Consider the following 288,358-nt stretch of genomic DNA (forward strand, 5'->3'; position numbering starts at 1 on the left):
TGATTAGCTGTGTGTGCATGCATGTTTTTCAAGCTTGTATGTCTCATTATGTCACTCAGATATTGTCCCTATTGTGATCGACTGAATTGAGAAGGGAAACGTGAGAGCCTGCAAGGTCAGCCAAAAATAGCGACTATAATAGCGACTAATAGCGTTCGTTGAATGAACCAAATGACTCGGAAAAAGATTTGTTCATTTTGATGAACAAGTTCGAATAGGAGAGTCACAAACGAGCGTCACAGAACAGATCAAGGTGAGCATATTTTATTTATTAAATGAGTGATCGTTTCGCTTGATAAGACCCTTATTCATCGTCTGGAATCGTTTAAAGCCCTTTGAACAGTTTGCAGTCTGAAAGTGTCTTTTGGACCTTGAACCGTTTGGTTCCCACTGAAGTGCATTATATGGAGAAAAATGCTGGAATGTTTTCATCAGAAACCTTCATTTCTTTTCGACTGAAGAAAGAAAGACATGGACATCTTGGATGACATGCGGGTGAGTAAATTATCAGCAAAAGATTTTTGAAAAGTGAACAACTCCTTTAACCTGAAAAGAACAGCATAAACTTTGTTTATTTTACTTTTTAAATCCAGTGATGTTTTGTGATGTTGGTTGCTTTGGTTTTTTAAACCGTAAATAAAAAGACATAACTTTATGATACAAAATTTCTAAATTAACTTACACCATGTAAGCTAACGGTCAAACTCCTCAATGCCTAACTCAAGCGTTTTATTTTCATTCTGTCAGGTTCCATTCTCTTCTACATATTCTAATAAATATCCAAATTTCTGAGCACATCTTTTATGGAAATACTTCCTTAAAACACAATCAGGGTAATTTTTTATAGCTTCAAATGGTCTAGTATAACAAGAATGAGACGCATCATTTGCGTAGCTAATGGACTTTATGCACAGCTGCACTACTTCCTGAACTTAAGCCAGCTCTTTGTTTCCTGTCTGCCATTATTGGCCAAATTGATAAATCCAGGTGTGCCTGTCCTGAGTAGTCACAGCAACAATAATCAGACACACCTGAATTAATCAAGTTCGGCCAATAATGGCAGACAGGAAACAAGGAGCTGGCTTAATGCTGCGTTCCAGGCAGGTTTTTGAACACGTAAATCACGACTTCAAACCACGACTTACGACTTTGTAGCATTCCAGGTCATTCACGGCAAACTACTTAGATGTAAACAAACCAGAGTGGCAGACCTTACGGGGCTCACGCGCATTTGTAATATTTTGTAACGCCAAATGTGCTTACTCCTTGTTTATTTGTGGGAAACTGAGGAGGAAAAATAGCGCATGAGGCAAGATAAGCTATTATACTCTTTATTTTACTTTATTTGTATATTTGGAAATGTATTTGGTATTTATTTATCCTTACACTCAATGGACTGAAAACTAGTTGACGTTATATTGTCCTAAAGTGTATTCTCACCGTGTACCGCCTGCAGAAACACTGCATCAGTAGGGGCTGTCATTGGTTCGCGGGCTATGTGACGTCAGAACTCGTAACTGGGAGTACATCGATCTAGTACGAGTTCACGGGTGGGAAGTCACGAGTTTGACTGCCGTTTCAGTGCACTTTCACGGGTATAAGGTTGGAAAAACACGAGTTACAGGTTGCCTGGAACGCGGCATAAGTTCAGGAAGTAGTACAGCTGTGCATAAGGTCAATTCCCCTCTTTGTGTCTGTTGAGAATCTGAGAATCTCAATCATAAATCATAAAAAGCTACAATCATCATAGCACAACATATTAAAAAGTTATACCCAGCCCACAAACACAACTGATGATTTAATGGGAAAACAGCAGGAGGCACATGAGAAGTGTGAATGGAAAGCTGAAGAGTCAGAGTAGATATTTACACAGGATTTTGAGAAAGTCTGGTATTAACCTGAACAACTGCAAGGCCTTTTCTGGGCAGTGATACCTGTATGTCTACCGTAATAGAGGTCCAGCTCCACCAATGCCTAGAGAAGTGTTGACTGAGCCAAATGTGAAGACTAAAAAAATAAACATTAAAAGAAAACTTTTAAAAGACTGTTTACCAGTGCAAATTTGTTCAAAAGTGATGTTTCATTTTTTCATTGTCATGTAATTTACAAAAAAAAAAAAAAAATCACACTTTACTTCAGCTCTGTCTCTCAGACCTTTCTCATTCGCTCAACACAAGCCAATGCATGATGTTCTGTTAAGTGACTATCAAATGCTAGAGCAGGCGGGCTGCAATAACAGCAAGCCTGAGGCATAACAGCATTACAACTATTAAAATAACATCTGTAGGGTAATTCTGATGTTTATACAAGCTTTCATTTCCCTCCCTCTGACAAGAGCTCCATAGCTCAGACATGAAGCGTGCTAGTGTTTGTATAACAGGAAGCGGCCATTTTGTTGATTATCACATAGCCTATAGTGCACACTATTGTCACAGTGTAGGCAGAAAAGAATCAAGTTCCAATGCAAACTTTTACTAACACCGTGTCCTAACTGTCACAAACCAGAAGGACACAGGCGGGTGAGTATTCACAGGGTTTATTGGAACAGGCAGTCTATACCCAGATAGCAAACTGGCATTGAATCAACGTGGAAATATGACATCGAAACAACGTTGATCTGACATTGTTTTGCTCATCGAATTAACGTTGAACCAACGTCAGATGCGTCATTCTTTCAAAACTAACGGAAAATCAACTTGAAATCAACGCGTTGTTTCAACGTTATGAAAGCAAACCAATTTTCGATTTTCATTTAGCTTTGAAGAATGCCGCGTCTGACGTTGGTTCAACGTTAATTCGATGAGCAAAATCAACGTTGTTTCAATGTCATGAGAGACGTCGTTTCCACGTTGATTCAATGTCAGTTTGCTATCTGGGTAGTCACAGGTGGGTGAGTAAAGCAGTGGCAGAGAACTCAATGGCAGCGGGATAATCTTGACGAGGAAACTCTTATCTTTAGCAGATGCGGATGGAGTAGGAGAGCTGGCTGGAATGGTGGAGGCTGGAGAGGAACTGGTAGCGGGAACAGACAGGAACGGACCGGAGGATAGGCTTCGAGCAGGTAAGTGGTAGCGGGTGATACTCAGCGAGTATGGAGTCTGTAAACGTAGTAGAAACGAGACCAGACAGTGAAGGACTGAGAGAGTGAGTCTTTTATAGTGCTGGTGCTTGGACTGGGAAGTGGATGCAGCTGGGGAAGGCAGGTGAGGATGATTAGTAGTCCGGGGAACCAGAACGAGTGGGCGGAGTGAAAGTGTCTGGTGCTGACGCAGATGGTTCCGTGACACTAACTACACGTGACGCTAGACACTAGACGCGATGCGACTGTGAGACGCCACACATTCAGAACAGCGTGTGAGCAGAGTCTCTCTGTGAAAGCGCACTGTTGGCCCGCACTTGCATTGGAAATGGGTGAGGACATAATCAAATCAAAAAATAACATTATTAAAAATCTAAACATTAACAAAATATACCCATTGACTATTTTTTTATTAAGTACAATTGCATGTTTGCATAGAATTCATTTTGAACACTATATTACATGCTTTTAAAATCTGAGGTAAATTATCCGTTATCGCTTGTGGCACAGTGACCTATTTTTAACTAAAAATAAATAATGTATACTCATAACCAGTGTAATTTCTTCATTCTGTCAGCCGCGACGTCGCAGAAATAGGAACCGTTTCTAAATTAGAAACTTTGCGTGTCGCCGTCGCGTCTGGTTAGGACAAAAACTCTGGTTAACATGGAAAAGATACCTTTTATCGCGTGTCGCGGCGTCGCGTCGCGTGTAGTTAGGACACGGTGTAACAATATGAATCATAATTGGTACATCAAAGACAGTCAGAAGGTTCACACTCTGTACGACGTTGATCAGACAATCAACAAGGTACAACACAGGGCTGAAATACATAGGGAGATGAGACACAGCTGACAAGACTAATGAGGAAACAGGTGTGACAAATGAACTAATGAGGATTACCGTTGAAACAAAGGAGTGGTGTAAAAACAGAACAATGGAAGACATGCGACTAATGAAAACAAGACTTGAGAACAGAACACAACTGTGACAGTACTCTCCTCTCTCCACAAGGCGTGTCCTCACGCCATTGATTGACCAACTGCGTTCGGCTCCCCACTGGTGGCCAGTGGTGAGCCGACAGAGCCATGGTGGAGGCAGGGCTGATGACTCCGGGGGGCCGACTGATAGGGGCGGAGCAGGTGGGAGAGGAGATTGGAGTTGGACAGCCCAGGCGACGCAGAGGATCCGGCGGGACATGGTGAAGTCAATGGCTCTTGTAACTGAGGTGCAGGCGAGGAAACAGAAGGGCGCGGTGGAGACAGAAGGGGGTGAGGAGTCCAATGAAGCCGGGGGTTGCGGTGTAGCCAGAGGAGTACAGTCCCGAGGCGAGGGTGGGTCGAAAAGCGACCATGGTGGTTCCGGGGGGACGAGGGAGCCTATCTAAACTGGTGAACTGATGGGCCAAGGTGGAGCCAAGGTCAGAGGCGGAGACTATGGATCCACTTACCAGGATGGAGATGCAGGCTGGCAGACCCACAAAGGTGGTTTGAGGAGCTGAGGGGCTGACAGGCAGTGGCGGAAGTGTTGAGAGGTGGTAGATGTGAAGGTGGGAGAGGGAGGCTGGGTGGGAATTCAGGAATCAGCTTAGGCTCAGGTTCTGGAACAGATTCCAACTTGGGAACAGCCTCAGGCTCAGACTCAGGAACAGATTCCGAGGTTTGTGGAGAGAAGACTCTTGAAAACAGAAGACTCAGGTATTGGCGAAAAGAGTCTCTAGACGGGTGGTTTTGGCGGGATGGGACTCTGGAACGGGGACTGGAACAGGTCTGGGAATAAGGACAGTCCCTGGGGCAGTTACAGGTATAGGCGGGAATCTTGGCTGAGAGTTCAGGTGGTAGCCATCTTGGCTGAGGGCTCAGACAGCGAGGTGGCGGCCATCTTGGCTGAGGGCTCAAGTGTTGAGGCAGCAGCCATCTTGGCTGAGGGTTTTAGTGGTGAGCCGGCAGCCGTCTCCCTCCAGTCCAGTCCTGTCTGGGAGGTCGATGGGATTTTTAAATCTGGTCCCTGTCTGGAACAAGGTACTCAGGCTCACATCGAGGGTGCTGGTGATGGCAAGGGAGCAAAAATCCTTGGTATAGTTTTGGATTTTTTGAGGCCTGATGATAATTTTTACCCTATTATCCATTTTGGCGGTCCAATTTTCTGTCACGGTTTGGTGCAGGCATAAGAATAATCAAAAGTTCCAATGCAAACCCACAATATAAACCATAACTGGCACATCAAAAACAGATAGAAAGTTTACACACACTTAGTACGAAGTAGATCAGACAATGATGGAAAATTATGGAAAAATTACGGAAAATATCCATGTCAGAAATTACGGCGACTTTTACCTCTTGGAAAAAGGTCTGGAAAAATTACCTGAGGTAATGCTAATCCTGTCAGTATGCGAATATCTGTTGTTTTATCCTATAACGCTTCTTATTGTGTTTTTTGACCTACCCAAGCTACTTTTCCAACAACAACTTTTTTTAACAATTAATAAATAAGATGCTTGTCTAACTTTCGCTGCTCACTTATGTGGGTTTATTATAAACAGCCACTTCTATAAACTTGTGAACTTTACCAAAATAGGGTTAATAAATTAAAAGGATATAAATAAATAATAACTTAAGACATATACGTCTTATGTGACATGCAAGCACAGCACATGAAAACACATACTCCCTCCTCTGTAATAAACACAGAGACTTTTGTCCCGTCTGAATCGATATATGAAAACATAGAAGTCGAGTGATAAAAATTGTAACTCAAATGTCATTTGGAAAACTAGTTGCATTCCAAATAGGGCTTAAGACAAATTTAATTTTTTTTTTTTTTTTTTTTTGTAGAGAAAAATCCTCTGTCTTAGATCTTAGAGGTATTTTAGTGTGACATGCCACTGCTGCCCAATTAATTGTCTTTCCTAAGAATCTTAGCCTCCAAAGAAGTTTGAAATTTATGTGCATTAACCAATATGAGCACAAAAAATGAAAAGAGACAAAGATTGGATCGAATGTCATGCATGCCAGGCCAGTAGTTATCAATGTTACATTGTAAAGAAACACTGTGCGCTTATGGACTGAACATTTGATACTGTACGTATGCGCATGACGTCACCGTTTCACACATTTTTGTATTTTACGCTTAGACGATAATAGGTATATGTAATGGTATAGTTTTCAAAACTTTACCTTCCTTTTCAGGCCCCAAAACCGCTGTTGTCGTGTAAATGAAAGACCAAAACAAAAAAATTCGTTTGTTGTCGAAAACCGTGTTATGCCACCTTAGCGTAAAAATCCTGTATGTGCTGTAAAAAAAAATAAAAGTCTGAAGATGTGCATCGTGCAATGAAGTATACAATGATATTGACTATATGTTAATGCAGTAAATATAATAAAAAAAATAAATTATTTTTAAATTAATATAAACTGTTCATTCATTAAAATATAATGAATAATTAAAATATAATATTAAACACATATAGGCCTATAAAATTAAACAAAAAAACAAATTGTATAATGACATGTTGCATATAATGTTATGAAATAATTATACGGTATACTTAAAATTCAGCCTATTCCAGTGAAATATTGTTGACATGTTTCCATCCAATTTTTCTGTTATCGACATAGCGACAAAACAGTGTAGCTGCTAGCCTGCTGAAAATGTAGCTGCAAGCCTGTTTCTACACTAAAGACACTTCTCTGTCAGACAGCAGATGGATCTTTCTGAATCATCAGTTACACACACACACACACACACAATAATGTAAGATTAGTTGTCTTCATTATTGTGTCAGTCATTCATTAAACCATATGCTCTGTAAGATAAATCTTATTTGAGTCAAATAAGTCATATTGTTATGAGGCATATTGATATTGTCATATTGCATGTGGTTATGAGGCATATGGTTAACCTTTTCTCAAAGGCAAGCTTGGCAGTTGTCAGCATAGTGATAAACACCAGTTTCAGTGCAGTGAACACATCTACCTGCATCAAGTACCATGACACCTTTTCAGGACCAGTGCCAGGTGCTTCACATCTCTTCTGAAGCTCTCTAATCAGCTGAGATTGATCTGCAATCAAGCACCTGAAGGGTACTTCTGTCTCACTCTCTGCTCTGACCTCCAGCTGGGACCACAAGCTCAACACTTCCCTAAAATCAGACTAGTCCTTATCAGGCCAGTTTGTCACTATTGAGAATGATGAGTCACGTGCCTATTTGGGCGGGGTCTGAGCCGGTCGGCCATGATGGTAGGAGACACTATCGGTTACCAGGGGCAATGCCTTTAGAACCCATAGACGTGACTAAACATTCCAGAGCTCTTAAATTTTCGCGCATTTAATATTTTGCCAGGACAGAGACGGATCTAAGAATACGAGAAAAAAAGGAAGAAAGTAAAGCAATGCTAAAAGATAAGGCGAAAGAAAATGGACCTTACAGGAACAAACTCACACAAAGTGCAAAACAGCTGTATTTGGAGAAGCAGCATCAATATATTTGTTCTTTTGCACTAATAACAGTATTATTATTTTATTATTATTACTTATGTTGTCCATAAAACTTATGTTGTCCAAATAGCCTATATTTCAGTTCTCAATAAATATTGTTAAGCCATATCAAGTTGTTTCAAACATTTATTTCAATGAAATAAAAAAGTAATGAACAAGGCACTCAAACAACACTTTTGCATATGTTCGTGAAGGCACAGCAAACAGTGAAAATCGTATACTAAAGGCATCAGCAAACCTAGCAATCTGGCGTCTCCTCGTTAGATCAGACTCTCCCTGCTGTGTCAATTTCGGTAACCCCAAAAACTTAATTCAATTGTTCCTATGTTTTCCATATGTATCGTGTGAGTTACTGGAGGAGTTTTTAACGCAGCAGTTACTTCCAGGCATGGTAAAACAGTGCGGTATTGCGAGAAACTCCTCTACTACCGACATAAAAACACACGTAATCAATACTGTTTTGCCGTGGGAATCCTACCAACATGGCGGAAAGGGGAGGGGCACTGTAAAATGACGTCAACTCCTCATTCTCAATACTGAGGGGCTGTTTACACACCGTTTTAAAAACTTTTTTGTGCATTTTGGCCGTTCGTTTACCTACGCGACAACAACGTTTTTGGTGGCCTAAACACCCAAGAGTTTGAAATTGGATTTCAAAGTGCAAGTTTTTGAAAATGATACTGTTGTGGTCTCCATGTGAACAACGAAACTTGAATTTGTGAAAACGGTGACGTTGTGTGCATGCCAACTACATGTTCAGTCTTTCGGTGAGTAATGATTCTTTTACAAACTGTCGTTTTCAAAGATCCTTGTGAACGGGGATCGTTCTGTCAATTTTGGCATCTTTACACGAAAAATGCAGCGTTTCAGTTTTTAGTACATATTAGTAATGCAAACATACCCTAAATTTCTATTTGGCCACAAAATCCCATTATTACAATATTTATTTAGAATAATATTATAATAAACAATTAATATAATTATTCTGCAAACCACATATCCCGTTTTGTCTATTGCAGACGAAGATCCTGAGAAGGATCCAATGACACCTTGTTAGAACCAATGACACCTTGATGTTATATTTGTGAACATATGGAAAGTACAATGTGAAAGTGTTTTCCCTCTTTTACTTGAGTTGGAGTGTTTCGTAGATGAAAGACAGATCAGTCTTTACGTAAAATAATATGAAAGAGGAAACATGAATGCAAAGGTGTAACAGACCAGAATGATAATTAGAAGTACAGTATTGGCTACCCCACATTTTTATTCTAAAATACAGCACTGTTGTGAGACAACCTTTATGTTCTGTGAGCTCTGTTTATATGAGTTCTTCTCTGGTCTACCTAATTTCTTGGGCTTTGGACTTGGAATGTCTAGTCTGATGTCTGATTCAGTTTTAGGTAGACACTTTTTTCTCTCTAATGCTTATTCTGACAAAAAAAAAAACAAGAACAAAGGGGGAAAACACTAAAGAGCTAAGCACTAACTAAAGTACACGCTTGGTTGTTCTGTGAAACAAATTCACAGAGGAATCATATTCCAGGCTTACTAATTTAATCAGTGAAGGATGTAATACATGTTTTATTGATTTGTTGACAATTTATACTCAATGTTTTGTCATACTATAGCAGCAAAGGCTCAAATTAACAATTCCCACAAAAGTCTGAGAGGTCAGAAAGTAACATGCAGGTCATCTTCAGCCTGTCAGTTACAGGTTTCATCAAGGGAACACAGGGTCTATGTTATATTCCCTCAGATTAGCCTGCAACCGCACAGGTCCCCCATTGCCATGGGAACAGCTTAGGTGATCAAGACGAGGTTACCCACAATTGGCTCACCTGCCCTAAACCAGCCAATGCTGTTTCTGTAGAACAATACCTGAATAAAAGTGAAGATCTCAAAACTGGAAGGATGTTGTTGCTTTTTTCCAGATGTGTATAAGTAATTCATCCACATGTCACTGAGCTGATGGGAACACCAACATGAAAAGGCATTGTATTTGACATGATTAATTGAAGTAGGTGCACTCATTCACAAAGCACTTCAGCTCCAATCATTGTGATTGTCATCAGATCAAGAGGTGGGATGGAGAAAGGAGAACAATCTCATCATCCTGTTCGCCTTCATTTGGTCATCCTGTGCAATTTATGACAGGTAAGGTCAAAATAGATTTCATCCTGCCTTGTCAAACACACATGTACTGTTCTATTTTTGGACTATACCTTTTAAAAGAAACTCAAGTCAGTCACAAACGTAGTTATTACAGGAATTGTATAAAAATATGTAAAACCTATGTTTAAAGAAAACATACAATAATGCATGTACAAAGAAAATTATTGTTTCTGCAACACTAGTGTCACCAAACAAACTGGAAAAAGGGAAAGACTGTTTTTAAAAACGGAACACTCCCGTCATCTGTCAGGTTGGGAAATAAGATTGGAAATCAGAAAATCAAGCAATTAAATTGACCTATGGCTGAGCCACGCCCCCAAACGCGATGAGCCAATCACAGTGCGCAGCTAACCCAATACGCTCGGACATTCTCTGCTTCCACTTCCATTGAAATGCATTGCAGTTATCAGTTTTCATTCGTTTTTCTTGTCATTTTAAGTTTAAAATGGTCAAACAGTGTGTATGGGGCACATGCAATTCCGACACTAGGTTTCCGAGAGGCTGGGCGACGGTGTGGATTTTTTTTTTTCCCAAGCCACATCTCAACGAGATAAGTGTTTGCTCTGGATAAAGTTATGTGATTAAGTGATGCGGTAGACCACAACACCAACTAAACGTGGATAAATTAAACATGGATGTCTACATCTGATCTAAGTTAAGTCAACAACGTATTTGAACGTTATCTTTAAAATATCTAACGTAAGAAAACGTTAACGGTAGCTTCTAGCTGCGTTGTACGTCACGTCACTTAGCTTCATTAACGTATCTGTAAATAACCAAGATAACAAATGTTAACAATGTTGTGCTGAATGATTCATTTAAATACTGTAGCACTAAAAACGGTGATGGCAACAATATGCAGTTTATCACGTGACCTATACATTTTTGCCTGGAGCTTTTCATCAACCTTCTCAACAATAAAATTATTAATATAACCCTCCAATGCATAATTAAGGCCCCTTTATGAGACTTCGAGATGATATATAATCTTTCTGTCTCCAAAAATCAGTGAAATGTCTCCTATACTGTGACCGCTGTCATAGCGCCTGTCCCCGAATGTTGACTGTTTGTCCGAGTGAGTGGAGGGGGCGTTGCTTAGCCATAGGTCAATTGACTGTGTGCTCAAAAAACAAAAAATATTTATATAGTGCTTACACTTTACAACTTTAAGGGAACTAAATCTGCAAATGTTCTTGTCTCTGAATTTTAACCTGGAACAGGTGACGTGTCATGTACATTCTGTTTTTTTTTTTTGTTTTTTGTTTTTTTTCTATTTCGTGTCTCCTTTGTTCTCATTTTCCCTGTCACTGGTTTATTTCTACGGTTGTTTATTAGCTTGCCGTACCTGTTCTGTTTCTACCTTAATTACCGAGTTTATATACAAACCTCGAGTTCTGTTTTTTTTTTTTGACATGCATTGTCAGTGTTTTACGTGGTTGTTTTCTCCAACGTTCTCCTGTTTTGTTTCCAACTCTGTTCATCTGTACTTTGTACAGCTAAAGTGTGACAATAGTTCACCCCAAAAATGAAAATTATATCATCAATTATTTACCCTCATGTTGTTCCAAACCTATAAAAATTGTTCATCTTTGAAACACAAATGAAAATATTTTGGTAACACTTTACAATATGGGTGCACTAATATACATTAATTCATGCTTAACTAATGCACAGATAATCATGGGTTAATATAAAACCCGTGAAGAACTAAACCATTAATAAATGATTACCATCAGCAACTAATAAAGAGTCTATATGATTAATAGATTAAGTAATACATGAATTGCTATTAATTCAATGTGTCATTGTGTATTAATTCCTTAATAACATATTTTATTAACTAATAGTGTAAATTACTGTGTTAATTACCACAGTTAGTCAAAGCTATGCACTTCAACTTCCAGTTTTCTGCTTTAATTAATCATTAGCTAATGATTTGCAAAGGTATCATTATGTTATGACTTTACTTGTTGAGTTAATTATAATTTGCACATGAATTTAAAATAATAAATCATAATGCATTAGTGTACCTGTCATATTATCTGGAAGTTGAAATACAAGGCTTTGGGTCATTCTGGTAATTAACATATTAATTAACACTATTAGTTAAAAAAAATAGTCATTATGAAATTAATCCACAATTACATATTTAATTAATAACAATTCATATATGAACTAATACATTAACCTTACAAACTCTTAATTAGTTTCTAATGTGCTAATCATTAATGAATAGCTTAGATAATCATTAGTTACACATTAATTCAGTATTATCTGTGCATTAGTTGAGCATGAATTAATGCTTATTACTGCACCAGTATTGTAAAGTGTTACCAATATTTTTAATAAAACGTCTCGGTTACGTATGTAACCCTCGTTCCCTGAGTAGGGAACGGAGACGTTACGTCAGAAGTGACGGAGATTGGGGGTTTCGCATAGAAAGCCAATCCTCTTCGAGTATTAAAACACGAGCCAATGGCATGCAATGCCTTGGGGCTGCGGAAATTTGCATAGCGTACTCCGCCCTACTCCGTGAGTATAAAAGGAGGAAGTGAACGCAACCGCAGTATGTCTTCGCTGAGGAGCCAAGACTGAACTCGGCCTCTACCCAGCGATACAGCAGAAGTGGCAGGGAGACGTAACGTCTCCGTTCCCTACTCAGGGAACGAGGGTTACATACGTAACCGAGACGTTCCCTATCGTAGTCACTTCGAGTTACGTCAGAAGTGACGGAGATTGGGGGTCTGTGCCATCACGCCAACTTCAAGCTGTCTTCCAGTGCCCTGCGAAAGACTGAACCCCCGAGCCTTACCTCTTTTTTTTTTTTTTTTTTTTTTTTTTTTTTGGGGATCCGACTTTGACACAGGATTACCAAGGTACACTGGGAAACATATCCCGAAGGGGACATGCTACCAGCTGCCTACCGAAGGGAGGACTTAAGAATACACATATGGCCACATAGGGACACATATGGAACACTGGAGTACCAACCGCAGGTGGCTACTGATTTAAACTCCAGGGGTGGCAGATGGCTTGCCAAGGGAAGACACATGCTCAGAGAGGCTTACAGTGGAAAATACACATGAGACGGTTACCATGGGGAACCGTGCGCATGGAGGCACCTAGCTAGCATCCAGAGCCACGCAGTGGTGCCCGCATCGTCGGTGCTGGAGGACTCAAGACTTCAATGGAAGAACTGAGGAAATATCGCACTTATCCAGTCCGGGGAGTGGAGTGGCGAGCAAGCGAAGACACCTGAGCGGATCCAGAACTGGCCGAAACGAGTACGTGAGAGGATACCGGCTCAATTCGCAGATTATAGAATCTGGCGAAGGTGTTGGGTGTCGCCCAGCCTGCAGCTCTGCAGATGTCTGTTAGCGAGGCGCCGTGCGCTAAAGCCCAAGAGGAGGCTACACTCCGAGTGGAATGGGCCGTCACACCAAGGGGGCACGGAAGGCCTTGCTGCTGGTAAGACAAAGCAATGGCATCCACTATCCAGTGGGACAGCCGTTGCTTTGAGAGAGCCCTTCCCTTCTGGCTCCCTCCATGACAGACAAAGAGCTGGTCTGAGGTCCTGAAACACTGCGTTCTGTCGACATAGGTGCGGAGAGCACGTACCGGACAGAGCAGTGCCAAGGCTGGGTCTGCCTCCTCCGGGGGCAGCGCTTGCAGGTTCACCACCTGGTCCCGGAAGGGAGTGGTGGGAACCTTGGGCACATATCCAGGCCGGGGTCTCAGGATCACGTGAGAGTAAGCCGGCCCGAACTCCAGGCACGCTTCGTCAACGGAGAATGCGTGCAGGTCCCCCACCCTCTTGATGGAGGCCAATGCAACCAGGAGTGCTGTCTTCATGGACAGAAACTTTAGCTCTACTGATTGCAAAGGCTCAAAGGGATGCCTCTGCAGAGCACTTAAAACTACCGAGAGGTCCCAAGAGGGTACGAGGGGAGGACGAGGCGGATGCAGCCTCCTCGCTCCCCTCAGGAACCTGATGACCAGGTCGTGCTTCCCTAAGGACTTACCTTCCACTGCTTCATGAGAAGCGGCAATGGCCGCGACGTAAACCTTAAGGGTGGAGGGCGACAGCCTGCGCTCCAACCCTTCTTGCAGGAAGGAAAGCACGACACTGATCGAACATCTCCGGGGGTCTTCTCCGCGAGAAGAGCACCAATTGACGAAGAGGTTCCACTTCAACGCATAAAGGTGTCTCGTGGACAACGCTCTTGCGGAAGTGATGGTTGCCGCCACCGCAGGTGGCAGCGAACTCAAACCTGCCTCGTCCCGTCCAGGAGCCACACGTGCAGCCTCCAGAGATCGGGACGAGGGTGCCACAGAGTGCCCCGTCTCTGAGAGAGTAGGTCTTGTCTCAGAGGAATAGGCCAAGGAGGTGCTGTCGCGAGGAGCATGAGATCGGAGAACCACGTCTTGGTGGGCCAGTAGGGGGCTACCAGCAAGACCTGCTCCTCGTCCTCCTTGATCTTGCACAACACCCGTGCAAGGAGGCTCACTGGGGGAAACGCATACTTGCGTGGGCCCCGTGGCCAGCTGTGCGCCAGCGCATCCGAACCGAGAGTGCCCCAGGTCAGAGAATAAAACTGGGCGCAGTGGGCTGAGTCCCGGGAGGCGAACAGATCTATCTGTGCCTCCCCGAACTCTTTCCAGATCAGCTGGACCGACTGGGGATGGAGTCGCCACTCGCCGGAGATAGGGCGGACCCGAGACAGCTCGTCGGCTGCCCAGTTCCGGTCTCCAGGAATGTGAACTGCACGAAGGGACCTCAGGTGCTTCTGACTCCATATCAAGAGGTGGCGGGCGAGCTGCGACAACCGGCGCGAGCGTAGACCCCCCTGGTGGTTGATGTACGCTACAGCCGTAGTGTTGTCTGAGCGGACAAGCACATGCTGGCCCTTGAGCAACGCTCTGAAGCGGTGCAGGGCGAGCCGTACTGCCAGCAGCTCGAGGCAATTGATGTGCATGAGGCGCTGGGCCCCCGTCCAGGAGCCGGCGGCTGCATGCCCATTGCACATGGCACCCCAACCCGTGGTAGATGCATCCGTGGAGACGATGAGATGCCTGGAAACTCGCTGAATAGGGACGCCCGTCCGTAAAAAGCTGAGGTTCGACCACGGGAAGAAGGTTCGCCGGCATGTCGGAGTCACTGGGACTCGGAGCGAGCCGCGATGCCATGCCCACCTCGGGACTCGATCGCGAATCCACAGCTGAAGCGGTCTCATATGAAGCAAACCGAGCGGCGTTGCCGCGGCCGCGGATGCCATATGCCCCAGGAGCCTCTGAAAAAGTTTCAGTGGAACCGCACTCTTGCCCTCGAACTGACGAAGACAAGTCAGCAGTGAGTGTGCGCGCTCGATCGTGAGCTGCGCGGACATGGCGACCGAGTCTATCTCCACGCCGAGAAAAGAGATCCTCTGCACGGGGCAAAGTTTGCTCTTTTCTCTTTGCCGGAGCACCAAGTCTCTGTGTTCGCAAAGCTGAGCTCGAGAGTGTGCTAGTATCAGCCAGTCGTCGAGATAATTCAGGATGCGAACCCCGTGTTCGCGAAGGGGAACAAGGGCTGCCTCGACGATCTTCGTGAAGACGCGAGGGGACAGAGCTAACCCGAATGGGAGAACGGCGTACTGATATGCCTGGCCCTCGAAGGCAAACCGAAGAAACGGTCTGTGTCGAGGTAAGATGGACACATGGAAGTACGCGTCCTTCAGGTCGATCGCTGCAAACCAATCCTGATACCGAACACATTCGAAAATGCGTTTGGCCGTGAGCATTTTGAACGGTAGTCGATGGAGAGAACGGTTCAAAATGCGCAGGTCCAGGATCGGTCGTAACCCACCGGTCTTCTTGGGGACAATGAAGTAGGGGCTGTAAAACCCGGACCTCACCTCGGCTGGAGGGACTGTCTCGATTGCACCCTTCGCCAGCAGGGTCGCAATCTCCGCTCTCAGGACTGGGGCATTGCCACCGACTATCGTGGAGCGAACTCCCCTGAAGCGGGGAGGAGACCGTGCGAACTGAATCGCGTAGCCGAATCTGATCGTTCTGATGACCCAGCGGGATACCCCGGGAAGCGCTAGCCAGGCTTCCAGGAAGTGAGCCAACGGGGTCATGTGAACCACAGACGTCCCCCCGGAGGGGCAGCGTGGCGGGTCGACTGGCACGCGTGCAGGGGTTACCCCGCTCGGATGCGTCGAAGCCCGCTCCCCGACAGAAGGGACCAGGGAAAGCGGAGCGTTCCACGGGGGTCCGTTCTGCCGGGGGTCTGGCGAGAGAGGGGGAAGGGATTGGTGTAGCCCGGGGACGACACACGCACCCCTCCGCGCCCTCCGAGACAGAGAGGAGTGAGTGGGCCGACACCCTGGGGCATCGGGGGCACTCACTCCAGTCTGTGAGCTCAGTGAGGATGTCAAGTCTTTCTTTAACCAGTTCAGGGTGCTGCCCACCCGTGGGTGAGCAGCGGGGAGCTGAGAACAAAAGATTCTCCCCCGGCCCTCCACCGGGGGAAGGAGGGGGCCTGCTACCGCCTCCTGTGAAAGACTCGAGATCGTCACTGAGCGGCCCGTGTCAGGATCTTCGCTTGGCCTGGCGTTTAGCGGGGCGAGCGGCCTGAGGGGGCTGTGACGCCGGCCTGCGGCCTCCTCGACGCCGGGGCCCGGGTGAAGGCTGCTGCTGGGGCCGGGCGGGAGGGAGGGGAGCCGCAGGGGGGCGTCCTCGGCGGCGAGCAGGGGGAGGCGCCTGTGCCGACGACTGGGTGGAGGCAGCAGCTGGTCGTCGGGGCAGGATGTGTTTGATGGCCTCCGTCTGCTTCTGGGCGGTGGAGAACTGATGGGCGAAGTCCTCGACCGCACCGCCGAAAAGGCCAACCTGGGACAGCGGAGCGTCAAGCAGACGAGTCCGCTCAGCGCTCCGCGTATCCGACAGGTTGAGCCACAGATGACGCTCCTGAACCACGCTAGTGGCCATCACCTGACCAACGGCGCGAGCAGCCACTTTCGTTGCCCGGAGAGCAAGGTCAGTGGCGGACCGCAGTTCTTTGAATGCCGTCGTGTCAGTCCCGCCCTCGTGCATGTCTCTGAGCAACTTCGCTTGGAAGACCTGCAAAGTGGTCATAGCATGCAGAGCGGAGGCCGCCTGTCCCGCCGCTCTGTAGGATCGCGCCGCCATAGCAGACGAGAACCCACAGGCTTTGGATGGGTGCTTAGGAGGACCACGGGTGGAGGCGCTCTGTGGACACAGCTGCATCGCAACAGAGCGCTCCACCGGGGGCATCCCAGTGTACCCACGGGCGGCCCCGCCGTCGAGGGGGGGAAAGGCGGGGGAGAGATCGCGCTCTCGAGTGGACAAAGGAGCCCCCCAAGAGCGCGATAACTCCGCATGCAGCTCGGGGAAAAAAGGTATTGGAGTCGGCCGTGGCTTTGCAGCGGCAGCCTTGTCCAAAAACCAATTATCCATCCGTGAGAGGTCGGGGCAGGATGGAGGTTTCCATTCTAGCCCGATACTCCCAGCGGCTCGAGACAGCATGGCCGTCATCTCGGGATCTGACGCGGACAACGCTGGGACTCCCGAAGGAGGCAACGCAGCCGGATCTTCCTCTCCCGAGGAATCAAGCCCGCCTAGTGATGCTGTGATAGACATCGCATCATCATCTGGGGCGCTGCTCGAAGCAGCCGGTGCCGCCGAAGAGACAACCGACCGAGTCGAACTAGCGCCCGCTGGCTCACGCACTGAGGCGGGAGGTGTGGCCCGAGGAATCGTCGGGGCTTTATCCCACACCGTCACCGTTAGATCGCCCGATCCCCGGGTCGACGGGCCCCCTCTCGTGAAGGAAGCCGATCGAGTAGGGGGGACCGGGGCTCTCACTCTAGTGAGATCATTGAGCCGCGACCTCAGTGTGGAGATGGTCATGGTCCCACAGAAGGAACATGAGTCATCCACGAACGCTGCTGCTGCATGCTGAATGCCCAAGCAAACAAAGCAGCGTTCGTGACCATCAGATGACGACAGAAATCTACCACATCCAGAAGGGCACGGGCGAGCCATCTTTAAAAAGACGTGCCGCGTGCAGCTCTTTTACAGAGAGGAGAGAAATTCACTCTTTCAGCGCTGAGGCTACCAGGGAGAAGCGCAAAGTCTGGCAAACCACTGCACAGATCGCAGGCAATGCAGAATATCGCTGGGTACCGCCGTCACACCAACACTGAAGAGGACGCTCGTCTCGAAGAGTCTTGAATCAGCTTTGAGGAGTGAAGAGGTTCTCTTGGCTCCGAAGCGAAAACATACTGCGGTTGCGTTCACTTCCTCCTTTTATACTCACGGAGTAGGGCGGAGTACGCTATGCAAATTTCCGCAGCCCCAAGGCATTGCATGCCATTGGCTCGTGTTTTAATACTCGAAGAGGATTGGCTTTCTATGCGAAACCCCCAATCTCCGTCACTTCTGACGTAACTCGAAGTGACTACGATAGGGAACTGAGGGTTTTTTTCCCCCTCCACTGAAAGTCAGAAGTTTGACTCATCAAATATGGCCAGCGGCAGCTCAGCTATGCTTGTTTGACGTGCTAAAACAAACCTCATTAGTTCTTGTCCATCAAGCAAACATGTTGGAGCTTCCGTTTACCATATTTGATGTGCTCTGTGTATGCGTGTTGATCAATGTTTATAAAAGCCTAAATTAAATCTGTTGATCAAAAAGACTGGGATTATACCACTTATTCTACACGGATTACTTTTAGTTTTGTAGAATGAACTTTCTAATGGAGGGACAGAAGTTTATTTATGGGTTTGGAATGATGTAAGGGTGAGTAAATGACATTTTGGGGTTAACTAACACTGAAAAATTACACACTTATGAACGAATGAGGCATTTATAAAGCGCTATTATGTTCTATTGTACACCCAAAGTGCTTTACAATCATATCAGGGGTCTCTCCTCAACCACCGCGACAGAAGCTACGGTACAACGGCTCACCACACACCAGCTATGTAGAATGGAGAGAGAGAGAGATTGATAGAGCAATTGAGTGGATGGGGATTATTTGGACGCCATGATTGATACGGGCCAGTAAGGGAATTTAGCAAGGGTTTTACCCACTCTTTTACAAGAAGTATCTTGGGATTTTTTTTTTGAATGAAGGTGAAGGTCAAGGTCACTTATTTATATAGCACCTTAAAACAGCATTGCTGCTGACCAAGGTATGTTTCAGAAACATGATAAAAACACAATAAAAAAAAAACAAACGTTGTACAAATTACATATAAAATTTTGATTCACTACGGCTGCATATCCACAGTTATGAATAGGCCTGAGAGAAAAGATGAGTTTTCAGAGCTACAGTAACTTGAATACATGTAAAGAAGAAGCTAACCTAATAGATTGAGGTAACAAATTCCATAGCCTTGGACCAAAAACGGAGAAAGCTCTGTCGCCTTTAAATTTCAAACTTGAGTGTGCGATAGTTAGATGATGATCTAAGAGAATATGGACAAATAAGGTCTGAGATATAAACTGGAGCAAGACCATGCAAGGCTTTAAATACAAAAGTCAAAACCTTGTACTCAATTCTATACTTGACAGGTAACCAATGCAAATGTGATAAAATAGGGGTGATATACTCATGTTTTTTCTTCCCCATCAAGAAACGTGCTGCAGGATTTTGTACCAGTTGCAAGCGCATTAGTGAAAACTGGTTGATACCGGCATACAAAGCATTGCAATAACCAAGCCTTGTTGAGATAAAAATATGAATAACTGTCTCTAGGTCGCCAAAAGATAAAATAGATTTTAATTTCCATAAACTCCTGAGCTGGAAAAAACTGCCTCTGATGACAGAGTTTACTAGCTTGTCAAATTTTAACTCAGAGTCAACAATGACACCCAGTTTTTTTTACATGAGGGCAAATATTGGCTTTCAGTGGTCCTAAATCAACGATCAAGCCATCTACCAAATGTGGGGTGCCAAATAAAATAACTTCAGGCTTATTTTCATTTAACTGAAGAAAAGTATCACCCACCCAACTTTTAATGTCATTTACACAGGCCAATAAATCAGATAAGGACCCAGATTTTTATACAACTGGGTATCATCCGCATAAATATAATAAGGAACCTGATGAGATTCGAAAAAATGTAATGAAGAGGGAGCATATATAATGAAAATAAAATCGGTCCCAAAATGGAGCCTTGCGGTACTCCCCCCGTAACAAGAACAAACAAAGACTGAAACTGACCTCCACAGAGAAGCTCCTCTCAGAGAAATATGATTTAAATTACTTTAGAGCTGAATCACAGATACCAGCCTCAGTTTTTAACCTGTCCAGATGGATACAGTGATCCACTGTCTCAAAAGATCCAACAAAACCAGAACTGCACAATTAACAAGAAGTCGTTTACCACTCTTAACAAGGCTGATTCAGTGCTGTGCTTTGATCTAAACTCAGACTGAAACGGATCGAGTATATTATTCTCAATTAAGTGAGGGGATAACTGATTTAAAACAGCTTTCTCCAATACTTTCGACAAAAAAGGCAGTTTCTAAATAGGTCTGTAGTTATTACGATCAGATTGGTCCAAATTTGCCTTTTTAAGCAGCGAACTACTGCATGTTTGAAACAAGATGGAATGGAACTCATCTGAAAAGAACTGCTGATGACGGAAATAATATTTGGTGCAATTGAGTCCAGAACTTCTTTTAGTAATGTAATTGGTATAAGTGAACAGGTGGCCGATCTTAAACTGGACACTATATTCAAATTACCACGTACTGTAAGGACCATCTCATCCGAAAGACAGTATGGATAATTCAAAGGCAAATACCGTCTTTACAGAATTTACAATAGGTTTCCTTTCAACTACAAGTGAGGAAAGAGAGAAAGAAACCGAGAGCAAGATAGATTTTCCCATGAGTCCATGTAGATTCAACCTGATCTGATTAAAAGGATGATAAAAATAGCACATCACTCAGGCCTGCTGCTATAAGCTCAATCACTTATGTCATTTGCTTCTCTCTGCAATTTATTTTCATGCCAACAGATAATTGTCAAGAATTTCACTTAATTATTCAACCTAAAATCATTAAAAAGTGGACGTAAATGAATGTGAGCTTGCGGGGGCCGTGTTGATGCAGACTAAAATGATTGGAGAAGTCCACCAGAGACAAGTCTGCTGCTTTCCCTCGAAGTAATGACATTCTGATTAAACATTACAATGTCAAAACAACAATTTTTTTTAAAATAATAATCATATATAACATGTATTTAAAAAATAGATGCAATATGTTATTAATAATTAAATTATTTAATTAATGTAAAAAAGAATATATGTGTTTAGTTCCCTTTTATGGAATGACAGTACTCACGTTTATACATGTTTTTATTTGATATACTGTATAACTTAATAGTTTAAAAGATAGTTCACAGAAAAATGAAAGTTCTCCTAATTTACTCATTTTGTTCCAAACATTTTCATTTTTGGATAAACAAATCGTTTATCATAAATGCATAAATTCAGGCTCAAGCTAAAAGTCTTAAAACAAAAACTAAACCATGATAACGGGCCTGAATCTATTGCAGATTGGAATGTAGAACGCAATGACTCACAAACTAGCTAAATTATTTTCATTAGCCAGGTTATCTGCCTCTAAACCTGGACAAAACTTAGTTTGAACTGTGAAATCTCAGTGTTTTCTCTAGTTCACTCTTAACAGCCTGAGTCAGTAATGACTTCCATAGACTGAGCTGAGGGCGTCCAATTTAAATGTCACAATGGTAAGCCAAAACAACCCACTTCTTCTGCCCCAAAGTCACATTTTACTCACTTGCCAATTGAGTATAATGCGTATGTGTGTGAGAGAAAGAGAAAGACAGAGGGGAATAGAGTGAGAAAGAGAAACGGAAAACAGGAACAGGGGAAAAAAAACGGTAAATAACTCCAGACAATAAATACAGTATTATTTTTGCATCATTCCCAATAGATTCCCATTCCAAGATTCAAATCTATAAGGCCTTTGTCAGCCACACAAATGCTCATTTTGATAAACATAAATCGCAAACAAGCTGCTTTTTAAGTTCACAGAAATGTTATAGCAATAAATGTTTTTTAGATTTATACAATGTTTCTGTCACATACACACACAAATATACCTAAAAGAATAAAAGAAAAGCCCATCATTCAATATCTGTGGTTCTCTCTTGGGAAATCATTTTATGCCTCTCATTAAGCAACGCACTTGCAAAGCTTAAAAAGTTCAAATGGAAAATGCATTTGCTTGTGGTTTTCTGAAAAATAACAGGTTAACTCACAATCATTATTCCATGAGAGAGATTCAATAAAACACTGCGTATAGCGCTGTAATGAAGAAAAAAATCAGTAGGATCATTTGTGTGACTTTTTTTTTTTTTGAGCATGTGTCATGATTAAGGAGACTAAACAACCACTGTCTTCCTTTAGTTAGTTTAAATAGATATTTCAAAAGGATCCCACTTGTTTAAAATCAAAGTGAGCAATGCTGTGACAGAAAGAGGGTTTAATGTCTGTAAGAGTTGGAGTGGAAATCATTTGATAGCAAAAAAATGTTTTGTTGTGAACTTATTTTTATAATTGAACAGAAAAAAAACTTTCATTAGAGTATTAAACAGTGGCGGCTGGTGAAAAATATTGGAGGGGGGGCTGAATAAGAGGGGGGTCTGGGGGTCCCCCCCCAGAAAATTTTGAATTTAGTAGATGTGATTTCCTGCATTCTGGTGCATTTTAGGCCTTAGGCCATGCCCTTACCTATACCAATAAAATAACTTAAACCAGTCAATACCAATGGTCAAATAATACAATAATAATAATAACAGTTTGACAGTTACTGATAATGAACAAGTTGTTTATTATGCTCTGTGTGCTGACAAAAAAAGTGCAAACGCATAATATTGATAAATTATAATATAGGTAATACAAAAAATAATAGATAATACAACAATCTAGTTTAATCAATCCCCAGCTGTAGATTACATATTTTTGACAAATTGACAATTGGATAATGGATAACAATGTGTTGATAATAGAGAAAGAGAGAGAGAAAAGGCTGTGAAAGAGAGGGTGGGACAACATTCTTGATTGTAACACCCAAGTATGAGAAGAAAGTTGATTTTAACTAGTATGAAACACAGTAATCTAGCTCAGAACTTAAAAACATCAAAAACAAAGCAAACACACAGGTATTAATATTCCTATAACTATTTTAATATCAAATGTGTGTGAAACAGTGTTTATGTGTGTGTGAGTGAGTGAGTGACAGAGACAGACAGGTCAATTCCCACGACTTACTTTATTTCCACTCGACGTCACTGGCGCTGCCATTCTGCTCTCATCTGAGGTAAAAAAAAATGTCCCGTGGTGCGCGTGCACGGTGCACTCCCCTAATCTGATACTGTGGGCGATATTTTCAGCGCCCCCAAACCATAAAATTTGACGACGCTGATTGGCGAAATATAAACTTTTTTGCATAGCAACCGGGGAACTATTGGCTTAAATTCCAGCACTGTGGGGCTGAGCGAACTGGCGCCCTGAGAAGACAGCCTATTGGCTATACTACTACACCAACATGATAAAAGTAACGAAAGTGAATGCAAATATCATTCTGGTGAGTTCAAAACACTTTTCAAAGTAAAACCATTATTAGCATATAATTAACATTGATTATTTTTCAAAATGATAAATTATAATATATATTAAAAAAACAGACAGACAGGTCGGAGGGAGGGCGGCGCCCCAGCGCCCTCTATGGGCGAGCCGCCCCTGGTATTAAACTATAGTAGACTGTTAGGTTAGAGTCATAGTAGGTGTTATGGATCAGCACCAACTGTGCGTAAGCTACAACTTAGCCTAGTTTTGACGTAAATGGGCACTAAGTTACAACATACGCACTATTAAATATTTTTCCGTTGCACCATTAAACTTAGTTTAAACGTAATACGTTCCAACTAAATATTTACGGCAGTCTCCGATCAGGAGTAACACTTGGAATAAAATATCAGATAGATGAACTGCATCAATAAGCTCTTCTTTTACCTGACAGACTTCAATTCTTTACACATATATGACAATTCTGACATTTACACTCGCTTACATTTCAAGAGAGAGAACATTATGTGAAAATATTACTTTGTTAGCAGCTCTTTAACACGAACCCGTCCTAAACAGTGCCACTGTGTGCATCGGTACATGTTGTGCATGTCAAATATCCGTCATAATCAATAAACATAATTTCTTGTATTTTGGAACAATATTTATTCATTGATGCTTATTAATTTCATTTCAAACACAGTTTCTGAATTCAGTTATTCAGTTATTCATATATAAAAACCACTTATGTTATTCACAATCAAGTATTAAATGGAAACTTATTTTTACCGTTAGTAACGTGAGGCAAAAGAAGTTAGAATGAAGGATAAACTGAAATTCACAGCATTTCCACACAACTTCTGCTCACGCATTTGAAGGCTGCTATTGGTTCATCGAGGCTAAACGTCATATTATGCGACTACGCATTACTTTACGGAGAGTTTACGACTTACTAGCTACGTTCTACCTTACGAACAAATTGTGCAACGGAATAAAGTAAAGAGTGGGTTACAAACTAGCTAGTATAGTTACTAAGCCTCTAGAGCGCGAGAACTGTACTGAAGTAGTGTAAGGAGATCGCAATTCTCGCGCATGCGTCGTGGAAATCTAAGGAAGTCTCGTTTCTGGCCTACAAGGAAGAAAAGGAATAGTCGAATAAACTCGTTATTTTTGTTTGTTTTTTCGCACAAAAAGTATTCTCGCCGCTTGATAAACATATAGTTGAGCCACGGTAGTCACTTGGGATATTTAAAGGGGAAATGAAGCGGTGAATAAAGTTTACATGATTTACAAGATGGATTTCCAATATAATCAACAATTATATAAGAAACATTACAAATGTAAACATTTAGAAGAAAAAAAGAAAAAAACTTTGTATCTTTCGCCGCCAGGGCGCCGCCATTGTGCAGGTGACGTCACGGGGTTGGTTGGCTCAAGTTTAACAGGCTCTGGGCATTGAAAATCGCGACATCAAACTGTGTTTATACCAGTGTTTTGACCGCGAACGACTAATGTTAGGTACAGATATTAGACAAAAAGACGACGTCTCATGTTATATGTTGACAAACTGCACATAGAAACATTGTTCGTGATGTCTGCCGTCAGATATTCCCGTCTCGTCAATACCATAAGTTACGTTGCTGTGTAGAACAGTCAGTGGTGGTTTGCGGCGGAGAGCGGGTTTGCAACGCTAACTTACCAGGTGTCAGTGTGGCTGTTGTCCTGCGATGCCCTCCGTGTCAAAGTCCATCTGTTGTCAAGAGGTTGATCTTGAGCATGTGTTGCGTGGTCAACTCTGCATCACCGGCGCGCACGTTTACCATACTGTGCCGGGAGTTAGACGTGTGGAAGCGGCGATGCTTTCCCTGAAGGATGTCAGAGCGGAGACACTTTTTCCTAGTATATGTAGGCTGTAGCTAACGTTACTAGCACTACCAGTGCGAAAATATGGACGTTTCATTTCTCCTTTAACAAATACGTGCTAACTTACATGTTATTGACGAGACGGGAATATCTGACGGCAGACATCGCGAACAATGTTTCTATGTGCAGTTTGTCAACATATAACATGAGACGTCGTCTTTTTGTCTAATATCTGTACCTAACATTAGTCGTTCGCGGTCAAAACACTGGTGTAAACACAGTTTGATGTCACGATTTTCAATGCCCAGAGCCTGTTAAACTTGAGCCAACCAACCCTGTGACGTCACCTGCACAATGGCGGCGCCCTAGCGGCGAAAGATACAAAGTTTTTTCTTTTTTTCTTCTAAATGTTTACATTTGTAATGTTCCTTATATAATTGTTGATTATATTGGAAATCGATCTTGTAAATCATGTAAACTTGATTCACTGCTTCCTTTCCCCTTTAAACATTTTCTTCATTGACTTTCTGGGCCGTCAAGAGGCAGTCCCTTAGGCAGCCAATGTGGTAGTTATACAGCTCTCAAATTTAATAAAAAATATCTTCATTTGTGTTCCGAAGACGAACGAAGGTCTTACGGGGTTGGTACAGCATGGGGGTGAGTAATTAATGACTTAATTTTCATTTTTGGGTGAACTAACCCTTTAAGTCATTAATTACTCACCCCCATGCTGTACCAACCCCGTAAGACCTTCGTTTGTGGAAATCTCTTGAAGTCTTGTTTCAGGCCTACAAGGAAGAAAAGGAATAGTCGAATAAAGTCGTTATTTTTGTTTGTTTTTTTGCACAAAAAGTATTCTCGTCGCTTGATAAACTTATAGTTGAGCCACTGTTGGAACATGGAATATTTAAACATTTTCTTCATTGACTTTCTGGGCCGTCAAGTTTCAATCCCTTAGGATGCCTATGTGGTAGTGATACAGCTCTCCAATTTAATCAAAAATATCTTCATTTGTGTTCCGAAGATGAACGAAGGTCTTACGGGGTTGGAACAGCATGGGGGTGAGTAATTAATGACTTCATTTTCATTTTTGGGTGAACTAACCCTTTAAGTTACTACAACAGTTTAATAAACTACAAAATATTGTAGAATAATGATACATATGGATGAATAATAGCCTATAAAGAATATTTGTGGCAAAAGGGTTCTTTCTTGTCATTATATAACCTTTTTTAGCATAATGCTTCATATATAGAACATATACTGTATACCCTATGCTTCATATATAGAACCCCAATGAACCTTTTTTTCAAAGAGTGTGTAGTTGCAAAGTATACTTATAGCCAGTAAAATGCTGGTGGGGGGTTGGGATCATCAAAATAAAATGAACAGTGCTATTAGCACTAGCATACCGTCTACTAAATATTCAAACAAGTGTAAAGCCGGGTGTACACATACGATTTACAATACTCCTTTATGACTGTTTCTTGTCAGAATGTAGAATATGATCACCACAGAAAGTTTTTGATCTCAGTTTTCATTTATGTGAAACTGTACGGTAGTCAAGATGAACGCAAGAAGACCCGTCCAGTTTTACATCATGAATCCGGGACACTTTCAGTGAATGAGCTGCATTTGGGTGCATAGTTTGGGTGTACACAAGTGGTGGTTTGCCGTTGTCTCACTAATTGCGTCATCAGGTTCTGCACTCCTATTGGTTTTTGATTTGAAGGTTGTCGAAGGATAAGGACTGTTCATCAAATCTTGCGACACTGCCAGAATTTCATCTCATGTATTTGGTTGCAGCGGTCATTATTCGTCTATCAACATGTCAAACTAGCGATGAAAGATTTCAGATTTGGCCTAAGATCAGAGGAATTTTTTAGGATTTTCAACATTTGTCTCAGATGTCCAAAACCATGGCCAAAATCGTACAGTGTGAACCTGGCTTTAGTTGAAATGTAGTTGCAAAGTTGCTTAGAATGTTGAAAGTGGACTGCCAAAATAAAGTGTTACCAAATGTTTATTATGTTTATGTGGGATGGCCTGTCAAGTGAAACCTCAAAGGCCTGAGATCTGAGTAACATCCCCAATTACTATAAAAGGTTGCTGAATGCGCACACACACATGCTCCTACTTTCACTCCACACTCAATTGTCTGGAGCTGAAATCTTTCTCGAAGCATTCTATATTGTTAAAAGCACTGTATAAGTAAAGGTGACTTGACTTGACTTGACTCACTGCACTGTATGCCTCGCCATTACAATTATTGTCATGAAGACCAATCAGGGTCTTCTCTGCTATCAGAATGTCTATTTACCTGATGGCTTTTCTCAGGAGGGAAAATAAGTGTAAAGCATGTAAACAACATCTGTCCAGTCAACCTGTTGTAATGCTTCAATTGTATCGTTATAACTCAATTGCTGAAGAAGGTGATGCTAGCGCCTTGATTGACGTCTCTTAATCCCAGCTGAGGACTCTTACACACTCTTTGTCCTGTCATTGCTAATAGCTAGATTAGGTCGGCACTTCCCCCGGTGTGTAAAGGGGATCTCATTCATTATTCAGCCTTTTATCGGCATGTGAGGCACATAAAAACGCTCAACAAAAACATTCACGATTGCAGAGTCATTGACAGGATTAGCAGGCATGCTTAGCAGGAGTGCTGGGAAATTCTGGCACACGAAACCATTTCATTGTATGGATGGGCTATCCGGCTCTCACATGTTGGCAATGTGCTCGATGTTTCAGTACGTTTGAGATTTGTAATCCATATTTAGTGCGACCAGAACCAATTGTTTCTCCATTTCAAAGTAGAATGGATGAGCATGTGTGCAGTCAATGAATTAACAACATTGGCTGTATGGTGTTTCTGGGGAGGTTTGAATCTAACATCACAAGTCTGTTTTTTTTGGCTGGGCATGACTATTGCCTTTTTCCATCAAAATGGTATTCGTTCTCCTGCCAGAGTCAGTGCTTGGCTAGGGAATCGACAAACCTCTCTTAGAACCAGGCAGCGTTTCCATTGACTTTGTTCCAGAGCCAAACGATGAGTATGTTAGCCTACTGCATGACCTGCCTACAAATAAACATGATGCATATCCGTATTACGAGTTTTGAGAACATATTTTAACATCCAAAGACATTTGATTGAGCATGTTTTGCCACTGCGAGCTGCTTTTTTTTATTCTATTTTTTTCTGCACAGAATAACAAATGAACAATAAGCACAACTAACGAAACCCCAATCAGTAACCAACAAAGCAATGAAATACTCTGAAATTAAAGGAGAACTCCGGCGAACAATGAACCTTTGGTCTAATAAAACATCGGTACATAGTCAACCGTTCTCTGAGTTTTGTTTTCATGATAATCGAATGTAAAGAGTTTTATCTCTAAAAACTGTTTAGCGTATAATGCTAGTAATGGGGGCATTGAGTAAGTAAAAAGAAATCGCTAGATAATACCACTAACAAGGCTCAAAATAGCCCCACACTCACACAGTAACATAATGAGGCTCCATACATACAAAACGAAGCATTGAGAACTTTGTAAGTGTACAGACCGTTTAATAAGAAGATACTTTATGAAGACAGTTCACTTCGCGTATACAGGCAGGAGCCATCTTAAAAAATAGTCTCGATAAGTCGATCCCCGAACGCCGTTCATACAGTTCAGAAGTTCGTTGAACTTCATAGAGTTCAGATCACTCAGCACGACGTTTGTGGTTTGACTTATCGAGACTATTTTTTAAGATGGCTCCTGTCTGTATACACGAAGTGAACTGTCTTCATAAAGTATCTTCTTATTAAACGGTCTGTACACTTACAAAGTTCTCAATGCTTCGTTTTGTATATATGGAGCCTCATTATGTTACTGTGTTAGTGTGGGGCTATTTTGAGCCTTGTTAGTGGTATAAACTAGCGATTTCTTTTTACTTAGTCAATGCCCCCATTACTAGCATTATACGCTAAACAGTTTTTAGAGATAAAACTCTTTAAATTCGATTATCATGAAAACAAATCTCAGAGAACGGTTGACTATGTACTGATGTTTTATTAGACCAAAGGTTCATTGTTCGCCGGAGTTCTCCTTTAAATACAATTTTAAGAGAATAATACATTAAACACATTTTTTTTTTCAAAATAGTAATAAAAAAATAAATAAAAATTAGAGTGGTGTTCAGCTTATAAAGTCAATAAATTGTCAAAGAACAGACGCAATACTAATTTTCAAGCTTTTTTTAATACATGTCAAAGGTAGTGGGTACAAGCTGCTTTTGATGATATGGTTAACTGTAACTCCATTAGTACATGGCACTAGCAACACCAAAGTCATGAAATTAAATGACTTGTTCAGACAAATTTATAAATTAATGCAATATTTTATCATAATATCTGTAATGCTGGGGCAGAGGCGTTGAGATCCATTTGCAGAGTTTTATTTAAACATGCAATGAAGCAGTGATAGACAGACATAAACTGTGCTCGTAACAGGGCAATCCGGAATCATAAACTTCCTACAAGCAAGGGTCAAGGCAGACAGCAAGGTTCACAGAAACGAGGATCCAGGCAGAGATCAGAGTACCAGAAAATCACAATAAACCGGAATAAACGCTCGGTAATGGTAGCAGATAGAATAAAGACTTCGCAAAGTCACAATGACAAACACAGTCCTTATAAAGGGGCAATAATGGGGAACAGGTGATGCAGATGGGGCTAATCAGATGAACTAGGCAGGTGTTAATCCAAGGGAGAGATGGGAAATGCAGTTCCTTAATAATCTGGAGAGAGGGAACGGATGAAGCCAGAGGGAGGCGCAGCCGAGCTCTCTGTCACAATATCATTACCAGTTGATATGAAAGAGTTCTTAGTTTATCTGCATATTATTGGTTAATTAATTGTTTATGCATACGTTTACATAATATAACGCTCACTTTAAGTTAACCCTTAAAAACACTAAGAGTTAAATGTATTTTTTAGCAAATTTTAACATTTACCCATTTTTCATAGTACATTATAATGTTGTGATGGATAAACTCATTTGTAGCATATTTATTTGTTTTTAGCATGTTCATTTTAATCTAATCTGACAAAATATAGAATATAAAGCAGCTGTAACATTTAAAAAAAGAAAAAAAATTACCAGAAATGTTCAAATATAAGTAAATGAAATAAACTGATGTGGAGAAACAAGATGTCTGTCTATTGAACATGCACCACACATTTCCATTTATAGACAGATTTGTGATTAACGTGTTTTTTGTACACTGTAAAAAAATATTTTCAAGATTTGTTATCACAACATATTTTCTTTTGTCAAATCAACTTTATAATAATTTATTTAGTTGAGATAACTTATTATTTTTAGTTTAGTTTCTGATGGTTAAATTAATCTCCATTGTATTAACTCACTTTTTCCAGTTCAATGAACTTAAAATTTTAAGGCAACCAGGTTACTTAGTTTTTGTTTTGCATTAGACTTGCCAGGCTGATTTGTTGTTATACAAACTTATTCTGGTTTCCCTTTAGAGACCAGAAAGTTATAAGCTTCTGCTCTAGTTTTCAGTAGCTGTCCATGGTTCTGAATTATTCAGAACTCTCCATTCTGAAGAATAGGACAGATTGAAGACAACACTATTAATTCTGCATAGTTATGTGTAAAAATTATTCCACTTGAAGCTATCGGTAACACTTTATTTGAAGGGGTGTGCATAAGACTGACATGACACTGTCATAAACATGACATTACACCTGTCATGAACATGAAGGAGTCTTTATAAATGTTTATGACTGTTGTCAGTATGACACTTTCAATGCAAAGTTGACATTGTTTAAAATGTCTTTGCTACGACAACTTGACATTAACAAAGACAAAAATGTCTTTATGACAACTTGACATTAACCAAGAAATCATAACCTGTCAACCTGACATCTTTATAACTAGTCCAACGTGTTCCACTTTACTTGAGGTAAGGGGAAATATTAATGACACTGTTGTTAAAGCATTAGACAGTGTAATAACCCTTAATGACATCTTTATAACAAGTACAATGTGTTCCACTTTATTTGAGGACAAGTAAAATATTCATGACACAGTTATAATGTTGTCATAATGGCCAAAGTCAAAACCAACCACATATGACAGGGTAATGTATTGTTAACACAAATCTAAATAACTTCTTTAAGTTTGATAATTAGATCTTTTATGACATATTTGTGACAGGTTGACAGGTTATAATTTCTTGGTTAATGTCAAGTTGTCATAACAAAGACATTTTAAACAATGTCAACTTTGCATTAAAAGTGTCATAATTTACCGAATGACACTTAATGACAACAGTCATAAACATTCATAAAGACTCCTTCATGTTCATTATGACAGTGTCATGTCAGTCTTATGCACACCCCTTCAAATAAAGTGTTACCAAGCTATCCATGTCGTGTGTCTTTCAAAAGTTTCTGTTTTTGCATTTTTTTTCCCCCAAAGTCCATGACAAACAAGATTACACATTTACCTTTATACAACAGGAGACAAAAGTGGCTCAATACTCCAGCATAACAAGACAGCTGCATTATGAAACACCCCCAACACTTCACAAACATGACCAGAAATTACACCAGTCTGACTCTGAATACTTTTGTCCACACATATTAGCCTTCAAAACTCGGCCGGCAAATGCCAAAATCTATTCCACTCTGTTAAACTCTCTCCTAAATTGCTAAAGTGCAGAGGTGGAAGTAATGAATTACAACTACTCAGATTACTGTAATTAAGTAGTTTTTTCGTGTACTTGTACTTTTATGAGTACATTTTTTAGTCTGTAATTTTTCTTGTACTTGAGTACAAATTAAGTTAAGTAATGTACTTCACTACTTTAAAAATGCCATTAATTACAAAGTACTTGTACAATTTGAATTCAACAATTATTCAAATCTTTGACCAGCATTTGGGTATCCAATGGAAATAACTGATCGTGGGCGGGCCAATAAAAACCCTTGTATTTGGAGCGGGAAAAAAGCCCGGTTCCTGGAGAGCTATATTCGTCCTCACACGTCCTTCAGTTTGTATTTTAGTGTTATCAAAGAACTTTGCCGTAATGGACATGGACATTCGAGACACTGAATTCATTGAAAATTCCGAAGAAATACCAGATGACAAGTGCCCATGACCCCACATGGAGGAGTTGTTCTTATACAGAGGAAGGAAAGGAGACGTTTTATAGAAACTTTGTTTCTGCAGTGATATCTGATAGTTCAGTTGTTTTCGTTTTTAAAGTTGGGAAGACCTCACGATAATTTGACTAAAAACATCACTTGAAACATGACCTTTAGCATTACTCAGGTGACAAGCACATATACCGTAATAAAGATTTAGCATTGTAAACTTAGATTAAAAAGTTATATTGTATGTCATTGTGAACACATTGTTTTATTAATATTGAATCCGTGTTTTAAGCTTACAATGAAGAGTTTAATAATGACTCTTTCATAAAAACAGTATCTTGCCGGCCATGAACCACTGGCATAACAGTTTAACTGCACTGATTGTCAGTCTGTCTAGATGGCACATTTGTGTCAGTGCTAAATGCTGATAACTTTTGAAACTTTTGAAATATTAGTAGGGTACTTTTGGAAATCTTTATTGTAAAAAAAAAAAAAAAAGAAAAGAAAAAAAGAAGTTTATAAATAAAATAACCCAATAAGTTTATTTATTTTGCATTATAATTCGTTAATAATAATAATCATATTAGACCATTTTTATAACTTGGTTTCCATAAAAGTAAATAAATATCACAGGCTAAAAGTAATTAGTAATTAGTACTTGAGTAGTTTTTGAGAGGGGTACTTTGTACTTTTACTTAAGTACATTTTTAACACCAGTACTTTTGCTTGTAATCGAGTATTATTTTAGCAACTACTTGTACTTGTACTTGAGTACAAATTTTCAGTACTCTTTCCACCTCTGCTAAAGTGTCAATGGGTCATCCATCAATGAAAGTCCTTTCAGCACAAATCCTCGGACACTTTCTCTTTGGTCACATACTTTCACCTTGACTCTCTTACAATCTCAGACTGGGGCATAATGTTCTCACACAATGGATTGAGAGAGGGAGACAAAGGCCTTTCTGGCCTGCTATGGAAGCTGTGCGTGCATTTGTCTGGGGATTGAGGGTATCGATTTGTAGAGGGGTTATCTTGAGGCGAGGATGTGCTGGTGGTATAGTAGCTGCATATGGTGCTTTTCAGCAGACAAAGAAAGGAAGTTGGGCTTTGATTTATGGGTCTCATTGGCTAGTGGGTGTCTCTGGTGACAATGTCGGTATACAAGGATGAATGCACAAACATGCATGTGTGCGCACACACACACAGACATAGACATTATTGCTTGTCTCTCGCTCTGTAAAGCTCATTGCACATGTTTTATGTACAAATTATATCTCCATTCGCAAGAAATTCGCATTTCTGCAAACAAACAAACAGATTCCTCACACTCTCAAAAGCCTTTTTGCAATGGTGTGGCAAAAAAGCACACCAAAAAAGCATTGAGTCTGATTAGATAACCATAATTCAAAAGGACCGCATTGTCCCTATAGAGCTGTTCTCTTTGCATGGCTGCTTCTGTAATGATGCATAATGATACATCCACATTATTGCAGATGTAGATTATATGGTCAGAATGAAGGCTGTTTGTGTGCGCTTTTGCTCAACTTGTGCTGTTACTACAAAACCTCAAAGCAGTGTTTTCAGCATGTTTTGCAATCATTCAGTGGGATCCATATAAAAAATGTTGTGCACTTCACTTTCCCTAATTGCCCATGGCATGCTGGGTCTGTTTAAACAAAACCCCATCACATTAGCTTCACACTGCTCAGTATATGTGAGAGATTAGGATCTTTCGCACTGCTCTGTGATCAGCACTAACCACCCAAACATGGCCAACACTACTACGAGAGGTGCTGCAAAACCGAACTGGAATCAGAAGAGGGCAGTTCCTTCCGCCTTGGAGGGATTACAGCTTTACCAGAAGAGGGAAGGAAGGAAAGGTTAAGCCACTGCTGGTTGCCAGATTCAACACCTTTCTTTTTGCAGTGTTCATGTGCGCCTCACGCAGAGGGTCTGGCCCTTTATATTAGAGCACAGTGTCAACAGGACCCAGAGGGAAAAAACAGCAGCACAGCAATCGTTGAGAACAGTAAGTTATTTTACCTAACAATATATATATTAACTAAACTAATGTTTGATTTATTAAACCATGTGTTTGATGAAACATGCTTGTTCTAATTTATTAGTTTGAAGACATATTTTTGCAGATAGATAGATAGATAGATAGATAGATAGATAGATAGATAGATAGATAGATAGATAGATAGATAGATAGATAGATAGATAGATAGATAGATAGATAGATAGATAGATAGATAGATAGATAGATAGTGTCCTATGGGCTCAAATTACAGGTTAACCTCAAGTTCTGTGTGATATTTGAAATGTGCCTAAGAACAGAGCGCATTATATATATACTGCCTAAACTGCTTGTCTTGGTTTAAGCTGGTCTTCCAAGGGGTCTGAAACCATCTAAAACCAGCCAGCAGACCTGACAAGGATGGGAGACGAGAAATGTTACTGAATTTTTTTAAATGCTATTTTCTCAGTCTGTAATCTACGAGAACATGTTTGTTTTATTAAAAAAAATATTTCAGCATTTGTTATATCTGCGCAATAGCAGAAACATAGCATTCTTTGGTCCATCTTTGCGATGCAAATAGGCGAGGTTTGAGCATTTCCCCGAGCGCGAGCAGCAATGCAGTCCAATCAATTACGTTTAATTCAATTCACTTAAACTTCCAGCGCGCTGCGAAAGAGAAGCATTTATTGATAATGAATTCAGAGCGCTCCTCCTCCTCTCGTACTCCCGTTCGCCGCTGCGCATTAAGAGACAGCTGGCGATGAGAGGAATATCCCTCTACTCTCATCTGTCACCTCACTTGTGTTTTCCTCAAGCACTGCGGACAGAAAACGCTGTGCGCGGAGCTTTATAAGACACGGCACGAGGAGGATGCGGACCGCCGGGGTTTGGCCAGCGACCGTCACTCTCCTGGTCCCCTGGGACTGAATTTCGGTCAAAAATATTGAATGGGCGTTTGTATCCCCGTCTCCGCTGATTTCCGTGGATACCTGCTCGGATATTGTGTGACAAGGCTTCAGGATGAAGAGGATGAACGTAAGCACTTCAAGTGTGTTACTGTGCAAGCATGCTGCCTGCGTTCTATTTGTGTTGAAGCGCGGCTGCTGAGTTTATTTTGTTTGGAATTGGCTTTACTGTGCGATCAACGCGCAACTTTATGGTCTTCGGGTGCGTTTTAGGTGTAATGTTAAGGCATGAAACGTGACTAAGACAAATCGATCTTCAACTCTTTTAAGATTCGCGGTTTGCTGGACATTTATCGATTGTTCGTTCCAGATTTGTGCGGAGATGCAGTTCGTGACCGGGTGCGTTTACGCGTTTTTTTTCTATGGCTACATCATTAACGCTGAAAATCATTATAAAGTGAGAAAGTAGGCTATGCTCTAGTGTGCCTTCTTACAAAGGCAATTGCAGGCATTGCTCAAGCATAAGTAATTTACAATTAATTAGAAATGGGAATCGATTCTGGATACGATTCTGATTCCTTTCAACGATTCAGTTTCCTTAACGGTTTTAATAGCAACTCCTATTAGGCTAATAAAGAAAAATCCAATTTTTAATTGCATTCATCAGCTGCATTTCTATAATAAATATAGTTAATTTAGGAATTTCAAAGAAAGTTTACACATAGGCTACTTTTCATTTGCCTTTTATCAAATAATTGGCCCCAAGTAAAATACAAGTAGGCTAACTAAGTAAAAATACAAATACCATTCATTCATTCATTCATTCATTCATTCATTCATTCATTCATTCACATGCACACAGCTAACAAATAATGTGTAGGCTATCTTTAAAAAAACCCATAATGTGTATCTTTAAATAAAATAAGTAGCCTCATTTGGGGGGATTTCTTTCAACTTGACAGCGTTTTAAAAACGAGCTGGAAAAGATAAAAGCACATATCAATCAAGCGTTTTGACTACAACGCCCACGCTATATGGTCAAAGAATTCCGATGGGTCACAGCTAGAATTTTGTGTAAATCCGGCTTATTTGTTCGAGAATCGCATTACACTGACCGCTGTGTTTTGTCCACGTTCACACAGCTACAGATAAGGTTGTAAATCGTTAAGAGAATGGTAATACTCTTACTTTTACACATGCACCCGTAAGGTGATTAACAACAATGACAAACTCATTTTAATACCAAACTGACTCCCTTACTGACATTCAAGTAAACTTGTGCGGAACCGTACTAAACAAACTTGCCTGTCACTTCATTCAAGGCTACAATTTAAGGGTATTTACTCATTTATTAAATAAGGTTGTTTAATATTGTTAAACTATTTAGCCTACGTATGTGTTATGGGCAATCTTGCACAACATGGATTATTTAAAAGATTAAAACACAGAAAATCTTTCAAGCCATAGAAAAGAATGAAAGAATAGAAAAGTAGAATAGAAAGAACCTTTCTCAACATTTAAGAAATGAATCCAATCTAGGTGCCAGTTCATCTGTCAAATCTAGTATTCTGTTCCGAATTGAATTCAGCCACTGTCACTATGGTTACGAAAATAGATTAGAAAATAGACAGTATTTGTTTATACAGTCACACCCATTAATACATATTATTAATCCCAAACACTTGACTGTGTGAATGTATTTTGTTTATTAATTAAAACAAAGCAGCTCATAAGACTCACTGTTTTGGGAGTCTGGCCATACTTTATATTTTTAATAAACCTAAAAGAGTAATTTTTACAGGAGTCGTACTACACTGGTCTCTGCAACTTTTGTGTTGTAAATTCAAATGGAACTGCCTCTGAATATAAACTAGTGCTTGATTGTCAAGGTGTGATCATGTTTACCACAGTTCAGCCGATGACTGTTACCACTGTTCAGAAAAACGAGTGGGAAAACCCACTCATTTTAATAGGAATCCACACGATCAGGGAATTAATGTGAGGCTCAAAGATTTCTCCACACTGATTTTTTCTTTACTCAAATTCATCACAATGACAACAGAAATTTGCTCGGGTTGAAAGTGGAAACTGTACTTTATGATTCATTACACCATTGGCAATAGTGGACCTTTTTTGCTTGTGAAATTTAGTTAAATTTACTACATCCTCAGTCTTGAAGAGATTCCTCTAAATTGGTGGTGATGGCGCGGTGGATAAGACACATGGCTTTGGTGTGAGAGACCCGGGTTCGAATCCACTGTGAGACACCAATGTGTCCCTGAGCAAGACACTAACCCCTAGTTGCTCCAGAGGCATGCGTCCTCTGACATATATATATAGCAATTGAAAGTCGCTTTGGATAAAAGTGTCAGCTAAATATAAATGTAAATTGTGTACATAGCAACCATCCATCCATTCCAGTCCCGGATTTCTAAAGTTGTTCAATTCTGTCTGCAGCCTCGCTGGAAGTCGCCACCCATGTGGCCGTCCGTAGTGGGCAGCAGACAGCCCTGTCCCCGTGAATCTGCTCTGCGTAAGGCAGCCATTAGTGGGAACGTCCTTGCACTCCCACCGTTCCATGTACCCACGGGCAGGAGTGTCCGGGTCTTCATCTGTGCCAACCCTGATGGTAAGTAGCTTTTTCCCTTATACTGTAAATGTGAAAAAATATATATACTTTGGGTTCTTCATAGTGCCACCTTTAAAGAAGTAATTTGAAGGTACATCAAATATCCGTTCCTAATAATGAGCTTACTGGAGGAACCGTTTATGGTCTTTAGAGTTCTCAATTTTGCAAATTCCCCAGAGAACTACCTTTAAAATTGGGCCTAGAGGTTCTCTAGAAGGTTCTGCCAATGTGATTACAAGGCACCATTTTGGAGTTCCTAAGATCATTATGTTGGTTTCACTTTATTTGGATGGTCCCTTTAACACATTCAGTTGACTATAAGTAACGTTGCACCTACATATCAACTCTCTCTAAAGTATTAGTAGACTGGTAGGGTTAGGGATAGAATAAGTTGACATGTAGTTGCAAAGTTACTTATAGTCACTAGTTGGAGGAGCATCACAATAAAGAGTTGGCAGATATCCGCGGTCTACTAATACTCTAATGAGAGGTAGCTGCAAGGTTACTTATAGTCAACATAATGTTCAAAAGGGACTAAAGTTATCTTTAATTTTGAAATAGTTTAGAATATTCATGATAGGTGCATGAATATGTGTGTGAGAACTTGAGAGTCACCTAGACCCAAGGACCATACTGACGGCAGTGCACAAACACACTGTTCTGTCAAGCAGACTGACACCTGTTAATGCGCGAGCGATGTGCAAGACGTGATTTATCATCCAATGTGTTAATGAAAAAGATTTTACAGTAATGAATTCAGATGGCAATGGCAGTTCCACATCATGCCGTTTCATAACACATGCTGCCATCCTCAGAGATATGGTCATTGCTAATGTCTGCAGGACCGTTGTCCCATGTGCTTTGACAAGAGCAGCAGTGACAGCAGTTAGTGGAGCCGTCTGTCTCAGCACTGAACACGGGTTTCAACAATCCACAAAAACACTGGCCAAGCAACCGTGACACAAAATACTGTGCTGCTTTACAGTCATACACTCTCTAATATTAATATATGGGAGCTCTCAGTCTTCAGTTTGCTCGTGGCTGTGTGAAAGTGGTTAACAGAGTGGGGATTTCTTACTCCTGTCCTGGTCATCATTTCCACCATCAATTGCTCATTTTTACATCTTAAGGCTTAAACCCAGGGCTACTTAGAACTGACCTCAGATTTAATGAGTGCCAGGGGAACTAGGCGGCACATATAGTATGCAGTCATAGATTTAAATATGGGCTGCAGGGAGACCTTAAAATAGTACTTCTAATCTAGGAGTAAACAAGCCAAGGGAAAGTATAAAATGGGTTAGGAGGGAGATAGAGAAAGAGGAATGGAGAAATGAGCGCAGATAGGTGAGGATGAAGTGAAAGGAGGGAAGATACTGGTGAATAAATTAGATCGGAGCAAGGACGTCTTAAATAAAATGATGACCTTTCAAGCCGAAGGATTCACGATAAAGACTCCTCTAAATCGAAGCTATAACATAGGCGACCTCGTCATATTATACCAGCCGATGCACTCATTCCTGATGTGGTCACATGCATTATTCCTAAATAATGATAATAATAATAATAATAATAATAATAATAATAATAAAAACAGGTCATTATTTACGGGTAATTAATAATATCCAATATAATAACTACTGTGTACTTGGCATTTGCTACAATATACTTGTTTACCAAATACATGTTTACCTCTTTAACCCCAACCATAACTCTAAAATACATAACTCGGAATATAGAACATAGTTACACAGTTTATCCATGTTAAGGCCCACTAATATAAAGTGTGACCAAATTAATGTATTATTATTTAAAAAAAAACAAAAAACATTGTAATTATTTTTATAATTATTTTAGTTTATAAGGAGGAAGTTGTCAAGTTAAATACTTTCTCATATATCCTAATTTAATTTGAAGAGACAATAAGTTATAAATAAGTTATAAATAAGTTATAAACATATTAATTATAAATAAGTTATTCATTCAGTAGATTGATTTTCCTGAAAGGTGTAAACACTGGCTCTGTTGTGCTGTCAAAACACTGTTCAGTTTGTTTGAGTATCCTGACCAGCTGATATACAGCATCATTGGCTCAACCAATGTTTGAGTTTGGGGCAGGAATATGTTTGTTTGACCAGTAGAAGACAGATGGAGTTTTCGGACAACCTGCTTTGAAATGGTTGTTATTTTGTGGAGTTTTATTTTTCATTTAATTAATTAAATAGCTTTAAAAATGAAATAGTTTCCACATTCAAACACCATGCTGAAAACACACTTTGTGCTGTGCAACTTGGTCTTAGGGCCAATCCCAATTCTACCCCTTACCCCTTCCCTTTCCCCTAGCCCTACCCCTTCGCCTTCCCCTTGACCCTTGAAACAGAGTGGCAATGCGTAGGGGTGAAAATATTCCCCTAAAAAATGGGACACCACTACGCCTCTGTTAAACGTCATTATAAGTCGTCGCTAGCGCCTACGTCACAGGAGATGCGCCGATGTTTATCACAACTTCCAAGATCCCGTCGACAACTGCAGTTATCTCAGTTGCGTGGGTTACAGCTATTTTCTTGCATCTTGTGAAGTTCGCAGGAAACAACGGAGACGACGAAAATATGTTGCGGGACTATCGTTAGAAAACTACAGTCATTTTAGCGATTTTTTTTTTTTTTTTTTACAAACGTTTCTGTGAAGAAACTGACCGTAAATATGAACACAATATTGAGTGTAACATAAAGCAAATCATTATTTGTCGTTACAATACTTATTAAAGCCACAACTACTTAAATTTATGGGTCTCCTTTGTCGCTTGGGCAGCCAGCCCTGGGTTAGCAGTGACACTTCTCATACCCCTTCGTTTGAAGTGTGCTCCCGAAAAATCTTCGTTTGAAGGGCTATCTGGCCCTTCACCCTAGCCCTCCCCCTCCAACCAAAAGAGAATTGGGACAGCCCTACCCCTTCACGTGGACGCGCAAAACGGAGGGGAAGGGGAAAGTGAAGGGGTACGGGGTAGAATTGGGATTGGCCCTTACACTGGAATATTGGAAATAGAGTGAGTCTGAAGCCAATGTTCTACTCCTGAAATATGAGATTAGAGAAATTTTGTTCTGGTCAAAAGCAGTCAAAAACCCTGGAAAGGCAACTGCTTGAAAATGGTTTAGAGAGAGGCAAAGGTGACGGTGTGTGTGCTGACTGAGAGAGTGTGAGGTGGAGTGCGGAATCTAATGTACTGAACCTTTAGATGCACAACTTAGAGGTGATGTCAAGGTAGAGAGTTAATGACACTTTGAGTGGCTGAACAAGCCAGCTGGGCTTTGGTGCAATGCTCTTCCCCCTGAAGCACTAGAGGGAGCAATTTAGACATCACATATTTTACAAAAAGGGAGTTGGCCTTGCACACACAGTCTCATAACAACTGTTATGTCGTACTATTCTCACTCTTATACATCCCTTGACATGAGAGGAGTGATTTCAATTTGGTTAGAGCTATTGGATAAGTCAGCTCTGTGATTTAGGGGGTCTACTAGGGGCAGTTAGGACAGCAGTTGCTGGAGTCTTGCTGAGGTTGAGATTGAGGCTTTGAGGAAATGAATGTGATAACATTATATGCTCGTTTTTATTGTTGTTGTTGTTTGTCTCTTAGTAGGGTAACCAAGGGCAACTAGAGTTTTATGTGCAGGAGTTTTATTCTGCTTTAAGGACCTTGAATTTAATGTGTTATAACAGCATGAGAGGTGTTAGGTGTTAGATTTATTATGGTGCATTCAGATTGTATTCAATGCTGGGTTAAATGGGTTAAATCAACACAGGCTTATTGGAAAAACACAAAATACGTACCAATACAAATATAGTGCTGCGCAAAACGAAAAATACGTACCTGTACCAATATATACGGCTGCAGTTTCCAAAAGAAATGAAAAGCTCGTTTTATCCTTTTCATACAAAATTATGATTATGGGCTAATATGTGTTTGTTAAGACTTATTTTCAAGCAGCTCCTTGCAAAATATTACATTAGGATTGTGCATGATTTGTCAACGAATTCTCTGGTGATTGCATCACTTGACCAGCTCCATATGTTTGGCTTTTCTGACATATTAAGCTTGCTCGGTTGCTCAGCTGGTACAGAATTGTTCTTCTGATGTGAAGAACTTGGCTACGAATCCCGTGAAACATGAGTTACGGCAGAAGAGCTCAAAGGGCATGGTTGCTTCAGCAATTGCGTTTTTATGTAACATTTATTGAATGCTTTTAAAGGTGCATAGTGCAGTGCAAATTTCAGAAGTTTTACGCATAAAGAAATGATCCTCTGGATGGTGTACGGTCACTTTAAATAAAGACTGTAGTTAGTAGTTTTCTAGAAAATGGGTTTCAAACATGTAAAGTGTGGGTCACCCCCTCAATGCTTGTCAAACGTCAACTTTCACACGTTTCACACTCATTTGCTGCAGTCGCTGTAGATACGCTAGTTGTGTAGAGTTGTTTGGTGATCTAAGAGCTAAAATTAGAAAATGGACCACACTTATTATCATCCTTTACCAGTCAAGACAATAGGAAAATCAGTTCTTGTACAGCCTAAGAAGCAGAAAAGGTCTCAAGACAAAGCACAAGCATAGACATTTATACGGCATACACAAGATTGCCAATAAAGTTGCCATTTTTTGTTGGTTCGGTAAGGTAATTATTGTGTAAACTGCTCTATAAATGTACTAGTATAAATGTACTAGTATTAGTTTAATTTACATAAAACTCAGAGACAATCATATTGATTCCACATCAGTAGATGGCACTACAGTATCTTACACTGTTGTGTTATCTTCCATTTGAAGTACACAAATAACAGCAATGTTAGCGCTAGCAAAATTGCGCTAACTACTGAATGGACTTTTACAACTGTAAGAAGGGTTATTAGAGACATAAGCCAGTTAGCATTGTCATGACTTCATTTTCAAAGACTCAAAATTGATTTGTCACAGCTCAAGTGACTGGCTCAAAAACATCTCCCATGAGCAGAGATACTGTAGCAGACCTATGCCGGCTGAGCAATTGCCGTTGGGATAGCGTTCTTAAGCTATGATAGACATCCCTGGTTGAGTCAGGATTGCTGTGTTGGGCTAGTCGGACAGTTTGTGCAATGCTTTTATTAAACGGCAAATTAAACTTTTATAGTATTTTAACATTGGAAAGATGAACACTCTTCACCTTTAATACAGCATTGTTTAGTAAGCACTGCATTCAAAAAACACTAAAATACCTTATAATGATGGATAATTATGTGCTTTGAACGTTCAGATAATTTTTTGCCTTTGAGCTTTTGGTAATTAGTTTACTAATGCCACGTAGCTAATGGTTTGCCAACAGGAATGTGTTTTAGTCACAGATGGGATTTCGGTCAGGCGCCTTTTGATGGGGAGCAATTCTCATTGCATCGTCCTCCATCTTGCGACCTCACCTAATCCCTCAGAGTCTTGTGCTTCAGCATCAGACAGCTGTATCAATACTGAGCTCATCTATATGCGACCATCCGTTCAGGACCCGTGCTGCCGGAGACACATGTGGGAGCCCCATGGGAGGGACTGAACAAAGGCTTTAACCCAGATTATAGACAGGAACAGACACAGCATTGAGAGTGAGATGCACGCCTGCTGCTTGAGATTCTAAATGACACCTATATTCATCAACTATTAAGGCGTTAAGTGACTATTAAAAAAAATGTCATCGATCGTAATGTGGTGTGACATCTATTTTTGCTAGACGATACCATTCAGTTCTAAAATGTAGGTTATAACTTGTGGGAACAAATTCTTCATTTGTAGCCACAACATCTTGGCCATGTAGGGCTCTGTACATTCGAGAATATTCAACAAGAAATATGTTGCAGGACCTGATTTTATTAAATGAGAAATGATTGGCACATGACACATTAGCATACATGCCAGAATTGAGCCTGGTGGTTGGAGGGTAGGGGTTTGTGACATTAGTTATTCCTTTTTGACAAAAGATTGATCACCCAAACATTTAAAAAAAAAAATGACACAGAATGCTTTATTGGGTTTCAAAAAAAAAAACTAGAATTTTTTTTGACCTGTTACCTAAAACGCACAGAAAAGACACAAAAAAACCCAGCATGATATTGCAATATTAACTATCAGTGGAGAGCCTAAAGAATAGAAAACTGATACAGACAAGTAGAAGAGAACACTATGCTTCAGAAGGGTTGAAATAGGCATATAAAATGGCAAAGAAGCTCCGATATCCAGTGATTATTAAAGCTTAGCAGACCAAGAAAGGCATAGAGCGAGTGAAAAGGGGAAAAAAAGATCTAAAAAGAAAGCCATTTGATACATTAATGGTTAAAAATCTAGCATCTAGCATATGTTTAGGCAGAAAAACAACTGAAAAACAACAAAGAATGTATTTTGTGTGAACAGACTTTAAATTTAAAGTTCATTTTTAATGCATGGGAGCTAAAAAAAGAAATTTAATTCTTCTATACATCTGAGATGTTTAAAGTCAGACATTCGGGCTTTGATTGGGGCTACAAGGCTTTATTATAGAAATTATAAGTCTTGTTCAAGTCTTTTATTTCTTACAGCCTTTCACAATGCCCTCCTTCATCTTTCCTCGCTTTCCTTTCTTTATACATTCAATGCAATCTGGTTCAATAAAAGCTTTACCGGCACCACCCACCCCCATAGTGAATGAGCTCACTAGTCATCTCTCCTCTTTTTTTAATATCTTTCTTTATCATTCTCAATCATATCAGACACTTCAAATATGCAACATGTAAATGTGAAGGCCAGTACAGTGGCTCATATAGCTGATGGTTCCTTTAATTTCTCTCTATTTTTCTTCCTTTCTTTTTCTTTCTCTCTCTGCACATTTCAAACCCATATCTTTGACACAATTTCCTGATGGATACACTTTGAAAGCTTCAATCTGTTATGGAAATGCACTGTATAAAGTGCTCCCCAGTGCGTGGCACGTTAATTCATTTATGACTATATGAAAGTATCTACTTACGAGGTGCATTTCCCTGGTGTTTTGCCCGTCTATACGTGTCTTGTCTACTAACTGAACACTAATGTGGTCTAAAGATTTTCTTTTGTTCTGGGGATGGTTTGTGATGTGGGGAGATTATTTTAACCTTTCATTAGACCATATACTTTTAAAGGGGTCATGAACTGGCTTTTTAAATTTTATTATGTTGTTATCTGAGGTTAACTTATGATGTTCGCTTGGTTTTTGCATTCAAAAACATCACAATGAACAAGTAATAGGCTATTTTGTACCCAAGTTTTGAGCTTACCTGAAAAACGGTCGGTTTTTATGGGCGTTTCGCACTGAAGACTTGGAAGTAAACGCCCACTGCTGTGAGTGGATAACAGTTTTGCATATTATAATGAGTTTCAACTCACCTTGTCGATGCACTTGGGGGAAATTGTTTTGAAAATGTCCAATGTTGTAAAATGACAACCGGAATGATTCGACCCAGAGAGTCCGTGTGTTGCACAATTCCTGTCAGGTCCAACATAGACGGCACAGCACCGTTCTTTACTCTTAATCGGTCTGCAAATCCAGTCTTGTTTACAAAACAATCCTCAGTGAAATGAAGCGAACAGACGATGATGTTTTACCCTCATCAGCTGGAACGTCCCCCACGAGTCGTTTGCAGAGCCTGGTGTCAATAAAAGCTTTTATTGGACTAACAAGGACGTTTTCAGTTCAGGATATTCGACCTCTTAGATGTCAAAAGCTCAAGGAAAATTTGATTTCTCAGTTCATCACCCCTTTAAAAAGAAGTTAATTCACCTTTTATCTTTTATACACTCTAAAAAATGCTGGGTTTCAACCCATGGTTGGCTCAAATATGGACAAACCCAATCGTTGGGTTTAAAAATGCAATTAAAAAAGTGAAACCAATGCTTGGATTTGTCCATATTTGACCCAACCATGGGTTGAAACCAGTGGCGTGGGCAGAAATTTAATTTTGGGTGGGCCAGTGAAAATGTGAGTGGGCCTATAGTTTTTCGGTAACACTTTATTTGAAGGGGTGTGCATAAGACTGACATGACACTGTCATAAACATGACATAACACCTGTCATGAACATGAAGTAGTCTTTATTAATGTTTATGACTGTTGTCATTAAGTGTCATTCGGTAAATTATGACACTTTTAATGCAAAGTTGACATTATTTAAATTGTCTTTGTTATGACAACTTGACATTAACAAAGACAAAAATGTCTTTGTCATGACAACTTGACATTAACCAAGAAATCATAACCTGTCAACCTGACATCTTTATAACTAGTCCAACGTGTTCCACTTTACTTGAGGTAAGGGGAAATATTAATGACAGTGTTGTTTGACAGCATTTGACAGTGTAATAACCCTTAATGACATCTTTATAACTAGTACAATGTGTTCCACTTTATTTGAGGACAAGTAAAATATTCATGACAGAGTTATGGTGTCATGACGGCTAAAGTCAAAACCAACCACATATGACAGGGTAATGTGATGTTAACGCAAAGCTAAATAACTTCTTTAAGTTTGATAATTAGACCTGTTATGACATATTTGTGACAGGTTATGATTTCTTGGTTGATGTCAAGTTGTCATAATCAAGTCATTTCTGTCTTGGTTAATGTCAAGTTGTCATAACAAAGACATTTTAAACAATGTCAACTTTGCATTAGAAGTGTCCTAATTTACCGAATGACACTTAATGACAAAAGTCATAAACATTCATAAAGACTCCTTCATGTTCATGGCAGGTGTTATGTCATGTTTATAACAGTGTCATGTCAGTCTTATGCACACCCCTTCAAATAAAGTGTTACCAGTTTTTCATAGAAAAAAATGACTTCAATCAATAATAATTAACCTTAGAAAGTAGAAAAATTAATAGACAAACTGCAAAACCAGTATATTTGTATTCGGCAAATCATCATGTTCAACCAACAGAGCTCTATTAATTCTGGATAAACCAGTAGACAATAACCTGTCTATTTTATTCAGGCTAATCAGCAGTGTAAAGACAGTTCACCCGAAAGTAAAATAAGCTAAAATAAACAATAATAATATCGCAGTTAGATCAGCGGGTAAACCCGTGTCAGGCTGACCGGGAGAGAGGGAGAGAGAAGCGGCCGCCGCCAGCACCTGACTAACCTTCTTGTGGGTTAATGAGTCTGAAGAACTGGGATGTGTGGACTCGGTAGATGAAGGCAGTGGCGTGTCTTCTTCCTCAACTCTCATTTTTTACAAATAGCACATTAAAGAAAGTTGTTTAGCCATTATTGTGGCGCCGGTGCCAGTGAGAGTTTTCCTGTCGGAACCCCCAGCAACCATAGCAACCAATAACGTTCCGGAGGGAGGCTTTCTATAACTTGCTTCGACAGTTCCATTTTATTTGGGAAACGAATTAAACACACACAGCAGTCAACAATAAATCAGGTATATATTAATATATTTTCTTAAATACATCATTTGAATAATAAAAATAAACTAAAAATGTATTTTTTATCAAACTTGCCTGGGCGGGCCTGTGAGTAACGTGGGCGGGCCTGTGCCGCCCTGGCCCAATATTGGCTACGCCCCTGGTTGAAACAACCCAGCATTTTTTAGAGTGATGACCACATGTTTTTAAGTTCTTTGCTTGCTTGGATAGTCAGGTTTTTGTTTTTGTAAGGGTGAAGAGAAGATGAAAGCATAGAAAGAGATATATATATATATGAAGTATGGAAAGTTTATTCCACAGCATTTATTATTGGAAAAGAACAACAAAATTGCACAGGAAAACATAGTGAAAGAGAAAAGTAAAAGGCTGAGACTAGATACTTTATAGGACAGCCCAAAAAAGAACTGAATGGAAAGTTATAAAAGATTAAAAACATGAAAGCCGCACAAGCTGTTGAACTCACCAATAATCTTGACTTGGCTGACACAGATAGAGCTGCTGTGGCAACACGCTGTGTTGGCTGCCTGTAGCCAGAGGTTTCAGAGCACATGATTGGCCTCATCTTCCACAGAGAGCTCTCCAGTCTGATTTTCCCGTTCTCAGTCGAAATATCAACTATCAGCAGAGAGCCTAAACAATAGCAAACTGATACTGTCAAGTAGAAGAGAAAACCATGCTTCAGAATCAAGTTCAGTTACCTTTTGTTCTCATTCCAAGGTAAATCAAAGCTTAGCAGACCAAGAATGGCATAGAGAATGTGGAAAGGGAAAGAAAGATGCAAAATGATATGTTTGACTAAGTAAGCATCATCTAGGTGAAACGTTTCACCTTTTGTGTCATGATTCTGGCATCATGTTGTTGATTTTACTAGTCTTGTGTCAGGATCATGGCAGAACCATGTTTTGTGTAGGCTATGTGCTTGTGTTGTCTTGTTATCCTCATCTTGTCATTATTACCTAGTCTGTGTCACCTGTTCCCCTCATTAGTTTCTCCCTATTTAATCCCCTTGTGTTTGCTGTCTTGTGTTGGTTCATTGTCAAACATTGTGTTTTGCGATCTGTGAGTATTTAGTCTAAATCTTGTGATATGAATTGTGGTTTGTGTATCTGTTTGTTTTCTTTTCTTAGTCATAAAGTCTGAATCCAGTCCTAGTTTACTTTATTGTATTAGTCTTGGAATAATGCCCTTCAGTTCTGTTTTGCCCCCTTGTGGGTTTTGTTTTCTCTGTTTTGTCTTCAATAAATTGTGTGTAGAGTATTCAGTCTGTTTTTGGGTTCGTCTATCTGCGTCCTCATGACATGTTTGTTACAATTTCGATGATTATGGCTTACAAACCATAAATACGTAAATATGTCACTTTGCATGTAATGAGTCTACATAATAAATTAGTTTCACCTTTTAAGTTGAATTACTGAAATATAGTAAAGTAACTTTTGCACCATATTCACATTTTTCGAGTTTCATCTGTATTATGCGACCTTGGAATCAGACTGTCGTCTTAGCAAAGCAAATTGAATGTTCATGTTAGAGACTATTTTAGGTGTCAAAGGTTTGTAATTGCAGATTTAATTGGTTTGTGAATAGGGTACCGAGGGTGTTTGAGAGTGTTTGTTTAATTTTGCCTTGGTACTAGCTGCTGTGTACAGTAGTAAATACAGTAAGGCTGAGTATCCTCAATGTGTCAACTCTCATATTGTCTCATGTTGCCCTGATTTTCTGTGACAAAGGGCATCATGTAATATTCAACGACATACACTACAGCTGTGTGCAAGATTCTGAAGGCATTAGAGGAAATTCTGCTATTTTGCGTTTGTATTATGTAACACTTTTTTTCACTCCAAATTCATTAATAATTGAATAATTTAATGACTTTAAATAATGTTGCTACAATGACAGTCAGGCTGCATGAACTGTACAAATTTGTTTATCATACCTGATCATCAGGTTCTCCAGCATGATTTGAGATGATCTTCAATGGTAGAAGATTGTAGAACGGTAGAACTAAGTGAGGACATGACATCTTGTTCAATGTCTCTAATTTACCAATTTGATTTGAATACTTCTTAGTTTTATGTCATCTCGTGAACAGAAAGATCATGAACAATTTAAAAATCCTGCAACTTTCTGTTCATTTCCAGGTTTTGAATCTCAGATTGTCTATGTGATCACAGACGTCATGTTTGTTTTTGCTCTGCTACTAGCAGCAGAGAACAGTAGTCACTACAGTGTAAGCTGGGGAATCTCTGTTTTCAAGCCTTGCTGGCAGCTTTCCCCTGAGAAAAGACCAGTGTTGAAGTGACAGCAAAAGACAGGGACTAAAAGAACAATGTTTGGAACTGTTTGTGGAATGTGATTTTCCCATAAGCATTCATGCATATGATGGAAATTATCTGAGAGGGAAAGAACTGCAGTGGTATTTTGGACAAAAAACACCATAGAATAGTTTGAAGTACTATGGAAATACTACGGTACATGACTACAGTAATCAATCATTAACAGTGTTGTTAATGTTAACTAAAAATGAAGCAATAACTTGAAAATTAATTTAAAAAATGCAGAAATAAAATATAAATATTAGATGAAAAGTAAAAAAATAAATAAAAATAAACAGAGACTAAAAAACAATAACAAAAACAAAGGCGTAGGTTTATGACGCAGTGAAAAGCTGAATGATGGGACTTGCTGTCAAGCTAATGGATCTAATAATGTTTATGAATGAGTGCAAACATTCATGTTTTTTAACGTTACGGTGGTATGAAGCAGGTCGCCATTGCTAAAGAGACAGATAGCAAACGCGAGACCCGCGGATATAATGGAATAAGGACATTTAATTCAACCGAACTACCCGCAAGTGTTGGATTACTCACACAGGTCAGTTTCTTAGACGAATTAAACTTGTGAGGTAACGCAGCGCTGCTTAACCTGATCTACCGTTACACTATCAACAGCATTTAAATGTGTTTTGAAAGTTAAAATGTTAGTGTTAGTTTGTTTGCTATACGAAACTAGCGGTACACTAGATCAACATTAGAATAACATACTGACCATATTCTAACATTTCATCATGTTGAGCTAATGTTATATACAGTAAGATTGATTTGTTTTATGCACATTTGCTTACTTGTCTAATGAACCTGTCAAGTTGTGACTCGTGAAGCTCTGTCAAGTCCAAGTTAGTCGTGGACATGGAGCTCTCGGCATTTCAAAAATGCCACGCTGATATTGATCCTCATTTTAGTTCTCCTTGTTCGTCCCTAAGTCAGCTGGCCATGCTCTGTTTGCCATGGTTACATCATGGCTATGGCAGTATGAACGGAAACCGAGGATAGCACCGATATTGCGTCATTGCAGGTGCCAATTTTTTCCGGGACGGCCACTTTTTTAAAATTGGAGACTTTTGGGATATTGTAAGTATACAACTGAAGGAAACATCACACTCTGCAAGTGATTTTGGGATATTTTATTACAAAATTCTTGCATTTTGTACATTCAATATCAAAGACCATCACCTTGTTACTGACACTGACACATTTTGTAATTGCACCTTTTTTAGAACTCTGAATAAATCCATATACACACTAAGGGGCAGATTTACTTACCATGGCAAATAAGTGTGAGAGCGCAATTCCAAAACAGCGCAGATGGGACTGAAAAGTTCTGCATGTGATCTACTGACAACACACAAACTAAAGGACAAACACGCAGTCAGATCATTCTGAATAAATCCATATACACACTGAATAAATCCATATACACACTAAGGGGCAGATTTACTTAACATGGCAAATTAGTGTGAGAGCGCAATTCCAAAACAGCGCAGATGGGACTGAAAAGTTCTGCATGTGATCTACTGACAACACACAAATTAAAGGACAAACACGCAGTCAGATCATTTCCATAATGACCAACGCAATCTACCAGGTAGAGTCTGGTTTAAGACGTGCTTTTTTGGGGTGGTAAATAATGGCGCAAACAACACTACATTGACGAGCGCAAACATTAGTACAGTAAATAACCTTTCATGATTCATTTAAATACTCTCCTGCCATAAATTTGTGTCTGAAAGGGAAACTCCTAAAAATGCATATGCAGTAAGGTCAGCCTCAAAAACAACCCTGTCCACGTCTTTTCAGCGTTAATTTTTCACTTTGTGTCTTTAGTAAATCCTGACAGTAGTTTTTTAACGGCAAAAGAGGGTTTGCGCTGGCGCAATCTGTTAGTAAGGATATGTTTACACGGTAACGATACTGAAGAGAAAACGCAAAAGTGGCGTTGTGTTATCACGTTTTATTCTTCATTTAGACAAGCGTTTTGGGTGGGAAATCCACGTGCATATGGTAACGTAAAAGTGTGTGAAATTCAATGTAGTATACACTCCAGGCACCTAGGTGGCGATGTGGAGCACTGCCACACAACAACACCAAGTCCACGCGCCTGCGTACAACCTTCACTGTCAAGCAGACTTTCGCGTTTTTACCCTTTACACCGGAACGAGGCGTGGAGCGTTTTTAAGATTTCCACTCTTGAGGGTGGTTTCACTTTTTTGCGTTTTTAAGCCCCCAAAACGCCGTCGCCGTGTAAAAGAAAGGCACATCCAATCAAATATTTTTAAGTTTTCACCCGGAATCGTTCTCGTGTAAACAGGGTCTAAGTCTGGCCCTAAAGCCCCGTCCACACTACTGCGTTTTCATTTAAAAACGGAGACCTTTTGCTACCTTTGCACCTACCGTCCAGACTAAAACGGAAAAAACGAAGACCTAAAATGGAGAAGTTAAGAAACGCTGCAGCTCCGTTTTGCATTTTGAATCTCCGGAGGGCGTTTTAGTGAAGACGGAACAAAACGGAGGACTTTGGAAATGCTGACACAGTGGCTCACGCTCGGCTCTATGATTGGGTGTCATCAGTCATGGCATATCCTTCCCTGATTCGTCAGCCACTGGCTACACCAGCACTCGCATGTTCAGTGTTGGTGAACGGTCACGTGATCCACGTTTTCAGTCGTTTTAATGTGGATGGAGATCAATGCTGATATGCAGATAAAACGCTGGTGTGAACGGAGATTGTATTCGTTTTAATTCTCTTTTTACACTACGAAAACGCAGTAGTGTAGACGGGGCCTAAGACTTACAAACAAATATATTTGAATACTGACAGTTGATTGTTTTCCCTTTCTGAATATTCATGTGTGTTTTTGTTTTGTTTGTTGTTCCAGATACAGAAGCAGAGAGAAATGCTCTGAAAGAACATGTCTATCCCAAACTACGAGACTTCTGCAGGGAGAACTATGGCATTGAATTTCAGGTAATACAGCCATAAATACTCTACAGCTACCATTAAGCACAAGACAAACAGATGTCTTCAGATTTCTATCATTTATTCTTTTCTAACCTTCTACCTTTTTTATTTTGCTCTCTGGGCTGGAAAGATAAAGTTTCTCAGGGACTATTATGTGATCTCAGCACTGATATGCTCATGTACTGTAAGGCAAAAGCATGTCTCTCTTATATTCGCCCTCAGGAGCATGGCCTGAAATCCATCTCTCTCTTCCCCTCCTCTCCTCTGGAGTTATATTTACAATGCAAATGTTTGTCGTCATAGAGAATGGAGCAGTGGGGAGATTTTTATCATGCGATTTGATAAACAAATGCTTGTCCTAGAAGAGGCACCATGGCCATTGGTGCTGACAGCGTGCTGAGATTTTAATTGAGGCTACATTGGTGTGGAACCGCCTCAAGTAACAGATCATCATGTATAAGACTATGGCTTGTTAAATTTAAACCTTTTCTGTGATTTTTTTAGATGTAGCTGACATTAATGGTTAGTGAAATTTAGAGGTAGTGACATTGAAAATTGTGATAATCCTTCGTTTTCTTTGAAATTGTAAGAAAAACTCTGTTTAATTTCTGTAATATTTGTGTGAATTTAAATAGCTTTAATTATAAAATGTGTATTGTCACAATACTTTATTTGCAGAAACTACAAGGAACCCTTTAGTGAACAATCCTGCTGTACAATATGAAAAAATGGGTATTATTTTTTTTTTTATATTGGCCTGAGATTACATTTAACAGTGTCATTAAATTATTAGTGATGAAATGGAAGTAGCGATAGATCTTTTCTTTCATATTGTGACATGCATCTGAATGAAGCGGATTATCGGAAAAAAAAAGTATTATTGATTAGAAGGAGACAGAATGTGAGCTTGCAGTCTATTGCAATTAAGGGCAAGTTCAAGTCACAAGAGAGAAGTCTGACGTTTCACCAGAAGAGTTTAGACATTTTGATAAAAAATAATGAGGTAAATAAAATGAAAATGAATTGTTCACAATAAGATCAATAAAATATATCCTTAAGCCCCGTTCATGCTGCAAGCTGCACATCAAAATTACATGACCCCATTCACTTTCAACAGAGAGCACGGTATCTCTCGCTTTTTTGAGATCTCTTTAGTCACAGTACCAAAAAAGTCTCGATTCCAATTTCAGTAACATAACCACCAGAAAAGTTAATGTTATTGAACACATGTGAGCACAGATGTTACCAGATGTTACCAAATGGAACATTAAACCTTCCAAAAAACCAGTAAACATAGTTATTTAAGACAATCAGTAAAAAATAAAGACAAATTACAAGCAACATTACAAAGACACAAATGAGGTAAACAATGCTTGTTTTTTCCCTAAGTAGCTTAACAGCAGCATTTAACAATAGCATATTTTTAAGTAAACATACATTGAAAAGAAAGTAATCAGAAATAAAACTAATTAAATTATTAGCATTGTCTTATTCTCAAAGTAATAGAATATTATCTCTTCAGAAATGAAAATGTATTACTGTGTTGGCAGTAAAATAGCTTTACTGTGAATTTATTAAGTCTAACATGCTAAGTTCTAAATGTCTTTTTAAATCTAAAGTTATCCGCCAAGGGCAGTGAGGGTTTTCTCTTTTTCTTGTTAATATGGTTTAGTTAACGTTATTATCTAGTTATTTACTAGTTATTGTTTAGCAGCAGTTATTTTAGGCTGCATTTTCACTGCACATATTTGACACATCCGATTAAAAAAAAACAAAAAAAAACACATCTGTTTACATAGATAAATGCCATGTTTACATTAATAATTAATCTGCTTCATCCACTCCTTTTCAGACATATTGTAATTATTGTTTCAAATACTTTATAGATATTGTTTTTTCACTTCGCTATGTTGCAACAAACCTATTGTATTTTTTATTCTATTGTTTAAAATAACAGCGCAGTCTCATCCCAAGACGTCATACAACTGACGGTTTTGACCATACATCAACATCCGCCGTTTTAGGATACCTTTAAACGTCGGTTAGATGAGGTTATCTAATCCTAACCCTACCCTAGACCTAAACCTACCTCGTCACCTAACTGATTTTTAAGGTAAAGCGTCAGTTGGATGACGCCCCAGGATCGTCATCTAACTGACGTTAAAGGGTACCCTAAAATGGCGGATGTTGATGTATGGTCAAAAGCATCAGTTGTATGACGTCTTGGGATGAGACTGTGTTAAAAATAACATAGCCTAAATAAAGAAAGGATACTTCAAAAGTACAGGTGTAATGTGTGTGCAAGCCGCTTCAGCTCAAGATTTGTGCTATACCACCACATGCATTCAAGTTACATATTTTCACTTCTTGCTATCCAGGGAATTTAACCCATGACATTGTAAGCGCATTGTTTTAGCTGAATACAGGATTTCTACCCGGAACTTAATTTAGACCCTGGTTCCTGCGGTGTAAACACACCGAGTACCACCCCAAAGTTCCTAGTTCATGGGGAAAGTTCCTGCGGTGGAAACATGGCTATTGTCTCATCCTTCAACATAGATCTATCACCGTTCTACCACTGCTTATCCTTTCATGACAGCTTAGTCACATCAGGTGTGACTGATTTGAGAGTGAGATTAGACATCAAGGTCAGTCACCTACCAAAATTATTCATTGATCCATTGTGTTATACATGTTTGGGGTGTTGACTGAATCCATCAGATATCTACAGTAGCCATAGTAACTGGTCAAATTAAAATTTCTTTAGCTGTAAAAAAAAAATGCCATTGAAATTGACGTTCTATTGCTGAGACTCAGATCTCAGTGTTTATAAGTTGAATTAAATGATTATATATCTGATGGGCATATAACAGCACATTATAGTTTTGAGCCTAATGTTTTGATATTTTGAAACAATACATTTAATGTTGTTAATATCTGCAGAACTTTCGTTTTGGGGTCTGATATCCATAAAGGTCTAATTTATATTTCAAAAAGTTTTTATTATTTATCTTGCACAATGTTGCATCACAAGTAAATGTGTATTGTTTTAATGAGGTTTTTATTATCTTACTGGATATGTTGGTCAATAAATTGGCCAAATTATTGTTGAAATGTTAATTTCTCTTTTACATTTAATTTATTAAATTAGTTAATATAAACAGACAGACAGGAAAGCAAAGTTATTGTCAGAAAGGAAGAGAAAAACATTTAAACAACTGGGGTGAGAGAGGGAGAGAGAGAGAGCGAGAGAGAGAGAGAGAGAGAGAGAGAGAGAGAGAGAGAGAGAGAGAGAGAGAGAGAGAGAGAGAGAGAGGTGAGTGAGTGAGTGAGTGAGTGAGTGAGTGAGTGAGTGAGTGAGTGAGTGAGTGAGTGAGTGAGTGAGATAAATGAGAGACAGACATGAAAAGAAGAGAGTTCTCTGAACCAGAAAATATGATGTGGCAAATTGCGATTCTTTCTGGTCACCGTTATTTGATTCTATTTCCTGTGGTGTCCCTGAGAGGGATGGATGCTGGATTGAGTGTGTTTGTGTGTGTGTGTGTGTGTGTGTGTGTGTTCATCTATGGAAGGCTCCTAGTCCAGTCACAGCACACATGCACACTCAATTCCTTTAGCAGTGGTGGAATATCAGGCCTGAAAGCACTGTAACATCACATTGGGGGACATTCTATAAAATAATCCTCTTTATATGACAATTTATAATGATAGTGTTTATTGTCGTATTTACTCTTGATGTATTTTAAAATGGTTAATTTATATGGTTTATTACAGGTTATATGTTATGAGATTTTCCCCTTACCTTAATTAATATCATGATAGCTAGATATCTTATTGCAAAATACATTTCTTTAAAGGTTAACCAAGAGTTGCCTATTTTAATAAGTAAAATTAGAACATATGGCAGATTGTTTTTGATCACAGATGGTTTTAAAATCAGTAATATCAATTAAAACTTTAATGAGATTAACTGTATGAGAAAATAAAAAATGACTTAAAATAAAGTACAATTTCAAAAGATTTTGATAGTCCACTTTAGATATTCTGCTAACTAGTAAAATGTCAAATACCAGTCATTAGAATATAAGTAGACTCTCTGCTTATTATCTGCTAACAATTTATTTTGATTCCCAATACATTGTACTGACCATAAGTAGCTTTGCAAGTGTCAACTTATTTTACTAACCCTAACTCTAAATGAACAATCTACTCACACTGATCTCATGAAGTAGCGTGTGTATGACACGGCAATTCGTATTTCCATTTTTGGCGTGCTTTCAAGACGCATAATCGCTTTTCAGTGTGTTTATGAACGCCGTTTACTTAACGTTATTACTGTATATATAAATATATGACCCTACCTCAACTCCGTCCCTAAACCTAACTGTCACTGGGGTTAATGGCATTTGTGACTGTTCCCCTACCATCCTAGGAAAAAAAAAGATCGCTCCCCAGATGTAGATCTACATTTTGCTTCGTTTCGGCGGACATTTGATGGCATGTACAGACACGCGGAATCACTCGGACGTTGGCGTATACATACACGCATACACGCGGATACACACGGATAGCTCAAAATGCGTAGAGATAACATGCCACTTGACTCGAAAGTGGCATGTATGTTTACGCAAAAGTCATGATGTCATGTTGATCTACTAATACTCTAATGAGAGTTAGTTGACATGTAGTTTCAAAGTATCATATATTTAGTAGAATGTCTAAAATGGACCGCTTCCTAACTACTGACTTCTGAAGCAAATAATCGGATAATCAAAAGTTCGTTGGATGATCATAGTTATGTCTCAAAAAAGCTCAGTGAATCTAAAGAGGGCTAACTGATAGTTCAACAAAGTGACAATCTGTGCCATTAATCTGTAAAAGCGGTATTTTAGTCGACCTCTAATGTAATAATCAACGCAACTACCGCTTTTGCCAATGCGTATACATCCAACGCACATGGCACCCTTTAGCATCAATATAACACACACAGAGTATGGGTAGGTTTAGGTCTGGGGTAGGGTTAGGGTTAGACCACTAGGAGGCGCCTTCTGCCCCATATATATATATATATATATATATATATATATATATATATATATATATGCGTCTCATATTGACACTAAAGGGTGCCATGTGCGTTGGATGTATACGCATTGGCAAAAGCGTCATATATGCGATGAGAACGGGCTGTAATAATGGAACCCAAAACAATTTATAAATCTTTAATTGTTTTATTTTCCTGCAAACAAAAACAAATCTCAAAGAGATCAAAAATATAAGATCTCTCTCCCACGTATGACCGTCTCGCTGGCCATAGAGGTTCTCTCTCTCTTACTCAAACCTCAACTGACCATTTGAACACTGTGTAATCTGTTCACTAACTCCTGATTAGCTTCCAGTCAACTTGATCACATCAAAACAGGCCCAGTCTTCACACATCACACACACACACACACACACACAAGCAAGAAGTCCTGTTTTCATTCTAACAACACTTCTTAATGATGGGCTCAGTAATCCAATGAGAGCGCTAAAGAGCTGTAGGCACATGCACATTGCTGGTAATACTGTTCTGCTGCCATGACGACGGCGAGGTTTGATTATAGGGTTGGAGTCAAGTCTAAATGTGTCAGGTAGCCTACTGAACCAACTGATTTGCATACAAACACATGTATAAATGTTGATGAACTCATGAGTTTGGCATGTTGGATTCGCAGAAGATGCTGAATAGCATAGGAAAAGCATCTATATGTTCATACAGTTTTTGAGATTGATAATAATAATATATGTTCATCTTCCTGAACACAAGACTGATGCTTTAAGTTCTCTTACGAGAGGTTCTCTCGTATTGCGTAAGCTAGCTTACGCTACGGGAAAGATTCATCTTTGCTGAGAAGTTGAAGCCAAAAAATTATTCCATAATTTTGTAATCATTGTCAACGCAGTCTCTTCTGAGGCAGACCATGAGCGGGCTATCTAGCGGCTCATTGGTTCGCTCAGAGAGAATGCACGAACCTATGGGAGAGCGGCGCTGAGTCCGCGGCCAATGAGCGGACGGCGCTCGCTTACTGCGTCACAGCCCGCCAAAAGGGGCGTGGCTACAGTGTATAAAGGTCGCTCTCCCAGCTCGTTCGTTGATTCTTGTTCATTCAGCGAGCTACACGCATCCGCTGTCCTGGGAAGAAGCCGCCGTCGTTGAGAAGGCACCGTCTAGCGAGCTCCGGAGTCTGAGGAAGCCGGCCGTCTGCCACCTTCAGCCGCCCAGCAAGCTAGCGCCATCCGACGCGTATCCTTTTTTATTATTCCATTCTAAAAGAGCACGAGCGTCTTTTTAAAGATGCCTCGTAATTTCTGCGGCTCATGCCGCTCTCCGCTCGAGGATGGAGACCGCCACCCCATCTGCGCTCTCTGTCTCGGAGTGGAGCACGCAGAACTCGCCCTCGCCAACGGAGGATGCGACCACTGCGAGGACCTGCCGCTGTCAACCCTGCGGGCTCGACTACAGGCGGTCAAAACCGCTCCAGCGCCGCCTCTCACTTCGCCGCGGAAGAAAAAACGCCGCTCCCAGAGGCCGCCGGAGCCCCCTGCGGATCCATGTGGGCCGGCGCCGGCGCCGCCGCCCACCGACCGCTCTCCCTCTCCGCCCCTGCCGGACTTACAGTTGCCGCCGAGTGGCCGCTCTGTCGCCTCCGATGACACCGCGGATGAGAAGGACTCTTGTTCGCTGCACGCTTCGGACAGCGAGGATTGGTCGTCGATCGGCTCATCGACGAGAGAGTCTGCGGGGACCCGCGCCGGCATCGAAGAGGAACTAACGCGCCTGGGTCTCGAGTGGTCTCCTCCCCCTGAGCAACCACCGAACCGCATGGATGGGAAGTTCCTGCACCGGCGTCCGGCCCCCGCCTGCAGCCGGGCTGCACCTTTCCTGCCTGAGCTTCACAGCGAGCTCACGAAATCCTGGAATGCTCCTCTCTCGGCTCGTAATCGCTCTGATGTGTCCGCTTCGCTGCGCTCAGTGGACGGAGCTGCCGAGAAGGGTTATACTGCCATGCCGCCCGTCGAGGACTCGGTCGCCGCTCATCTCTGCCCGCCCTCTGCTAGATGGCGGTCTTCTCATACGCTTCCCTCTAAAGCGTGCAGAGCGACCTCTAACTTCCATGCCCGCGCCTATTCCGCCGCCGGTCAGGCCGCTTCAGCGCTGCATTCGATGTCTGTCCTCCAGGTGCTCCAGAGCGACATCTTGTGTGAAATGGCGAGCAGCGGGAGGCAACCGCCCGTCCTTTCGGATCTGAGAAGCGCTACGGATCTTTCCCTTCGCGCCACTAAAGCCGCCGCACAAGCTCTAGGGAGATGCATGGCCGCCCTCTGTGTCGCCGAGAGACACTTATGGCTCACGCTTACCGACATGGGAGAGTCAGAACGTGCCGCGTTCCTCAACGCGCCTATTTCTCCTACCGGGCTCTTCGGATCTGCCGTCACGGGCATCGTTGACCGCTTCTCCGAGGTACAAAAAGCGACTCAGGCCATGAACTTGTTCCTGCCCCGCCGCTCGAGCTCTTCGACGGGCCGCTCTCACGAGCCGCCTGCCAGAACCACACAGCAGCGCCCGCCTCAGCAAGCTCAGCAGCCCCAGCGTAGACAGGGCGGCCGCCCTCGCTCTCGCTCAGACAGCCGCCGCAGACAGCCTCCTCCCCGGGGGCCTCGACCCAAGATCGCGCTGAAGCCCGATCAACAGAAGTCTGCCTAGCACAGCTGAGAAAAAGACGGCTTTCTCCCGCTGCGGCCGGACCACCGTCAAAGCTTCGCCCACTGTTAGTCCCCGTCTCACCGCTGACTACAGTAGTGTTTACCGCCACAAACAAGCCGGTTTTCCTGCCCGCTTGCGAGCGACTAAAAGCCGTTTTCACGGCTACCCAGAGAGTTCACAAAAAGAGCATAAAAGCCTCAAGTGTAAAAAATGTGCCCACAACCATGTGCTCACGTACACACACAAGCACTTTATGCCCAGGGTCTCTCGCAGAGCCCATTCTCACGGAGCGTGCACTATCCGCTCCAGTAGCAGAGAACATAAGCACGCCCACGAGCCCGTGCGCGTGTCCCCCCTCTGCCCGCTCTGTCTCACGGCCCATAAACTCCTCTCTGAGTGTAAGTCCCGTTGCCTTCCACATTATAAGCGTGCCCACACCCAGTGTCCAGCCCGCGATGTGCAGCAATCAGGGCGAAATCGCCATTCAACCACTAGCCGTATGCTACGAAGCGTGGGAAGCCATCCCCGGCATCTCCCCGTGGGTTTTAAGCATAATAAAGAATGGGTATCGATTACAGTTTCGTCGCCGCCCGCCACACTCGCGCGTGCGGCTCTAATCCACTGTCAGCCCGGCTGCTATGAACACGCTTCGCTTAGAAATAGCCAAGCTACTGCAGAAGGGCGCTATAGAGAGAGTCCCGCCATCTATGACCGAGTCGGGGTTTTACGGCCGTTATTTTCTGGTTCCCAAGAAAGACGGCGGCCTCAGGCCGATCTTAGATCTCAGGGCTTTGAACAAAGCGCTCATGAAGAGACCGTTCAAAATGCTCACAGTCAGGAAACTCCTCGCGCACGTCCGCCAGGGGGACTGGTTCATCTCTCTAGACCTGAAAGACGCCTATTTTCAGATCCAGAAAAACCCTCATCACAGGCCATTCCTACGTTTCGCCTTCGAGGGCCAAGTTTACCAGTATGCCGTTCTCCCGTTCGGCCTATCCTTAGCACCCCGTACGTTCACGAAGTGCATGGATACAGCGCTCGCCCCCCTGCGAAGTCAGGGGCTGCGCATACTGAATTATCTGGACGACTGGCTGATTCTAGCAGATTCCCAGACGGAGCTGCTGTCGCACCGCACAGTTCTCCTCAACCATCTGGAAGCGCTGGGACTCTCTGTCAACTGGACAAAGAGCTCTCTCCAGCCCAGTCAAACTATTTCGTTCCTTGGAATAGATTTGAACTCTATCACGATGACGGCTCGCTTATCCACACAGCGCGCGCGCCGTGTTCAGCGCCTAGCCGCCTCGTTTCAGATGGGTACCCATACATCCCTGAAATCGCTTCAGAGGATGCTGGGTCATATGGCTTCAGCCTCCGCTGTGCTACAGCTGGGTCTTCTGCACATGCGCCCCCTTCAACTCTGGTTAAAGAGCCGCGTATCCCACCACGAGTGGACGACGGGCCGCCAGATGATCAGGATTACTCAGACATGTATCACTGCACTGCAGCCATGGGCAGCAAGCGAGTGGTTTCAGAGGGGCGTTACCATGGGAACCTTCTCTCGCCGGAAAGTCATCTCGACAGACGCATCCAACTCGGGTTGGGGAGCGGTTTGCGAGGGCTCACCGGCCGCCGGCCAGTGGTCGAGCCACGAGAGTTCCTTACACATAAACTGTCTGGAAATGATCGCGGTCGAGAACGCGCTGCTGTGCTTCCTCCCGCGCATAAACGGTCACCACGTCCTGATTCGCTCCGACAATATGGCCGTGGTATCATACATCAACCGTCAGGGCGGCGTCAGATCCAAGAATCTCTTTCATCTGACACGCCGCATCCTATTGTGGTCCCAGAGTCACCTGCTATCGCTCAGAGCGACGCACGTGCCGGGCCATCTGAACGACGGTCCAGACAGGCTGTCCAGGAACCTGGTCTCCCCCGGAGAATGGTCCCTGCACACTCAAACAGTCCAAACACTGTGGCGCCTATTCAGCAGAGCGGAGATAAAGCTTTTCGCGTCAGAAGAGAACGCTCACTGCCCAATATTCTTTTCAAAGAGCGAGGACGCGCTAGCCCAGGATTGGCCCCGCCGCCCGCTCTATGCTTTCCCCCCGATTTCTCTGCTACCGCAGGTCATTCAGAGAATCAGGGACTCACGCCACTCGGTGCTCCTCATAGCCCCGCGCTGGGAGAATCAGATTTGGTTCCCGGAGCTAAAGCGTCTGTCACAGACAGCCCCGTGGCCCATTACAATCAGAGCAGATCTCCTCACTCAAGCCCGCGGCTCGATCTGGCATCCCCATCCACAGCGCTGGGCGCTTCATGCATGGGTGACCAACGACTACGCGTCGAATTGCCAGAAGGGGTTTTGAACACGATCAAACACGCCAGAGCGGATTCTACCAGAAAGCTCTATGCTGCAAAATGGTCTGTGTTCTCCAAATGGTGCACCGACAAGAATTTGGACCCACGGACGTGCGAGGTTTCGTCTTTGCTAGTGTTCCTTCAGGAGATGCTGGATAAGGGCAGGTCCCATCCACTCTTAAGGTTTACGTGGCAGCCGTCGCGGCGTTCGTTGAACCCCGGCGCGCCCAGTCCCTGGGCAAAGACGAGCTAATCATCCGCTTCCTCAGGGGAGCCAGAAGGATGAACCCCCCTCGCCCCCCTACGGTGCCGGTCTGGGATCTTTCTATAGTTCTAGAAGCTCTGAAAGCCCCACCGTTTGAACCACTTGAGTCCGTGGAGCTAAAATACCTCTCGTTAAAAACCGTTCTCCTGACGGCTCTCGCCTCAGTAAAACGTGTGGGGGACATTCACGCGCTGTCTTCGAGCGCCGCGTGCCTAGAGTTTGGACCGAGTGACTCCATAGTCATTCTAAAGCCTAGACACGGTTATGTTCCAAAAGCGATTGGTACCCCTTTCAGGGCGCAAGTGATCTCTCTATCGGCGCTGCCTGCATCCGATAGCGAACGTGACGCTGACCGCCTCTGCCCGGTTCGGGCTATCAGAGTGTACACTACACGCGTTGCCGCGTTCAGACGCTCGGAGCAGCTGTTTGTGTCGTTCGGTGGCCGCACCAAGGGACTAGCCGCCTCGAAACAGACCCTATCCAGGTGGATAGTAGACGCGATTGCCTCTGCTTATGCCGCTAAAGACCTGCCTTGCCCTCTGGGCATCAGGGCTCATTCCACCAGAGGCATGGCCTCATCGTGGGCATGGTCCTGCGGGATTTCCATCCACGACATTTGTGTGGCTGCGGGATGGGCCTCCCCCTCCACCTTTGTCAGATTTTATAACTTGGAAGTTCCAGCCTTACAGGCTAAAATTCTGGCGGTCTAGTACTCACAGCCCTCCTATAGAAGCCGCACTATCGGGAGTTCCATCACAACCGGCTCACCCCTTGTGTTCCCCTATGTGCTTATGCATTGCCTACACATCACGGCCCGCCTTCGCCGGCCGCCTTGGGCGTTTTTGCACTAGATGATAACGGCCGCTATGCTGGCCGCCGTATTATCTTCATCCACTTATAGATTCCCCCGGTGTTCCCCTGGGATGCTTAGTGGTTACTTAGCGCGCACGGCGTTGACCAGGTGTTCCCGTAGCGTAAGCTAGCTTACGCAATACGAGAGAACCTCTCGTAAGAGAACGAATCGGTTACCTAACGTAACCTCGGTTCTCTCTAGATGAGGGAACGAGTATTGCGTTCCCGGCCGTGCTTGCGCCACTAGCGTTTCGCTTCATGCTACAGAATCAACGAACGAGCTGGGAGAGCGACCTTTATACACTGTAGCCACGCCCCTTTTGGCGGGCTGTGACGCAGTAAGCGAGCGCCGTCCGCTCATTGGCCGCGGACTCAGCGCCGCTCTCCCATAGGTTCGTGCATTCTCTCTGAGCGAACCAATGAGCCGCTAGATAGCCCGCTCATGGTCTGCCTCAGAAGAGACTGCGTTGACAATGATTACAAAATTATGGAATAATTTTTTGGCTTCAACTTCTCAGCAAAGATGAATCTTTCCCGTAGCGTAAGCTAGCTTACGCAATACTCGTTCCCTCATCTAGAGAGAACCGAGGTTACATTAGGTAACCGATTCGTTCTGGGGCATGTTGTCACACTCCATTGGGTCACAATGCAACCTGCAACACAGAACACAATTTATGAAACTACAAAACTGTAAAATGTTCTAAAAAATACTATTTGGCTAACAAATAAATTGTAAAGGATAATGCACATCCAGTTGGTTGTTATTGCAAAATAAACCCCGGCTAGAGGATCTTCTCAATATTCAAACCTCGCTCCTCCATCCTCCAGTCTGTGACCCGGAAACTGATCAAAGTTAGCCATCTTGAAGGACTTTCCAATTCTCTAACTGCACCGTGAGGAGGCGAGGAGCGAAGAGGCTTCCAGTGAAGCTATGCGTGAGGTTACACAGGTATATCCCACGCGGAAGACTCGTGTAGTGAAGCCTGGCGCACGTATACATTTTCCTCCTCTTCACATGTCACAATTATTTAAATAATAATAATTTTTGCAGTTTAAATGAACCAAATATCACACATTTCTCAACAGGGCATCTTGCTTCATTATTACATGTTCCTCTGAGCACATCCCAATATACAAATAAGCCTTCCTTTCGATTCCTCCGTTCTCATTTTCTTTCCTTGCTGCCTTCCCTCGTATCCCAAGGGGGTGGAGCTACAGTAAAATGCAAGGAAAGGATGCAAAAATGAACAATGATAAGCACACTGATTTTTTTACCCTGTCCATTTTGTAATTGTATGTTATAGATCTTATTGTGAACCATGTGTATTTGACATTACAACATTACAACATTACAATTTGACCTTGTAATGTCAGATCTGTATGACTGTTGTGATCTGTATGACTTTTATGTTGAAGTTTTTATATGCCTCGTTTCTGTGGTCTTTCCTGTGTCCTGTTTCATGTGGCCAGGTTGTAGTTTTGTCCATTTTCATTAGTCTGCTCCTTGTGTGTCAGTTTCCCTTGTTAAGCTTGTTTACCACTCTGTTTAAAGCTGCAGTAGGGAGTTTTGAGAAAACGTTGACTTAGCCTGAAAATTTGAACAAGCACAATTTGCAAGTCCCACCCCCTTGCTCTCTGCTGCCCTACAGCCCTCCCTCCACATCTCATCCCCCACAGTGGAGCCTGCCGTGAATGCCCAGGCTAGTAAACAGGGCCACCGATGACGCCGGATAACCAGTTATGGCACATTCACTAGTAGGGACAAACCATCAACAATATGCTTTACATTGACTAAGGCCTGCCCATACTTTGACTACAAACTTGGTCCTCAAATCATTACGTATTTTGCAATACATGTAATATAACTTTATAACATTGCACCCATTCTATAAGTTATAAATAGCTAGTAAGATAACTAATGTAACATAGTATTCAAGTAATTATTCTAAAGCGATATGTAGGCCTAATGCTATAAGGTTTGCTTACATTTGTATTGGGGTTCAGTTGTTATGGGAAGAAGGAGGCGGGAACCAGCGAACATTCAACAAGTTTAATAATAAATGAACAAATACAAAATGAAAGTATAAGCAGCAGCCCCATCATACCCGTCTTTGTTTTATGAGCATGTGCCACTTGAGAAATTACCGATTTAGGTTGTTTGTCCACCATTAGCACAGCTGCAACACACCAGAAATATTGAGTTTGGTTTGAACGACGGTGCGGTGCATGCTGTGCAAAAGAGGGGTGTGATCAGCGCGTACACGAGCGTGATTGACACTGATAAGACACTCCTCCTGTCTCTGATTCGTTGTTTCTGACCAGGAGTGGTGTGTAGGGCTGCAACTAACGATTATTTTGATAATCGATTAATCGGACGATTATTTTTTCGATGAATCGATGAATCGGATAAAAAATGTATATTCCATTTTTTTGTTTATTATAACAAAATAAAACCCTAAAAACCACACTCTTTTGTGTGTTAAACAATCTACTTAATACAGACAACTTCATTATAAAGAAAAACAACAAATAAAAAAAATATATATGACCATAACCTATGACAAAAATGCTATTGTAAACTAGATTAGTGGATAACTCAGCAAAACTTAGCCTAGAAATATCACAAGTGCACAATAATTTTATAAAATCTGAACATTTAGTGAAAAAAACATTCCTAGTGGGGAACAAATAAGAGACAATAAGTGTAGCACTAACTCTGGTAAAACGTACACATTGCTCTTTGTATTGTTGTTATACATTCATGAAAAACATCGTAAAAATCAGATGCACAACTGTTTTAAATGTAAAGCACAGCTGTTTAGTGAGGAAGCAAAATATAATAGATAGGACAGAACAAGAAAGGCTATTAATAAGCTTTCATTGCGCAAAAGTATTATGACATGATCATGAAAGAGCTGCACAAAGTGCTTATGCGCATCGCGAGCGCTGAATGATGCGCTTGAAGCAACACGGAGTCACAGGGCGGCGCGCAGCTCTTCAGTGTCCGCCGCATTAAAATTAAAAGCACCAAGGAAAGAGAAAGACATATTGACTGTGTATTATACAGTATCTATGCAATAGTTTATTAAGCCTTTTCTTTTAACAGTTTTAAATTTCAGTTAGGCTACTGTGCACATGAAGAACAATTATAGTGCGCCAACTCTACTATAGTGTTGTGATCTAACAGACACTCAGTAGAAAGTGATTAAGTTACAGCAATGAAAGTCTAGCAAGATAGAAAAACCATCATAGACCTTTATCTACGGATCAATTATAATAATAACATTGAATCATCTTGGAAAGAGATCATCATGTTAACTGTTGTAACGCAACGCGCTGTTTGAACACCGAATAGAAAATGACTGACAGCCGCAGTGGAGGGAAAAGCTTAGGTTAACTTGAATTTAATGACTTAAATATACATTTCTATCTCACATTATACTATAGTATGGCTTCATAAAGTATACACGATTAACGTAGGTCACCTATTTTGGTTTCAAAACGGCGAATTTACCGAAAGGTGAATGATTTTCGTGTATGCTGCATATTGATAGCGGTTTCCTGATGCCCGCAAATTAGTTCAAACTCACGGAATCAAGAGTGCGCATGCGAGACAGAAGATAATGTGCTCCAAACGTCCGTGTTGCGCGCGCGAGACAGGGTAGAGCGGCAAGGGAGAGAGACTGCATGTGCGCCTCATGAAGCGCATGTAAGAAGCGCATGTTCCATGTAAACAATCCCCGTGACGTAATCAGACCAACTAATCGATAATGACATTCGTTGACAACGATTTTCATAATCGATTATAATCGATTTTATCGATTAGTTGTTGCAGCCCTAGTGGTGTGTTTTTGGAAATGGCACTAGGGCCACTGGGAGGAGCCAGAGGAGCTTGATTTTTTTTCACAGATTATCTGTCTATAATTCTACTGTCGGGACATAATGACAGCTTTAACAAATATGTAAAAAAAAATAATATTTTTTTACAAAAGTTACCCACTGCAGCTTTAAATAGCCCTTCTCCGATTCTCTGTCGGAAACTATTGGGCTAGTTTGCAGGGGCATAAGGACTCCCATTCCACAACAACAGTATTCCAGGGGTACTGGGAAAATGGTAGAAATCAAAGGAACAATTTTGAGGAGATTGGAAATAGAGTTATAGAGCTATAGATCTAGAAGTTTTAATTTAAGGATGAGTCCTTTGGTAGTTTTTCCCACACTGTAAAAAACTATTTTCATGATTTGTAATCACAACATTTTTTCTTTTGTCAAATCAACTTAGATCATTTATGTAGTTCAGATAACATAATATTTAAATCAATCTCCTTCATTGTATTAACTCAATTTTTCCATTTCAATTAACTTAAAGTTTTAAGGCAACCAGGTTACTTTTTTTACAGTGAAGATGGTGTGGCCTGAAGTAGATTGGTTTGTGCTAGGAAAAAAAGTTTGTAAGAGTTTTTAAAAATTGGGTAGGAGAAAAATATCATGAATTTACACAGATTTATATGGACGGGGCTAAAAAAAGGGGGGGGGGGGGGGTTGGGATGGTTATACCAGGAAAAGGAATTTAAATAAATAGAAGAACATTGGATAAATTAGGAGTATACAGTAAAAATGTTGGCAATTGCATTAAGGTAGGTGGAAAAGACAGGACAGGACAAAGCATTGCTCTGTCTCCTCATCAGCTTTAGTTAGTTTAATGTCATTTCTTTCAAAAAGCTGGTAAGATATCCTGTTTAAAGTACTTCAGCTAATTACAAGTATAGTTAATTAAGGTGGTCAGGTAATATTTATGTGGGTGCCAGCGCAGGGATTTGGGGAAATGAGATGGCAGATAAGCAAGCAAAGAGGGCATTATTGAAAGATATCATAGCAATACAAATAAAAAAAAATGAGCAAAGAAGAGGTTAAAAGCATTATATGGGAGAAAATAAATCAAAGGTGGCAAGAAAGGAGAAAGGGAGATAGTTGTATCATATTCAAAGGAATGCCAAAGGAGATCGGGTAAGAAGGGGGAATCGGAGAGAAGAAATTGTATTGACAAGGTTAAGGTTGGGACATTGTACACTAAATAAAAAACTGGGAAGAACTGAGGGAGATAGGGGTGCATGAGTTCACATTTAAAAAGGTTACTGAGCATAAAAGATAGGGCACAGATCAGAGTACTGATGATGTTTTTAAGAGAATAGAGGGTTTTCAATAGGATTTTTAGCATAATTAGAATGTGAGGGAGGTACACTATAATGGGCTATAAGTAATATAGAAGAACAGAGTTAGGTATTTTGGAAAATGAAGCAGATTAAGGGTTATTTTTTGTTGTTGTTTTTGGGTGATATGTGTGTGTGGGTATGAGTGAAAGGGTAAATTTGACTGTATTAGTGGGAAAGAGGGTAAGGAAAGTAGATTGTAAACCTATTATCTGATCCACACTCCGGAGCAGTAGGTGGTTGTAATGCACCAATAAGCTAGATGCCAACTGCCATAAAACAAGGAAGAAGATTCTCTCTCGGTAATTGTCATGCGGGTTTTCTGCATTTCTGCAGTTCCCCATGTTTTCTTTGTTTTTCTCAATGTTATTTTGTTCCTGAATTATGTTACGGTTGTTTATTTTGATTCAAATCTCCCTGCCTTTGGATACATCATCTCTGCCTGCCTTCTTTGATTCCTCCTTTCTTCTACTATAATGTTTGACCAGTAGTTAATGCATAAAACTAAACGTTAAAGGGATACTCCATTTTGTTTTTCATATTAAACTTATCAAACTTAAGGTATTATTACCTTAACTAAGACGAGTTGATGCACACCTCTCTCGTCTCAGTGTGTGCACTAAATCGCTCTGTCTTGCAGCGACTTTGTTAGCACTTAGCTTAGCCCAGTTTATTCATTGGGATCTAAGCAGACAAGCGACCAAACACCTCCACGTTTTCCCTATTTAAATACTGTTACACAAGTAGTATAACTCGACCAAGAATGGTGACAAAATAAAACGTTGAGCTTTTTGAAGCATGTGAAGTGGATAACTATAATGTATGGTGGAATACCACAGAGTCAAAGTGCTCCCAAGCACTTGTTGTGGTATTCCGCCAGATAGTTATCCATTTCACACACTTAGAAAAGCGCAACCTTTTATTTTGTCACCATTCTTGGTCGAGTTACACTACTTGTGTAACTGAATTTAAATAGGGAAAACGTGGAGGTGTTTGGTCGCTTCTCTGCTTGGATCCTATTGAATTAACTGGGCTAGTTAAGTGCTTTCAAAGTTTCGCAGCAAGACAGAGCGTTTTAGTGCACGCACTGAGACAAAAGAGGTGTGTATCAACTCTTAGTTAAGGGAATAACATAGTTTAATATGAAAAAAACAGTGGAGTATACCTTTAAGGAGTAACATTATTTTGGTAATTGCATGAGTTGTGCTTTGGCTTTGCTATTCTGCACAAACGAATCTGATGGCTTGAAGCGCAACGCTGTGCCCATGGTTGCAGAAGATTGCCTTATCAGTTTGAATGTTACTAACAATATAAAAACTGTCCCAATAATGAAATCTGTAAAATCGTTTCAGGTTATGTATACTATGTATGTTGTTCTGGTTTCCCTTGTAGCCTTTAGAAACACAATAACATCACTGACTGCACTCTAAAAAATGCTGGGTTGTTTTAACCCAACTTTGGGTCAAATATGGACTAACCCAGCCGTTGGGTTAAATTTTTACATTACATTTTTAACCCAACATTTCGGGTTTGTCCATATTTGACCCAAAATTGGGTTAAAACAACCCAGCATTTTTTAGAGTGTGACGCCGGCCAATGTCACTGTCGTGTTTGGATATGTGATTCAGTCACTCAGAAGGCATTCCCCATAGTGTCCTCTACGCAGTGCAAGTTCCCATTCGAAAGAGAAACACTGTCACTGTACGCTTGAACCCCGCCCTTCCACAATCAACTCCATGCTTGCATTTATTTTTAAGTGCAACAGCCATATCTCCAAATCCAATCAACAATCAATGAATAAAAACAAGACCCAGCCCTATATATATATATATATGAAGAGTTCAGATGCAAAAGCCTCTAAATGCCATTTGAAATTTTCTTCTTTAATGATAATTTTTATCAAACTTGTATATTTAAGTTCAGTAATTTCACTTTGCCATTTAAGTGAAATTACTGAACTTAAATATACAAGTTTGATAAAAATCATCATTAAAGAAGAACATTTCAAATGGCATTTAGAGGCTTTTGCATCTGAACTCTTCATATATATATATATATATATATATATATTTCTTTTTCAATAATTCGTTACATTTTAGATGTATGCCAAAATATGAAAAAAAAACATATGTCGCTATTTCCGTATAATCACAAACTAGACACAAAACTACTGCTGGAGAAAATGCTCATTTGGACTTTTGACGCCAAACCTTGTAGTTAGAGATTATATATAATATTTTGTATGTATAGATATTGTTACAACTGGTCCTGCTCTCTCCTAAATCTTTTGTTTTGTTATTGTTATCAAATGAATGTCCTTTAGAACTTCCCTGTGTAACTAATGGACTTTATGACACCCTGAAAACGTGAGTTAACCCAGGAAAGTGTACTGGGGAAAAAAGCATACAAGCAGTTTGTGCCAGGGTTAATTGCCTTGCTTGAGGTTATAAAAGTGGTAGAGTGGGATTATGACCTACAGTATGCAACCATCATTTGGTGGCTCATTCGCACTCCTCGGCAGGCTATGAATCCAACCCCAACCCCTCTGGTCACCCTGGGAATTCATGCCCTGTTGTGTAAGTGCTCCATGCTGGTGAGAGCACATTGGATCTGTCAGCACTCATTGTTGCTTCAGCAGATGAGAAGGTGAGAGAAAGGGATGGAAAACAGCCGAAGGGTAACAGAAAGAGACAGAGAGAGAGATGAAAAGCTAGAAGGACCGAGATACAAACGTTCATTGATCTCAGGGTTTGGGGGTTATGTCTTGCTGTTGGCTCGTTGATCGATCTGTATGGAATTGAGGTGGGCTTCTACATTTTCAGTTGGAATGCATCAATTAGCCTTTTGCAGAAAAAACAAAAAACAAATTCATAGCCATTTCATTCCAGGCTTAGACATGATTGATGTAAAGGATTTATGGTTTTAACATTTGTCAGTTTTCTTCTCTCTCTCTCTCTCTCTCTCTCTCTCTCTCTCTCTCTCTCTCTCTCTCTCTCTCTCTCTCTCTCTCTCTCTCTCTCTCTCTCTCTCTCTCTCTCTCGATCTAAATTGAAAAGGCAAGCAGGCTAGGCAGCTGGTTGCCATAGCAGTAGTCTAATTGCAGAGGCACTCAAGGGCAGTGCATTGTGGGTAGTATGTGAGATGAAATGAAGGCATGGAGATTGGTGACTGCTCCAAGGGGTTGAGGAACATGGTTCTCTCTCCGGGTGGGGGAGCTAACAGCCTCTTAAATCAGGGGACTTCTGACGTGCCTTTTCATTCCTTGCTTTCTGCCTTTCTCTGTCTTACTATTCTCATTTCCCGTCGTGCCTGTTTCTTCTCCAACTTTAGCTCTCATAGATGGTTGTGCTCCTTATCTTCTTGTTTTCGATAATTGAATGTTTTAAGCGGTAGATATAGTGTTCGACCACCATACACGTTGGAGTATCATATTTCTCTTTTAATTGGTCCTTAATGGGGGCCATCAGAGGACTCATTTGTCTTCTCCTAAAGTGATCCGTTCATGTAGAGACAGAAGCCAGAAGGATGATAAATCATAACTCTTCTCAGGAGAATCCGTGGGCCTTTTCATCAGGCTGAAACTGACAACTGCACTGTAAAGATGTTTGTATTCTCCGCTCAGTCATTTTGAATCTCATCATGAAATCTGCTCATAACTTCGGGATATCAAACTATTTGACTCTTGTGGTGTTTACCAATCAGTTGATCATTTTCGATTTTGCAGAAGTTTTTTTCACCGCAGGCAGCCATGCCAAACCGAATCTTTCATAAATATTTGTGTTTAGAACATTAACATTAAAAATTAAAATTACTACTATGGTAAGGCTAAAATAATGATTTAGCTCGATGGTTGACTTAATAATGAACTCCCAAGTAACACTATGTAAAAAAAAGACATACATATACACACACACATATATATATATATATATATATATATATATATATATAACATTCAAATAGAAAACGTTTCTACGCATAACATTTTTTTATTCTAACACAATTTCACAGTATACCGGTTTTAATGTATTATTGTTTTAATAAAAACAGATTTGGTGAACAAAAGAGACTTATTTCAACAACAAAAAGGAAATATTACAGACCCCAAAACCGGCTGTCTATATTATAAACAATAACTAACCAATATGGCCCTGATATATATATGAAGAGCTCTTTTCCAAAACGCTATAAATCCATTTCAATAGTTTTCAGGAAAACTACATTTTTTACCTAGACCCACACATTTTGTGAATATTCAAATTATCCTGTTTAAATGTTTTATTGGTTCAGTCTGAACATTTTGAACAATAATTATTAAATCAAACAACAATATTGTTAATGATAATTTAAAAGTTAATTTTATTTTTTTCCAAAACGCTATAAATCGAAATAAACCTCAAACAAATAGTACCAATTTCAACATATGCATGAAAAAAAAACAAATTATTAATACCAATTTCAACATATGCATGAAAAAACGAATTATTAAAAATGATCAATATATGATAACGATATTCAAAAAAGGGATGGGCACCCCTCCAGCACATGCACACACACACACAGGCTACATAACATGTGAGCAAAGCAGAGCAGCATGACGCTTAAATATAAGTTTTAAAAAAAACAACAAAAAAAATAAACATTTCACATTTGTTTTTAATAATATTACATTACTTATTTTTATTATTTCATCTATGTTGAGTAGGCTATGAAAAGGGAACCGCATGAGATGAGTAAGATAGGATCAAAATTCAAAAGCTGCCCAATATCGGAAAATATTTGGAGTGCGTCAGACATGATTTTGACCACTTATTAAGTTTTGTTTTGTAGAAAGCTTGTAAATTTCGTTTCATATAAATTGTATCTTCATTTTAATAAATGTTTCATCGACAAATTGACTGGATTAATACATTAGAAGTAAATATCAGACAATATAATCAGGACACAGAGGCGCGCAGGTGAACCGGAGCGCGTCTCATAATATGAACCGAAACACCGCGATGCTTGCCTCACACAGGCCTGAGAACTAAGCTACAGAAAGCTTTAAATATCTACTTTTAAACAAAACAATTAAAAACTAAAATAAATTGGCAACTATGCGTATGTAGGCTAATTCGAAGTATGCGTTTCTCTATGCGCGTTCACTGCGAAGATGGCGAGTAAGCATCATCAACTTTATCTTTGTTGCTGACACTGACAGAAAACACTAGTTTATTAATAAACAATTCAAATGTTTCATGCATAATCATTACTTTTGCCGGTTCTTTGTGGCAAGCTTTATGCATACGTTGAGATGCGGAATATGCAATTAAAAACGCTCATATGGTTTCTCTCCCATTCAACCCGATCTCACGGGAATTCGTACGAACTTTACGAGGTGGCTAATTCGTACGAATTCGTACGAATTGGTCGTGAGATAGGGTAGTCCCATTTAATTAAATCAATATATGTGATTACTGATAATACAAATGGCTTAAATGATCTACTACTAGTCGACTAGAAAACTAGGACTCATTTTGAGGAATGAATGAACATAATAAACCTCTGTTCAGAATGCCGCTGTGCTGGATTGTGTATATAGAGCGCTCATTGAATTTGAGGATTTATCGTGTTTAGGCTAAAAACAGGGCTGGTGCTTATCGCGGCTTGGGAAGAAACTGTATCTTGCAGTACATTTTAAACAAGGAAATATAGCGATTCGGCATGAAACGTTGATAGAGCAGTGAAAGGGTTCTGTCCGCAGCAGAATGACACGACAAACTCATTTTTTTTAAAAATGTCGTTTAACGCGTTTTGGAAAAGAGCTCTTCATATATGTATTGTTTACCTCTAACAGTAAAGCCTAGTAATTTTAGTTAAAACAGATTATTAGATTATAACAGCAGATTTTTTTTTTATTTATTTCTCCAGCCACAAGGCTGCAGTCCACATTTTTTCCTCTTTGTCGTCATCTCTGTTCGAAATCTGCATTTGCAGTCATTCGCGGAACTATCAACTTTACGTGAGTTGTAGTGGGACACGGCACCGCGTGGATGAACACATTAGGGACTTTAAGCAACAGCCTCTGGTGGAACGGCAACAGCATTCTGGCGTTCTATTGCGCATGCGCGACATTAACTGCTACTTCGCGACGTTCTACTGTAACCGTCTACTAACGGGAGAACAGCTGATTTGCCGCAGTCGTTACTACGTGACAGATTAAGACAGTTAATGTTATGTATTGGGTTATGTGGCATTGTAATCGTTTCTGTATATCAAATCAACCCTTCTCTTACTTTTTAAAATCTCTTTCTTTTTTGTATTTTGTCTGATGAATAAATTATTCCCCTATTCCGTCCTCTTTACTGTTGCTTCCAGCTGTCTTTGCCGTTCTATCACAAGCTGTTGCTTAACGTCCCTATTGAGGAGGGTGTGCAGCTGTCAGTCATGCGCCGGTATGGATACTGGCATACAGAATCATAGATTATTATTTTTGGAAGTATGACTAACATAATAATTTTCACCGGAAAATGTCATCTGAACGAGTAAGTATAACATCCATTTTTGTTCTGGTTTTGTTCTGAACATTGCAGTAAATCACGCTGATTAAATCTAAAAATGAGACTTTATTCTCAAATTGTTAATGTTAACAACGTCAGCATTGCGTGACTACATGTAATGTCCTTCCGATATGTATCCTTGTTTTCGCATGGGTCCGGTTGCTCTCTGTTTTTTTTCCTGTAGCCACTCCGAAGTCCGAATGAAGTCTTTTGCATTTTACAGCGGGTGAATCTGTTGTCACTGGTGATTGTCATTTTAACCTTTCTGGATCCGCCATCAAATTAATATGTTTAATTATATCAAGTGCTGTGAGAAAAGGCTATAAATCCCCACCTCCTGTCACAGTCCTCGTCTGCACCAGTCTGTCTTCGTCTTCTGCACTACACTTCTGTCTCCACACCTGAACTCATGCCGCGTTCCAGGCAACCTGTAACTCGTGTTTTTCCAACCTTATACCCGTGAAAGTGCACTGGAACGGCAGTAAAACCCGTGACTTCCCACCCGTGAACTCGTACTAGACCGATGTACTCCCAGTTACGAGTTCTGACGTCACATAGCCCGCGAACAATGACAGCCCCTACGGCTGCAGTGTTTCCGCAGGCGGTACTTGGTGAGAATACACTTTAGGACAATATAATGTCAACTAGTTTTCAGTCCATTGAGTGCAAGGATAAATTAATACCAAATACATTTCCAAATATACAAATAAAGTAAAATAAAAGGTATAACAGCTTATCTTGCCTCATGCGCAATTTTTCCTCCACAGTTTCCCAATAAACAAGGAGTAAAGCACCTTTTGGCGTTAGAAATTATTACAAATGCGCGTGAGCCCGGTAAGGTCCGCCATGCTGGTTTGTTTACATCTAGGTAGTTTGGCGTGAATGACCTGGAATGCTACAAAGTCGTAAGTCGTAAGACTCTGTTTAGTCTGTCCTTGTCAGTTGATGTTCATGTTACCCTGTGTTGCTTCCGTCTTCTGCCTGTATCCGTGCTTGGTTTTTAAAAGTAAAAGTTATATTAATTGGGAATCTGGATTCTGTCTGATCTTCTGCCTGCACCACACCGTGACACCTCCAACATCCTCACACTCAAGACTCCTTCTTTATGTGTACAGATGTGACGTAATGACACAAAGAATTGCTTGAATCTCCCATGGAAATCGACCAGAACCACTGGAATTAAAAACATTATTACAAGCTAACCATTTTGAATCGAGCTGAGGCGAGCAGATAGCATTGAACACTCGCTGGTTATCTTCTGAAATATGTATTTTGGATCATTTTTAACCCAAAAATGTTTACGGACTGCAGCTTTAATTCAAGGCTGTTCTGTGGGTTGTTTTCTCTGAGAGTTTTCTGCATGATTTCATTCCCTTTCGTTCCATCTTTAAGGCGTCATCTGAAAGTTCTCAAAACCGAGGAGAAAAGAGAAGAAGCGCGAGACGTGGTTCTTTGAAGACAGATTATAGATGCAGTGAAGCCTGAAAGTATTAAAACCTGTCAACAGTGCTTGAGTTGTTTTGTCTGAATTTTCTTATGGTTCGGTTTGAGAGACTAGTTTATGGTTACCTAGTTTGATGTCGCTTCAAATGTCTTACCAGGGCAAGTTTCGAATTTAAATGTAGAACTTTTGCAGCATTGACATTGATACTCTTTCACCCTTTATCACCAGCCATTTGGGATTTATGGAGCATTATGTTTGCAAATCCTCAGTTTGAGCTCAGCAATTATGTAAATACAGTCATATTTGCTTCATGTTATGAAATTTTATGGCCAGAGCCCTCAGTGGCTGAGGAAACCTCATCATCATTTCTATGGATGCACTATTAGTGGAAAATGACAGCATTTCAGTCTCTTTTACTCTACGCCAGGGTGTTATATACTGCGTTTAATGACACCCATTATGCATGTGTGTTTTCTTTGAAAATCATGATTGTGTAGCCCTATGTGGTTTAGATGTGGGCTTTATTGCATTAAGGAAAGCAATCAAACAGATGTCAGTATCTGTATGAATTGAGTTCTTTGCTCATGATACCAGTAAAAATATAGCTGTTTTCATAGTTCGTAACAATATAATTAGGTTGTCATTTACATATATGGGCATCATTAAAGTAGATGACAGCTGTCGTAATTTAAAGAATCAGTGGCAGACGCTGTGTTCATAAAATATTTATGATTTTAGCATACAGAGAATACACCAAAACACTATGGTGGGCTTTTTATAAACTCATCCACTCATTACAAAACTTTAGATCCCCAAAATATCATTGTTTTGCTGAACATAACAGCCTTTTTCCTGTCTTTCAGCTCCTTGATTAGTTTTCTCAGGTTTTTTTTTTTTTTTTTTTTTTTTTGAAAAGCATCAGATGCAAGCTAATTATCTCCCTGTGTCCCTCTTTCAGTCATTCAGTGAAACCTGAGCAGGATGTGTTTGTCGTCTGTGTTGTCATGTCCAGATGTTTGGGCCTCTAAACCGTCTATATACCTTGTTATCAGTCTTTCCCAGGGGCTGTGCTGTCACACTCTAATTGCTTGGTTAGTTAATAGTTCAGATCAATCAAACTCAATGTGTGTAAGTGTTTGTGCACGAGTGTCAGTGTGCGTGTGTGTGTGTGTAAGCATGACTGATTGCACTCACTCTGTTTGAGTGAAAACAGTTCTTTCACCACTTACTCCACAGCCAGCAGCCAAAACACAGTACAGCCAATTAGAAAACTTGTGGCTAGTCTTTACTGTGATCTGCCAATCACAAAGCATGATCAAACCTGACCAGGGGTGCGTTTCTCGAAAGCATTGTTAGCCATCTTTGGTCGCAAGTTCCGTCATTATCAGCATAGTTCAACGTCGGTGTTTCCCGAAACCATCGTTCCAGCGATCATTCGCAAACAGCATCGCAAAGTTGTGTGGTTTGAACGACAGCTCTCGACCTGTGGTTAGAAGCATCGTTTCTATATTGCATGACATTTGTACGTAATAAATCCTTATCTTGAGCAAAATAAGCAAGCTGACATTAAGTGCAACCAGTGCCTTTTATTTAGAATACATACAAATATAATTTACGTATTTTAGTTTGTCAAAAGATTTAAAGTACCAATTTTGAAGAGTGAGTCGAGTAATAAAGCAAAATAACTGAACAATTTGAAATGGTCCTCAGATAACATGTCTGTAATTTATATTAACAAATCTAGCGTTAATTGGATCTCAAACAGTTTCATTAAAAGTAGTTAATACTCCACCATGTGTGAAACCATCATGGTTGAACGATACTTTGCGACAATGGGTTTTAGGAAACAGTCGCGACTAGCTAGTTGATTCTCTAACAATGCATCGTACTATGGTAGTGAAACAGCGAGTTACATCGTTGTACGAGAAACGCACCCCAGGTCACTTGAAGCCTTTTAGTTTCCTTATGAAAAAGTTTATCCAAGTGTGCTATTAGTTTACTTCTTTAAAACTAAAAATAAGTAGGGATACTTTCAGTCTACTTTTTATGTATTTCTCAGAAATATAATTTATGTATTTATCAGAAATAAACTTCAAATTGCACTTAAAGGTTCTCTAAGCGATCCTGGGTCTTGACGTTCGGAATATTTTCAAACAAATCGGAGGCTAGCTAGACCCTCCCTTCTCCGCATCTCATCTCCCCCCCTCCCTTCCGTGCTTCCTGAAATAATTGTGAACGTGCATTTCTAGCAAATTATATCCTTGTGTGGGTTTGGCGAACATAAGCGTCAATTTAGAAGAAAAAAACAATTTAACGTTACCCACCTGTCCAGCAAAAACAGAGCAACCTGAATGTCAGACTGGAAGCCCTTCTGCCGCCGGAGTTCTCGCCATCGTTAAAAAGCTTTGCTACCGATGTAAATTTGGAACTTCGCACGTTCTTTATCCGACTCCTTCTTTTTAATTTGTTCTTCAGAACGACGTCTCTTTGGTCGTGTCGGCCATTTTTCAAACTTCCCTCTGATGCTTCTATCTCCTTCACACACACACCCCCTTCATGTGCACGCACACTAACCCCCCAGACCCACCCTCAAATACTTCTTGCCAGTGATTGGCTGGAATACTGTTTGTTAGGTTTCGTGGTCCGGGTGAGACATGATTGTTTTTGTTGCCGTTTTCGGAGCCTGTGGTGTCTAAAGAGACCGCGTTTTTTTACAGTGTGTTTAGGGGACAGGCAGCTAGCCGATAGTGAGGAGACGTTTGATGTATGTGACAAAAAATGTTTTGGCTCCACATTGCTTAGAGAACCTTTAAGTCAGGGGTGCCCAATCCTGCTCCTGGCGATCGACTGTCCTGCACAGTTCATCTCCAACCCCAATCAAACACACCTGAATGTGATCCTAAAGACCTTAATTGGCTACTTCAGGTGTGTTTGATTAGGGTTTGAGATGAACTGTGCAGGACAGTCGATCGCCAGGAGCAGGATTGGGCACCCCTGCTTTAAGTATACTTAAATTGTAGTGACAGAAAAGTTTAAATATATTTGGCATATATTTGTCCTCAATCTTGATATACATAAAAGCATAATTAAGTATTCTAAGTATACTTGACTTGTAGAAATGTTTAATCTTTTGATTGAGTAGCCTGTTAAATATATTTTTTTTCCACATAGTTTTACATACTGTCTTATAAATTCACATCTTTTGAAAATATTTATTTATAAAGAAAACAAATAATGTTCCTAATTCCGAGTGTCTGGATTTTTGTGTAGGCGAGTCCACCGGTAGTGTACATAGGAATTTACTTAAAATCAGCTTTACTCTTTCCCGCCATTGACTGAATTTTCCTGTTATCCATGTTTTCACTGCTATATGGTAGGGGGCGCTATTTCACATATCATACAGAATCTCTGGATCAAAACACAGATAGAAGCAGAAAAAAGTGATAGAAGATTGCTTACGCAAATGTAAAATAACTCAATCATCAAACATTAAACAGCATAAGTTCAAAACTGCCTAACAAATGAAATTTCGAACCCATGAAGAGGAAACAACTGTGAAGCTATGTTGTTATCCTGTTGATGAATGCAACTACTCCATCTATTTTTTGACCATTGTTCTGAATTTGATCCGGATTTGCGAGTAAAAATGCTAAATGTTTTCAGCGTTTTGTTTAAAATGTTGCCTTTTTTAAAGAAACGTACCCACATTCAAGTATTGATCAAAAATAATGCATGAAGCTATAATGAAATGAAAAGGGTTATACAGTTGAGTTACATTTCAAGTATAACAAAGTAATACCTAAATAAAAGCTTAGTATATTCTAAGTGCAAATATAATATATAAATAGTAAACTATAAGTATGATTCTGTTCACTTAAAGAGATCTAGTTGTGTACTCAAAGTTGGCTATATATTTCAGAGGTCGCACGCCTCTGGAGCAACTAGGGGTTAGTGTGTTGCTCAGGGACACATTGGTGTCTTACAGTGGATTCGAACCCGGGTCTCTCACACCAAAGGCATGTGTCTTATCCACTGCACCATCACCAGCGCCATCACCACCGCCATCAGCCGGGCAGGCCTCAATGCTGAGACCAAAGCACGCCTGCCTCGGGGGAACTTTGCTGCCTTTGTGGAATGGGTATTAGCAAGCTGTAACTCTCCCTTCACCGTCGGCCCAGGAGAAGAGGATCTCGCAAGTGCCCTTCCTGAGCCTTCACCGCTGGTTCCGTCCAGAACTTGAGCTTCACATCATGCCTGCCGAGCCAGAGTTTCACGTCCCGTCCAGTCCCGAGCCTTCTCCGCTGGTCCTATCCAGTCCCGAGCCTTCTCCGCTGGTTCCGTCCTGAGCCTTCTCCGCTGGTCCCTTCCAGTCCCGAGCCTTCTCTGCTGGTACCATCCAGTCCCGAGCCTTCTCCGCTGGTCCTGTCCAGTCCCGAGCCTTCTCCGCTGGTCCCGTCTTGAGCCTTCTGCACTGGTCCCTTCCAGTCCCGGGCCTTCTCTGCTGGTCCCGACCAGTCCCGAGCCTTCTCCGCTGGTCCTGACCAGTCCCGAGCCTTCTCCACTGGTCCCGACCAGTCTCGAGCCTTCTCCGCTGGTCCCGTCCAGCTCCGAACCTATCACTCTCCCCAAGAACATTTTTTTGGGAGGGATATAGGACTCCGCCATGGGCGCCCGAGGGGTCGTCTCTGAAATTGGGCCGCTGGAGGGGTCGTCTCCGCCATGGCCGCCCGAAAGGGTGTATCCACCCTCGCCCTGGGGGCTACCTGTTCCACCCTGACCCCCTGCACTACCTGATCCGCCCTGGACGCTTCCTGCTCCGATTTGTCCTTGCCCCTGTCAGCCTCCAGGGTGCCCACCCTCCAGCTCCATTAATGTTCTACAGCGCGAGGTTGCGCCTTTTTGGAGGGGGCGCAATGTTATATATGTGTTCTGTATTTCCCCCTGCTTAGTGTTTTTGGTTCAGTCCTGTGTCCCAATCTTCCCGCTCCTCATTTGTGTTTAGTCCCTGTCTTAACTGTGTCTAGTCTAGTTACCCAGCTGTGCCTTGTTCCCCTAGTCTGTTTTCTGTGTATTTAAACCCTGTGTTCTCCTCACTCCTGGACCGTTCTCGTTTATGTATAGCGTGGTTTCTGTTACTCCTGCGCATTTGATTAAATTCCTGTTGCCCGGTTCTCCTTGTCTCCTCGTGCGTCCTGGTCACTGGTATGTGGTGCTGCACATATGTTCTAGTTTATGGGACCTTTTGATTCACAAATGCTAATAAATTTGAATTACTTGTGTAATGTGTAACAAATACTGTACATAAAAAAACAGACGTTAGACCAATAGAATTCTCCAAAATGTTGACCCAAATAGTGAAACAGTTGTCGGAACAAATAATTTTATAATGAGCAAATAGCTGAAATTTTAGGGGATTGTGACTTCCCAGCATGCACTGAAGCATGAATAAATTATGTGTTTACTATTTTAGGATACAGTTACTGTCTGATATAGCCTACTTGCTCATTCAGAAACAAAGATGTCATTGTTTACTTCACATGTGAAATATCCTATAAGACTATAGTATATATTATACATCAGTTTGATACTGATTGAAAACAAAAAGAAATCTGTAGTTGCCTTCACAAATGTATTGGTCAACCAGGCATTTTACATTTAGTGAATAAACTAATTAAAATTGATGAAACAAAGTTGAGTTACTTACTTAGGAGTTCATAAAGTCAGTCATTGAAATTAAGTCAGTCTTTCTGTTCAAATCTGAATCAGTAAATGCTGCAAAAACAAACAAAAAATCATTAGTTAATCCTTTAGGTCATGAACTAATAATGTTAACAAATTTAACTTTATTGTAAAGTGTTACCAAAACATTTTCCCTTTGACATTATAATGTATACTTACAGAAGCAAGACATTTTTCATATGAATTATTTCTCTCTTCTTAGAAGTTTGATTAGCATAGAAAGTTTGAGTGTAGACTAGAGTTCACATTATGTAGGGAGTCTCTTGTGCTTTATGTGCTCTTGGATGGAAGCCATGATTGAATTTTTTAAATGAAGTCTGGAAGGAAGGCAGGTTTTTGCCAGCCGAGCAAAAGAAATGTGTTTGGGGTCCTAAAGAGCTATATGAATGACACTAGAATGTTATTGGGCTTGCTTTAGATTGTGAGAAAGAGAAATACGTGACCAGCATAGGCACATTAAATCAACATCAAATTAAACAAATCACACTCATACTCACACATTGAAGAGATGTGATCAGCACACACAGAAACACATACTCGATTATCGAGTCCTTCAGCGAGACGCTCGGCAGCAGGGAGAGATTCCCCCTGAAGCATGTTTGCCATTTGAATTATCTGCGCCAGTGACATTGATTCTGACAAATGTGTTCAGGGATATTCCTGTGTCCTGTCATACTGGTGCTGAGGAAATGTCCTGTCTCTCTTCATTAAGCACACACACAAAGACATGAGCCATTTTTCTATCTCGATTTTTTGTTTCTCTATTATTTTGCCATTAGTTCAGGTACCGCTTTTTTGGTGTGCGGATGTAAAAGTGTGTGTATGTGTAAATGTATCCTTGTTTGTGTGTACACTTGGGCAAAAACAGCTGAATAAATGAAAAGTCAAGGCCAGAATTTCTTAAATGTTTTCCGTACATGACATCCAGGGGAGGAATATTTATATCATGGCCGGCAGTGGATTAACAACTAATTCCCACGACTTACTAATACATCGGCACATTTTTACGAAATGTGCAAAAAGAGAGGATGAGGTGTATAAAGGCCATTTCCCAGGCCAAGCAGGGAGAGTGGATGGGATGGGAGAGTGTGGAACAACGCAAGCTGGGCTGGCAAGACCTTTGGTCAATGGAAGAGAGTAGGATCAGTTTCCTTATCAGGTCAACATATGATGTTCTCCCATCACCACAGAACCTAAACCTCTGGGTAGGAGAGGATCCCTCTTGTCCTTTGTGTTCATCACCTGCCACATTAAGGCACATTTTGACAGGATGTAGGGTGGCTCTTAGCCAAGGTCAGTTTACTTGGCACCATGACCAAGTACTGCAATGTTTGGCTTTAGCATTGGAAGGCAAGCTTAACATGTCCAATAAGTTGCCCCCTGTTCTAGCAAAACATTACACACAGAAGACAATATTCCTCCGCCCAGGCGAGCAACCACCAAGTAAAGGTGTTAAAACCAAATCTCACCCAGGACAACTGGAAGCTGCTATGGATTGGAAAATGCTGGCTGATCTTGATCAACGGCTTATTTTTTCACCTGAGATTGCCACCACTATCCTACGGCCAGATATTGTTTTGTGGACTGGATCGCATTGTTCAACTGATAGAATTAACAGTGCCATGGGAGGATGCTGTAGATGAGGCATATGAGAGGAAGAAACTGCGGTATGCTCATCTGGCCACTGAGGCAGAACAGCAAGGATGGAGAGTCCAGGTGGAAGTGGAGGTGTGTTGTCGGGGATTTGTGGCAAACTCTTCAACCCGGTTCCTCAGAAACGTCAGATTCAGTGGCCAAGAGTTGCGTCACACAGTAAAGAACTTATCTGAAGCAGCAGAGAGGAGCAGCAACTGGCTGTGGTTGAGACGGAAATATTCTGGCTGGCTGTGTACAGGCCGCCACGCTACTGTTTCATAGAATTCTTGAAAAACTAGAAGAGTTTGTTGGTTTACTTGTATAGTTTAATTACAGGTATTACGTTCCTGTGTTTATTGCATGAATGGGGGGTGGTGTTTGGTCAGATATTGTGTTTTGCGGTAGGTGTTATGCTATACGGAACCGTTGCCACTGAACCTACTTTAACAAAGTGGGGCTCAACAGCCTTATTCCAACGGGTTGGCGTGTATAGTTGGGTTGCAGAGAGATTGTGAGATTGTGGTTAGGTCACATGTGAACTACGAGGAAGGAGCAACCTCAGCAGCAAGAGGGATGTAAATGTCAGTAAGTTGAGCTGAGTTAAGTGGGGGACGGAGGGGGGTGACTCTGGGATGCCAGAGTCACTGTCGAGCCCTCTTGAGGTGTCGTGGGCTAGTCAACGAAACACTGAGGATGGAAGGTGCCCACTTGAAGACCCTAGAGATGTCCCCTACTCGGCTCGAATCCAGACGGGTTAACACCGGACAGGAGGAGATTCACATCACCATATGGAAAGAAGCATAAGTGGATGGAGAAGCATAGTGTACTGTAAAGCTTCATCTTAGTTTGTGCTTATCTTGGTGAAAGCCAATTATGATGAGATAATGAATCATTCAAACTTTTGGTTTCTATAAAATTGGCTTATATTGGCTCACTTAATAAAATTCAAAACAAAACAAAATGACTGTTGCACATTAACATAAAAGAAACAACTGAATAAATGCCAGACATCTGTGGCTCCCTCTCGCTCCCTTCCACCATTGTAACTTTTTCTTAAGTCATTCCGTATAGCTCTTCCATGGAAATCGAGACCAGTGTGCTTTGCAGCACTCCTTTCTGTGCCCTCGCTGTATTCTCGCAGCTATTAACCTTGCCTTGCTTGCCAAAAACATGAATAATGAGCTAGATGTGAAATCCCCTTTAACATGTCTTTCTATCCTGGTTTGTAGGGTGGGTGGGTACTGTGTACCCTGATTACACTATGAGCAGTCACAGGTGAAGCGAATATCGTTGATCATCTGCTAACAAGGCCATATTTAAGGTCTGGGATTAGATGGTAAGGAAACAATCAGTTCTTGTTATCAACATGCTAGATTAAAGAACTATTTGGGGATAGTTCACCCAAAAATGAAAATTATGTCAGTATTTACTCACCTTCATGTTGTTCCAACCCCATAAGACCTTCATTCATCTTCGGAACATGAATTAAGATATGTTTGATTAAATCTTAGAGCTGGATCACTCCTCCATACTAGTCCATATGCTTCTTGAGGGATTGAAACTTGCCAGCCTGGAAAAGTCATTAAAGACATTGTTAAAATTGTCCAAGTGACTACAGTGGCTCAATCTTAAGTTTATCAAACGCGAGAATACTTTTTGTGCGCAAAAACAAACAAAAATAACGTCTTTATTTCAACTATTCACTTCCTTCTCTCTGGGCCTCGAGTCAGGTTACTAGTTTAACAGCGTCTGATCTGTTGTTTTATGTCACATGCATCACACACATGACCAGCGTCAGCCAATAGTGAGCCTACGTGTGATGTAGCTCTACGCAATTACACTAGTTTAACTGACTAGAGGCCCAAAGAGAAGGAAATTAATAGTTGATTTAAATGTTTTGTGCATAAAAAGTATTCTCGTCGCTTGATAAAGTTAAGATTGAGCCACTGAAGTTACTTGGAATATTTTAACAATGTCTTTAAAAACTTTTCGAGGCCGGCAAGTTTCAATCCCTCAAGAAGCCTATGGACTAGTATGCAGGAGTGATCCAGCTCTCAGATTTCATCAAAAATATCTTAATTCGTGTTCCGAAGATGAACGAAGGTCTTACAGGGTTGGAACAACATAAGGGTGAACAAATACTGATAGAATTTTCATTTTTGGGTGAACTATCCCTTTAAGGAGAATGGGCAGGAATAAATATCTAAGTGATTTTGACAAGGGCCAAATTGTAATGGCAAGGCAATTGGGTCAGAGTATTTCTAAAATGGAAAGGATTGTGGGTTGCTGTTACACCCCTTCATGACAATGGTGTTCCCTGGCAGAAGGGGCCTCTTTCAGCTGGATAATGCACCCTGCCACACTGAGTGGCAAGGGTTGAAGGTGTTGTCCTGGCCTCCAAATCTTCCAGATCTCAATCCAATTGAGCATTGCTGGGATGTGCTGGATCAACAAGTTCCACCTTGCAACCAACAGGAATTGTAGGACCTGCTGTTAATGTATTGGTGCCATCTACCACAGAACGTCTTCAGGGGTCTTGTAGAGTCCATGCCTCATTGGGTCAGAGCTGTTTTGGCAGACAAAGCACATTAGGCAGGTAGTCTGGCTAATCGGTGTATGTGGAGAAATTAGTTAATTAATTGAATCAAAATAATATGGCAGCCCAGCATATTGTTCTTCATAATAATCAGTATAAATGATAACCGTTTTGAATGGCTTTGTTGAGCAAAACCCTTAATTGCGAGCAGTAAGCAATGAAATGTTTCTCAGCATGAGTACAGCGTTTAGCTGACTGCAGAAACACATTCTCAGCCTTGCTCTTCTTGTTACGTTCCCCTCTTCCTTTCTTTCATTATTTCTGTCTCTCTCTATCTCTTCCCTCATACCTCTCTCTGTGGTTTCTTTTTTTAAGTGCTAATGTGTGCTGAAAGAGTGTGGAAATTCATACGCTCCCTGGCATTTATTACTCCCCAGATCTTTCTTACTTGGTAATAAAAAAAGAATTAGGCATTAGTTAAGGGTGTAGACATACAGTAGATCTACTGAAATGTTCCCTCTCTGAATCCTATGCCCTTTTTTTCATTGAAAAGAAAAAAAATAGCCAGAATATTTTGCTAAAATTTTCGTTTTAAGTTCAATAAAATAAGTCATTTTAGTACCAATTTAATGAAAATGATTTATATCTTGCAAGTTGCAACCGAAAATTATGTCTGTAATGTTTAGGTAAAAGTTTGTAACGTTTAAGTGACTACATCTTGAAGTTATAAACATCTGTCTATGTGTGTTTTCCAGGTGGTGGACCTGTACTGGGGCATTGATCCAGAGGAGTGGGATAGTCCGGAGCTGCAGAGACTACGGATGAAACTACTGGAAGAATGTCTGAAGACTGCAGCCGGTCCATGCTTTGTTGTGGGTATATATGACATTTCATAAAACCCTAAACCAGCAAATTTATGAGGAAACGTGTTGTAAATCCCTAATACATCATCAAAAATATAGAATTGGTGATATTTTGGGTTGCGTTACGGAAACTACAGTCACCATGGTGAATACACAACATTAACATGGGCTGTGAATAAGACATAAGACGTATGGACATTCATCATGATGAATAAACATCATACCTGCGTGCAAACCCTTTCCAGCTTAGACACAAAATAGCACTTAAGTAATTTATTGGTACTTTTGGTATTCATTGGTACCACACTGATATAATAGCCTGACATCATCTCGGCCGGCGGAGAAACATCTCCAAGTGTTGTTCTTTGCTCGGTTTTTAACAAAAAGGAAACGTTCAGATAGCTTAAAAACAGACACGATAGCTGATTCGAGTGAGTGATATTCGACGGCGACATCCATCTTTGTAATGTAGGCTACAAAATCTGCTTCAAAATCCCAGTGCTGTCGTCATCATGTAAAGCCCGCCCCAACGTTTCTGATTGGTGCCGCGATTTCTGCGGACTGGAGATGGGTTTGAATGAGCTCTTTGCCAGACTAACTTTGAGAGCAAATCTAAATTTGCCGGAAGTTGTCTGGGTTTTCGCAGGCTTGTAGGCTTGTATTTAAACCCTAACCCTATTTATTTGAGAAATTTGATCCCCACTGCTCACAGAGACTTACTGAATAACTGAGTAGACTGTTAGTTACTGTCTATACTTCATTTTTAGTCATGTTTGTAACTAAATCTTCATTCATTAACATTGTATAATACTACAGAATCAAGAAGAAGAAGCTATCCAAAGTAAAAATTCTTGTTTTTTATCTTGTACAGACTCTTTTTTTTTTCTTTTGTCATTTTCAAATGAATAATGTTTGGTTATTTTTTTTATATATACAAATGTTATTGTAGCATTGCTTATCAGCAGTCAGCCACCCTGCTCTATAAGATGTCAGCAACAATTATAAAAAAATCCACATTGATTGCCCACTAATAGTAATATGCAGTATATATGGATAAATGGATAAATGGATACAGGCAGCTTCTGTGTCCAGGGTGCCAAATTTGCAGTGTGAAGACGGCTTAAGAAAGAGGAAAAACCCATTATTGATTATGCAAACATTCCGGTTGCATCATCACTGTCAGATTTTCAACATCAGACTTCCTAGTCGAATAAAGGGATATATAAGGCAACTCCCTTATAACCGGACAGCCTCACACCTCTAAAGGTGCACATACAATACAGTGTGCTTTTAAATCTTAGAGCGCCAGTAAAGCGCAGTTTGGGTGTGGGTATGATGTCTCTCTAGTCAGTGATAGAGAGGAGCTGACAGATAGACCTCGTGTAACACAACCATATGGGAGTGAAGCACTTGAGTTCACACGCTGGATGGAGCTCATCGTGCTTCTGTAACTCTCTCTTTCTCTCTCTCTCTCTCTCTCTCTCTCTCTCTCTCTCTCTCTCTCTCTCTCTCTCTCTCTCTCACACACACACACAGCAAAATGACTTTGAAATATCTCATGAGGCATGAGGAAGGGTCTAGTTTAATGGCTGATGTTGCGGGAGATATGAGATCATGCAGAAGAAGTGAAGCTCGCACACGTGCACACACACACACACACACACACACACACACACATACACGCACACACATTCCAGAGCACCAGGTGGGTTACTAACAGATGAGTGGATTTATAAGGAATATACATTCACACATGACCACCCGTGTGTGTGTGTGTGTGTGTGCGTGTGTGTGTGTGTGTGCGTGCGTGCGTGCGTGTGTGTGTGTGTGTGTGTATAGAGTTCTCAGGTGTGAAGAGAGATTGATTTTAAATTATTAAAATGTAAATGAGCAATCTGGGCAAGAGGATTGGGATCTAATTGGAGTCAGGGAGCAATGTTTGAGGTGAGGCAGAATATGTGTGTGTGGTAAAGTTAAGTGTGAGGTGAAGTGGTGTGTAGGAGCCGCTGAGCAGGGAACACTTCTAATTGTATCCTTTCTTTCTCTCTCTCTTATGCACTCACACGCATACTGTCTTACACTTTATATTAGTGATGCTCACCATGGCCTTGTTTCCTCCTGGTTTTAACATGCATTTAAAATGCATGACGGCTCGCCTAAGGTTGAGCTTAACTTCTCATTTGTGGTTCCCGATGAGCTTGAGCTGTCGAATGCAGAATTGGAGGGTGGGATTGAGCCAGGGCTCGAAAAAAAAAAATGTTAGCGCTGGTGCTCCCATCTTCAAAAAAAGAAAAAAGTTAAGTGAACCACTACTAAAATGTTTAAATAGATATAGAGTGGCAAGCATTTCTTGTGTTTGGCATTCTACCCATGTTTAAGCAAGCTCTCAAAATGTGTGAATTAGTGATGTGGTTATATCTGCCAATAATCCGTGGCTCGGGCGGGCCATTTGTGGGTGGGTCATGGGTGGATGAAAGATAAATAGATGTTATGTTGGAAATATATTTTTTTTTTTCATCAGGCACTAATTTGCAAACTCTCATTAAGATAGCCAGTTATAGGATCCACTTGTTTTAGCAGAAATGGAGGCAAAACAGATCCAAAAGAAATTTAAAAATTTTACAATATTAAAATTTCAATATTAATTGAACTGCCATGTAGAAATCAACAGTTTCACAGGTAACTATAATGAACAAGTTGCATGTTTATTATGCTCCATGTCCAGATAGAAAAAATTTCAAATGCATAACGATAAATTATAATTATAATTATATAATAATTAAATTATAATAGGGAATGCAACAAATAATAGGGAAGTTCACAAGCACTTGTTTTAAACAGTAAGCAAGGTAAGCAAAATATTGCATTGGCATAACCACAGCTAGTAAGCCAAGCCTTTCGCTCGAACCAACCTTAGGAAAATGTTCTCTTGTAGGTTTTCTCCTTTTCTCGCACCAGTTGGGTTATATTCACGTCTGGCTTGTTTGGTCCGAGTTCTTTTACAGCGAGTTTTTTCCACTAATGTTCTTCTTTCGAATGGATACAAGACTAGCTCAACTCCCAGAGCTACATTAATGATACTCGACGTCGCCGGCACCGCCATTCTGCACTCTCTGAGGTAAATGTACCGTGGTGCGCGTGCACACCTCTAATCTTGGTAATACGGGCGATATTTTCAGAGGCCAACGCGGCACGCTCCGTGTGACAATCAGTCCAGCCTGCAGCCAAACCTTCAGCCCTTGGTCAAAGCCTTCATTTCTATGGGAAAGAGTGTCCAGGCATGCTGCTGTCTCCACGGATTCCTCCGCCACTAGCTGGGGGCCACGTACAACTGGCATGCAGTTGTGGGGATCTGAACATCTTAAAAACTCCTGAACACCTTAGCAGAACACATTTCACCCTCACGCAAAATTCCGGATAGCTTGGAATTGAACAAACAACAGTAAATGTGACTGCACCTCTGTTTCATCACAGTCTAGAGTCCCTTGTTTCTCCTTCAAATGGGAATCAAATGAAAAGGTTAAGGAGAGCAGCTTCTGTACAATTTACACCCAGAATACTCTAGCAACCATAGAGCTTAAACACCAACCATAACTTCTAAAAACTTCTGAACACCTTAGCAACTGCACTTCAGTGCTTTCCCATCTACCCTCACCCTTCTTGCATTGTGGCAGCAAGTTGAGTGGCAAATACGTCACATTTTTAATCTAGTTTACTTGCAATCTTTGGATATTTTTCAATCTGCTTTATTTCCCAAACCAAACTTTCTCATTGAATTCCTGACACAATTTCATCTTTAACCACTCTTTAATTGTCTTCTCAACCATCTCTTGCTCTTGTCCTTCGAGAGGTTTCTATCTCTGTTTCTGTTCCACTTCACACCTCCATCTGTCTCCCACCTTCACCTACATTCAGTGCTCTAGTGTCCATTTCACCTCTCCTTTTATTCTGATTTGTGTCTTCTCTTTCACTTAATCCTCTTCTCTGTGCTCTTCCTCTCACCCTCACCACTCTCTCTCTCTTGGTCCCTCACTCTCTCAATCTCATTCACTTTTAGGAAATTATTTGAAGTGAATGACCTCCATCCATGCCAGGCAGAGACTGCTCTCACCTTATTAGCCTTTCTCTTTTCTGTTTGAGCAGTAACTGCCAGGTTCTGCCAGTATTCAAATCACTCCTTTTTGTCACATAAAATAGTGATGTAATAAAAGTACTGTTTCATATAGATATACTTTTGCTGCAGTTTATTTGTTAAACCCTTTTTCAGAAAGTTAAAAAAGCCCTGCAGTGCACCGTTCTGTTTACAAAATCCTACCGTATAAGACATCAAAACGTCCCTTATTAAACCCAGATTGTCCCGTAAAGTCAGTAGTAGACTATGTATGGCATACGCAGGAATATGAATACAACTTTAAAGGGATTTTGCGCATGGCCACCTGAATATGAGAGATCATAGTGATATCAACACTTCTGTTCGCGGAAGGCTTTACAAGCAGAATCCTTTGTCGGTTGATCGCTGATCGGAACTAGCGGCAATTCCCTTTCACAGTCTGCGTTATTTCAGCAAGATTGGATGAACGTTACTATTGTCAACATCCAGCCACACAAAGACATGCAATCTCTACCTGGTGAAAAAGGGAGGCCGTCTTTCTTTCAATAAAAACATTTTACATTTAACCCAGTATATTTTAGCGTATTCTTAGCCTCATTAATGTTAGTAGCCTTTTTTTCACAGAAACACAAAATGACAAATTAGTCTCGAGCACCACAGCCCATACACTGTAAAAATGAATATGCTTTATCTAATCAATAGAATTGTGGCAACAGATTACAAGCAATATTATTAATTAAATTTAACAAATCAGAATTGAGTAATAATTAATCAAATTATTCCTTAAAAGTTAACCTTTTAAACTGAGTAAAGTCTACACCAAAAATCTAACAAAAATATCTCACTAACAGACAGATGTCAGTTTATGTTTTTTTGGTTGTTGTTGTAAGTTTTACTCATTTTAAATGGTTGACTTTTAAGGAATTAATTTGATTAATTATCACTCAATTCTAATTTGTTAAATTTAATTAATATTATTGCTTGTAATCTGTTGCCACAATTTTTTTTTATTAGATAAAGCATATTCATTTTTACAGTGTACTTCTCTAAAACATCATCTTATTTTGCACCATCGGTTTCATAAACTTGGCGCTGCGTTTTCCAATCAATGGGCTCTATGGACGGTGGTATTTCCGGTGAAGGTGTAAGGATGCTCAATAACTTCCGCCGATCGTAGAGTCCAATGCAATACCGAGAATTTATATTGAATTTTATACTCCATGGTTATACTAAAGAAACGTTAGTCACAAAAACAGACACCCCTCGTTGTGTTTATGCTTCTTCTTAAAATTATATTAAATAAACATAACTATATATAAAATTACATCTAAATGTATGTACGTTTCATTTCAAAGACGGGAGGACAGTAAATTTTGAAGACTCTGCCATAATCCCGTTTTCCTCAGTTTTCCTCCACTTTAATCTCCACAATAGTTAAAATTAGATAAACTCATCTCCTTTGCCAAAGAGACATATGGGTAGTCATTCTGACTTGTGCACTTTTAGTACTTATTGAGAAGTTTCCTAGAAACTCTGCTGGCTTTTCCCAAAGAGCACTTCATTATCTAATAAGAGAAAGAATAGAGGTCAGTTTACAGATAAAAAGTCGTGTTCCTTAAACCCCTTTGGATGGCCCAAAGCAGATTTGGTTTCAAAGCATGTTCCCTTTAGACCTTATGGCTTGGAGTGTAACTACAAGAAAACCCTGACACACTTGGAGCTCTGTAAGCGTTTGATCTCTATGTGGGATTTCCTCCATGAAGTTCAGTGCTGTTGTCTAGTGCCATTGCGAGGAAATACATATATTTGGGTCTATTTTAGAGTCAAAATGAGGCTTTGATCAGACAGAGAGAGCGAATGTGAGCGGGTTTGCGGCTGACAGTTCTAGGTTGCATGTGCTGGTGTGTCTCCAGAGGAGGTCTCTAGGCAGATTGGAATTGTTTAATTTAAATGTGACAGGCAGAGATGGGTTGAAACGAGAGAGAGAGAGAGAGAGAGAGAGAAGAGAGAGAGAGACAGTGGGGGAGGGAGGGAGATTAAAAACAGACTACAGGACTGCTAAAACTGGTAACATTTTAACGGACATTAGATTTTAAAGAACAATCTGACTACAAACATCTACACATTTATTTTGAGATTGTAAGTTAAAATATTATGTTAAAAGATTTATATTTAAATTAAATGGTGTTCTTTTTAATCAAATAATAAGGATCACAAAAAAAATCCACAAAAAAATATTAAACAGAACAACTGTTTCATTGATTTTTTTTTTTTTTCAATTCTGTGATTTCAGAATCACAAAATCTCGGGAGGACTGATAATAAGAAATGTTTCTTGAACACCAAATCAAATATTAGAATGTTTTTTGAAAAATCATTTCACACTGAAGACCAGAGGAATGACTGAATATTCAGCTTTGCCGTCAAAGGACTAAATTATACATTTTTAAATATATTCAAATAAAAAACATTTATTTTCAATTATAATAATATTTCCCAATACTACTGATTTTACTGTATTTTTGATCACATAAATTGCAGCCTTGTTGAGCATAACTATTTAAAAAAAAATGGGTAACACTTTACTTGAAGGGGTGTGCATAAGACTAAAGCTCGGAACACACCAAGCCGACGGTCGGTCGTCGGGCAGTTGTTGTGCGTCGGCCGACTAAGTTTCCTCGGTGTGTTCCGCACGCTTCCGTGCCGTTGGCTGAACATAGTCCTCGTCGGCTTTGTTTTGCCCGATTCGACATGTTGAATCGGCGTCGTGCCATCAGGGAAACAGAGAACTCTGATTGGCTGTTCAGCTTAGTAAAAGTGCACGAAAATAAAAGCCAAACAGCAAGCAAAGAACGGTAAAACGGTCAAAACGGTAAAAATAGAAGGCTGTTCTTATGTTACGTCTTCTTATCTGAGTGTTCCTTGGCAAATATTTCAATATTAACATGAGTGGAGTGGAATGAAGAAAGTGTTTAGCAGGATTGATATTCAAAACGGTAAGCATGCGCTGCTTTGTTTACGTTATGTGTATCTGCAGCCAGCAGCATCGGTTTTCCTTTTTGAATGACGAATGTAGACGAATATATCTGTAGAAATAGACAGTTGGCTCATTACACGCAGGCGCAGAATGCACATTATAGCTGACAGTCGGCTGTAGTTCTTTCGGTGTGTTCAAGTGCAACTTTTTACCTCGACGAGAGCAGACGAAAGGCGACAACGCAGTCGGCTTTTATCAGCGCTAGTTCGTCGGCTTGGTGTGTTCCAGGCTTAACATGACACCTTCATAATCATGACATGACATATGTTCTGAATATTTGTTTGTGAAAACTGTCATTAAGTGTCATTCGCAAGTGTCATTTGCATAAGTGTCATTGTTTGAGATGTCTTTGTTATAACAACTTGACATAAACCAATACAACATAACCTGTCAGTGTCTTTGTCTTGACAACTTTTACAACCTGTCATAAACATGACATAGCAGATTAATTATCAATTTAAGAAACAACCAAGTTAAACTGTCATGTGGTTGGCTTTGATATCGGCTGTCATGAGGCCATTATAACTTTTTAATGACAAATTTAATTAGTACCACTGTAGTTGAATTCACAAAAAATATTGATGACACAGTTATAATGGCCTCATGACAGCCAATGTCAAAGCCAACCACATGACAGTTTAACTTAATTTTATGTCAAGAAGTCATGACAAAGACACTGACAGGTTATGATGTATTGGTTTATGTCAAGATGTCACAACAAAGACATCTTAAACAATGTCAAAATGACATTATTGAACAAAAGACACTTAATGACAGTTGTCATAAACATAAACCTTACTTCATATCCAAGACATATGTCATGTCATGGTTATGAATGTGTCATGTAAGTCTTATCCACACCCCTTCAATTAAAGTGTTACCAAAAAATTATACCTATCCCAAACTTGGACCTCCTATGCCTTTTCATTGTGATTTATTTCATTGTACCTTTGCATTTATAGCCCTGATTCTTAAAAGGAAAAAAACATTTTCATTTTAAAACTGTTAATAATCTTAAACAATGTACTTGACATTCCTCAAAGATGAGTTAATCCCGAACAACACTCCCCACACTCTCCACTTCCCACATTGCTCTGAGGTTATGGTGTCTTAGAACAGCAGCAATAAGACAGACATCAAAGCTCTTGCAAGAGGAGACAGCAGCTGAAACTCGCTGTCACACAGCCTGGAGCAGAGACATAGCAAGAGAGATAGGCAGAAAGGGCCAGAAGGAATGAAAGAAGCATAAAGAGAGAACTGCAAAATAACATAGGCCTAAGGAGTAGATGATAAAAAGAAAGCGATATAATACTCCTAATACAACTTCAAAGCGTCTGTTTATTCTAGTGCCTGTTCATGTGCCATCAAAGTGTGGCACAGTATCAAGGGATTGTGTCTCACAGCACACGGTCCAGAGCACTCACTTCCATTGGCACTGAATGTTGAGGGGCTGCACAAAGGAAAACCATGCTAAAGGAAAAACACTGGCTTATCTGTAAGTAGACTGAGCAAACGATTTCAGAGGCACTAAGCAACACAGATTGCACTATAGGGTCATTTTACACACACACACACACACACACACTCTCTCTCTCTCTCTCTCTCTCTCTCTCTCCCTCTCTCTCTCTCTCTCTCTCTCACACACACACACACATACGTTTGTTTTGCTGTACTTCCACACTCCATAGGCGTAATGGTTTTTAAACTGGACAAACTTTTACATTTTTAATAAAACACTGTTTAGTATGTTTTGAAATGTCCTCATAAATACCAGTGCAAAAGAGTGCCGAAGTGAAGACGTCACTTTGTAGGACAACTCGGAAGCTAGCGGCGCATGGGTTCCCTCGATCGAAAAGCTATGCATTTTCCCCATCGACTTTTGGAAAAATCGCAAAAAAAATAAGATCTGTGTTTAATAAAGAGTTGTGACCCTTACACATTTTGTCAATCAAGATAATCTTTACATGTTAATCCACAATTTATACATTTTTAAGCCTATAAAGTTTTTAAAAAACACAAGCAGACACCATAAAGTTTAAAAAACCACAAGCAGGTTATAACTGGTGTGTTTTATGTAATAGATCAAAACGTGAAAATATTTAGAGGCTTTGTTCACCACAGACCTTATTTCAGGCGATTTAGCAAAAACCCATTCAAAAATCCCATAGACTTTAGAGCGAGGGAACTTGGAGTGCTAAATGCTAACTCTCTTCCGCGTTTTGGCCTACAGAGTGACTATCTAAGTGCAGATGTGTATCCTCAGTGTGTATAATTCTTATTTGTGTGAGGGTGTGCATCTCAATTTTCAACAGAACGTATCTCCATGACACCCTAACGGCTCGTTTGACCAGTTTCTCACAGTCTCTCTGTTCCTGTTATCCTTTGTCAGAGGCTGTGACAAAGACAGCAGCTGCAATGTCCTTCAGTTTTTGTATTTGAGTATACTAATGTTAATAATAATGTTATAAGAAAGTCACAAGAAAGCATCACCTTCTTACCTTCAACCCATGTTCTTTTTATATATTTTATACAGTATACTGCTGTTTTTACAACCACAGATTAAAGATTGGAAGAGAATCCTCACAAAAATGGATGTCCAAAATAATAAAATAATAGTTTATATACAGGTCAAAAGAATCAGAGTTAGACTGAATGATAATAATGCATAGCTAATTTTTCACATTCAATTTGCCGAGATTTCATGAAATTGTGAAGCCTGAAATTGAAACCAAATCATTTTCCCACATTTGCTGGAGGCTGAACAGTTGCACACATCTGAGCGGGAACATACCATGCATTTTTCTTTTCACGGTTTCATTCTGGTATTCAGGATGTGTGTGAAATGAAAAACGTAAGTTCCATAAATTTGGTCTGTTTTGGAACAGTCATGAATTATAAGTGCAGAGGAGTTGAATCAAAGGAGCTGATTCTGGTAAATGTCAAGTACTTGTTCTAAATCTCATTTAATAATATATTCAAATAAAGTTTCTCATTAATATTGAAAAATGTCTTGCATCTCAGGGAGATTGCAGTTGTTAGTATAGGGAGGTACGAAGAGAGAGAAGGCTCATTACCCTCTTTCTTAATTTAGTTGGCCGAGTCCTGAACTGCAGTCTAAAAATGGGAGCTATAAAGTTAGTGTATCTTTTTCTATGTAGGGATGAGTTAGATAGAATGTGAGGGACAAAAAAAGAGAATGCATGAGATCAAATGACTGAGGAATAGCAAAACAGACAGTAATGTAAAAGTTGAGTAAGCAAAGCATTAAAAGTTCATCGCAGTGGCCATTAAAAATACTGAATTAGCTGAATTAACACATTCTCATCCTTTGGCGTCATAGGTGACACCATATGACATTTCGTCGAAATACTACACACATGGCACCCTTTAGTATTAATATAACATGCACTGTTATGGGTAGGTTTAGGTCTGGAGTAGGGCCTGCGTCTCATATTGACGCGAAAGGATGCCAGTATGACGCCTTGGGTTCTGCGTGTTATATTGACGCTAAACGGTGCCATGTGCGTAGTATTTCGACGAAATGTCATATGGCGTCACCTATATGACGCCAAAGGATGAGAATGATGATTATCCAGCTCAATGTGAAGGCTCTGCCACTGGCGCTTATGTGGACACAATGACCCTGGCAAACCTAACTAATCTCAGTGGCAACAATGGCACAGGAGTAGCTAAATAGCTAATTAAAGAAAGAAAGGTTGTCAGCAGTGTGCTCTCAAGCTTACAGCCTTGTATGTTTTATAAACTCATTATAAACACATATTGTTAAATGGTGTATGGTTTGTTTTCTTGTCTGTTGCTTTCAAACTCAGTCTTTTCTGTGTATAAATTCTGTGAGAGTTGATCATTTTGATGTATGGCTTTTCACATTTGATATGATTTAACCCTGGTCTCACACTATTAATTAATCCTGGTTTCAAGATTTCCTACTCTTCACTTTTAAACCCTGGGGTAACATTCGTATTTGCATATTTATGAGGCCAGTTTGCAATGTCCAGTTAATGTTATTGACCTCATAACATGCAAATAAGAATGCTGCTTACACTGGCCCACAACCGCAAAAGCTTTAAGGTAGCCTATTCAAAACCCAGTGTTAAAGGGATACTCCACCACTTTTTCATATCAAACTATGACATTCCCTTAGCTAAGACGAGTTGATAGATACCTCTCGTCTCTCTGGCGCGCGAGACACTTTGATAGCACTTATCTAGTCCAGTTCATTCATTAGGATCCAAGCAGAGAAGCGACCAAACACCTCCATGTTTTCCCTTTTTAAATACAGTTACACGAGTAGTGTAACTCAACCATGAATGGTGACACAAAATAAAACGTTGCGCTTTTCTGAACGTGTAAAGTGGATAACTATAATGCATGGCGGAATACCACGGCAAGTGCTTGGGAGCAATTCGACTCGGCGCAGTAATATCATCATTGCTGAAAAATCCTCTCCCCCTCTCCCTCTCTGGAGTGATATTACTGTGCCGAGTCTATAGATATATATGCGCCGAGTCGAAGTGCTCCCATGCACTTAAAAGCGGTGAAATTCCATAGCCTAAGTCCTGAAAAAAAGCCAGTGTGAGAAAAACTTTGTGTTGCTCTCTTTCTCTTTTTTTTACTCCTAATTTTACATGTTGCTTTGATATGTTGTGATTGAGATGTAAATACCCTCCCTTTTCTTTCCCAGGGGCTCATTGGTGAGAAGTACGGCAGCATTCGGGTCCCAGGAGAGGTGGAGTCAGCCGAGTTTGAGATGATCTTGGATGTGGCGGTGGAGGCGGGACTAGACACACGGATCTTGGAGGAGTGGTACTGTCGGGATGAGAACTCGGTCCCGCCTGCCTACTATTTAAAACCCAAAGCTGAGATGCTGAAGAACTACCAGAACTCTGTAAGTAGGAAGAGCAGGAAGGTATAAGTAAAATTATTTGAAGAATTAGGACTTCAGCTTGTAGAAAAAAATAAACCATTTCATTATAATTAAAGTGTAGATGATCCCTGTTGGTGCTAAGAAAGGAACAAAGAAAATCAACCTTTTTAAAGAGCTAGCACAACACAAATGGAGAGGAAATATTTTCTTCTGATATTTTGGTTGCTAGAGTTAAATGATTCCTCTGTACACCATCATTAAAAGTGTGCAGTCTGTAAGCTTTTTAAAGTTTTTTGAAAGAAGTCTTATGCTCACCAAGGCTGCATTTATTTTATTTAATCAAAACTACTGTAAAAAAGCAAAACTAACAAACAACCAGAAAACAGTAATATTCTGAATAGTATTACAATTTACAGTAAAAAAAACTGATTTATATTCTAATATATTTCAAAAATGTATTTATTCCTATAATGGCTAAGCTGAATTTCCAACAGCCATTACTCCTCTCTTCAGTCACATGACCCTTCAGAAATCATTCTAATATTTCTTCTTATCATTACATTTGAAAAAGTTTAGAGGAGGTCAACACCTCTGAGGCGAGAGGATTGAAGCATGAAGTGAAGCATCCGACATTCATACTACAAACTCATACTATAGAATGTAGGGGAGAGTGAGGCACAACCTAACGCATTTTGGTTTTGGCTCAATTAATAAAAAAATAATTAGGTTAGATAAATACTTTTTTTTTTACACAAGCAACATACACATCTCTGCTACAAATGAACACTTAAAGTTTTTTTCTAGGACCTACGTACCATTTTCGTACAGTTGGACTGAAAGTGACAGAAGTGCAAATGTTACAACGTACCCCATATGCGGGGTTAATTGTAACAGACAGAAGGATTAGTTGTAACACTTGTGTGTAACACACATAATTCAGTACTATTTTATTTGTATAGTTTGATATTGTTTGTGCATCTGTATAGACAGATATCCATACATCCATCCCTCATCCAATCATCCTTCTATTATGGATCAATATCATGGATAGAGACATAGAAAAGGGCTGCATAGTTTTGCAATAAATAATAATAAATAAAATTATAAATATTGTAATTGCAATTAAATTAGATTTGTGTGTGGCAGCTGCATATACAATTATTATTATTATTATTATTATTAATAATAATAACAGTAATAATAATACAAATGAGCTTAAAATAAAAATTTAAAGGCTTTATTGCATTAAAAACAGGTCATATTTTTAATAAATAAACAAGTTATCATTCATAGTACACTAAATTTTAAACATTTTAAATTCCAACATTGTTTGTGAAAGTCTAACAAAGTTAAATGTATACTCAAACCTGAAAAGTTGTGTGGCTCCGTTTTCATTTGATTATCATTGTACACTTAGAGGCTTAGTTGTAACACTATGTTACAACTAGTTGTAACAAGTTGTAACTTAGTTGTAACACTATGTTACAACTAACCCCGCTGTGTATTACATATTTTAAGCTAACAGTCGCTAGGAATTGCAGACAATTTTTCAAAACAGTGCTATGTTTGAGCCAACAAGACAGGGATTAAGGCAATATAAAGTTAGATTTGGAAACGTATACACCCAACCCAGAAACCGAAAAAAAACCTATGATGAAAAAAATTACTTTCATGGTGTCAAAAAACACTCTTTGTCCAGTATCTTCACGAAATATAATCAAAACTTTCTGCAAATTCGCGGGAGACCGTCTTCTGGCAACAAAAGAAAAATAGCGGAAAGACAGCCTGCTTGATCCTGACTAACTATGTAAACGGTCCGTGTTACATTTAACCCAGCGTTAGGTTGTGCCCCGCGCTCCCCTACTTTTTAAAAATACTTAAGTACAAAATAAGTACCTATAAGACTGTGTGATCTTGGGCGCAGCCAATGAACCAAACATACTCCTGACAGTTTAACACACACACACACACACACAAACAGAGAGAAAGAGAGAGAGAGAGAGAGAGAGAGAGAGAGAGAGAGAGAGAGAGAGAGAGAGAGAGAGAGAGAGAGAGAGAGAGAGGGAGAGATAATGTAGTGTGTATAAAGCAGATTGCAATGCAGAGTGGCAGCAAATTGAGAAAGCATCTGTGAAGCTGAGGGTCTCTGTTGGACTAAAATGAGAAAAACAGCAGGGACTGAGTATCTACCTGCACTCAGCAAAAACACCCACTGATCTCTCTCTCTTTCTCTCTCTCTCTCTCTCTCTCTCTCTCTCTCTCTCTCTCTCTCTCTCTCTCTCTCTCTCTCTCTCTCTCTCTCTCTCTCTCTCTCTCTCTCTCTCTCTCTCTCTCTCTCTCTCTCTCTCTCTCTCTCTCTCTCTCTCTCTCTCTCTCTCTCTCTCTCTGGTAGGTGACTGGGTTCATGACAAAAACTTCCTAAAATATTACTTCAGTAACACAATGTGTGTCTACTTTCAATTTCTCTGTTCAGGCAGACAGAGCAATTTGTATTGTTGGTAACACTTTCTGACAAACATACTACATTTCATGGGGTTCTTGTGGTCAGAAAGTTCTAGAAACTTTCAACTTTTAGAAACGTTCAAAATTTTGTTTTCTAAACAAAACAGATATATACTTTTAAGTATAAATGTTTATCTGTCCATAAAATAATATACAGAACCAAACAATGCAAAAAGCTTGTAATTAAAGGGATAGTTCACTTTGAAATTCATTTTTGATATGTTTTAGCTTACCTCAAGGGCATCCAAGATGTAGGTGTCTTTGTTTCCACAGTATTTTCAATTTTGACATTTTCCGGTCAAACCGTTGTTGTCTGTCAGTCATATAATGCAGGTTTAGGGGGTCCACCTCAAAGAGCATGCACAGAGAAGTCAAAATTAAACATGATTTAATGACTCGTGAATGTAAGTACACACTGATGGCCTAAGACACGAAACAAGCGGTTTGTGTGAGAAAACGAACAGTATTTATATCGTTTTTACCTCTTGTTAACAGCCGTCGAACTGATCTGAATCAGATGTCCAACTGAACCGAACTGAACCGTCTCCAACGTTACGGCGGAAGTGATCTCTCGCGCATCCACGTCACGCATTGTTTACACAGAGATTTCGGAAGTTTTACTTTTCACTAAACATATTTAGATATACGGGAAATCACGATTTCGATATATCTAAATATGTTTAGTGAAAGGTAAAACTTCCGAAATCTATATGTAAACAATGCGTGACGTACATACGCACGCGATCACTTCTGGCGTAACGTCTGGAGACGGTTCAGTTCGGTTCAGTTGGACATTCAGTTGGACATCGTATTTATGAATAAAAATATTGATTTTAAACAATATAATACATTAAAAAGTACACATTGTCATTTTATGGTGCGTGACCGTGACATCTTTGTGAAAATGTATAGACAATAAAGATCTATTGTACAGTACTGTATATCGCCAATGTAGCGATGTATGAGCTATTCTAGCATTACAGTTAAAGCAAAAATTAAAAACAGTACTAATGCATTTGTTATTGCTTTTTACTGGAAGTGTTGATTAACTGGTACAGCATATGATGTGGGTTTTCTTTTTGATTGGTTCAAATGAACAAAGAGTAACACCTTAAAATAATTCGATGACTCCATATGTGCTTTTACCTCACAGATGGAGTCAAGCAGCATAGCAAAGTCAAAGAACGACAAGGCATGGAGGGCAGTCTCAGAGGAAATCAAGAGGATCTTCAGAACTTCTGTTTTACAGCTGCAGGAGAAGGGGACCATGAAGAGCGATCAAGCCAAGAAATTCCTCTGCTCAGGTAAACTCTAGTTATTGTTACAGTTATGAGCTCACAGCTAATAAATGTCTAGTGCTATTTTAAATGCCTGAGTTTGTTTGGAATGTGTTTCGCAGTACATTGCAAGGTTACAAAGATCAAAGTCCACTCTAGAGGGTTATATTAAACGCTTGTTTGGACAATGTGATTTTTCCGGATCTTATGAAGTCACAATGGTACTCATTTAAATAATCTGTGCCTACAGAATATGGCAAAAGGGGATGAGGCCTAGTTGAGCTGCATTAGAGAAGACAGTGTTGTCGTTACGTCAAAGAGACATACTTTTCTCGACCCCTTTTCCAAAACTCAATAGTTTGACCTTCCTAAGGCTGACTACCTTAAAGTGGTTAAAATGTATTTGGTTACACTTTATTTCGATAGTCACTTTAGACATTCTACTAACTATAAGTAACTTTTCAACTACATGTAAACTAAGTGTCATTAGAGTATTAGTAGGCTGTAGTAGACTGTCAGTAGACTGTTAGGTTAGGGTTAGGTGTTAGGGTTCAGGTTAGGAGAACAAGTTGACTTGTAGTTGCTAAGTTACTTACAGTCAGTTGAATGTCTGTTGGGGGACCAACAAAATAAAGTGTTAGCAGATATTAAGCTGACAGTCTACTAGTACTCTAATGATAGTTAGTTGACATGTATTGGCAAAGTTACTTATAGTTAGTTGAATGTTGGCCCATAGGATTAGCCTGGCTGCGCCCTCCTACGCACTTCCGCTCAATTTCAGTTTACTTCTGTACTACGTCTACTAGGGAGTGGCTGAGAAAGATGACGTTGATGTAAGCGCGTCAGTTTGAGTTCAGTAATGGCAGCGGAGAAAGACGTGAGAAAGGCTATTCGGTCCGTTGTTGGAAAAGAAACTGCCGAATACAGAATTTTAAGCCGGATTGTTATCGTCTCACCTCTTGTTGCACAACTGAGGACCAAGTGAAGGAGGCAGAAAGTTTGGAAGTTTGTGCTGGGCAGCTCGTGCACGATGACCGTGACATTTTGGACGGACGGTTTAGCCTGGTGTTCGCGGTGTTCGGAAGCCCCGAGTCCTGGCTGCTAAACTATTGTTGAAGATCCGCTCAGGAGTCATGTCAGTCGCTCATATTCCCAACTGTAAATTTACTGAATTCTTGTGATGAATAGAACATTTTGAGCCCCTTTGTGCACTCGTGCAGGAGGTTGGTGTGTCAGTTTTACATGTTGTAAATCATACAAATTGGTTGTGATTTAAAAAAAAAATAATTGTCATAAATAAAAATGTGAAAAACCATACTTTGAAGATATTTGATTTTCAGTTTTAGATAGCAATGGTTGATTTGTTTTACTAAAAAAAATAAATGCCACATAAAAATGTACAAACATAACATACTTTGAAGACCATAATTAAGGTAATTAAGAAACAATAAGACGTAATATGAAAAATTGTTGTTTATTACACATCTGCAGATAGAGACAGACTGATCATTCACTGTAGCTGCTACAGCATTTGTGGCAGATCAGAAAACGACCACAGCTGCGTATTTGTAATGATTAGACACAGCTTCCACCGTTGAATGAATATATCACTGTCCTTCGTGTCAAATATACATTTCGAATTAATAATTGTTCCTAGATTAACAAAACCTGCGGCGCTCGTTGACTGAAATCCTATTGCAAACATAATCCTCTGATCATTCGGACTTGTTGTTTCCAGCCATTTCGGCGCGTGACATACGTCACTCACGACACCCTGTTAGCGATTGGCTATGGCAGATCGTGAGTGACTTTGGGCAGATCCAATAGATTGGAACTTTAATAGTGAACCCGCCTACAAGGAAGGAAACGTTTTTCAATGGAGCGGTTCCAGACTCTATGTGGAAATGAAATGAACCAGGCTACCATAGGATAGCATCTTTCAGTTGATGGAGATTTGTGGGATGCACATCCAGGGCACGAATGCACGAAGCATTCCACCATGTCCTAAAGATGCTCTATTGGGTTGATATCTGGTGACTTTGGGGGCCATTTTAGTACAGTGAACTCATTGTCATGTTCAAGAAACCAATTTGAAATGATTCGAGCTTTGTGACATGATGCATTATCCTGCTAGAAGTAGCCATCAGAGGATGGGTACATGGTGGTCATAAACGGATGGACATGGTCAGAAACAATGCTCAGGTAGGCCTTGGCATTTAAAGATGCCCAATTGGCACTAAGGGGCCTGAAGTGTGCCAAGAAAACATCCCCCACAGCATTACACCACCATCACCAGCCTGCACAGTGGTAACAAGGCATGATGGATGAACAATTTTGGTGAGCTCTTGCCAATTGTTACCTCTTTTTCCTACTTGTAGTGGAGATGAGAAAAGGGGATGAGACCTGGTTGAGCTGATTGAGATACTCAGACTGGCCCGTCTGGCACCAACAGCCATGCCACGCTCAAAATTGATTAAATCACCTTTCTTTCCCATTCTGACATTCAGTTTGGAGTTCAGGAAATTGTCTTGACCAGGACCACACCCCTAAATGCATTGAAGCAACTGCCATGAGATTGGTTGATTAGATAATTGCATTAATGGGAAATTGAACAGATGTTCCTAATAATCCTTTAGGTGAGCACCCGGTGGGGTTTTCTGCTGTTGTAGCCCATCCGCCACAAGCTTGTGCGTGTTGTGGGCATAGTTGTTTAAAGAGCCATTCACACAAAGCTTTTATACACACATGCTTTTACAATCACATAAGGCCTGTTACAGTTTCATTATCTTTTATGTCACTTGGACACATTTCTTAATACTTAGGCCACTTTTTCAAAACTCTTCAATCAGTGAGCACAACACAAGTCCATGCGAACTGTGGATCATTTATCATTTGCTTTGGCACAAAATTCATTCAGTGACTAGCCTACATCTCTCAAATGATTCTTTTCAGTTCTTTTATTCTTTCTGAATGAGAATTGTTGCCAGTGTTATGGTGGAACAAGCTTACTTTGAGATATGAAGTGTTTTGTTGGTCTGAGTGAGTTTTGGAGGTGAGATTAACTGTTTGGCCAAGATTAATGTTGGTAATGCAGGCTGTATGAAGAGTTTTGAAAAAGTGGCTTAACCGATGCTTGTTAGCAATTATAAATACCTGCGAAACTAAAACTGTTAGGTGGTTCCAAATGTTACCATATCAGTTCATCATTACAGTAAGTCATTTAGGAATGAAGACTGTCTTTATGAAAGGGTCGTTAAAATCTGAATTGTTCAAACATGCGGAGGGATAATTCACAGAAAAAAAGGAAAATTCTGTCATTAATTACTCTCATGTGTTTCCAAACCCGTTAGACTTTTGTTCATCTTTGAAACACATGAAGATGTTTTTGATGAAATCTGAATGCTTTCTGTCCCTCCATCAACAGCCTACTCTACGCAACTACCATTTGACGTTTCAAAATGTTCATAAAGAGGTCGTAAAACGAATCCATATCAATTAAGCAGTTTAGTCCAAATTTTCTGAAGAGACACGATCACTTTATATGATCACCAGATTGGATTTAGGCTTTTATTCACATATAAACTTTCATCAACTCACACATCAGTTGTGGTAAACTGAGGCTCAAGCATGTTAACTTGTTAACATGCATGTTGCTTAACTTGAGAGAACCAATGAGGTTCATTCTCTTGCTATGCAGCACGTTTGAGCTTCCACAAGAACCAATGAGGCTTGTTCTCGCTCGGTAATCAGGTTCCTTTGAGGTTCTGTTTATGTTCGCTGATGAATGTTTGTATGTGAATAAAAGCCTAAATTCAATCTGTTCATCATATAAAGCGATTATGTCTCTTCATACAATTTGGACTAAACCGCACGATTCATATGGATTGGGTTTACAATCTCTTAATTAACTTTGAAGTGTCAAAGTGATACTTTGCATAGACTGTCAATAGAAGGACAGAAAGCTCATGGGAAACCCTATGAAATGAGGACCAAATATCCCCTCAAGGACAGCAATGCCTGAAATGTTTGATGTAGGAACATCTTTTTGTCCCTATGAGGAAAACAGCTAGCCTGGATGCCAGCCCAAACCCTGCCCCCAACATTTTTGGTTGTGAAGTTCAGTCTGGACTTGATCCATTGAGGAGTAATTATGATCGGTTCAGAAATAATGGGGCCAATCAAATTGCCAGGGCGGGCTTTATGCGATGATGACATATGATCTGAAGTTATGCAATCATAACTTGGACATATAGACATATGATCAAAAGTTATGCAAAAGGGTGATATGGCTGGCCAGCAGCCACATCACCCTGTAGCCCAAGACTGGTTGCCCACTAAAGCTAAGCAGGGCTGAGCCTGGTTAGTACCTGGATGGGAGACCTTCTGAGAAAACCAGGTTGCTGCTGGAAGAGGTGTTTGTGAGGCCAGCAGGGGGTGCTCACCCTGTGGTCTGTGTGGGTCCTAACACCCCAGTAAAGTGATGGGGACACTATGCTGTCAAAAGAGCACCGTCCTTCGGATGAGACGTTAAACCGAGGTCCTGACTTTCTGTGGTCATTAAAAATCCCAGTAGGGGTGTAACCCCGGCATCCTGGCCAAATTTGACCAGTGGCCTCTGTCCATCATGGCCTCCTAATCATCCCCATATACACCAATTGGCGTCATCACTGTCTCCTCTCCACCAGTAAGCTGGTGTGTGGTGAGCATTCTGGCGCAATATGGCTGCCGTCGCATCATCCAGGTGGATGCTGCACATTGGTGGTGGTTGAGGAGATCCCCCCCTCTATGTGAAGCGCTTTGAGTTTCCAGAAAAAAAAAGCGCTATATAAAATGTAATGAATTATTATTATTATTATTATTATTATCATCACGTTATCACTTGGGTTGAACTGGTTTTCCTCAAAGATGACTGCAGCTGGAGAATTGAGATGTATAGATTCCGCTATCGCGTCCATTGTAAAAGAAATCGACAGCGCATTAATAACAGAACAGAGAACTGCAATCAAGGGATTTGTCGATCAGAAAGATGGGTTTGCCGTCCTTCCTACGGGATTCGACGGAGCGCAATGAAAACCCTCTGGTCGTTGTGGGTTTTCCTTTGGTCGCACCGTTGCACTCATAGAGAACCAAGTAAAAGAAGCAACACTCATTATTTGACTACTTCTTCCATCATGCGTGCAGTTGAGTTCAACTATGCGTAGCTCAGTGTTGTCTATCTAATTGAGTGCAGGGTTTGTTTTGTTTTTTCCCTGGTTCAGTTAAGACACGCCTCATAATCAAAGCCATGGAGAAGTATCAGACTCACATTCTGACTAGAATATGAGTATGACGAAGTCAGGCTAGAAAACTTCTTAAAAATCATGCTAAAATATGTTTAAGGTTAGTGCATAGAATATACAATTTGTACAGTATAAAAATCATTATGTCTATGGAAAGAACATGAAAACCCAGCATGTGTGTGTGTGTGTGTGATTTGTGTACTGCACAATGTGTGAGGGAATTTCCACACACCAGCCAGCCACATCAAATAAATCTGAGAGTCTTAAAAAGGCACAATTTTGCTCTGAACGCTTCAATGGTGCTTGCTTGATGCTTAACATTTAAGTTGTTTGTCTGTAGAATTACATGTATAATTAAAAAAGGATGAATCATGCAACAGAGTCGTAGTTTAAAGCTTTGTGGTTTCAGGGAGAGGTCGTGTTTTAAGCTCTCAATGAATGTAAATGTTATTTTTATCCCGCTCTTGAAAGTCATTGTGACTAAATTAAAATTCGCTTGCATTAGCCAGCATAAGAGGAGATCTAATCAGGCTAACTTGATTTCATCCAGGTTAATCCAATATTCAGTGATACAGTTAAGTCTCATCACCATACCCCACATTAGAGACAGTGGGTCGGCACCGGAGAAGGAACAGATTTACAGCTCGCTCTTTTATGTCATCCTGGGAGCCTTGGCTTATAATTCAATCACTGATACAGTACGTCTTTCTCTCAGCATGCAGTAGATATGAAATAACTGCATTCAGAGGCTCCCTATGCAAGGCATTTTTTCTTACTCGAAGAATAATTAGCTCTTAGTCGCAGTCGCGCAGAGGTTCCTTTCATTAAAACTGAGGTCTTCTGTCTGACTTCAGAGCATCAGTGAGTCTTTCCCTGAACTGCTTGTGTTCCCTCTCTGATGTCTGATGAATGTGGCATCTTGTGGGACTTCACTGGAAATAGGAATCTCAGGTTTGCAAAACTCTCCCACTGTTTTCACCATTAAAAAATGGTTTTCTCTGAGAACAAATATAAACGACACAGTAATGTTAGTCTGAGATCAGATTGCCACTGTTTCCTCTTGATCAGTTTATTTTGTAACACTAGACATCACATGTAATGACAAAAGATCATGTTTTAGGTAATTTGATTTAATATGTATTACATTTATTACATTAATTGTAACATATTTTAGACAGAAGTTTTCAACTAACTGTTGAATAGGCGCAACAGTACTTGCAAGGGATGGTATTTGAGGTAAAAAGCCCCCGTGAAAGGACCCACTGCTTAGCATTGGAGGAAAATTCAGAATGTCTGTCTGAACTGTAACAACACTATTTTCCACAAATGAGGGGAATGAACTTGTACTGAGTGGATTCCCATTGACTGCTCCAATTACTATGGAGATACAAAAGTGAAGTTTGCACTAACATTATACATACACCACATTCTACAGAAGGTTATGAAATGCCAGAAGTGATACAATTGGTGCACTTTGCTTTAGTACTTATTTTGAATAAATAATGTATGTACTTGAATGGAACTAACTAATACACATTTATATCAAAAGTATTTGCAAATGGCAACCAGATTTTTTCTAGAAGCTTTTTTTGTTTATAAAATAATGATATTGACTTGCCATGTCAGTATGTATGTCCCTTATATGTACAGGTACTACATTGCTGTAGTAGGCCTTTTACACACACTTACCATGATTTTAATTATACACATACATAGAAAAAAAGGTCCACCTTTAGATTCTTTAACTACTATGTACAAATAATTAATTACATAATTGTTATAATAATAATTTGATACAATGCAATTATTGGCCCTCATTTATCAAAAGTGCGTACACCAAATTTCCAGCGTACACCCAAAACCACGGTGACTTTGAGATTTATCAATATGGACGTTGGCGTACGGCACACTCAAATCCTACACCAGCTCAGGAGGTGGTGTACGCACGTTTTGAGTTAGTGCGGAAATGCGCAAAAAAAAAAAAAAAACGCACTTACAAGCTTAAAGACATATTATGACCCACTGTAAAAAAAAACAAGACCAAAAAAACCAACAACATAGTAATTATAAACTTCAGTGTTTATTTTTGTGCAACATGGATTTCAATGTTTAATTTGTGTGACTACCAAAGCACTTGATTTGTAAGCATATGTATTCCTTCAGTTGCGAGCCTGTGTGCTTTACCCTGACGTTTCAGGATTATCCCCGGCAGGTGCGCACGGACTGGGTTCAGTAATGAAAGGCTTTCAATGACCAAAAAATAATTCAGACTGACAAAATATTAAAAAATACATTCTTCTTCTTTTAAATGAAAAGTGATTTACAATCACTAATACAATATTAACATCATTAATACAAATCATAATAATAATTAGAAGAATATTACACATTTTCACGCAATTATTAATGTGAATGAATGGTACTTCACATCACATCATCATCATCACTATTATACATGTGACGAGATTCGAAATTGAATGCTAATTTAAAGTCCCCGTGAACCGGAAGTTGCAAACGATTTTTCTCCAGTGCTGTGACGTATTTCCAAGTGAAACGGAATATTGAACAGAGGGCAGGGTTTTACTCTAGCGCTCCTCCTCTCCATCTCTCGCTCATAGCAAACTAATGGTTTGAGGGGAGTGGTTAAGCGTTTCCCCACCCAAACTGTGAAACCTACGTCATCAGAAAAAGAAACCGTTCCAGACCGGAAGTAACTTTTCAGATTTTGATTAAAGATTACTAAGGTAAAACATTTTTTTTTAATATATATTCACTTGCACTGATTAATTGTTCACCACAAGACTAGTAATATGCGCTAACAAAGTAAATAGGTTCAATTTTGATTTCACAGGGACTTTAAAAGATGTGCTGTAAAATAATGCATTGTGATAGGTCATTTCGGCTCCACGTTTCTCTTCTTTGCTGTCTTCCGTGTGTCCATGGCGTAAAATGAGGGCGTGGGGGGAGCAAGGGGGTAATCCATCGACAGGAAGTTGAAGCCTTGCGGAATATGCCATCTTGTATCAGAACTTCACTTGCGTTAGCATTTCCATTGACTCCATTCATTTTGGCGTCACTTTGATAGCGAATAACTTACATCTGAGGCGTTTGAAGACCCCATTTGTCCATTATTTATTTCTAAAGAAACATGACAATGTATAAATAGCTCCATTACCTTGTAGCTTATGTTATGGCCCCGTAGAAGCAGTTTTTTTTGTAAAAGTAGGCTAACGATGGCGTCATAACCAAGCGACTCTCTGTCGCACAAAAGAGAGATTACCGTATGGACAGGAGGAGAAGCTACGTGGAGCAAACGTGGAGGCAAAATGACAAAATAATTAATCAGAATACCTAGCAAAAGTTTCTCCTGCTCCTAGCTCATGGACAGCTCCTACTCACACTCTCCGCCTCTGCAAGTTTTGGAAGGGAATGATTCAGATTTCTCATGCCACAGCCACTAGAAGACAGACAGGTTGTTCACGTCACATCTACGCCGTCAAGCTCTGTTTTGAGTCGGTTGGAGTCTGCGCGTCAGGAACGGTGCTAAAAAAATAGCTAAAAATGTGCTTCACTTGTCATGGAGTTCCAATGAGATAGCTCTGTCCACTTCTTATACTGTCTATGCAGCGGAGACTTGAATATTTACGGGCATGTTATTCTAATGGCGATCGTTTTTAGGCAAGGGATTTATCAAGGGCAGGTATTGCGTACATCTGGATTTCAAAGCTACGCACAGCTTCATAAATCAGGCGGTGAGAGGAGTGTAAGCATAATCTTACGCCAACATATACGCCCGTTTCAACGCAAGAATAATAAATGAGAGCCAGTGTGTACATGCATGTTTTTTACATTGATCTTATATTTAAAAAATACCTGCATGTATTACAGCTGTAATTAGCATTAATTTCTGTAATGACATAGATAATTGCACTGGTAACACTTTCCTTACACCTTAACCCACCCTTAAACCTACACATACCACAAAACCTGTCCCTAACCTTACCCATATCCCACCCCAGTGGCAGCAGAAGTATTTTGCAATGCAACATGGACACAATAAGTACAGTGTACTTATTTTTGATGCAAGTACTTAGTATTTAAAGACACCTAATTTAAAGTATAATGCAGTTGAACCCTTTTGTTTTTTAACGTGTTTTTTATTTTGATTTCTAATATCAGAGTGTGAGGAAAATGCATATGAGGAATGAGGAAACTCTTTCCTGGGGGATTTGTAGTCGTTTACTTGCCGACTTTTCATCCCCCTCTCTTCTCGTTTACAAACCAAGCTGCAAGTATGTGATACTAAGCTTACGAGGTTGGCAGGCTATCCTGGAATGCTGCCTTTGGAGGTCTTTGATAAAACCAGGCAAGGCTGGATTAAGAGATCCTATCACAACGAGAGACGGATCTCATCATTTGCTAAAGACTAATGTGGGGGAAGTGCTCACATCATGACATCAAATTAAGTGTGTTTTCTAAAAGTACCATGGAAGTGTTTTGGAAGTAAATAGTTGCAGAGATGAAAACTATGAATGAAACTAAAACATTCTGTCATGCAGAACTGGGTAATAATTATCCTCTCTCTGTTTCTCCTCTCTTTTAGCATTAGAGGATGAACTGGACTTCGCATTAGGAAAGCAGACCCCTGCCTTCCTCAAGAAATGTGTATGTTACATCCGGAAGATATCCAATTTTGATCGTTTCGCTAAACTCCCTGAGATGGCACGCTACATGGACATCGTTGTGAGCGACGACCGTGTCATGAGAAACCAGGAAGCCTACGAGCGTCTTCTGAAGGTCAGAGACGAGTTTGTTCCGATGGTGGTGGCAGCATCCAATCTTCGAGTCTACTCATCGGTCACTCACTGTGACATGAAACTTGGCTACTCGCAGGAAGTAGAGAGCCACTACGTCGAAGGTCTGTGCAAACAGTTTTATGAAGACATGGTGGATATCATCCAGGCCACGGTCCAACAGAACTTTGACACGGAGACGGATACACTCTATGACGAAACCATACAGCATCTGTCGCTGTGCAAGACATTTTCATCTTTTTATGTGTACAAGAGTGAAGCCTTGGATATAATCCAGGAGTACCTGTTACCCTCTAAAGGTGGTCGAATAACTCCCCTAGTGGTGTATGGAGGACCCTGCACTGGAAAGACCTTGTTACTTGCTGAAGTTGCAAAACAGGTGAAAAGCATGTATATTATGCATGTATGTGTGTGTGTGTGTGTGTGTGTGTTGGGGGGGAGGGGGTAACATGTGAACATACTGACCTGCTTTTTAAGGCCATCTGGATGCCGGCACATGTTAGATTAATGCTGCGGGATGCCTGTATTTTGCCTAAAGCTGTTATTTGCTTCCTCTGACTTAATATCTGATGTCATGGCATGAGATTCAAATTAACATTAAGGTATTTTGGACTGCTGTTACATGTATTTGTCAGTTTGCACCCCCATGTGTATCTGGAGGCACACAGTAATCCAAATACAGAAATACAAGCTTAAAAAATCGCTGACAAATTTTAATTGATAATAATAATTCAATATAATTATTCCCATCTGTTAGCTTCAGCCAATATTTAGCGCTTATGGAGGTCAGTAGTGTATGTGTATGTCATGTGTTGATGGTCAGAGTCGACTGTGTTGATAAGTTTGGGGGCGAGGAACAAAGGAGGAAGGGTAGTGTTGACATTTCCCATCACCCATGGCAACCTGTCATAGACCTCAGCCTCTAATGTTAGTTCACAGATGATGAGCCTGGGGACCTTGACTAACTCCCTCGTCCTTGCTTATGTTCTCTCCCTCGTACTGTCCTTCTATGTAACATACACACTACAGAGACACAGACACTCTAAAATATTTATATGAAATGCATTTTACATGGCCACACTTTACATGCACTTTTTATACTCAATTACTTACACCTAGCATGATCTCATGTTTGGTACAGCTAGCATGTTTTACACTTCCCATGTCAGTGCAGTACTGTACTAAGAATCATGCAGCCAATATGAGCTTAGTGATGCAGTCAAGCAGCAATCTGAGCACACACACACACACACACCCCTTGGCTAATCACACAAATGCACAGTCCTCTTGAAAATGAGGGCTTTGGAAAAGCGTATTATCATTAATTGTCAGCCTCTCCAGACCGAGATAAATAATATTTCATGTTTCCCTGAATCACAGCTGGGGGCACCCTTTAACCACATCCAAGAAAGAGGTTTTGTGTTAAGGATGAGGGAACAATTCAAACTGATTTAGAAAATCATTGGCACAAGAAATCCAGTGCTGACTCTATTGCTGTTGAGCACATTCGATTATTTGCTATCCAGTCATTCATCTTGTGTTTCCTTCCTCACAATCTGAGTTGTTAAGGTTAGTGTACAGTGGATCTATTAAATAATAGATGGACTTGTGTCACTCGAGTTTTGTTTGCTAAAGTCATACTTAAAGGTCACAGCAGTTCCTGGATTTTTAACTAGCAGTTCCTGAATATTTTTTTTTTTACAAGAACAGGACATAGGATCCTGTTAAACATTAAATAATAATGTATACAGTAGTTGTATTTTATGTAGATCATATGTAATTTCAAATGGCCACGCTAATATAATCAGATTTTCCTAATTATATATATCCTAGAGGTAATTGTAAATATTATAAGACTTAACATACAGGAGAATATTCAGTAACTGTACATGTATGCTGTATTTCTGAGCTTCTGTTTCATTTTCATTTGTTTAGGCCTATTCGTGGCTACAGAAAGAGATGGGGCCAGAAACAGACCCAGTGGTCATTGTCAGATTCATCGGCTCCACCGACTTCTCTGGTGACCTCCGCACCCTGCTACAAAGCATCTGTGAGCAGATTGCCATCAACTATAGGTGCCTGATCCATTTCTTGCCAAACAAGATCCAGGAGATGAGGGAACTGCTAGTGAATTTGCTCGGGGAGTCATCATTCCACCGACCTCTTGTCATCATTCTGGATGCCTTGGAGCAGTTGTCAGATGTTGACGAGGCCCGAAAGCTGTGGTGGCTGCCCGTCCACCTACCACGTACAGTCCGAATTGTAGTGTCCACCCTGCCCAACAAGCATGGAATACTGCAGAAACTACGTTGCATGATACATGACGAGGATGGTTATGTTGAACTGATGCAAAGAGATCGCAAAGCTTGCAGTCAGACACTTAAACAGCAGCTTCTGAGTGTCAAAAGGAAGGTGACCTCTGGCCAACAGATATATGTGAATGAGGCAATGGCTAAATGTACACTGCCCATGTTTGTCAATCTCATCTACCGAGAGGTAGTTCACTGGCGGTCGCACAAGGATGTGGATGACAAATCTTTGTGTTCCACAGTGCACGAAAGTATTGAGCAGCTTTTCTACTCTATCGAAAACAAGCTTGGCTCACGCTTTGTCTTTCGGGCACTGGGCTACATCACGATGGCACGGGCAGGCCTGACTGAGTTGGAGCTAGAGGATATTTTATCTTTGGACAACAGTGTCCTTGGGGACATCATGGTGAGCTCTAATCTTAAAAGCCCGCTGCGTATTTCTTACGATTTCATAGCCCGGCTAAAGGAGGAACTTGAAGGTTATTTAGTGGAGCGTCAAGTCCGCAATGTAACACTAATGGTGTGGGCAAATCGCCATCTGCATCTCATAGCACAGAAGCTATACCTTAGTAATGAAGAAGATGTGCATCAAATGCATAGCCTTTTGGCTGAATACTTCCTTGGGGCTTGGGCAGGTGGTAGAAAGAAGATATTCCACTGCGACAATAATCATTTAGCTTCACTGAATATCTCCCAGCATCGAAACCCTCATCAACAGCAGAGCCTTCATGGCCATGACAAAGCTTCTGCCGACAAGCACTCTTATGACAGACAGACACCCGAACAACCCTGGGTGTTCCAGTGCAACTTGCTGGAGCCGGACATCTTCTTTGTCAACCATCGAAAGATGACAGAGCTCACATACCACCTGACAAGGAGTGGCCGCACAGATGATCTCATGTATGGTGTCATCATGAACTTTAGCTGGCTCTACACTATGATAAAGATAGGGCAGTTTGACAAGGCCCTGTCAGACATCGACCTAGCGTACAGCTACACACAAGAAAAGGAGCTAAAGTTTCTTGCAACTACTCTTCGCAGTATAAAGCTCAAAGTGACAAAGAATCCTGCGTCACTGTCTGCAGAGCTACAGCAAAGGCTCCTTCCGGTAGTCACATCCCTTCCCAAGCTCAGACACCTACTTCTTGAGTGTGATAAGGACGGTCCTAAATACTGCTCCATTGTGCCACTGCATTCTTCCATGGATGTCACCTACAGTCCTGAGAGATTACCACTCTCTTCTAGCTACATGCAAATTGTGGAGATTCTACCAACATTAGCTCCAAACATAGTCATCGTGGCCCTCGAGGATGGATCCGTCAGCACATGGGATGTTGAGAGTAGACAGCTGCTAAGACAGATAGACACAGCAAGGTCAGTTGTTCTTGGCATCAGGTTAACCACAGATGAGAAGTATCTGGTAGTGGCCACTACAAAAAATACACTGCTCATTTACGACAACCACAAGTCCTGTTTGTTGTCTGAGGTCGAGATAAAAGGATCCAAGCAGTGTGGCATCACCGGTGGGCTGGCGTTCATCAATGGATTCACCTTGTCCAGCCACCATGCCTTAGCTTGGTTGGAGGCAAGCAAAGACGTCAATGTGATTGATTTGCTCTATGGCTGGCCTTTGTATCAGTTTCATTGCTGGTATGAGGTAACCTGTGTCCAGTGTTCCCCAGATGGAATGTATGCTTTCTGCGGACAGTATCTCAACACGACCACCATATTCCACCTTGGGAGTGGGGACAAGCTTGCCACAATGACTTCTGAATTCTCTGGTGGGTTTGTTAAGTCAATCCTGATTCTTGACACAATCAATCAAATGGTGATGATTGACAATGAGGGCAGTCTCTCCGTGTGGAACACCAAAGATGTCACAAATCCCAAGCTAATGGAGGATTATGACTGCAGAGGAGATGAGAGTGAGGTGGTGGGCATAGAGCTCTCAGAGGATCAGCGATCCATCCTCATCTGCAAAGCAAGTAGCATTGAGGTGCTGGACACCAAGATTTGGAAAATGGCAGAGAAGTTCAAGGCCAAGCGAAGTGAAAAGTTTGTGGCGGCTGTTCTCTCCAAGAATAACCAAAGTATAATAGCCTCCATGGAGAACACATCATCCATATTTGTGTGGAGGAGAGACAGTGGGCAGTGCATGGCCAGCTTGATAGAGATATCCGGAGCCATTGTAAAGCTGATCAAATCAACACACCATAACTTGCTGCTGTCTGTGGCCAGCAGTGGCGTTCTTTCTGTGTGGGACATAGACATTATAACAGCCATGTCGAACATTGATAAAACCGGAAAACCTATCCAAAACCTGCAGCTCTCTGGCCGAGAGGATTTTGTCTACACCACAGATGGGTCAGAGGTCATACACAAGTGGAACTACAGCACGGGTTTCATTGAGATGGTGTTCAAGCATGAAGGACTCGTTGACAACTGCGTCCTGACGACGTCAGGTGACCTAATGGTGACATCTGATGATAAAAGTAGTCAGTACATCTGGCATACGACCACAGGTGAGAATATATTCCGTATCAACGGCCAGAGAATCTCACAGCTTCTCATCACGCACAATGATCAGTTTGTTGTGTCCCTCTGCGAGCAGAACGCCTCTCGTGTTTGGAGACTCGCCACTGGTCACAAGGTATGCAACATTCTGGTAACACTCCAGCAAGCCCTCATTACCACAGCAAACACGTTCCTTGTGGGCGCCAACAAGAATAAGATGTTAGCTGTTAGCTTGTGGTCAGGTAGTGTTTCCAAAAAGTTTATCTGTGACGATGGGATCACAATTGTTAATTTCAAATTAATCCCTGACAGTCCAGATTTTGTCGTCTTCATCACCTCCAGCGAAACGGTTTTCATCTGGAGTGTCGCTGATGAGTCTGTTTGTAGGCGGGTGCAGCTGCCCAGCAACTTCTTAAAGAACCTGGAAGATTTCCAAATATCACCAAATGGAAAGTTGGGCATTGTGTCGAAAGGTGATGAGAACATCAATGTTCTAGACCTGCACAGTGGTAAACTGCGTCTGGTCCATGCTGCTGGCATAATATGGCGGCAAAAGCTCTCACGGGACGGACGCTACCTAGTGTACATCTGTTTCCGGAATTGCGATGAAGATGATGATGCAGGTGTGGTTTCAAGTCTGATTGTCATGAGATTGGCAGACGGTAAGAGCATTGGGACCTGTTCCCTTTACAAAACACCAACCTATCTGTGCCTATCACAGCGAGCTCTTAACATCATTGTGGGATTCGAGGATGGCAGTATTGGCACCTACACAGTTGTAGACCGTGTGGATGCCGCTCTAAAAATCAAAATCGCCACCTCAAACAGTCGGCAAATCGTTAACAATGCCTCACAGAAAGTACGACCCAAGTGTAGCACCAATGCCTTCAAGACCATTGCTGACTGTGTGTGGAGAGAATCCACTGAGGTTTTCTCTCGGGACAGTCCTATCAATGTGTCTGACAGTGGGGAGCCAGAGACCACAACACCCACAAAGAAAACTGAACTGCTGCAATGAGAGCCTCTGCAGGACATTCTGGGCATGAAGGAACTAGGCCAGGTTTGGATAGGTGATTATTGTTTACAGCCACTTTGATTCAGCTGCACAGATCAGTATCTGGGAAACACACAGCAGCTGGCCAATATCTATTAAACTGCACTTAAGCTGCAATCAGTCACCTTGATTTCTCTTATTTATCATCAACTTACTGTCTTGAAGAATTCAATACCATTTCAATATCAATATCAACACATTTGAAACCGATGCCATTCATTGCAAAAGTCCAGTCGGCTTTATGATATGTTCTTCCTTCTCATGTGTATGCCAATGTGGCCATATAGTTCAGATTTTGTATGAGTTTAGTCAAATCAAGCCATAATGTCACTTTATACAGAAGCATAGAGAAATGTAATACATTTGTAGCCATATAAGTGTTGCTGCCTTTTCCCCCTTCTTGTTTGAAAATGTTCATCAATGAACATTTTTTTTAAACTGTTTATTAATGTCCTCTGGTACTGTACTTAAATGGAAACTTGTGTACATATGTGTACATATGTATTTTGGCTGCTGCAGTTTGTGCAACTACTTAAAAATGCTACGTTGTGCTAAATGCAATCAAAGTGAGTGCCTGGATTTTAACTTTTTTTTTTTCTTTTACAGAAACTGACAAAGAGAAAATTGCAGGGAATTTCTAAACAAAAATACCTTGATACAAATATTCATCATTACGATTGTTACGTACAATAAACGAGTAACAATGTTATGTGAAACATTCAGCATACAACGAATACGAATTTGAAATTACAGCATCCAAATGAGGATCATTGGAAATTATATTTCAGTATAGTACATGTATGGTCTGGAGTCATTATGAGCTTCTAAGTAAATTCAATATGCGTTCTCTAGACATACTCTGACCGGAGTGGCATGAAAGTCCATATGTGGCAATTGCTCTAAATGACAGACAGTATTCAATCATATTTAATTATTTATCAATGCCAATAATTACTGTCACTCTACCTTGCTGATGATATATATATATATATATATATATATATGAAGAGTTCAGATGCAAAAGCCTCTAAATGCCATTTGAAATTTTCTTCTTTAATGATGATTTCTATCAAACTTGTATATTTAAGTTCAGTAATTTCACTTAAATGACAATTAATAGGTAATCTTCATTGCCATTTAAGTGAAATCACTGAACTTAAATATACAAGCTTGATAAAAATGATCATTCTAGAAGAAAATTTCAAATGGCACTTAGAGGCTTTTGCATCTGAACTCTTCATATATATACACATCACACACACGCAAGACTGACAAAGTCTAATATTAAAGGGGAAAAGGATATATATATATGTTCTTTGAACCGGCAAACTGATATTGAGAAGGTCATCGCCTGACTCGACAAAATCCAAGATAATAACACTTTTAATGCTATTACTTTTAAAGAAAGTGTATCTTATTGCATCAAAAGATGGTACACAGCAAATTTGAAAGTGTTAAATTAACACACACGGTGTTAAAATTAACACTTTTTCGGAGTTTATATAGGTCCACACTAAATAGAGTTAAACTTACACTTTAAATAGTGTTACATTTTTTACACTTGCTTAGTGTAAAAAAAAACACTGTTAGTGTTCACTGTTAACACCATTAGTGCCCCCCCCCCCTCATTTACACTAAGTTAGTGTTGAAATAACACTAGGTGTGTCAATATCTTAACACCAAGAGATTTATTTCAGCACTGATATAGTTTTCATACAAACCCTGATTAAGGTAATTGTGTAATCAGTATTTGACTAAAAAAAATGTCTATGTGCATTCAGTTAAATCAGTCAACACACTGTATCAGTTTGAAATTTTATTTAACAGATGCAGCAATTACACCAGCACAAACAACATACGCCATCAACATTCACTATTATCTACCCAAAACACTGCAGATCAAAAGGCCAGTTTAACTTCAAGCTGTTGGCTTTTTACAAGTTCAACCAACTCACAGTCTCTGTACTTTAAATGCATGATAATGTTCTGAATAATGTTCTGTGAAAAGTTTGTCGACAATAAAATACAGACTCTCGGAGACTCACTGTGGCCTGTATGAAGGTGAAGAAGTTGACCAGGGCTTCCTCTTAAGACAAGTTGAAGACATAGTGAACAAAGTTCAAAGGCACTTAAGGAGCTGGTTCCAGAACAAGGGGTAAGGCACTTGTCTACAGCGACGTAAAAGTGGTCAATCCTGCCCTTGATCCTTCCTGATCCCAGAAGAAATGCCTGGTGGTCCTCCCTCCCACTGAGAAGGCCTTCAATACTGGTGCAAGGCTGAAAAAATAAATAAAAATAGATTAAACATACAGGGAAAAAACATATTACAAGTTAAATGATTAATGCATTAAACTTTGTGCTGGTAACTTGCTCAAATTCAAATGAACAAAAAACAACAACAAAAAAAAAAAACTAAACTATGACACAATTTGTGCCTGACAAAACCAGTTGGTATCATGCTTTGTGTATTACAAATAGAAGTAAAAGATAACCATTAAAAGGAATCCCCACCTCCCACCACCACCAGAAAAACAAACAAAAACATTTGCTGAAAATTCTGTCATTACACACACACACTCAGGTTTTTCCAAACCTGTATTAATTTGTATTGCTGAACAAAAAGAAAAATGTTTTGAAGAATGTAAACAGGCTGCTTTCTTCAAAATATCTTCCTTTGTGCTTAGCAGTACAAAGAAATATATACAGGTTTGGAACAACCTGAGGGTGAAACTTTTGGGTGAACTATCTTGTCAGGTCAGAGACAAAATGTGCAGAGGGTTCAGTCCAAAGGACCTGAAAGAAAACCACTGCATTTTAGGGGTTTAAAACCCAAATCTTAATTGAAATGTTCAAGACTTACAACGGTATTGTAAGTCTTACCTTATGGAAATGCACAAGTCTGTCAATAGCCTCTGTTGGAAGGTCTTCTTCCTCAGAGGAGGCAGGAGATGCAACAGCAGCATAACAGATGACATGTCACTGTCCCAATCTGAATAAGTAGATGTTAAGGGATTGGTGGGCAATTTAAGAAAAGAAAAAAAGAAAGACTTAGTGCTCACAACAAGAAACCAGAGCAAATATGAAATTATGAATTCTTCACAAATCATACCAACCGTTTTCAGATTCTTGTCCACCTGCTGCATTGAGAAGACGTCGCATTTCTGCTGTTGAAGTAAGAGACTTGGCTTCGTTGATGATATTTTGCTTGAATGCCGTCTCCCACCTCTTAGGAAACATGATGGATGTTTCAGCATTGAACAGCATAGCAAAGTCCTGGTTAATCAAATGACAAAGCATATTACAGGATTGCTAAAATGTTAAAATTTTAGTTGTCTGGTATTATTCAAGCACTTCCTCACCAACAGATTTTTTTTTTTCCAGTGAAGACTAAAATGGTGAAAGAATAAGGACAAGTTAACCATAAGAAAAAAAAAAATGCGTACCCGTTCAGAATTTTCGGCGTCTGTGCTAAGTGTTGCTGACCAGATTGCTGTTTGATTTTGCACTGCTCTCTCGGTCGTCTTCATGGTCAGTTGACGAGAGTGAAAGAGTATCAGTGCATGTGCTGGGGTTGAGGATCTTGTGGGTGAAAACTCTTGACAGGGAAAAGCAAAACAGAATTTTAATGTTTTCTCTAAAGGTATTCAATCAAAAAGGCTTCGTCAAAATGTTATTTACTTCTGAAGCATGAATTTAGCCTAATGATTCAGAAAGCTTTCGGATTTCAAAAATGTATTTAATTTTTGTTCTGAAGATGAAAAAATGTTTCAGAGGTTTGGAATGATATGAGGGTGAGTAATTAATGACATTAATTTTGGGTGAACCAACCCTTTAAAAATAAAAATAAGGATACATCCTTGTAAATTCTTATTCTGCTATATGTAGATCCAGTTGACACTTAACCACCAGATCCTTTTGTCCACCTTTTCATCACTGGATTTCAAACTTCAATTCCCCATTTCAGATATTAATTAACCCAAACAAATCTGTAACAATATTCAATAAACTGATAAGCACTTAATTGTATATAGCTAATGTTGTAGCCTGGACTATTTTAGACAATGTTTGCATTATTAGCACGTCATTGCCATCTCATGATGAATCTCTTTTTTTATTAGTGTCTGCTAAAGGTAAATGTGTTTCTGACTCAATTACATTTGTCCCCGGGATTACATCGGAGTCCTTAAAAGTATGTCTCAAGTGTTACTATAGACTTACCATCAGACAAACCAGCAGTAATATTTTCTTCAGAACATCTTACAGTTAGGCATAAATATGGACTGACTTCGATCAGTTCATGGAGGATGTCCTCTTCCACATTGGTGTCGGTGTCAAAGACTTGAAGAGCTGCTTTTGTTGCCAAACCAAATTTGCTTTCAACTATAACATGACAAAAAATATATATATATACACAGGTTTCATTAGTTAACACGGACTAAGAAATAATAATTTTACAGCATTTGTTAATAATCAATTTTTGAAAACATAAAAAATCAAAAGTTGTACTATGAACTAAAATTAACAAAACAAGCAGTTCTACTTTTATTAACTAATCCTAAAGTTAGTTAGCACATTTATGCTAACAAGGAGACCTTATTGTAACATGTTAACATGCACAAGTCATATAGCAATATTGTATAAGTCTTAAGTCATATAGCAATATTGTATAAGTCTTAAGTCATATAGCTTATTGTTTATGACTCAAGTAAATTTCTAAGTAGCACAAGCTTCTTCACTTACCTTCATTTAGAAAATCTTGAAACGTACGATCGGGGAGCAATTTCACAAATTTACACCTTGCCTGATACTGAACTAACCAGCATGATGAAAGCTGTTGGTCAAGAAAAATGCAGATTATGAAGTTAATAATATAAAAGAAGTCCATACGAGCTGCTGTTGTAAGAAGATCCATTTGTTAACCCACAAAGTGAAGTTGCAGCAAATATGTATACTTTCATGTAATGTAACATTGACAGCAGATGAAGCGCGCGTCAAAAGCGCGCGTCAAAAACGCGTGTCAAATGAGCAAACAGTTCATATACAGTACACCGGCAGAAAGTTAGGCAAAACGCTTATAGTTATCTGATAGCTTATCTCCGTTGCCTTTTAACTTGTAGATCAGAGTAAACGCTATAACGTATACTCGAAAATACCAGACAACCGAAGCGGCGCGTTCAAGGTTCACGTAAAAAAAATAAAAATAAACAATAGATTCGCACCGTTACTGCAGCATACTTTAACAGTCAGAGATTATTTGTGGGACAAGTCTACTGAAATATTGGACATAAAAATGCATTCACAATGCCTTATTTTGGCTAAGCAAAAAACGAGCCCCAAGGGGTTATTTGCAGTGTTATTTGCAGTGAACGTTAAACAAAATCAAAGAAAGTATGCCGTTATGTATCCCAGATTCTAAAACATAAGGTTAAAACTACTAACTACCATAAACTACGCAAGTCTTACCTCAAATTGCCAGCGAACTAACAAAACGTCCTCGAGGTCGGATCGGTGGTCTCTCGTGTTCTAAAAGGAAATCATGTTAGCACTCAGGAAATGCTGAGAAATGTACTAATATTATTCTAAATGGTAATAAATGTAAACTAAACATGAAAATTAGTTAAAAAATCAAGTAGTTAAAACATATTATACCTGTTTCAATATTCCTCTCCTCGTGGTCGTCCGCCATTAATCAAAAAGGAAGTAAGTGCAAGAACCGGAAATCGGATCAACTCATCACCAGTGTCAATTATGTCAACTCGCTGTAATTACGCTGACTCCGACCACTGAGTTACTCTGCAAGTGTTGATGCCATTCAAATTAACACCAGAATCAACACTTTTTAACTCTGATAATTTAACACTGTAAAAACAACTCTAAACTACACTGGATATTTTGCTGTGTACAACTGTACCAAGCTACAAATGGCAAGTTTTGATTTGAGGACTAAACCACTATTGAAGAGTCATGTGTAGCATCTCACCAAGTAGTATCTACGCCTTAACAGTTGGGTCATCTTATACAAAGGTGTATTTTGTTAGTGTTAGCTTATGTTCTTTGTGAGGTAAAGGTTGAATGTGTGCTTGAAAAAAAAAATACTTTGTACTTTCATGTTATAGGTGACTTAGAGATATTTATGAATCTATTTATAAATGGTGTTTGCCAAGGCAGTGTTTGGTGGTTGCACTTTATTTTAAACGGGTTGTTCACAGAGGTTTACTTTCAATAGGCGTCACGAATGCTAACTATACTGTTTTTGCCTTCAGTTCTCTGGCATGTCGCAAAGAAAGTAATTTCAACAAAACGATCAGTCATGCCCCATTCAAACTCTTCTCTCCATAACTCAAGGGCTATTCCGTCAAATTGTATGTTTACCTCTGGAAATACTGACACATACACAATACTGGCCCATTCACAACCCACAACCTGTAGCAGTATTCAGGTGTGATTAGCCTATCCTGCTTAAGTGTTTATAATCTATAGATATCATACGATATTTGCCAAAGTTTTATTTATTTTTTTATTTCATCATTATTATTTGTTTTCAGAATGTTAAATGGTGTTGTGACCTACTTGTTACTTTTATGGACTTCTCTGGCTTTGTTGTGTTTGCTAGCATAACTATGAAAAAGAACATGCATTATCTTTGCTAAGATATTGACAAAGTCCATCTCTATTATATTGGAATGCCAGTTTTAGAGTATATCTGAATGTGTCGATATGAGAGCAGTTGAACAGTATATTATATGTTATGTAACTTGAATGACTTTTAACTACATACATGTTTGCAAAACATAGTTCACATACTGATATTGAATGTCTTTATTGTATTATTTGTATTGTCAAGATTGAAGATCCCTGTTTAGAGATATATATTTTCATAAATGTTGTACTTACATTTTGTTACAAAGTAGAAGAAAATAGAAAAAAATGTGTCTGAAAGCAATATGACTTAGTGTGTATGCATTGTTTGTATGGAACATTTTAATGTAATAAAATGGTTTTCTTTCTGCCTATAAAATCTTGTTACTTGGGTTGGGTATATTTGTCTTATTTTGGATTATACCTATTGTATTGCAGCTAACACTAATCTTTGTTTACGGAACTGTATTCTCATCTTATAGCGTCAGATAGTGAAACCTTTGAAATTTCGTCTAAATCCAATGCACATGGCTCCCTTTAGCGTCAATATAACTCGCACAGAGCTTTGTTCGGTTATGGTGTGTTCAGTTCTGGGGTAGGTTTAGGGTTACACCACTAGGAGGCGCCTTCTGGCCCATATATATCTGCGTCTCATATGCCATGTGCGTTGGATGTAGACGAAATGACAAAAGTATCAGCCTTTGGATAAGAACGGGCTGCGCGCTGATTCCTCATAAGTCATATTGTTTATATGAGGAAGGCTTTGTTAAAAAGATTCCCTACATGGCACAATCAGAAGCTGAGACGTTGAATGATTTGGCTGATAATAGTACTACTCCCCTGTGCAATGGGCAAACAAATGTGTTAAACATTTTCCAACAGTGGGCAGGTGCTTTACCTATTTCAATATTTTAATTACAACACCTGGATTCTCTCGCACACGTGTGCATCAGTGCAGGCTCCAACACACAAACACCACCATAAACAAATTCTAGCTCAGGGCAGGAATGCTGGTGTGTGGTCTCTATGGAAACTGAACCCTCAGCGGCATCTGCCCCCTGTTGTGATGACTATGGAACTGGCATATCAACATTGTGTATGAGGGAAAAACAAATGCATTTTTTTTTTTTTTTTTAACATAAGCTCATCACAGCATAGACATTCTTAGTCATCTCTCCCCAGGAAGTTACTGTGCTCGTGTGCTGTAAATGAACAATTGTCACCAAACAGTCAATATTGGTACAACTAAATATAGCCTACCAAGTTTATTCCTGTTTCTGCTTTCATTTCCTGGTCTGACTACTTTTGCAATTAAGCCCTTATATGCAAATTTACTTTTAAAGTAGGCTATAGTTGTAAATAAGGCAGATACTTTTAACACACCACCATAAGCAAGATTTTTGAAAGAAATATTTTATTCTCTCTGAGACTGCATTTATTTGATTAAAAATCTATTTTAATAAATGTAATTAATTCCTGAATTTTGAACACCCACTTATTCAGTCTTCATTGTCGCACGATCCTTCAGAAATCATTCTAATATTCTGATTTGGTCCTTTAGAAACATTTCTTATTGATATTAAAACAGCTGTACTGCTTTATTTTTGTGGGAACATGATTATTTGATGAATACAAAGAGAACAGCATTTGTTTGAAAGATATTTTTTTCTGTATTAACAAGTCTGTACTGTCACTTTTAATCAATTTAATACATCCTTGCATACAAGTGTTCATTTATTATTTAAAATATATTATTGGCCCAGAACACAACCCGCTTTGATAATATCTTGTATTTTAAAAAGCTATAGACTGCATGATGTTGATAGAAACAAAAAATAATAATTATAGACAGAAAAATCCAGAAAAGCCTTTGAAGGTATCTTGAATTCTTTATGAATGACTGCTAAAATATGACCTGATGGTTATGTAAATATTGACCGTTTGACAATTTGGGGGGAAATTTTCAGAAAACAACAATAATATTAAATTTACCATGGTCATAAAAAGATCTGAACTCTTTTATTAATCAGGATGTCTTGGTAACTTTTCCAAAAGAGGGTTACATTGACATTTTACATTTAAAAATTTGTTCTTAATTATAAATATTGGCTTGACTACATTACTGTATATGATTCAAAACTCCTTACAAAATCTATTATCACGATAAGAACATTTGAACAGAGAGGTTGGAAAAGGTGTGGAGCATTTACTTATGGTGTCCACCCAAGCACTTTCATGTTGTATTACTATAAAATTACTACAGCTCTTTGGATCTCATTGTATCCTGCAGCTGTGACTGCAGAATGAAATATGAAAGATAATGACATTCTGAAACAAACAAGCAACAAAAAAGTGCATCATGTAACTCGATCTCCTAAGTAACCAAATGGAAAAATTCAGTCCAGTGGAGACAGAGAAAATAAACACACCCATGTAAGAGAGTGACAATATGTGTCCTGTTGTTGTCATCCTCATATGCGCTATATGGTCACATGGATGTTACTTTGCATGAAAATCAAACTTGTGTTTTGTTGTATTATTTACAATAGAAACAGTAGTGCTATGTTCAAATAAAATGGATTAATTATTTCAAACAAAAGTAAAAATAAATAAATAAATAAATAAATAAAAATCCCACAAATGTAAAAACAATATGTGGTCCTCACATGATCTCTAACAGCTTTGGCAAGTTGGTTCTACCATATAATGAGGACTTTCTGTTGACTATTTTGTTTAATATTCAGATGACAAGTATGATTTAGCTGATTTATGGGCAACTCAAACAGTCAGGGCTAGCCTATTTGAAATATCCTCACAAGTCAATGTTTGCTATGTATCACTATATTTGTGAAGGCATTTTCAAACTGTTGGCCCTCAGAATATAGTCAAACCGGTACTCTCTCTCTCAGGTTTTGTCAGATTTAGTCTCTAGTCACTTAGCCTATGTACAATTTGTCCCCAAAATATGGTCATGTACACACACACACACACACTAAAACACATGTAGACAAAGAAACAGCGAGGATGTTTTGACTTGATATAATAAAAAATTAACTTGTGACTCATTTACAGTACTAGCCTACATGAAGCTTTCATTGTCAGTTACACAATATGTCACCTTCAGCTGCCATTCAAAGGCGAAAAATATATTTTATAACAAACTTTTAGACTAGTCGATCAGATTATTGCTTAACCCATGGCATCACACTCCACTCCTGACTACTGATTAATTTTAAGCAAACACTCTGACCAATAACAGAGGGATTACAGAGATAAACAGTGGCATGTAACATTAAACCACTTATAGGTCACACTGATATTAAGTTTTTAAGGCCAAAGTTCTAAAATTTACCTTTTTTTCTTTTCTTTTTTACAATATAGGGCTATTTTATTGTATAAACGCTATAGTACGCAAAATAATGTTGCTTTAATTGCTTAGTTCAGATCCTTTTGAATGCACCTGCCTACATTGCCTATGATACACTGCATGACGGTCATTTGTGCTGCTGAAATGATTTCCCAGCTTGTTGCCAGTGGTTTAAACGCTGTTTCCCAGTTCTCAGCGTTTCCCTGATCCCTCGTCACATGGTTTGTCGTTAACGTGCTGAGGCCCTTCCTTGGACTCAGACTGCCATCTGAAATTCAAATGGACGTGTGCTGGAGGCAAGGCAGAGCGGAGTCACGGGGGACCTTCCTCAACTCGGAGTCGGAAGCAGTAACACAAGGGCAAAATAAACATAAGGAAAGAGGAGGAGGAAACGACTGCGATGTGTGCGCGACGTCTTCAGGTCATGGAAGAACTAAGAAGTTTTTTTTGGCGACACTTCGCTTTTTTAAAGTCGCTTTTGGTTTAGTATATTAGGAGATACTAATTGCGAAAATAAATGAACGCCGCAGTTATACGTAAAATTGTAGCCCCTCTGGCAAACAACTACCACACCTTTATCATCAGTGTAACAGGTAAAGGTTTTCGGTTAAAGCGCTTTATCATTTAAGAGCTCAAGTTTTTTTCCTCTCACCTGTTGCGCGGATCTTGATACGGATTGAACGTTTGGACAATATGAAGACACATCTTTAAAAGATAAACAGTAAGTCTACTTACTTTATTAGAGCAACAAAAAAAATGTTTGCCTATGAATGTAATGGTTGTTCATCGCCTTTTTGGGAATATGAGGGAGTTAAACAACATAAAAAGTCGATTAACTAGTGTTTGGTAAAAGCCTGTGCTCGCACGGTGCATGTATTTACGCTAGAACACGGTTTTACCTTTCATATGGAGGTGTAGTTTAGTTTTTTCACGGTTAAAAAGATAGTTCACTTCAAAATAAAAGTGATTTTATCTACTCTCATGTCCAACCCATATCACTTTTCCTTCTTGTGGAGTGGAGAAGTTTGTGAGACAGGTGGGAGCAACATTTCCCCTGCAGTTAATGAACAATGACTGAAGATAAAGCTTCAAAAAGAAAATATGATCAAATATGTCCCTGTGACTTTTCTGCACTATTTAAAGCCTTCTGGAGCCATGTGTAAGCTTTGTGTGAAGAACAGACTGAAATGTTGTTATTCACATAACATTTCTCTATCCATTGAGCTTAACAGCTGTGACTGAATCATTGCTTCCCTTTTGAGTCACCATATTGTTATTGCCATTATTTTTACTGTGAACCGATGGCAGCAGAAAAAGGCTTTTACCTTATAGGTGAAGGTGAGCAGCTTGTAAAAGGTGTAGATTTCTGAAGGATAATGTGACAATGAGGACTGAAGTAATAACGGCTGAAATTTCAACTTTGTCGTCATAGGAAATTAATTGCATTTTAAAATAGAAAATTAAGTAGTTCAGTTTGTTTATACTGAATTTTTATCAAATAAATGCAGCTTTGGTCATCATAAGACATTGCCAACCCCAAACTTTTGAACTGTATTGAATTGAATGACATCTTATTAAACCCTTTTGACACTTTTAAAATTAAACCCAAAGTTCTAAGCTTGTTTCGTGATTAATGTACAATTTATATTGTGTAATCTAGCCTTTTTCAGGTAGCCGGTCTCCATATATGCTCGGTAGGCTTGTGGTAACTTACAGTAGCCGTGGCGTAAGGGGGGGGTGAGCAGGTTTATGCAGTTTGTGTTTACAGTCAGACTCAGTGTTTACTTGTGCAAGGTCTGCTGTGTTGTGAAGGTGTGGTCTGAGGTGCCCAACAAAGGGCCACTGGGCCTTGTGCTCCATCAAGCTCCGGCATGTTACCTTGACATTTACACTGCTAGTGTGTACATAGACTAGCCTACAATGTACATCTGAGCATGACGTTGTGTAACACAAAGCAGCACCTTTTTCCATGGTTCACTATTCACAGTTTTAATCTCTCAATCTCTTTCCCTTTAGCCATTTCCCACTTTGTAAGCAGGGCTCTGCTTTAAGGGCAGCACGTTTAACGACCATAAGGCTTTTTATTTTAGTAGTCTACAATAAATAAATAAACACGTGTTTTGATGCACAAACCACCTAGGGTCTCTTCCATCTTGTGTGATCCCATGACTGTGGGGCTCTGATCATGAGCGCTAGTAGTATACTATTCATAGATGTACTTGAGAAGGTTTTGCTGCTCCGGAGCAAATGAGTGAATTCTGTTTCTGAGTGTCATGGGATGACTTTTTTATTTTATGTTGCCCCTGCAGGCAAGATGTACGTTTAAAAGTGGAATATATTCATTTGATTATCTCTTATGATTTGGCACAATGCTATAACTATACTTGTAATCAAGTGACACTGTATAATCTTAGTATGTAAGAACACATATAATATAATTTAATATATATTAAGATAGGCATAATCTGAAAACAGGATTTCTTTAAGTGAAGCTGGATAGACAGTAAAGGACACTGTTTTTATTAACAAACATAAACTGAAAGGGCTGAATAAATAGCTAGCAGTGTGTGTGTTTTTGAGATGCCTCAGGATGTAGGCTGGATCCTTGTTTTGTATATTTAGCGTAGTATTAAGTGATGATGTAGTCTCAAGAGGGCTCATTGTGTAAGCGCTGGTTAGGTCTTCTGGTAATGAGGTCATGGCAACAGTGTCCAGGGCAGCACACCCACGTTTGGCAGTATTTCAAGACATATTAAAAAGGAGCTTTAAACGCATTTATATTTGACACGGATGTGATATTTAGCTGGTCCAAACGTATGTAGAAATGTGAGATTTTTGCCATTGTATAGTCACTTTTTTAATCCAAGCAAATAAATAAAGAAGATGCAGACTAACTGAAATTACACTTTTAAATGTTTCCAGATTGGTGATGTATTCCTCATGTTTCTTCCATTGTTAATGACCCTTGTCAATTTCATGCCATCTGTCTGAGTCCATATGGCATAAATAAAAATGAACGCATGCTGAGGGAAAGAGAAATGCTAAACCAGTTTTCCCACTTGTTTAAACCACACCTCCATGAATCTGATCCCCATGTATTAACCCTCCACCTGTACAAGACAGACACATCATCCAATACTCAGTTACACACACACACAAAATATTTACTATCCCTCTCTCTCTATTTCTTTCTCTATTTGTGTATTAGTCAATTAACTTTGTGAAACATTGGCTCTTTTGTTAAGATAAAAATATTGTTAAAGAGTAAGCCATTATACCCAGGGAAATATATAAATGTAAGTCCTTGTAAATGACCCAGAACTGTGTGTGTTTTTGATATATGCTTCTTTCCTGTGTACGGGTGGACAGGGTTGTGTAATGTTTTGACTGATAACATAAACCAGCATTTTAGCATAATAGTCTAAATGCGGGTTAGCATAATAGCCCTAAAATCAGCTTCCTGTTCACTCATACATTAAATAGATGCATTGCACACAACAAATAGTGTGGATGTAATGTAAAGAAGCAGGGTGTTTCTTCAGCTGACACTGTTGCAATGCAAGTAGTGATCATGTTTTCTGCTCACTTTCAGTAGAAGTGGACTCCCGAGCTCTTTAGAACATTTGCAGTACATTCACAGCAGATGGTTCAAAATCCTAAAATATAAAAGTGAGGAGAGCAACGCTATGCATTTTGTCGCCGCCTTCTGTGTTATTTTTACCAAGCAACAGGGGTAAACAGCTGCTGCTTTGATGCAAATACACAAAGGCAGATTAACACAATCCAGCTGGGACAATCGATCACTGGTTCGGAACAGGCAATCAAACTAAGTGTGAAAGCACCCTAAAATGTTTTGGAAACTTCTAGCAATGTCTTATTCATACTTTTCAAATGCTTTATTATGTAGATTTGATTATTTAACCTTTTTCCCAGAGTCAGACATTCATTCATAAACAATACAAACACATTCTTATTTGGTAAAAATAATAAATATATATATATATATATATATATATATATATATATATATATGCATATATGTGTGTGTGTGTATGTGTATATATATATATATATATATATATATATATATGGCAGTAATTAAACTGATCAAATGATAAATGCTGGTGCTGACTGGCAACGTTTTTTTTTTTTTTTTTCAAAAACACTGTTGGGAAAAGAGTTAAAAGCAAAGTACAAATTGTGTGGTTGAAATGTTAACAAAAATAGACCTGACGAAGGTCGTGTGACCGAAACGTTGTGTGTGAATAAACTTGATTAAAAAGTGCAAGTAATGATAGTGTGCGGGAGTTCCTTATCTGCTTGAATGACTAGCTGGTCTTATTATCTGACGCACCTATCACCTGCAGGTGTGCGATGGAGTTTGGTTACTAACAAAAATAGACAGAAATGACACAATTCTCAAGACACGCATGTACACTATTGAAAAATGTTCAAACTAGTGAGAATGTGAAAATCAAATACCCTATTATAATAAAAAAAGAAAACAGAATAGAGGCAGAGTCCTACAGCTGTCTGTGAGACAGGATTTCAATGTTTCAGAGCTGTATAAGTGAAATCAGCTGGTCATTAATAGCTCTAATTATCTCTTGATACTGTTTTATCTGGCTGTTTGCTTCACATTGTTCTCAAAAAAATTGAAAGGAAATGAACCATTAGTGGCGTATGCGTTTGTTTATCTTGGCTGTGGTAGGCCAGTGCATGTGTGTAGGTTTGTGTTGGCACACACAGCAGCTGAACCAGTTGAAGGGATTTGAACGTTTGAGTAATGCTCAGACCAGAGCATCTTCAAAAAAGTGTTTGTGTGTGTGTGTGTGTGTGTGCGGCGATCAGTGATACTGTGTGTCTGCCTTTGAGCCTAAATGCGTAAAGTCTGTGATTTAATGCTATCGCTGTGTGTGTGGATGCCTACCTGTTTGCTTGTTTGTATGTGTGTGCGTCGTATAGGTTAAGGGATAAGGAATGGAAAACCCCCTCATTTTGTTGCAGGAGATTAAGCATTTGCCACTTTCAAGGTACAGGCCAGAAAGCTGAGCTGGAGGGCACACATTCTACAGTGATGAGACATTCCCTTCTCCAATTTATTCCGATGGAGAAATGTCTGCCAATGGCATATAGCTCAGTTTTCAATCTGCCACAGTTTCAGCCCGCAATCTCCAGTAATCTCTTCAGGAATCACCTTTCTCAATGGAACATTTCAATTCTGTATATAGAGTCCTAAATATGCCATTCAGAATAGCTTCATATTCTCTTGAATCTGGTAATCTTCTGGCCATCAGTGATGAGAGTTAAAATCCAGTAATGTGGTTCTTAATTCATGGTTAGTGATGAAATTCATGATGGATTTAGACTTGCAGATTTTCAACCATTTTTGTGTTGTTTCAGTGTCCGTTTAAAGGGTTAGTTCACCCAAAAATGAAAATTCTGTCAGTATTTACTCACCCTCATGTTGTTCCAACCCCGTAAGACCTTCGTTCATCTTCGGAAAACGAAATAAAGTCGTTATTTTTGTTGTTTTTTTGCGCACAAAAGTGTTCTCGTCGTTTGATAAACTTAAGATTGAGCCCCTGTAGTCACTTGGACTATTTTAACGATGTCTTCAATTACTTTTCGAGGACAGCAAGAGCCAGTCCCTCAAGAAGCCTATGGACTGTATGCAGGAGCGATTTTAATATCCTAAATATCTTAATTTGTGTTCCGAAGATGAACGAAGGTCTTACGGGGTTGGAACAACATGAGGGTGAGTAAATACTGACAGAATTTTCATTTTGGGGTGAACTAACCCTTTAACATGTGTAGTCTTTCTCTGCTGCACCCAGATATCCCTGTTTATTTGTCTGCTAGTTTTGTCAGGTTTTTTAAAACTACTGATCAAACTTCCGCATTTCCGCAAAATCAGAAGTGCATTATGGGTGTTGAAATTGTTTGGCAAAAGGCAACGCCACAGCCCTTCTATCTCTCTGTTCTCTGTTTTCTCCACTCATTTCATGAGTTCACACATACAAATAATCAGATAATCAGTAAAACAGGATGTGGATTTGGCCCGAACCCAGAGCACTCGGAGGGATGTAGAAAACTGTTTAGGAACAAATGGCGGGTCATCTGTCTGTCTGTCTGTCTGTCTGTCTGTCTGTCTGTCTGTCTGTCTGTCTGTCTGTCTGTGTGCCTGTCTGTCTGTGTGCCTGTCTGTCTGTCTATCTAGACCCCCTCTCGTGCTGATTGGATATATCATTTGAACATGTTCCTCCCAAACTGTTAATAAAACATCATGTAGCACAAACTAATGTTTCTATAGCCAGGTGTCATTAAAAGGTAATCTTAGTTAGTGAATTACCCTTTTAATTATTATTATTTATTATTTTTAACCAGTGCTGTTAACTAAAACTATTAAAAACATTGTCCTTGAAATAAAATAAAAAAAGAAACTAACTGACTGGAACTAACTGGAAAAAAATAATTAAATATATATATATATATATATATATATATATACAGTATGTATATATATATATATATATATATATATATATATATATATATATACAGTATATATATAAAGGGATAGTTGAATTGTTGTTCCAAACCCAAGACCTTTGTTCATCTTCAGAACACAAAATAAGATTTTTTTTTTATCTGTCACTCCATAGACCGAAATGTAATCACCACTTAGTAAAGACATTACAACAGTCCATGTGACTACAGTGGCTTAAACTTAAAGAGGCTATATGCAGCTTTTTCCCCAAAATAAACGTAACAATACCCTTTTTATTTTACCATTTATGACTAAAACATCTCCTGATGAGCATACTGACACTTTGTCCGCTCACAGTGGGTGCACCTATAAGCCTGTATCCTATTTTTCGGACTTTTCCCGCGCTGTCTGCGGATGTGACGTCAAGCGCGTTCATGTTAAACGTTTCAGATCACTCTGCCACCACCGCTAGTCAGCAAGTAGCCTACACTCGCAAGCTTTATCTCAAACAATGTTCTTACCTCTGTAAACATAATGTTGACCTCTTTGCAGCAGATGACTAGTGAAGTGAGCACGTAAAAGCGCGCATTGCGAGAGCGAGCATAAAGGAAGAGCAGTTCTGTTTTTTGGCCACAGGTGTCAGTCGCGAGTTTAAATTACAGGAAACGCATGTAGCCTCTTTAATGTTTAGAAGCAATAGAAATACTTTTTGTGCTCTTCTCTTCCAAGGGGGTAATCCGTCAACCGGAAGTTGAAGCCTCGTGGGAGCTGACTTCATGTATTTCATGTATAACATTCCCATTGACTCCCATTCATTTTGGCGTCACTTTGACAGCGAATAACTTTACATCTGAGGCGTTTGAAGACCCCATTTGTCCTTTATTTATTTCTAAAGAAACATGACAATGTATAAATAGCTCCATTACCTTGTAGCTTATGTTATGGCCCCGTAGAAGCAGTTTTAGTGAAAGTAGGCTAACGATTGCGTCATACCCACGCGACTCTCTGTTGCACAGTAAAGAGATTACCGTATGGACATGAGAAGAAGCTCGCGGGCAAATGGGGGAAACGTGGAGGCAAAATGACAAAATAATTAATCAGAATACCTAGCAAAATGGTCTCCTTCTCCAAGCTCATGGACAGCTCCTATTCACACTCTCCGCCTCTGCATGTTTCGGAAGGGAATGATTCAGATTTCTCATGCCACAGCACTAGAAGAGAGACGGGTCACTCACGTCCCACTACGTAGTCAAGCTCTGTTTGAGTCTGCGCGTCAATGGACTTCCAATGAGATCGCTCTGTCCATTTCTTTTACTGTCTATGTTCTCTTCCCTGTCAGTCTGTGATGCTGTTCACGCTGTAAACACAGTGCAGCGCTTCTTGGTTCTACGTCAGAACGCCGGCTCAGTGTTGGCCAGCTCCTGCATTAGCACCACACGCATGCGTTGTGATGCTCACTTGAACGACGTCGGACACAGACAAGGAAGAGAAGAAATTGTTGAATAAAGTCTTATTTTTGTTCAGTGTTTTTGCACAAAAAAGTATTCCAGTCTTTATAACATTATGGTTGAACCACTGTAGTATTATACTATTATAGTACTCTTTTAACGATGCCTTTTCTATTTTTCCGGGCCTTGAAAGTGGTTTTGACATTGCTCTCTAGAGGGGGGTCAGAAAGCTCTCAGATTTCTTCAAAAATATTTTAATTTGTCTTACGAGTTTGAAACGACATGAGGGTGAATACATAATGAGAGGAATTACATTTTTGGGTGAACTAACCCTTTAAAGGGTTAGTTCACCCAAAAATGAAAATTAAGTCATTAATTACTCACCCCCATGCTGTACCAACCCCGTAAGACCTTCGTTCGTCTTCGGAACACAAATGAAGATATTTTTGATTAAATTTGAGAGCTGTATAACTACCACATTGGCTGCCTAAGGGACTGCCTCTTGACGGCCCAAAAAGTCAATGAAGAAAATGTTTAAATATCCCAAGTGACTACCGTGGCTCAACTATATGTTTATCAAGCGACGCGAATACTTTTTGTGTGAAAAAACAAACAAAAATAACGAGTTTATTCGACTATTTCTTTTCTTCCTTGTAGGCCAGAAACGAGACTTCCTTAGATTTCCACGACGCATGCGCGAGAATTGCGATCTGAAGTAGTGTAAGCTGGTGTAAGCAGATCGCAATTCTCGCGCATGCGTCGTGGAAATCTAAGGAAGTCTCGTTTCTGGCCTCGTTAAGGAAGTCTCGTATTCGCGTCGCTTGATAAACATATAGTTGAGCCACGGTAGTCACTTGGGATATTTAAACATTTTCTTCATTGACTTGCTGGGCCGTCAAGAGGCAGTCCGTTAGGCAGCCAATGTGGTAGTTATACAGCTCTCAAATTTAATCAAAAATATCTTCATTTGTGTTCCGAAGACGAACGAAGGTCTTACGGGGTTGGTACAGCATGGGGGTGAGTAATTAATGACTTAATTTTCATTTTTGGGTGAACTAACCCTTTAAGTTGAACTAAAACTGAACTAAAATTAGATTAAAACTGAATCAAATATTAAACAAAATAAATTTAGTCAACAACCTATGGATAGAAGCGACTTCCCGATTCATTGCGACTGAATGAATTTCTTTCATTCTAATAAGAAGTGTGTTAACCATACATGAAATTTTTGTCAGCATATGATGGAAAGGCAGACGGTGTTCTATGCTGACGGCAGTAAAACGCAATGATCCGTAGCAGCTAACAGAGGTTCCCAGGTGCCGGTGTCGTACTCCTGCTGTCAAACAGGTGTGCCACATCTGCCTGCTAATCACCTTGCAAAACTCTAGCCAGTTTCTTGTGTCCATGGCAATCAAGTTATATGTTTCAGGATAATTTGTGAATAAATGTCTTCCAAATTTTGAATAGAGTAGCTTATTAATACAGTATATAATTACAGTATATAGTATACTTAACATTCTATGCATGTCATATATATATATATATATATATATATATATATATATATATATATGTATATATACACATTTAACTTGTTAGTGGTAGAAAGCTTCAGTTCTTAATCATATTTTAAAATGTTCATTAATCAAATCCAAGACAATACATCTCTCAGAAATGTCTTTCACATACAGATGTCTATGACTCACAGTAAAGACTGTTCTAGTCAAATTGCAGTGTGTTTTGAATTTTTCCACTTTTTAAACCATTTGCCTTTCTGTCATAGCGACTGGCTCGTAAGTAAACCTGCACAACAAATATTGCTTAACTTGATATCTGTTAAATTTAGCCTTATTTGTCTTAGTTTCAATCACATGTGATGCATTAAGTGAATTGATTTAAGTAATTGTTGCTTCCTTAATTCGTAACTACTCAACATTACATTCAATTCAGTTGTGGTTCAAATTAATGTTTTTACTCTCGATTAGGGCATAATTCAATTAAAATGTAATGCAAATCTCTGCTGTTAACTTAAGTGAAAAAGTTACAGTTAATTTAAAGATTAACTTAAAATGTTTAGTGAAATAAAATATACGTATTGGCTACAAAAAGAATAAAAGAAATACAAAAGTGAAATTAAAAAAGTTGAAGTACTAAAATTATTGAATAAGACAGATGTGTAATGTATGAATAAGACATTGCTAGAAGTTTCCAAAACATTTTAGGGTGCTTTCACACAAGTGAAATTTAAACTAAATAGAAATATTTTACAAAGCAATAACTAATAAAAAAGACTTCCATAGTATATATATATTTGTTCCTACTATGGAAGTCAATGAGACCAGAAACTGTCTGGTTGATATTCTTCTAAATATCAGAAAATCGGCTGAATGGATTCGAAAATGGTAAAACTCAACTATTCAACTCTGGGGGAGTTATAAAATGAGCCTATTTCCAAAAAAAAAAAAAAAAAGTGGAGTATCCCTTTAATTAAACATCAAAATGCATAGAAAACATCTTTAACAAAGATTATATTTAATTTATTAAAAAAAGACTATGAAGACTATGCAGTGTTATTTTTCATGTGATTATTGAATATCTGTACCTGCATGTTGTTAGATTTAGCTGAAACACATAAAGCATTTACCTATGATTATAATTTGTTTATTATTATTTTCTATGCAGATGCACTCCTCTACAAAATCACCACAATAGAGCCATTCATGTCATCTGGTAAAATTGTTTGTTTTCATATCGCAATGTCTACCACAGAAAAACATTGTCAGGTATATGTCCGTTTTTTTTCCAATATCGTGCAGCCCTACTGGGAGTGTCTGTTCTATTAGATGGATTTTCCCCCCTGACAGAATCTTCAATTATTTACAAGGGAACTTGCTCATAAAGAGCACAAGAAAGGCCAAAGCCTGAAATGGCCTCGGAAAGGTCAAACCATCTGTGTTGCTTTTCACAAAATGAGGATATATTAATAACATTTTTGACTGGCCACTGTTAGGAGTAATCTAGAATGTCACAAACACATGTGACTGTCCGTCTTTGTGTCCTGAAGGCACATACCTGACAATATAATGTCAAGTTGACTCCATATGTCATGTCACTATTAAAAAAAAATGAAATGTCCCTATACGGCCTGGCAGATATTACTGGGAGATCACACCTGTCTCTGTGGAGATGGCACAAAAGAATCTGAACAAATTAGCCAATCAGAGTGGTTTATCCCTGTTATTAGTGCTGCATCCCACTTTGCCTACTTGTACTACACCATTCAATACTTTTGAGTGTATAGCAGAAGAGTAGACAAGCTTTGGTACATGCAGTATATCACGTTATAAAATTGCATCTTTAATGTTCACTGTCACATAGTTACATAATGTTACAATAATCTGGCCTGTCAATCATCTTCTCACAGTTAACATCTTCCACATTATATTTCATTTAATTTCCTACCACATTGGAGAGAAAATTTAAGTCGCAAACACTTGATGCATTTAAAAGTTAACGGCCAAACAGATCTTTATAAAAGCTTGCATTGTTGTTGCAGATAAAATATAACACAGAAACATTAGATGCATCATTTTAGCAGGATTTTGCACATCCACCATGTTTGTAGTTTTTAACACATTTTCTTGGTGTTTGTAGTCTGAACCGAATCCTCCTCCAGAGTGCAGTGGGTTGTGCGGGATATTAGCCATTCGAGTGTGCACAGATTTTGACAATTTACCGAAAACATTTTATCTTTTTGCATACTCTTTTACTATGCTTTGGGACACACTTAAGCCCCTTTCACACAGAGATTCCGGAAAATCCATGGATAATGTGACCCGGCATTTGTCCCGGGATTGTTTGATTTCGGTTCATTCACACTGCCTGTGTTTTGCCGGGATCTGTGAGTGCATTCACACACAACCCATAAAGATCCCGGAAAGGCACATGACGTCAGGATGAGACGTGTCATGTACACGTCAAAAACATGTACACGCGCAAAGCTGGTGAACGATCTCGGCTTCAGCATGGATCTGGTCTCTGCTTCCAGTTTGCAGACATTTGTTCGTCCTTTCTTTGTTGATGACGAACACAAACTTTCTTCTAAAGGCCAATTTATACTTCTGCGTCGAGGGTACGCCGTAGGGTGCGCCGTAGTGTACATAGGCGACACCGTTGTGAGCATTTATACTTCTGCCTTCAGGTCTTGGTTGCTCTGCAATACTGCTCCGAAACACTAGTTGGCAGCGGAGGGTTTTAATGTTCCATTGTGTTTAGATTGCTCGCTGCTAGGTTACTACAAGCATTGGCGACTGAAAGAGAGCGGATCATGTTGGAGTTGGAGCTGATTGAGGTGGAAAAACAGTTAATTTTAGCGAAATTACTAAAACTAAAAGGCAGAAACGAGAGAAGACGTCAGAGGAGATGGTGCGTGCAGAAATGCGTAGGATGAAATGCGATGCTACCAAGCCGACCAATCACAGATCTTGCGGTCCGTGTCGTCGCAATGTGTAGTTACATTTACAACACTATGACACACCCCTTATGGCATTGGTCCTGGCTTTTGTTCACACAGCACATGTTCTGGGACTGATTTCGGCAACGTTACTAGGTCCCCATCCCGGCATTGACGCCGGTATCAATCCCGGGTCATGTTTGCGTTCAGAAGGCGTTCTTCAATTTTCCCGGATCAACGCGCTGTGTGAAATGGGCTTTATTATAATGTACCCGATTCCGCTTGTAAAGGCGGTCTGCCATGGTCCACAGTTGTTCGCTAACAGAGTTTGGCGACTTTAAGTTTATCCTTGAGTATTTCCGATTTATTTCCCGTGTCAGCAGGTCTCTTTACTCTGATATAACCGTGATCACGTCCACATGTTCCAACAGCTGAGGTGAAGAATTAGCACACTTACTGAATAGCTCTTTGTTGAAATCATGTTCACTCTCCTAAGCACTGATTCAGCAGCCTAGCTTTGGCACAACACTTCATTCTTCAAATACCTTTTTAACAAATGTAACATGCGTTTCGCAATCAACACATTAGTCTTTAAGCACACTATATCAAAAATATCCTATTGATTTTGTGCTTAAAAACATCTCTAATAAACCATAAAAAATAAAAACTATTGTAACAATGTTTTAGGTATTGTGGGATGGTATATTGGCTGTATATTTTACAATTTCTATTTTATTGTGAAGTATTGTTAATATACCAACACTTAAACTACCAAAATCTGGTTTGTGCCTTAATACGCACTGATAACCACTTAGAGATCATCATGTGGCCTGCCCATAAAACATGGACAATATGTAGACTGTGCACTGGGCCATTTCCACAAGACACTAAACTAATGCAATAAACATCCTAATAAAAATGAATAAAATTATTTAATTATAAAATATACCATTAATCACTTCTGGGAATGTCCTTTTACTATTGTAAAATTGACTGCAATTCATCCGTTTTTACTTGCAGAGACAGTATTTTACATTAAAAGCATATATGGTAAGTAAAGTTGATGTACAAACTTCACAATTATGCAAACAGTGACCCCTTTTGTGTCTCCACAGGTTCTCTACACAACTGTCCAGATGGGTTGCAGTTGCTGTAGGATGATAAAAGGGTGAGACGGAAAGTATAAATAGTAGAAGTATTCTGTCTGTCTTGAAGACCCTGATATTTGTGATTATATCGATAACTGTCATTTAGCAATGCTGTTTTCTGTCTGTGGACATTCCTTTGGTTTAAACTTTATATTTTACACTTCAAAATATATGTAGGTTGTTTTGATGCAAAAAGTTTAATTCACAGTAAATACACACAGATTCACACTCTCAAACTGCCCTTTAAGTGCTTAATGTCACATTTCTGGGCTTAGGTTGAGCTGTGAGAATTGCCTCATGCAAATACTACAAATATATGCTTTCTTATGGCATGTTACATTAGCTTGTACTCTAGCCTGATTGGCTTAGTGTCAAATCTGCGAAAACAACACCCACACATTTCAACTTGATTTAACATGATATGAAAGAATACAAAGTTTAAGTTTAGCAGGATAGTATCAAGATGTTCTACTAAGGCCACGTTTACACAAAACCGGGTATTTCCCCGCCTCTGTTTTCAATAATAACATTGCGCACACGCAAAAAAAATACGCCGTCGAGCGCCATCATAACTATGCCAAACCTATCGGCGGCAGTGTAGGGAGAAGGATAAAACCATGCAAGCCAATCAGAATCCTCAGAATCGACAAGAGAGAACCTAAAACCCCGTTTCTCCCAGTTGACACGACAACACATAACCGGCGTTTTCAGAAATCTCCTCTTTGGCCGGAGTTTTTAGAAATAATCGTTTTCTGTGATAAAAACAGGGTTTTCATGAAAATGACAGGCCAAACCGCAGGGAAATATCTGCGTTTTCCCTTTGTGTAAACAGGGCCTAAATAAAGTTTTATTTTGATACCACAGGCCCATTTTCACATAAACACTTAAAGGAGTAGTTCACTTTAAAAAAAACTTTTGCTGATAATTTACTCACCCCCATGTCATCCAAGATGTCCATGTCTTTCTTTCTTCAGTCGAAAAGAAATTAAGGTTTTTGATGAAAACATTCCAGGATTTTAATTATAATGGACTTCAATGGGAACCAAACGGTTCAAGGTCCAAATGAGTTTCAGTGCAGCTTCAAAGGGCTTTAAACGACACCAGACGATGAATAAGGGTCTTATCTAGGACCCTTTGAGTCATGACTCGAAAAAAGATTTGTTCATTTTGATGAACGAATGCTCATCACAGAACAGAGCAAGGCGAGCATTTGTGCTCATAAAACTGAAACTGTTTTATTTATTTTTTAAATGAGCGATCGTTTCGCTAGATAAGACCCTTATTCATCATCTGGTGTCATTTAAAGCCCTTTGAAGCTGCACTGAAACTCTCATTTGGACCTTGAACCGTTTGGTTCCCATTGAAGTCCATTATATGGAGAAAATCCTGGAATGTTTTTATCAAAAACCTTAATTTCTTTTCGACTGAAGAAAGAAAGACATGGACATCTTGGATGACATGGGGGTGAGTAAATTATCAGCAAAAGTTTTTTTAAAAGTGAACTACTCCTTTAAGGGATCCAATCCTGCTCCTGCGAGGCCACGTTCGGAAATCCACTGGGAAAAATATGCAGTCTGGGTATCAGTTTCTTTACCTTTTTGATACCAAAAAGTATCAACTGTTTAGGGTGGATAGAATATGAAAAGTTCCCGGCTTTTCTCGCATTACAGTATGTCGGATACTGCTGCTGATAAACATTAGCATTCTACACTGCCGCAACTTTTACCAGGCAAAACGGATTCATTACTTGTAGGCAGTGTGTGTTTTTATGGGGTAATGTTTACTTAGGTTAAAGTATCTTATCCTGTCAGGTAGAGTGGAAAATTCCATTTTATCCACCCTGAAACTGTTCATCTAAAATGGATTTAAGCAGAGATGGGTGCTCAAACATGTAGAGAATTTATAATGAATCTGTGTAGTGAAAATGGTCTCATGTAATACATTGTATCAATACACTAAATGTATTGAATATGACTGCAGAGACGCACAAGGACTGACAGATAAATACGTGAAAATCTTTTTGAGTTTGACATTGGCTGAATAACCTACCTCTATTTCTCCATGTGGATTTTCGGCTGGCAAAGGGTGTGAAAAACAGAAGGATCTCAGCAGGAAGTGTCTGACACAAATACACCAGACACACTTTGCCACACGCACAAGTTTTTGATACATGTCTCTCATTCGCTTGTTGTTTTCACAATTCTTGTTCTCGCCCTGTTTGCTGCCCATTTACAGTGTAAAGATAGAAATGGAAATATTGTTATGTCATAAGGTGGAAAAACAAATCCCTAAAAGAGGAAATAGGATATAATATGATGTTGTCGTTTCGCTACAGTGACTGTGCTTTCGTCAGTAAGGCTGTTTGCCTTTTCTATGCAAATTATGTCAGGATATCAGGTTACAGATTTTATTTCAGCATTTTTAAAGAAGTTTGCATTTGGTGTCCTTTGGAATTTCACAACAAATCCTGTTATAATTCCCAAAATATCTTTTTAATCCTGGACGCTAGTATATATTTAGTGTCATTCAGAATGATCTTGCAGGGAGAGAGAACGCAACATTCCAACTTAAAAAAAAACAAAAGCTCTTTGCTTCAAGGCTAACCATCGGTCAACCACAGTGTTATTTGACTTTATATCTTATATGACTGGTTATTGAATAGGGGTGTAACAATATATCATGTTACAATATATCACAATACAAAAATGCATCCATATGTTTTGTGGATAGTGACCCAAAATAAAAATTATTGTAAGGAAAAATTCAAGTTTTCAGAGATTTAGAGTCAGTACTACTATGTGTAATGTACAATAATGCAATGGGGGACTATTTTTTGTAAAATGTGGCCTACATTATTTTACAGGTAAATATATCTAGTCAGTGAAAGAGTGCAAACATATTCATCTAAAATAATTCTTTATTTTCAGCTTCAGAATCATGAATATTTTTATTCCGGTGTCACCATTGTCCTGTGCATTGGGTTTCCAGCACCAAGTCCAATCCCTATCAATTTACACCCCCAATGTAATACTACATTTAGCATTTTAATCAACAGTACAGTTTTTGTTAGCCTTTTACCATATGTCTTGGAGTATCGCAATATCGGATTCGTATCGTGAGTTCAGTATGGTGACATGATGGTATCGTTACACCTCTATTATTGAATCCAAACTGGGTTATAATGTTTATTACAACCAAAAGTCATTATTTTAAACCCTTTTCTCAACCCGCTCTCTGTTTCAGTTACATCTATGACCCCTCAGTCCCAGTAGATGTTCCTGGTCGGAAGCGGGACCCCACCGGCAGCTCTCTGTATCAGCCTCACACATTCCCAGAGGAGGCGGGCCACATCCACAAGAAGCAGGGCTTCCACAACCTGGGATACAGCACCCAGCCCAGCCCAACCAAACTCGACATAGACAACAACCACATCAACCGGCTCCATGCTAATATTCCAGTCGAGCAGATCCGGTCGAGCCCAGCGGAGACTGACCCGAGCCTTTACATCCTCCAGCCCGAGGGTGAGGGGACGCCCATAAAAGCTGCTCCAAACTTGCACGCCAACCAACCCTTACAGAACGAGCTGATGTTGGGAACGGAACCTGGAAAGAGAGAGGAGAGATTCCGAGACTCTGGCCTGGGCAGCGGGGGGATAACAGACGGGACAGAGGGATCGGATGGTTATCCCTATGGACAAGAGGAAGAAGACGAGGACAGGAAGAGCAGGCTCGCCGGTACTCCGGACACAGCCGATGAGGAAAGCGTGCTGTCTGTGGACATGCACACCAGCAGTACAAGCCTTTCCTCAGCAGACACAAAGCTCATGGTAGAGGACAGAGAAGAGAGAGAGCCCTCGATTGTGATAGGAGAGCAAGAGAGAGAGAAAGAGATGGATTGTGTGAGCGTCACTGAATCAATGGTGGCCGAGGCTTTGGCCGCCCTGGACGCAGCGACTGCGGGAGAAGATTCGGAGTGATGCACAAGGAGATTTCCATACTCGCTCTCTCTCTACATTTGAATACAGCCAAATTATAAAATGGAGCTTTCCCTACAGTCTGTTTGTAGGTACTTTCATTTTCAATGGAAAAAATCGAATGAAGACTTGATAACAGGAACTGCTGCTTGTTTACACAACACAAATTGACTATTTATGAGATGTACTTGAGCAAATGACTGTCATCTGTGCGATTCGGAGGCACGGACAAACTCCATTCTCAGACCAAACAGAACAGATTGTTGGGTGACATTTTTATTTTATTTTTGTCTTTCTCTGTGCTGTTTGCGTTTACGGCATAATAATCAAATAAGCTGTTTCTTTTCGTCAAATATTATTTCAACGTGATGAAAGCCCTCTCCTTCTGTAGCTTCTGTGTGGAGGTCGGGCTAAATCTAAGCACTACATCATTATTTTCATACATTTTCTATACAAAGAAGTGGTGAAAAGCAAATAAGCCAGTGTCCTGGGGTGGGGTTACTTCTGTGCTTATTGTACTTTTAGAAATGTTATATAAACTCAGACTGCTTAATACAGTGAAATCATGTTCAGTCAACTTAGTCTCGACAGATCGATATGCTATTTCTTGCTTGTTACACTGTGAATATATCATATACCCTCATAGAGCTGTAGGACGACATGTGCTTTATTTGTACAGCAATACATAGAAGGAGATTGTGGGTGAATCTCATGAAAACAGATTTCAACCTGAAACAACAAAAAGGGAAATTTTATTTTGCATAAAAATGCATATTTATTCTGTTTTAAATTTACACAAAAATACTATCATAATGTATAAATACTATGCATAATATTTAGAGAACTTTGACAGTGCAGTAAAGAAAATACTTAATTGCCATGCCATGTGATGGTGCAAAGAATCTTAATGGTAAAAAAAGGCTTATTTTATGCAAAATATAATTAAAAAAAAAAAATCTGTTCTTTACAGATTCTGTGGGATTCACCCTTGTATATTTATGTTCATGGTGCACTATGGACAATTGGGGTTTGAAAACGGCAGTGTGTAGAGCAGATTCAGGCCAGTGATGGTAGTTAATGCTCTAATCTCAGGGGTTAAGCACTTAAAGGGTTAGTTCACCCAAAAATGAAAATTCTGTCAGTATTTACTCACCCTCATGTAGTTCCAACCCCGTAAGACCTTCGTTCATTATCGGAACATACAGTAAATTAAGATATTTTTGATGAAATCTGAGAGCTGGATCACTCCTGCATACTAGTCCATTGGCTTCTTGAGGAATTGAAACTTGCCGGCCTGGAAAAGTTATTAAAGACATCGTTAAAATAGTCCAAGTGACTTCAGTGGCTCAATCTTAACTTTATCAAGCGATGAGAATACTTTTTGTGCGCAAAAACAAACAAAAATAACGACTTTATTTCAACTATTCACTTCCTTAGCCATGCGCCTCTAGTCAGTTAACGTAATGTGATAGCATAGAGCTACGTCACATGTAGGCTCACTATTGGCCATGTGTGTGATGTTTGTGATGTACAATAACAGAAGCTTACATTATTAAACTAGTAAACTGACTCAAGGCCCATAAAGAAGGAAGTAAATATTTAGACGTTATTTTTGTTTGTTTTTGCGCACAAAAAGTATTCTCGACGTTTGATAAAGTTAAGAGCCGGCAAGTTTCAATAAAGTTAAAAGCCGGCAAGTTTCAATCCCTCAAGAAGCAATATGGACTAGTATGCAGGAGTGATCCAGCTCTCAGATTTCATCAAAAACATCTTAATTTGTGTTCCGAAGATGAACGAAGGTCTTGCGAGGTTGGAACAACATGAGGGTGAGTAAATACTGACAGAATTTTCATATTTGGGTGAACTATCCCTTTAACTAGTCCTGGTTAACTATCAGAGGCCTGATGAAAAGAACCTTTCTATGATCACTAGAACTCATATCTCATGCAAACATTCCTTATACATTAGAATTTCCAAAAACGAATGTAGCCCCCATATACAATAAATACATCTTTTTTTTTTCTTTTTTTTTGAATTTGCACGGTACTTTATGAAGGTCATTAAGTATTTCCAAATGTTTTACCGAGTATGCATTGGTTGAACTTTGTGTATTGGTCAAAATCATTTCTTTTAAACCTGTTAATGATTAAATTGACAGGAAGTGATTTTTTAATGACATGACATTGAATGATTTGAATCTATTGCACATTCACAGTGAATACACTGTATTAGTATACCATTCTTTCTGCCTTTAGCAGAGGACTAAATTGTCACATGAAACTGGGAAAAAGTAAAAACAATGAGAGGACTAAATTGTCACATGAAACTGGGGAAAAAATAAAAACAATGTGCTTGATCATAAGGCTTGCGATGCAATCTGTTGACATTTCTGTCTTGTGGCTGTTGATGCCATAGGGCCTTTTATATAATATAATCACATCTCCCTCCAGCCCTCACTGGACAGTCTAAGACACGTCCTGAAGTACTGTATGTGTGTGACTGCTATATTGTGCTGAATTCCAAAGAGATCACATATTGAGAATTGTGAGGTTTGTAAAGATCTGCAAAAAGCCTGATGATAAAATATTAAAACATGCTTAAGATACAAATGTTACGAACTATTTTATTTTATGATGAGCGTAAGGGTGAAAATAAGCCATCCTTGACAGTGTATTGGTTTGTATTTTGGACTTGGTTTCAAAAGATTTTTTCCTGCAGTTCTGTTTTCTGGGAAGTGTGAGTTAAGAGTCCTAAAAATCCATCATTTAGTTTTTTGCCTTCATTCATTGTCAATGATTTTGTGCCGCAAAACCCTTTTTTTTAAATGTAATAGAGTGATCTTTAATGTCTGTCTTTTTTCATGATTCCTTGATGAATAGCAAGTCGAAAAAGAGCAGCAATTACTTGAAATCGAAATCTTTTGTAACATCGAAAATGCCATTAGTCGCTTTATCGATTTAAAACAATTACTGAATTAAAGTAACAATTGGAAGTTAAATACACCATTTGTGCAATAACTAAAAACCAAAATTCAGTCTCTTTTAAAGCCAAACAAATGATCAACACCAAAAGTCCAGCTGTTTGTACACTAAAAATATTTTTTTTCAAGATTTAGCACCTTTTTTCTTTAGTCAAATCAACTTAAATAATTTATTTAGTTCAGATAACTTATTATTTTAAGTTTCTGATGATTAAATCAATCTTCTTCATTGTATGAACTCACTTTTTCCAGTTCAATCAACTTAAAATTTTAAGGCAACCAGGTTACTTAATTTTTTAAGTTAAACCAACAATATTTTTTTTTACAGTGCAGATACAGCACAGACAACATAAAAGTACCAGAATATATCTGCTGCTGAGTGTACACGTCTCCTTAAAGTCTGTGTGGGCTTGAGTTAATGATTCACCAATCCCAAAACATATCCAGACTAATAATACTCTACAGCGGGTTAACCATTTATTTTCTCCAGACACACACGGTTACTGCACATTCTTGTTGCTTTGTTCTTAGAAATAACCTGATGCATTAAATAAACACATAAAACTGTGTATATAATGCTCAGTCACATACTTTCCAATAGGTCATGAGTAAGTAGGCAGCAGTCAAGGGGAGATGGGAAAGAAAAGCCTTCGGGGTTTGAGTTTTGGGTCATTAGTGCTGCACCAGTCACCTATTAACAGACCCTCACTGATCTTTAACCCCCAGCTCAGCTCTAGAGAACGTCCTACACGTCCAAGGACTTCTCAGGTCTCACTGTGGATGAAGGCTTTGAGAGTTTGTTGTGCTGAGAAAGTTTGAAGGACACACAGAAGTTAAAGTTTTAAAGAATCCTCAAAAAGCCATTAGCTTTGAGCTACAACAAGTGTAGCAAAAGAGCAAGTACATTATGTGTGGGAAACTTGTCTTGTGCTCACCATGGAGATGACGTGGTTTTCGGGTAAAAGTAACAGAAAAGAAAACAGTCCAATGTTTGTTTAATCTTTTTAATGTATAAACTCTGGGTACAAAACTTTCAATAAAATTTAACAGTACATTCTCACTCATTTTATTCATTGGTTGAACAACTCATAACTGTTTCTGTTTACACATTTTCTAAATGTCTTAAAATTATTGTGGGTTTCAGAAGTTACGGCACTCGAAGTGACCATTTGAGTACACATTGAGATTTAAGTTTAATATAATTTGATCTGAATTTAATCAGGAAGGCTATGGGAATCTTATTTAAACAAATCATTCAAGCACTTCAACAAGCTCTTGTATTGAGCTAGAAAACCTCAAATATCTAGAGGTTCACCTGTATAGTGCTTGAACAAAAACCAGGCAAAACAAATCCCTGGCACTATATCAACATTAATGAAAGAAAAAAAAAAACAGAAAAAAAAAACACATAAACGAAACCCTATGTATTTATTGGAAACTAGTTTTGATTAAAATGCTCAGAACTATTAAAAGTCCTTTATTTTTGCCTATGGTTGGCACTAAAGCAAGGACACTTCTCTCTCTTTTTTTGAGGTACCACCGTTTTTTTTTTTGTTCGTTTTTTCCAAAGATAACAATTATGTTAGGTATAGTGAAGGATACAGTCTTATCTATTGTATATATGCCGGACATTATATTTAATTTATGTCCTATAGACTTGAGAAAGCTGAACGATGTTGGGACACATGCAAGCTATACTGAATCGTGAAACTAAGAGTGTTTAATATTTCTAAACCGTGGAGTGTTCGGCAGACTAGTGAAATGAACCCAGACTCGTCCAATCATCAACAAGCGAACTTCCGGTCAGTTAAGGTGCGCTAGGTTGCTCAATCTATATAAACATGTAATTTCATTGATTTACAGAAAAAGGTTTTCAAAACAATTAAGTCGATTAAAATAAAACAAAAGGTGAAAAGTTATATTTAGTGAAGAGATGGAAGCCCAGACCATTTAAGACGATGACATGTTAAGAAAAAAAGTTTGTTCTGGATTGTAACCAGTGAGATGTTTCATGGCTCTGTTTTTAAGTGCATCACAGCTTTCAATAAAAAGAAAAAAAAAGAACAATTACAAACAGAACTTCCTACTTCCTGAAAGAAGCCCAGAGAGGCACAAACCGAAGATCTCACCATGGCGCCAGGCTGGATTAACCATTGACACGCTCATAGCATTAACAGGCACAGAATATGCCATCCGCCACGGATAATGACGTGTGGATGTTTGAGAAAGGTGGGTTGGCATGGTGACAGGTTAATGTATATAAAACGGGCTTCTGCTGTCTTCCACACGGTCGACGCGCCACATGACGGATAGGAGGGTTTGCATTCATCGTCCTCTTTTCCTCCTCCATTACCATCTATCCATCTATCATCACAGTGTGAGGCGTTTTCACTCTCTAAATTCTTCTTTGGAAGTGTGGCTTCCCGATTAAAATCTTTTTTAAAATGTCACCTGAGAAGCAGAAGAACTATACAGATGTCACTTTGCACTGTCTCCTTTCTCCTAAAGACAAACGAAACACAAAACAAGGGTAAAATTATCACTCGATAAACTGTAGTTTGCTTAACGTGCATTAAGGTGATTAGAGAAATTTCTGCAAAAATGCCCAGGCAAAAATGTTTATTGCTAATAGTTATGATATTCGCGATGAGAAAAGGCGAATCGAATTACGTAATGCAGTCATTAAAAAAATAAATTTACTGTATGACGCAGAATGTCACAGAATTTCATGGAATTTACAGTATAACGGAGAACTTCGTACAATTTGTACATTTTTTGATGAATAATTTAAAAAAGCAGGTCAGTACACTTAAATTGCAATAAAGACTAGTGCCTGTGAATATTAAACAGCAAAAAGACTATTTAATTATTTAATCATTTAATTCAGAGTCCTGCATGTTCTGCGTGTATCTGTGTGTGGGATCCAGAAAACTTAAAACAGTAAAACACAGAATTTGGTAAAAAATAAAACGTATTTCATAGAGCCCTTAACCCTAAAACCGTATTCTGGACAAATGTGGGCAAAATTGTTTTGATTTATTTTTAAAAAATACTTCTCTTGATCTGAGCGGTACAAGACTTTGCCTCCTGAACACACACATTTTTTTTTTGACTCAATTCTACAATGTTAAGTGGGTGAAAAAAAACTCCTTAATCTAGTATTTGGTTCAAAAATGGGCATCCATAGAAATGCATGGGAAAAACTGTAATTTAGAGCATTCTAAAACAAGCCAAAATAAGACACCAGGTGACAGCAAAGCCACTTCATCTTTAGTTTTTAACTCTAAGAACATATTGGAATGACATTTTAATGTAGTTAAAAAAATGTAAAAAATAAAACATAAAAATAAGCATAATTTACATTGAAAATATGGAACTTTTTGAAGTAAATAAATTCAAAAATACCCCCAAAATAAAAAAAACACCATAAATGGATAGACAAAACTTTATCGAAGACAGTGATATAACATTTATAATAAGTAAAAATTAGGATCACACCTGAGTCCTCTGTGCCCACATTTGTCCACAATTAAAGGATTAAGGGCTATAAAGTGAATACGGTTTTGAGGGCTACCATGTAATTTTTTGTTAAACTGTTAACTTGTATACATAGGTTTTAGTTAACCCTACAAGGGAGACATATCCATATTAAAGCTTTATGAGCAAACAAAAAAAACAAACAAACAAAAAAAAACTTTTATAACAAAGTATAAACTACCAAACTACCGATTGTGTACAACACGTTTTCTATTGATAATTTATAGGCCCTAGAAATTTCTACATTAAATATTATACAGGCTATAACATATTTAAAACTGAGCATTATTCATTGGTCAACATCATTTTGCAAAGAATGTTTATTTTAAGTTATGAGAGAATAGATGTAATTCAAATGTGGCTAAAATGTTGTAACAAATATTGCCAAACAAGCACTCTTTTTTAAAGCCCTAAATATTGTAATGATGTATTAAGATGTATAATTGTATAATTCACACAGAAGTCCCTTTCAAACCAAGCAGTTTTCTGTACACAAATGCAGCAAAAACGCATGACCGAGTTTAACCTGCGGCAATGTCTGTGAGGGGAAATCTTTTCTATTGAAGTGACTGGATTTTGCCAAAGTAAATTTGCAGAACAACAGTTAATGTGACTGCAACTTAGGGCTGGGCGACATGGCCAAAAAATCATATCTCGATATTTTTTGGTCAAATGGCGATATACGATATATATCTCGGTACTTTCTACGTTTTCTATTTAGATAAAGAAAATCTTTATATTAAAAAAAAATATATATATATATATATATATATATATATATATATATTCACATTCGGCCCAATGATATCCTACAAACAATGTAGATATTAAAGGATATGGAAACAAATATAATATAGGCTATGCAATATATTATGTGCAAAAAGCTTTTGTTTTTATATTGACTAAAAGCTAAACTAAAAATGAAAATAAAAACAAAAACAAAAGCACAAACTAATTATATTAGCCTGCATTTGATTACCCCATTATAATCACTTTCACTTTCATTAAAAATATATACTTGTAGGTTTAAAATTCCACATATGGCACATTTATTTTCTCCAACAACAAATATTTTAGCAATATGTTTATTTTAGTCAGAATTATTGCGTACTACGTAGTACTATTCACGCGCATGCGCGCGCCGGCGCTCGTTCAAGGAAGCATGAATTTTAGCGGAGATTCACTTGCAGAAGCTCGTCCTCTTCTGACATGGACATATTTGTTGTGAAATGGACATATTTGCTTTACTTTCTAACAATTTACAGATGGAGAATATGTGAAATGTAAGTTGAGAACTGAGGAAAGCACCACATCTCAAACGCATTAAACAGCGCAAGTATATCTGTCAGTCAGCAACAGTGTCTGTCAGAGCATTTGACAGGGCGGCAAGCTGCCTTAAACTTGTTAACTATATCAAAGTGATTTTGACGCAATTAATATAAGCTTGTGTCATGTTTAGGACAAATTGTACTACGTAGCCTAGCTACTTTCACTGCAGCAGCTCACACTGCAACCTCCGCTATTTTTCAGATGTGCTCATATCAAACTACTGTATCGATATAAACGGTATTGCCTCATTCCATATCGTTTCAAAAAATATAACGATACATCGTACATATTCGATATATCGCCCAGCCCTACTGCAACTTATGCCCATGTGTCCATCAAAGTGTTTTTAACCAGCTGTGGGCACTTGAGAAGCTTACAGCTAAACATTCCTCTAAGCATTATTTTTTATAATAATATTGTGGTAGTCTAAGGATGCCATCTGGCAAAGACATGAATACACAAAGCAGCAATATTTACTTTTTTCTTCAATTGCTGTCTAGTCGTTGTGCAAGTAGAATGCGCCGGTTGTCAGTTTAAGTATTTGTCCCGTCTCTACTGTAATTGAATGGCTGGTTAAAAACATTTTACTCCCTTTGCAGACAATTTAATAAATACTTTTTGGTGGACACACGGCCATAGGAATGACAGACCATTCGTGGGCAAAGTATGTTATCTTGTACACTAAAGCCGCTCACCTGTGACTGTGGTCCTGTGCTGTGTTCAGGGGGGTCAGTGGAAGGTGAAGAGGAGACACTACCCTTGGGCTCAGTGATCAGCAACGTCCGTCTTTCGCGGGCCGATTTGGGGTCACACTTTGTCACCCGGAATCTAGAGAAAGCAAGGAAGATGTAATGAAGCAGTGTCCGCACAAAGCCCAGACCTGAATCCCATTTAGTACATTTGAAACAATGACGCAAAAATACTATCATAACGTATCACCGTCATAGAACTAACTATTAAACCCAGAAGCGCTGCGCTTTTACACTAGTGAACTCACTCGAGGACCACACAGAAGGAAAGGAATAGTTGAATAAACTCATGATTGTTTGTTTTTTTGCGCACAAAGTATATTCTCGACGCTAGATAAACTTAAGTTTGAGTCACTTGCACTATTTTACCGATGTCTTGAATGACTTTTCTGGGCGGCAAGTTTCGATCCCTTAGAAGCCAATGCAGGAGTGATCCAGCTCTCAGATTTAAACAAAATATCTTAATTTGTGTTCCGAAAGATGAATAAAAGCCTTACATTAAAGGAACTATCCCTTTAATGAACAGTTGCACACTGCTTTGTAGAGGAATAATCGGAATCAGATTTTTTTTTTTTAAAGTTATGTTTTTATTGTTTCAGAAATCACCCATTTCTGTCAATATAGTTATTGCACAATATAACCTTAAACCCATATGATCATTGATGTGACTTGTTTAAAGGTGCCATCTGGAACTAAAAATCAAAAAATATTCCATATTCCATAACAGATGGGGGCAGTATACCTCCAGAAAATGTGTTGTGCCGCGGTCGCGCACACTCTCACGTCTTCAAACAACACAAGCGAGCGCTTGTGCTCTCTTTCTCCGCATATTATTCAAATCATTTGACACGATAGTAAAAGGTCGGAAGACAGCAGTTTCACGTGGAGCATTTGGAGATTTTTAGAGATCAGAAACTCAACATCTCAACACTAAATGATGAAGACCGACTCATAGACGCCCGTCTCAAAAACAAGCTGGTGCTTTTCGACGATATGGGAAAATAAAAGCCTGCAGGCTATTATTTTAAGTTTACGGTATTCGTTTTGTTCATATTACACATTTATTGTTCGTTTGAATTAATTTGACAGACAGCATTCGCTGATGTTGATCAAGCTAGCACCATTCAAAGCTGCCAACTCTCACGAATTCACCGTGAGACACATGCAATTGACACTTAGCAAGCAGGTTAGTTAAGCTCTCAGATTCTGTCAATTTTATTACGCAATTCAAAGAATAAATACCGTTTTGGCGCTTGTACATGTTACACGACAGATCCCTAGCGCACATGAACCGATCATCTCTACTAGCTAATGGAAAAAGAACACGAACACTGTTGAAAGATACAATATGTTACAACTTACCAAAATGTATTCCTCATGCATAATGTCGACCAATCATTTTTTGAACTCTTCCCTGAACTGAAATGTAGTAGTGGGCTGTATTTCCACACGACTGACATCAGGTTCAAGCACACCATACACACACAAGCTGCGCGAGTTACTCATCTATTGCAGTTTGGCTGGTGGTAATGTTGCCCGCCCGCATACCCGAATGGCCGAAACTGGTATTACAACACCTGCCAAATTTAGCATACTAATTTAGGTTTATATCTCGGCAGCACTAAAACTTGTCAGTTTTTTAATTACATCATTGCACTTATTTCTTCTCATTCTTTTGATGCGTGTAGCTAATTTTTTTGGATATTTTTACCTCAATTATTACATATAGCACCTTTAACATGATCAACCCAGTTATTTTTGTATGATCAACTCTGGAAGTATTCCTTCTTTCAAAAAACTTAATTTTATCCAAGACTGGAGATTGCACAGGAAAGTAAATTGAGTGAGTGAAAGTAATTGGTATTTTTTTTTTTATTTAGCATCTTTACTCTTAATTTGGTGTCGTATCACAGACCTAATTTAAATATTATGCAGGAAACAGAAATCCGATCGGTCATCCAGATACAGAGGCTACTTAATGTGAACAAATGTAAACGCACCATGTCTTGACTGGCTAACGATCTGATCTGCTTGATCGGATCACGGTGATCGCATGTTAATGACAATTGTAAACAGAGCCATATGCAATCTGTTAGCGATCACATCATTTACTATACGACACAAGCTAATTGGCCTTTGTAGATTCTGCAGCATTTCAATAATCCAGTTCAATGTTTGCTGTAAGCTGGTCATCTGAAACCCTGTACGTATGGGATTTACACACAGTATCTCACAAAAGTTAGTATACCCCTCACATTTCAGCCACCATTTTAGTACATCTTCTCAAGGGACAATACTATAGAAATGAAACTTGGATATATTTTAGAGTAGTCAATGTGCTGCTTGGATAGCAGTATATATTTACTGTCCTATGAAAATAACTCAAAATACAGCCATTATTGTCAAAATAGCTGGCAACTAATGTGAATACACTCTAAGTGATAACAGCACAGCAGTATGTTGTTCAACATGGCACCTCATGGCAAAGAACTCTACAAGGATTTGAGAATTAGAATGATTGCTCTCCACAAAGATGGCTTAGGCTATAAGAAGATTGGTACCACCCTGAAACTGAGTTACAGTACAGTGGCCAGGGTCATAGAGGGGTTTTCCAAGACAGCTTCCACTCAAAACAGGGCTCACAAGGGTCAATCAAAGAAGTTGAGTCCTCGTGCTGTGCGTCAGGTGCAGAAGCTGGCTTCAAAAAACAGACGCATGATCATGCCAGCATTGCTTTTGCAGCATCTGAAGAGAAAATGCAAAAGTGGCGTTGCGTTATCACTTTTTATTATGCGTTTAGGCGAGTGTTATGGGTGGGAAATCTGCGTACATATGGTAACGCAAAAGTGTGTGAAATTCGATGTAGTATACACTCCAGGCGGCTAAGTGGAAATGTAAAATACTGCCACACAACACCAACTCTGTGCGCCTGCATACAGCCTTCACTATCTAGCAGACTTTTGCTTTTATTCTCCTTAGACGGGAACGCGACGGTGGATCGTTTTTAAGATTTCCATTCTGTAGGGTGGTTTCACTTTAAGTTTTCAAGCCCCAAAAACGCCGTCACGTGTAAACGAAAGGCACATCTGATAAAATATTTTTATGTTTTCATGTAAACAGGGCCTTAGCGGTTGCATTAGCGGAATATCAGCTCGTCAGTGCTCGGGCCATACGCCGCACATTGCACTGTCGGTTTGCATGGCCGTCGTCCCAGAAGGAAGCCTCTTCTGAAGCTGGCTCACAAAAAAGCCCGCAAACAGTTTGCTGAAAGCAACCTCTCCAAGAGCATGAATTACTGAATCCATGTCCTGTGGTTTGATGAGACTAATATAAACTTGTTTGGCTAAGATGATATCTAGCATGTGTGGCTTGCTGAGGAATCTGAAGGTGATGGAGTGGCCAAGTATGTCTCCAGACCTGAACTGTATTGAGCACCTGTGGGGTGTCCTCAAGCGGAAGGTGGAGAAGCACCATGTGTCTAACATCCAGCAGCTCCGTGATGTCATTATTAACAACCTGTTCAGCTCTGGTGAATGCCATGCCCAGGAGGATTAAGGCCATGTTAGATTACAATGGCTCTCACACAAAATATTGACCTTTGGACACAGTTTTTAAATTCACCTGGGATCTATTCACTTTTGTTGCCAGCTATTTTGACAATAATGGCTGCATTTTGAGTTATTTTCAGAGGTCAGTAAATATATACTGCTATACAAGTTTCATTTCTATAGTATTGTCCCTTGAGAAGATATACTAAAATGTTTGCTGAAATGTGCAGTAGCATTTCATTGCAGGACACGACATCCAGGGGGCGGAGTTGGATCCAGATCAGGGGTGCGTTTCCCGAAAGCATCGTTAGCCAACTATGGTCGCAAGTTGATCGCAATTTCCATTGAACTCTATTGGCAACGACGGAACTTGCGACCATAGTTGGCTAACGATGCTTTCGGGAAACGCACCCCAGGGTAGGTTTACGTAAGGTGGGAGGAGTTGGATCTGGATCCGAATCCTCCCCGTGGATTTCATGTTCTGCAGTGAGGACCATCTCGAAATGTGAGGGGTGTACTCACTTTGTGAGATACTACTGTATGTCTATTTACGCAGCATCGGCTAACAGCAACATGTCTGTGTATCTATTGAAAGGATGAACTTCACACTTGCTCTGCAGCAGCACTTGTAGCAGATCTAGACCACTAAGACCAAATACATTAACATTGATATATCTATTAGCATGCTAAAAACTATTTAGTTGTAACGACTGAAATATTTACTTTATTATATAAAACTAGACATGTATAATAAAAGACCTGTTATTTATTAAAGTAGATATTAGTGTCAATAAAAGTTATTGAATCTGAATTAAGCCGCTGTTCTCCAAGCGCCATGTGTGTGGGTGGAACACGGAGAAGCAAAGTATACTTTAAGCTTCGGGTTCATGTCCAAATAGTAGAAATATGTCAGTTTCTTGCTGAGTATTCACTTAAATACAGTCAGATGTCTTAAATGAACATAAACAGTTGCACAATAAGTTGCATGTGCAGCAGTATAATAAATACGTGTATTAGGTCTTAAAGTGACAGAAGCCCAATAAACCTGCTACCGTCTGTTTCAATTTTAATACAAACATGAAAACAAAAAGATTTAGGGCCAGAAATACAAACCAGGGCAATTTGGAGTGAGAGCGCAACTCTAAAAAAAGCTAAAGTGGAAAGTTTTGCACGTGATCTATTGATGACACGCACATTAAAGGTGCCATCTGTAAAAATTGAGGTTAAAATATCCCAAAAATGAGCTACACACATCAAAAGATTGAGAAGAAATAAGGTTGATGATGTCATTAAAAAACTGACAAGTTATAGTGCTGCCGAGATATTAACCTGAATTAGCATGCTAAATTACTAGCCCCGGTCCGGCAGGTGTCGTAATACCAGTTTCGGCCATGGGAGGCGGTATGCGGGCGGGCAACGTTACCACCAGCCAAACTGCAATAGACGAGTAAGTCGCGCGGCTTGTGTGTACTTGAACCTGATGTCAGTCGTGTGGAAAATACAGCCCACTACTAAATTTCAGTTCAGGCAAGAGTTAAAAAAATGATTGGTCGATATTATGCATGAGGAATACATTTTGGTAAGTTGTAACATACTGTATCTTTCAACAGTGTTCGTGTTCTTTTTCCATTAGCTAGTAGAGATGATCGGTTCACGTGCGCTAGGGATCTGTTGTGTAAAGCGCCAATACTGTATTTATTGTTTGAATTGCGTAATAAAATGAACAGAACCTGAGAGCTGACATCGGTCTCCGTGTCCTTTTCTGTGCATGGCAATATTGATGTGTGGCCTGAGAGTGTGTGAAAAGTGTTGTGAGATTTAGCAGCTCTGAAAGACGCTAGCTTGGTCCACATCAGGGAATGCTGTCTGTCAAATTAATTAAAACTTATGATAAAAATGTAATATGAACAAAACGAATATCATAAAACTATAAATAATAGCCTGGGCTTTAATTTTCCCATATCGTCGAAATGCACCGACTTGTCTATGAGACGGCCTTTATAATTTAGTGTTGAGATGTTGTTCATTCATCTGTAAAAATCTTCAAATGCTCCACGTGAAACTGCGGTCTTCCAACCTTTTACTATCATGTCAATTGATTTGATTAACATCCACGAGAGAGACAGAGCAACACAGCACTCGCCCGTATTGTTTGAAGACATGAGAGTGCGCGTGGCCGTGGAGGTATTTCTGGAGGTATACTGCCCTCATCTGGTATGGAATATGTTGTATGATTTGATTTTAAAACCCAGAGGGCACCTTTAAAGAATAGAGTCAGATCATTTCCATAATGACCAACGCAATCTACCAAGACATGCAAGACGTGTCTTTAGTAAATCCCTACAGTAGTTTAACACCAAAAGAGGGTTTCCGCTGGCACATGCTGTTAGTAAATCTGGTCCTTAGTAGGATTAATCTATATTTAATTCATACAGTGAAGACTACGCAGAAGACTACGTTTTACATCTGATTACTTTCTGATGATAAAGACTGTTCATTTTTTTTTATTCTTCATATTTCACAGAAAAGCTATATTTGTTAAAGCTGCAGTCCGTAGCTTTTTTTTGGGGTTAAACATGATCCAAAATACATATTTGAGAAAATAGATAACCAGCCAAAACTATCTGCTTGCCTTAGCTCGATTCCAAGCGGTTAGCTTGTAATAATGTTTTTAATTTCAGTGGTACTGGTGGATTTCACAGATCCAGAAAAGTTCAAACGACAATCACCAGTGACAACAGATTCACCCGCTGTAAGATACAAAAGACTTCGTTCAGACTTCTGAGTGGTTACAGAATGAAAGAGACTGCAACCGGCCCATGCAAAAACAAGGATACATATCAGTAGGGACATTACATGTAGTCACGCAATGCTTGCTTACGTTGTTAACATTAAAAATTTGAGAACAAAGTATAATATGCACTTTTTTTTTTACAACTCACGTGAAGTTGATAATTCCGCGAATGACTGCAATTGCAGTTTTTGAACAGAGATGGCGACAAAGAGGAAAAACACCAGACTGCAGCTTTAAGCACTAAATTGTTCCTAACCGAATGGAATATGTTGCTTGCTAATAAAAGAGTTGTCAATTCATGACACTTTCTCATCACTTACTTTTGTTTAATACTTAAAATGCATTGTTAAGAATAATAACCCCAGGGGTTATTTCGGTGATCGGTATAGGCCAATACTGTTTCCAGTGATCGGTAATCTACCCCAAAGACCCTGATTGGAGCACCCTCAGTGTTTCTGTATGTAAAACACACCTGCCCACAGACAGCACGGTGACCTCTCCTAAGTGACTGCGTCTCTCCAGTTTCTTGCTGGACGAGCGTCTCATCAGAGGCCATTTTTTCTGGTTGCAGCGGTTGCAGATATTCTTATGTCCTCCCATTCCTCCGATGGTGTGCAGGTGGTTGCAGGTGTGTTTGGCTGTGCTGGGCGGCAACCCTGGCAGAGCAGGGCTCTCTGGGCTGCTGGGTGAATTTGGAGAGGTTGGCGTCGCAGGGCCACTGTAGATAATTGAACAGAAAAAAAAAATATCAGCTGAAATGCATGAAATACCCAAGATGACCAAGTTACAGTTGCCAAAATGTGTTACGTACGTACAACAGAAAACACTATATGTGGCCCATAATGTGCTTGACTTGACCTTCTCCAAGCATACTAATATTTGAAATGTGTATCGTAGCAATAATGCGCACTCACACACACTATTCAAACAAAATAACTATTTATGTTATTGTTTGGACACATGGATAGTCTAGGGTTGACCAAAAAGCTATTCGCTTAGTCCTTGTATCATGAGTAGTATCAGTTTATAGCATCAGTTTACTATCTCAAAAGCTGCATCACAGTTGGTATGATTTGGTTAATTATTAATGTATTTTAAAATTACATTTATTTCTGTGATGGCAAATCTGGATTTGCTTCATTTTTGATCCTTCAGAAATCATTCTAACATGCTTTCATTCTAATATGAATAATGTTCAAAAGAAAAGCATTTCTTTGAAAATCGATTGTAAAAGAAAATGTCATTACTGTCACCTTTGGTGGGTTTAAGGCATCCTACTGAATAGTCTTAATTGCTATTGCTAATATATATATATATATATATATATATATATAAATTGTGGTGGTGTAATTATAATAAATATGATTATGCTGATGAATGCGTTTTGAATCGATTCACCTAAATAGACACTCTTAACAAGGCTGCGTTTACTTGATAAAAAATGCAGTTCAGAGACTTTCAAAAACATTTGTAAAAAGCTGTAGTGTAAAAGTTTAAATAAAACCATATTTAGGTAAATGCTTATTACCATGTACTAACTATTGTTCCTTGTCTTTACTGAATCTGCTTGGCGACAGTGGCTGTTTGATGGAAATGGTGGTTCTTCTAACTCATTTTAGGCATTTAAGACATGTATTGTTGTGATATCATTAATTTCAGATATATACTGTATGCATTGTTCTGAATAGAAGATTACCCTGATTATAAGACGACACCCACTTTATAAAGATATGCTATTTGATTTTTTGAAAATAAATTTAGACAAGACAAGATTTTGGTCCTCAAAAAGCCTTCTTCCAAAAGATATATGTATAAGATAGTTATCCATCTTATTATATAGCCCAGTAATAAGATAGTTTCTGATTAAATAAAACGGTTAAGATTAAAATTTGGACACATGCTGCTGGCCTGAGAATATTCGGTGTCTGTGGTTGCCCAACCACAGTTATGCAGTATAACTGTTACTTTAGACAGGCAGACTCTCTCCCCAGCTGCTTTATCTGTCTTTTCCTCCTCCCTCTATTTATTTTGTCCTTCCACACTGCCAACTAAAAGAGGGAAATGCAGTGGTCTTCTCTTATCTGTCTTCATTACACTGCGGGATGTTGTTCTGCTCTGCGTGCATTCGCGCGCGTGCCTCACTCCAGAGGCAGAGGAAGAGCAGCACAAAGATACTTCAGTTGTCACCTGCAAAAGAGGCTATGAGGAACATAAAAGAGGGAGAGACACACATGCAAACACACACACACTACACTCATATTTTTCACATGTATTTTCGGTGTGTTTGCCAATGGAGAGCCACAACTAAACAGTGCAAGATCAGTTTGATCATTTATAAAGACAAATGGTCCTGTCCCCTTAATGCAGTCATTAGGGAGTCACGGTTGTGCTGGTTGCCATGGTCCCATTAGTCCCTGGTAATTGTTGAAACTACACCATCTACCTGCCAGTGCTTGGGAGTATTTGCGCATAGCAATGTTAGCTTAACTAAAATTTGCAGTAGCTTGACAGGAGGGACGTTACTTTTAAAGAAGTTGAGCGTTTTTAGTAACAAACTATTTTTTTCAATCAAGTAGCCTGTAGTGAAATGAAATGCTACATCACTATAGGGATAGTTCACCCCAAAATAAAAATTCTGTCAGTAATTACTCAGCCTCATGTAGTCCAAACCTGTAAAACTTAAGTTCATCTTCGGAACACAAATTAAGATATTTTGTTTAAATCTGAGAGCTGGATCACTCCTCCATAGGCTTCTAAGGGATTGAAACTTGCTGGCCCAGAAAAGTTATTAAAGACATCGTTAAAATAGTCCAAATGACTACAGTGACTCAATCTTAAGTTTATCAAGCGAGAAGATTACTTTTTGTGCACAAAAAAAATCAACTATTTTTTCCTTCTCTGTGGGCCCCGAGATACTTCACTTAGTGAACTGTGACACCACTACGTGAACTGTAACACTACGCGAACGGTTACACTACTACGTGAACGGTTACACCACTACGCGAACGGTTACACCACTACGCGAACGGTTACACCACTACGCGAACGGTTACACCACTACGCGAACAGTTACACCACTACGCGAACTGTGACACCACTACGCGAACTGTGACACTACTACGCGTAGTGAACTGTAACACTACTACGCGAACTGTAACACTACTATGCGAACGGTTACACTACGTGAACGGTTACACTACTACACAAACGGTTATAATACTATGCGAACTGTTACTACTACGCGAACGGTTACACTACTACGCGAACGGTTACACCACTACGCGAACGGTTACACCACTACGCGAACTGTTACACCACTACGTGAACTGTTACAATACTACGCGTAGTGAACTGTTACACTACTACGCGAACGGTTACACTACTACTACGCGAACTGTTACACCACTACGCGAACGGTTACACCACTACGCGAACGGTTACACCACTACGCGAACAGTTACACCACTATGCGAACTGTTACACCACTACGCGAACTGTGACACTACTACGCGTAGTGAACTGTAACACTACTATGCGAACTGTGACACTACGTGAACGGTTACACTACTACACAAACGGTTATAATCCTATGCGAACTGTTACTACTACGCGAACGGTTACACTACTACGCGAACGGTTACACCACTACGCGAACGGTTACACCACTACGCGAACGGTTACACCACTACGCGAACGGTTACACCACTACGTGAACGGTTACACTACTACGCGAACTGTTACACCACTACGCGAACTGTTACACCACTACGCAAACTGTGACACTACTACGTGTAGTGAACTGTTACACCACTACGCGAACGGTTACTCCACTACGCGAACGGTTACACCACTACGCGAACGGTTACACCACTACGCGAACGGTTACACCACTACGCGAACGGTTACACCACTACGCGAACGGTTACACCACTATGCGAACGGTTACACCACTATGCGAACGGTTACACCACTACGTGAACGGTTACACTACTACGCGAACGGTTACACCACTACGTGAACTGTTACACCACTACGCGAACTGTTACACCACTACGCGAACTGTGACAATACTACGCGTAGTGAACTGTTACACTACTACGCGAACGGTTACACTACTACGCGAACTGTTACACCACTACGCGAACGGTTACACCACTACGCGAACGGTTACACCACTACACGAACTGTGACACTACTATGCGTAGTGAACTGTAACACTACTACGCGAACTGTAACACTACTATGAGAACTGTGACACTACGCGAACGGTTACACTACTACACAAACAGTTATAATACTATGCGAACTGTTACACTACTAGGCGAACGGTTACACCACTACGCGAACGGTTACACCACTACGCGAACGGTTACACCACTACGTGAACGGTTACACCACTACGCGAACTGTGACACTACTACGCGTAGTGAACTGTTACACTACTACGCGAACGGTTACACTACTACGCGAACTGTTACACCACTACGCGAACTATTACACCACTACGCGAACTGTGACACTACTAGGCGAACTGTGACACTACTACGCGAACGGTCCACTATGCGAACTGCGCAATCTCGAGGTCCACAGAAAAGGAAATGAATAGTTGAATGAAGTCGTTATTTTTGTTCGTTGTTTTTGCACACTATAAGTTTTCTCTTCACTTGATAAATTTAAAGCTGCAATCCGCAGTAGGAACAACATGAGGGTGAGAAATTACTAACAAAATTTTCATTTTGGGGTGAACTAACCCATTCTTGCAAAGGATTCACTCTTTTAAGTCTGTTCTTTTCAATGTATGTGACAAATGGTAAGCAGAACAATCCAAATCAGTTTAAGAATAAGTCTGAATCATTCAGCTCGTTTACACGAGCACTGAAATGCTGGGTGTGGTAAAACAGTACAGAGCTATACAATGATATGGTAAAGAAAAATAGCGCTGGTCTGAATGAAGTGAAATATTTACCTAATATCTACTGAGAACAATCCTAGAATATTTAGCTTATAAACAACTACGTACCACAGGTAAAGAAGTTGACGAATACACCATGTTTTTTTGACATGTATACCTTTAACAATGCTGTTAAACTTAATGTACAAAGCAAACAGTTTGCTGAAATATCCACAACATTAACAACACTGAAATAACACACGCTTTATCTTTTGTTACTATAGCACAGTTACAGTATAGGGTTCTCCACACTTTCTAGTAGAATCATTATTAGTCCAATTCATTTTTAATATTAAAACAAAGCGATTCAGCATCATCAAGAACTTAATTTAGCAATGGACAAGCAAAATGTGACCTATCCTTTGTTTTTCTTCCCCTTTAGAAAATAAAAATAATTCTCTGCATTTGGAGGGATTTTTTTTCTATTCTTCTGTGTGGCATAATGTATTTCTCAGCATCTCCATGTGGATCAGAGAGAAATATCCGGAACACGGCACAATGATCCAATAATGCATTTTAAATTTATTCACACGAATTTCATAACAAAAGCAAAATACATCTATGCTTTGTTATTTGTAATTTCATAACTGTTATCAAATAATGTCTCTTTAAGTAGCTTCAGGGTAGTTGGCTACATTTTCTATTAATGTAGCAAACTACTTTAACTACATTTGTCTGTTGTTAAACTACTTTAAATTAGGCAGCTTGTAGCTTCGAAGCGGAAAAACTATCTTTCCAATCTGATGACTACTTATAAGTAACTGTGTATTCTAAAAAAAAAATAAATAAATTGCAAGCAACAAATACTGTAAATTGCAAACTCCACCCATCCACTCATAAGCCACACCCCCAGACTCCTCCCCATTGGAAGCCCTGGCTCTTTCGGATCACCACTCCCAAACACAAACAATGCTTTTAATGAACTGGTTAAACCTATCGAAATGAGGTGCTCTCACTGATCAGGTTACAGCAGTTTTCTTGTGTTAAAAGCTCACTGGAGGGGTAGATTATCAGTGAGGATAAACAAGGACTATCATATAAAATCAGAAGCCTTAAAGTACACATTTACAATAGGACCACTTTTAAAATACTTGGTCTTTAAAAGACCATGGTCTTTTTGAACACTAGTTGAAACCTAAAAGCAACCCGTACATGTATCTCCTTTTTTGTTCCATTGCATAAATGAAATCCCACAGGTTTGGACTGACATGAGAGTGAGTATATGATGACAGATCATTTATTTTTATTTTTTATGAGTGAACGATCCCTTTAATCTAGGGATTGATGTGTAAGACTTTGAATTGCATAAAATAAATTATAACATCTCAGAAAAAAATAAAAATTCACTCATGTAATTTGAAATGTTTGAGGAATATTGTGTAGTATAGCTGAGGTAGGGGGAAAAAAAGTGAAGTGTCACAATTTGTTATCTTTAATCTCATCCAGTGATCAGATTAAAAATGATCTTGATGATAGTAATCATAGTACCAGGTATTGACCTGTCACAGTATATAAACTGATGTCATGATGCTGTTAAAAATAGAGCATGATAAAACTGAATTCTTTTATATACATCAGAGTGGAGACTGCTCCACCCAGACTCATATTTCATGACTCCTCTGTATATGTGATTTTGAAAGATCCTCCCCGGATCTTTTTCTGGCTTGCAGCACTGTCAGTGATTGATGCTTCTTTGCTTCATGGTGATTTTCCCCATAATGTGTCATATGAGACGGGCAGAACCACCTCAACATGAATCGGTCCTGTTTTGCTGCTGCTGTTATTTGAGAAGTGACAGCGCCACCTTTTGGAGGGACACGGTACTGCTTTACAAAACACCTTTTTGAGTTTTGGAAGCTGTGGTTTACTTCTAAAACAAGCATAAATGTTTTGCTAGTGAATCATGTGATCAAGTATGCTACTGTGCATTTAAAAAAAAAATACTCTGAAGACATAATTAAATTACGAGCATAATAAACTGAGTGATACGTTTAAATCAATAATTAAAATGTATTTTATTTGTCCCTCTTTAAACTTCATTATGTCATTTATGTAAAAACTCACTTTATCAAAAAATGTCACACTGTAGCGTGTGTGTGTGTACGCATGCGTGTGTACTTTGTATGTCCCATTATTGTCATATTATGAAAATCGACTAGTGAAGACACTGGTCCATACTAGTTAAAAAGGCTTATAAATCAGCTAAAACATTTTTTTTTATTTAAATCTAGTGCTTTGCACATGTTTCTGTGTGTAGTTTCAGGGGTTGCAATAGGTGATGATATCCTTTATACCACTTTATACCAACTTGATACTGTATGTAAAATCAATGGAAGTCCAAATCAGTGAAACAGACATGCACGTTTTTGTGTTTGTGTGGCAACGAGTATGTAAGCATATGATTTGATTTTGAAACTAATTCAAAATACCATCTGTGCAAATTATGACCAACTAAATTAAACCTCCAGATGTACATAAGATTATATTTCAGAACACCATTACAGGAGACACAAAACAACAAGTATAAGAAAGACATAAAGGAGGACTCACCCCTCTGATTCTATCCTCTCTTGAACCATGGCTTGGAGTGCAGCGGAGTTGGCTGGTGAAAGAGAATGAGGGAGAGTTTATTAAATGACTTCTTAATTTCACACAGGGAAGAGTCTGGAGCCTCAGATGCAGAGCCATTTGCCTGACTGGATTCTTCAGACTAATGAAAGCAGCTGACGGCCTTCTGATGCAATCGCACATAATCGCACTGGACAGGGTAGCTTCGGGCCATCAATACACACATTACAAATATTAGTGTAAATCACATTTCACAGCTGTACAGGACAGGCATCTTATTAAAGCAACAGAGGAAGATAACATGGAGATGCCACACTAAATGTCATTTTCAAAGGGTGGCACTTGAATTGTGCAATAAATCACTGGCAGTGAACGTGCCTTTCATTTCACAAAACTTTCAGTTCCTTAAACAGAAGAGCACCCAACGCGTTCTCATCCTAGGGTGTCATATAGTGACACTTTTGAAATTTCGTCTAAATCCAATGCACATGTCATTATAACACACATAGAGCTTTGTTCGGTTATGGTAGGTTTAGTTCTGGGGTAGTTTTAGGGTTAGACCACTAGGAGGCACCTTTTGGCCCATATATATATATATATATATATATATATCTGCGTCTCATATTGACGCTAAAGGGTGCCACGTGCTAGCCTGGCTGCGCCCTCCTACGCACTTCCGCTCAATTTCAATGTACTAGAGTCTGGTTGAACCAGGCTAGCCACGTGCGTTGGATGTAGGTAAAATGTCAAAAGCGTCAGTATACATGTATGACGCCTTGGGAAGAGAACGGGCTGGCACCTTATCCATTTTAAGAAGTTGACAGCTACATGAATTGTGTTCTTCCACTAGAAAAGATGTTTCTAAAAAAAGATGTTTCTGTGCTGCTACCATGCATTGTGACAAAACAGTGGAGATGGTGAAATATGAAAGATAAACACACAAACAAAAGATATAAGGAGGAGTAAGGTTCATATGTCACACTGAGGGGAATGAAATGCTGGTGATCAAAAGGAATAACCATGAATTTACTACTGATGTTTTTCTAAACATGTCTGAATAGACTAAATAAAGTGGTAAATTATGTTTTTCAGTGCAAACAAAGCACTTGCTTCATACAATAGAGGTTAAACCACTAAAGTCACATGATGATGACTTTAATGATGACTTTCCTATCGTTCTGGACCTTGAATGCGTAAATTGAGGGACAGAAAGCTCTCGGATTTCATCAAAAACATCTTAATTTGTGTTCCGAAGATGGATGAATGAATGTATTATGTGTTTGGATTGACATGAGGGTGAGTAATTAATGACAGGAATAACATTTTTGGGTGAACCAACCCTTTAAAGGAGAACTCCGTCGAACAATGAACCTTTGGTCTAATAAAACATCGGTACATAGTCAACCGTTCTCTGAGTTTTGTTTTCATGATAATCGAATGTAAAGAGTTTTATCTCTAAAAACTGTTTAGCATATAATGCTAGTAATGGGGGCATTGACTAAGTAAAAAGAAGACAGTTCACTTCGTGTATACAGACAGGAGCCATCTTAAAAAAATAGTCTCGATAAGTCGATCCCCGAACGCGGTTTTTACAGTTCAGAAGTTCGCTGAACTTCATGCAGTTCAGATCACTCAGCACGACGTTTGTGGTTTGACTTGTCGTGACTGTTTTCCAAGATGGCTCCTGTCTGTATACGCGAAGTGAACTGTCTTCATAAAATATCTTTTTATTAAACGGTCTGTACACTTACAAAGTTCTCAATGCTTCGTTTTGCATGTATGAATCCTCATTATGTTACTGCGTTAGTGTGGGGCTATTTTGAGCCTTGTTAGTGGTATAAACTAGCGATTTCTTTTTACTTAGTCAATGCCCCCATTACTAGCATTATACGCTAAACAGTTTTTAGAGATACAACTCTTTACATTCGATTATCATGAAAACAAATCTCAGAGAACGGTTGACTATGCACCGATGTTTTATTAGACCAAAGGTTCATTGTTTGCCGGAGTTCTCCTTTAATAGAGAGAGATGCTAAACAGACACCACGTAATTCACACACATAGTCTCTCGCAATAATTCATTCAAATAAATGTAATCTTACACACTACTTTGTCTCTGTGTCTGATTTAATGAGCCGTAACTAACGAAAATAACCAACATTTTAGAGCAAACATCAATAACAGCTTAAGTCACCATATACTGTTATCTATAAGCTAGTGTGCTGCTCCAAAATAATAATAATAAAAAAAATTAATAAAAAATGCGTCCAGAAGATAAAAACAATCAAAATTTAGTCTCTCTTTTGCCAATATGGAGAAATGATTTTGATGACATCACTCTGCACTTCTGCTTCTCATCAGATTATCTGTCCAATCACATGCCCTCTAAAATCTAAAGCGTCCCGCCCCTACACTATAGAGGCTAAAGCTAAAATTGGTCACTTCTTCACACATTTACTATTTTCTATATGGTGAATCGCACATAGTGCACTATATAGGGGATAAGGAATGATTTAGACAGTGTAATTATATGCTTTCCATTGGGGCGAATCAAGTCTGGTTTCACGTTTGTGTGGGCACTGGGCAGGGCACAAAACGTATCGATTCCGAACCATTTTAATTCCGCATAGAATGCAACATTTTAAAGCGACATGGAGGAGAAACGGTCAGCGATTAGGAGGAAACTGCAGCTTTACCTTGCTCAATGGCTCTGTCCGAGCTGTGATATAAACTAAACTCTATCGGCTATTTCAAAGAAGTGAAAGAGCTGTTCGATACGTCCCGCCTTGTCTATCTGTTTCAGTGGAAATTACGACAACACCTTGACTAATGCTGCGCCTTTCAAGGAACTTCAGTGGGCCTTTAATGGAATAGTTCACTTGAAAATGAAAATTGTGTTATTTACTAACCCTCAAGTTTTGTTTTTTTTTTTTCAATCCTGAATGAATTTCTTTCTTCTGCTGAACACAAAGGAAGATATTTTGATGAATTTCGGAAACCAGACAGTTGATGGACCCCATTGACTTCCATAGCAATAAATAAATAAATAAATACTATCGGAATTCAATGGAGTCCATCAACTGTTTGGTTACCAACATTCTTCTTTAAAATATTATATTTATTTCCAGGTTTAAGTAGATTGTGTGAAGTCCGCTGAAGGTATTTGAATCAGCCTGGAGACACACTCATTGGAGCTGATTGGAGAACATGTTGTCTGGTGTGAACTCATGTTGATTCACTGTTCTGAGGTCAGCTGGTTGTTAATGCTTCGTCACAATCAATGCTGCATCACGATCAATGTGACAGACTGGTTACCACATCTCATGTTTCCCTCAGTGAACACAAACCCACAAGGACATGCTATCAGTTCTGAGAGGCCTTGTTTCCTGCACTAATCATTAGCAAGTAGTGTGATGTCTAAACTCAACTTTATCCTCACTTTCATTCACCTTACCTTCATTTTTCATGATGTAGTTAACAATTTGGCCCACTGTGTCAGCATTGGCATCACTGAAGGTGTCATTCAGATCTGAGAGAGAGAGAGAGAGAGAGAGAGAGAGAGAGAGAGAGAGTGTCAACTTGCCTTTGTTGGAAAAAATAATCATGAGAAGATTGTTGATGTTTATTTTTCAAAAAAACACTCAGGTTGTTTAGTGTTAAGCAGAACCAAAGCAGACACGCAACAACTGATTTGACACAAAACCAGAGAAAGTGTGCTGGTTTAACTCAAACCGTCATCACAAACCAACTGTTATTAGTGTTTGTTATTTCATCACATTCAATATGCAGGCGGTATGAAACATTATTTTTGCTGACACAGTAGTACTACAAAGGACTTGCTTATGACAGCAGAAAACACTAACATTTACAAAACTAACTATAAATATGGTCTGTTGACTTCAGTGAAAGGCTTCATAAAGGCATCTGGGGAAGGATGGGAATTTCTGCAAAACTACTGCTCAGGGGTCGCTTACAGAAAAAAAACACACACACACACACACCACCCATGTCCTTCCTGAAGCCATGGACCCCTGCTTGAAAGGACGCACTTCCTGTGTTAGGTCATTTCACAGCTGGGAATCAGACAGAGAAATACATAATTCTGGAGTCATGTAAAGTTTATAACTACTAATCTGCTTTTAATAGTTTTTGATTTGCATGTATTAATCTACAGCTAAATAACATCCATACACAATGCAAAAATACCTATGACATCAGTCCAAGTTTACTAACAACAAAATTACACCCACAATGATCACCCCAAAGCTGCGTTTTAGTTTCTCTCTAATCAGAGCCACAGTTACTGTAAATCCATCCACAAATTAAATCAAATCACTGGGTCCACAGATCCTAATGAGAGCAGAGAAAAAAAAAAGATTCTAGATAAAGCAGAGATTATATTTACACTTGACTCAGTGTTGTTATTGTTAAAAAGGAATCAGGAAAAACGGTTAACAAAAAATAAGGACTCATTAGTCAACATTAGCTAGTACATTACCTAGCTTTCATAAACTATAGCCTAAATGAGCATTAGGCCTATATATTTACGGCATTTATTAATCTTTGTAAACGTTAGTTAATAAAAATGTTAAATGTAAAAATGTACTAATGTTAACATCTTTTTTTTTTAAATGTATTAAATGTTGCAAATAAAAACTAGATTGATAAATGCTATAGATGTGTTTTTTTTCCAATGTTAGTTCATGTTAAATAATGTAGCTAACTAATGTTAAATGAAAAAAAAAAAAAAATATATATATATATATATATATATATATATATATATGTATTCCATTTAACATTAGTTAGCTACATTAAAAAAAATATATATATTATATTATATATTAATACATACATATATATATGTATATATATATATATGCATGTATTAATATATAATATAATATATATATATTTTTTATATACACACACATATATATATATATATTTTTTTTTTTTTTTAATTGAAATGTATATTTCAATTAATAAAAACATTTTCTTAATAGTTTATATATGATAACTATAAGGGGAAAAACAAAGAATGAAAGAGACATTGCCATGGCAAGCTGAAGTTACTGAAATTATAATGAAAATAAAGATAAATCAAAGCTATAAAGAAATAAACAAAAAATGTAAATACAAATTAATGACATATTAATACATTTCATTAATAATACTAAACACTGTCTAGGCAGATTAGTAAGGGAAAAATATCAATCGCATGCTGTGCTCAATCACATGCAAAATATGGGTGGAAAAAAAGATATGAAGACAAACAAAAAGACAAAGAGAGAGAGAGGGGTTGCATCAGGTTGAACAAGTCCACACACTTTTAAGTTTCCATCAGAAAATGCCACGTGAATATTCTTAGAAAAGCATGCAAACCATACATACAAACATTTAAAAATAAATACATTTTAAAAACTATATCAAGAAAATGTGGGCCAGAGTCCGGGAGCTAAAATGCCTGATAGGCTCCACCACAGCAGTGTATACGTAAGCAAACACAGTTTTAAACAACCCAAAAACAGGTTGCAAACAATAAGCTTAAGAAAAGTCAACATGGAGAATGTTCACAATACAATTTGAATTATTGTGGCCAGTCCTGTTCTTTACAAGGCGTGCCAAATTATCTTCCTATACAGATGTTAAAAAAACCTTTGTTTTCTAGTATGTGTGGTGTATCTTTGGGAGGACGACATGCGACATGTACTATATTTAATAATATTGCACACCTCACATTCCTATACAGATGTAAAAAAAAAAAAAAAAAAAAAAAAAAAACAACCTTTGTTCTCTAGCATGTGTGGTGTATCTTTGGGAGAACGACATGCGACATGTACTATAATACTAGTGCACACCTCACACTGCACTTGCCTGCGCTATGAACTTGAATGGTACCTTAAACTGAGCATCTTGTTGTTGAATATATGTGTGGATACTTTTTGAAAAGTGACAAATCTGTCACTTCAAAAAAATTTTTTATATATATATATATATATATATATATATATATATATATATATATATATGAATGAAGTGATCTAATCCATTTCTAGGAACCAGGGGGTTGTTTTACAGAAACTTTCTACTTTAGTCTTAACTTAAGGTATGGTAAGTAAATATAGGATTTTTCAGAAAAATTCATATTACAGAAGCAAATATTAAATTGTTTTAGGCTTCTTATCTTAATATCTTACAAAATCTTATGTCTAGCTAGGAAATCTTAACTCTCTCCATCGAGTTAGACCAAATACGTCCAAGCTGCTGTGAGGTAAACTTAAGATTAAAAAGGAGAAACCACATCGGAATGCTTTTCATTTCTGGGGAGCAAATATTATAGTTTTGATATGCTCAATAGAAAAGGTAAATCTCTTCTATTCGATAAGTCTTTACCTTCGCTCACTCACGAAGACAAAGACAGGGCAAGAGTTGCCAAAAATGTATTTGCACCTGCGGTATCTGGAGTTTACAGTACTGTATCTGTTCTGTGACGACTCATAATGGCTGCCGTAATGTTGGTCGCAGTTTGTGTTCTAACTACAATATTGCAAGTTGTGGGAGTAATTATTTACAAGTATTTTGTCAAAGCACAGCACATTATCTAGATCTTCCAAAAGTCTCTCCACCATCAAACCTCCCTACTCTTAATAAAGTTAATAAATGTAACGTCATTCTTGAACAAAGGTATCGTGAATTTTACTATTGGCTTTCAAAAAGGTTTTAAGTTAGGAGCGGTTATACTAAATTTAAAAAAGGTTGGGTTTTTTTGTTGAGTTAGGATGCTTCTGTAAAACCCTTTTCCTATCTGTATTTAAAAAAAAAGATAATGCACTTAGGAAATGTTATTCTGTAATAGCTTTTGTCCTAAATGTGGTCCTAACAGAAATTGCCATGGTTACCAAACAGATAAAAAGTTATGATCTTTCTGTAATAATACACCCCCAGTATATTAGAGACATGAGATGGACTAAGCCAGTAAGTAACAAGCAAACAAAAGTTGCGATCACACAGAATGGTTTATTTTAGGCTGCATAAACTAGGTCAGTCGGAACTGGGAACACTTCCTATAACACGCGATGTACTCTTTCATCCTAAGAAGAATGGCATCTGCGGTAGTATTAGTCTCTCTGTTTTTTTCCAATGTGTACTGTAATCAGCCGAATCCGGGCCATATCCAGATCAGATGGTGGACCTGCACCTAGACACGACCACAACGCATGATGTAGTCAGCCAGATCCGGGCCATATCCAGATCAGTTGGAGGACCAGCACCTAGACACGACCTCAACACATCCCTGAAGGGTCAGCAGAGATTGTGTCAACTAGACTGTCCCCTGTGAAGGCCTCATCGACACGACAGCCATCGGCACTGACCCTCAACAAACCCGTCCCCATACCGGCGTGACTCCGAACTGGATAAATATTCTGAATGTTCCGAATCCGATCTGACTGTTCTGACCTATAATTCTGCCTGATTTATAATCATACACTGTTTGTTCGATGTTAAGAGGAGAATTGGCCCCACGACTGAGCCTGGTTTCTCCATTCGGTCACCTGTTGGAGTTTTCGTTCCTTGCCACCTTTTTAGCTTGCTTAGTTGGGGACACTTAATAGGCAACAATTTTATTGAATCTGTCTGTATTGATACCAATTATATGAGAACTGAACTGAGCTGGACGATGACATCACTGTTTTCTCAAGAGCAACTATATATATATATATATATATATATATATATATATTAACTAAACTTTAATATCTTGTTTACAACAAAAATTAACCATCACTGAACTTAAGCTCGACTATGACACCATATTTTTCTTGGTCTGCTGTACACAAACAAAACTTTGTTGCAGTATTTTCCTGTTATCACTGTAAAGCTGCTTTGAAACAATCTGTATTGTAAAAAGCGCTACATATATAAAGGTGACTTGAAAACACCTTAACCATACAGCACAGTAATGTCCTTCCGATATGCATCCTTGTTTTCGCATGGGTCCGGTTGCATTCTCTTTTTTCTGTAGCCACTGCGATGTCCGAACAAAGTCTTTTGCATTTAACAGTGGGTGAATCTGTTGTGACTGGTGATTGTCGTTTTAACATTTCTGGATCCGCCATCAAATTAATAAGCTTAATTATATCAAGTGATGCAAGAAAAGGCTATAAATCTCCACCTCCAACATCCTCACACGCAATATAAGCCATGGACTGCAGCTTTTAGAAAATGAAAGTGAATCTAGTTCGTGCAGCACTAATCACAATACATATTGTTTCATAGCAGCTTTAGAAAATAAAGACTAAATGCCATCTGTAAGACAACTGTGGCTTGTGGCAAGCAAAACCTCCCTAAGATGAGGAAGAAACATGATGGAGCGGGGTATTGGCTGTTCTCCAATCTAAAATTGACGGTACTAAAACTGATTACTTTGAATACTTTCAAAGACCTGTCAAAATAACGAGAAGATGAATAATTTTTTATGAGATAAAATAAGATGAGAGTGAGTGTGTTAAAAGAGGTTTTAAAAGAAGGGGCTAGTTTTTCTTTTTCATATTTCTTCACCTCTCTTCCAAAGCAAAGAAAAAACTCATTTGCTTTCAAGTGGGCTGAATATAAACCTTAGCTTAAGTCCGCCATCCCACAAGCACTTGAAACACCATGGAATGAGATCCACTTAAAACGGTCCTTCAACTGATTGCGAAGAGGTAAGTAGTTTAAAAATATTTACTTCTTCAGTCTTAATTTTCACTTCAATCTACTGCTTATACACCACACAGCTTTCCAATCATTTCAATAAACAAACCATCTGACATCAGCAAGCAACGAGGAGCCAATATAAATAGCTGCTCCTCCAATGTTCAGTATAAGAACTCTAATTTCACAAACTCATCCTTCTTGCGATTTCACTGGCCATAACAAACATCAACTGAATGATGAGGTGCCATTTATTTTGGAGGAAGTTTGACCATCTTCAGCCATTTTAAGAAACATGGTCAATTCATGCACAATATTAACCAAATTTCAACAAAACAATCACCTCCTTTTTCTGGATCTTCATCCTCTTCAACCTCCTCTTTCTTCACTTCTTCATCATCTTCTGACTCAGTTGTACAGCGGTAGCCCTTCCTCTTCAGGATGTGGCAGATGAGGACTCCGAGAAGTCCCATCAGAAAGAAGAAAGGCACCAGAGCAAAGGCAATATACTCTGGGTTACCCGAGTCCTTATTGCCAGCTGAAGAGAGGAGACAATCAATTAATAAAAAAAGTTTGGTAATGCTAATTTTGGTAATATATATATATATATATATATATATATTTATTAGGGCTGTTGTTTTAACGTGTTCATTTAATTAATTAAGGCAAAAAATAATGTGTTACAATTTTTAACACAACCTCCCTCGACCTACGCAAGTCATCTAACAATTCATACAGTTGATTGGTGATGAACATGAACCAGGGCAACAAACTTACTGCGTAATGGAGCCTGTATAGAATGCAGTTAAAATGGCCCTAAAATTCAAGATATCAGGGAAAATAATATAAGTTTTTGTATAAGTTTAGTTGGGGAGACTTAATAGGGGACACCTGTTTAAGTTTTTATGTATATCATTACATAGTTAAGCAATGTCACACAAGATTAGTTCTTATTAAATTCCTATACTTATATTGTTATATTTTAGACATAACTACTAATTTTTTCCAACAAAATTATTACCTATAAAGAGCATACAGAGCAGAATTGCTGTATGTCTCTGAAAAACACGCAATGCTGTTTAATTTCTATTAAACCAAATGCCAGTTGTGTCTTCAGTGAGTTTAAAACTATCGACATCGGAAGACAGCCTTATGTATACCGGGCCGGCAAAGTTAATTTAATTTTTCAATATTATTAAAAAACCCATTAAAGGTGGTTCACCCCAAAAAAGTCAAATGCATTATACATAAACCAAAAGGTCTATATGGAACAAACTGACAGAGATTCGATGGATTTTATAGTTTGAGCCATTATATCACCCCACTAAAACAGTTTTTCGGGCTTTGTGTACATATCTTCATTTTTATACATAGTTCCCACAGGCAAATTAATGTCACGTGACCTCCCCATACGCCATCTTTGAGGGCATAAGCTACTGTGTTTACTATAGGTGTTTACAAAGTTTTATCAGAGAATGTCGTTTTACAAAACTGATCTCATGAAATTGCGTGTACGACACGCCAATTCGTATTTCCATTTTTGGCGTTCTATCAACAAGCATAATCGCTTTTCAGCGTGTTTATGAACGCCGTTGACTTAACGTTACATTACTGTATATATAAATATATGACCCTACCTCAACCCCGTCCCTAAACGTAACCGTCACTGGGGTTTATGGCATTTATGAGTGTTCCCCTACCATGCTCTGAAAAAAAAAGATAATGTAGATCTACATTTTGCTTAATTTCGCTCTGACATTTAACAGCGTGTACATACACGCGGAATCACTCGGACATTAATGACGTAGACATTAGGGATGCAACGGTACACGGTAAAATCCCGGACCGTTCGGTCAGCCCTGCACGGGACAATCTACCCTCGTGTCCCGCGGGACTTCGGTTTTCGTGCTGATCCTTTTACCATATTTTCCGCACTATAAGGCCCACTTAAAAGCCTCAAAAAACGACAGTGTGCCTTATAATCCGGATCGCCTTGTATATGGACCAATTACTTAACAACGCTCCGCGTTATTAAATTCGCCCGCGAACTCGCGCTCGTGTCCAGCATATGCCCGCTTTGTCGCACGGCGCAGCTCGCACGTCACATATGTTCATAAAACGCTCCCCGTTCACAGTACCGGGTCGTCTCATTCAAAACAGCCAGCCGTTGCTGCAGCGAGCCGCCGCACATTGAATACTCATATGAGTCAGGCTGCAAATGTATTAAGTTGTGCCCACCCCAGCTCGCTCACGCTTACTAAATAAACGCCTCACCTCCGGCTCCGCGCACTCGGTACATTCCCAGCACATCTAGTGGATGCATAACGCAAACCCAGTCAAACGTTTGACTGCAGTATCTTTTTGCACAAGAATCTCTCAATAGTGGATGAGTAAATAACATTGCACTTTGTATCCTGAATTAAGTTTTTTTATTATATTATTTTGCTCTGCTCTTTTTATTCAAACCACAAGCTAATTTGTGTTTGTTAAAGGTAAAAGTGCACTTTTTCTTTCATATTGATCACTTTATATACCAGTTATCAAGGTTTGGAATTGGGATCCACTTGAATATTCTAAAGTGTGTTTGTTTACATTTTGTATTTCATAAGTGGTAGTTGAAGAGGTTGTATTACTTAGTTCTGTTCAGTACAGACTAGAGTGTTAATTTATTCCATACACATTGATGTTCTTCCTACTGTGACATTCTGTTTATGCTCATAAGAAAAATAAAACATATTTTTGGGATGAAATAGCAGTCTCTTTCTGCACAAAACATGTACCGAAACCGAACCGAGACCGTGGCCCAAAAACCGAGGTACGGACCGTACCGTGGGCTATCTGTACCGTTGCACCCCTAGTAGACATACACGCATACATGCGGATACACACGGATAGCTCAAAATGTGTATAGATAACACGCCACTTGACTTGACTATGTTTACGCAAAAGTCATGATGTCATGTTGTAAAACAAGACAGAGAGAGGTACAATGTAAATATTTCATTCATAAATGGTGTGGATCCATATGCATGCACTACGAAGGAAGCGCTAAGCACTGATTATAAAGCTTTGCCTCAGATACAGTATTTTCATGTGTACCTTTATCTGGTATTGGCTGGGAGTTTTTCCACATGTGAACAATTCCGAGCCTGGAAATCACTGGAGGCGTAGAATCAGATTGCTGAGGGTTGGTTTGGTGACGTTTGCTCATTTTGCATCATTTTGTTCATACAGGATATTATTCAAACTGTAAAGTGTTAACTTAGATTTGTTTACACTCGCAATAAAAGACAACATTGTGCTTTTCACACGCAAATTCAAATTCTTTTCACACGCAAATTCTTGCGTGTTTTGAGTGACTTTCTTTCCTATTTATCCTCGCCAGCCATAACCTCCGTCGTTGTTCTGACAAATGCTTAGTCTTCTCACATTCATGGAGTCTAATGACGGGTATACTGTAAAATCCATATTTAACTGAACCTCCGGCACGATTTTAACATTCATTGACCCAGCAGGAGATGACCATTTTCACTTTTTAGCATGAAACTCATTTCACTTCGTTTAACTCGTATTGCTTCTTCTAATGTTCTGCCCTCAGCAATAGCGCCGGGTCGGCAAATGCCCGTATGTTGTGACGTCATGTGGGAACTATGTATATACTAATGTGCCCCTTAAAGTTGTTCGCTGGGAAAATGAAAAAAAAAAAATTATAATAATTACTCATCTTGCACTAAAGGGTGTATACAAATTTGTGTCCAAAAACATGCTGGCAAGAATGAGAATGTCCACCCCCCTTATAGCTGGTGTCTTCGACTGGAATTAACCGCTTGCAGTCGAGAGAGGAGTCGAAAACTGCCGACTCACTTTTTTCACATCCTCGCTTCCAGAAGGATTTTCGCATAGGTTTAGAATGACTCTACGTCATTCATAATGTGGGAGTAGCTAAAGAATTTTCTTGTGATTTGATTGATTGTTTCGACCCAACTAATCGACAATTTAGTCGATACATTTCTAGATTAAATTATAACTTCATTCAGTTACTTTACTCTGAAACTTTTGCCATAGAGGAGGAGAGCTAACAGCAGAGTTAGCTCAGCTTATTCAATAAGTGCCGAGAGCTAGTGTCTGCAGAGACAGAAAAACACATTACACAGCTCAAAAATAGACAGGCCAAGTGTTTGGTCAGTCAAATAGAGAAAGACAGATAGGGCAAGAATGAGTGAAAGCACAGGCTGCAGAGGGAAAGAATGACCTCGGAGAAGAGCACAGAGGACAGACACTGGCATGGTACCCTGCAGCGAGTGACTCAGGGGATCAGTAATCCCTGTAAATTTCCACTGTACAGTTACACACATTTCATCACTCTCTACATCTTTTACTCATAACCCTTTACGTGTTGCTGAAGAAATATCATGGTACTCTGATAATCATTTACATGTACCGAAGAATTTACATTTTACTCCTGGGGATTTAAAAAAAATACCACAAATTTAGCAAGGAACCATGTGATAAAACCAATCGGAACACCTTTGCAACCCTACATCATAAACACTCTGGCAATCACCAACAAGCACCATAGGTTTCGAAACTGGCAGTAATGTATATTTTAAGTCACACGTACATGAGAAAAGGTGTTTGTTCCTAGAGTCTGTCAGTAGTTCTTGAGAAGAATATCGTTTGTTGACAGGAATATAATTTCTCCATTGATCCCACACAAAATTATTTTTTCTTCTCAAAACAACTCCCTCAGTTTCCGAGGTTTCTTTCTCAGTATCTTACCTTCATAAATTCATAAAAGCGGGGAAAAAAAATACAATCAATACGCACACCAACACCTGTCTTTCATCCATTAACTCTCTTACTTGTAAAACGCTACATAAATCTCTCTTTATTCAAGCATGTCTTGAACACCAGAGGTCAAAGAGTTAGATAAACTGTATTTTGGGCATTCCAGTTCATTCCTGCTCAGTCTCTGGGACTGAACTCTGACACCCATCAAGTTATGCGCCAAGCACACATGAAGACAAAGAGCCAATTGTAATGTCTGTTACTGCATGTCTGCATATCACATGCACTGATGCTTGGACTTGCTACAGTTACAGACCGCAGAGGCCTACAATTACTAAGGAAGGAACGTTAACAAGTAATCGACTACTTGACTTGTGCCTTTGTCTGCTGGTAAGAGGTGATATGTTTTTAGGCACAAGTGTACACGTTTCTAGGATGTTGGCAACAGTTTTTCTAACACTAACTAATGGAGTGTGTAGCTTTTCATTAATTTAACAACCATGTTGGAAGAAACAACATGACCGTATTCCAGGATGACAATGTCTAGATTCATCAAGCTAAATTTGTGAATGAATGCACTCTGTAAAGTCTAATCGAGCACCATAGACTTTTAAGGAATAAACAATATTCTCTCAAAAATACAAACACGTACATACATGTTTCTCACATATTATGGTAGCCTTGTTTGTGCTAAATAGACTGTAATTTCGCCTGTGCCATTGAAATATTTACATGCAACTGAAAAAAGCACAAATGTCACAGCATGTCAAAACATCTCAAAGACCCAAAAAACCCAAGACCCCAGAGGGTTAAGGTCTAGACTCACAGGTGCCAATTCATGTGTGAAAATAATTCTTCATGCTCCCCCCCTTCCAACCATTCTTTCACAGTTTGAGCTTTCACATTGTCATCCTTTAATATGGCTATGATGTGTCTTCCTACATGGCATACACACATATGCCTTATTAGTTGTTGTTTCTATGGGCTGCCACCCATACACAAGCAGTCCGCCATTTTGGAACAGTCAAATCCGGTCCGTGAACATTCATGTGCAAGTTGACTGAGTGTCTGCAAATGTAGTTTCACGCATATATGAATATATCTCTATATAACACTTCAGCAGATGATTTTGCTAAACTAATACAAGACGAAGGCAACAGCTAACATGACATTAAAAAGTTACCATAGTAAAAACCTGTAAAAGTGAGTTATTATGAAAACACAAGGCAACACATTTTCACCTGTGACTGTTATACCATTTCTTCGGAAATTGAAATCTCTTGATCCTTACTGTGAGTGACGACAAGCTGTCTGTAGCAGGTTGAATGTGGCATCTACGTATAAATATAATAAACGGATAACTTTAACTGTAAAATTGTAATAATCGTTCAGAATAGAGATGCCCACACCACAACTATAACGATAATGACAGAGAGGAACAATATTGTTGGATAACTGTTTTTCTGATGAATTTCAAAAAACATTGACAGCCAATCAAAACCCACCTGGCTTTTAAAAGCTTGAGCATTTAAATCAGCAGAAGAATAGCAGCATATGCTTATAAAAAAAACATAAAGCTATCGTGCGTTGGTGTTCCCGCTGTAGTTGTTATGCACTATGTGTATGGATTATCCTGATTGGACTATCCCTTTAACTTACATTTTTATTTTCAAGTAATTGATAATCCCCTTTTTTTTCATTATAGATTATAGTACTCAATTACATAAGACCTAGTAAGCCTACACGGATGATAATACAGCAAGTTTGGGTGCGTAGGGATTCTAGGGAAGTGACCATCCATCTTGTTAAACTGGCTCAATGCCAGAGCAGTTCTGAACAGACTTAATGACTAGACAGGAATCTGACGTGACACATACGCGTGAACAAACATCTACGCATTACAGTTGGCACCCACTTCTGCATCCAATGCAATGGAAAGAGAATCTCAGTTATCTGAAGTCAAAAGTCCAATCATAAAAATACACTCCAATCATTCAGGGGAACTGAATGACTATGTGCCATTCGAGTAAGTTGTGGGAAGGCATTCCAACTAAACAATCCTTTTTCATTCAGCTTGCTTAACAGAGCACTAAAACGGGCAGATAAGACATGAAGTCAAAACTGTTTGCTCCAATGGCAATCTCATTTAATTATCTGCGCAAACTACACAATGACATTCAGGCAGAGTACAGTTTAAATGAAAGACAGATTTCAAACTGGTAGTTTCCAATTAACAATCCAAACATGTGATGTGACTGCTGTTCATCAAATAATAATCCAGGGACGCTGTCCTTTTAGAGAACATCTGCTGCTTGTGAAGCTCCAGTCAGAAATAGGCATGGTGGGAAATTTGATAGGCCTTTTCTATTGTATTATCCAAATTCCAAACACATTTTTGCTATAAAACTGGGAAAAAAAAAAAAAAAAAAAAAAATTCATACCTCACTCCTAGATCTGGTATTATGTAATTTAGATTAGCAATCAGAACGGCAGGTTAGAACAATGCTGACAGCACATACTTTAGGATACTATGAGAGTTAATGCAGACCGAAGTTTTCAATATCTCAAGTATTTCAGTCTTCAATATCTCAAATTTGTTTCCCACCAGATAGATAAAATGAAAAAAAAAAAAAAAAAACTTTCAATTAAATCTCCTGCTTCTTGGAAAATCATAATGTAAACCTCCAATTTCTTGTTTATCTTATACTAAGCACTCAATAGTTCCAGAAAAGATCTTTTTATCTTTTCAATAGTGTCTGTGTTTTTACATAATGTGCACTGCAAGCAAAGTATACTTTGAGTTTTAGATGGGGTTTCTCTCTATAAATGCAAAAGCCGGGTTCTGGAAGTAAGAGTGTCATTCATTTTCTCCACAGGGAATTTTTGGCTGATTTTTAACATTTGCCTTTACAGACAGACCTTGAGCTACAATGCTAAAGGCATGCTTTTGTTAATGCCATATGCTTTTGTTAACGCCATGTGTTATTTCAACTTCTTTTTTTTTTATACATCTACCAATCAGAGAATCAAAAAGAGCAAACCACAACAAAAGAAGTCTTTAGCAATAACTGCAAATGACGAGACCGTTTCCCATCCCTCTCAAACTACGTACAAAAGTTTTATATCTGTCAATTTTTATTTGATCGCCATCTTTAGTAGCGTTTTGTGGAATTATTGTTCTTTCCTTCCTTAAAGCCATTAAGAACATACTCATGTAACTTCCTGCTTGTCTGAGTTTCATTTTTTCTATAGAATTTTTGGCTTCAAATCAAAGTTATGCTGTGATTCACCTAGAAGTTGGTTGGTTAATTCACCATTTTAAAACTCATTTTTATAGACCTTTTAATAATTTCTATGGGAAAAAAATAAATAAATTGAATAATACCAAAGTCCTTTTAGTCTCTGATAATACTTCCGGAACCAAGGTCGCTGAAGAAGTTTACGGGCAGTATTGAGCTGCGTCCAAAATCTAACACTTCCCTACAACAATATTGGAAAAACAGTAGGCAAAGTTCCCAATGGATGACCTAATACTTCTGGAGAGATTTGAAGTGAGCATTCGATGGACACTTTATTATCCCATGAGGCCATGAGAGAGGATTTAGCCATTTAGCTGTGAATGGGAGAGGATTTTTGAATGGCAGTGAAGTGACGCAACTGACAGATCAGGCGACAGTAACAACATGGCGGGTGTGGCGAATATCATACTACCTACATTCAAATATAGACCTATAAGGAACGCTTAGTAATGTGCATTCACGCCATCTCACAAATAACAGTTACCCTTTTATTAAGTTATAAGTTACCCTTTTATTTCTACTTTAGTAAAAAAGCTATCATGTCCATAGAGCTCGTAATTACAATTTTGTACTGAGAGCTGTGGTATAAATTAATTTCAGCATTGTTTTCTGTTCCAATCCAGCTTTCAGTTTATATTGCTTAATGACACACAACGTTAGATTTTTTTGGCTTCTTTTGGAAAAAATGTTCTGTAGCGAAGAAGACTTATTCTTATTCGGAACTACTGTTTGAAAGCAACAACACTCTTTTGCATGTATACCGCTTAATTACAGCTGGTCTTAATCCTCTGATGGTCTTCGTTCAAGAGTCACGTCCTGAGCCTTCTCGGTCAGAAGTAAAAATTAAACTTCCTTCATCCCAGTAAAAACCAATGCAATTTATTTTTGTTCTATATATTTATTCTTTTTAATTTAGTATTTTGAGACAATTTAATTGAATTTATTCATATTTATGCAATATTTATGGTCTATCTTTGCCATGGAAATATATATATATATATATATATATATATATATATCTGTCTCTCCCTCTGTATGTATGTATGTATGTATATATATATATATATATATATATTATTATTTTTTTTTTTAATTAATTAAAAATTAGCATCATCTGGTTACAGTATAGAGAAAAAGCGTAGAATCATGGTGTAACCACTAAATAGTATGTACAGCTCTCTATGGAGAGGCATGTGAATTCCGCAGCTGTTTATGAACACATTTACTTTTTGGTGGATTTGAATATATATTTGAAACAATCTCAAAACGATTTCTTATTAAGTTTTCGATTTATTTATTTATTTTTAGAAATAGTGATAAAAAAAGTGTTTCCCATTCAATTCCTATTAGGAAGACCAAAATTGTGACTATTTTGCCACTCGGATCATATCGCTTATGCTCGGATCATAAGCTCAATTTTGTGTGTGTGTGTGTGTGTGTGTGTGTTCACATCCCTAATTCCAGAAATGTCACCAAGTTTTGTAACATTCAAAAGAAGTTGTGATTTTTAAAAATTCAAAACAGTTTTTTTTTTTTTTTTTTTTGTAATCTGAATTTATTAGTGTTATGTATAAAAGTGTGTTTGTGTGTTGTTTTTTTTTGCACTCTTGATGTAGACTAGTGTCACCCCTTTACTGTAACGTTACTTTCCGTGGCCCAGTTGTAGACTGTAGGCCTACAAACAAAATTTCAGAGAATTTCCCATTAATTTCCCATAGGTCGGTCATTTTGACTGAAGACCAAGAGTGTGACTATTTTTTTACGACCACTTAGCATGTTCGGATCATGACCTCAATTTTTTTTTTATTCACATACCAAATGCTAGAAGCCACCAAGTATCATAACCTTACGATGAAGCTGTGTTTTTTAAAATTCAAAACAGAAAATTATTCGCCCATCATATGTTGTTTAATTATCTCAATTAAGTTCCCCGAGATATGAAAGAGCAGCCTGGGCAGTGCAATTTCTAACGTCAACAACTCTGTTCGCACGACTATGAACTAAAAAAAAAATCCCACATCCTCGGATATGCGGCAGCACCAGCGCGTGCTGGGTCGCGAACAATCGCAGTTCATCATAACTTTATGATAGTCAGTCAGTCGAACCTTGCACAAATGACGCCCAACATTCACCTAAGTGCCGCACAAACATACTGATAGCTACAATACAGGCGCGTGTGAGTGCGTGATTATCAATTGCCGGAGAAGGAATGAATCGATCTGCCCAGGCAGCATGTCTTACGCGGGGTGGGTCGGGTGTCGTTACTTACGTGGCAGGGTAGTACTAACGGTCGGTGAGGAATCTACCATCGGCCCACCGGTGTACGTTCTGCCGTCCACAGATGAACTCGTACACGGATTGGAGTGTCCACTGATTTGTGAGCTTCGCACTGTCCTTACATCCACGGCTACTGGTGTTTCCTCATTCCTGTCACTGCTATGATGAGGAACATCCCACTCTTAAAGTTGCAACCCCGTACAGCAATGCTTAAAGCTGTAATTTACTCGGTCCGGTGGACTTAAGTTGATATGATTCGAACGTTAAAAAATTCCCGGAACAAAAAGCGTTTGTGAAGATACTTGGACGTACACAAGTGTCCTGTCTACGCATGGTTAGTTTGCATGCATCCAGATGGTGCGTTTCCAGCCCTGCAGAGGGCAGCATGATTCTACATTTGTACAAACGCAACACAGAGGAAGCTGCGCTTTAAGGAAAATATCACCAGAGAAAGTCCGTAGACTGGCTTTGATATCACTTAAAAAAGAAGATTCTGTCATAATTTACTCACGTTAAAGTTGTTTCAACATTGTATGAATTTTGTTCTTCCGCTGAACACAGAAGATATTTTGAAGAATGTTAGCAGTCGATGGGCCCCATTGACTTCCATAGTATTTTTTTTCCCCTACTGTTGAAGTTAATGGGGTCCATGAACTTTCTGGTTACAAACTTCTTTTGTCTTCAGCAGAAGAAAGAAATTGATATAGGGTTGGAACAACTTGAGGGTGAGTACATGTCAGAATTTTTAATCATTTTTAAGTGAACTATTCCTTTTAGTGTTGTGCATTTCTATAATTTTCATGGCAAATACAAAGCATCTTCCAAAATAATCGCTGCAAAAATCCTTAATTTGGATTATGAACAAGAACGTTAAATCCTACTAAATGTTATAGACAAATTCTTAAATGGAACGCCCCTACTATACAATCCTAAAAAGTATGTATCTTGAATTTGTTTCGGGGGAAACAAATCATTTCATGTTAATTTTATATAATTTAATTTGTTAATATTGTACTTTCTAAATATTCTATATAAATAATCTAAATAAAGTTATGGTAAATGTGGTAAGAGTACTACGCTAGTATGCAGTTTAGAGTTCAGCAATAGAGCCTTCCACTATGCTGACATTATGCTCATGCAATGTTTTCACATTTAACAAGAGTGGCACTGTTTTATCTACAACAACTGTGCTTTAAAACACTTTATTTCTAAAAAAAAAAAAAAAAAACAGTTTATTTAACACTTTCTTTCTTTTTTTTTTTTTTTTTTTTTTGACAGAGGGAGGGGCTTAGAGAGTTTCCATGTTGAGATCACATGACCAGCTAAGTAATACTTGGCTTTATCCAAAATCACATACTTCCAAAATGTAAAAAAATTGAATTCACAGTACTCATAAAAGAGTAAACAAAAAGCACCCTGATGACCTACTACTTATGGACAGTTTCTGAAGTGTGCAAACGTTGGGCACTTGACTATCCCATGAGGCCACGATAGGAGATTTATGAATGGCAGTGAAGCGCCAACTGACGCTGGTAGGTCACATGACAGCATGGTGAATGTAGTAGGCCTACATCCAGATTTCATACATACTACACACATTTATAATATCTGTATCTAGAACATACTTTTTAGCTGTCGTAAAGTAATTACGTATTATAAAATAAGTATCCACTCAAGAGAGCATGTGATTTCGGACGCAGACCTTGTTTTGTTTTAGTAACCCGTCAGATTGAATGACACCTTTAAACTACCCATGATGCATTTTAAAAGACATTACACAAGATTAATTCAATTGCACATCACACCGATGTTCTCTTTATTAAGTGACGCCCAACTGTTCTAACAGTTCCAAAATACAAGGATTTCAGCCTGTGTTAGTATATTTAACACACGCCTCATGATGTTCACGTGTGGCTCAGCTAATTTAGCACACACTTCTGTGTCTGAGGACACGTGTCTTTGTGACGGCAGAGCTCCTTCCACTCAGTGTCAAATCAGCTCTGTGGCAGCTTCAGGTGAATTGAAATCATGGCCGGAGAGAATTCAGATCAGCTTTCATAAAAAAACAAACAAAAAAAACACAAGTGCACAGAGAAACAATTCATCCATACATTCACCCGGCACTACATCAATCCATCGTTCATCAAGTATCTCTAGTCTTCATCTTTTCCTCCAGTTTTGCTCAGCTATAGAAAAAAACAAAACAAAAAAAAAAACAACAAGAAAGAAGATAATAAATATGTAAAAGTATAAGCGTGGACTACCGTTTAAAGATTTGGGATTGCAAATATTTTTTTTTTAAATATTTTTGAGTCTCTTATGCTCACCAAGGCTGCATTTATTTGAACAAAAAAATGCGGAAAAAACTAATATTGTGAAATATAAAAATAAATAATGCATTTAAATTTTTTTCAGTATTCTTTCATGAATAGAAAGTTCAAAATACAATTTGTTTAAAATATAAAATTAAAATATATTTAACATTGTGAATGTCTTTAATGTGTCCTTTCTGAATAAAAGTATTATTTTAAAAAAAAAAGTTCTTACTGACCCCAAACTTTTAAACAGTAGTGTTTATATCACATAATCCATTGTAGAGTTGTAGTATCAATTGTAATTTAAAATAAATAAATATATAAACATGGTTTCATTACGCCATTCACTATAATGATTACCTGAATATTTAATTCATAATACAGAGGCCCCAAAAATAGTTGAATTCTGCAGCCAGACATAATTTGTATGTATCCATTGCATTAGATGTTAAAATATCAAACCAAATGGCATCATAAAAATATATGATGCAAGACACTTTCTCAAAACTAACTTTTTGGTTTACTTTAAACCATCTGCTCCCAAGGTGATTTGTAGTGGATGTCTGAAGTCAGTTCACACAATTGTCCTTTAGTAGAGCATACAGCATGAACTAGGCCCAAGCAATTTTGTCTATTGTCCACCTGGCTATTATTTTATTATCTAAAACCTCAATTTCACATTTCTGTGAAACGCTTGCATCGTTTTTCTTGATATTTGTTATGTAATGTCACAACATTTAAACAGTTTGTCTTAAGTATGACCTTAGAGTCCAAACACTTCTTGGGGCCATTGTATATTATACCTTAAATATAAATTGCTTACATGCTGTTTGGTGAACAGAAAACGTGGCAACGGATGGTCGGGATCCCCACACAAAAAGAGAAAAAAGACAGACATTATAAAACAAGTGTCTCTGAATGTTTAAAGCCCCCGAAAACACTTCAAGCGGAATCGACGAAAGAACTGGTGTGACGTCATTTCCACCAAAATCAGGCCAAACTTCAAAAAGAAGTTTGTTTGGTGTTCATTTAGAGAGTTCAAAACAGGAGTTTTGGGTGAACAATCCCTTTAATCTTTGAGGCTCAGAGCGCGCTCAACCAAACACAAACGAAACATCTATTTAAGTACTTTTTTTAGTACTACTGACAAATTCTTCTGTTCAGTCTATCGAGGTTAGATGCAAGCAAAAACATGAACACATTTAGATCCGCTTTATGATAAAAATTAAATTCGTAATTTTAATTTCAGGAGCCACTGAAACCGTTTTCTCTTGTTTAATACTGTACAGGCCCGTACACACCGGGACGAATATCAGCGCGCGTTATTCGTCAGCGTTTTTCAATGCGTTTTTTGTGTTCACACCCAAGCGATTTTCGCTGACAATGAGCCGAGTGAACATGCAAATTCATTCCCTGACATTAGATGGCGCCAATTTGCTCTGCAATACCACTCCATCTCAGTTTTCTTTTTTCAAGACGTCTGTAGTCCCTGTCGCGTTTGTCATATAGTTCTTTATGTTCTAGCACCAACGAGAACAGCTCTACATTCATCTTGCCTTGCATCTTCCTCGTCTTATTTCTTCCTGGCTGTGTAGACGGCAACGCTACTTGGCGTAGATCTTCTACGCCGTTGCATATGTGTGCTCGCCAAGACCGTTTTGTGTTTGAGCGCCCCCAAGTTGTGTTTTACTGTAACTTCAGAAGCACCAAACACATGAGAAAAAGCGCCAACCTCATTGGTCAGATAGCATTTGACGCAGCGCGTCAAACTAAAAAAACGAACCCGGGGCGTTTTTTTTAAAAATGAAGCTTTTACGCGTGGCGTTTTACATGTCGGTGTGCACCCTCACATTGGCGCCCTTTGTTTAGTCACAAGGCGTAACTTAAACGTCGGCGAATGACGCGCGCGAAATTCGTCCCGGTGTGAACAGGCCTTAAAGCTGCTTGCTTTTAAACAATCTACTGTATAAAAAGCTATATAAATGTGCCGAATTGCCAACATGACATCATGACTTTTGGTCAGGTGGCGTGTTATCTCTACGCATTTTGAGCTATCCGCGTGTATGTCTACGCCATTAACGTCCGCGTCATTCCGCGTGTCTGTACACACAGTCAAATCTCCAGTCATAAATGCTATTAACCCCAGTGACGGTTAAGTTTAGGGACAGCGTTGAGGTAAGTCATATATTTATATAACGTTAAGTCAACGGCGTTCATAAACAAGCTGAAAGGCGATTATGCGTCTTGATAGCACGCCAAAAATGGAAATACGAATAGGCGTAGTATACACACGCTACTTCATAAGATCAGTCTGGAATTGCAGAGATTGTGGGAACATCCACATTGTTATGATAAATGCCTTTATAACTATTGTTTTTTTCACCGCTGTCTTTTAGTAGTGTGTTTACTTGGTTATTGAGAGAAAACTGTAAAGCACATATTAACATATTCATCCAAACGCACTCTCAGCAGCGTGGACAGCGTCAGGATGTTCGCTAACAGCATACGTCGCTGCTTACTTAACTTTAATTCAAAATTATTTTTATTTCTAAGCGAGGAATGAAAAAGAACATCGCCATGAGTACATCAGGGGCCTTAAGAATGTGCATTAATATTTTAAGCATCAAATGGCATTTGTAAAAACAAATTTCTGTTGTAACTTACCTTAATAACATCTATCCAGTTCCAACCTCTTGGTAGTTCACCCTTATTATCTGTTTATTGCAAAGGGCAGTTTCACATCAGTGTGCAATCAAACAACAAAGCCAAACTTCTTTCGTTTTATAGCCAATGATACTAACCTGTTTTTCCAATCAGTTTCCTCTTCTGTGATTTGGTTAGTTGCTCTTTCTTCTCCTTCTTCTTCTTACTGACAGAGGTGGAATTATTCATGACATCGCTGTTGGATATCAAGGTCTGAGAAACAATGCCAGTCGTTACATTATTTTATTTTTTTTTACAGGAGCTGTGACAAAGTCATTCTGAACAATCAGTTTCCATGGCTACAAGAGACCTTCACTTTGTTCTTTTGAGGTGATAGTGATGTAATTGTTAAAATATATAATGTCAAATATATCAGAAAGCACTAGTGCAGACATTGCATAATATACTTAGAGAGCCCAACGCATCAAGAATACAGACCACAGCGGTTGTCACAGGCTGGTGGTTTTCCATGAGTGTTTCCTGGTTCTCTTTGGCCCACTCAAAAAGTGTGTACATCATGGCAGTGCCGAGGTTGGCCTCCACCTGTTCGCTCATCTTAGAGAGAATGTACTGCTTTGTATCCAGCGATCTAAAATTAGAAGGTTCATTTAATCCTGTTAAATCCACTATGAAATATGATATTCAATATAAATCTAATATATTTAAAGTGCCATTCAAGTACCATTCAAAGGCTTGCAGTCAGTAAGTTATATATATATATATATATATATATATATATATATACTTTTATTCAGAAAAAGATACATTAAATGTATCAAAAAGTGGCAATAAAGACTTTTAAATTGTTACAAAAATTTCAAAAAAGTGAACTTTTGAACTTTCTAAATTATTAACAAATATTGAAAAAAAAAATCTATCACGGTTTCCACAAATCTATGATTGATAACAAGAAACATTTCTTGAGCACTAAATCAACATTTTAAAATGATTTCTGAAAGATCATGTGACACTGAAGACTGGAGTAATTATGCTGAAAATTCAGCTTTGCCATCACATTTTAAAATATTATATTAAAAAAAGCAAGCTATTTTACATTTTAATCACAATTACATATTTTTTTCATTTTTAAAATCCATACTTCTCCAGCCTAATTTTCTGACCTCTTTCTGACCCCTTAACATAAATGGTTTATATTGAGGGTATACTGAGGGTTATTTTCAGCATTATATTTGGTATATAGTTAAGTCATCTGTAAATATTATTTTCATTGGTTTTCTTAAATGTTTTTTTTTTCTTAAAAAAAAAAACCTTAAATGTTTTATAACCTGCATATAATCAACTCTGACACATCAGTTTGATACTGTAAATGTGGTCTGAGGTTGGACGATCCCCAAACAGCAAAGTACAGTCTGATTTAGATGATTGTTTGCTCCATCATTTGTTTCTGGTTTAAGTGGCCCTGGCAATTGAGTAAACATAGGCTCACTTATGGTAACAGTTTTGCATAATTAAAAGTAATTAAAATTCATTCATTCATGTTTGACAATCACTAAAGGATCACTAAACTTTTGCCATGGAAACACTGCTAATACAATACATTTATTTTTAGAAATTCTTAATTTTATAGTTTCGAAAACAGAATAGGGCCAATAATCTGGAAACACAAATATTTTTTTTTTTTTCCATACTTTGTTTTTTCCCCATGCTTATCCAGACCAGACTATTACTCAAATCAAATTCCATATGGTGACCGTGTATGAACCTTGTGTAATAATATTTCACAATACAGCCTTGGTTAGCACAAGAGACTTGTCTTACTGAATGTACACTTTTGAAATATAAACATATCCAGTTCAAATAATCTGACATCTTTGTCAAGTACAATCTATGTACTTAAGTTAGAATATTTTAGCCACAATGAACGGCTAAAACAATCATACTCTGAACAACTTACATTCTGTTGTTGAAAAAAGTATCTAATGATATGTGCGGTGCAGTTTCAGGATAGTTCTCTGGCCAAGACACTTCTAGCAGGAAGGATTTAGTGTCATCGACATCTCCTATCTACAAAAAAAAAAAAAAAAAAAAAAAAAACAAACACAATTCAGACACAAAAAGTACCATGACATTACAAAAAACATTTGGACAAGGTACAACAGTAATGCTATCCTATATGTTTTTTGCAAACGCATTATTAATAATATCATCTAAACCAACAATATATGAATTGGGTAATCAGTTCCATCATAATAACATATCATTTTATGCCATCACCGAAGTGTAAGAGTGTTATACCACTAAAAAATGTATAAACCAAGGCACTCATAAGTATTTACTTTGCATTTGATTTCTGCTCTAGCTTGTTTACTAAACTAGATAGATAGATAGATAGATAGATAGATAGATAGATAGATAGATAGATAGATAGATAGATAGATAGATAGATAGATAGATAGATAGATAGATAGATAGATAGATAGATGGATAGATAGATAGATAGATAGATAGATAGATTTTGGATAAAAGTGTCTGCTAAATAAATGTAAATAGTGTTCATTGTATCTGTAGTTCATAGGCTAAATAACACATCACTGTAAGTCAAAGTAAACAGTATTTAGTGTATTTACTTTTTCCACAAAACTGAACTGAAGAATTAGTGGCGAGAAGCAGTTCTTACCCTGAACTGGAAAGAAACAGAGCTGAGCTCTTTAAAGCAGTCATCTCCTTCATAGATTGAACGCAGAGCCTCCAACTCCATCTGCACAAGAACACTTCAGAGTCAATAACTATAACCCTGCACTACCATGATATTATCATGTTGTGGACATTTGCCGTATATTTTCCTAGTGAGTATAAAAATGTAAACACTATAACGTTACAGAAATATCATCGCTGTACCATGGTAACAGCACTTTACTTTTTTATATAGTGTTATTCAATTTCAATATGAAATGTGGGCATAAACCATTAAGTTGTGGTTAGGTTGGAATACACAGCCTTTGTAAAACTTCCACAATGCATTTAATGAGCATCATTTAGCTCATGTTAGCTTTAGCTGTAACTGTCTCACCTCCTGGTCTTCATTGGCAGTCATGTTTTTCGCCAATTTAACACTTTAAACCAGTCATAAACAGCGCTGGTGTATCAGCGGACTGTGGTTAAAATAAAGTTTAAACACTAATGAAGATCAACATGCTTTAATAATCCTGTAACTGTAACTCAGAATGTAGTCAGTCTCGCACAGACTACTCAACAGAGATCTCAGATGATAGTCTCACGGTTACTGTCCCCTGCAGGACTGGAGTACAGAAATGCATTGGCACTGCAACACCTCTTAATATACACTAGATGGCGACAAAACACTATGTCTTTGAATAGAACCGCGCATTATCTCATATTTCAAGTATCAAAGCTAAAAAGATAGTGGGTAACAGCGAATGAAGGAGTGTACTAGGAAAATAAAACATTAAATCCTAAGAAAATACGCAGATACCTTCAAAAAATGTTATTGTCCAGTTAAAAAGCGGACTATCAAAGCAACAGGCTTTTTTCGTTTTAGAGTCACTAACTGAGGTATTGGAAATGAATGAATACACAAATGCTTGTTTTGTTTTTATCTCAGTACTTTTCTGTGTTGGTTTCAAACATCTTCTTCAAACCCTCTTAAATTAGAGTCATTTTTTGTGACTCGAATCCAAAAAATTCAATAGGCCTTTGTCATATTTTGTAATAGCTATAGACCATTTCACAAGATGTAAACAACACTGGTCCAGAAACACTTCCTGTTTCAGTTTGTAACTGTTTTCTTTATTTCACATGTAAAGAAAACATCTTAAAGATGTTTGTTTAACTTTTTGATTCAGTTTGAAATGTTCTGTTGGTTGTATTTTATCCCAGCTTCTATGTAGTGTTAAAAAACTGAAACAGGAAGTGCTTCTGGACCAGTGTTGTTTACATCTTGTGAAATAACAAAATAACACTGGAAAGGAAGACAACAGTCAATTTTATATTAAGATTGTAATTGTGTGCTCAAGATATTTTTCATAACTGTCAGCTTGGGGCAAGTTGTCATGTTTAAAATATTTATTTTATAGGTAGGCCTACATTGTGTAAAAATGTGAATTCTGTCATCATTTACTCACCATCATGCAATTCCAAACCTGTATGACTCTCTTTTTTTTCTGTCAAAGAAAATACATGAAAGTGAGTAAATGCTGACTGAATTTACATTTTCAGGCGAACTATCCCACTAATGGCAGGAATCATTGTGACAACTGAAAACTGAATCTGCTAAGTAGCCTAACTCATGTTTTATGCAAAAAGTTTTCATTGTGCATTATCTGAAGTTCATCATTTCCTATCTGCATTCTAATTAAAAAGCCTTCAATTATATAATCTAATCAGAACAAAACAATATAATTTCACACCTTTTGCTTAATAGTTCACATTTACATAGTAATCAGGACAAAGCTCGTTTAGACTTTCAGTGCAAGGACCTTCACAGCGACATGTTGATTACAGCACTCATTTACATGTGGTTTACGGGTCAACACATAGAGACGTGATTAAAGCCCTCTCTGATTGTTGTGCGAACCCAAAGTCACAGAGAGTCGAGGGCAGCAGATTCTATCCCAGCTCACTTCTGACAGACCGAGCCAAATTACCTGTTGGGATGAAGATTTACTGTTCTAATTTCAGATCTATTTCACCAGACCTCTTCCATTAAACAAGCCATCCAAAAATAAGTTTATAAAAGACACAAATCAGGGTCAAGAATAAATCATTTATCATCTCTGTGAAAATGCAATATTTATCATAGCTCCATTGGGCTAAGGTATTTGACAGTGAGCACAGGAGATGGGATGTTGCTCAAAGTCAAGCATACACACACACACACATGATGTGGGGAAGCAAGGAGCCATTTTAATGACACACCACTCTCCACATGTGCATTAACTTTTGAGCATTCTGACCGCTTGATTCAGTTCTGAGACTTGTTATGTACTCTCAAAGCTTACGTGGCGGAGCATATGGCACTGTGGAGTCAACAGTATATTTTACAGCATTGTATGTTTCTTTAGGCGTTGAACTGCAGGCTGCTGGCCAACGCTTTAACTCCCACAGTCTGAATTACATGGTTGGCTCTACACAATCTCTTTTACGACAAAGTTGCAGGAGGACCATTGTGTGTGTGTGTTGTAAACCATTTGTATGCTCGCTTTGATGGTTTTGCAGTCTTTAAAAGGCGAATGGCATTAACATTTCCTGATGAGTGAGTATAGTCACAGACACCACACTCTGCACATGATCCGTTTAGAGATCCATTGTTTCCAAGCCCACAGCCTCTCTGCCAGCCTTTCATTTTGGATCACAATGTTGTCATGTGCCTGCTGGAAAGAAAAAGCTTAAACTTAAACCAGCCTAAGCTCTAACTTATGCAGAGCTGTAAGTTTTAGTAATTTGGTAACACTTTATAATAAGTATACGGTACAAGTAATTACAAATCATTTGCAAACTATTAGTTAATTCATTCATATATTAGTCTCTACTTTTTAAATATAATACACACTATAATGAGTTCTTAATTCATTGTCACTGTAATTAATTATTATTGTTTAATTAGCTTATATGTAACGAGATCATGTTTTTTTATACTTTGTACATTACTTTGTACATTACATTTACATTGTAAATAGTTCTCACTTTAGATATAGGTCACAAAAAATCTGAAAATGACAATAAGTGCTTTAACCAACCTTTATTAGCATTAATTACATTAGTGTTCACACACACGCAATAAGTTTGTAAATGTTTTATCGGGACTGACATGATTTTGATTCTGTACAAAGTGTATTTTCTATCCCCTAACCCCAAATGCTCTATTTTAAACATGTATCTATGTGTGTGTCTGTGTGTGTGTGTGCGCGCTTAATGCATTTATAAAAATTTAAGGAACAATGAAAATTAATACAATTAATGTCCAATAAAGGTTGGTTTAAAGGACTTATTTAATGATATTTTCATATTTTCCATGACCTAATCTAAAGGGAGAACTATTCATAACTAATTCATAAGTTCTTTATTACTGGTTTAAACTACTGTACATCATTTATATGGTTGTTAATAAAGCAGAAAAAAAATATTTTTAATTATTTTATGAGCTAATTAAATAATAAACATTTTGTTATTTACAGTGACAATGAATGAGGAACTCACTATTTGTAGGCCTATATAATAATATAGAAACTATATAAACTAATAAACTATACTAATAGTTTATTAATAATATACTTTATTATGCAAGTGCAGTAATTGTAACAGAAACAAAGGCAAAACATTACATTTAGCCTACATGTTTTAATTGATGTAAAATTAATAAGTATCTCATAATATATGAAATTTGGTGTTTTGTAAGAAACAAGTAACCTGGTTGCCTTAAAATTTTAAGTTCATTGAAATGGAAAAAATGAGTCAATAAAATAAAGGAGATTCATTTAATCACCAGAAACTCAACATATTATGTTATCTGAACTACATAAATTATCTAAGTTGATTTGACAAAAGAAGAACATGTTGTGATTACAAATCATGAATATATATATATATATATAAATATATATATATATATTTTTTTTTTACAGTGTAGGCTATGATCATTTCCAAAATAGTTCCACCAAAAAATACCAAGCGTTGGTAATTACGAGATAAATGTTTAAATTATGAGATAAAAAGTCTTAATTATTATATAGACTGTAATATACAGTATATATATATATATATATATATATATATATATATATATATATATATATATATATATTATTACATAAAAGTCGAAATTTTTAAGTCGAAACATTATGACATGGGGCATAGGCTACTAACTCAAATAATGAGATAAAGAGTCAAAATTGTATCAATTTATTTTGGAGCCTTATTAAGCCATTGCCTCATTATCTATTTCAACTTTTTGTCATCATTGAGACTTTTAACTCGTAATTTCTCGACTTTTTAATCTCACATTTTCTATTTTGTGACAATTTTGACTTCTACCAAAGCATATTTGCAGCTGCTGTTTTTGCATATGGGGGTCTATTATAGTGATCAGTGAGTCATAAATCCACATCTGCCCGGAGGAAATCCTTGCAATGTGCGCTTGCTTTCCAGTGCCCAAGGGCTTCACGATTCTCATCCTTCCTGTCTTGCTCGTGTCCTCTGCTCTTAGAAGGACAGTTTACTATAATGGTTCGTGTGGCTCACGCAAATCGAGAGGGCAGAGCTTAGCGGACTCAATTGCATCTATTTCTTCTGGTTTCCTCTCACGCTGGCGAGTGAATCCAGCGCGAGGCGAGACGGAGAACAGCACCGACCGCCACAGGGATGTATACCAAACACAGACAGAAAAACGGACACATTTCATCGACACGATGTGTGCTTGTATTGCTATCGATTTTTCTGTTTAACGGTTTACTGGAAATAGTAGGCGGAAATCCTCGGGAGGAAGGTAAGATAGCGCTTTCATACCCCAGAACCTACTTGGAAAGTTGTTCTCGTTTATCAACCAGTTGCGCGCATCACCGAAGAAGTTTTTTTTGCTGGGAAAACGCATTCCAAAAGTGTATCTTTGATGCATAAATCCATTGTTTGCTTAGGTTACTGTGTAAAGAAAAGCTTTTTTGAGCAATAATTCATCTGTGATTTCTTTTCCATATATGGATGTGGATGTTGCCTATGTTGACTAATGCAAGAAGACTGCTTTAGTCGAGCTGATTGTTTACTTTAATGTTGCTACGTCGGGACATAATCAAATGGGGTTGTAGGCTACCTAGGCTAATATGGACCTCAACTGAAAATAACATTCTAGTGACCGAAGCAACTGTAGTAGGCTAGGATATTTTTGTAAGTTCAGAATCAGCACTAGCCTACTATTCAGCACTTTAGCCCAACCTGAGCAAACCGTTATAAATACATCATCGCAATTCTGAATCTATGATTCTAATCAGAAATCGGTAGAATGTGAATGATAAAAAAGTCCGAATCCCAAACGAGTGAGTGAATCAAAAACATAGCAACCGGATAGGCTAATCCAAATTCCAAATTAAATGTTTGCAAAATGTTTTTTTAGTGAATCAAAAACAGGTTAAAGCCTATTTAATCTATTTAATTATTTAATTTAATTGTCAAAACTATTTCAGTCTCATAATGATTCAATGGGCCATTTCTCATCAGTGAGAGACTGTCCATCAATTTTCTTGGCAAAGGTTTTTCCGGGGTAGGTTGCAATGTCTTTTCCCAAACCTCCTCATTACTTGGACTTACAGGCATTCACAGCAACAGACAATTCAAAAACTTCAATTCAACTATAGACTACTGCAGGTTTTTGGATTGTGGGGGAGGAAACGGGGAGAACATGCAAACTCTCCACAGGAAACCGGGACTCGAACCAAGGATCTCCTTACTGTGAGCCAACAGTGCAACCCATAAGCCACTGTGCCGGGGATGTGCCTACCCCCTTCCAAATTATTACCCCCCTCGTTGGAGTCAGGATAGCCTACCTGATTGCCTAATACCAATTTGGCGGGGGTCAAAATTCGCCACAACACCGGCAATTAGGTTTACTCTGCAAAAAAAGTGATAAGTTAAACAAACACCCTTTTAGCTCTAATTTAATCAAACTCCTGAACCAACTAATCAAGGGCTGCATCCAAAATTGCATTCTTCCCTACTAGATGTATGTCCAAATTTACATTAACCCCTTAGCTGTCACTCCCCCCCCCCCCCCCTTTGAGAATGGGGGTTAAAATGCACTATTCAAACTTAAATGGGTAATTTAAGAATGCTTTGGAATATATACCCAAGTTTGGTCTTGTTTTAAAGAAAACACTCAGCAGAATATTGCTGAAGTGAAAACACCTTAAAAAAATGAAAGTATGAAAAAGTTCTGGAAGTTTAAATATACTGTACTATATATTTTATATTTTATATAAAATATATATTTTACAAAATATTTTTTTACTCTAAAATTTCTATAAAATCAAAGCCATAAATCTTATCAAGTTATGTTTCAAATTTGAAGTTGATATCACAAAAATTGAAGTTCCCATGAGATTTTGTTTAGGCGTAGTACCAAAAATAGCCACCAGGTGCCATTGAATTCCGTTGAATTTAGTTGTATACATTCTGCCTTAACAAATTAATACATTTCTGTCCAAATATCAATTCTGTCACAAAATGTGGAACCTTGAGACTCAAACCTTTCTGACAATATCAATTTTGTCAAGATTAGAAAAGGTTTTGATCATAAATTCTGAAATATAATGACGCCCAAAAGGGGAGGAGCCTGATAAAACAAGTACCGTTTCTATGGTAACGCAACGTTCACTTATAAAACAGTATTCACACAATGAATTCTGAGTTTATAAGCTTTCAAATGATACCTAATTTATGATAACTACTAAAATATGTGATATAATAAAAAAGGCGATAAAAAAATAATATTATATTTTAGAGGATAATAAATATAAATATTATCATTTTTAGAGGATAATATTATACTATAATTTTTTATTTTTTATTGAAAAATACTAGATTATATGTTTTACTATGAACTTTTAGCTTAAAAACAGAAGTTTCAATGATTAAAAGTGGGTGCATCGACTTTTTGTGACAAAGGTCAAAACTCCTGTTATGATGCAGATTTTTTTGAGGTGCACTCTTGTCATAAATTCATCAATTACTCTTCCTACATAATTTTTAACACAAAACAGGGGTAGAATATCTATTAAGAAGTCTTAGACCTTTCCAACGATATATCATTTGTCATAATTAGATTAGGATTTAATAGAAATATAGTGAAGTAAAGTTAGGTGTCCCGGTACCGGGACGGTGACAGTTAAGGGCAAAAAGTACCCGGATGACCTACTTCTGGCGAGATTCTGACATGATGGACATTTTACTATCCCCTGATGCCACGGGAGAGGATTTATGTATGGCAGCGAAGCTATATAACTGAAGCTGGTAGGTCACGTGATAACGACAACATGGCGAATGTAGTGCATCCGGATTATATATACACATTTTTTTAAGCAGACACAAAGTAATTACCTATTCAAAATAAATACCTTCTCAAGAGAGTATGCAATTTCAGATGCAGCCAAGGTCTGTGATTTCTAGAAAGTATGCAGCCAGGTAACTTTTATCAAGGTTAGGGTTAAACTGCATGTAAATAGATCTCGGGGGCCAGACTTAGCTACTGAATACTAAAAGATGATAAATATTATTTCGGAGCCTAATCATTTACAGGACCACAAATCCCTATTATAAAGTGATGCATGTAGTAATTCAAACCACTTAACGGCACAAAATGAATCGATCTGATCATTGGACATTGGTCAATCTTTCAGTTGTGTAAAATAATGATGTGATGTGAGTCGCGATGACATGTTATTGATGCTGCAAATCTTTTACTGTCGAAAATTATAAACCGCAACAAGATCCAGGTTACTTTTAGCATTTAAAAAGTTCACATTATCAATGCCCCATATTATCTGATTCGAAATGTAAAGTAAGACTGCTGGCCGTTTTAGAATATTTCATCATTATTTCTCCTGTTTGAAACTAGAACAGGCTGTTGGTCCCAGGATGTCAAGTTCACAGTCCTGTTCCAACATACACTACACGAGCTCTCTGCGTGTTCTGCGTGTTTTATTTATTTATTTATTTATTTATATTTTGAGCTCTCTGCGTGTTCTGCGTGTTTGGAGAGGTTCTTACATCTCTCTGAGATTTGACCAGGGACTCTGGGACCTGCGCTGAGATTCAGTATCCATATTGCGGGACAGACCTTTAATGCATTTATAACAAGCCTTGCGATATTATCTACGACAGGCAAGAGCTATTAGCAAGAGTAAATATTCAGCTGAGCGGCGAAGTTGATGTTAAAATATCCTTATGCCTTGTTTATACCTAATCAACGAAGCATATTTAGACCATATATATATATATATATATATATATATATATATATATATATACATATATATATATATATGTGTGTGGGCTTTATACTAGAAGGCAGTCTGGTGACATATTGTTATAATAAAACTAGGAGGCTAGGAAGCAGCTTGGGTTCTGTGCTTTGGTCGCATGAGGAAATGACCAATAAAAATTTCAAATGCTATAAATTCAAGAAGATCCTAATTTAGAAAGCAAAAGACATAACTTCCCATTCAGTTTACAGTAGCAATCGTTGTAGTTACTGATTCTTTCATACTGGGACAATAAATAAATAAAATTGCATGTGGAACACTTCTAAAACACTTGATTATATTATATATAAATATAAAATATATAAAATATTTAACTAATATTAAATATATTAGATTAAATAATGACTGTGGTCTGGTGCAACTTGTACAACGGACTGCTTGTATGGGCAATCTTTCTGTCTCTCTCTCTCTCTCTCTCTCTCTCTCTCTCTCTCTCTCTCTCTCTTTCTCTTTTCATACAATGCAAGTAGCTAATTAATGCCATCTTTCAACTCAAAACAGTTATCGACCGTAGTAAAGCTGGCCTTGGAGCACTTGGATTACCTACAGTATATGATGAACATAAAAATGTATTGTTACACTCTAAAAAATGCTGTGTTGTTTCAACCCGTGTTTGGGTCAAACATGAGTTGAAACAACACAGCATTTTTTAGAATAATCACAATAAGTTAACGCCGCTAAATACAAATAACATTTTGAGCTTGCCGACTTTCAACCACTTACGGAGGTAGTCGAACGTATGTTTTTCCGATGTCTCCTTTCACATTCATATATAAATTGCACATGCTTGTTTTGTCTATAAGATCAAAAGATTTGGAAAAAGTCCAAACATTTACCCACACTTATACCCCTCCCCTCGAAGAAATCAGGACAGAAGTGGTTGAAAGTGAAATTAACAAAATTAAAACACAGTAACACCAAGTGTAAACGGAAATGTGTCTCACTCGTATATTTGTGATTCAATCGACCAAAACGCATCTTAATACTAGGTGTAAACGGGGCCGAAATGTGCTTTTCCTCACCTGTCACTCCTAAACATATACAGTGTGTTGTATCAGCGATTGATGTGGATAACAACACTTCTGTTTGTGTTTGAAGCAAGATCCCAAACAAAACAAGTTAGCTTGCCCCTCCCTCCCGTTTCGTGCATCATGAAAAAAACATGTGCATTACTTAAAGCGACAAAAACACACTATTTTCAGATTGACCAACGCATTCTCATCCCAAGGCGTCATATACTGACGCTTTTGCCAATGCGTATACATCTAACGCACATGGCACCCTTTAGTGTCAGTATAACACGCTTTGGGAATGGGTAGGTTTAGGTCTGGGGTAGGGTTAGGGTTAGACCACTAGGAGGCGCCTTCTGGCCCAGATATATCTGCGTCTCATATTGACGCTAAAGGGTGCCATGTGCGTTGGATGTATACGCATTGGCAAAAGCGTCAGTATACAGTATGACGCCTTGGGATGAGAACGGGTTGGATTGACAGTCTACCTCAATGATGGTTCATTCTGTGAGCTGTAAAATGTAAACTTGGCTGCTTTGGATTACAAAGTAAATGATGTATATAAAATCTGCAGTCGAACCATGTCATATCATACAGCTAGTTTTGCTGGTGCGTCACTGGAAGCAGCTGTATGATGAAACGTACCAGAATCAGTCATAGCTACAGATCTAACATTATGCGGGGAAAACTCATGGTAACAACAGCTATCTGGAATAACATTATAACAGTTTATTATTATTATTACTCGGCAAAAGTTATTCCTGAACGTAGTGTTATTGCTAATAGTAGGCTACAATGTTATGGCTACACATCAACGTATATGCAACTCACACACTAAATCCCTACAATCTGATATTCGCTAGAGCTATCCAAATTTAGTCGAGCTTCACTCATATTTTTTTTAAAGAATTATATTTTCACACACAGTTCACATACAAAAAAGTCAGCACTAGAAGCTACTCACCTGTCCAGAAGAAACAGTGCAACAATGGCGTCTGATTTAAAAATGTTTAATTCTTTGAGTTCTCTCCACCATTCAAAAGCTTTCCCAATTATTATTCGTTTCTTTGACGAAAAACGTCATTATTCCCTCGCCCTAATCCTTTTTCTCTTCTTGGGGATTGCCTCTTCCATGTTAAATGTATCTGGTTCGTTGATATACTGGGTTATTCTTCAGCTCCGACTTCGCGTGCAGGCACCGTGAACGAGCGCAAAAACAAACAACACCCCCCTCTGTCGGTGATTGGTTTATTTATACTGTTTATTTTGAGTTTGAGTGGTGGTTGTTCCCATTTGTTTTTGTGTGCAGATCTCAGAGCCTAGGCTGCCTACAGAGACACGTTTTTTTTTTTTTTTTTGACAGCCCGCTTATGGAGTGGGCAGCTAGCGGATCATTAGTAAAGATTAGATGAATGTGATAATTTTTGTTTGGGCCTGAAATCACTGATACATCCTTTGATATAAACATTTGCCAAGCTAGCATTCACTTAAATTAATAAATGTGTGACAAAATAGGCCTAATAATATTTTGCTCATTACACATGTACTAATTGGGGAAGGCATTTTACTATTAGGACCTACTATCATGGTTGTGACTGAAAATATACAGCAAATACAATTATATACAGTATTTTTTTTCAACTGGCCAGAGTCAGTTTGACGTTGTTCAAAGTGTAGCAGGTGAAATACACAAATATAGTTTGAAAGGGGTCTGTATATTTATGCAGTTCATGCTGAATTCATTGCAAAAAAAAAATAAAAATAGAGAAAAAGAATTAGAGGAATGTCTATAGTGTTGCTTTGTGAGCACAGGAAAGTCTTACTATTCAGTGGCCTTATTCTGGGATTTTGATAGGGGACCAGCTTCCGTATTTTCGGTATACTGTGATATTTGTTGCAGGATGATTTGAAAGCTTAAAATAATGAGAATAAGACAAATACTGGAAGAGAATAATGGTTATGTCAAATCAAATAAAACCTTGCTACAGTACAAAATAGGAAACAGCTCTTCTCTACAAGGGTTCGTGCATTGTAGATTTATTTGGAATATGTACATACAAATAAGGCAGACTTTTTGCAGTGGTCTACTCACAGTGCTCTCCACAAGCTGTATGGGTTAGTTATATCACCATTACTCATTTATATACGCCTTATGTTTATGCGATAAGAAGAAAGATGGATGACTTTGAGTTTCATCAGTATGTCTAAAGAGCGTCTTGTTTCTGGAATTTTCCATTAGTCCCTGGACTACAGTTTCTCTATCAAGATAATGACTTTCAGAAATTGGCTCACACAATAGATAATGGTTGTTTTTCCTTGTGAAAGAGACTTTTGTGGGATGGAATATTATTATAAAACCATCTTCTTTTCTCAAACAGAAGGCCCAGTGTATGTCATTATAAATCATCTCTATCTTCTCAAATACCACAAATATTTTTTACATTTTGTGTGTTGTCAGGTTTTACTGCTTGCCGCCCTTGTGAGAAATAAGTGTACTTAAACTGTACTTGCAGAAAACATGATATGAATTAAATAAAAAGCTACTTAAGTGTACTTGAAGAGAGTACACTTTCATAAATATTTCCTCAAACATTTAAGAACAGTGAAGTATCATTTAAATCATTATGTTTTTTTTCCTCATGCTTTAAAGAAGTACACTTTGATGTGTTGAGTAAAATACTAAAATCCATGTAAAATACTTGATTACGATTTTAAAGGGTGGTATAATGCCATTTTCACAAGATGTAAAGTATCTGATGTCCCCAGAGTGTGTATGTAAATATTTAGCTCAAAATACCCCACATATATTTTTATATAGCATGTTCAAATTGTTACTTTTTGAGGGTGAGCAAAAACGCACAGTTTTTGTGTGTCCTTTTAAATGCAAATGTACTGCTGCTCCGAAGACAGAGGGCGGAGCTTCAAGAACTCTTGTGTGTTTACAGCCAGAGAATGTCTAATAGAGAGAGAATTGGCACTCTCTGGTTACTTCCGGTTTCTGGACTGGCTGCAGTAACACTCTGTCTATGCAGGGGCACTCACAGGCGAGTGCAGAATGAATGGGTATTCAAGTATCAATTAATTTGAATCAAGCAATTTGAAAGTTGCATTCAAAGGTAGGGGGCTAAGATAATACACTCAGCTGAAAATTGCATTTTTCTGTTCTAAAAATCCATTAAAAAAATGAGATATGTCACATATTTTTACACTGCCTGGGGTGCTGCTTTACGGCAATTCACTTAGCATTTGCCCACAGGAAAATATAAATACAGTACACAAAAATCAACGTTGACAGAAAGCCCTCCTTAAGATAATGTTTCTGATTCTGCTTTAGCTTCAGGTGCCATCAAACGGGGTCTCTGGTCGTAATCAGTCGCAAATCCATCTAGCAGAATGCTAGTGTGTTCATGGCCAACAAAGGCCCAACCTGTAAGAAATCGAAAGGACATAAGAACTCATTCATTCGACTTTTAGCCTATAATCTACACTCACCGGCCACTTTATTAGGTACCCCATGCTAGTAACGGGTTGGACCCCCTTTTGCCTTCAGAACTGCCTCAATTCTTCGTGGCATAGATTCAACAAGGTGCTGGAAGCATTCCTCAGGGAGTTTGGTCCATTTTGACATGATGGCATCACACAGTTGCCGCAGATTTGTCGGCTGCACATCCATGACGCGAATCTCCCGTTCCACCACATCCCAAAGATGCTCTATTGGATTGAGATCTGGTGACTGTGGAGGCCATTTGAGTACAGCGAACTCATTGTCATGTTCAAGAAACCAGTCTGAGATGATTCCAGCTTTATGACATGGCGCATTATCCTGCTGAAAGTAGCCATCAGAAGTTGGGTACATTGTGGTCATAAAGGGATGGACATGGTCAGCAACAATACTCAGGTAGGCTGTGGCGTTGCAACGATGCTCAATTGGTACCAAGGGGCCCAAAGAGTGCCAAGAAAATATTCCCCACACCATGACACCACCACCACCAGCCTGAACCGTTGATACAAGGCAGGATGGACCCATGCTTTCATGTTGTAGACGCCAAATTCTGACCCTACCATCCGAATGTCGCAGCAGAAATCGAGACTCATCAGACCAGGCAACGTTTTTCCAATCTTCTATTGTCCAATTTCGATGAGCTTGTGCAAATTGTAGCCTCAGTTTCCTGTTCTTAGCTGAAAGGAGTGGCACCCGGTGTGGTCTTCTGCTGCTGTAGCCCATCTGCCTCAAAGTTCGACGTACTGTGCGTTCAGAGATGCTCTTCTGCCCACCTTGGTTGTAACAGGTGGTTATTTGAGTCACTGTTGCCCTTCTATCAGCTCGAACCAGTCTGGCCATTCTCCTCTGACCTCTGGCATCAACAAGGCATTTCCGCCCACAGAACTGCCGCTCACTGGATGTTTTTTCTTTTTCGGACCATTCTCTGTAAACCCTAGAGATGGTTGTGCGTGAAAATCCCAGTAGATTAGCAGTTTCTGAAATACTCAGACCAGCCCTTCTGGAACCAACAATCATGCCACGTTCAAAGTCACTCAAATCACCTTTCTTCCCCATACTGATGCTCGGTTTGAACTGCAGGAGATTGTCTTGACCATGTCTACATGCCTAAATGCACTGAGTTGCCGCCATGTGATTGACTGCTTAGAAATTAAGTGTTAACGAGCAGTTGGACAGGTGTACCTAATAAAGTGGCCGGTGAGTGTATATTGAACATAGACTGTAAAAAAATATGGATGTAGTATCCGTGACGTCACCAGTAGGTTTCTGAAGAGTGTTTTTGAAGCCTAAAGTGGGCGGGGCTGGTTGCTGTCACCATCTTGGCAGTGCGTCACCTCTCGTCACTACCGGATGAAATAAAATGGGCAAAGAGGCGGGTCGTGGTGGGTGTAGCTGAGGTGCTAAATATGCTATATGCTTCTGGCCTCAGGCTAAAGTGACAGCTGATTGAAGAATTTAAGCCAATAGTTAAAGTAAATGTTTTTTGCCCTTTGAAATGTTATAATAGTTAAGATGTAACTAAAAGTGAGACTATTTAATTGACTTTTTTATCAACTTTATTGATCCCACAAGGGGCAATTAGCATACATACAACAGTGCACAACACAGATCACACACATTTCTCACAGCATACACGCGGTCAACTGTGTATTGTGATTATTATTCTGCTAGTTAATAATTTATTATCAGCAGAGCATTGCACGTCAAGTTCGTAAAGAGCTTTATTCAGTCCATTTTACAATCTGATTTTGGCCGCATCTCAATTTCTCAGATGGTTCAAACAAAACAAAGATATTACCTCAGAAGTTCAAGTGAATGCACTAGAAATCTGCGCTCATTCAAGGGTGTGCATCTGTTGCATGGACGGAGAGAATGCACTGAAATCACCAGACATCCATTAGTGTATGCGAGGGAAACAACTGGAAATACAGCGCTGGCTGTTCTCTCCATACTCAACACGACGGAATCCAACGGTATGCACGGCAAAGGTATATTACATGTATTAAATTGTATGAAATAATCCCGGAAAAAAGCACAAACACAGCTGAGGGTGACGCTAACAGACAGCAGACAAACAACTAGGAGTGAAAGCAGCAGCAATCCACCTGTCACTCAAGTGGCCACGCCCTTAATTATGCAGAACTTTAAGGCTTAATATAATTTAAACGGATGAGTTGTAAAAAAATGTACCCCCCTCACAGTCGTCATGAAGGGCAAAATTAGCGATATAGACCAAAACAACTATTTGCCACCAGGCTGTAAACATGTTTTTTTTTTTTCTGCTGTGAAGTTAGACATTTTAACTTGGGGGAGATACAGATTTGACTCACTTTTGCAGCCAGCCTCAAGTGGCCACTCGATGAATTGCAGTTTAATTCACTTCCGTGTTGGTTTCAAGAGGGAGACGGGGAGGTTGCCGCTTAATTTTGAACTTGCGAAATCAACAATAAAATCTTGATTCATCGAAACGAAAGGCAAGAGAAAGAAATACATTTAGCCGTCTAACTCCATAGAGTCTGCACTCGCCCACAATCACCCCCAGTGGAATTCTAATGGTACTACAACCAAGATGACACAATGGGGCTAATAGGAAGTGCCAAGGCTCTCCGTAGACGGGCTCTATTGCAGCTTCAATTACCTCACACAGATACACACTGAACATTTATATTCAACCCGGAGTCAGACAAGGATGAAGACACTCAAGAAGACGTGATAACATGTAGACAACATTTCTGAATGGTTAGTTGAATAATTTATGTTGCTTATGTGTAGTTATCTTAGTCATTGTTCGCATATTATGTCATGATAATCTCGTTCCCGGGAGCAGGGTTTATGAAAATTTTAGGTTTAGTGATGACACTAACCCGGGAGGCATGTCGTGTAGTCCCTACCAGCCGTTTGTTAGAGTCCTTAAAAAAACTATTCCTTTAAAAGAAAATATCTCCCTTTGCTTTGAACTTTATAACTTTGCAGATGTTGTTATGCTCAAACAGCAACATTACGCACGAACTAAAGTTAGAACAATGAAATCATAATCAACCACCCCTTTAACTTGTGCAGTGTGGTGTAGTTGATGTTATTTAAAGTTAATACGTTTTAAATGTGCTTAATTGAAACTTTATTGTTTCAAATGTGTAATTAAGAATATATTTAATGACATTCAAGTTTAGGTGGAAAATATATCAAAGCATATTTTAGTTTATCATAAATGCTTGTCAGAACATTCAAAAATAATAATATTTCAAAGACGAATTATACTTATTAAGATGTACTTGCGTCCTGAATGAGTCAAAAAAGTACTCTAATTTATTTTAACATCAATGTAAACTAGATTTCAATTTTATTGTTAGTGTCTGTAAACATTACATTAGTTTTGCTCTGACATCTTCTTTCAAAGTATTGTTTATGTAATAAGTACTCTTTTTAAAAGTATGCTAAAGTGTACTTATTTTGCACAAGGGTTTATGTTGTTAGCATTTCAAACAGTGGTGTATTACCGTGTGTATCCATTGTGCATTGACAAGTCAAACACGTTCTTCTCTAAAAAAGGCTATCAGCATCTTAGAACAGTTGGAAATGTGAGGGGACTTTAGTGCACTCCTACACAATCAGAGCTCATGGCATTTGAAAAAAAAAAAAAAATTATATATATAAATATATATATATATATATATATATATATATATATATGTGTGTGTGTGTGTGTGTGTGTGTGTATGGAAGGCTGTATGAGTCAGATTGCATTATAAATTGACATTCATGTGTGCTATATAATGAGCGAGAGAGAAAAAGTGTGTGTGTGAGTGAAAGAGAAATAAGAAAAGAGACAACGAGACAAAGGTAATCAGAGAGTGAATCATAGAGACAAAAAGCTAAAGACAGAGATGGCAGATCTGTTTGTTGGAAAGTAAGAGTAGAGAGATTTTTTTGTGTGTTGTTTAGAGCTGTCATTGTAGACGCCCGGTCCCTGCAGCGCTTTGTGATTGCATTTGGTGTAAAACGACACCCTGGAAACAGTGATAGAAACAGTTCCATTCAAACAGCTCTATCTTTCTTTCTTTCTGACTCCTCTCTCTTTCACACACACCAGGCACAATTCAGAGAAGAGATCCCCCTACACAGAAGCAACATTCAATCATGTGCCAGCTTATCTCACAAACACACACACGCACACACATACACACAATCATAGTCCGCCAATTGCACCATGCTGCATGTTTTAGAGTGTCACTAAGTTGCAGATGCTTCCTGTCAATCCGATATTGACGGTTTTTTTTTTTTTTTTTTTTTTTAGTCCCCGTCTCTCAGCGATGGTTTATAAATTGGTCAATCACACAGATGATGGCTGTCTGTAGAAATCCTCACACAGTCACACAGCTGCTCTCATATATTAGAATGTATGTATTATTTATTGAAATGTATTAATTAATAGATGATAGATAGATAGAAAGATAGATAGATAGATAGATAGATAGATAGATAGATAGATAGATAGATAGATAGATAGATAGATAGATAGATAGATAGATAGATAGATAGATAGATAGATAGATAGATAGATTCATAGATTGATGTATAGATATAGATAGATATACAGTACTATATTATAAAATATTTATATAATTAATTTATAATTTAAATACATTATTTCAAACATATAGTCTCAAAGAAAACATTTGTATGCCCCCCTCAAAGTATTGCTTTTATTTTCTATTTTACAATTCATATATCCCAAGAAAAAAAAAAATAGATGAATAGTTCACTTAAAAATTTGAAATCTGTCATCATTTACCCACCCTCAAGCTGATTCAAACCTGTATGAATTTCACAAAAGAAGATATTTTGAAGAATGTCAGTAACCAAAGAGTTGATGGACCCCATTGACTTCATTAGTATTTTTGTCCTTACTATGGAAGTCAATGGGGTCCATCAACTGCCTGGTTACTGACATTCTTCAAAATATCTTCTTTTGTGTTCAGCAGAAGAAAGAAATTCATACAGGTTTGAAACAACTTGAGGGTGAGTAAATGATGACAGAAGACATTAAAACATAAAACATTGCATTGACACACTTACTCCGTTTGCAGTGCGTATGCAGTTTTTTCCTTACCCATGTTAACAGGTTAGAGCTTTCACACTGCACGCGGATGCAGTCCGTCGAACCGTTCCAGTTGCTGTACATACAGCAGTGCGGAGATCGTTTCTGATTGTTATTTGTGCTGCAAACGCTGAATTAAAGTGAAACCACACGGTTCGTGGTCAAAATCAACACAGAATTGACCTGAAAATGTAGAAGTTTCACCATAAATGCATTTAATTCAATAAAATGTAGTAATCTCGCCATAAACGTATTTAATTAAATACTACTTTTCATCTTTTTACTTTAAGACCGGGGTTTTAAGCAAGGAAGACTACAATTCACTTGAACAAGGACATAATGTACGACACTCGTTTCATTCGTGGAGGTGGAAAAACAAGTTCTACGTTGTTTATATTGTGTTTAAATGTGCATACGTCCATTCAAGCTTGTAAAAGTGTACATAGAGAATCGCAATGCTGACAAAACTTTTTTTTTTTTTTTAATAAAAGTTGCTGCATGACTTCTGAATTTGAAAAAAATAAATAAATAGTGAGTAGCCTACAGTATGTGTTTGTGGTACAGCCACGGATCAGATACACACTGCAAACGCAGTAGAGCCCGACCGATAAAGGATTTTGAAGGCCGATACCAATACAAAAATTTGTTGGTTTTAAAATCCGATATTCCGATATGTCGGCCGATATTTTTTTCCAGAAACACGCTTCAAAACATTAACAGATTTCCCTAACATTAGTTATTTGTAGTTATTTTTGAGTTTTAAATAAATATTTTTTTGATAATGCACATTAAAAAGAAACTTGTTTCTTTTATTGTCACAACAGAACAGAGGAACATTAAAATATATTAAAGTTCTGATAAATAAAATAATAATTAGTCCCTAGTACATTGCCTTATAAGCTTCCTGCAATCTGGATCAGCCGGATGTGAGGCACGTTATTACAAAAATGTTGCCAACAGGGATGGTGTAGAGTGCCCTCTGGTGGACAAAGTATACAACTCCAACACTCATGACATGCTTGAAGCGTGTTTCGTCCGTTTTTATTTTATTTTTGAAATATTCATTTATCGGCCATTATAACCCCAGATAGCAAACTGACATTGAATCAACGTGGAAACTTGACATCGAAACAACGTTGATCTGACATTGTTTTGCTCATCGAATTAACGTTGAACCAACGTCAGGCGCGTCATTCTTTCAAAACGAATGGAAAATCAACTTGAAATCAACGTTGTTTCAACGTTATGAAAGCAAACCAATTTTCGATTTTCATTTAGCTTTGAAGAATGCCGCGTCTGACGTTGGTTCAACGTTAATTCGATGAGCAAAATCAACGTTGTTTCGATGTCATGAGAGACGTCATTTCCACGTTGATTCAATGTCAGTTTGCTGTCTGGGACTGTCAATACCGATAGTTTGGAAAATGCCTAATATCGGCCGATAATAACGGCCTGCTGATATATCGGTCTGGCTCTAAAACACAGCATATGTGAAAGCACTGTAGCGCGTGCTGCTCCTGTACCGCATACACACTGCACACAGAGTATGTGTGAAACGGGTGTGACAGTGGTCAACACACAGCTATACTTTGAATCAAAGATGCTGTGCCGTTGCCGGAGTTTATTTTAAAATATTATTATTATTTTTTTTTTAAATGGTTTTTTTTTTACACTTTTCGTTTTTGAGTAAAAATTAGGCAAAATTGTTTCATTGCAATTTTGTATTTAATTATTAAATAGCATTAGGTCGGCTACACATATTGGTCTCTAATTGTAAATACCCCTTTTATCTGTTTCTCCCTTTCTATCTCTCTCAGTTGTGACAGGAAATCATAATCATCTTATCGGGTTTTCTCTATATTTGTATTCTGTCCTCTCCCAGGAATCGATACTAATCCTATAACATCAATCCTGCTTTACGGATCCTATATACCTTCTTACATATGTGTTGGATGTCTGTATTAGACTCATTAGGGCTCTTAGAACCTGCTTTTGAAACATCTAGTGCATTATTTCAGTTGTGACATTTAAAAGCTGACATCCAGTCAAATCTGTCAGTTGCACTCAACCTATCCCATCCTCAGGGCCGACCACAATATTGCTCATCGCTGTAATGAGGCGTGAGAATCAGAAAATCAAATATTTTACATTCCTTTGTGGAGGTTTACAATACAAATATGAGGAAATCACAGTTTATTAATAGTTATTTTATTTAGAAAAAAAACGGCAAATTAATATTTGTATTAACTATAAATATATAATTGATTTTGGATTAATGAGACTACAAGGGAAAGCAAGAGAGGAAAGTGAACAGAAAGCAAAAAGAGGAAGAATACTAATCCTCTTCTCCTTCAGACCTTCACTTTTCTCCTGAGGTCTGTTCCTAAAAAGCCTAGTAAGATAGGAAGTGAAAAGTAAGGCTCTCTGGGACCCCCATGGCAGTTGAATGACTTGACGGGCAGATAATAGTCAACCAGAGGAAGGTCAATTCTCTGTGTTTGAAGAGCAACTGCCCTCAAGCCAGCTCTGGCCTTCTTAGATCATTCTTTGGGAACAATGTCTTAGGCTGGCTTGCAGCTAATGCTTTCTCTAAACCTATTAGTTTTGGAAAATGGTTTTCTCTAGAGGGCCTTAGTCTGCGTTGATGGATTCTCTGGGTTTATGTCGCGCAGGCGACAGGCTGATTATTTTACGTCCCAGAACTCAAACTTGGCCTTTGATGATGTTTATAGTGGAAAAGAACTGCGGTTACAACCAGAATCGACTTTGCGATGCGCTCTGATTGACAACAAGCCGCAGCGATTTAGATCACGCCGACTTTAGACGAGTCGTGATATTTTAACATTAGTGGAGATGAGACCATTTCAATTTGGAAATAGAAAAGAAAATTGGAAAAAGGATGGTCTTGTGAATAGCATACCGACACACTCCCCTCCCGATCAACTCTATTGCTTCCTTTTACCTCCTGTCATATTTTATAAACTCCAGCCATAAATGGATATGGCAAGGTTAGTAATGCTCTTATTTTTCCACATTTGTGTGCATGACAGCTTTGAGTGAGACCACTGAGATAGGTGATGCGTATTTGTTTCTTTTTGCAAAGAAAAGTACTATCATTGAGGAGAAGAGAGGGATCCTCACACCTTTCATTACCTCTCCTCTCTTGTCACTTTATCAGGGAGAATAAATAGCCAGTTTCACTGCACTGAAAATCAACTTGTAAAAGCTTGTAATTTTTGTGTCTAATTTTGAATCCCACAAGAGGTTTAAATCAAGTGCATGAAAGCTGTACGAAATGATTCATGAGGATGATTATTTCTCTTAATCATGAGTGATTGAGGGAGATTAATAGCCTGACCTACTGCCCACTTTCAGCTGCCTCTCAAGAGTTGATTAACTTAATACCAAGCCTGGGTTGCCAAGCTATATTGTACTGTCTTAAGTGACACGTCCATGTTCAACCTTTATAAGGCTTAAGGCTTGATATAACAGCAGAACAAACATGGTTAGTAGTCTGGAACACATGCAGGATTTCATTTCATGAGTTTGACCATACCCAAAATTGAACTAAATCTTAGAGAATATCTGATCCTTTGGCTTTTTTTTCTGTCAGAAAACATATCTTATAGCACAACCACTTGAAAAAACTTAGATTCATGGTATTCATAAAAATAAACAAACACAGACATAATACAAGAAATACACTACCATTCACAAGTTTTGGGTCGATAAGATATAATGCTTACCAAGACTGAATCTATTTGATCAAAAACATTATTATGTTATTACATGTATTGTTACAATTTAAAATATATGTTTCTATTTGATTAGATTTTAAAATATATTATTGGCAAAGCTGAATTTTCAGCATCATTACTCCAGTCTTCAGTGTCACATGATCATTCAGAAACCATTCTAACATGATGATATGCTGCTCAAGAAACATTTCTTTGTATTATCAATGTTGAAAACAGTTGCTTAAAGGGATAGTTCACTTTGAAATTATTTTTTGATATGTTTTAGTTTACCTCAAGGGGATCCAAAATGTAGGTGTCTTTGTTTCCACAGTAGTTTCAATTTTGAAATTTTTTGGTCAAACCGTTGTTGTCTGTCAGTCATACACTGGAGGTGAAGGGGGTCCTCAATCGGTTCACCTCAAAGAGCATGCACAGAGAAGTCAAAATTAAACATGATTTAATGACTCGTACATGTAAGAACACATTGATGGCCTAAGACACGAAACAAGTGGTTTGTGTGAGAAAACGAACAGTGTTTACATCGTTTTACCTCTTGTAATCATAGCCATGACAAAATGATCTGACTGTACAGGCGCTTCGGTCTCCGCATGCGCTGGAAGTGATCGCTTGCGCGCCTACGGTACTCTTTGTTTATACAGAGATTTCGGAAGTTTTACCTTTCACTAAACATATTTAGATATACGGGAAACCGCAATGGAAGACGATTTCGGTATATCTAAATATGTTTAGTAAAAGGTAAAACTGCCGAAATCTCCGTGTAAATATTGAGTGACGTACACGTGCGAGAGATCACTTCAGACGTAACATTGAACTGATTCAGTTCGGTTCAGTTGGACATTGAACAACTGATTCAGATCACTTGGACGTCACTGTGATTACACAAGGTAAAAACGATATAAATACTGTTCGTTTTCTCACAAAAACCTCTCGTTTTGTGTCTTAGGCCATCAATGTGTACTTACATTTACGAGTCATTAAATCATGTTTAATTTTGACTTCTCTCTGCATGCTTTTTGGTGGACCCCCTTAGCCTCCAGTGTATGACTGATAGACAACAATGGTTTGACTGAAAAATGTCAAAATTGAAAATACTGTGGAAACAAAGACACCAACATCTTGGATGCCCTTGAGATAAGCTGAAACATATCAAAAATTAATTTCAAAGTGAACTATCCCTTTAACAGAAACTTTTTTTTCCAGAATTCTTTGATTCAAATTGAAATTAACAGCATTCATTTGAAAATGAAATCTAACATTATAAATGTCTTGGCAATGTAATGCAAAAGTGAGGTCGAAATATCAATAAACATTGTTTTTTCCCTTTCTTTTTCAGTGGAAGACAGGGGACAGAGAGTGACGGCACACTGGATCTCTCACAGTACAGCACAGCAGGAGACTGAAACTGCATTTAAGGTAAGGCACATGGTAACAATAAAAAAATATATATATTATTTTATAATATATATATATATATATATATATATATATATATATATATATATATATTTATAAATATAAAAAAAATATATATATATATATATATATATATTTTTTTTTAAATATTCACTACAAACATTTTCTTATATTTATAATACAAAATATTCATCAGTTTTATGCAAACTGCCAGGACACTCCTCACTAGGGTGACATTTAGTTAGATAGTGTACTAAAGACACATTGTACATTGTTGGTCGCACTAAGTTGGTGGTGGCAAATGTTTTTAGTGGTGCCTTGCCCCAGATATGAGATACAATGGACAACATAATGAGTTTTCTCTTCATTAAAATGTTCAAGCCAGCATCTTACAAGCCAGTCCAGTGGGTGCTTTCTTCAATTATGAGGAAAGGACTGGGAACCAGGCAGAGCCTTGGTTTTGGCCGATGCAGGTGTTCTAACATTTAGAGTTTCTAACAAGGAACTAAAAAGGTTTTCCTTCATGTTCTCTTGGAAGAGCTTGACAATTCTGTGCAGCCTAAGAGACCGCCTGCCTTCTAAAGGATCTAAAAGAGCCCTTTTTGTTCAAATCAATGACAACAATGTTGTGGGGTTTCAGGCACCTGCTCTCATCATGTTTATTGATTCTGTGTTGTCACATGCAAGAGTATTATTCTACCCATTTCTAAGTCTACTTACCCATCTATCCACGCACTAGATTGTTTTTAAAAGCAATATGAATATTATATACCATATATATCGACCACCCACTCGCCATTGAAAGCCCCATGTAAATTTCATATAACTTATAAATAATCCATAAAGTTCAGTACTGAAATAGTTTGACCTGCCCAGAGGAATCCATTCCCATTGGCTGATTTAAATTCCCAGCTCTCTCTACTAAAGTTTTCCGCTCTAATGGATATTTCCTATCCTTGAAGAGTGTTGCTGCATGCATTTCATGTGCTGTAATACACGGCCGGCCACACTCATGTGAATGTGCAGACATACTTGTGCACTCCTCTGGAACATCCATTCAGTCTGATTTCTCTGCCCTCTTCTCTATTGTATTGACATCTGTCTCAAACTCAATGCCCTTCGGATGGAACTAACCTGTTTGGATTGTTGTGAAACCCTGAGACAGCCTGCAAATGTCAAGATAAATGCCTCAAACAAACCCAGTCTGACATTAGAACAATGATGAACATACAATAATATAAGCACATATATTTATACTTATATGCACATATATTCTGTAAGTTTGTTGTTTGAGATATTTTTAAAGGGCACCTATTATGCCCTTTTTTTTTTTTTGCAAGATTTGGTCTCGGGTGTCCCCAGAATGTATTTGTGAAGTTTCAGCTCAAAATACCCCACAGTTAATTTATTATAACCATTTGAAAATGTCATTTTTGGGGCCTGTTTAAAAATGAGCTGTTTTGGTGTATACAACCTTAAATGCAAATGAGCTGCATATCCCTGCCCTGCCTTTGGATGAGGGCGTAACTTGATACCTATGGCAGTCGGTAAGCAGAAGGGCTGAGAGAGTGAGAGACGCGCTGTTTTGAATGTCATTCAGCCGTACATGTTTGAATCGGAATACATAAATAGTACGAAGAGACTCCGGCAGAATAAAACACAAATGAGAATGGACCAGTACGTCTCGGTACGGTTATTTGATACATTTATGTACCTACTTATAGAGTTGTAATCGCTTCCCCTCTGCAATTATGGATGTGGAAAACACACACACAGACACAAACAAACACTAACGTTAGCGCTATTTTTTTAAACTACATACACACACACAATGTGAGAAGATGGCTAAGTTACAGAACAACAACATTTATGCAGTTTTTAATACAATATATTTAAATATATATATATTTATAAAGTGTGGTTACACACTATACAAACAAGGTTTAAATGATATACACAGACATCCTACGACGACAACAACTTTAGACGCATTTGTTGTTGAATTGGCTGACATCGACTGAAAAGACTATTTGCTCAAAATTCATAAAATACACTTACTGTGACTGGATGTGATGGTGGATCGCAAACAGTAGACGACGATCCACACTTGAGGATTAACTTTTAACCCACAACAACAGGATTAACCCACGGCAGAACATTTATGTTTCCAAGAGACATTACCGGCTGTCCTTGAAACAATGGAGGATGGTATACAGATCACCGAGGGCGGGGTCTACGCCACAACCACACTGTCAATCAAACCCCTTGCTCAATTCTACGTCACAAAGAGCTGGATCTTAGAAAAGCTCGTTCTGAGACAGATATGATTTATTGAGATTGTAAAAAAAAAAAAAACACTGGGTGGATTTTTATCATTCTAGGGTGGTTTTGCTCACACACTGCCAACACACATTTATGTTCAAACACCATGTAAAAATGAATTTTCCATAACAGGTGCCCTTTAATTTGTTGCATGGTCAATCTATGGACATCTGGTCCAATTTGTGTGGTTCTTAGGGGTTCCTAACTGCTGTCTTCAGTTTTTGTATTTGGTTCAGTGTCTGTCTTTATTATGAGCCTTACTATCATTCCGTGGCATAACTCAGCAGAGGCATCATTTTTTTTCAGGGGGCACTAGTGCCAATCCTGGCTCACTTTGTGCCTTAGGCGAGATAAGACATTACATATTTTTTTCTTTACATTTTTTTTTTTTTTTTACCATACTATGACACTGATCCATGGGGGTAGAGTCATACAAGTTGCATTAGTAAGCATTATTTTTCAGTTTTAAGCAACTGATCTGTGTAAGATGCAACTTAATTGGACAAACCGAATTTAGATATGTGAATGGGTGATTAAATGAATTTGATTTTTTTTATTCGCTTTTTAAAATCCACTGAATTGGGAAGCATGCGCTCTGTTTGAATAAACGTGATGCTTTTGACTCTGAGTGTCTGGAGCCAGACAGATTCTGTCAGCTGTTGTTTTGTTAGTGATGTTGACTATTGATGCGATGGCTACTTCTCGACATTTAGGCCCAGCCTCTGAATATGTCACCATCTGGAAAATGGAATAGAGAGGAATAACCAATCACGTTGCCTGATTTCACGGAAATTATAAGATTAGTCAATTTACTGGAACATCATGAATTACTTTATACGGCTCAACAAAAATGATCGGATATCATTCATTATCTATAAGAGTTGACAATTTCCTGCAACACAGCAATTGTTGCCAAATGCAGCAAGAGCAGAGATCAACTTTCTGCAGATGAGGACCAAAGCAACAACTAGTGAGAGAGAGGAGATTCCTACTAGAAACCAACAGCTCATAAGCTCTACAATCTAATGTGATTGAATAGCTGTCACTGTGAACGCAGCTTTGTTGGTGTTTCTCACAGTCTCACATGTTCACTAAATAGTTGGCTTCCAGCCTGTTCTCACGTAAATGCGTCTCTATAACACTTGTTGTGTAATTTATACGCGAAAATGAGTTTTTACGTGCATATGAGATGCAGTTTTTTCACGTGCATTTGATACGCAGTGCGTAATACACACGCACCCCACCCCACACCTAAACCTACCCTATCCAACCAATGCGTATCATATGCACGTAAAAACTCACTTTAGCGTATAAATTACACGACAATACACATTTAGTGTGATCGGGTTGTGGCTTCACAAATAGGCAGGAAAAAAAGCCATATATGTGTGTTCGTGAGAATCTGGACGTGTGATTGAACCTCTGGCTCTTCTGGTGATGATGTAACGAGTCACTGTGCTGTTTGGAGCTTGGCTGAATGCATGTCAGGCGGATACAATTTTATACGCTGAAACAAAGACACACACACACAGACACTCTTCCCTAAGAATGGGGGCAGGGGACCGCGATGCCTGCCAGAACACTGAGCGTATGAAGGAAAAATGTTAGCTATGCTTATAGCAAAAGAAAACCATCCTCTGGCTCTTTGTGTGTGTGTCACCAAGCATTGAGCATATGGTCTGGTTTTTCCATTTTTCCTGGTCTGAAACACTTCGGGCCATGTTAACTAACAGCTTGCACCAACGCAAAACCTCTTTTGGCGTTAAAAAAAAACTGCTGTTAGGATTTACTAAAGACACGCAGTAAAAAATTTGCGCTGAAAAGACGTGGATAGGGTTATTTTTGAGGCTGACCTTACTGCATATGCATTTGTAGAAGTTTATGAGATATATGGTCCGCAGAAATATGGTCATGCCCTTTTTTACATATTCCGGAGGGAGGGTTGATGTAAATGTATGGGTTATTGACGTCTAAAACCCAGCTGTAGTCCCATTCGAGTCGTTTTTGTAGGCAATATACTTCCTGATTTTTAAAAGACAATATCTCTGCTTACATTGAACTTTCAACGCTGCAACTTTGCAGAGACTGTGCATGCACCAACAGCAACTTTTTAAAATTAAAAAAGTGAAAAATGAGACTTGGTTTGAAATTTTGTGTCTATTGCAATGATATTTTTAAATGGGCATTTAAAGTTTGACTTCAGTGTCCACATACAGTACGTATAACTTTGTCTGGTATTGTTTCAGAGAAGACCTATTAATCAGATTTTTTACTAAGATTTTTTTTCAGGCACTACGCCGAGCTATTTATAATGAGAACACCCACATGAGCCATGAGCAAAGTTATGTTTGAAATCTGAGATAATTGCTTGGTTTGTTTAGGCTAATACTTAACATCTACCTCAATCATAATGAATGCATAATCAATATAATTGTTTTGATCTTTTGTCTTGAGTAACACACAAATAATGTCAGTTTATTAGTCAAGTTTATGTTTTTGCTTCGTGTCACTTTACTGCTGGAAAAGTCTCATGGACCTGTCAGTTTTGCTTCAGCCATACTGCCCTCGAAGCCAAATTTTCCAGTTCCTCCTTCTGAAAAGCGACCCAATGCAGGATGATGCCACCACCAGCATACATGACAGTAGGAATTATTCCTGAGTGTTGAGGAAAAGAGGCTGGAAATGTGAGACTGATCTGATTTGCCACTTTTATTTAGACTACTTAAAGTTATTGTGGAATTAAGAATTTAACAGCTGGAATTTTAGTGTTATTTTTGCCCCCAGAACATATAGCAAGTATACATTTACAGATTATGCTATAATCGATGATAATAATGTACAGTATTTTGCATATAAAAATAAACATTATCCCTTGGAAAATGAGAAGATGAATGGACAGAAGAGTGAATGAAAGGCCGAAGGATTACTATGAAGAGGTTGAGCTTCATAAACAGTTGCGTCTAACAACTTACATAATATATTTTGCTTCTATGTTTGTGCTTTTATGTTATTTGCACAATTCCTAATTTTATATCATTTCAATTCTACCTGATAGTATGTGATGATCGATACGTAGAACACATGTAAAAGGTGAAGTTACAATTGTCAAACCAAATTATTGGTGCTTGAAATTCTATATAAAATACAATTTAGTAGAAATACAACATTAAGAGAGAAAATACCTTCCGTTCATTCAGAGAACAAGAACCGCATGAAAGTGAGATGTTACTCGGGAGGATTCCATGAAACAAAAATAAGCACGTTTCGACATCAGCAATCCTGCAAGGAATTAAATTTGTTTCCCCCCTCGTTCCTCTTTCTTCTCTTCACTATCTCTCTCTCTGGCTTTCACTCTCAATCATTCTCTCCTCCCTTTCATTCGCCGCTCCATCACAGTCACTCTCCGTATGGCTCTTTTTTATTTTATCCCTCTAATTCCATCTCCCCCTGTCCTTTCTCCACCAAGGAATTCCTCTTGTTTCTATTATTTGCCCTCCAGAAGTAAAGCAAACACTTGAATGAAGTTGAATTGAATTGAGTATGAAGTCCTACTTTAAGAAGTTGAAGTTGCTGCTGAATTTGCAGCTATGACGGAATCGGCTCATTTGTCTCAGGCCGTAGGTCCCCGAGATGAACCCGCCATGCATTTGGGTCATACTCACAAGTAGATGAAAACGTGTTCCATGTATAAAGAATACGTAATTACAGACTTTTATGAACTGGTTTAATAGGGTTTTTTAATGTGTGTGTGTGTGTGTGTGTTTGTGTGTGTGCTAATCTGAAGGTAGGTAGGTGTGTTAAAGAATTGATAAGCCACATAATAAGACAGTCTGGGACAAACCACATGCTCCAACTGAATGTCGCCTTTTGTACGGTTCAGCAAATCTTATATAAAATGATGTGGGGAGTTTAGAAAAGCAGCACTGAATGCTCAGACACACACACACACACACGCACACACACACATGGGCACACAAAGCAGCATTCAAAAACTAGATGAGACATGGCCTGTTTTATAATATAATAATGTTTCTTCATTCAGTGTTGCTTTGTTGGACAGATGACTCACCTTTGTTGAGAGATGGATGTGCATGAGAACGGCTAACCAAAAATAAATTAATTTGAATGGTTCTCTTGGAGGACATCAAGGTTTTTTTTTTTTTTTTTCAAGTATGTTGTGAGTCATATTTTCAATCCAAAACTGTGTGGACATATGTTCTAAAAGGTAGGCATTCAAAGATTTTGCAGGTCTTTGTATGGGGAATGTGAACCATGTGTGTAATTAAGAAGCAGTATGCTTGGCTTTGTGTGCCAAGGTTAGATTTAAGTGACTGTGTGTGTGTGTGTGTGTGTGTGTGTGTGTGTGTGTGTGTTATCCTTCCAATCCACTGCTGTACATTGAACACCATCGAACTGAATACTATCTTGACTTTTTGATCAATATCCTGTATCCTGCATCTCTCCTTTATCCAAAATACTCCCAAACCACAGATGTAGATTTGTTTTTTGTTGTTTTGGCCAAGTCTTTACACTGCCCTGAATTCACCACCTTCCGTTTCTGTGCTCTCTTCTGTCATAACGATAACCTCGTTCTGTTCTTGCTCTTGCTCTTGCATACTGGGGGTGCCTGGCAGGAAAATCATGCTTTCTGCGGTTTAGAAATTGCAGAAGCTCACATCATGATTTTATCACGATTTCAATTATCAGCCATGGTATGAATGTCTTTTCAGGTGTTCAGGTGTATTCAGATATATACTTCAGTAACATTATTCTAAATGACATTGAAATACTTTTATTTAAAAAAAAAAGGTTAAAATAAAACCCCTGCTGTGTCATGTGTTGTTGTGAAGACGTTTTTAGCATATGTTCAAGCACTGTAAACTATAAAGCCAATGAAGATTTGAAGGCCAAATGCAAATTGTACAGTTATGACGCTGTGCCAGATTCACTAAACATTCTTTTGAATACAATTCTTAACTGCAATTTTTTTTTTCTAATTTAAGAATAATTTTCGGACATGTTTTGTATTGAACTTCTGTGAATTTTCATTGGCTGCTCGCGAACAATCGCCGTGTTTCCACTGCCGGATTAGGGCCGGGCCAGGGCTAAAGGCCTGTTCACACCGGGACGAATTTCTCGCGCGTTATTCGTCGACGTTTAACGCCTCGTGAGTAAACAATGGCCGCCAATGTGAGTGTTCACACCGACGCGAAAAACGCCACGCGTAAAAGCGTCATTTTTAAAAAAATGCCTCGGGTTCGTTTTTTTTTTGAATGTTGTTGAGCTGCTGGTCTCGGAGCATAAAGAGCTATAAGATAATATTTATATTAGTATTTCTGTAATAATAGTATATAGGGTGACCAACAGTCCTGTTTTCCCGGGACATGTGTAAAACGGTCACTTTGTGCTTTACAGAAATCTGAGTTGAGATGAGAACTGCGCATAGTGAGCGTAATTAGATTTTGACGAGTGAGGAGAGGAGATAACCGCTCTGCCGACTCTTTGTATTCTTTCTTTTATTTTATTCTTCTATTGTGACCAGATGTTTGTTTGTGTTTTTTTTTTTTTCTCGCTTGATCCCCGTGTATGAGGAGGACGAGTGTGACGTTTAAGTGATTTTATTAAACGCGGGGAAATACGACAACTCTCGTCTCTCGTGCATCTGTTCATCCGACAACTGCTATGTTTTTATCTCTGGGCAACATCTCAACTTTGCGTTACACATGCCCTGTTTCCACGTCCTGTCCTGACTGTTTTTAAGTGATGAAAATGTCCTGGTTTTCAAACAAAAACTGCTGGGAAAGATCAGTTCTACAGCAAAATATAGATAAAGAGAGAAAAACAAGATAAAGAGAATGAAAACTAAAGATATAAATAGATTTTGTTAGTTCATTTTTGTAAGTTTGTGAGAGCTATTTTTTGTTACATTTGGAGGCATTTCTTTTAGTTATTTATTATTTATATATTTATTTTTCTAATACAGAAGACATTATTTCTATCATTATTTCATTCGTTTTTTTTTTCTATCTGTCATAATAAACATTGAGACATGAATATGATCACCCTAGTATATTCTAGGTCCCACTTTATATTAAGTGGCTTTAAGTACTATGTACTTACATTGAACAATAAGTACAATGTAATATTGTGTTCCTGTTGTATTTTAAAACACTTTTGCTGCTATTGAGGTGTGATATGGGTAAGGTTAGGGGCAGGTGTGGTGGTATGGGTTGGTTTAAGGGTAGGTTAAGGTGTGAGGGGAGGGTCAACTGTGTAATTACAAATGTAATTACATAAATTAATTATAGCTGTAATTACATGTTGGAATTTTAAAATATAAGTACAATGTAAAAACAAGTATGTACACAATAAGTCCATTGTATCAAATTATTAATTTCAATGTAATTACATAGTACTTAAAGCCACTCAGGGCCAATCCCAATTCTACCCCTTACCCCTTCCCTTTCCCCTAGCCCTACCCCTTCGCCTTCCCCTTGACCCTTGAAACAGAGTGGCAATGCGTAGGGGTGAAAATATTCCCCTAAGAAATGGGACACCACTACGCCTCCGTTAAACGTCATTATAAGTCGTCGCTAGCGCCTACGTCACAGGAGATGCGCCGATGTTTATCACAACTTCCAAGATGCCGTCGACAGCTGCAGTTATCATCGCGTGGGTTACAGCTATTTTCTTGCATCTTGTGAAGTTCGCAGGAAACAACGGAGACGACGAAAATATGTTGCGGGACTATCGTTAGCAAACTACAGTAATTTTAGCGATTTTTTTTTTTTTTTTACAAACGTTTCACAAATACTTAAATTTATGGGTCTCCTTTGTCGCTTGGGCAGCCAGCCCTGGGTTAGCAGTGACACTTCTCATACCCCTTCGTTTGAAGTGTGCTCCCGAAAAATCTTCGTTTGAAGGGCTATCTGGCCCTTCACCCTAGCCCTCCCCCTCCAACCAAAAGAGAATTGGGACAGCCCTACCCCTTCACGTGGACGCGCAAAACGGAGGGGAAGGGGAAAGTGAAGGGGTAAGGGGTAGAATTGGGATTGGTCCTTAATATAAAGTGGGACCATATTCGATTATTATTTCTGTTTTATATTAAGCGCCATCTAATGTCAGGGAATGAATTTGCATGTTCACTCGGCTCATCGTCAGCGAAAAACGCTTGGGTGTGAACACAAAAAACGCGCTGAAAAACGCTGCCGAATAACGCGCGCTGATATTCGTCCCGGTGTGTACGGGCTTTAACAGAGAGCCGAGCCGTGGAAGTGGCCTCGGGCCTCAAGCACTGGGCTTGCGTTTCCACTACCAGGCCAGTAGCCCCGCAACGCCCTAAACCCCGCCCCTAAAACGCCTTTCTGGATCAAACGACATACAACCCAACCCATTTCAGCGGGCATTTAGAATTTATTTTTTAAGTTGGGAAGATAGCATGTATATTAACTCACCGGCCGTGGCTGCAATAGTGTCCCGATTGTCTCGCGAGTCGCCAATAACAGAGGTACGGTGACCCAGCACACCGTCCATCAAGTCGAACCAGGGCAAGTTCCTCTTCTGAGCTCCGCTTTGTCCATTGTGCATTTTAATCGCCTTGTACAATACTGTGCCCACAACTTTTTTATTTTTTCTTGAACTTGAAACGTTGCTCGCTGAATGCTTAGCTTAGAAAGTTCAGCATCTATGTATTTTATAACGTCCTTGTTTCTTCACACGCCGTCACATTGACGTTGTACCCTTTCTTCTGGCCAAATGCTCAGAAGAGCTTTGGTATCCTCGACAGACTGGTACAGCCGATTCTCCATTTCGAGTAGTGATTGTTTTGCGCGATAAAACTGAAATGTGCATCTTGCTTCAGATCATAACGTTCCATAACACTGATAAACTCGCCTTTTACCTTGAGCATGCCTCTAGCCCAAGCTGGTCCACTTTGGCCCAAGGTATTCGACGGGCCAGAAATCCAGGCCGTTGGCCTGAGCTGAAATGCAGATATGGTCATGGGACAAGTTTTCCAGATGCGCTGTAAGCATTCTTAACACATCTGACCAATCGGAGAAAGCTCTTGATTTTGGATTTCAATATTCCAACATTTTCGAACATACTTTTAATACACTTTTTACAATTTATCCTCAGAAATTTTTGTGAATCTGTCTCCAGCTTCCACCCCATGCAGACATGCAGTCATTCTCTTCCTGTCTAAGCATGTTCTTGGCCAGAATAAACTAGAAAAGATGGTCAGAAGTCTGAGACTGAGGTCTAGATAAATATAGAAGAGTAACTTCTATCAAAAGCCTATATTTGATGGCCAGTAGCCATTGGTTTGCTGACTTTAGCCCCAGTTAATATCCCTCAAATCATCTCTTGTGTGACTCCACTTTGACATAGTCACACACAAAGAATGAGCGATGATGAGCCCTTCAGGATAGAATGTCATTGGGAGACTGTGGTAAATCCGATATGGTGCAGTCAGCTCCCTTAATGGCAGACAGGTTATATTAAAAAGATTGTCCTCATAGTCGATTCCACATCTCTCAATTCGTCTGTCTACGAAAGCTGATAACTGCACTATAAAAGGTCTCATATGTAGTGCCGGGAAGCTCAATAATTTCTTACCTCCATTAGTCAAAATGTGTCCAGTGAGTTCAAAGGAAAATGTATGCACAAAAAAAATGAGATTTAGCTTCCTTACCAAGTGAATATGAAACTGGGACAATTTGTCACACTGAAAAGCGAAAAAGATTTAACATGAAATCACATTTCCTTTGATTTTCCTTGGCTGATGTAAACACACTTTTATGAGGTTCCTCTGTGGTACCAGCTTGCTATTATGTCCTATCATGCTCTCTGAAAATGTCATGTTTCTAAACTGATCAGAATATTAACCAAAGCAAAGCCCAAGTTGGCGCTCTGTGAAGCAGGCTGAGTGAAAAAGAGAGTGTGAAAACACTTCAAATTTAAATACATTGCTGTACTTTCAATGTTTTCAAAACACTTCACACTGCAATACATTATCTTCGACCCCAACAGATCTCGTTGCTAATTCATTTTTTTTTTTTTTTCTAATTTGGGATTGCCTAACCTAAAATGCATTGATACAGATCAGTACAACATTTGGAAGTGTAATCACAAACATGAGGGTGCTTTTAAAAGTCGACCCTCTTCAATTTTTAAAGGGATATAGTTCACCCTTTTGACTTTCTTCAATAAAACACAAAAAGAGAAGTTTAGAAAAATGTTCCTGGTGCTCTTTTTCAATCAATGAAAGTGTATTGCAAAACATCAGACTTGTATGTCATTTAGGACCTCATATGGAAGTGGATCTTTCTGATGTGGTTTGTGCTGTTCATGTTGCTATGAAAACAATAAAACAGACATGAGTTATATACAGTACCTGTCATAGGTTTGGAAACATTAACATTTGTTTGTTTGTTTTGTTTTTGAAAGAAGTCTCACCCATAGACAGTAAAATAAATTGACAAAGCGACCCCATTGATTTCAACGGAGAGGACTTGAAGCCAGATTTTTGCACTTCCTGTCTGATGTCTGAGAGACTGCGCAGGCTCAAACTGAGTGTGACGACAGTCTGACAGTTGTAAATCTTCTAGTAGCTGTGCCAAGCCAAAACGTTGAAATATCTTGTCCCGTTGCTGTTATGGACTCTCTATCTATAGGCTTCTCCCATAGACAGTAAAAAGCTTCTTCCTTGACTCTATGCCTCCATGTCCCCCCGATTGCCTTATAGACAGTAAAAGATTGCCTGCGAGCTTCTCCTCCTGTCTATACGGTAATGTCTCTATTGTGCGACAGAAAGTTGCGTAGTGATGACACAATCGTTAGCCTATTTTTCCACAAAAACGGCATCTACTGGGCCATTACAGTACGTATGGAGTGTTTTATTCATTGTCGTGTTTCTTTAGAAATAATGGACGAATTCTCGAAGTCTTTGGATGCCTCCGATGTAAAGTTATTCGCTGTCAAAGTGACGCCAAAATGAATGGGAGTCAATGGGATGCTAACAGCAGGTGAACTATTGCTACAATGGCGACTCCCGCGATGCTTACCCCCTTGGTCTCACCAAGGCTGCCTTTATTCAATAATAATAATAATAATAATAATAAAACAGGTTAGTTGTTGTTTTGAAATATTGTTAGAAATTAAAATAACTGAATGTATGAATGAAAATATACAGCCTAATTCCTCCAGTCTTCAGTGTCACCTTCAGATGCTGATTTGCTGCTCTTATTATTATTATCAACGTTGAAAAAAGCTGTGCTGCTTAACATTTTTGTGGAAATGGTGATACTTTTTCAGGAATCTTCAATTAATAGGAAGTCCATTTAACAAAATCTATTTGCTTTCATTACATTTATGTATTACATTTATCAAAGCATATTGAATACAAATCTTTTGTAACGTTATACATTTTTTCAATGTCACTTTTGATCAATTTAATGCATCCTTGATTAATAAAAGTACTACTTTTCTAATCTTACCATACCACAACTGTTTAAAGGGTATCATTGTTTCCACAAATATGTATCAAAATTCCAATTTGATAACAACATTAATACATGTTCTTGAGCAGCAAATCAGCATATTAAAATGATTTCTGAAGGACCATGTGACTGAAGAATCCGAGTAATGATACTGAAAATGTAGCTTTCAGCAGAAATAAATAAAAAACAATTATTTAAAATTGTAAAAATAGTTTACAATATTACTGTTTTTACTGTAACTTTGATTGTAGCCTCGGTGAGCATAAGAGGCTACTTTCAAAAACATATAAAGGTACACACTTTTGACAGGTACTCTATTAGAAAAATAATTATGACTCGTTTCCACCAAATGTTACAGTACAGTACAGTACGATTCGAGATGATAAACCATAATCCGTTTCCACTGCCAACAGCTTACTTGATGTAGTGATTAACGTCATTCTTGAATGAAGAAGCAGAATGTGACACAGTAAACAACAATAGGGGACATGCAGCAGATCTTGTTCTTGCTTCTCTATTGTGGCTTTTTATCGCAAGAAGACCAGCTTTGTTTGAGCAAAGGCTGCAGGCTCCAAGGAAAAACACACACGCAAGCGACGATTCTCTGTCAACCAACCAACTTTCTAGCTCCACCCTTTAATAGCAGACTACTGTGCGTATCGTACTGAACTGTGCTGTACAGTACCGTTCGATGGAAATGAGGTGTTAGATTTGGGCCTCTTTTGCCTACAGTCTGAACGTAGCCAAAGATATTATTAAACTTAAGAAGATTTGGAATCCTTTTGTGAAAATCTAAAATATTACAGATTTGTAAATGTGAAGATGTACTCAGCTTTTCCTTTATATTTTTTGTTTTTAATGTTCTGTTATGTATGAAAATGTTCAGCTGATATGCGTTCCTTGGCACAAATGTAAAGCCCCATTATAGTGCAGTCCTTCAAAAGACTACAAGCTTGCATCCCAGCGTGAGCTCTGGGACTGCAGATACCATGCGCCTCAATGCCCACCTCCCTGGATTTGTATTGCTCTTTCATTTATCATTCAGATGTAATCATGTCAACAGTGGAACAACCGATTCCCCTCATATAAATATTTAAACTTGAGGTGATGAAGAGTCTAGAGAGGTGTTCGAAAGGGTATTCTTAAAGGGATAGTTCTCTTTGAAATTAATTTTTGATATATTTTAGCTTAGCTCAAGGGCATCCATGATGTAGGTGTCTTTGTTTCCACAGTATTTTCAATTTTGACATTTTTTAGTCAAACCGGTGTTGTCTGTCAGTCATATTATGCAGTTTTAGGGGGTCCACCTCAAAGAGCATGCACAGAGAAGTCAAAATTAAACATGATTTAATGACTCGTGAATGTAAGTACACACTGATGGCCTAAGACACGAAACGAGCGGTTTGTGTGAGAAAACGAACATTTTTCAGCCGTCGAACTGATCTGAATCAGACGTTCAACTGAACCGAACTGAACCATCTCCAGACGTTACGCCGGAAGTGAACTCTCGCGCGTCTACGTCACGCATTGTTTACACGGAGATTTCGGAAGTTTTACTTTTCACTAAACATATCTAGATATACGGGAAATCGCAATGGAAGACGATTTCGATATATCTAAATATGTTTAGTGAAAGGTAAAACTTCTGAAATCTCTGTGTAAACAATGCGTGACGTAGACGCGCGAGAGTTCACTTCCGGCGTAACGTCTGGAGACGGTTCAGTTCGGTTCAGTTGGACATCTGATTCAGATCAGTTCGACGGCTGTTAACAAGAGGTAAAAACTATATAAATACTGTTCGTTTTCTCACACAAACTGCTCGTTTCGTGTCTTAGGCCATCAATGTGTACTTACATTCACGAGTCATTAAATCATGTTTAATTTGGACTTCTCTGTGCATGCTCTTTGAGGTGGACCCCCTAAACCTGCATTATAGGACTGACAGACAACAACGGTTTGACCGAAAAATGTCAAAATTGAAAATACTGTGGAAACAAAGACACCTACATCTTGGATGCCCTTGAGGTAAGCTAAAACATATAAAAAATTAATTTCAAAGTGAACTATCCCTTTAATCTGTTTTTTAGATTTTCAGAGAAATGTGTCTGGGGATATGAGTACATTTTTATTTCTACCTACTACTGTATTCAGAAAATTATTCTTTTTTTGTCTAAAGTGACCTAGACTAAATTGGCTGTGCCTGTGACACAGAGTGCAAATAAAACTAACACAAATCAAGCATTTGACAGGAATGAAATGTTAAACGTTAACAGATTTAGGGTGTGCCGGCATGTTTTGACTGCTATGTCTGGGGATCTGAATTCCAACAGCATTGCTTACGGGACTTCACACAGAACATTACCACAAGTTCTGTCATCTACTATATAATCTCTTCCAAGCAGTTTTGTTTTTGTGTCTTCATCTTTATATCTCCCCTTTTCTAACATTGATTTCTCCCGCTGTCCTCTGACATCTTCTTTCTTCCCTTGACCTGTCTCACAGCGGCATGCAGGGCTGGATTTACCTCATATTGTGACAGGAAAAAAAAAATGTTTTGGCTATTATTATATATAAGAAGGTAGTGGAGTTATGAGGTTTTACCCACAGTTTGAGGAGCCAATGGAATTATTTGGTTTAGTAAAAATAATTTTTTATTTTCTTATTTTACTAATTATTTTTCTTTCGAGCATAGGCACCTGCCTAGAATGCTTATGCATAAATCTGGCCCTGGTGGCATGAAGCTCTTGCATGTTCATGGAAAAGTCATCCCCTTCGTAACTCGTCATTTCTTACATCTCAACCTTTTGATTTGTAAGATGTGATTGTTTTAAACCTCCTAATCTCGTCTTCCTCTATCCCATGGAGTAAAACTCTTCCTCAACCTAGAACATTCTGACACATGTCTATGTGTGTAGTCCTGTGGTTTCTAATGCATTTCCTCTCTTCACATAGAATATATCTTTATGTTCCAAATAATTTCTAAGGTTGTTGCTACATTTTCTACAGAAAATAAGAGTTAAAATGTTGTCTGTGGTCGCCAGGATATTGAACCTACATTTCTTGTATGGAAATTTGAGTCTTTCCCATGCAAATGTTGCTAGGGTGTTGTCTATATTTTGTAGGTAAAAAACATTAATGGTGTGTTGGCTGTGCAAAAGTTTCTAGGGTCATGTTTATGTTGTTTCTTGGGTGTTCTGGTCTCTCCTGTCCCTAGATATATCTCGAGTACCTCCTTTGCTATAAGTCTAATTGCTTTTTTTTTTTTTTTTTTTTTTTTTTTTACTTTTGCTGGTTTTATCATCTTCCATCTTCCTATATGAACAATAGCAAGCAGGATAGTAATAATTCACAAACACTGCCATCATCAAATTACTTTCTCAGAATTTGCTAGCAGCAAGATGTTTCACATTTGGAATCATCACTATTCTCTGCTGCTCCAGTCATTTCATATGTGGTCCCTATAAGGGGTACTGTTTATACAACGTTCTCCCCAAGGTCTATTGAACATCTTACTGAATTGGGTTGCCTCTGGACTAAGACATTTTCCATTTGTATCGCAGGACTTTTGATGGCTGGAGGGAGGAGTTCATGTGTACTGATGTCTGGCTTTTTGGAAAGGGTTTACATGGAGGATCAAAGTCTTCAGACTCCTACCCGTTTTATCTGCTCGCACAGCTAACCACAAGCAGGGCATGCAGAGTAAACACATGCTAAACACTAGCTCTGGCCCCTTGATTTCAACACAATGTATTTCCTTTATGGCAGGCTTTAAGTATGCAGCTGATTAAAAAAAGAGTTAATTGTATTTTTTTTTTTTTTTTTTTTTTTAAACACTACAGTTATTTTGAATGACATGGTTTTTGGAGAGAGCTCTTTACTGAGGATTTGATTTCCATATTATTGAAGCTTTAAAATCTTCACTGAAAATAGCACTTAGAGAGTTTTAAGTCAGCATTCGTTCAAAATATGATATATTTATTTAAATATAAATTAACATTCAGTTCCCGCGGCATTCATTTCGTCAAAAAAAAAAAAAAATCACAGTAAAACAGTAATATTGAGAAATATTATTATTACAAACATGTAATTACACAGTCAATATTATTGAATTTTCAGCAGCTATTACTGCTGTCTTTCATAATGGCAAAATTATAACCCAATTTATAATTTCAGCATGACGATAACATTCCCATATCCAACACGTCTGACACCAAAGGTTTCTTATTTAAATCAATGAGAGTTCCCTGTTCGTCGATACCTTGATCTTAATTGTGACGTGGAAGGCACTTGAGTTTTTGACACCTTGGGAGTGAGAATGGGTGGCAATAATAAGATATGTAACTTGAGCAGCAAACCAATTTGTGTATTATATAAAACACAGGATATAACAGACAGATACTGATACATGTATATTGTGCATATACCATCTGCTGGAAGAACACACTCTGGACTTGATCCAGCTTACGTGCCAGAAACTGTAACAAATTTTGCTTGCAACTTAAGTAAATCAGAAGTCACCTAAAAGGCACTCACAAGGCGTGCATTAATAATGGAAAAAAACTAAAACTGATCAATGCTTGAAATCAGACAAAGATAGGCCTAAGAAGGTTAACCAACAAAGTATATTGATGACTCAATAGTCAAATCAGAAAAAAAGAACACTTATCCAAGAGTCCTTGATCAAATAGTCCATTCGTGAGAAGTATTGTCCTGAAGCGTGAATCCTTAGTCCTTGAGCCCAAAAAATGATTCAAAATGTCCAGGATAAGTGGTAATAGTCCTCCAAACTTGATGAAATAGCAAAAATACCAAAAACCCAAGTCTTCTTATGTTGTTTTGCCAAAACCTAATTTGACCTTTTCTAAGAAGGGAAGACTTCGCCGCATTCATAGAGTGAGGGCTGGGGTGAACAACTCCCCGTTCACCATCTACCACCCGCCACCACAGACGCCAACTGGTACGATAGAGACACGAGAGTCCACCGTAGACCGTGGACTTCAGTTTACTGCGACAAACTAGACCGAACCTGAAGAGAGGACGGAAGGAGTCGTCGCCCCGGAGCCACACAAGGTGTGTCTGACCATGTTTGTGAGGTATTGTCGTGTGCTGCCAAGGGAATGCTAGTGGAGTTTGAGGGCTGGGAGGAAAGCCCCATCTACAATTTCACCGTGGTGGATTGGATAGCTATGGTTGCTGGGACCTTTTTTGGACTATTGGATATGTTTGAAGAGGAAATTCCCCTCTTAACCCTGTCCCCGCTGGTTCCGTCCAGCCCTGTATCTCCTGTTATCCCTCACACTCCTGCCTCCTCGAACTGCCAGTTCCTCAGTACCCTTCAGCCCCTCTTCATCTCCTGCACTGACGTGTGTGGATCCGCTTCGGTGCTTCAGGCCACCAGCTCCGCCTAAACCAGAGGATTCCCTGGCTCTGCATCCAGCCTCTGAAACCAACACTCCATCGCGGCCCATAAACGCATCGTCTCTGCCCTAGCACCAGGCTCCTTCGTCCCAAGCTCTGCCTTGGTCAGATGTAGTCCTACCATCACCATCGGTTCCATCTGGTTCTCCCTTCCCTATGGCTCCGCCTTGGTCCTCAGTCCCACCGACTTCGCTTCAGTTTCCAGGTTCCCGTGTTCCACCTCGGATGCTCGTCGCTGTCGTCGCTCTACCTCAACCTATAGTTCCACCAGTGTCGTGTGGGCTCTTTGGCGTGTCAGCTGCACCTGGGTCTCTATCTTCAGTGTTAGTCATATTAACCCTCATGTGGTGTTCAAAACCCTATAACACTTGTGGTGTTCCCGGTCAAAAATGACCGGCCCATAAAAAATAGCTTATAAATCACTCATTATACCATATTTTCACCCAATCTTGGATTCAATCTTTTTGTCAACTTGTTCTCTTTCAATTAGGACTGGTTTTATATTTCTGTTTGCATTTGATTAATCGTGAGCCTCGTTTGTCTGAGAGTAGGCATCTCATTTTTTGAGTAAAAAATAAATAATTTATGAGTAAATTTGGAAATATGAAAAAAAAAATTGAAAAAAATGGCTACTGTTCATCACACTAGTCTACTCTAATGTTTTACCAGGAATTTTGTTTTGAAACTTTTGTTTTGTAAAAAATATGGAATATAGTCACACTTGTGGTGTTCCCGGTCAAAAATGACCGGCCTATAAAAAATAGCTTATAAATCACTCATTATACCATATTTTCACCCAATCTTAGATTCAATCTTTTTGTCAACTTGTTCTCTTTCAATTAGGACTGGTTTTATATTTCTGTTTGCATCTGATTAATCGTGGGCCTCGTTTTTATGAGAGTAGGCATCTCATTTTTTGAGTCAAAAATAAATAATTTATGAGTAAATTTGAAAATATGAAAAAAAAAATTGAAAAAAATGGCTACTGTTCATCACACTAGTCTACTCTAATGTTTTACCAGGAATTTTGTTTTGAAACTTTTGTTTTGTAAAAAATATGGAATATAGTCACACTTGTGGTGTTCCCGGTCAAAAATGACCGGCCTATAAAAAATAGCTTATAAATCACTCATTATACCATATTTTCACCCAATCTTAGATTCAATCTTTTTGTCAACTTGTTCTCTTTCAATTAGGACTGGTTTTATATTTCTGTTTGCATCTGATTAATCGTGGGCCTCGTTTTTATGAGAGTAGGCATCTCATTTTTTGAGTCAAAAATAAATAATTTATGAGTAAATTTGAAAATATGAAAAAAAAAATTGAAAAAAATGGCTACTGTTCATCACACTAGTCTACTCTAATGTTTTACCAGGAATTTTGTTTTGAAACTTTTGTTTTGTAAAAAATATGGAATATAGTCACACTTGTGGTGTTCCCGGTCAAAAATGACCGGCCTATAAAAAATAGCTTATAAATCACTCATTATACCATATTTTCACCCAATCTTGGATTCAATCTTTTTGTCAACTTGTTCTCTTTCAATTAGGACTGGTTTTATATTTCTGTTTGCATTTGATTAATCGTGAGCCTCGTTTGTCTGAGAGTAGGCATCTCATTTTTTGAGTAAAAAATAAATAATTTATGAGTAAATTTGGAAATATGAAAAAAAAAAATTGAAAAAAATGGCTACTGTTCATCACACTAGTCTACTGTAATGATTTACCAGGAATTTTGTTTTGAAATTTTTGTTTTGTAAAAAATATGGAACATAGTCACACTTGTGGTGTTCCCGGTCAAAAATGACCGGCCTATAAAAAATAGCTTATAAATCACTCATTATACCATATTTTCACCCAATCTTAGATTCAATCTTTTTGTCAACTTGTTCTCTTTCAATTAGGACTGGTTTTATATTTCTGTTTGCATCTGATTAATCGTGGGCCTCGTTTTTATGAGAGTAGGCATCTCATTTTTTGAGTCAAAAATAAATAATTTATGAGTAAATTTGAAAATATGAAAAAAAAAATTGAAAAAAATGGCTACTGTTCATCACACTAGTCTACTCTAATGTTTTACCAGGAATTTTGTTTTGAAACTTTTGTTTTGTAAAAAATATGGAATATAGTCACACTTGTGGTGTTCCCGGTCAAAAATGACCGGCCTATAAAAAATAGCTTATAAATCACTCATTATACCATATTTTCACCCAATCTTGGATTCAATCTTTTTGTCAACTTGTTCTCTTTCAATTAGGACTGGTTTTATATTTCTGTTTGCATTTGATTAATCGTGAGCCTCGTTTGTCTGAGAGTAGGCATCTCATTTTTTGAGTAAAAAATAAATAATTTATGAGTAAATTTGGAAATATGAAAAAAAAAAATTGAAAAAAATGGCTACTGTTCATCACACTAGTCTACTGTAATGATTTACCAGGAATTTTGTTTTGAAATTTTTGTTTTGTAAAAAATATGGAACATAGTCACACTTGTGGTGTTCCCGGTCAAAAATGACCGGCCAATAAAAAATAGCTTATAAATCACTCATTATACCATATTTTCACCCAATCTTGGATTCAATCTTTTTGTCAACTTGTTCTCTTTCAATTAGGACTGGTTTTATATTTCTGTTTGCATCTGATTAATCGTGGGCCTCGTTTTTATGAGAGTAGGCATCTCATTTTTTGAGTCAAAAATAAATAATTTATGAGTAAATTTGAAAATATGAAAAAAAAAATTGAAAAAAATGGCTACTGTTCATCACACTAGTCTACTCTAATGTTTTACCAGGAATTTTGTTTTGAAACTTTTGTTTTGTAAAAAATATGGAATATAGTCACACTTGTGGTGTTCCCGGTCAAAAATGACCGGCCTATAAAAAATAGCTTACAAATCACTCATTATACCATATTTTCACCCAATCTTGGATTCAATCTTTTTGTCAACTTGTTCTCTTTCAATTAGGACTGGTTTTATATTTCTGTTTGCATCTGATTAATCGTGGGTCTCATTTATCTGAGAGTAGGCATGGTCAAAAATTTTCACAATGGGCGACCATTGAAAGTGAATGGGAGAGACTAAAAATAACTGAACAATTTAGTTTTCAGGAGCATTTTCATTATTTTCATGTACACATATGAGCATGTGTGCGTGCAAACATTGACCCCTTGGACCTGTGCATGTATTGATACATTTATACACACGCTACCCAGACACACACACACGTTAAAACACACAAGCTTTTTTGAGTATTACACACATTCTTTTCCACAGAGAGAAATGATCCTCCCCACTATTTTCTGAGTCAAAAATCTGATGAATAACATCATGTGCAGAGAGCTGCTTTGCCATTGTGCTGCCACAAATGAATGACAAGCAAGGTGCTGTGAGGCATTTATATATGCCTGTGCTATATGATGTATATAATATTGTCTAGTTCTGTGTGAGAACCACTGTCTATGGTGAGAACCTCACAGTTCCAAAACAAAATGTCATAATATTTTTTCTGGAAGCTGTGATGAAACAAGAACATGAAAGAAAGATTATTTTGAAGCCGGATCACTGCAGTCACGGCCAGTTTGTGTGTGTGTGTGTGTGTGTGTGTGGTAATGTCAGATGGATAAATGTATATTAGATGCAGGTTAGGGTAGAATCAAATTTCTCTCTGTGGAAAAGAATGTGTGTAATACTCAAAGTTTGTGTGTTTTAACGCGTGTGTGTCTGGGATGCGTGTGTACAGTATAAATGTATCGATACATGCACAGGTCCAAGGGCTCGATGTTTGCATGCTCATATGTGTACATGAAAATAATGAACATGCTCCTGAAAACTAAATTGTTCTGTTATTTTCAGTCTCTCCCATTCACTTTCAATGGTCGCCCATTGTGACCATTTTTGACCATGCCTACTCTCGGATAAATGAGGCCCACGATTAATCAGATGCAAACAGAAATGTAAAACCAGTCCTAATTGAAAGAGAACAAGTTGACAAAAAGATTGAATCCAAGATTGGGTGAAAATATGGTATAAAGAGTGATTTATAAGCTATTTTTTATAGGCCGGTCATTTTTGACCGGGAACACCACAAGTGTGACTATGTTCCATATTTTTTACAAAACAAAAGTTTCAAAACAAAATTCCTGGTAAATCATTAGAGTAGACTAGAGTGATAAACAGTAGCCATTTTTTTCAAAAAAACAAATCATATTTCCAAATTTATTCATAAATTATTTATTTTTTACTCAAAAAATGAGATGCCTACTCTCGGATAAATGAGGCCCACGATTAATCAGATGCAAACAGAAATATAAAACCAGTCCTAATTGAAAGAGAACAAGTTGACAAAAAGATTGAATCCAAGATTGGGTGAAAATATGGTATAATGAGTGATTTATAAGCTATTTTTTATAGACCGGTCATTTTTGACCGGGAACAAAACTTGGAAACAAAGTCACTAAGTTTCAGTCCAAAGCGATAACATTAACTAGTATTTTTACGAAAAAGAAAATCTTCTCCGGGTCAAATTGACCCAAACACCACATGAGGGTTAAGCACTCCCTTATGTCGTTCTCGTCAGTCGCAGCAAAATGAGGTCCACGGTGGGCTCTCGTATCTCCATCAGCCTCGTCATGGTTTCATTGTTGGTCTCTGGACCAACATCTGGGTGCTCCTGCTCCAGGCTCACTCTTTGCTCCTCCCACCCTCCACTCCCTCTTTTTGACTTTTTTGTTGGATTCTTCATTCAAAAAGAACAAATATTCTAAGTGTTCCACGTCCAAACGATGATTTGTGTGAAAAACAGATTTAAAAGCAATCACCTTCTCCATCCACACACATCCTGTGCACACATTCAAAAATCCCCACCTGAGAAAGTGTTATGTCAGCTTTAATTGTGAAATATCATTGGCTGTCGTGTGTCTCATGGTCAAATACATCATTACGTCAGCTTTGATTGTGAAATAGCATTGGCTGTTGTGTGTGTATCTTTTAAATGAGATATGACTGCATGCGTCCATGGAGCAGCAAGACTATTTTCAGCGATTAAAACATTAAGATCAACTCACAAAAATATATTGTATGGCTTCAGAAGACTTAGAATGCAGCAAGTTATTTGTAATATTTTTATACTGTTTTGGGTCAGTTTTTGCAATACCTTTGACTTTACTTTTATTTTATATCTTTGAGAAGTGGGTAGGTTTAGGGTAGGAGTGGGTTTAGTTGCTCTAAATTATAAAAGTATATATATTCATAATACACAAATGCAAAGAAAATGAATGTGTCTTTATCTGACACATAAGGCAAACAAATTAAATCAATGGAGTTCCATGTTCGTCGAAACCTACCCTAGGGGTAACTTTAACGTCTTAATTGTAACTATGTAAATGTCTTTACTGCCATTTTTGATCAATTTCATGCCTTCTTTCTGTATACAAGTAATAATCTCTTAAATAATAAAATAAGAAATAGTGACATGAGTCTATAATTTTCTGCTCACCAGGACCAGTTCCCAGAGAAGGGAGAGATTCTGGTCTCAGCCCAGGACTTGAAATTGGTTCTACAAGTTGAGAAGAATCAGTAAGTAACCTCTTAACATGACCAACACTTGAAGAAAATGATCTGATTGCAGATCTGATTAATGTACTGCTGAAAGATTTTCAAATTGCTTTGTTGAATACACATCCAATCTTGCTAATAAGGTGAAGATCTGGGAGTGGTGCCGAATCTATCTGTAAATGGTAAAATGACTTTAGGATGTGTCCTGGAGTTTAGACAGCTGAATAATTACTTGAGCCACAGATCTTCTGGAAAAGAGAACAGGTATCTCTATCACCCTCTGATTGTTCTGCCAAATGCTGAGATGAACCAATGCCATGGAGTCATAGTCTGAGTCTAACTGTACTGGAAACCTTTGGGAATGGATTGCCTTTTCCTCCTCAGAAATTGCTGGACCAAATTATTTTTACTTGGCATAGTTAATGTTTATTTTAACCACATATGAACCTTACATTCCCAGTCTGGTTTTCTAAATGTAGGTCAGAAGAAAGGACACACACACAAACACACTGACACACATAAACACAGAGCAGCCTGGCTTCCTGAGTATTTTCGAGGCCCGAAGGAACCCTCAAAGCGGTCCCACAGTCTTTTTTGGAGTTTTTACAAGACAAAGTACTCTCCAAGCAGGTCGGCGTGTAGAAAATTAGGAAAGTCAGGGGATAGAGGACTATTGAATCTAGATCACAGCCGCATTGTAATGGATCCAGGAAATGGAGGTTAGCTTGAGGACTTTTTAATTAATTCACTCAATCTATAGACTAAGGTTTTCTTGAAATGGATAAAGGAAGGTGCATTACCATTTGTGTATATGCCATTTGTCTAATTGCTACTTTACATTGTGTCTCTTGCAGTGGAGTGCTTTCAACACACAACAATAAGCAGTGCATACAGAAACTAAAAGGTTATTCTCAAAGGGAAGGGCAAGGGATGTCTGCTTTGTGAAAAGGCCATTTCCAAAGAAGCACACCTGTATTTCTATACACTATAGGGCAGAATCATCATATAATGATATATTATAAAATACTAATTTTGTGTATGACAACTGAATGTCTTCACTGCAAGCAGAGATCTGTGTCCCTGAATTGCAGTGTTGTGTGTAACACGTTAAAAACTACTTTAACCTTACTACTACAACTTAACCTTTTTCAATTCGACGCAACATTACTTTTCCCAGGGATAGATTTGACGGTGATCTCCGTCATTTGACAGATTGGACAGCGATCGGCATCTCCGTAGTGAACGCATACAGAGAGAAATGCACCTAATGGATTACATAATCAGAGAGTAGCCTATTTTTTTTTTGCGTTTTGAATTGTTTCATTTTAAAGACATTTCAAGCTTTCTATAAAAAAATATAAAAATTAAAGGGTTAGTTTACCCAAAAATGAAAATTCTGTCAGTATTTACTTACCCTCATGTTGTTCCAAACCCAAAGGAAGATATTTGGAAGAATGTTTTAATCAAACAGATCTCATTTCCCATTGACTACAATGGGGAATGAGATCTGTTTGATTAAAACATTCTACCAAATATCTTCCTTTGTGTTCAGCAGAACAAATAAACACATAGAGGTTTGGAACAACATGAGGGTGAGTAAATACTGACAGAATTTTCATTTTTGGGTGAACTAACACTTTAAAACACAATTTAAAAATGAAATTCATTGTAAAGAAAGGCTTTCTTCAAAACAAAACTTAATGACGTGGTCAAAATCAATGTCTCCCGATTTGTCGTGCATCTATCTTACTTGTGCTTTATAATATTTATAATAATATTTTAACAAATATGAAACTAAATGTGCTTATTTAGTATAGGCCTAGACTCTCTTTATGTACAATTTGCTGTACATTCATTTAATTCTGAATTTTGCACGCATAAGTTGAACGGCATTTGTTTACGTGCATAGTAAAACATATCTGCAACATTTATCAAGTTTGCGGATAATTGTGCGTGCATTTATTAATCTTTATGATATTAAATTTATAATAACGTAGGCTATACTATGTACAAAAAATCAGATGAGCCCAGAATATTGAAGAACACTTAATTTAGTTTAATAATAGTTTAGTTTTAGAATATCTCTTTATTATTTCGAAATAACTAGATACGATTTTTTTTTATTCTTCACCATGCGGTTCGGGACAAATAATACAGCCTGAATATAATTGCTTCCAGAAATTATTTTTGAGTGTGCCAACGGGTTGTCATGATACAACCAGACACAGGTAGATCCAAACGCAGCGTGATTTTATTACAGGGTAGTCAGACAAACAAGGGTCTCAGACAGCAAACACAGCGTAGCAGACAAGGCAATACTCAGGATCAGAAACCAGGCGAGATGGCAAAGGCAAGCAGAAGACGAGATGCAATCCAGGAAACAGGCAATGGGTCAAAAGGCAGGCGGCAGACAATCAAGGAACAGGTTCATCAAGGGTTGAATACAGACAGGAACAGACTAGACTTGGATAACTGACTAGGAACCGCTCTGAGATGTACACAACAGTGAAACAAGACTTCGCAAATGGGTGATCGTGTGAGTGGGATTTTAATGTGTGTGGAGCACATAACATCGGCTTAAGGAGCGGCTTCCAGTTGTTCCAAAGAAGATCCAGGCTGGGGGCAGAACGAAGATGATCCTGGGGGAGGGACGGTGGACCGTAGAGCATGGGCGGATGAACCAAAGGCCATGGTGGTACAGGAAGAATCGGCAGCCAAGGTGGAGCAGGATGGACCAAAGGCAATGGTGGTGCAGGAAGAGTTTGTGGCCAAGGTGGAGCAGGATAGACCAAAGTCCATGGCGATGCAGGAAGAGTCGACGTCCAGGTTGGAGCAGGATGGGCCGAAGGCCAGGGTGGAGCTTCCTCAGTCTTCCCGGCATGTGAAGACCTCTCTTCGAGGAGCCTACTGACCTTACAAGCTACGAATAGTCTCTTGTACAGCGGGCAGGACCAGAAGTGCTGGCTCGACAGGACTGGCATGAGGAGTAGGCATTATAGGCATAATGGCATTATATATGTCATTATTCATAGTAGAACTTAATGTAGGCCTACACATTCAGGAACAGATATCGGGTTATGTCCAGTCAAAGAACATAAAAGTAAGGTAAAAGTAACAAGTAACATAAAAAATTACTTTCCATATGGTCTAACTAAGTAAAGTAACGAATTACTTTTTTTTTAGAAGTAATGAGTCACACTACTTTTTAAAGTAACTTACTCAAAACTGCTGAATTGTTTTTTTTTTTTTTTTTTTTTTTTTTTTGCTGGTTATGCTTCAGTAAATCAAGACAACCTCACATTGACTATGTAACAACGCTGTTGTACCTTGCAAAAGTTGCCATTATAATCAACAATGCTGTTGACAGTGCATTGAATTGTTATTAACAATGTGTCTATGCATTTTAGTGTTCAGGTGAAATTCTGGTAAAATTGAATGCAAAAAAACATACATTTTCTATTGTCAGTAGTGTAGTGATGTATGAAGCACAGCTCAGATAAATCACCCTCAAACTAAGCAATTTTTTTTTTTTTTTTTTTTTTCGAAATCAATGGGGGAAATCTTTTGCCCTCTTTCCAGATTCCATTCCAAATTGCAGTTTCCTGAACTGGAGCTGGTGTAATTTCATCCTGAGATAGAAAGAGAAACCAAATGGAAAATAAATAGTGTATATTTTTCATTTCAAGCAATAGATAGATCATGCACATTTGATCTGATATAACTTTATTGATGACTATCCTGTAAGACTAGTCTTAGTTCATCTAATCGGCCTCTGGTAAGAATTCTAGCAGCTGCATTTTGGACTAATTGTATTTGCAGACACTTTTCAGTCCATTTTATTTTCCGGGAGAATATATATTTTAAATGTGTTTTGTTTTATTTAAAAGTAGATATTTCAAGCTTTCTTTAGACATATGTTTCATGTGTGTGTGATAAGTATTCGCCTAAGTATAAGGCTTCTTTCTGAAAGTGACAGCTGAAAGCGCGCCCTGTTTATTTTCTTTATTTTTTAAAAACACAAGGATTTGTTGTTATTGTGAGTGCACAAAAACAAAACAAGATCCATTATAGTTAATAAGTAAAGGTGATATATATATATATATATATATATATATATATATATATATATATATATATATATATATATATATATATATATAAATATATATATATATATATAAATATATATAATATATCACAAAAATACAATCATTTTGAATTTTAGCTCCCAATGATAGCACTCTTAATGCAATGCATTTTATTTAAATTACTGCAATTCAACATTTTTTTTTGTTTCAAAGAAATCTGTAGTTATTTTACCACATTCCACAGTCTACATTCCAAGACAGTGCTAAAAAGCAAACCAGAAAATAGATTCAAATTACTAACGGTGCTTTCGGTTTTGAATCTTCTTTTTGGCGTCAGTGTGTGTTTCTAAAGCACTCATTTTGTGTTCCACAGCAAATGGAAGTGTAGCAAAACAGTTTTAACATGGATTAATTAATATCGTTTAGGATTGGTTGTAGTCACTGGTAGTTTTAAATGATTTAGCAACACAACAGAAATGTCTGTGATTGGTTTAAATTCTCATCCTCTGCAAAAAAAAAACACACAAAAAAAAAAAAAAACACAAAACAACACAAGAAAATGCAAAACAACGCAATGCAGTTGGATTAAAATTATCCACAATCATGGACTTGATTATTCATTATGCAGCTTTAATACACCAGCCACAAAAACAGAAGGAACTAATTGCCATATAGGCAATGTTGTTAGTTTAACCATGAACTAATTTTAAAAGATAAGTAAAGATCATCGTTTAACTTTAGACTGGCATTCTGACCTCTGACAACTGGGGTTAAGGGTCACTGTTGGCTGTGTTGCATCACGTGTGATCCATAACATGACCATAAAAACCTTTAGAAAACATCCAGGCATATTTTTTTCCTTTTATGGAAGCACTTAGAAAAAGTTTTCTAAGTGAAAATGTAGGCAAAACTTAAATGGCTCTTGAATAGCTCCATTGTGTACTCCATACAGTGAGTCTGTCTATTCCCCCATCTTTTCTTTCCATGACAATAACAATGTAAGAGGCTCTCATTCTGCAAATGACAATGAGAAATAGGTGTGTGTGTGTTTTCTCACACAATTCTTAATACGTGCATGGTTTTGGCATTTTATCCATAGCCAAGTTATTTGTGATGTAAATGAGCATGTTTGTGTGTGTGTTTGCATCTGAGCTGGTATTTAATTGAAAAGGTTGATAGACAGTTTAAAGAGAGTGAATCAGAAAGAGAGTGAATGAGCAGATACAGACAAATGATGGGCATACTTTAGGCAGTGTTTATTACTTGGAGTAATGAGTTGTAATATCACATATTACTCACATATTTTAATTAAATTTTAAACTGAATTATGCAGAAGTTTGTCCTTTAACATTTGGTATTTTAAGGTACTACGGTGATTGTTAGCCATCTCATTTCTAGCGAGGGCATTGTGGAGTAGTCTGTGGGTTTCTTTTAAGGTCAAGTGGTTTGTGAAAAGGTTGCGTTTTAGAGTTTTAGAGCGAGAGGAGGAGGAGATCATGGTGTATCGAGGGTGAGGGAGATTAATAGAGTTTATATTTCTTAATATGAGAGAGAGAAAATGTAAAATGAAAGAATGTGATTGGAGGGCGTGTAAGAGAGCTGGAACGTAATTGAGAAATATAAACTGATGGTGTGAAGGAGACGGGATAAAGAAGCATGGAGGACAAGAGGGGTTTAGGGCATGGAGAGTGCTGATAAGGAGACAGATGATAGGGGGGTGAAAATAATATGAAAGGGGATGAAATGTAGAGTCCTAACAGGTGGTTGTGGTTTAGCTCCATTGGCAGTTGAACTCCAAAGATCCGAACCTCATTTCCCATTAGAGCTGAAGTGATTGACCTACATATTTTATTATGAAAATTTTAATGTATTCATCCCTGAGGATATGATATTTTAAATATATATTTTTTTATGGAATTGCAGCACATGTTCAGGATTAAGCCAACAGCTGTCTGTATAATTCAACAGTCTAACTCATGAACATTTAAAACCTTGCCAGAGGTGTCATGGTATCACTGATGGTTAGGGCTGTCAATCGAATTAATTTTTTCACCTAATTTGTAACATTGTACTGCATACTTATTAATTAATCAAATGAATCACGTATATTATCAGTTGTCAAAAGCCCCCAAATGAATATAATTTAAGGCATTGGTGGCTTATATTATAAAGTCAATATATTGATTGTTTTATTTTCATATCATTAAACCACAGTCCACAGCAATCCAAAAAAGAAGATTCAGTTTGCCCATTAACACAGCTGCTCTGTTTTTTCTAACATATGCCATGCAGGTCTTAGCTGTTTTCACAACCTCGTACCAATGTGCTACAATTTAAGATAAAAAAAAAAATATATGTAAATTTACATAGCAAAAACATTAATAAATTGTGTGTAAGAACATTTTTTTGGTTGTGCTTTGGCTCTGCATGACTGTGAAAATGAATAATATCCTACAGCTCATAAAACATTCACCACTAGGCTTAAGAGATATGACCAGTTATAGGAAGGATCTCAAGCTGACAAGCTGAAGACGTTACTAAACCCATTAATAAACATGGTACTTCCTTAATAAATTCCAGCACAGTGCTAAAATAACCCATAATGAAAGGACTCTTCTCAATGCTTTATAATCATTTCTGTTAGAGAGCTTCTATGGCATTTTGTCGTTTTATTACAACTAAGTTCTGCTGCATTGTCTTTTTGGCAACAGACTCTCCTCTGTTCTCCTCTGTTTTTAAAGACAGGTGATTTTCCAGAGGTTCGAGATTTAGCTTGCTTCATATCTACCTTTCTCACTCCTTGCGACAACAAACCAACGCCACTCCCACACTGTACATGTGTCAAAGAAGCCGGAGAAACGTCTCTGTATTTACTGGCATGACTGACAACTGACATATGTATGCAATTTCCTGCGAAAACCAAACTGCTAGGTCTAAAATATGAACACTGGTAACACTTTATTTTAAGGTGACATAGTTATACATTCCTACATGTACTTATTAATAACTCTAAATGATACATAATTACATGGAACTAACCCTAAACCAAACCCTAAGCATAACTCTATAGTAATTACTTATTTGAGCAATGTAACTGTCACCTTAAAGTAAAGCGTAACCTAAACACTTATAATAGAGTTACCATAGTGAATCAAGGTAAGAGAAAATTTTGGAAGAATGATGGAAGATTAAAACGTTTTTAAAATTGTGTACATTTTGAACAAAGTACTTTTTTTTAATTCATGTTTGTGAATTTCTGCAGATGCTTTGCTCTAGGTGGTATTTCAAGCTTGAGTCTAAGAAAATGTACTGGTAGAAAAATCCTTTTACACATAATATATAAATTATTTTATTATACAGTTAACAGCTTTACTGCGACTGCTACTACTGCTAATAATAAAACAAAAGGTCACATCAATGCTTGAAATGCAGCAGAAGAAGTGTTAAGATTCAAGTTTTAGCCTTTGGTTCTGTGCAAAGGAAATGCTGAATCAGAAGCACTTCACTGTTGTCATGACACTCAGTGTGAGAAGTGACAAACAACACAACAGTCTTTGCAGTGCGAAAGTATAATCACAATTCAGCATGCAAATAATGAAGAAAACCTGCCACAGTTTAGTACTGCAAATATTACTATAAGAGTGTTTATATTTTTTAATACACGTTTATTAAAACAAATTATAAAATGCTTTTTAAAACAAAGTTTACAAAAATTCTGTATGTCAAGCAGTTTATAAAATAATACTTAAATAATCAATCAATTTGTGCTTTATTGTCATCCTGCTTCATACCCCAATCATTTGAAAGGATAAATAATATACTATATATATATATATATATATATATATGTATATGTAATTTTTTTTTTTTTTTTTTTGGTTAAGTACTAAGTGTAAGGTTTTATACGTCTCTAAGACATTTATGGTCGGTTTCACAGACAAGCTGTTTTAACTGAAAACAACTTAGGTCCCGTCCCCACTACTGCGATTTTGTTAAAAACGGAGAAATAAAACAAATGCGATCTCCGTCCACACCAGCGTTTTATCGGCGTATTAGAAATGATCTCCGTCCACATTAAAACGACTGAAAACGCCAACACTGGGCATACTTGTGCTGGTGTAAACAGTGGTTGACGAATCAGGGAAGGATACGTCATGCTGATAACACCCAAATGCGTCAGCATTTCTGAAGTCCTCCATTTTGTCTCGTCTTCACTAAAACGCCCTTCGGAGATTCAAAATGCAAAACGGAGCTGTAGCGTTTCTAAACTTCTCCGTTTTGGGTCTTCGTTTTTCTCATTTAAGTCTGGACGGGAGGTGCAAACGTAGCAAAAGGTCTTCGTTTTTAAACGAAAACGCAGTAGTGTGGACGGGGCCTTAGATTGACATATCTCAAATAAAATGTGTCAGTGCCATTGTTTTGTCTCAAGATGCATACCAGTAACATTTTTTCTTTTTTAGAAAAGGCAGGCTTTTCTAAAAAAAAAAAAAAAAACTTCTTAATTGTCCTAATTTAAAGGACAAATTCGATATTTTACACTTAAAGCCCTGTTTTAGGGTCATTTCTGATGAAATAGAATGGTTAAGATTGAAATTTGGACAGATGCTTTCTGTGGTTGCACGTCCTCACCTCCACAATGATACGTGCACTGGAACAATCATTCATAAAACACATTAAATTTTAGTTTACAAAAGTGTGAAACTCACCGTGTGGTCTGGTCTGGGGTGTTCACTGATATGCTCACACAAAAATCACTGCTATATGCTTTCCAACAGGTTTTATCGTAAGTCAATCTTAACCATTCTATTTCATCAGAAATGATCTTAAAACAGTGCTTTAAGTGTAAAATACCGAACTTGTCCTTTAACTAAGGTCTAATCCTGGCTTAATCTAAGCCCTCTCTGTGAAACCAGGCCTTAAAAACAGACGTCTAATCTTTCACCAAAGAAGCTACAACTTGAAAAGAGGATATTGCAGCTTCTGCTTGCATAGGTGCTAACCAGAACTCCATTTAGCAGTGCGATTCTTGGTAAAACAACTTCTCGTAAGAGCCTAACATTCTTTTGCAATTAGACACAGAGCTAAATTGTGCATGATGTGATTATGCATTTATGAATGCCATCTGCAGCAGCAAGAACGGTCACATGCTTACTAACACAACTCTGATTCACCCTGATGCATTTCTCAGACTCTCTGCCCTGCAGTCCCATCTGTAGAAGGCTTGTTTTGTTCTCTTCCTGACAAGCAGCCAGTGTTTGTGTAATCTGCTCTCTCATGCATCCTCAAGATTAAGTAAGCCTTCCCTCTTCAGTCTTCACTGAAAATATCACTGAGAGTGATGATTCCATATTTGCGTACAGTTCAGAGATGAGCACTCGTGATGCTCACTGATTATAGTGGAAATAGTGTTGTTATTGCCATATTTAATGTGACTGTGACATTGTAGCAGGAACAAGCTGGTGGAAATAACAGTTTGATATTGAGAGCGACTCAGATTTCGAAACGGAATGAGATGCAGGGCTGCCAACTCTACACAGCTGTGTTGGATTAAAGTTTGTTTCCTGACAATATTTATGGTGCGTTTTATTATAGCCAACGTACCGACTCGGACCTCGGATTTGACGTCACGTCCACACTTCAAGCGTTCTATTTGTTTTGCGCGTCCGAGTCGGAGAAAAAAAATGGACGCCACCCGGAAAGCTGTTATAATGGTAGCACTGGCCGAGTACCAGGCACTTACATTAAAAAAATAAATAAATAAAATTATTATGACTACACCTTATTAAAACGCAGCCATTTGAACTTGAAAATGTTAACTTTATTAATGTTTTTCATGTTAATCTTCTGTTAGCAACGCTAGCAACGTCAGTAATTGCACTCACAACAACCGATTCCCATACCTACAGGGGACGCAGTAATACGAGTGATTATAACCGTCATTTAAAATACCAAAGCTGTTCAAAAACAATGAAAACAATTCATTCTTACAAGTCACAGGGCGCAGCCATCTTGAATTCCGAAACGGAATTCTTGCTCGGTGTCCTCACGGTTGTCCGACGTCCGAGAGGAGAAATCCGAGGAAAGGGGGTGTGTTGCTAGGCAACGTCTGTCGTCCGATTCGGATCTCCGAGACGGATGAATAATAGAACGCACCATTAGTCCCATGATATAGTGTCAGAATGTAGTGATTCCAAACTCATGGATGTCTTAGTGTTGAACTGTCCAGTCAAATTAGTGCTTTTTGTCGATGTGTGGAATAGAAATCAGTATTTAAGTTGTGGTGATTTAACTGATGACTTAATTTTCCTTTTAAGGGTGAACTGTCCCTTTAAAGGGATACTCCACTTTTTTTGGAAATAGGCTCATTTTACCACTCCCCTAGAGTTAAACAGTTGAGTTTTACCGTTTTCGAATGTATTCAGCCGTTGTTGTACTGATATAGAAGAATATCAGTAACCAGACAGTTTCTGGTCTCATTGACTTCCATAGTATATTTTTTTCCCTATGGAAGTCAGAGACCAGTTTGTCTGGTTACTGATATTCTTCTAAATATCAGAAAATCAGCTGAATGGATTTTGTTGAACTCTGGGCGAGTTGTAAAATGAGCCTATTTCCAAAAAAGTGGAGTATCCCTTTAATTATGTAAAGCAGAGCAATGCGTTGGTCAATTGCATTCCTATTTGCATTTCTGTACTTGTGTATGATTTTCTAACTTAAATGTCATCAGTACAACAGTTACCAAAGATTCTCTTCCTGAAACTTAGTTCATTTTTGGCAGATCTTGTGTGAGAGGTGTCAGCAGTGCTTTGTATTAACGTACAACAGCAAGTACGTTTGTATTAGCATGACATACAGTTGAGTCAGCATTGAAATTGTAGCCTCCATCTTCCCCCAAAATACATAATGCCACATCTTGAGTCACTAAACTGCAGACAAATGTACACAATGGAGGATATATTTTTTCTTTCTCAGTCTTCACTTTCTCTCGCTTGCACATTCTCAGATGATCTTTGTTGCCTCCTCTCTGCACCCATCCCCCATTTCCTTTGTTTTCCCTCCCTCCCTCTCTCTCTCTCTCTCTCGATCTCTCTCTGTCTGGTGTACAGTACTGCTTGTTTGAGGTGATTGGTAACAGATGGTGCCGCTTTAAAAGGGCAAGGAATTTTGTGCCCTCAGTAGGTCAATGGGCCACGGTCTCTCTCTATCTGGCTCTTGTCCATACACAGAGCTGACTTATTTTGTGTACTTTGTCCCCAAAAAACCTTCAAATGAGAATAAAGTTTTAACATACTTAACTTTTTGAAGAGGTCATTGTGTAGTCTGTCAGCGGAGGGACAGAAAGCTCTCATATTTCATCAGAAATTCATTTGTGTTCCGAAGAAGTCTTGCGAGTTTGGAACGAAAAAGGGTGGGTAATAGCTGGGTTTCATTCGCGCCGGATTCAGATGGAGGGCAGGGAGTGAAGAGCACAATGGGCGAGATGGAGGAAAGTCCGTACTGTACTACTTTACATGCTATTAAAAGAAACTGAAATAAACAAAAAATCAAACATATGTTGGACGTGATCCTTACGTTATGAAGAGGAGCGATTTTTCAACTCAATTGAAATATTTTGTTGCCATCGAGGCTGTAGATATCTTACAGACATACTTTGACTTTACAAAGTTCGGAAACATTACATGTTACACAAACAGTCGCTTAAGTTGTATTAACTCACCTTTGACGAAGTGATCACTAACGTTACACACACACACGCATTTTCCCATTTGGCTCCTCCAGACCGCAGACATAGGTTTGCAAGCCGTTTTTCCGGAGTTTTACCCCCGTATGAACAATAACTTTTGGTACAAGATAAAAACTCCCTGTGGTTTGATCGATTCAAGTAACTAAATGACTCAAAACACAGCCATTTTGAGTTTGTTATATTGCTTTCTAAATACAGCAAATCACTTCCTGCCCTCCATTTGTATTTCGCGGCATGGCAACGCAGTGGCATGACGTCATATGAAAACAAGCTATTAAATTAACATTTTTTGGGGTGAACTAACCATTTAATGTAGCATTTCAAGTTGGCTACAATACTTTTCAAGAAATAATAAGCAGTCTTAGACAAAATAGTGTCAGGATTATGTTTTGTTTCGAGTCTGTTTTCCTTGTTTTCCCCCTTCCTAGTGTGTTTGGTACAGTCCTCAGTTTTCCCGCTCCTCGTCATCCCTCAGTCAATACACCTGTTTTCAATGTTCATTAAGTCTCTCACCTGTGTTTCCATTATGTTCCTTTGTTATCCCATTTATACTCTGTGTTCTCGCTTTCAGTGTCCGTTCTCGTTGCTGTACTGTCGTTCCTGAGTGCCTTCATTGAATTTTCCTTTTTCCTGTGATTTCTTGTGCTTCCTGCCACTATACGATCCCTGACTAATACACCGTAAAAAAAAACCCAAACATAATTGTTACATTAGGAAGTTACTAATGTCTCATTAGTTATATCTTTTGCAGAATGTATTAATCTTTGTTAACCTGTTGTTGTAAAATACAACTGTTCATTGTTGATTCACGTTAGTTAATGATACATATTCGGACCATTATTAAATAATATTGAGATACAACTTTTGATTTGAATTATATGTAAATGTTAAAATTAATATGAACTTAGATTAATAAAGGTTTTAGATGTAGTTTTCACTGTTACTTTATGACAGCTAATCTAGTTAACTAACATTAACACATGGAACCTTAGTGTAAAATATTACTGTTTTTTTTAATTGGGTACATAATTCTTCATTATTCAGTGGAAATTCATTAGTATTTAATGGACCTTCATGGGTCTTCATGGACCATTTTAGAGGAGCAAAACACATTATATACACATTAGTATTGCTTGCATATAGATAAAAACAAAACACGATTTAAAAAAAGATGATTGTAAAATAAAAGACATTTAAAAAATAACATTTTTCAAATATAATATTGTTAATATGAGTAAAACATTTGACATTTTTACTGAAGTCACAAAGGAAAAGGAAGTGGTTTAGCAGGCAACTCCATTGATTATAATTGGAGTGATCTAGTTTTGTTGGGTTGCAACAGCAAGTTGCCAGAGGTGGCTGTCCGTTGTCATGACAATCAGTTAGTCACTTGTTTTCTGTCAGCAGTAAAATGTTTATTTTTAATTACATTGATGAGAAATTATTCGGTCCACAGTCCTCTTATGTTCAACTCCTGCTCTTGACTGTTCGCTACCTGATTGGCTTCACATTGTTTGTAAGTCTCATCTCTCTCATTTGAACAATAAAACACGATGCAGTCGACTCCCTAGTTCTGTGAGCTCAGCTCTTCTCTCTCCCACACTTTGAGTTCAGCGTTTTTAAAACTGTTAACACCTTCAGTTTTCCAGACAGGAAGGACATAATAGCGGTTGCAGACTGCAGATTACATACCACTGAGCCATGCTATGTCACACCATATTGACCTTGAGCAAAACTATGGCATGCTTTGATAGCCTGGTGCTATCAGATGGTAGTTGTGAATCTCTTTGACAATTTACATTGTTTTGGCTCATAAGGACCAGAAGGAAATGTGATGTTGTGATACAGAACAGCTGTTATAAGAGATGCTGGTGGTTAATCTTCTGTACTCAGAATGGGGTTAGGGGAGGTGGGGGGGGGGGACTGCTATTTGATAAGTTCTGTTTAATATTTTAAACACTCAAAGAGCTCGTCAAACGTTCCTGTCTTGAAACTGTACTGTATGAGGTCTACCTCTTCTTGTTTTAAAAGTAAAATAAGCTGAGCTATAGCTGCTTTGTCAGCCTTTCACAATCTGAGTAACCTTGAAACCCCCACCCCGAGACAAACTTTTTTTCTTGTTTTTTTACCTGCTGCCTTTGGATGGTTGCCAGGCTGTTGTGCTGTGGTTCCAAAGATTCTAACTGTTTTTATTTGTTGCCGTTGTGGGACGTTAGGGTGTTGTCAGGTGGGTTATTGGGCGTCGTGGCCAAATGAGCCCAACCTAGTTCTTTATGATATTCTGCTTTCTAAATATGACTCACGTCCAACCTTCTATGTAAGTCTATGAATGTTTTTCCTGGTGAAATTTGTACGTTTGTTAAAGGGGTGGTTTTCTGTTTTTTTTCTTTGCATGATTGTGCTTATGCTGTGCAATATAACATGTATTTGTGGTTTTTCTTTTTTTTTAAACTCTTATTTTTCATAAATTTCACATTTATTGTAAGCCGCGTCCTCCTCTGTCATTTGAACGACCGGTTGACTTCCTGAGTCTATGAAACCACTCCCTCAGAAACAAGCAGTTGGCTCAGATTGGTTAGTTTGGGCTGGTGTGTTGTTATTGGCTAAACTGAGTAGTGCACGTTGTCTGTATACTTAACGCCCATTACCTTTATGGTGTCGATACTGCAGTATCAGTCTCTGGCATGAGCCAGAATCAGACTCAGAAAGCGGCGATGAAGAGAGTCAAGCAGAACCTTCCTAAACACGGCTCTTACAAAACGTTTCTGAATGTTAATTTGCCTATATTTTTTTTAAACTTTATACACGTTTGTTTTACACAATAGCATCGAACTAACTGGCAACTACAGTATATACACAAACAGCGTTGGCATTGGTTTACGTTCTTGATCAAATCGAAAAATAACGTGATAAAGTATATATACATGCAAAATACATTTACAAAATTAGTACATAAAAATTCAGGTCCAAAATGTTTGTCGTAGACACAAAATAGCATAACTAGTAGCCTTGTGGCTATAAAGCCAGCGCTGGCATTTGAAAAAAAATAAAACACAAGGCTACGTCTGGAATTATACATGCAAATACATTTAAAATGATTAAGTCTTAGCCTACTTACAGGTTGTGGCCCAACAACTGCTGCCTCTGGTTTTAAAGTTGGAACTGCTTCATGTTTTAGTAACAGTTTATTGTTGAATCCGGCATTGAATTCTTGGAGATTCTGGAAGCTGTCTCTCGTAAAATGCGCAGCACAGAGAGCTAGATTACGATCGTCATTTTCAGGAACATAATCAAACATAAATAGTATCCATTGTTGACAAACTACAACGTCCGTGGGAAGCCCGAACACAGAACACCTGACAGAACCAGAAATATGGCCATGCCTTTTTTTTTTTTTTTTTTTGCATATTCCGGAGAGCGGGTTGATGTAAATGTGTGAGTTACGTCTAAAACCCAGCTGTAGTCCCAATCGAGTCGTTTTTGTAGGCATTCAACTTCCTGATTTTCAAAAGACGATATCTCTGCTTACATTGAACTTTCAACGCTGCAACTTTGCAGATACTATTCATGCACCAACAGCAACATTACACACTATTTAAAATGAAAAAAGTGAAATCGCAATCAACCCACCCCCCCCCCCCCCCCTTTAATAGCATTTGCCATCTCTAATCAACAAGACACACATTTTAAGGTGTCATTCATGTCCGTAGGTCAAAATGTGTGGGATTACTACTGAGGAGGGTTTGGTTGTACACTAAATAATCTACATTTGAGTGATAAAAATAGTGATGCTGCCTGGAAATTTTACACTTGATCGCCTCTTAGCATCATAATTTAGTCGGTTACACATCCTGGGTTGTGGTGAACCTTTAGTGGCAGATAAGGTTTCATGTCTTGTTAACCGAGTTTCACACTTATTCACTTTCATCAAACAAACATCCTGCACACGTACACATGTTTTTACTCTTAGAAACCAAAAAAAAAGGTGTGCTTTGAAAAAGGCAGGAAATGAGCAAATGCCTGTTAGACATTTTACACTTGCATGAAATGTAATCAAATTATAGTAGGTATACTATATACAAATTATAGTATACTATATTACTTTTAAACTGTTACAAAAGATGTATATTTGAAATCAAATGCTGTTATTCTACTTTCTATTCATTAAAGAATCTCAATGTTTTGTACTATAAAGATTTTATTCATATATGTGAACAGAAATGTGAATGGTGTGTTTCTTCATTATGTGTTTTGAACAGATGTGTGGTCATAAGATTGCTCCTGAGATGGCCTCATTTTTCTTTCTCTTTTTCTTTTTTTGATTCAAGATTGTTCAAGTAAGCCTTTCAACTAAGAGCTATGAGTAATTTCTTTCTACTGCTGATTGCTGAATTGCACCTGTTTTCCCTCAGAGAAACACACACACACTCACCCTCACACTCACACTCAGACAAGTCCAATTCCTTTTGTTCCTCCAACCCAGCTGTGCATACAACAAGCACATTAATCTAAGGCGAAGTCCACTGGACAGTTATTCTAGACTGGTAGCTGAAAATAGAAGTGTAATACGACACACACTCACACTTATCTCTGCCTGAGCTCTGTGCCTCCTTCACTGCAAACCCTCACAACTGTTTCATTATAAGTTGCTGTGGTGAGCGTTTCCTCTCTGTCTCATGTCCAGAAGGAGAATTGGACCAGCACAGCTTCCTTTGATTTTTTTTCTCTCTTTAATTTGTCTGCTATATGATTGAGCAATCAACATCAACATCCTTATCATTAAAGGCAGGAAGAGGACAAGATAATGCACAGACTACAATACTGACGCTCATCACGCTTGGATGTTTGAAGTCCACAACAAAAAAGCCCTGGATTTTAGTACCAATGTTCTTTTATAATGAAAAAAAAAAAAACATGAAACATTAAATTGGCTATAACAATCCAGCATCCCTGAGCAACACACAGTAACAATGTCTGGTTTTTAGTTTTGGTTGAGTGAACGATTTAATGACTCACTGATTTAGGCAGTCATCGAATTGGCTCAGGTGCTCAAGGTTCCATTTGGGACAGGGCCTAACTTGTTTTGTTCCTGATTGAATCAGTGTTTTGAATGAATCAATAATGTATTCAGTAATCCGCGTGAGCCATCGAGCCTGTCATTACACCTTTTTTTAAAATGGTTGTTTTTCTAAAATGAAACAGCCTCAATAACATATGTCACTGACTGATGTGACCTCTGAAGGTGCCTTCAAAATGAGACACAGCCATAAAGACAGTCACTTGTTTTGTTCCTAAATTAATCACTGTTTTGGAACTAACTGCTTGAGTGAATGATTCAATGATTTATAAAGACAATGCTGAATTCATAACTGCACACTAGCATACTGCTGTTACTATTTTTTATCATATCTTCCTATGAAAGAAGTGAATGATTCACTGACTTATTCCTGAAGACAGTTATTTATTTATGCACTATACCCCAAAATTTGCATCAAAATATGTGGATAGAAACATCTTTATCGACATATTGTCTGGAACATGCAGACACAGACAAATGGAGTGAGACAGTGCTGTATATCAGGACTTTTAAAATGCCACTTCCAGTTGTTTTCCAGTCTACCCCTATTTGTTAAGCGAGAAGTTGATATGGTGTTTACACTCTTCAGGAAGTCAACCTATAAATGGCTGTTGTCTTATGGCTTTGGAATTGCAGCGATGCTTGATTCCTAAACAGTCTTACATTTTCTCATGCCAGCTATTCATTCTGTCAGATAACTGTTAGAGGGTGTTACATCAGTGGGAGAAAAAGGATGGATGTGCTACATTAGTTGGAGGAAGCAGATGGATGTGCACTTGCTCACATTTGGCAGCCAGCCTTTGCACAATATGATGTAGAAGCTGGTAATCAGATTGCATGTGTAGATACATCAACATGTAGTCCATTTAAATGCTTAAATTTAGAATCAGAGCACATTTTAGCAAAGTTTTAAGTTTTTTTCTTTACTATAAAAAGAGAACTAGTGTTGTATAGCTTTTTGCTGCACTGCTGTACTCCAAAAAACTCCGGCAACTCCAGCCTGGGCACCTCTTATAACCAACATAACTCCTGCCGGGAAGCCGTCTCTCTCAAATCATGCACCCGTCCTCTCCCCTATCTTTTGCCTACTGGAACTCCACCTTAGAAATTAATCGCCTTTCAGCTTTCACTTGATTGAGCTGCACAGACCACTGTGCGGCTGCCCGAGTTTACCTGCTTAAAACTACTAACGGGTGATTTGACTTCCATTCTGAGAAAAAGAATGAATGGTTTTAGTTCAGTGGTTCTGTGACCACAGGGACCTTTTGAAATTAATTAAAAGAAAGCTCATCATTTTTATATTCTTGTGCTAAATTTTAAAGGTGTTTCCGCAGGATAGAATTATTTAATTTCCCCTTCCCCTCCTTTTAATTATTCTGCCTTGGTTAAACAAGCAGAATAAATGTTCCAATAAATGTGTTATGCACATTTGCTGAAGCCATTTCAACGTTTTATAAGTTACTCTCATTGATGTCTATATTAATCCTACAAATCAAACATCAAGGGAATTGAAACCTTCATTCCCAGCTCCCAACGATGGTTTATTGAAACTAAATGGCAAACATGTCTCAGGTTATGACTGTATGATGACTGTAATCATGGTTCCCTAAAAAAGAGAATGAGACGCTGCATCTGAGATCGTGACACCATGTGAACGATAATACCTACTCAGCCGGACAAGTGCCTTTCTAGTATGAATCATGGTGGGCACAACTAAGGCATTAGCACCTGGGACCCAAGTGTAGGATTCAAGTCTAGTTCGTAGAACCTCACAAATGTGTGCGGAGAGGACCAGCCTGCCGCATTACATCTTGCATGGTCATGGATACCTCTAACAAAAAGGCTTTTGAAGCTGTCTGTAATGCAGTTCAGTTGTTATGGGAAAGAGGCAGGAACCAGCGAACATTCTACAGACTTTAATGCAATAAATGAAACAAATACACAATAAAAGTAAAAGAAAGCAGTCCCTCACCGTTGACTGCTGTCACATAACAAAATAAAACACAACATAGATTCAGGCCTGTTCCTCTCTCGTCCTTCACCTTCGTTGCTCCCCCTTTAAGCCCCGTTCACACTACACGCGACTTTATCGCTGCAGGTCGCCAGTGGCTGCGCTGGAGGGTGTTCTCCACTTCTGGTTGCCTATAGTAATGTTTTTGAGTGACCTTCACGGAAGTTACTCTATGTTAGACAACAAATACGTTTGGTACCACTTTATTTTGATAGTCCACTTTAGACATTCAACTAACTATTAGTAACTTTGCCGCTACAGGTCAACTAACTATCATTAGAGTATCAGTAGACTGTCTGCTTAATATCTGCTAACATTTTATTTTGTTGGTCCCCCAACAGATATTCTACTGACTATAAGTAACTTAGCAACTACAAGTCAACTTGTTCTCCTAACCTGAACCCTAACACCTAACCATAACCTGACAGTCTACTACAGTCTACTAATACTCCAATGACAGTTAGTTGACATGTAGTTGAAAAGTTACTTATAGTTAGTAGAATGTTTAAAGTGACTATCGAAATAAAGTGTAACCATACGTTTTATTACCGCTACAGACAAATATTCTGTAAGGAAAAGTCTAAATATAAATGGAATCAGTACAAAAAATGCATAAAATTAAAGATGAACGAGAAACAGTGAGTGCTCTTTGCCATCGTGGCAATTTAATTGCAGCAAACGGGCAAATACCAGTCTATCTGGGTTCCCTGAAACCATTCAGTCACGGAGTTGGTACGATGAACACCACTGTATGTATACGGAGATATATCATGAGTTATAGGACAGTTTCTGACTGCTAAAATGAGCTTCTTGTTCAATGAGCTAAAACGCGCTCCACTGACTTCACTCCTATTGGTTGTCGCTCGCAAAAATCGCCGTTCATTTGCATAAAGTTAAACATTTCTCAACTTTGTCGCTGGACACGCCCCACCGGTCGCTGTCGCGCGTGTCGCCGGAAGTCGCCTGCTCACCATTGAAATGAATGGTATCGCGTCGCTGGTCGCGTGTAGTGTGAACGGGGCTTTATGCTTCCGCTCCTCCGTGAGCGATACGAGACCAGTGCGTCGCACAAGGTGTCGTTCATTATTATAGGGGTGATGAACTGAGAAATCAAATTTTCCTTGAGCTTTTGAAATCTAAGAGGTTATCATATTATAAGAATATCCTGTAAGTTTCAGAACTAAAAACGTCCTTGTTAGAACAATAAAAGCTTTAATTGACACCAGGCTCTGCAAACGACTCATTTTTCAAAGTGGGGAACTATGACGTCAAAGAGGATAAAACCCCATCCCCGCAGGAGAAGATCAACACCTACTATAACACGGGTGGTTTAGCCCCGCCCACCGATTTTCGCATTACACGCATACGCAACGTTACACGCAACGTTTTATTTTGTGTCACCAGCTTAGGTCGAGTTACACTACTCGAGTAACTGTATTTAAATAGGGAAAACGAGGAGGTGTTTGGTCGCTTCTTTTGGCCCATATTTAATGAACTGGGCTAAGCTAAGTGCTAACAAATTTTTGCGGCAATACAGAGCGATATAGTCCACGCACTGAGACGAGAGAGATATGTTTCAACTCGTCTTAGTTAAGGGAATAACATAGTTTAATATGAAAAACGGGTGGAGTATCGCTTTAATCACGCCACCGGCCTCGCGCCGTTCTCCCACAGCCCTCTTGGCCTCGTCCTGCCTGCCACACTGTCATATAATCGAATGAGCTCTGACAGCTATAGGTGAAGACTGTCCACAGAACCTTAATATGCAAGAGAGATAGCCTTGACTTCACTTTTTCCTTCTTTTTGGATGCTGGGGACCCTTTTCTAGGTGACACAAAGTACACAAACAATTGATCAGTCTTATACCACAGGGCAGCTCTATGAACTTAAGTATTCAATGCACTAACTGGCCATAGCAGATTTAGCTTTTCCTGGTCCAATGTCTTTGCAAAACAATAGATCACGATGATCTCTAAGCACGGTGGGGCAACCTACAGGGCCTGAATGTCTCCTACTCTCTTTAGAGATGATATCACCAGAAGAAACACATGTTTTTTATGTCATAAATTTCTCTGGGAGGTTTTCATAGGCTCAAACAGGGCTGTTAAGAAACCTTCCAAAACAACGGCCCAATCCATCCGGTTGCCTCGTGCAGCTTGCAGGCCTCAGCCTCACAGCACTATGGAGGATGTAGTAAAGTTAGGTTTTATGGGAAAAAGGAGGTGGGAGCCGGTGAACATTCAAATAACTTTTAATAATCATAATGAACAAATATTAAAGACAGCAGCCCCTCATGGACGATTGCTGCCACATACAAATATGCTCCTCCTTTAGAGATTCTCGCGCCGTTCCCCCACAGCCCTCTGCCTCATCCTGCTCGCAACAGAGGAAACGAGACACCAGCGCGTTTACATCTAAAGTTGTATGGTAAGCAGCAATGGCCACCAGAGTGGATGGAGATAACCCTGTAGAGAACCACCTGCAGGAAATCGAGCACTGTACCAACCATACAGTTAGGCTGGTGATTTCTGCAGTGAATTATGAGGTCCAAGAACAATACTCGGGCTGGCCAGAACAGGCTACTAACAACAGATGGACCCTGTCCCAGTGAACTCTCTCTAGAACTCCTGGGAACAGAGCAATCGGGGAAAAGGTGAACAGATGCAGCCTCGGCCACGTCTTCACCATGGCATCCAGGGAGAACGAAAGCGGACAGTGTGTCATTTCTTGAGATGCGAATCCACCTGGCTGTACTCCCTTCAGAACAACTCCACCACCATGGGGTGGAGTCTCCATTCCCCGGGCCACAGCACTTGCCTTGACAGGATGTCTGCTCCATGATTTTGGTGCCCAGGGATATATACACTTCTTTCAGGGAGAGCAGCTTTCCCTGAGTCCACAGGAGGATCTGGTTCCCTGAGAGCGGGTGCTGGATCTAGCTGGTGAGGGCAGAGAAATGGCAAAGCCTATCTCCAACCCCTCCTTTAGATCCATTTGCAATTCCCACAAAATCAGCCGCCACTCTGCCGGCTCAGCAGGGCCTAAATCGCAGGGAGCGCCCGGCGGGAGCGGAGTGTGCTCAGCAGTAGCTGCTCACAATGAGCAGTCAGCGAGCTATGCTCCTCTTCCAGACAAACAAACCATAAATTGTGTGAAATAGCGAGGGCAGGAAGAAACACACTATTTAAAACCCTGTTTGCTCGCCATTTATTTAATATACTATACAGTTTTGGGGAGTAGTTAACTACAAGTAGCTTCGCTACTAACTTAACTACATTTTTCAGTAGCTTGGCAGTAGCTCAGTTGCTTTTTAAACAGTGTAGCTTTTCCAGTAGCTAACTACTTTTTGCAGTAAGTAGCGGTATAGCGCAAGCAAAAGCTACATTGCATTTTGTCGAGCCTGCGCGAATCAGCGCGATGCAAGGAAAATCTTCTTCTTGTTAGATTACAAACCAAAAACTAATGGTTCACTCTACAGAAGTGTGTTGACACACCCCATGATGGGGCAAGACGTACCGGCAGATTTGGAGGATGGAGAAACAACTAATGTTAATTTAATTACCCATGGCCTTATTTGTCCAAATTCATGTATCTCAAAGAATCGACAAGTAAAGGTTTCCACTTTTGTATGCAATCTTTGCAAACCAAAGTTTAAAACGCCGTCTACTTCAAAGACCTCAAGCACAAATTTAAGGACGCACATACAGGTCAGTAATGGCCATTTTAAATGTATTAATTATCCTGCTTTATTGCTCTCTGTTACATCAAATTTCTATTTCTTATTTATTTACAATGACCCGTCATGATCTGTCCACCAGTTTTGCACTTTTGACAAACAGTCTGAGATATTTGAGTGTTGTGTGTAATAAAACAATACTCTTTTTTTGAAATCATAATTGTATATTGCATTGTTTTAAACACTAAATATTTTACTTAAAACATTCCTCAGATGCTTATTCAGTTATTTATATTTATAATATACGTTGTTCAAAAAAAGCAAAAGTAGTTTCAATGTAGCTAGCTACTTTTTGATAGTAACTTGTAGTGTAGTTAACTACTTTTCTAAAAGAGTAGCTTGACTGTAGTTTAACTACTTTAACTTATGAGTAGCTTGAAGCTTGTCAAACTACAGTTTCAGAGTAGTTTACCCAACACTATATTATAGCATGAGTTGAAAGAGTTGTCATTTTTTCCTAAATTTGTTTAGCAACTTGTTTAATTCTACGGGTCAGGGGAAAGGTCATAACGTTTTTGTAGAAAAATACTTCACTATCATTAATTGGACCTCAGGGGAGAAAAAAAAAATGGTTACAAAATATGATCCTTTAAATTTCTCTCACAGAATAAAATTAACTGAATCCCACTAGCATTGTCCATTTCTTAACCACAGCATTTTAGCCACAGCTTGTCCACTCAGATGTCTGGTCGCTTTGTTTTTATTTTATTATTATTTTTTTTTGTGCAGCATCATTTTAGGTAAGTAACCAGAGTACACATTTTCATGAGATTTCTGAGAGCTACATATTGCCCACAGCAAACTGAAGTTGACTTGAATGTACACTCTAAAAAATGTTAAGTTGTTTTAACCCAATTTTGGGTCAAATATGGACAAACTCAAACATTGTGTTAAAATTATAATTAAAAAAAAAATGTAACAATGGCTGGATTTGTCTATTGATTAAATTTGTTTCTTATGGAAATATAGATGCTAAGTGCAGCCACTTTAGTTAGGTCATCACAAGTAAAACATCGATTATAAATGATCATGGGATCAGATGATTTGAAGACTGTTACTGTCACAGTCCTTCGTCTGCACCATCCTGTCTGCGTCTCCTGCACTACACTTCCCATGATCCTCTCGTCTGCACACCTGAACTCACTCCCTCATCAGCCTCCCGTTCAGCGTCCTGCTTCATCTGTCTCACCTGTTTGCACCTCGTTATGTTTGATTCATCTGTGTATTTAGTTCCCTCTGTTTTATTCAGTCCTTGTCGGTTGATGTGAATGTTACCTTGTGTTTGCTCCCGATTCCTGTATTTGTTGCATGTCGTTTTTGGAATTAAATTCTTCTTCTTGTTCATCTGGACTCCTCCTGCTCTTCTGCCTGCACCCACACCGTGACAGTTACAATCACATTAGTCACAAATTCAAATCTCATTGCTTTTAAGAACAAATGGTAACACTTTATTGAAAGGTTATGTAGTTAAACGCTACTAGTACTTACTATAGTAATAACAGTACATTATGCATAATTACAAGTAACTAACCATAAACCATACCCTTACCCTAACTGTACTGTAACTCTTTAGTAAGTACCGGTATATGTAGTTAATTAATATTTTAGTTCATAAATATACTCAGCACTTATTTGAGTAAGTACAATGTAACTGTCACCTTAAAATGAAGTGTAACCGAATAAATACATTTCTGTCATGACAACTATCGGAGATAGGCATGGTAATGGTAATGGATATGGCAATGTTAATGTATGGTCTTGGTGGAATAGATCTGCTACACTGCTGCTGCTGCTGCAGAGCAAATGCTGAGACCCGCTACTGCCAATACATTCACAGACATTCCTATGAGCATGTAAGATCTGCTGCTGCATATGTAACATGCATGACTTAACCCCCGTAGCAGATCTATACAGGTGGACCTGGGGAAGGTGGAGGGTTTCTGAAGCACACTGCAGGCTGCTAACAGCAACACTATTGGTATTTGTTTAAATGTTGAGCCACAGCTCATTGGCCACCACTGGAACAGCAACCAATCAGCTGTGCTATGAAGATGATGATGTGATTGTTACCAAAATAAGTTAAGGACCTATCAGCCTGCACCATCTAGGTTGTCATGCCAGAACTTGGTAATCAACATTTAATATACAGTAATATAATATAATATAATATAATATAATATAATATAATATAATATAATATAAAGACCTATACATTATAATGCACATCATTCCTCACACTCTGATGGGATCTCTGAAATAGGACAAACTGCTATTAAAGCTTATTGCCTAATAACACTCCTTTGAACCTTAACCATATATATATATATAACTTGCAGCATCATTATGCTCATTGCTTGACTGCAAGCTATTACTTTGAAATAGGCAACTACCGAAATATAGTTTGAGCTATCATGATGATGAGCTAAAATGATAGCCTATAATGTTCTTTAGAAATGTTTTGGGTTCAGTGCCAGACAAGCTATATGGACAGCATCTGTGTTTGATTATCTCTCTCTCTCACACACACACACAGTTTTTTTTCTTTTTCTTTTGTTATTTTTTTATTAAAGCCACAAAACATATTGTTATCAGACAAGTTTACAAAGTTGTGCTCAATGGTTTTGTATGAAATTATATCCAATAATTTAGCTTTGCTGTCATTGTGACATACTGTAACTGCACTGAAAAGCACTGTTTACACAAAGTAAATAATGATGTTGTAAATGCGTACCAAGATGCTTATCCACCTATAAGTATTCTCACTTAAAGGGACACTTCACCCATTTGCATTAAGCTTTGTATCTTTAGAAACCCAGTCATATTTTTGAATGGTCATGGTTTATTCCCTTGTTTTGATGGGAGAAATAAGGATTTAAGGGTTTTACTTCCTGCTTATCGTGACGTGAAAATCATCATTTTGCGTCACGATAAGCAGGAAGTCATATTTCAGCAAAATCTTTTAGACTACAAACATTAGCTCATTATTATTCCAGGATGTGGGACCCACTCACGCTACAAGCCTATTGCAGATCAGTGGGTGGGACTTCACTTGCAGATACTGAATCAATATCCGCCATCTTGTTTGGAAGCTAAGCTAACAAGCGCTGTGGAGATAGTAAGTTATGACAATGACGGAAGAAACTAAGCGATATAGAAGAAGAGGTTTTGAAGTTCTGCTGCTCGAATCCGATGTTCGTGGCTATCTTTACGAGCTGCAGTATAGTGAAGAGCAGCTGAGGCTGATGGAGGAGCAGGAGGCGGCTGCCTGTCGGTTAAGAAGCCCGGACTGGGTCGAGCTCGGCGGCCTGCTGTTGCATGTGCTCTCGCTGCGTGCTACGGCTTGCGGACACAGCCCGTCTGCTGCAGAGAATTTCAATGATGGCAATTTCTCCTGGAGGAAATCTCTGAATCAGACGAGCACACGGACGTTTGTGTTGTGATAGTTTCGCCTGACAGAACATCCAGGTATCATGCAGTAATTCACCAAACAGAAATAAATACAAACGATGTAATTTGCCAATGTAACGTGAACGGGGCTTGTTGTTGTGGGAAGAAGGAGGCAGGAACCGGCGAACATTTAAACATTTTAATAGTAAAATGAACAAATACAAAACGAAAGTATAAGCCAGCAGCCCCTCATTGACGACTGCTGTAAAGTTAACAGAAACAAAACATCATAAAATCAGGCCTGTTTCTCTCTCGATCTGCCGTTGTCTCTCCCCGTTTTGTGCTTTCGCTTCTCCGTGAGAGACGTGAGACCGGCGCGCACCTCACAGGCGTCTTTCATTATCACTCACGCCACCGGCCTTGCGCTGCGCGCCGTCGTATTACATCCCTCGCCCTTGATCGCCCCGCTCGCCACAGCCAACTAGACATTTTGTGTGAAATGAATTTCAAACTCCGGTGACAGCTAATGTTAGCCTTGTAGACGGAAGAGTGAATTCTCTGTTTGCGCTGTTCCGGATTAGTGGGTGTGGCTTGTGGAACTGTGCAATGCGGTGCATTGTGGGACCTGTAGTCTTTTAATACAAATGCGGCCCTTGGTTATTTTCTGTCTTTTCTCGGTCAAGAGGGCACCAAATTAAAAAAAATCTTTTACATTTCGACTACATATGATCCACTTCAATAAAGATTAAAGTTGCAATGGGTGAAATGCTCCTTTAATGAAATCATCAAAAAACTTTATATTTCAAGAAATAAACAGGTTTTTACTTAATTTGTGTAAGTGGACAAATACAGGATTCACATTTAAACTGCAGGGGCAAATTATTTTCTTTGATACCCAATATTATGCCTACAGTGCTGTTGATAGAGCGTAACTTGTTTTTTAACCCAGAACATTTCTTTAACTCAGACATACAGGTAAAAACATTACTGACTATTGCTTCTCAGGCTAAACTGATTACACCTCTGGCAAACACAGCTATTACTGTATAATGCTCTTCTGAGTAACCAAGCTTACCTGTCTAAGAACAACTACATAATTTCATTTGGGGGTTATACACATCAAAGTAAGTTAAGGTTTTCTCAACACAAATGCACAAAAAACACTGAAGTATCTGTGTGCAAAGTCTAAGTGAGCTGTTTATGTCACAGAGCTTTAGCCTGAAGGTTCTTTTAATAGTTACCAGCATTTGGCCAGTTAAAATAAGTGTTAGATCAATACGTACGCTGCAGTTCCCAACATAAACTAAAACAATGTGACTCATGCCTTGTTGATCACAATAACTTTGTGTCCCCCCCACCCTCGGAACCCTCCAATTTTTGCCACTGTGTCAGCATGGCTAAGGGTGGAAGAGGTAATGAGTGTGTAGCTCAGAGCAATGATTTTGAGTAGTTAGTGATTATGTCTGGATGTGAGCTTTGCTAATAGGCATGTTTGTTTTGTCTGTTGACTGTAATACAGAAATAGAGTGCATTTCTCACTATGCTGTAAAAAGCGTTTACCTTTTAAATGGTGGTAATTCAAAGTACAGGGTGATTGACCCAAGGAAAAGTTCAGTGCACTGAGGGTTTGTGGCATTTATGAAGCGCTTTTCAATCCCTGTAGAGTTATTATGGCTGGAGTTTGGGGAATTGGGGACTCATAAAGTCTGAAAATCATAGAGGTAATTTATGAAAGCACAGATAATGGTGCTCTCTCAGTAATAATACACAAATCAAACTGCCAGCTGTGTTCTCTCATTGAAATGTTATGGACACACACACACACACATAACGATCTCCTCCATCTCAGTGGCGGTCTCCCCACCAACTTTAGATTGAAAATGTGCCATCATTTCATTCTTGTTGGATGCGAAAGGTCATCACTCTGATTCGCTGCATGTTTCAAGATTTTTTTCATTTCCTAGCCCATTCCTCACTCCTCAGCAGCTCTTTCCAAAATGGTTGTACTTATGACTCACCTCTACTGTATTGCCATGTTAGAGTTTCACCTCTTTTAAAAGCACAAAAACCAAGAAGCAATTCGAAAAGTGATGTTGAATTCAGGTCTGCTGAGAATAAAAGAATGCCTCAAATAGACATTTCTCAAGGTTAGTCTGTGTCCGATTCACTACGGTTTCCATAGGTTGCCTGTCATGTAAGTTGCCTGAAAATTATCGCCTGTCATAATATCAGAACTATAATTCAAAAACACTGTAATTGTACTGAAGTAGGTTCTTAGTGTTGAACTGTACTCAGTTTATGCAGAGATAATTTACTGAAAACTGTTCATTCCATTCAACCCATTCAAGTGTAAATGTAAATGCATTGCACTATGGTGCTTTTAAAATGTTGTTCGTTTTGAGCAGCTTGGCCTGTCTACTTATGGCCAGAGATGTATAGTAACGAAGTAGAACTACTTAAGTACTGTACTTAAGTACTAAAATGGTGTATCTGTACTCTACTAGAGTATTGTTTTTTTCTCATACTTCTACTTTTACTTCAGTAGATATTTTCGATGAATTTAATACTTTTACTTCGATATTTTTTTTAATGTTCTGCTAGTTACTCGTTACTATTATACACATTTTACGAATCATTCGTTGCAAGTTGTCTTTCATGCTGCCTAAATCACACGCCAGTTTTAATGGTATTAATTAACACACACATTGACAACTAACGCAGGGGTTGTCCTGCAATGACATTTTTTAAAGCAAATTTGTATCCCACCAACTTAACAATTAAAGTTGGACTGTGATTTCATGAAACATAATAAAATACAATCTATAAGCATTTTTTTTTTTAAACTCATGAATCCAAGTTCACTAAGCTTGCATTTTTAGTTATGGTGAGCATTAGCATTACATAATAGTGGCTCTGAAATTACACCCTTCAGCATCATATTTCATTGTTTGAATTGGAAAAAAGGCATGTGCTGTGGATGGTAGTCATTCTCCATTATCAGAGAGCCAGTGGCACACAAAAAATTAAACAACTTGACTTTATGGTTATAAATGTTGTAGTGTCCCTCTGCATGTACAGTATGTGTGTGAGCGTGCTTTTATGTGTGTATACCCTGATGAATAGACTATATTACAGAGTCAGTCCTCACATCCTGCACACTCCCAGCTCTAATCACAGCCTCTCTCTCTCTCTGACGGGATCACGGCTCTGACCACCCGCCCTTTTCAAAGCCACACAAAACAACTCAAGCTGAAGCCTGGCCTCTTATCAGCCAATATTTTCCTAGAGGGTGGTGTGATGAAGAAAGATTCACTTCTGGAAGGAATGATGGGATAGAGTAGGATTGATGGCTGAGATAATATATCTCTATATATATTTTCTCTCTCTCTCTCTCTCTCTCTCTCTCTCTCTCTCTCTCTCTCTCTCTCTCTCTCTCTCTCTCATTGAGCCAGTGCTTTGAAGCATGTGAGGCCTATACGGAAAAAAGACATTTGCAGTCTGAGTGGAATCTTAGTTATTCAGAGGGACTGCGATTGAAACACTGTTCACATGAACACACATATGTATTAAGTCAATGATTTATGAGAACGTACTGGTCACTGGAGGTTTTTATTTATTTATTTATTTATTTGGTATCAGTCTACAACTACACAGCCTACTATGGGTGTAAATGTTCTCTTTAAAAAAATACTAACCGTACCATCCACCCACAGTTCGGCACTTACTTGAACGTGGTTACGTTTTCACGTCAACAATATGCTTAAAAAGGAGAAGTTTTTCCTTTGAGTTTTCCACATACAGACGACACCATTGTCAAAACGATCCTCATTCACACGAAAACGACTAAAAACGCTGTAATCTGCTGCCTGTCAGGCCATTAGATGGTGATGAAACACTCTGTCTCCTCAGTAAGCTGGTGTGTGGTGGGCGTTCTGGTGCAATATGGCTGCCGTCGCATCATCCAGGTGGATGCTGCACATTGGTGGTGGTTGAGGAGATCCCCCCCTCTTTGTGAAGCACTTTGAGTGTCCAGAAAGGTGCTATATAATTGTAATGAATTATTATTTTTTATTATTATAGTTTGAACACATAATACGCATATGCATGACGTTCATATTTCTCAGATTTACATTTTTGACAGCCTAGCCCATTACACTACGCATCTAGTATAGACCATTTCACAAGATGTAAACAACACAGGTCCAGAAGCACTTCCTGTTTCAGTTTTTTAACACTACATAAAAGCTGGGATAAAATACAACCAACAGAACATTTAAAACTGAATCAAAAAGTTAAACAAACATCTTTAAGATGTTTTCTTTACATGTGAAATAAAGAAAACAGTTACAAACTGAAACAGGAAGTGCTTCTGGACCAGTGTTGTTTACATCTTGTGAAATGGTCTATGGTTAACCCTCAGGTGCTCTTCGGTCAGAAAATTTTTCAGTTTTGAAATTTTTAAAATCACAGCTTCATCGGAATGTTACGAAACTTGGTGACTTTTATGGCATTGGGTAGGCTATGTGAACATACAAAAAAAATGAGGTCATGATTCGAGCAATTTAAATGGTCGTAAAAAATGAGTCACACTTTTGCTCTTCTGTCAAAAATGACCGACACATAGGAAATGAATGGGAAATTGACAAAAAAAAAAAAAATTCTCAGAATTTTTGTATGTACAATCGACAAATCGGCCACAAATTCTAAAAAAAGTACACCGCAGGAAAGGGGTGACACTCTACAACATCTAGAGTGCAAAACAGACACACCCACCAACACACACACACACACACACACACACACACATACAAACACACTTTTATACACATACACACCAATAAATTTTGATTACAAAAAGTATGTTTTGAATTTTTTAAAATCACAGCTTCATAGCAATGTTACGAAACTTCGTGACTTTTATGGCATTATGTATGTGAACACACAAAAAATTGAGGTCATGATCTGAGCATGCTAAGTGGTCTTAAAAAAATAGTCACACTTGTGGTCTTTGGTCAAAAATGACCCCCATAGGAAATGAATGGGAAATTGTAAAAAAAAAAATGGAAAAATAAATTGTGAATTTTTGTTTTTTGTCCATTTTTTTTTATAAGAAATAGTTTTTGAGATTGTTTCAACTATATATTCAAATCCACCAACAACAACAACAAAAAATGTGTTCATAAACAGCTGGGGAATTCACATGCCTCTCCACAGAGAGCTGTACATGCCATCTAGTGGTTACACCATGATTCTACGCTTTTTCTCTATACTGTAACCAGATGGTGCTAATTTTCTTCAATTTTTTTTTTCTGAAGGCCTAGACTCTATATTCAACTAAAATACTGATGAGAGTATAACATAAGATGCGAATGAGAGCGGTGTCTCAAACCGGTGTCTCAGACAGCCCGCAAATATTGGGTCCTCTTTCAAGTCAACATGGCCGCTTTGGTCACTAGCAGACGGTTACGTCTTAAGTGAATAAAAAAAGTTGAGGCATGTGTTATCATTATCAGTGTACTGGATCCGTGCATACATTGTGTCTTAAAATGACAGCGAGCTAATATTCCGGCTGTCTCGTCTTTTTAATATTTAACAAACAACAATAGACAAGAAAAACACTCACTGCTTTAGATTGAATAGCTTTTGTAACTTTAATAAAGCTTAATCTTTATTTTTTTACAGTCAAATATGCAATGTTAATTTACAATTTCTGTACCTACAAAGTAATGTTAGATCGTTACCTGAAAAACCTGAAAAGCACTGTTTATTTTATTTGTATTCATTTTGCACTTATTTGTACTTTTGCTTGTAGTTATTGTCATGTTTATGTTCAATTAGTGTCACCTTCATGGACTTTTATTTTGTTTGTCTTCAGTCACATGTTTCCTTTGTTCTATTTTTCCACCACTCATCAGTCATCATGACAATCCTTCACCACAGCTGCTCATCATTTAGTTTGTTATCTCTGTGTATTTAGTTACTCTGTTTTCAGTCTTTAGTCTTGGTCATTGTTTGTGTATGTTTGTTAGCAGTACACACTGTTACACCAGTTTGTCTTTGGTTTTACTTAACTACGTTGATCATTTTATCCTGTCTTCAGTCCTTCATCTTGTGACAGTCGTGTTTTTGTATTATACACCCTTAATACATGAAGTATGTATACACATACATGCATAAATACATACATGCATACATACATCCATCCAAGGATACATACATACATGCATACATTTACGTATGGATCATTGTCATGGTTATGGACTCTTATTTTGACAATCTGTTTTGTTTTTTTGGGTTCTGATTATGTACTTGTTTGATTCTATAGTTAACGATTATCTGCTTTGTCTCCCTGTTTGGTTATGTTCTTTGTCGGTACCATCATAATTTAGTGTGTAAAATGATTGTGTATTTCTCCTGTGTATTCTCAACGCATTCTCACCCCAAGGCGTCACCTTTGACCATGCTTCAATATTTGACGTTTTAGGAGCCCTTTAGCGTCACTTACATGACGCGATCCTACGGCGTCATCTAACTGACGCTAAAGGAAAGCGTCAGTTAGAGGACGCGGTTAGGTTTAGGTGTGAGGTGGGGGTAGGGTACACGCGATCCTAGGGCGTCATCTTACTGACGCTAAAGGGCGCCTAAAGCGTCAGATATTGAAGCATGTCCAAATGCTTCCCATGGCGTCAGTTAAGTGACGCCTTGGGGGTGAGAATGGGCTGGTATTCTAATTAAAGTCTCCTTGAATGTTGCATCTTCATCAATAGGATTGGATTGCGACAACACCGCACATTACATTGATTAATTCCTGTTGAGTAATAATTTCCCAAACTTTTGAGTGTGATGTATTTTTCCGTATTGAATATCAATTTTTATACTGTACATTATAAATGTGCAATTCCTAAATGCTCTTTTAGCATTGAAAATAATTAAAATGTTTAGCGACCTAGAGCAAGGTTTCCCAAACTTTTCCATTCCATGGCCCACTAAAACAAGTATAATCTATCTCAAGACCCATCAAAATATTTAAGTTTAGAAAACAGTTGACATTAATATAAGCTTAATCTTAATCAAACGACGAGTATTTCATAATTTTGTAATAGTACAACAAAATTTCTATAGCCTACTATTATTTACATTTTAATTTCTTCGCTTATAGACATTAAAGGTTATATTAAATATGTCGAAACACACTCACTCTGGTCCTATACTATGAAGTGTAATTTGCGCTGCGAGTGTTAATCGCGATGCTGAGCGCAGAACACATTGTATTGATATGGAAATGGCAAAAACCTCCACCAAATGTGTATGTGTGTGTGTGTATCACAGTGACAACTTGTTTATTCATTTTGTCTCTCTTAGGGAGCTCCTGGGTCACGACTTCATTGAAACTCACTATGAGAATGGCCTCCCCATCACGAAAACCAGCAAGCACACTGTAAGCAGGACTGAGACTTCTGTATGTGTTTGTGTGTGTGTGTGTGTCTCTTTATCTCTGCATATCTGCTCTCTCTCTCTCTCTCTCTTTCTCTCTCTCTCTCTCAGTTTGTTTTATTTGTAACATACAAAGCTTAATTTATTTTACTTAACATTTATTTATTCTTCATTTAAACAGTCTAAAGACACTTTTAGTAATTCAATCGACCCTTTCTCTATTCATTGTTTTAATGTCGCAATAATTTAATTTCTTAGAATTATCTTAACTTGGCACTCAAATATTTCCGTCTGATTATTTGCACTAATTGGATTATTTAATGAGCACATGATGTAATGAGCCATATATCATTTAATGAGCAGCCAAATATAAAAAAAGGTCTGACAGCTCTAATTTGTAAATAATTTATTTACAAGTTTATCTCACAAAAACAAATCTCAGTCATATTTAATCCTGAAAAAAAAGATAAAATTTTAACATGATTTTTTTTTTTTTTGCATTGGGACATCATTGTCATGACAATTGAAAACACATTGTCCTTCAATATTTTCATTGCTTTAATACATTTTTCTTTTGATGTGATGTAAAAACTATTTTTTTTTTGTTGTTGTTGTGTTCAGTGTTGGGGGTAAGTCATTACAAGTAACTAAAGCTACGCATTACTTTTAAATTTACAACAAAATATCTGAGTTACTTTTTCAAATAAGTAACTATAGTTGCTTTGTTTTCCCTTTTATTGACTGACACCTCTTTTGTCCCCATGTTGAGAGAAATTGGGAATAAAGTACAGAGGTTGCGTGTACTGTGTAAACATGATGCCTTTTGTAGTCTTAAAGGGATAGAGGAAATAAATTTTTGGCATGTTTTAGCTTACCTCAAGGGCATCCAAGATGTAGGTGTTTTGATATTTTTTAGGTCAAACCATTCTTGTCTGTCAGTCATATAATGGAGATCTCTGGTCTCCACCTCAAAGAGCATGCACAGAGAAGTCCAAATTAAACATGATTTAATGACTCGTAAATGTAAGTACACACTGATGGCCTAAGACACGAAACGAGCGGTTTGTGTGATAAAACAAAACGTATTTATATTGTTTTTAACTCTTGTAACCACAGCTTCACATCCAAGTGATCTGAGGGCGTGCACGCTTCGGTCTGCGCAAGTGCCGGAAAGCGCCGGAAGTTGCGGAAAAAAAATCAACATTGTCTGTTGATATATCGAATATACCTGTATATATAAATATGTTTAGATCTTTACAGTGAAAGGTAACGCTTCTGAAATGGGAGAACAAAGCACCCGTACCCTCAGATCAGTTGGACGTGGCTGTGGTTACATGAGGTAAAAACAATATAAACACTGTTCGTTTTCTCACACAAACCACTCGCTTCGTGTCTTAGACTATCAATGTGTTCTTACATTTACGAGTCATTGAATCATGTTTAATTTGGACTTCTCTGTGCTGCTCTTTGGGGTGGTGACCATAGACCTCCATTGTATGACTTATAGACAGGAACGGTTTGACCTAAAAATATTGAAATTGAAAATACTGCAGAAACAAAGACACCTACATCTTGGATGCCCTTGAGGTAAGATAAAACATATCAAAAAAATAATTCAAAGTGAACTATGCCTTTAAACTAAATGTGAACGTGCATTTACTCATCTCAATTCTCATCTCACAAAAACAGATTCAGTAATCCTCAAAATGAAGGTTGACCCAGTGCGCTTTTCGTTTCTCGGCAACGAAGAATACAACTGATGGACCTTTGTCCTACTCTACCCCAGAATTCATTAACGCCAATGATGAAAGTATTTTTATTCAAAGAAAATGGTGTGTGGTATTTCACATATAAATGGAATTATTGTGTTTTAATTTAGACAAATTGGCTAGTGAAAAAGGTGTTAAAAGCCAGGGGTCTTTTAAAAAAATTTGAACTTAGGTGCAGCTTCATTTGTTAGCTGGTCTGAGGCAAAACTTGTTGTAATATTTCGTTTTGTTTCAGGTAGCAAAGAGCAGACCACTCAATTTATTAAAATGAGGGCTGACAACGACCATTTATTTACCGTGGCCAAAAACTCGGGCATTGAAGCATGTCAAAATCCAATAAAAACTAAAAAAAAAAAAGATTTTTTTTTCCTTTTCTTTTTTGAAAATCCCCTCACAAATGTCTGCGGTCACAAAGCTGCTAGGCCATTTAAAGACGGTTCGGGGTTGCTAAGTCTGTGATTACGTCATAAAGGTTTCGCCCCGCTGTCACCGCACAAAAAAATTATTTAGGAAAAATACTTTGTATTACAAATCTTTATATTAACTGTCTTTCTATTAATACAGCACTGTGAATGCCAACCGTATGGTCTTCCAGTGGCTTACATTATTGGCAGTTTATTGTTAAGTGATACATTTAAAGCAAAACAAAAGATAACATCTATAATTTCATGTCTGAAAACATTATTTCTGTCTTACATTTCATAATAAACTCAAACGAGCTCAATTTTCCAACTTGTTTTAAGTCAGGTCATTCCCATGAATTTGAATATGTGCAAAGGATTTAGGGTGATTTAAGCGAATGATACATCCGATGCGTCTTTCAAAACAGGCCGAATGAAGGATGTGAAACAAAGGCTGTCTTCCAAGGATCCTTCAAATTGAGATGGCCTTCAGCGACGTTTCGAGGCGGCCGAAATTTGCAACCTTAGTAGGATGAAGCCTTCAGATTGAGAAACAGCCCTAAAGTGTTGAATATCCCATTCTTGTGCAACACAGAATGACAGCACAGCTGAAAGGATTGCTGTGAATTTGCATTTCCTTCTGCCTGAGGATTAGTAATTTCACTTTTCGTTATTAAAAAACAAACATGCAAGCTCAGTCCAGATAAGAAAAAATAACGCAAAAGTAACATAACACATTACTTTCCATTAAAAGTAACTAAGTAATGCTGGTTGTGCTCATTGATTTTATTAGATTTTATGCATAAAACACTGTAATGTGGTCATTTTATTTCAGATCAACCATCATTGGTGTGCCATAGTAAATCTTATTAGAAAAACTCTCTCTGTGTTTCTCACATGTGACACTACATGATCAGGCCCTTTAAAAGCATACCTAAACACTCAAATCACATATAAAACAGCTTTGTACAAGTAAACAGTCTAAAGTTGCCAGTAGGGATATTTTTTGTTATGAATAATTCTTTCCTTATTTTTGATTCCTGCAAAACATTCAGTTAACGGGCAAAAAAGACTCTGGAGAATCTATCACGGTTTATTTTAGCTGCAGAAGGCAGATTTCATACAGATAATTTATTGCTAAGTCTTGCAGAAAGTTGTAAAAACGTGTCACTTGTGTTCTTCCGTTGAATGTGGTCGAGGTGTGAAGTGCCGGGTTCAATCAAGGCCGAGAGCGACTTGATATCAAAAAAAGTGCGACTCGAAATATGAGACAAAATTGCTCGATTTTTCGCGCTGTCTGTTCGTTGCAAAACAGTTTTGTTTTGCTGCACGCATCTCTAAAATCCGACTTATCGATCAACCAGAAAAGGATACAAAACCACAAGAGAATTTCTTCATCCGTAAATGCCTTTCCAGACTGTTATGAAGGATCCCAAATCAACTTACTGTCCCTGCGCAAGCTCTGAGCTTTGTAATTGCATTTTCATCGCTTGACAAGGGTTGTTCGGAGTGAAGTCACACCCCTGATTATTTTTGAGCCCTTTTAACAGCTTCCAGATGCCCCTTTGAGTGAGCAGCACCGGATGGGCGTACAGCTCACCACTGGGCGCTAACACACAAAGAGGTGCTTTAGTTAGCGCCTAGATCACAGCACCATGCCTGTTGTGATAGACGTGGTAATTCAATCTACAGAAAATCACAGAGGATTTATTTTTGCTTTTCAGAGTGTCTGAGAAGCAAAATATGACACTGATGCCTAAGCCTGCTGGTTAACTGGGCATTGCAATCAGGTTGAAATTTTTCCCCTTTAGAAAGCACACACGCACTCGCGTACTCACACACAGAGGTTTAATTAGCGTTGTATTTATAACTCATAAAAAAAGTCATTAAGCAAACCTTAGTCCTATCAAATCAAAGAAAATCAAATATTCATGAGTCCTGCAGCGGAAGATTAAACTGTCAGTGCGCAGGCTTCACATTATACCAAATCAGTTTAATGTCTTAGTTCCAGTTATTGGAAATGAAAATATTCCCTATGATGGCATGAAATGATGATATGGAATGGATCTGTGAATAAATAGTGCACAAATTTTAATCTACTGACAATACAGACAAAGAGGAAACACTGACAGGAAGAGGAAGAGGAAGTACTGCTGCCGATTTCACAACGCGCACTCACAGAATAAGTCACATAAAAACACATATATAGTTCTGTGTATCTATGTATGTACATCAAATACACACACACACACACACACACACACACACACACACACACACACACTTATATATATATATATATATATATATATATATATATATATATATATATATATCAGGGCTGTCAGATGATTAATCGCAATTAATCACAATTAATCGCATCCAAAATAAAAGTTTGTGTTTACATAATATATGTGGGTGCACTGTGTATAATTATTTTGTATTTATATAAATACACACACGTCTTATAAATCAAATATAATCATATAAATATAAATATATAATCATATAAATTATATAAATCAATATACAGTATATATATGAAAATATTTCTTAAATATATACAAGAATGTTTGTGTATTTATATATAAAATAATTATACACAGTTCACACACATTTATTATGTAAACACAAACGTTTATTTTGGATGCAATTAATCGTGATTAATCATTTGACTATATATATATATATATATATACATATATATGAAGAGTTCAGATGCAAAAGCCTCTAAATGCCATTTGAAATTTTCTTCTAAAATGACCATTTTTATCAAGCTTGTATGTTTAAGTTCAGTAATTTCACTTAAATGACAATTAATAGGTAATCTGGTAACACTTTAAAATAATGGTCAGTAGTTAACAAGTAGCTATGCAGGAAGTAGGTAGTACTGCATTAACACCGAAGTTAATACTATTAACTAATATGGAAGCAATATTAACTAAGCATTAAGTAATAGGTAATTAGTACAAAGGTAGTTCCTTGGTAGGTATTTGATTGTTACTAAAGAAATATATCCTCATTGAGAACTACTTGTGAACTAAGAATTAATAACCAATTAATTACTAATCACAAAAGTAACATGTCTAAAAAGTGAACAATTGTGGGGGTTTTACTCTTAACGTGGTCATAACATTTCAGAAGCATGTGCCTCAAATGGGTTCTTTGTGGAAACCAGTTTATGAAGTTTATATATCCTCCCAAATACATTAGCTAGGTTGAGATTGTGACCACTACTCTTGCCAGGATGGACGCATGTTCTCTGTTTATTTAAAACTTAAACATAAAATAATCCTAATAAAGACAGTTTTTAAAAATAAACCTTAAACAATTATGAAGTGATGCTGACACTCTCATGATTGGATTAGTTCACTATAATGAGCTCTATTGAATGTCAGTCACATACAGTATATCTCAGACTCCAAAGACCTATAACTTTATGTTACAGTAGCTGCCTGAGGAGGACTTCTCTTTAGGACATGAATATAAACATTGATGTTCACTTGTCAAAAACAATTTGTATCTTTAATGAAGAAATTGGCAGCATTTATGTTACGATAAGCAGAAAAACCACATCTTCCAGATTACAGTGTTTGTTAGAATATTAGTGCCTCACAGAACCTGTACAGTATGTGTCAAATATAAAATTAAATTACTTGTATCATTTGTGAAAAACATGTTAACTCCTTACTAACTACTTAAGCGTTACCTTGTTATCCCGCAGGAACTACTAGTGATGTGGCCCATTATTTTAAAGTGAAAAACATGTTAACTCCTAACTAACTACAAGCGTTACCTTGTGTAAACATTGCGGGATGACGAGGTAACGCTTGTAGTTAGTTAGGAGTTAACATGTCATCCCGCAGGAACTACTAGTGATGTGGCCCATTATTTTAAACTGAAAAACATGTTAACTCCTAACTAACTACTAACTAACTACAAGCGTTTAACGCTTGTAGTTAGTTAGGAGTTAACATGTTTTTCACTTTAAAATAATGGGCCACATCACTAGTAGTTCCTGCAGGATAACAAGGTAACGCTTAAGTAGTTAGTGAGGAGTTAACATGTTTTTCACAAATGATTCAAGTAATTTAATTTTAGATTTGACACATACTGTACAGGTTCTGTGAGGCACTAATATTATAACAAACACTGTAATCTGGAAGATGTGGTTTTGCGCTTATCGTAACATAAATGCAGCCAATTTCTTCATTAAAGATGCTAATTGTTTTTGACAAGTGAACATCAATGTTTATTTTCATGTCCTAAAGAGAAGTCCTCCTCAGGCAGCTACTGTAGCCTAACATAAAGTTATAGGTCTTTGGAGTCTGAGATATACTGTATGTGACTGACATTCAATAGAGCTCACATAGTGAACTAATCCAATCATGAGAGTGTCAGCATCACTTCCTAATTATTTAAGGTTTATTTTTAAAAACTGTCTTTATTAGGATTATTTTATGTTTAAGTTTTAAATAAACAGAGAACATGCGTCCATCCTGGCAAGAGTAGTGGTCACAATCTCAACCTAGCTAATGTATTTGGGGGGATATATAAACTTCATAAACTGGTTTCCACAAAGAACCCATTTGAGGCACATGCTTCTGAAATGTTATGACCACGTTAAGAGTATAAAACCCCCACAATTGTTCACTTTTTAGACATGTTACTTTTGTGATTAGTAATTAATTGGTTATTATTTCTTAGTTCACAAGTAGTTCTCAATGAGGATATATTTCTTTAGTAACAATCAAATACCTACCAAGGAACTACCTTTGTACTAATTACCTATTACTTAATGCTTAGTTAATATTGCTTCCATATTAGTCAATAGTATTAACTTAGGTGTTAATGCAGTACTACCTATTACTTCCTGCATAGCTACTTGTTAACTACTGACCATTATTTTAAAGTGTTACCGGTAATCTTCATTGCCATTTAAATGAAATTACTGAACTTAAATATACAAGCTTGATAAAAATGATCATTTTAGAGGAAAATTTCAAATGGCACTTAGAGGCTTTTTGCATCTGAACTCTTCATATATATATACATATATATACATATATATATAAAATTCTCCTACACTGAAATATTTTTACTATGAAATCAATAACAGCTAGAACATTTTTTTTTCATACATTGCATAGTGGTATAATAGAGGTCAATCTATGATGTCAATAATAATTTTTGATTAAAAAAAATTAATATTGCAATAAAATATGAATGAATGTGATGCAGGAGAGGCAAAATTTGATGAGGAACAAACTTTTAAAAAAGTATGTTACTTCAGCAGTGGTACTAGGTCAACCTTTTCCCTACTGCTCTTTTCAGACATACTACTTTTTGACATACTATATAGTAAGGAAGTAGGTATATTCGGACGCAGATGTGCCAAGCGTCGTCTTCAGAGACCGTTGATTTGTGTGCCTGTCCTGCTTAACCATTCCTATTTTGCTTCCTGTCTGTTTAAATAAATGAAGTAATTTCACAGTCCGACCATTCATATAAGCCTTTTGAATAGCTGAAAGAATATCACTTATATAGTTTGGATCAGTTTCAGCACAGTTAAATGGAGCGATTATTTTCCAAATGTTAGCAGCGAACTCCTGAGGGAAGTTTTCCGGTGCTGCAATCAAAAAGAGGCAGACTAATTAAGTCCAATAAACCTGAAAGCCAAAAATGTAACAAATGTAATTGTGATTTACAGATGTAGTCTCTTTTTACTACTAATTAGATAGATGTTCCATTAACTCGGTTTTACCCATTTTATGAACAACATTAACTCCGCAGCCTGTCTGTTGAGCGAACTGCTGCCTTTTATATCGGTGTTTCTCTGTACTCCTTTCAGTAATCTCTTTCTCTCCTTCCATCTCCAGGATCATTGCTTCTATCACGGGAAGGTCAGGGGTCACGCCGACTCTTGGGTCGCTCTGAGCACATGTTTGGGAATGAGGTATGTCATGTCTGGCATAATTAGATTCTCTTGGTTCACCACAAACACAATACACTCAATGTATTCAGTCACATGTCTCCGGAAGGCTAAATGTCACACAGCCTAGTGTGATCTTGAGCATTCTGCGAGCATTATATTTTATGACTGTTTTGTTATTGTTGTTTTTCAGTTTATTGTGTGAATTAGACTTTGTGATTTTGAAAGTTCAAAATGCTCTACAGGGAGCGAGCAAATCTTGTTGTTACCCTTCATTTGTGCTTGCAAAAAGTTGGTAATTTTTAATTTCGCATATGCAGCACAATTCTGTGTGCTTCATTTATGAATAGAGGTACTGTTTTGGCCAGGTTATTGAATAAAAGCACTGATGACAAATGCCGTGGGCCTACCAGAATGTTAATAGTTTGTTGTGCTCAGTCCTCATTCAGCACTGAAAGCTTCCTCTCTATGTGTAAACAATATTCACAAACAGCCTTGAAACTACATCTGCCTGTCTCTTCCAGTTCATTTTAAACCCAATGCCTAGATACACTGAACAAAATTATAAACACTTTTGTTTTTGCCACCATTTTTCATGAGCTGAACTTAAAGGGTTAGTTCACCCAAAAATGAAAATTAAGTCATTAATTAGGGAAGAGCAGGGCACAACCTAACGCATTTTGGTTTTGGTTCAATTAATTAAAAAATAATTAGGTTAGATTATTTTTTTTTTACTCAAGCAACATACACATCTCTGCTACAAATGAACACTAATTTTTTTTTCTAGGACCTACCATTTTCGTACAGTTGCACTAAAAGTGACAGAATTGCAAATGTTACAACTTACCCCATATGCGGGGTTAACTGTAACAGACAGAGGGGTTAGTTGTAACACAAATAATTCATTACTATTTTATTTGAATAGTTTGATATTGTTTGTGTATCTTTATACATAGATATCCATACATCCATCCCTCATCCAATCATCCTTCTATTTTGGATCAATATCATGGATAGAGACATAGAAAAGGGCTGCACAGTTTTGCAATAAATAATAATAAATACAATTAATTATATATATATATATATATATATATATATATATATATGAAGAGTTCAGATGCAAAAGCCTCTAAGTGCCATTTGAAATTTTCTTCTAGAATGATAATTTTTATCAAGCTTGTATATTTAAGTTCAGTAATTTCACTTAAATGGCAATTCATAGGTAATCTTCATTGTCATTTAAGTGAAATCACTGAACTTAAATATATAAGCTTGATAAAAATTATCATTTTAGAAGAAAATTTCAAACATAGGCTGCCTAAGGGAATGAAACTTGACGGCTCAGAAAGTCAATGAAGAAAATGTTTAAATATTCCGTGTGCCTACGTGGCTCAACTATAAGTTTATTAAGCGACAAGACTACTTTGTGCGAAAAAAAAAACATAAATAACGACTTTATTCGACTATTTCATTACTTCCTTGTGGGCCTTGAGACGAGAGTTGAAGAGATTTCCAGAACGCATGCGCGAGAACTGAGATGAGGACGTTCTTCTTCGACTACTTTTTGTTACCGGCTGCTCACCGCTTAGGAGTATTACCGCCACCTACCGTATAAGATGACGTGCCGGAAGCACAAAACTTTCTGTTTACAAGCAGAGGAAGACGCACGCTGTACATAAGCTTTTCAATTAGACACTTGATGTGCTGGTAGGTCTCGCTATATTATATACAATGGTTATAAAGTGTGGATTTCCAGGATGTCCGAATCGTGAGAAACCAACCAGAAAACGTAAAAGTGCTTCAATGTTGCAAAATGAACGGCTTACCTTTTTCACTTTCCCATTTAATGATCTTGAGCGACTGAAGCTATGGCTGCTGGCTGTTCAGCGGGACTGAAAGTCGTCAAACAAATGAGGTTGTGCAGTGAACATTTTCCTGCGTGTCTTCCTCTGCTTGTAATCAGAAAGTTTTGTGCTTCCGGCACGTCATCTTATACGGTAGGTGGTAGGGGTGGCACGGTACATGAAAAAACACCCGAACCGTTCGGTTCGCTTGTCTCGGTTCGGAGCGTGTGTGCGTCTCACGGTTCGACGCATGCGCAATGTAACCTCGTGCCCGTATGTGACGTGTGTTTTCTTTTCGCGCGACATAAACGTGTTCGACTTGGACCGGCGCTGCACAGAGCGATCGGTGAATATCAAACTAGCGCGAGTCGGCTCCGTATGCATTCATCACTTTCGCGGTATTTGATGTCATTACCGATCGCTCTGTGCAGCGCCGGTTCAAGTTAGTAAACAAGCCAGTAAAAGTGGAGTATGGAGCGCTGCAGGTCACGGCACGCGGAGAAATGGCAAGTGGGAGAGATGAGGGAGTTGGAGGATGCGCCAGCGTTGTATGAGTCTATGGTATAAGTCCGGTGTGTTGGAACATTTTGGATTTCATGTTATGATATTTTAATAATGCTACAGTGGCACTTTATGTATAGATAAGAGCTTCAGTCATACGTTTCCAAATCCTGCACTTTAATTTTAAGTGGAAAAAAGGTACCCTCACATTTTGGGAATAGAAGCATTGTTGATACTGTTTTTGTGTTGAGGCTGAACTTAAATTTCACTTTATGTTTATGGCCTTTCCTATTGCTATAGCTTAATTATCTATAGGCAATGAGGTTTCATGCATATTGACATTTAAAAGACAGTGTTTTAAGAGTTCCTCTCTTTTTCTTTTAAAAGATAGAATTTTGGTAAGAGCTACAAAAGTTAGCAGTTGATACATGAAAGTTAATTTCTTTGTGTAAATAAGATTTATGTGATAAAAATGCACAAGTTCTTGTAGAGATAGTGATACACATTCTCCTTTTTTTGCCAAATAAACAAAAAGCATGTCAATGTCTTCTCTCTTGCTGTATCTAAATCTCACCTAGCTTTCCTCTGACATAGTCCCAAAATGTGCTTAAAGTCAAAGAGTCAAATTCAGTTTGTGCATGATTGCATGAATATAATATATTTTTTTAATACTGTATCCTAAAGTGTGGATAATTAAGCGATATATCACATGTTGAAGTACATTTCTTGAGTGTTAAGATTAAAAGAAAAAATAACAAGAACCGTACAGAACCGAAAACCGTGACCCTAAAACTGTGATACGAACCGAACCGTGGGTTTTGTGAACCGTGCCACCCCTAGTAGGTGGCGGTAATATTCCTAAGCGGTGAGCAGCCGGTAACAAGAAGTAGTCGAAGAAGAACGTCCTCATCTCAGTTCTCGCACATGCGTTCTGGAAATCTCTTCAACTCTCATCTCAAGGCCGACAAGGAAGTAATGGAATAGTAGAATAAAGTCATTATTTATTATTTATTATATTTTTTTTTGCACAAAAAGCAGTCTCATCGCTTGATAAACTTAGTTGAGGCACCGTTGTCACATGGAATATTTGAACATTTTCTTCATTGACTTTCTGGCCCGTCAAGTTTCATTCCCTT

The 288,358-nt window shown here is 38.5% G+C and overlaps 6 protein-coding genes across 13 annotated transcripts in view; 3 read left to right on the plus strand and 3 right to left on the minus strand.

Annotated features, from left to right (window-relative positions):
* The first annotated feature begins 34,360 nt into the window (after positions 1 to 34,360).
* On the plus strand, positions 34,361 to 120,665 carry nwd2 (NACHT and WD repeat domain containing 2). 3 transcript variants are annotated; one of them, XM_089128522.1, is made up of 8 exons: positions 34,361 to 34,422; positions 37,779 to 37,950; positions 52,616 to 52,704; positions 87,779 to 87,895; positions 99,736 to 99,939; positions 103,574 to 103,724; positions 113,580 to 114,169; positions 115,726 to 120,665. In XM_089128522.1, the coding sequence occupies exons 2-8, from the start codon at positions 37,800 to 37,802 to the stop codon at positions 119,629 to 119,631; spliced, it is 5,208 nt and encodes a 1,735-aa protein (XP_088984648.1). In that variant the 5' UTR covers positions 34,361 to 34,422; positions 37,779 to 37,799; the 3' UTR covers positions 119,632 to 120,665. The 3 variants fall into 3 exon arrangements, with proteins under 3 accessions (XP_088984648.1, XP_039525803.2, XP_039525804.2); XM_039669869.2 differs by lacking the exon at positions 34,361 to 34,422 and adding an exon at positions 35,150 to 35,451; XM_039669870.2 differs by lacking the exons at positions 34,361 to 34,422; positions 37,779 to 37,950; positions 52,616 to 52,704 and having other exon boundaries at positions 87,820 to 87,899.
* Positions 120,666 to 121,402: 737 nt separating this feature from the next.
* On the minus strand, positions 121,403 to 125,521 carry LOC148998407 (uncharacterized). Of its 2 annotated transcripts, XM_089128530.1 has the most exons (8): positions 125,317 to 125,521; positions 125,131 to 125,190; positions 124,408 to 124,498; positions 123,886 to 124,047; positions 123,111 to 123,262; positions 122,781 to 122,940; positions 122,548 to 122,656; positions 121,404 to 121,944 (listed from the first exon to the last, which is right to left on the minus strand). In XM_089128530.1, the coding sequence occupies exons 5-8, from the start codon at positions 123,192 to 123,194 to the stop codon at positions 121,836 to 121,838; spliced, it is 462 nt and encodes a 153-aa protein (XP_088984656.1). In that variant the 5' UTR covers positions 123,195 to 123,262; positions 123,886 to 124,047; positions 124,408 to 124,498; positions 125,131 to 125,190; positions 125,317 to 125,521; the 3' UTR covers positions 121,404 to 121,835. The 2 variants fall into 2 exon arrangements, with proteins under 2 accessions (XP_088984655.1, XP_088984656.1); XM_089128529.1 differs by having other exon boundaries at positions 121,403 to 121,944; positions 124,408 to 125,190.
* A 4,285-nt stretch (positions 125,522 to 129,806) lies between these two features.
* Positions 129,807 to 151,728, plus strand: LOC120477808 (uncharacterized). The gene is made up of 3 exons (XM_039669680.2): positions 129,807 to 130,394; positions 143,180 to 143,232; positions 146,456 to 151,728. Exons 2-3 carry the CDS (start codon positions 143,201 to 143,203, stop codon positions 147,186 to 147,188), a joined length of 765 nt encoding a protein of 254 aa, XP_039525614.2. The 5' UTR covers positions 129,807 to 130,394; positions 143,180 to 143,200; the 3' UTR covers positions 147,189 to 151,728.
* rell1 (RELT like 1) lies at positions 151,154 to 189,059 on the minus strand. The gene is made up of 7 exons (XM_039669558.2): positions 188,692 to 189,059; positions 178,679 to 178,873; positions 173,096 to 173,170; positions 169,624 to 169,675; positions 162,595 to 162,840; positions 155,727 to 155,859; positions 151,154 to 152,667 (listed from the first exon to the last, which is right to left on the minus strand). Exons 1-7 carry the CDS (start codon positions 188,729 to 188,731, stop codon positions 152,644 to 152,646), a joined length of 765 nt encoding a protein of 254 aa, XP_039525492.2. The 5' UTR covers positions 188,732 to 189,059; the 3' UTR covers positions 151,154 to 152,643.
* A 1,423-nt stretch (positions 189,060 to 190,482) lies between these two features.
* Positions 190,483 to 196,475, minus strand: rwdd4 (RWD domain containing 4). Of its 4 annotated transcripts, none has more exons than XM_089128539.1 (7): positions 196,356 to 196,475; positions 195,633 to 195,742; positions 194,156 to 194,306; positions 193,816 to 193,930; positions 193,679 to 193,728; positions 191,838 to 191,840; positions 190,483 to 190,885 (listed from the first exon to the last, which is right to left on the minus strand). In XM_089128539.1, exons 1-7 carry the CDS (start codon positions 196,434 to 196,436, stop codon positions 190,853 to 190,855), a joined length of 543 nt encoding a protein of 180 aa, XP_088984665.1. In that variant the 5' UTR covers positions 196,437 to 196,475; the 3' UTR covers positions 190,483 to 190,852. The 4 variants fall into 4 exon arrangements, with proteins under 4 accessions (XP_088984665.1, XP_088984671.1, XP_088984660.1 ...); XM_089128545.1 differs by having other exon boundaries at positions 191,818 to 191,840; XM_089128534.1 differs by having other exon boundaries at positions 191,838 to 191,888.
* Positions 196,476 to 200,804: 4,329 nt separating this feature from the next.
* Positions 200,805 to 288,358, plus strand: part of adam19a (ADAM metallopeptidase domain 19a) — a 140,360-nt gene continuing 52,806 nt past the window's right edge. For both annotated transcript variants that reach the window (XM_089128555.1, XM_089128557.1), the window contains exons 1-5: positions 200,805 to 201,179; positions 219,425 to 219,504; positions 243,240 to 243,316; positions 276,701 to 276,776; positions 284,822 to 284,898. In XM_089128555.1, the coding sequence (XP_088984681.1) occupies positions 201,056 to 201,179; positions 219,425 to 219,504; positions 243,240 to 243,316; positions 276,701 to 276,776; positions 284,822 to 284,898 (434 nt within the window). In that variant the 5' untranslated portion in view covers positions 200,805 to 201,055. The remainder of the gene's footprint in view (positions 201,180 to 219,424; positions 219,505 to 243,239; positions 243,317 to 276,700; positions 276,777 to 284,821; positions 284,899 to 288,358) is intronic.

Source organism: Pimephales promelas, chromosome 1, assembly GCF_988280905.1.
Source record: "Pimephales promelas chromosome 1, fPimPro1.hap1.1, whole genome shotgun sequence".
Classification (NCBI taxonomy): Eukaryota; Metazoa; Chordata; class Actinopteri; order Cypriniformes; family Leuciscidae; genus Pimephales; species Pimephales promelas.

Excerpts from the sequence above, each read along its gene's own strand:
- nwd2 (XM_039669869.2), top strand. Across the intron at positions 37,951-52,615 it reads CATCTGTGCCAACCCTGATG|ATACAGAAGCAGAGAGAAAT; the intron begins GTAAGTAGCTTT and ends TTGTTGTTCCAG. Across the intron at positions 52,705-87,778 it reads ACTATGGCATTGAATTTCAG|GTGGTGGACCTGTACTGGGG; the intron begins GTAATACAGCCA and ends TGTGTTTTCCAG.
- LOC148998407 (XM_089128529.1), bottom strand. The coding sequence starts at position 124,579 with ATGGATCTTCTTACAACAGCAGCTCGTATGGACTTCTTTTATATTATT. Across the intron at positions 124,048-124,407 it reads TCAAGATTTTCTAAATGAAG|TTGAAAGCAAATTTGGTTTG; the intron begins GTAAGTGAAGAA and ends GTCATGTTATAG. Across the intron at positions 122,657-122,780 it reads TGGACAAGAATCTGAAAACG|ATTGGGACAGTGACATGTCA; the intron begins GTTGGTATGATT and ends CTACTTATTCAG.
- LOC120477808 (XM_039669680.2), top strand. The coding sequence starts at position 143,201 with ATGGGTTGCAGTTGCTGTAGGATGATAAAAGG. Across the intron at positions 143,233-146,455 it reads TGCTGTAGGATGATAAAAGG|TTACATCTATGACCCCTCAG; the intron begins GTGAGACGGAAA and ends TCTCTGTTTCAG.
- rell1 (XM_039669558.2), bottom strand. The coding sequence starts at position 188,731 with ATGGTAGATTCCTCACCGACCGTTAGTACTACCCTGCCAC. Across the intron at positions 173,171-178,678 it reads TGAAGATCCAGAAAAAGGAG|ATCTGAATGACACCTTCAGT; the intron begins GTGATTGTTTTG and ends TCTCTCTCTCAG. Across the intron at positions 152,668-155,726 it reads GCACAGGACCACAGTCACAG|GAGAAAGGAGACAGTGCAAA; the intron begins GTGAGCGGCTTT and ends GTTTGTCTTTAG.
- rwdd4 (XM_089128534.1), bottom strand. The coding sequence starts at position 196,436 with ATGGAGTTGGAGGCTCTGCGTTCAATCTATGAAGGAGATGACTGCTTT. Across the intron at positions 195,743-196,355 it reads CTGTTTCTTTCCAGTTCAGG|ATAGGAGATGTCGATGACAC; the intron begins GTAAGAACTGCT and ends TTTTTTTTGTAG. Across the intron at positions 190,886-191,837 it reads TTCTGTTCACCAAACAGCAT|CTGAGCAAAACTGGAGGAAA; the intron begins GTAAGCAATTTA and ends TTTTTTCTATAG.